The sequence below is a fragment of the Podarcis vaucheri genome (assembly GCF_965113315.1).
Source record: "Podarcis vaucheri genome assembly, chromosome: 3".
NCBI lineage: Eukaryota > Metazoa > Chordata > Lepidosauria > Squamata > Lacertidae > Podarcis > Podarcis vaucheri.
Genome location: NC_138761.1, coordinates 20298796 through 20564843, shown reverse-complemented (window position 1 = coordinate 20564843; position 266048 = coordinate 20298796). Strand labels below are relative to the sequence as shown.

Sequence of the window (266048 nt, the reverse complement as noted above, 5' to 3'; positions counted from 1 at the left end):
ACACACCGTTCCAGGCCAGAACTTTTCCCCTCTTCAAGTGCCTCACAACTTCACCCATATGAGCTATTTCAAACTGAAACTGGAACACCTAAATCTCAGGCACATAATTCCAACAGGTGAAGAACCAGCTATTCATTCAGCTGGGCCTGTCACACATCGGTAATGGCACACCCTCCTGAATCTCGCCATGTGACCTGCAGATAATTTCAGCGAAGTTTTTCCCCCCCTAGCAACATTTCTTGCAGCGTTTCCCCCGACTTGGAGTCCAGAATTGGCGGAAATGTGAAATTTCACATCAGTGCCACGAGCATGGCTAACTCGAGCATGATGGGCGCATGACTCCCGCATGTGCTACTAGAAGCAGCAGCAGTTGGCAAGTCTAGTGTGTGGCTTTGATGCATTCCTGGAATGAAACAATTCAGTCAATCGGATTTTCTCACTGAGACATCATTTTCCCATTAAGACTGCATGGTTATTTGTTCAGGGCTAGTGATAAATGACCTTCAAACCAACCTCTGGGCTGTAGCCAGTGCTTTTTTTTCCTTTTCTTTCTTTCAGCCGGACCACAGTTCCTGCACCTCTGGGGTGGGTGCCATTGCAGGCCGCTCCTCCTCCTGCCTGCTTCTTGGCTTTATGTACTTCTGAGAAGCCCAAAACGAACATTTCAAGTCAAAACGGAAGCTGGCCAGCCTGTGAAAGTCTACATATTTATTTATTTATTAGATCTATGACTCCACCTAGCTGCTCTTAGCCTTGATTGGTCAAGCTATGGGGCGGGGCCCATTTGTATTTCCTTTTATTCAAACCCTCTCCCATGGTGGGCTTTAAGCCTTCCAGCCAGGCCTCTACCTGTGATGGCCAGGGATTCGGACTCGGAGGCTGAACTTGGGGGATCCCAGCCTGCACAGGAGTCCCCGCCTCCAGAACCAGCTGAGCCGGGGCTGGGGCTTGAGCCTGAAGAGTCCTCACCTGTGCTGGATCCTCAGGTGCAGGCACCAGCTGAGTCCGCTCTGGCTCCTGAAGTGATGGAGGACCCATTGCCTGCAGGTGCTCCATTCTCAGCCCCGTCAGATGAAGCTGAGGTTGCCGCTGGGTCCGGTAACCCTCCAGCCTCTCCTGCGCTGCAGAGGCTCAGGGCAGAGAGGCAGAGGGAACTAAGTTCCCACAGGAGGAGTGCTCACCTCCAGGCCAGGAGAGGCGAGTCACTGGAGGATCGGGGCCGCCCTATGCCTCGGGGCAGATAAAAGCCAGCCAGCCCCAGTCCCAGGTTGTGGGAACAACATTGTTGGTTGCTAGTTCCTGCCTGAACCCTGTCCTGCTTTCCTGCCTGAGCTCCTGACCCGCCCTGGCTCCGTGCTTGCATGCCTGTTCCTTGACTTCACCTGACTCCCTGCCCTGCACCCAGCTTCAGCTACTACGGACTGCCTCCACGTTGCACTTCTGACCACTGACCAGACTTGGACCTCGACCGGACTTGGATCTCGCGTGGTAAAGAGCGGTAGTCTCGTAATCTGGGGAACCGGGTTCGCGGCTCTGCTCCTCCACCTGCAGCTGCTGGGTGACCTTGGGCCAGTCACACTTCTCTGAAGTCTCTCAGCCCCACTCACCTCACAGAGTGTTTGTTGGGGGGGAGGAAGGGAAAGGAGAATGTTAGCCGCTTGGAGACTCCTTCGGGTAGTGATAATGCGGGATATCAAATCCAAACTCCTCAAACTCCCCCTCCTCCTCTCAGGTAGCCCATGGGACCAGCACACGACCGTTGCACACTTGTGCATTTGTGCAAGGGCCCTTCTGAGATGTCCTAGACATCTGCCTGAATCTTAGAGATCTGACACCTTCATTATACACCTGTATAGTGCTGCAACCCCACAGTCGCCTTTGACTGGACTTAACCATCCAGGGGTCCTTTACCTTTACCTTTATTTACACCTGTAAAATGAAGGTGTCAGATGCATCTTTATGGGGAAGGCATTCTTAGGACCACTTAGGAGATACCCTCTCTCCCAGGCCAGAACCCCCTGAGCTTCTGAGGGTGGAGAAGGTCTGTAGGGAAGGAGGCAGTCTTTCAAGTATTTGGGGCCTGAGTCATTTAGGCACCTTCAGCTGGGCCTGGAAACGAACTGTTAACCTGAGAGTAAATTCCATTGGACTACATTGGACTTACTTCTGAGTGGATAGCTCAGTTGGCTAGAGCATGGTGCTGATAACGCCAAGGTTGCAGGTTTGATCCCCATATAGGACAGCTGCATATTCTTGGCAGGGGGTTGGACTCGATGGCCCTTGTGGTCTCTTCCAACTCTATGATTCTATGATTCTTGCATTGCAGGGGGCTGGACTAGATGATCCTCAGGGTCCCTTCCAATTCTACATTCTATGATTGCACTGCAAGGCACTAATAGTTGTTGCAAGGCTCTGGAAGAAATTTCTTTGATAGGTGCGGAAATGTAGCCTCCCTTTTACACTCACTTAAGCAATGCAAATGCATCTTATTATATTTTGGAAGTGCAATGATATAGTTCAGGGTTTTCTTTTCAGCTAGATGCTTTTTTGCAGGGTTTGGTTTTAGACATATTTGGGCACTGTGTTGGGTTTTTAGAATATTTTTGTGCCGCGTCAGTTCCCTTGAACATTGGATACAGTGGGCTATAAAGATCCATGTATAATTTTCTTCCTCTTTCTGAAGCCCGACTAGAGAACATGAGGAATGTGTGGCTGCTGGCGGCAGCAAGAGACCACATGGCTGGTAGCAAGAACCCCAGCCATGACGCCATCTTTCCACACTCCCATTCCGCTGCAGCAGTTCATTGGCTGCTGGTCACCATGAGGGTGTAGCCTCTTGGGCGAAACAATGCCCTGCCAGGTATCTTCTGCTGGACAGGAGGAGATGCAAGAACGTTGGAGGACCATTTTCCAGCACTGAAGGTTACATTTCCTTTTGTGGAGACTGTGTTGGGCGAAGCCAGAGGCAAAAGTGGGCAGGGCAATGAATGCAAACATCACCTTTGTACATACAGTAGGCTAGCTTCTATTACACCCACACAACCTTCTCTATCCTATATCCAGGCATGATCAGAGTACCAGTATATCTGAAGGAGTGTCTCCACCCCCATCGTTCTGTCCGGACACCGAGGTCCAGCGCCGAGGGCCTTCTGGCAGTTCCCTCACTGCGAGAAGCCAAAATAAAAAAATTCCTTCCAGTAGCACCTTAAAGACCAACTAACTTATTTGGTCTTTAAGGTGCTACTGGAAGTAATTTTTTTATTTTGACTATGGCAGACCAATGCGAGAAGCCAAGTTACAGGGAACCAGGCAGAGGGCCTTCTTGGTAGTGGCACCCACCCTGTGGACATGCCACCAGATGTCAAAGAGAACAACAACTACCAGACTTTTAGAAGACATCTGAAGACAGCCCTGTTTAGGGAAGCTTCTAATGTTTGATGCATTGCTGTATTTTAATATTTTGTTGGAAGCTGCCCAGAGTGGCTGGGGAAGCCCAGACAGATGGGCGGGGTATAAATAATAATAATAATTATTATTATTATTATTATTATTATTATTATTATTATTATTATACTTTCAGCCAGACAAACATACTCAAGGAGGGTATGAATAGAGGCCGGAGAGGGGTTTGTTCCCTGAGGATGTGGTCCCTCCCTCCCAAAGATACAAGATGGCTGCTCTCACACATCCGCCATCATGTCCTCTTTGGCCCAGAAGAGTCAAGAGTTTGCCCATCGTACCCACCCCCTCCAATTAGAGCCAGTGATTGGGTTTGCCCATGTTTTCAGCTGCTGTGTCTTCCTTGTCCTCTGAACAGCTGGTCTCCCATCCAGACAACTCTGTGAAGGTAGGTCTCATTGTTATCTCATGGGCCTTCAACCCTCTCTGAGCTCTACAACCCCTTACCAGAACTGATGCCTGAATGTGCTTTGTTCCGATAGACAGCACAAGGGATCGCACTGACCCCACTTCCAGCACTTCTGTGGTGCAACCTTGAGAAAGTACCGGAAGTGACTCCCGTCTGCCATTTTGACTGCCTTCGCTTGTTGGCTGTTCATTAAACAAACAGGGAAATACACATCAGCAAAAAGGTAGGCGAGCTTTTTAATGGCACGACCCAGAGTTCCCTTGGAATAACAAAGCCACTATGACTGCCGGTTCTCATACAAACAAGACATCCCCTCTTATTTGTTTGTTTGTTTTATTTTAAAGTCATCATCTGGAGTTATGAAAATGCCAGGTGGATCTGTACACAGATTATAGCTTCTCTGTGATTGCATGCCAGGCTTTGGTGGCTGAGAAATGTGCCATGCAGTTTAAATCAGGTTTTTGTTTTTATTTCCTTGTTTGCAATTGTACATTCTAGTTGCAATGTGTAAAACATTCTAGAGCTGCTTTCCTAAAAGAATGTGAAGGAGATATGCTGAGAGGGGCTTTTTCGTTTTGTTTTGTTTTACTTTGGAGCCTGGCCATGTTTTAAGTACATGATACCAGACGACGGAAGTCCTCTATCCAGACCAGAAGAGCCTTCTCAGCAGAGTGGGAGACGGTCTTAACACACAGCTGCTCCTTGACAGGACTCTGGCCATTTAGAAAGCAAGCCTGAGCATCCATTATCAATGCAAAGATACCTGCATTACAGTTGCAGTTTCAGTCCAAAGAAATAGCCACACAAGTTACATTGCACAGCACGGTGCCCTTTACATGTTACATACATATCACATCCTGCTCTTGCATCTTTCGGAAGGGATGATTCATGCCATCTTTTGCCTCTTGGCTGACAATTCAAGGTGGAGCGTCTTGCAGCCGCTCAAGAGCTGAGCCTCGCCTATGTCAATTGGCAAAGGTGCACCCATGCTCCAATAGAACATCTCATTTTCAAAAAGCACAGAATCTCCCAGGAAGCACTTTATGGTCCCTGTCGATCCCTCCCCTCCCCTCCCACCTCCCCCCCCCTGTTTGCAGGAAATCTGCCACCTAGATCAGCAAGTTCTTCCCAGCCCTGGCGACTGAGGGGAGTGTGATCTCTCGGACGAAGGTTTTGTGTCTCGAAGTGCATAGTAGAATCACAAACACAGCAACGTTAGTGCAAGTGCGGGAATGAGTTTGCTTCGCATTAGTTGATCCAAAAAAAACCCTTTCCTCATATTTACAGCTTCCTCTGCGCATTATATAGGAACAATCTTTTCAATACGTTTCCAGGGCCCAGCTTAGAAGTTACAGTAAATGGTGGCTCCACTCCCAGCTCTGCCGCCATAATTTCCTGGTCAACCTTCCCACGGGTCATGATGACATCACACCATTCTGTTGCCCCTTCCACCCACCACGCTATTGGTGGGAGGGAGACATGATGTCACAATGCACACCGGGGGGGGGGGGCAGGGGACGAGATGAGGTTATACATTAGTGTGAAATCAAGTTTGACCTCCCCAGATTACCATCCTGCTCAGCCTGCATCCTCTGCCTTGGAAACACCCCAAGTTCATAGCCTGCCAACGGAGGAGGATAAAATCGGAGGGGGGGGCATTATACTGCCTGAAACAATGCTAGACCATCTGCATTTAAATTCATATTCAGTCCTACACTACTTTTTCCTGCCAAAAGGGAAGAACTCTGGAAGCGCCAAAATCTTGCACACATCCAGAACCTCGTAGGCAGATGGGAGTCTGAGGCAAAAGTAGACAGAGCAGCAGATACAATTTTTTACCTTTATACGGAAGGCTAGTTTTTGCACACCCCTATTTCCCCATCCACGTATGCAAGAGGCATGATTCCAGTTCAGGGGCACATTCCAGCTAGGCAAAAATACTCAAGGAAGGTGTGCAGCAGGGCCAGTGAGGGCCAAGTCTTGGAGAGAAGGGGAATGGCTGGAGAATGTGCGGCATGGGGAAGGTCTCAGGATCCCAAGAGAGGCCCAGAGGCCCACATTTGACCCCAGGTTCACCCACCAGGTAGCCAACATTGTGCTGGGACTGCAACCCCCACCTGCCCCAGCCAGCATGGCCAATGATGAGGAATTATGGGAGTTGGGAGTCCAGCAACTTTGCAAAGGCACCATGTTGGCTACCCTTAGTTCAAGTAGAGGCACCACACGGACTCGCTTAGAAACATCGGAAGCTGCCTTACACAGAGTCTGACCCCTGGTCCATCTCATTCAGGATAGTCTATCCTGACCGGCAGCAGGTCTCTGGGGTTTCAGACTGGGAGTCTCTCCCAGTCCTACCTGGCGATGCTAGGGATTGAACCTGCGACCTTCTGCCTGCCAAACAGATGTTCTGCTACTGGGCTACAGCCCAAGGGGTGGAGAGACAAATGGGTAGATAGCACAGTTGTGTTGCCTCCACAAACCAGCAAGAAGACCCATGACAGCTTCCAGCAGAGGGTGTTGGTTTTGTCACTCCACCACCTTGCAATTTCCTGCTCCTTCTCACAGATTCATCCTCATGCGCCTTCTTAATCTGTTTTGCTCAATCTAATCTTGCAACAAAGCTTGGTGTCTTCCCATCCCGTCCCATTTTCCATAATTTGCTCTGGTTGCTTCGGAACTTGGTGCTCACTTCCTCTTAGAGGCTAAGTTACATGTGACACAGACATCCTGGTGCGGTGTGTTTTTTATATATATAAATGAAAAGGTGGGGGGAGCTACACATTTGATTGCACCCACAGTGCCGGTGGGGGAAATGCTTAATACTTTCCAGGTGCGCCATTTTTTTTGCAATCAAAGTCCCCACAAGTTGTTTTCTAACCCAAAGGGAGAGAAACCTAGGGCCCTGTGAAGTTTTAATGGCAGAAACTGCGCACAGGGGGAAAAAAACTGTGCACCACCGTCAGGTCTGCAGTCAAATTGCAAGCCTGGAAATTTTGTTGGTTTTCAAAAGGACAAGGGGCAGGAAATCCAGCACAGATCTTCTGGCATCATGTGCAGGTTGGCCCTTAAAAGCTCTGTTGTCTTTTTAAAACTCTGTATAGCAGTTTCTTCCAGCTTATGCTGTTCAGAACCACATCATACACTTAGAAGCACATCCAATGCACTTTTAAAGCACACGGCTTCACCCAAAGAATTATAGGAATTGTAGTATGTTAAGGGTTCTGGGACTCTGTAGCTGTGCCAGAGGGAGACCACAATTCCCAGAATATTATTTTTTTTGGGGGTGGGTGGGAAATAGAGTCATGTGCTTCAAATGTATGCTGTGCATCAGTTAGTAATCATTTGCCATCCCTTCTTTGGCTTCTTTCCCACTTCCTTATGTTTTCCTACCCTATGAAGTCCATTCATTTTAAAATGGTGAACCCCCTTCGTCATTTTGGATGCTTTACAAATTAGAGATGATGATGACAAACACTGGGCAGAGTTATATGGGTACCACCAAAGAGACTGCTACACTCCTGGCGCTGCTGAGATGGCAATAGGACAGGGAGGTTGCCTATGCAAAGCAGCCTTTGCCAACCTGTGCCCTCCAGGAGTTTTGGACTACATTTCCCATCAGCAGTGTGTCCTGCAGCTGGTGGAAATTGTAGTCCAAGGCTTCCAGAGGACACTCTCGAAAACAGAATTCCACCCCTCTCTCAAATGAGAGAGAAGCCCCCAGATTTGTATGTCTCAAAACGAAATCTGTGCCAAAGGATTTCCTGCCAACTCCCAGCCCTGCTGGCAATCTGTGCAAGCGTTCCCCACTCCCCAAAGCTATCCCTCCTATATACCAGAATACACTCACTTCTTCCCTCTAATTGGCCGTGACTGCGGTGAAGATATGTATCGAGAGAAGGTAGGTGCTCTCCTCCCTCCCCTTGGTCACTCGGATGTGCTAGGTAAACAGCATGTAGGAAAAATGGGGCAGTGGGGGAGATGTAGTTCTATAAAGGGTACTGCAGCGGCAATCTTGCCTCTGTGCCTCCACTGCTCCTGTGGCCACTGCTGATGAAAGAAAAGAAAAAGAATGGTGGGAGTGGGTGAAGTGCTTTTTGGAGGCTAGAGAGTAGTGGGGAGATGGGTAATTTGTAGAAGAACTTGGTTTGATCATGTCCGTGGGTCCTTGGGGCAGGGCCTTTTCGGTGGTGGCCTCATACTTGCAGAATTCCCCCTCTAGGGAATTCTGATTGCCCCACACTCTGCTGACCTTTGAGTGGCCCCAAAGGACTTTCCTTTTTCGCTGAGCTTTTCTAGACCTTACTGCTGAGCCCCTTTATGTTGTTGATCTGATTTCGCTTCCATTGTGTTTGTTGTTTCATTTTTAACGCTTTAATGAAACGCCACCTTGTGAGTGAGGACTCCCCCCCCCAGTAGGGGGTAGTCATATATTCATTAAACCAGCAAACAAATGAACAAAAAAACTATGTATAAGAGAGCACTGCTAACTTGTGAGGACAGCAGTGTTGAGTCAATGGCAGGCACATTTAGTAACCAAGCCTAATAAATATTCCGGTTTCCTTTCTGGTATGAATCTGTATACCATTTACTATAAATCACAAGAAAGGAGAGTGCTGCTGTCACACTCAGGTCCTGCTTGCGAGCTTTGCCTAGGCCCCAGGTTGGCCACTGTGAGAACAGGATCAGAGCAGGTCTCTCGTTATGTTTTTATATTAGCTGTTTATCATAAGAGTAATAAAAGAGTATAGCATCAGGAAGGTGGCCGGAAATGCAGGCCAACACTCATGTTCGACATAAAACACATATTGCTGTCCCTAACTTGTGCCGTTGCACCAGAAGCGCAGAACCTATGGCAAGACTGAGTGTGCTTTCTGCCATGATGCTCAAAGAACCGTTTATCCGATTGACCAGGCTATGAGATTGACACAAGCTATGAGATTGGGCAAAAAGACCTGTATCGGGTGTGTTCACCAGTTAAAGTCAAAATGCCAAAAAGGCGATGGGGGCCATGTAATAAGAAAGCCTTTGGGAGGACACAAAATGAGTGGGCTTCATGATAGGGAGGGATAATGAAGCGCATGCATCAAAACAGTCTGTACTCCTAGGAAGAAGAATGACCGACGTCCTCTTTTGAACCTGCGTTTAGGCTTGCTTTTAATAAAACATGAATATACATAGTATGCAGTCGCTGACTAGCATCCAAGAGACGACATTCTTGCCACGGCATTTTGGAGAGCTTTCATAGAGAAGCTATTTAGAACCCTGGAACAAATCCTATTAGACCAGGGACAATCCACAGCTTCCTCTGCCGTAACAGATGACTATCAGTGCTACTCCCTTTGGCTTCCTTCTCAAGAAAACAAACTGTGTCTCCATTTCCATATTTGGCTCAATGAGGGCCCTGTTCTTTAATGCATGTTCATTCAGGGCGTACTGATGCACAACCCCAAGGAAAAGCAGCTAAACCCCTTGTACCAATAATCCCTTAACCCTTCGTGGTATTGATAGGGTCCTCTTTTTTTGCTACGGTAGGCATTGATGGCGTGTACCCATTTCTTTACCCAATACTGATGCTCCTTGGATGGCAGACGAAAGCTGTCTTGCTTTCCAACCTTGCTAAATATATACATACTGATATTTGAAATATTGCATTTCAGAGTGAAGAGCGGTACAACAATAGGCCTGCTCATCTCATATTGCCTGATAAAATTACATGGGACCACGCTCTTGTACAAAAGAAGACAGAGATTATCAGATTATCAGCCTTGTGGGAAGGAGAGACAGAGGAGTCTCACTGGGGTTGGAAAAGGAGCAAAAGTTGCGTGGGCATTGCCCACATACACATGCCTCCTTGCCACCCAAACCTGGAAGCCAAAAGCGCTGTTTCGGTTCCAGCCAGGCCCTCCAAAATGGTGCCAATTTCACCTCTGACCCTTGACACAAAAGCAGAAAAGGGAAACAAAGTAAAGTGAGGGGCGGGTGGGGTGGAAATTGCATTGCCTAGCTAGTGGGGGGGGGCTGAGAAATACCAGTAATGGCATACTCCCTTTGGGGGCTAAGAAAAATAAATGCAGAGTTTGATGTGAAGCAGCGGGTGTGAAGAGGAATGCCATAAAACAGGCTGGAAAAGAATTTGAATCATGAGATAACCTTTGGCTGACGACAGTTACATGTTGTGGGACAGTCAAAGGTCTCTAAAGTGCTTTGCGGACGCGATCCTTTAAAAACAAATCTCAGCTGAGGAATAAAATATTGTGATGAATTTTCACCATTTGTTGAGAGCCAAAGGAACTCCTGTTCTAAGGGCTGCTTCATATATAATGCTACAGGCAATCTTTCCCCGTCCCAAACAGATGACCAAATAAGATTCCCAGTTTATGCAGAAGCATCCCATATAATCCCAGGGCAACAGAGCAGTCTAGACACCTTGGATTCAAATTGGTGCTGCTCAACTGATATGGTCCTGATGGTTTAAGGCAGGGTTGTGTGTTCTACAATCCTGCACAAACACACAAAAAATCCAGAGAATCTGGTATTGGGCACCAAATGTAGCATCCTATGGTTTTTGAAAAGCTTCTGGTCCAAGCATGTGAGCAACATCTAATATGATCTTCAAAGCCAGAGAGCTCTGGAGGATTTGCAGTGGTCAAGAAGTAGGGCTTCAGTGCCTTAACCATTCCTAGGGTTAGCAGAGGCAGAATGATGTACGCAAAATAAGCCAAAACTTGCAAACGTGCTTAAGTTGCATAATTTATACAGGTCGCAGAATTCGGCTTTTATTGGCAGCTTAGACGACACTCAGCCCTGCTCAGTGTAGATGCAGAAGAGATAGATGCATTCATTTCATCACAAGGGTATGTGTATATCAAAGGAAACTTGCCGCATGGATGAAATTCCAAGGATTTGTTCTACAAGTTATTGGGATCTTCAGAATCAAAAGACTGAATGGACCTATGCAGACACTGGCATGCAATGAGTTAGTGTCAGGGAATTGACATCGGAGCTAGAGGCGGAGGGAAGGCTCTCAAATGATGCTGGAGAAGGGCCCAGCAGGGAGAGAGGCAGCTCCGCAGATGGGGAAGCCAATCAGCGCAACACCAGGGATAAAGGGGGGCAGATGGGGGAATCGGCGAGAGGGCTAAAGGACTCTTCACCGGACACCAGCAGGGAGAGCACAGGTCCTCCGCTACCCACGCCCACCCTGCGCAGAAGACTTCCGCGCAGAGAGAGTAGGAGGAGACTGGGTGTCAAACAACTTTTATGTTGGAAAAGATTTAAGAAACGCCCACTGACGGATTCTGCTAGCGACTGAGGCAGCCCCAAAGTGAAGGGCTGCCCAGACTGAAAGGTTTAGCAAGGCAACAAAGCCTGGAGAGGCGACAACTTACGCACGAGCAACCCATACACATTACAGTTAGGCATCTGGATGCCTTGCAAGGCTTCTGACTTGCATTTACAGGCTGAGGCTTAAGCTGCAGGCTATGTGAAGTTCTGCAAACCCGTGCCATTGGTTCCCAGGTATCACGCCTGGCTATTGCAGAGAAATAGACTACTGTGTGCATTTCATGTATCCACACATCCATGCCTCCATGCCTATCCCTCTTGGTCTCTGCATTCCTTTCTTCATTGTCACCCTATTTCCTTTCCACCACGAGGGACACAGCCAGATTATTTCTCCATCTAGCCTAGCACTGTGACTGGCAGTGGGACTCCAGGGTCTCAGGAATAGGTATTTGCTATCTCCTGCTACCTGATCTTCTCGACTATAGATGCCAAGGGTTTAAGCTGGGGCATTCTGCATGCAAGATATGTACTGTACCACTGGTCTCCAGTGTGATGGACACTACTGTCAGCCCACAGCTCTGCCCTGACATTGGCCAAGAGCTTGCCCTCATGTCAGACGTGAGAGCAGTAATGATGGCACAGTCTCTGGGGTGCCCTCTGGAACTTGCCTTGGTCTGAAGACCCCAGAGCATCAGATGTTGTGTGAAAACAGGTCAAAAAGTCAAGAAAAACACCGTTCAAGAGCAGACTCTCCTAAGCAATGGAAGGGAAAAGAGGAAAGGTGGAAAACTACGAGTCAGCTGATGGTAGTCCAGAAAAGCTGATGGACAAAATGAATCAGGAGGACACATATGCTGGGGAAGAGCAGGATCAAGTGGAAATAGGACAGAAACTTCAGGGAACTCATCAAGGGAGAAACTTGTCCCAATGGAAATGCATGATGTGGATTGAGGGAGTAGAGAGGAGGATGTGAAGTCTGGACAAGCACAGAACAAAGCACAAGGCAGGGCTGAGAAAAAAGGTGTCAGAAAAACGCGGGGGGGGGGATTTTGGTTTAATTATTTACTTGTGTTTTATCTTGTATTTCATTCTGTGAATCGTCCTGGGATCTCTTGATGAAGGGTGGTATATAAATTCAGTGAATAAATTATAAACAAACAAACAAACAAATAAACAAACAAACAAAGGGCATCCAACTCAGAATAGAGAGCCATGATGAACAACCTGCCCCAAATGAATGGCACAGAGACTCAAATGCCTCCGTTCCGTGTTATTGTTCAAAAACAATGCACACTGCAGGTCTCACTGGGCTTGTCCTACTAAAGGGCAGCAAAATGAACCAGGTTATTTCAGGAGGATTTAGAAGAAATTGATGTCCGAATGCTGTGACAATACTGTGTGTGTGTGTGTGTGTGTGTGTGTGTGTGTGCTTGCCACAACATGGCGGTGGTTGTGGGACACCATTTGGTGCTCTCCAGCAGGCAGCAAGAAGTCTTGGGCTGGCATTGACAACAAAACAATTCTAAAATGACAGAACCTGCGCTTAGTTTGATTCTCTCCCCCCCCCCCATGCCCTTCTTCTGTATTTCTTTCTGAATGCTCAGTCCTGGGAAGAAGGAAGCCTTTGCAAGAAGGGGTCCACTGCAGACCAGTTCACTCGGCTGTTTCAAACACAGCAGCTACATGGAACAGCCACCATTAATTCAATGTCACTTGATGGTACCTGCAGCTCTGTAGTGAATTCTCTGAGACATCCTGAGCCTTCAGCTCCTGACCTCTTGGCATTTGGCATGTGCTCCAAAAGGGATATATAGGGAACCGCTGTCTCAACCTACCTCCACAGATCTGCCTGCCATGCCAAAATAACTATTCACGTGGGAGAAGGAGTTGCCCTTCTCACAGGGATGGGGGGATGGTCAACATAGGATGAGGAGGGCAGGGAGAATGCATGCTTTAAAGATAGGGTGCTTATTTTTGCCAGTGTTGAAATAGAAAACTTCAAAATTGTACCTGAAAGATGCATGGAAAGCTACTGATACTGGAGAACCTGTAACAGGAAGGAGGGGATCTCATGCACACTAGAGTCCCGAAACCACAGAATGAGTAGTTCAGTGGTAGCAGTGGGGACTGCATGAAAACATGGGAGATAAATCCCGGGGAAATGTGGCGTTTGCTCTCAAAACCCCTCTGAATCCCCATTACTCCAAGAGACATGCTGCAACTCTCCAAGCTGTGCAAGCCCAATCGGGGCTGTTGGGTTATCTTTGCTAAGACCACATCCCAAACAAATAAGTTTGTCTTTATGGCTCCCGTCCTTTTCCTAGAATTCAGATGCAGACCTGAGGTCTCTCCCAGGACCACAGATCCCACCGTTCCTTGAATGACAGTCATACTGTTGCATGCCCTTGGTTTCCCTCTGCTGGACAAACTGGCAAAGGGATGACAGCGCTTTTATCTGTGAACAAATTCCATCTCCTTAATAAGGTATATACTTTTTTAAAAAAGACAGCCACCAACCCTCCAGTGGCGTGTTGACATGCATGGGCAATCTTGACAAAATAGCTACCAAAGATTTGCCTCTGACCACTGAGTCCCCGATCCCTACTGGGTAAAGGAACAATGGGGACACATCTCCCAGATAAAGTATAGCACCAGGAATAATCTTCTCCTGACGTCAGCTTACGAAATTTAGCTCAGCAAGCATCTGCCCAAATAGGTAAGTGAGGAGTCCAGGCTCCCTTTGCTCTTCATACACCCTTGCCTATTAGTTGCAGAGGTAAAAGATAACTGGGACCTAACACCCGATTAATTCCCCAGCTCAGGCCTTCCATTTCATGCAGTCTGAAGGCCAGGGATGAAGAACCTGTGGCCCTCCATATGTTGTAGGGACTCCAGCTCCCATCAGCCTCAGCCAGCATGGCCAGTGGTTGGGGATCATGGGAGTTGGAGTTCAGCAACATCTGGAGGGCTAGGCTCCTTTCACTTTCTCAAGGTTTTTTGGGCAAATTGCAGGATGTTATTGGCTGGTTGTTTTGTGCTGCTGTCCTACATCCCAAAAAGCTGGGCCCTTAGAGGTAAGCCGCTATAGAGAATGCCCTTTCCCTAACCCCACTGGCAAACGAAATCATCTCCCACGTGGGAGAGCATGGTGAGAAGGATTGCTGCAAAACTGACCTTCCCAAATGATACTGTTTGTCAAGATACTGTTTTCTCAGCAAGCACCAACCCCAAAAACCAGCTACTGTCACACGGACCAAACAGTAAGTACTGTAGTTAAGGTCTCACAGCTGTGCTTCAGAAGCAAGCAGATACCACCAGTATAGGGCATTTGGGGATAAGAAGCCTATTTCCAAAAAATAAAAAATATCTGTGGCTGCCTGCATGTCCAGCACAGAGACAAAGTCCCAGAGCAAGAGGCAGTGACTGATTCATAGATTCCTTGCATTTGGATTTGGAGGAAACCCTGCGGGCTGGAACCATGTGATGGCCACAGATCATACTTCGGGGCTAAGAGGTTGTTTTGTCTTTACCATTTCTGCCAAGAAAGAGACCAGCTAATGGGTCCCTGGGAAGCCTTTGTCCACAATACAACCTCCCGGTGGACAGGTAACTTACAGGTGCATCGCTTGAACAAATCAGGACTAAGGTCCCTCCCCTTCACAAGACACTGGAGCAGCTGCATGCTTGTAGGGGGGGAGGAGCTACCCCTGCCTTAACATGCTCATCGTTTCACCAGCAACGAGCTCCTCAGGCCTGCCAACAGAGAGGCCCTATATACGCCGGAAGCAACACGCAGCCCCTCTCCTTCTGGCTAGCAGTTATAGTCATACATTCCCCTTGCTTGACACTGCAGGCAAGGAAGCCACCAAGGAGTCTGGTTGTGACTTTTGTTCCATCAGTGCTCGGGGTCAAAATACTATGGGAGAGTGGACAGGCAGCACGGCCGGAGCTGCCCCGAAGACAGCCCAGGGGTGGCAGGGTGGGGTGGCGAAGGGCAGGGCAGTAGGGCGGTGAGGGAGGCAAGGGCATTGGGTTGACCTGACCATTTAGAAGTTCACACCAAGACTCTTCTTCTGGGTGAGGTGCAGCCATTTCACCTCTCCTCTGATTTTGGCCGGTGCGTTATAAAAAAAGCCGCCTCCCCCTACCCAAGTGTCAGGGCTCCGCGAAGGAGACGGTGGTATTGCTAACCAAGAAATGGGGGTGCGGGAGGAAAAGACGGCGTGAGAGGAAGGAGGGGCAGGCACAGGGGCAGGCTGCCCGAGTCGCTGCTTGGTGGCTGGGCAATAGCAAGCAAGCATGAGCTGGCCGGGGAGGCCCCAGCCAGGTTAAAGAGCTGGATTGAGACAGCGTGAGCTTGTGGGTTAAGTGAAGCACTGAAGTCGAGCTAGCTGCTATATGCTTGTATTTCCGACAAGGTGTAAGGCTGTGCTGCGGCGTCTTGAGTGTATAGCATACGCAGAGGTTTCTCCAGCCTGGCGAGATGGTAGGTCGGTTGGTCAAAAATGGTTTGGCAGCAGCAGATCATTATCTAGCAGTAGCCTTGCCTTCCTGGGATACTTGCCTTCCTTTGGTTGCTGGAATTTGAGTTTGGGCTTTCCCTCTCGGTCCTTTCCGGGTTGCACTGGGGGACGCCGGGGCGTCTCCCAGCAGCCCACCTGCCTGAGCCCTGGAGGCAGCCCTGGAAGAAGGTTGCACCCACGGAGGGAACGTGGTACCTGACCTATGTTGGCGGGAGGGCGATGAGCTTTCTTTTCTGGACAGTGATTGGCTCTTGGGGGAAGCACTGAGGTTTCGCGGGGGGAGGCTGGGACTCCAAGGTGGGGGGCGGGGGGATTTCCTCGGACTGCTCCGCAAGGGAGGTACGGCGGGAGTCGGCGTTGCTTTCGCCCGGGAGTCGCCGGATGGTCTTTGCCCCTGAAGCCTGCAGGAGGAGACCAAAGGGGAAGAGGAGGTGGGGAGAAAACAAAGATAATTTAATGACAAAGCTAATGCTACTGGTTACATGGAATTGGTGGCAGGAGAGGGGCAGCCAGGCAGTCCACATACATAGTCACACAGCTATATAAGAAGCCCTGATTCATATATTTTGCCAGGATTAGTACACTCTCAGAACAGGAGACGAAGCCTGTCCCCCTACCTGTCAGGGACTGGCTGGATGAGGAGGAATGGTGGAGGCACCAGCTGAGGAACCCTCCTTCCAAGACAAACTCCAGAGGAGGAAGGCTCAGAGCCCAGGGATTGGTGGTGGGACACCAAGGAGAGGTCAGAGGGAGAGGATTGGAAAGAAGGCCTGGATGCTGAAGGGGCAACAGGCTTTAGTGAGCAGAAAGAGCCTGTGACAGGGAGCAGTTCAGACTCCAAGGCTGAAGCAGAGGAGGGGGATTAGAGATAGCTGAAGAATCCAGGGAGCCTGTAACCTCACTTCTCGCAGTGAGGGAACCATCAGAAGGCCCTTGGAGCTAGATCTCAGTGTCTAAGCTGAAGTCTTACTGAGGGAAGAAGGTTGAAGGTCAGGGGATGTTGTGGGATGGGGGGCAGAATAACTGCGTAACTGGGATGGGGGGAAATCCAGCAGGTGAAGCGATACCTTAGCGATACCTCTTAAAGAGAAGAGACAAATCACAGTCCTGTGGGTGGACAAAAGGAGGAGCTGAGGAGCTGCTTAGAGAAGTTAGCTGGCTGAAATAGTGAGCGCTTGGCTTCAGAAGGAACTAGGGCCTCTCATACAGACTCACCTGTTGGTCACAGCTTTATCACCTGGGCTGCTACTCAGTGCTGGCGGCAAAAGAGTTGAGGGGCTCCCGGATTTCAGTTCTATCACAGGCGGCTTTGCAGGCACAATGGGGCGAGGGATTCTGCTCTTTGTGCTCAAGCCTCTCTCTTCCATCTTAGCCAGGGAATATTTCTCCTGACTCCCCGTCTTCCTCGGGGTGAAATCGTCTGAGTCGTGGGTGTCCTCCTCGGAGCCAGTGGCCGAGAGTGTTTCTGAAGCTCGCCGCCTCTCGTCGCTGGAGGAAGCAGAGGATGACGCACCTGAAGCTAACCTGAGCAGACGGTTCTGCCTCCTCTCCATCACCAGGCGAGCCAAATCCTGCTGCTTCAGCCTCTTGTACAACCGCTCTTTGCCGGAGTGCGAGGCCGAAAGGTCTGAGCCAGTGTCCTCTTCGGACAGCAAAACGGGGATCCGGCTCCTGTACCTGACATTGAGGGGCTTTCTGGGGCTCTCTTTCGGAACATCTGGAGGGAGTTCCATTTTCTTAAAGGATTCCATTGCAAGAGTGTTATTTTCAAGGCCAGGCTCTTCTGTATCCATCTTATCGGCTTCTTCTAAATCTGATTCCGGGGCAAACTTGCCTTTATGTTCCAGGTCGTCCTCTTCCATTTTACTAACACCATTGAGAAGCGCAGCCTGTTCCCCTACAATTTCAGAGGTGGTTTCGATGTGATTCACCGAGAGAGCACAGCTTTCCATCTCTCCCCCTTCCAGAGCCGAGTTCACGCTCCCGTTTTCTACAAGTGCCTGATTTTCCTCCATCTCTTCCTCGATGATGATCTCTTCATACTGCCCTGGAGTAGGGTATTCCTCGTGCCTCATCAGCTGACTACCGGAAGACATGATGTTCAGATGGGTCTTTTCTGCGATGTGAACAAACGTGCGCTCAACTTTGGTGAAAGGGGACGAGGTGGTGGCCACAGTAACAGGAGGCTTTGGTTCTGACTTAAGGATGGAGGACAAGGTCCCTGGTTCCGACACATCAAGCTGGCTTCCCATTGGCTGCGGTTTCTCGCTCTGTGGAGTCAATGCAGCAAGAGTGCCAAGATCGGCATCAGGAGCCAAGTCTGCGTTCACGGGAGACTTCTTGATGTCACCGGGCGAAAAGAGAACCAATGTTTTGGAGCCTTCTTCAAGTTCCAAGTCTCCTTCTGCTGCTGAGGCTCGGCCCTTGGACTCCTTTTGGTCATCAGCCAAGAGGGTGGATGGGGCACCTTCCTGGCTGTGCTCAGTACTTTTCTGGCTCACGTCACTGCTTGAGTCGCTGTGCAGATCAAGCTCTTCTCCTAAGTCACCAGCTTCGTCATCATCACCATCTTCTTCCTCGTCCTCTTCCTCCTCCTCCTCTTCTTCTTCCTCCTCTTCCTCCTCCTCCTCCTTCTCATATCTGTCATTTGCCATTTCTAGATGGGCTGCCGGTGGTTTGCAAGGGGCAGTTAAGACAACATTTGAGAAATCCACCTTCTTTATATGCTGGAGAATTCTGGACCTTTCCCTGTTTTCTGACACATCCCTTTTAAAGTCTTGATAAGGCAAACTTAAAGGCACCACCTTGGGGAGACCATTCATTTCAAAAGGCTTCAGTGTGAACACCTGGAGCAAGACAAGGAAGAAGGAGAAAACAGTTATCCAGGGAACACTAAATGGAAAATGTATTTGGGGCATCCGCACCAGACATTCAAAGTAGATTTAAAGTACATGGCTTCCACCAAACAATCTTGTGGTTCACACCCAGCAGAGCTACAATTCCCAGTGCCCACATCAAGCGACAGTTCCCAGAATTATTTTGGGGGGAGTCATGTGCTTTAAATGTATCATTATGGACCCAGACCATGTCTGGTTCATGAAAAATTGGTTAGAACTGGAGAAGGCTCGAGACAGAACCTAAAAATACTAAAAGTTGCCTTTGAGGATAGGTTCTGGACAAAGACATTACATTACCGCATGGTATTAAACTCGGTCCTTAGGGCCTGAGAGTGTCTTCTGGGATGTCTGATCAACAGTTCGTGGAATTCCCCCTTCATTCTTTTTCAGTGCTTCATCGTTAATATCCAGGCATGATACTAGTAGGAAAGGAAAGGAAGGAAAGGCCACTGCTTCCCACTCATCTCAGGTCACTGCTGCTAAAGGCAAGCAAGAGGGAGGGCCTCCCCTACACCTCCTGCTAGTGTGATGTCTGATGAACACTCCTGACAGGTAACAATGCAAAAGCTCATTATACAGTTAATGCATCAGGCAGTCTCATGGGCCACCAAGCTATCAAACTGGAGGGGGTACAACATCAACACCAGCAATATCACTTTGAAAGAAGAAGATATAAAAGAGTAAACTGGAACACATCCGATGGCTCACAGCCATTCACAATAGAATGGAAAGAGTGTTGCTATAAACATGTGCGTGCGTGCGTGCGTGCGTGTACCTAGATCTTGATATATCTGATCCATATACCTGAAGGAGTGTCTCCACCCGTATCATTCAGCATGACCCTGAGGTCCAGCTCCAAGGGCCTTCTGGCAGTTCCCACATTGTGAAAAGTGAGGTTACAGGTAACCAGGCAGACAGCCTTCTCAGTAGGTGTTCCTGTGGGACACCCTCCCATCAGCTGTCAAGGAGATAATAAACTTTATGACTTTTAGAATAAATCTGAAGGCAACCCTGTATAGGAAAGTGTTTAATGTTTGATGTTTTATTATGTTGTTATATCCGTTAGATGCCACCCACAGTGGTTGGGGCAACCCAGTCAGATGGGCGGGGAACAAATAATATTTTTTTTGTTAGTATTATTATTATATCTACAGTGGTACCTTGGTTCTCAAATGGCTTGGCTCCTGAATAAATCAGCTCCCAAATGCCGCAAACCTGGAAGTAAGTGTTCCGGTTTACGAACTTTTTTTGGAAGCTGAATGTCCGATGCGGCTTCCGATTGAGTGCAGGAAGCTTCTGCAGCCAATTGGAAGCCGCGCCTTGGTTTTTGAACAGTTCCAGGAGTTGAACGAACCCCGGAACGGATAAAGTTCGATAACCAAGGTACCACTGTATAGAACTTGATATGCTTAATTAGGCAGTGCGCTGCCCTTCAGGAGAGGAAGACAGGAAGGAGCAGGGACTAATCCCATTTTTTCCTTTGAAAACATTAAAACAAGATTAAATAATAATAGATCCACAGTTGGGCCACCTTACTCGCAGGCAAAAAAATAAATAAAAGTTTTGGAAGGGCCATTGTTAAATATTTTTCAGGGGCGCCTGAGATTCTCTAACAATTTGGAAGGAGCCTGGGATTTATTCATTTATAATTATCAGAAAATTCTTAGGGTGGTGTTGATGCTGGATTTCCTAGCCATACTGCACGGCCCACCTGCGCCTGAGAATCCGTCAAGGATGTGAACTGAAGGGAGAGTGAAATGCCTTTGTGCGCTGTTACCATGGAGTCCCACAAAAAGAGATGGGGAATAGAAATAAGAAAGCAGGGGTGGGATGAGATAAAAAAGGGGGGAGAGATGGTGTTGCAGAGGAGCGGGTGCTGTGAGAACAAGAGGGAGCATTAGTGAAGATAAGACTCCAGGACTTGAAGGTTCAACCAGGGTGGAGAAGCTGTGGCTGAGGCACTCGCTGTCTTCGTGCTCCACCAGGACTGCTGGCCAGAAGAGAGAAGGACAAGAAATCCCAGGTGGTGTATCTACATGACAGATCATAATCCTCCTGTCCCAGGAAATTAGTAATAGTCATTCCTCGGATTGAAGTAGCTTCGGGTTGAGCGTTTTTGGGTTGCGTTCCGTGGCGACCCGGAAGTAACAGAATGCATTACTTCCGGGTTTCGCCGCTTGCACATGCACTCAAAATGATGTCACGTGCATGCGCAGAAGCGGCAAATCACAACCTGTGCACGTGCAGATTGCGTTCACTTCAGGATACGAACGGGGCTCCGGAACGGATCCCATTCGCATCCAGAGGTACCACTGTACTAGACGCTTAGGTCTATGCCATGGGTATCTACTTTGCACTGCTTCTAAATTTACCTGCTGTTATTTATTTATTTTGTGGTCCCCACCCTGCTCTCAGCTCTCACCTGCGGCTCCTAAAAGCTGTCAGTGTGTGACAGCCGCCACATCGCAGAAACGGCTTCGACAGGCCAGCTAAACCAGGTGAAGGTAAACTGATGGAGCTTAAAACTTTGGCGAGTTAGGGACTTCCCTGCATGCAAAGACAGGCTCTGGAGGACTGAGCGGACGACACCAACAGCGGGCCCAACAGTCAAGAAGGACACCACGTTCTTTTCTAGGCCCTTGTGTCCCTCCTAATGGTTCACAGAGGCAGCAGCTGTGCCAAGAAGATGGGAAACTACCATGGATTAACCAGGCAGCAGCGAGCAAGAGGAGTTTTAAAAGTGTGGGGAGTGGGTGAGGTTGTCTTACCATGGCACCTCCTTGTCAGAGAAAGCCAGAGGATAGTTTTTCATTTCAGGATTAGCAACCCCAGTGGGAGAAAGGGGTTAAAACCAGGGGAAGAGACATTCCTAGACTTCCTAGAACAGTGTTTCCCAAAGTGGGCAATATCGCCCCCTTGGGGGGGGGAGCTGGAATGATCCAGGGGGGCAGTAGTAGCCTTGGGTGCAATTGGGGGGGGGGGCGTTGAGTAAAAATAAGGGGGCGGTGGAAGTATAAAGAAAGAGAAGGAAATTTTGAAAAACCTTCATATTTAATCTGTTGTGTAATGACGCTTACTACTGGTTTGGGTGCCATTGCGGGACAGAAATGCCTCCCCAGGATTCAGCGTTTGTGCTGGAAGCAAAGGGTTTTCCAGGGCTTGGGTGAACTTCACCCAGGAAATGGGTTGCAGCTTGCCTATTTGGCCAATGGCAGGCGAGCTGTGGCACCAGCCCTGCCCCTGGGGTAGATCGGACTGAGCTGGCAGGTAGATTTCGGGGGAGGGGGGCTGAGTAATTATTATTTTTAGGGGGAGCAGTAAGTTTGGGAATCTCTGTCCTAGACTGTACACAGCACAGCAGCCAAAACCTTTAAACCCAGCATGACAACAGCTGTAACGAGCAGAACAGAGCTCTGTCGCTGGTGGTTCAGAGGCTAGGTGTTAAGTTGTGGGTGAACATATCAGACAACACAGTGATTCTTCAAACAGCTCTTGTTTATTCACGGGCCAGAACTGAACTGAACTGAAGGGTTCAGCCAGCCTGCTTATATAGAGCTCCACTAGAACGCAACAGTAACCATTTTCTGTAACTATCCAATCACTGAACGTCACTTTCGATCCCTTATTTGCATATGTGGACCTGAACTATCTACAGTATCCCCCTGCTGGCCCAGGGTGAGAACTTCAGTACATAACACTAGGAGTGCCTTTTATCAGCTGCAAATGGTTTGACAGCTACGGCCATTCGTGGGCCGAGAAAGCCTTGCCATGGTAGTTCATAAATTGGTTACTCCAAGACTGAGTTACTGCAATGTGCTCTGGGTGGGGCTTCCCTTACGCTTGATCCGGAAGCTGCAGTCAGTGCAGAATGCTGCCGCATGATTGCTGACAGGAGCGAGGCCTTGCCAGCAGATAACATCTGTGCTGAGAGAACTGCGCTGGTTGCTCATTTGCCACTGGGCCAAGTTCAAGGTGTGGCGATTAGGGTCTAAAGCCCTTAACAGCTTGGGACCAGTTTACCACTGAGATTGCCTTACTGCATTCAATCACTTTGATCGGCAGAATTGGTGGTACGACAGGTGCCACATAATAGCTGTTCCGCATTTGTAAGAGCATCATCATATTGTGCGGCAGCATCTGCACTTTGGAACTTCCTGCCTATTGATACCAAGCAGGTGCCTTCAGGGTGTGCTTTTTGGTGCCTGCTAAAAAACATTTGTGTTTACACAAACTTGTAATGCTGATTGGGTTGTTGTTTATTGGGTCGTTTTTTGTTTTTATCACGCATTTTGTGTTTTTATACTGTGATTTAATGTTGTACCCTGAGATCTGTGGGTATAGGTAGTATACAAATTTAATTTAATAAATAATAATAATAATAATAATAATAATAATAATAATAATAATAGAAAGGGGATGTGAATTGTAACGTGTTTCAGTATTCTAACTTTTTCTATGTTTTAAACGATGCTTGTGATTTTTTTCTTAATAATTTCTTTGTTTTATCTTTTTGTACAATGCTTTGAAGCCCTCCCCCCCCTTACAATCAAGTGGCGTGTAAATTTTATGAAATAAATAAAGTAGTTAAACTATGGAACTCACTCCCACAGGGCCAGTGATGGCCACCAACCTAGATGTCCCAAAAAGAGTATCAGACAAATTCATTAACGCTACTAGCTAGGATGGTTATATTCTGCTTCCACAGTTGGAGGCAGTCGTGTTTCTGAACCCCAGTTGCTGCAAACTTTAGGAAGGGGAGAGATGGCCTTGTGCTTGAATCCTGCTTGTGGGTTTCCCACAGGCACCTGGTCGGCCACTGTGAGAGCAGGAGGCTGGGCTGGATGGGCCACTGGCCTGATCCAGCAGGCTCTTGTGTCCTTAACTGCAAGACCACTGAATTCACTTTTTAAAGCCTTTCTTCTAGCAAGAAGACCCAAATGTGGCCTGACAGTCCTCTCTATGCAGCCTTCGGGGATTTCTCCCAGCCGTGTTTTTAAGCCTGGACCTGCTTTGCCCTAAAATAGCTTAGGTGCTTTTACCTGGCGGGAATGTGGCCTTGAGCTGTAAGAATGGCTCTTTTGCAGCTGGGATGTACCGTATTTTTCGCTCCATAAGATGCACCTGACCATAAGACGTGCCTAGTTTTTAGAGGGGGAATGCAAGGAAAAAAATATTCTTTAAAGGGAGCGCTGAGCAGAGCCTGTCTGCATCCCAGGCTCTCCTCAGCGGTCCCTTTCACGAGCCATGTGGAGCATGTGTGCGGCGCTTGCAGGCTTTTCCCGGAGGAGGGAGAAGGGCAGCCCGTCTCCTTCCTTGGGGAAAAGCCCCAAGAGCCACACACACACTCCACGCGGCTCTTTAAAGGGAGCGCTGAGCAGAGCCTCCCGCCTGCATTCGCTCCATAAGACACACACACATTTCCCCTTACTTTTTAGGAGAGAAAAAGTGTGTCTTATAGAGCGAAAAATACGGTGCATTGTAACAAAGTTAAGAGTCACATCCATCGCTCTTCCTGCTTTTTCCAGTGGCGGATCTTGGGGTCTCAAATTTCAGTGTGATGCCAAAAATCTGCCGCTGCCCTGCCTCTTGTGCTCCATTCTAAATCACAGCACCCCCAAGGCTCCGCCCCAAGTGCGACCAAAACAGTTGCGCTCCTCTAAATCTGCCTCTGCTTTTGCCTCTGGGTCCACCCACCATTAGTATGCAGAAAGGTTGCTCACAAGGGAATGAAACCCCTAGGATGAAAAAGGTGCTCCATCTAGAGTCAGATTAAGCTGCTTATATGGGGTCAGCTATTTTGCTGATCGAGCCCAGAATTGTCTATTTTGAGTTGCAGCAGCTGTCCAGTCTCAGATAGATGAAACCATGAGCATGGGGATTGATTAGTGGAACTGCTGAAGGAATGACCAGCCGAGAGAGAGCAATGTCTCCTGCACTTGTGGTGTTCCTCTTGCACTCATGGGAGTACATTTGTCCAGCAAGGGTGATCTCTCGCCCCGCCCCGCCCCGCCCCGCCCCGCCCCGCCTCAAATAGCACAGCGCTTGTTATTTGTCTAGCCCTATGAGTCAAACCCTTTTATTCCTCTGGCCAAATTTTTAAGCCAGTCCAGAACACTGGATTTTACTTTGTGAGCCAATACAGTGGTACCTCAGGTTAAGTACTTTATTCGTTCTGGAGGTCTGTTCTTAACCTGAAACCGTTCTTAACCAGAAGCACCACTTTAGCTAATAGGGCCTCCTGCTGCTGCCACACCGCCAGAACACCATTTCTGTTCTCATCCTGAAGCAAAATTCTTAACCTGAGGTACTATTTCTGGGTTAGTAGAGTCTGTAACCTGAAGCATATGTAACCTGAAGCGTATGTAACCCGAGGTACCACTGTAGCTCCAAGGAAGTTGGTGTGGGTGCAGATGAGTGTCTTGGGAGAAACTATACCCCATGGTATCAACTTTGCCATATGAGTTGTGCCCTCAGCTGAAGTGAGTGACATCACCAGTCAACCTGAGGCAGCAGGCACACTAAATCCTGCTACCACCATTGGTCTCAACATGCTGGCATGCTCCGAGATGGCTGTAATCTTCTCTACAGTGCAGTAGGGGCTACCACTGGAGCTCTCCTGTCTGAACACACAGAGAGAATAAATTTCCAGCCACTGCACAGAACTCTCCTCGGTTCCTAGAACAGGAGTGGGGAAGCTGTTTTCTTCTCCATCTGTGCTATGAGGAAGATCAAGTTGTTGACCATGTCCCAGCTGGGGTGGGGAGATGAACCATTTTCCATGCTCCTCCCTGTCCAAGGGATCACTAGGGAGGTCTGGAAGGGAAAGGAAAGGGTGGGATGTGTGTGTGTGATAGAATCACAATATAGAGTCCAGAGGAACTCCAGAGAAACTCTACTCTGCTGTCCAGACAGCAGGACTCATCAAGAATAGCAGGGGATTTCCTACCCGCAGTTGAAGTCAGAGGTTAACTCTGTCTTCCCTCAAGAGGAGGGGATATCCCAGAAGGGAAATACTTTGCCCTGGTTATGTATGGGGGGGGTGCACATATACTGGCACTGCCCAATGGCAGAGATCTTGAATATGGATCTGAAAGTTGCATAACAACAACAAAAGTATTTTTTCCCCCAATGAAGGTGAAACTCAAAGAAAAACAACCATCACAAAGTTCTGCCTTTGATTCTTTAATAAGGTTTTGGTAGTATACAAGCTTTTTTCCGATTGTCTGGATACATGGATTTAAAAAAGGCACAAAATCCATTGCACAGCTTCGGTTTAGTTTTTTGTTTCTTTTCCTTTTTTTAGATGAAGTTGCTTGTTAACTGTGATTTCAAGTGTAGGATCTTACAGTACTCTGCAGCATTTACAGCGTGTTCTACATACCAGTAATTCAGTGCATGCTTTTATACATGAGACAGAATTAAAATTCTCTCTCGCCTTTAGCCTCTCTATATACACAAATAATACAGTGCTTTTATTGTGAAAAAAGCTTCAATATTTTTTATTCTTCTTGCATGCTTGGTGCGCCCGGGAGAATAGTGCAAGCATATTATACAATGTTATTGCAGTACAAAAGGGTGAAGGGTGGGGTGGGGATTTGGGAGTGTTACCTTAGGATCTTGCGGGGAATACACGCAAAGAATAAAAAGGCTCAGGGAAAACAAAACTTTTGAACCCCTTCAGGCAGCTTGGTCCTTCCAGGCTAATTCCTGCTCTCCCTCAATTAAAGGTAAAATATGCCACTCTCCCAGGGAGAAGGGCCTCCATGCCTTCCTCAGCTGATGCCATGGCAAGCGCTCCTGCTTAATATATGTATGTCCTTCTGCAGTGACTCCAAGACAATCTAGTACCTGAGGTTTTCAAGGGACTTTCTAAACATTAAGAATCTGCTGCCCGTGCAAAAAAACAAAAGAAAATGCTCAAGATATCCAAACTAACGTTTTGGAAAAACAATTCAGGATGCACCTGTGCTCTAAGACAAGAGGCAAAGGTAACGCAGTTGGCTGTAGGATCACACACACTCTTTTCAGAGTGATTTCCCCCAATCTGACTTAATTCTGTTTAGGGTATACACTGACATAAACTCCAGTGCTAGGGATTTTCCTCTAAGGACGAAGAGCACAATCCCACAGCCTGTTGCTGATCTCTCAAATGTTGCTCAAGAGATCAGCTCCTTTGTGTGCTTGGCCCTTTAAAGTGATGAAGAGTGCAATTCTACGCACACTGACTTGGGAGTGAGCCAAAGTGAATTTAACGGCACTCACATCTGACTAAAGTTGGGTGTCCATGTTGCATAAACAGAACAGAAAATAAATCCGACTCTGCATCCTTTTATTAAAATCTCACTACCAACTGAAGAGTAGCAGCAAGCCTGCAGTTTTAGGAGATAAGGCGAAGCAAGGATATGCTGGTCCCTGAGGATTTTTATTATTAATTATTATAACTGCGCATCTGGAAGCTGGAAGGCCTGAGAAACAGAAAACAAGCATCTGAAACTGGAAGAGGCCTTAGCCCTGAGAAATGCAGCTGGCAAACCAACAATTAAGAATCCAGCTTTCTCTGGAATAGATTTGTTTTTAGGTCAGGGCCTTAGCATATCCTGGAAGCAGCATAATCCTTTGCCAGCAGAATAGGATGTTTAGATGGGACTTGAAGACTTGGGTTTTGAACCTCCTGGGAACCATGGACCTTGTATGATTCCTGCCTTTTGAAATATGAAAGGCACAGTGTCTTCCAGAAGAAACTGCACAGTGGAGCGACAGTAATTCCCTTCCCACAACCTCAGCGGTCTACACTTAAGTGCTACAGCAGATGTATGACTTTCTAATACTTTGCTATCAGATGCTAGTTAACCCTTCACTGGCTTTTGTAGGCCGAGGGCAGGTCTAGATGGTGCCTCCTTGTCCTGGTTCAGCACTGCAAGTGTTGCAAAATCAAGAAAGCAGGATGTGAACCCACCAGAAGGTACCTACTTTCCCATTACTCCCTGCTGAAGACACCCACTGCTCTGCAGATTACACAAGCCCAGGCTGGCTATCCCTTTCACATTATATAGCCCAATGAAGCACTAGCAAAGGCTACAATGTGGATTGCATGGGTCAGAAGTGCTGAAACTAAGCCCAGCTGGGTTTGCCCTTATTGGATCATACCATTCATTTGGTGCTCTATTTTATTGGGGGGGGGCAGTAAAGCAGATATGGAAGGGAGAAAATTTCACTAACAATTGTTCTTGTCTCTACCTAACAAATAAGAGGACACAGAAAAATCATCTGGGAAATATTAATTTCTCCCTGGTGCATTGAGAATGCTGAAGGTGACCTTGACCTTGCCTTTCTCAGGAAGGACCAAAGGGAAGGGGCAAGTAAGCATCCCATGAGCATCCTTCTTATTCCATTGGTAACATGGAGCAGCTTTTGCAATGTGGGTACATTTCGTGTTGGCAGATCACCTGTCTGCACTTGCAATGATGTGTTGATAAGGAAGCTCTGTGATTTCTTATAAAGAAAGATATAATTAAGCCAGGTGCACTGAGGTGACAGGACCCAACAGAAAAACACATCACGTCATAAAAAATGGGGAAAAAATCCGAAGCGCAAGTTTGTATCCGAATGTTAAGTTGCATGCAAGGTGAATGCAAAATGGAGGTCAACTTTCAACCCCCAGGTTACATGGTTTAGCAGCTTGTTTTAAAAAAAGTACATTCAATAGAAGATCATTTTCTCAATGGTTTGAGTAGTACAAAGAAGGACTTTCAATACATCAAATGGAGAATTAGAAACATTTCCTATAAATGTCATCTTTGTGCTGTTTCGTGGAACTGCTGATGCAGATCTAAATGTTATAGTGACCCAGAAAGTGATTAAATGGTAAGAGTCTAACAAGGTAAGAGTCTAACAAGGAAAGGAGCTAGAACAATTGACCGATTGCTTACCTTACTAGGCAACATTACACAAAACACACACCCTACCAGATTCATACTGTTGTGGGGAAAGACAACACCCAATAAATCACAATTCACAGTGCCACGCAGCTTCAACCAAGCGCTCTTGTACAGAAAGATAGCTGAAAGGGCATAGGGTGCGAGTGGTGCAAGATAATGCAAAACTATGGGACAAAACTATGATGGCCTAAGTCTTCAAAAGTCTAGTCCATTTGACCCGATGCTAAATCAGATGAGAAGCTGCACTGCAACCTCAGCAGCTCAGAGGACCAGGCTTGAGGGTTCCAACCCTAGTGGAAGTATACAATTTGTGCCCTTCTTCCAGCACTGGAATATGATGGTAGCATCAACAGCTGCACAGGTGCCTAACCCCTGGCACACAGGGGCAGAGCCAGCAGACAGCACTCTACATTGCCTGCTAAGAAAATGTGAACATCCCAGCAGCCCCTTCGTCATTAGCACAGCTCTAGGGTTGGGTGACGGGGGTGGATTTTGTTGGTAGTGTGTCTTTTGTAGTAAGGAGAAGTGGGACAGAGGGATGGTGATTGTGATCTACGGACTACACATATGGTACCACTTTGCTGCTTCAGGAAAACTGCCAAAGTGATTTTTCATCTATCTGACTGAACTACTTTCTTTGCAATACTAAATTCAAAAACGGGGCTTGCATACTAAGACACTGCCTTCCCAGCACCAAAAAAGCTTGCCACATACCATTGTAAGACATATCAGGTTGACAACTGCTGTTTGTGGGCCTTTGACACAGTGCCTCCGCGTCCAGTCAAAAAAACAGAAGATCCAGTAGTTAAAACAACAATAGCAATGGGGCAAATATGAGAAAGGGGAACACACTATTTGGTTTTTAATATGGCCTTCATTTCCATAACCTGCCAATGTCCACCTGAAGCTCACATCATAAAGAAGGAGCTGGTTAAACAGAAGGTAGCCAGTTTGGAGAGGAAGAGGAAAGGGAAACCACCCCTGTTCTCAAGCACAGGGAAACTGCACCAGAGCACTCCTGCTGCATACCCACAAAGATCAGGAGAGAAACCATGGTGGGCAAGATATGGACTGAGGAACAAAAACGTCACTTCAAGCAGCAGGTTGGGGTGCCAAGTTTATTCGTAGGTATATGTGCTAATCTGCTGCTTGAAATGACAAAAAGCTGGGACACTTACTTGCCAGTAAAACCTCCCTGTGTGTAAAAACACAAGTCAGCCCAATGGCAGGTTGGCAAGCCTATTCACAAGTAACATTACTCATGGGTTGGTGAGGAAGCCTGACTTAGAATAGGGGACATTGCTCAGTGTGTTATCTATCCAAAAACTGGGATGGTGGGGTTGTGGGGGATGCAGAAAACTTACTACATTGGTGAAGTACGAATTTTGCTGCAACAAAACATGGAAGCATCACACATCACACATGCATCGCACACCTGGCCCCCTTCACCTTGAGGCAACCTGGTGTCTCTGTTCACAACCAACCCATATGCATGGATATTAGCAATTCTGTCCTCTCCCCCTGAAACCACCTTATTCAAATATTATTCACACACTAATGTGCTGAACAAGCAATAATGGCACATGGAGGAAGCACCATCAAAACTCATGAGAGAGGAATGAAGTAGCACAGACTGTAGTGCCTACATCAGACACCTGCACAAAAAGATACATCATTGGGAAGCTCAGACTATTTCATGTTAAAGGAGCAAAAATGAAAGATATTTCACAGAATCTTTGATACTGGATTCACAGTAATGGATCTATGGTGTAGTTTAACACACATGTAGAACAGAGATCCCGACCTTCTTTGGATATTAATGAACCCTGGATGCTTTTTTTCTCTCGTCCAGCCGGAATAGCATCCCCAGGTCCTGCATACACTCCAATTGCATTCTTCTTTCTTACATCTTCTCTAGAGCATCAAATTCACTCTCATTACACAGCTTATCACAAACTGGAATATAGCAGCATTGGGACTGTTGAATCAAATTGTCCTTTCCTTCCATTAGAGGTGGAGGAATTTCAACAGCAGAACAAGGATTTTATTATTATTATTATTATTATGGAGTAGCTATGTTAAATATATAAATAAATAAATAAATACTATGCATATATATACAAGTGTGTACATGTTTTTGTAAAGCACTTCAGAACATTTGGGATGAAAGATGCCATAAAAAGCTAATATTTCATCATATATACATCATATGGAGGAACTGCCTGCCTGTTGTCTTGCAAGCCATTCCCAAACCATAGGCTGAGTTGCTGCAGAGTCATGGAATGTTCACAAACATTCCAATTTGTAAGAGGAAAGTGCCATTCAAAGTATGCTGACTATCAGAGCCACTGCTCTGAAGGAAACCAAAGGTTTGCCTGGGAATAGAAACTAAGGGAATGCCAACAAGAAACTGGATTTGTGTGCTACTGAGAGGAAGGGGACGAAGAGGCAAACAGGGTTGATAAACTGAGTGCAAGGGCCGCTAGAGATAGGGTAGTTGGAGGATGGGGCAGCAATAATGAAACATATGGTATTGAGAAGCAGATGGAAGAAAGGGCAGAGACGGCAGGAAAATGAGGTAAAATAGTGTGCTAGGGGAAAACCTTGTAAAAGGCCTACTGGCAAATGGAATTGTTGTTATAGGGAAGACAACAGAGGGGCAAGGGACTAAATAAGGAGCTGAGGGACAAGAAAACCAAGAAGGTACTGGTGGTAATTTATTGTATCAAAACAAAACAGAGCTGAGGTCTCCCTCTCATATGAAACTTTCACGCAAAACATAACTCAAATTTTTTGAGCAACTCCTGTGTTTATTGCTCTTTGGAGTTTTTGAGAAATAAACAATCCAATAGTGCCCACTGATCTGTGTGGATGAAAAGATTTTGGTCTTTATGAAGCACAGAGCAAAAAGAAGAGGAAGAAGAAGAAGAGTTTGGATTTGATATCCCGCCTTTCACTCCCTTTAAGGAGTCTCAAAGCGGCTAACATTCTCCTTTCCCTTCCTCCCCCACAACAAACACTCTGTGAGGTGAGTGGGGCTGAGAGACTTCAAGGAAGTGTGACTGGCCCAAGGTCACCCAGCAGCTGCATGTGGAGGAGTGGAGACGCGAACCCGGTTCCCCAGATTAGGAGTCTACCACTCTTAACCACTACACCACACTGGCTCTCAAACAATCCAAAAAGCTTTGCCCTGTATATTCTCATAATCTAGAGACCTTTGAAACAAAACTGAACACTCACCAAGTCTCTGGTCCTCAACACATTACTCTGTTGGTGAGACATTGCTGGTGCAAAGCCCATTAATTGCAAATCAAGTTTGTGTCAGTGAGGTATTTTGAACTTCAAGCTGCTTGGCAGGAAGAAGCTATTATTTTGCAGCTCAGGCTTTGATGCAATGCATGCTGTATAAGCAAAACTGTGATCACTAGAGCTGGGTTTCTCCTGCAGGATCAGCCTGAAGAGAAAATGTTGTACTAAAAATATGAGTACAGGAAGCTTTCCATTAACTAGCTTCCTCAAAACATAAATTTCATTGCCACTGTAAAGAATGCTATTTCTGATGAGAGATTAGGAGAATTGGAACATGACTCTGTGTTTACTTAGAAGCAAGTTTAATGTGTTTTATTGTAAAGGTAGTGTGCATAGGACTGCAGGCTTAGAAATGCAAGGTCTATAATTTCCATGTGTGCACACACACAAACATATCAGGTTGAAAATGACCCCCCTGACTCAAAGGGATACTAAATTCTCAGAACTGGAGGATCAAAACCTCTTATTATTCTGTTCCATAGGCTCTTATCTAACCCCTTAGAATGGCAAGAAATGCTTCAAAAAAAGAAAACTAAGTAGGAATAGCATGGCTAAAAACACACACAAACATACATAATGATATCTTGAAAGCAGAGAGAACTGTTGTGCGGAATTAAGATAAAATCTGGAGGAAACCAAAGAAAATTCTGCTGGCGAGGAAGTAAAATTAACAGAAGAATTTATCTCAAGTTAAGACCAGTACTTGGCTATGCATATAAATGATACTGAGGCAGCCTTAAGTTTAGACTTTCTTCTCTTAGAAAACGGAGTGTTTGAGAAAGTGAGTGTGTCTGATATATGTACTGCTCTGAATCTCTTATCATGTCCTAAGTTTTTGTTGTTCGGTTTTTTTCCATTCTAAAATCTGAGAGAGGTATGTAGTTTGGAATTTGTCTGGTGGCCCAGAAATGCTCCTGTACATCTGAAAGATTCAGCAGTTTTCTCCTGGGACTCCCCCCGCCCTTAAAAACACACACACTATAAATAATCAGCTTGAAAACAGTCCCATCATTTTTGCTTAGTCTGACATCACCACTTATGGCGAGCACCACTGCAGAAAATGGCAGGAAGGAATGCTGCTGGGAAGACTGCAGCCAAGTCTCTAGCTGAAAGGGTATACCATTATCAAGTTCTAAATGGTTAAAAGGGGCTGTGCAGGAAGTGTGTCAAAAAGCACAAATCTTTCTGCTTTTAAAAGAAAACTCACATATTGATAAGCTTTGCTATCAATCGCAATAAATGCTTTTAGAATGCACCACTCATTTGCAGCTGAATTATCACTATACTGAAGAGTAGACCTTTGAACCTAGCGGAAAATCTCGTATCTGCTCCCCCCTTCACCTGGCCTTTGCTTAAAATCATGACCCTGGTTGGCTTGCATTTGAGTTACTTTGACAAAAGCACTTAGTCCATTCCCTCAGGGCCAAGGAACATGAAAGGCTCCTGTGCAGCAATTAAAACCCAGGCAGGCTATAGAGGCAATCTATTGAGCCTCCTGTTGTTGTTTTTTTACTCTAGATGAGAGTTCCATCACACTGGACAGTTTTGCAGAATCTGCTCTTTTGATGAGTAGGAGAGCACAGCAGAAAGCACAGCAATAAACAAATAAATTTTTTTTAAAAAATGATGTTTAAGCCAGTTGGGATTTGGAGGCCCAATTCCAGTGTGTTGACCATTCCAAGCTGGCATCTCTGTGGGGCAAGCCTTAATTATCTTTAAAACACCCCCATAATAATAAAAAACCATGCTATTAAGCCCCAGGAAGCTCTATAGCACAAAACCAACTACTACACCAGAACCTTCAGTATTCTGGTTCTTCAACCTTGGACTAAGGTTCTTTAAGTCTTATGTTTTGTTCTTCGGTGAATCTGCTCTAAGCACCTCAGCATCGCTCAGCTCCTACACTGTTCAAGAGACCTGGATCAAGCTGGTTCATGGTATCTCAGTTTAGGTCAGGATGATATCCATTTAATACTAAACAAAACTTTCGCTTAGGACAAAGGGAGATTTTATCAAGTCTAACTGTGCACATCAAAGAGGTTCACACCTTGCAGTGGGGTAGGCAGGGTGGTTGGAGGCTAACTGACAATTTTAAGTCACATTTGAGATTTAAAGACACCTCTTCTCTGGCTCTGAATAATCTAACCTAACCAGCTAAAAGCAAGTGGTGGCTCTCGCAACAAAAATCTTGCTTTTTCATACTGCCCGAATAGATTTTGGCTGATGAGACTTTGTCTTCTCCACCAAGAGAAGCTGGATGATTGAAATAAAAATGAGTATTTTTGTCACTTTTCAAGTTAAAAACAATTAGAATTGGTTTAAGTTGGTCAGTTCCTTCTTATACACTAGCTTGAAATCTGTTTCTCTCAGAAATGCACAAAGCCAGGCCAGAGGCAAGAAGCTAGCCTCCTTGTTTCTGAAGCCAGGAAGCCTTTATAGCAATCAATAGATGGGTTAAGATAAAAATTGTTGCTATACTGTCATGCCTGGCAGATAGAGTTGGAAAAGAATAAGTGCAGGCGGATCTACGCAGAGTTAAGTGACAAAAATAGTCACAGAGTGAAGACAAAACCACAGGGGTGCAAGGGCTGCAGTCTGTATGCCTCTCACAAGCTGCAATAAAAGTACTGTGATTTTGGCTGTCAGGGTGATTTGCAAATATGTCAGTGTACATCCCTCTCAGCTCCTGAGCTCTTGACCCAAACCTCTCATGCGTGTTCACCTGAATCAAGGGCTGAGTGAAATCTGAGGGGAAGCACAAATCACAGATCAAGAATTTGGTACAAATTTTATCTGACTGGGAAGACAGCTCTCACTGATACCTGCAGTGTCCCTCCCCTGTCTCCTGTCTGTTTGCTGAGACAGCCCTACGCTCGTCACCCCACTGCTGGAGGCCACCGCCACAGAGCCCTGATGTAAACCTCTTAATGCGTTACATGTCCATACTATTTGTATTCTCATCTTGAGTCGTGACGCAGCCTCGGGCCCAGCAAGCTGGAGAAGGAGAGAGGTGGGTGTTCTGAGTCTCTGTGTTTTGTTTCTCTCGCAGGGGACTTGGAAGTTTACAGTACCTTTGAGGCCAAAGTTGTCTGGGATTCAGTATTGCATTAAATGGTGACACACTGGGCAGGTGGGCTCTATTATTGCATTACAAAGGCTGCTGCTTCCCCCGGTACAGGCTATGTTTTGTGTGTGAAGCGGGCCCACACCTGCTGGAGCTGGGATCTGGAAATGCGGAGGACAGAAGGCATGAGTCTGTGGTTTCCTGCTGTGAGGGGCATGTGCCTGCGGTGGGGCATGCGCACGGGGCTGCTCTCCGCCGAACGGCTGCGCTGTATGAAAGTGCCGCCAAGGTGAGGGTACTGTTCTGTCTCCAGGGTTGAGGAGGAGAAAACGGAGGACGCCAGTCTTCTGAGGGGGCTGTACCTCGGGAGGGAGTGCTGAGAATGCCTGTCCTCCTCCAACTGCAAAAGACCAAGAAGAGTGGAGGAAAAGGTGTCAGGCAAAGACTTGACTCGCCCCTGGCTTGTGCTGCGCATGCTGTAGAAATCTTCACTGGCGGGCAGCAAACCCTCTGGCTTTGCAGGGCTTTAATTACAGCCTCAGGGTTCACCCTTACTAGGCTAACACCACATTGTTACTTGGAGAGGCCTTTTACGTGCAAGCCACCAGTCCTGATTTAAAGCTTTTAATGTGCCACATCTTCAAAACATCGTACGATGTAGGGGCAGGAGTTACAGTTATGCCCTACCATTAAACCTTCACAGAAGGGGAGCAGGCCTGAACTTCCGTTAAGGTTAGGAAACGAAACCTCCCTTCCTCACCTTTCTGTCACTCCCTCTCTCAACGTCCCCTCCCGCCAACTCAGAGATTGGTTAATTGGCAGTTTGGATACGTTTTAGTGTATTGCACTTGTTACAGCAAGGAGTGATCTAATTAGGCATTTTTAAATTAAGTGTTAATGAAGGGTAATACAGACATCTTGCAACAGGGAAATGCAGTCTTTCAACCTATCAAATATGCTGCTTCAAAGTTTTCCTAATTCATCTTGATTGGCAACTCCACGCGTACATGCTGTGAGCTTCACAGCAGTGGGCACAGCAAGGGCTAAAAGGCGCCCTGTCTAGCATGCATACACAACAAACCTGCTGCAAGTTTTACTGGTGCCTTGGAAGGTCAAGAAAAGGGAGTTGGGTGTCACCCCTGAAGGGACCTGCCCACCATACCTTTCTTTCCTCACTTGTTAGGCAATTTATTCCTCCTCTTCACTCTCCTTTACACAAATGCTCACACAAACATACATATATTGTAGAAATCCCCGACTTACTCATTTCCCTTCCCTATCTCCTACCTACAGATGGGCCAAGTAGATCAATATGAGGACAAACTGAACATTCAGGAAAAACACAACATACAATAATGTTGTGCTACTGCATTGCTTGAAATCAGCAATTGTGAATTAGCTATTTGTGATAACCCTCGTCTTCAATTCCATCAATGGGAAGGAAAGAAACTTGCAAACTGCATAGTGCATAGGCAATTAGATGGGTTTTCTGCAGTGTGCTGTGCTCAAAGACTCATCCCCTTGCTTTGGCCAATGAATCAAGTGCTCTTCTTCTCCCATCTGCTCACAGCCACACAGCTGTACAGAATTCACAAGACTGAATTTGTTTTGGGAGGAAGATTAGCTAGATCTAACTGCTTTCTGGAGGAACGGTTTGCCCAGTTTTCCCTTTAAAAAATCTCTATAAAGACTTTGCGGCCTCCCTTCAGGAATCTTGTACTAGTGCCCTGCTATTCCTAGAGTAGATTTTTGCTATAAGCCAACTTAAATTCAATACCTTCCACCCTCAATAAACAAATAACTGTTGCTCCTCTTTACTTAGCATTACAAGCCACCCCTTACTCTTCTTTTCCACAAGGCAAATGTCCCTACTTTCTGCAACATTTGTCACCAAAAACTTTATACAATCTTTATACAAACTTTATACCTTGAGGTAGTCAATGACTAAATTGACTATGATTAAGCATCATACCTTCCTCAAAACTTTGCCCCAAAATATTAATCCTCACTGCATCACTAAATAGTCTCTGTTTTATTGAATGGTGTCTACCCATATAGATTGCTTTGCTCAGAACACCTGTGGTTTCAAACAAAAAAATGCATCACATCAAAAAGTTACAAGAAATTTGAATCTTGAGCAGTAAGACACCCCCTTGCAGGGGGAACAAGTGATGCCTTTTAAGTGCAAGGGTCTTGTCATACTGACTAATATTAATATTCTCAGAGAGGCCACAACTTGACTACGTTGCTTTGGAAAGAATATTGAGCAACATACAGTATAGGTTCAAGAGAACATTGTCCATTCTTTTCATATTTTCCCAATATGGCTGTTCTGTTATTTACTTTGGAATGCCACATTTCTGAGACTTGGAGAGGAGAGAAAGAAAGAGAGGTGAAGTCCTGGCAAGATGAACACAAAGACATCTTGGTCTCACAGGAGAAGCCGCTTCAAAGGGAATGACTTCTCAGCTTAGATGGCTGACGCAATGTCAGAATGAGCTTGTGGTGTGTTTAAAACCTGGAGGGGGTGTGGGCTATGACGGAGAGGACTGGGGTGCAATTGTGGCTAAAGGAAGTGGTCAAAATAGTTAGCGGGCACAAAACAAGGTGCCCAACGAGACAATCGGTAGAGCCAAGGAAAAAGGAGGGCATTGGGGTAAAAAATGTACATAGGGCCTATGGGGCATAAGAACATCCTGCTGGATGGCCAATCTAGTCCAGCATTCTGTTCTCACAGGTGCCTTTAGGAAATCAGCAAAGCAGAACTTGAGCACAAGAGCCTCTCCCCTTCTGTAGTTTCCAGCAACTGGTATTTGGAAATATTGCTGCCTCCATCTGTGGAGGTAGAGCACAGCCATCAAGGCTAGTAGCCATTGATAGCCCACTACTCTATGAATTTACAAGAAGGGCTGCGTTTGCACTAATAATAGAAATGAACTGGCCCAAGAAGAGAGATCTGGAGAGTTGAGGAATGTGGGCCAGCAGCAAGGGGAACACAGTGCTACTTGCCTGGAACTGAGACATTCGGCACTTTCAGACTGTTGCTTTTTCCTGGTGGGATTCAGTCACATGCCAGTGAATTCGGGTTGCACAATTATAGCTGACTGGGAGGTTTTGCGCATCAAACCAGCTTTCTCCAAAACACTGGTTTTTTTGTGGTAAGGAAGATAAACTGGAAAGTGTAGGACCACACTTGCTTTGATGCAATGTCACCTAACCTCCCAACAAACAAATCATAATGAACGCTCATTAAAGAGTCAACTCTGTCTAACTCCTTGCAAAGGAATCGGGACAAATGCTCAACAAATAAATCATTGGGAATTGCTCACTGGCAGGGTTGGCACAGTTTTCTTTAAAGAGCTGCACAGAAAGGAAATCCTGCCAGTCGTAGCTTAAGCTGTCCCTGTAGCATTGTGACTTGGCAACCCTCGGCAGGCAACAAGGACTCAGAGGCAGGGCTGGATTTCACATATTGTCCTGAACTAACGCAGGCAGCTAATTTGTTGGCTCTGGCATCTAGTAAATAATTGCATCAGCTGCCTTCAAACCACTGGGTGCCACTAATCTTCATGTTGCAACAGCCAGGCAGGATGGCAAGTCACAGAAAAGGAGTTCTGTAGACTGCAAGCTGACTCAGGAGACCTCATATTATATTTCACTATGAAAGATAGGAAGATTGTAGCCTTCCAGGATCTTATTATGAGATGGTCCCTCCCTAACCTAACTGCCACCACAGGGGCTTTTGAGGGACCATATTGTCCTGAGGCGAGAGGATAAGCAATTATAACTTGTTCTTTCTTTCCCATTTATTGTAATTTTTATAAACTGGTGCTTATTGTTGTAACTATACTGTAATTTGTGAGGCCTGCCTGGAAAAAAAATTAACATAAATTTGCAGAAACTGATTGAACCCATGCTTCTATTCATATTTACTTTCTTCCCATCCCCCCACCACACCCATTTTCAGGAAGAAAAATATATGCTTCTCCAGTACTTTCCTTTGATGTGACAAAAAGTTCACGAATATGTTATATAGTCTACCTATCTTTAAAAAGTTTCAATAAAAATACTCTGGATGGGGGGGGGAAGCACAATATATAAATGCCTTAAATAAATTAAGTTCAGACTGCCTTTTGATTTTTGAACATTGGGTACTTATAACCCTAAAAAGGACAAACATCCTCAGGCCAATAACTCAATAGAGAAGTTGTACACTGTTCATCACTAAAAGACTAATAATCAGACACTGACTTTTCCTACATTTTGACCTGATTTTTATCATGACTGAATTTTAGTAGAGATTGGGAATTATAGGAAAGCTGTACCCTAAACACTCATTTTGAATCAGCATGCTTAGGATCTTGTTGTTGGCACCCATCTGACTTGAGAGACAACGGAGTGCACCTCCAAGGGTGAAGCCAAACCACTGCATTAGCAGCACCAAAGTGACCTGCCCAGACAACAAGACCCTCTCCCAGCCTCACTGATGTGGTCCAAAGAAAAGTAGAACAATACGTTTGGCACCAGCTTGGCTGCAGGAGTTGCTAGAAGGAGGCGTACAAGACGCCATCCAACCATCTGATGTGATGGGTTTATTCCTTAGCCTTTTCTTCTCCTGAAGATATCCCACAAGCTTGTATTGCTGCTTGTTTATGCTATAAACAGGATTAATTCTGAAATTTTAAGAGAGGCAGACTTATGCGGGTGTCTATATGGATGCACAGCTAGCTATAAACATACTGCATAGTGCCAACATCTTACACAGGCAATTAACTGTGTGATTAAAATGGTCTACAATAAATAAAAAGTACTAGAGGGCACTTGGAAGTCCCGTAGTCCACTAGCAAACATCCATCTCCGTAAGACAATGGCATGGTTTGCAGGTAATACAAAGCCATGCATGGTTTGTTTAACTTAACATTGATTTTGTTTACACATCCAAAGCCACCCCAACCAACAAATCAGAGTATGAAACCATGGTTCTAAGTTGGCTTAAGAATCTCAGCTTGCTTCAAGCGTGGCTTCTTGTTATATCCGTATGCCAGCTTAATTCTGATTTGTGTTGGCATCTGCCCCCAGTCAGTTGCCCAACTACAGAGCATGAAGGAAGAACAGTTAGAAAATGAAACCAACTTTAGGTTAAGAAAAAGCTGTTGTTAATTTGCTCATCTGTGAAACTAAACCTGGCTTGTTCAAAAACTGTGGTTAAAACATACCATGTCTTAGCTTTACATGTGAAAGCCAGTGGGTTTGCAATGATTCTTTGGATGAAAGCATGGATGAAACATCCCCCTCTGATCTATTGCAAAAGTTTGAGCACTGATAGAGATATTCAAATTTATCCAGCATCTGAATGCCCCCATGGATTATACCAGGGTAAATCCAGATAAAGGGCAGCCAGTCACCCAAACATTTAAAAACGTGCTGAAACCTGGATTTGTCACATCACACTGCCATCACAGGATTATGTGGGTACTTCATGAAGACAGGGGTGCCTCTAACTCCACCATAACTTTCTGGTACTGCTGCTGTGGGCCTGCAATTATTTATTTGTAGAGTTCCCTTCTCCCTTTGCAGTAAACATCTCCTGAAGGGTGTTCACTGTTCATTGCCTCTGGTCTCATCTTTCAGTAGTATCTGGATCCAAGTCCTGCACTGAGCCAAGAGAGACTATATCTGGCAGAAGCAGGAATATTCATCAACTTGACTACACATGGGTAGAATGAAGTTTAATCTGCTGTACACTCCTAAGGATTGAAGCTTTCATGACCTCCTACAGCAATTAGTTTCTAGCCAACATATGTGAAACTATTTATGTACAGAATTTCATACCTACCCTTCACCATATGGTCCAGAGGTGTGTTACAAAAATATAAAAATACAATATTAAAATCAGCTAAAACAATTTATGGTGCTCCTAAAAATAAGTAACTCAGGCTTCAAAGGCCAGGTAAAAGAGGCATTTCTTCAGCATATGACAAAAGCAATACAGTGAAGGTGCTGGGTGCAGTTCTGTGGGGAGGGAATCCCAGAGTTTAGGGAATTGTGTCCTCACCTCCAGGCCACCACACCCAAGGGTGGCGATGCAAATAACAAGAGGGCCTCCTCTGCTGATCTTAACACCCAAGGCACTCTGTAGGAAAGGAGCTCTCTTTCAGATATTTGGGACCGAAGTCATTTAGGGATTTGGACACTAATTTAAGCACCTTGCCTTGTGCCTACAAGTGAACTGGCAATCAGTACAGCTGCTTTAGAACAGGAGTTAATTCTAAATGGGAACCCAAGCCAATAATCTGACTGCTGCACTTTGGACCAGTTGAAATTGCCAGTGTGTCTTTAAGAGCACCCCACAAAGAGTGTGCTACAATAATCCAATCTGGAAGTTACCGGAACATAGAGTACAGTGGCCAAGTCATTTCTGTCCAAAAGGGGTCACAGCTGGAAACAGGCAGTCCTAGCCACTTCAGTGCCAAGGTTTGGATCCAGGAGTACCCACAAGTTACAGAACTGCAACCCCATCCAGAACAGGCCACCTCCCCACCTTCTCAACACGACTCAGAACCCTGTTAACACCTCTGTCTTACCAGGATTCAGCTTCAATTTATTGGCCTACATCAAATCCATTACTGCTTCCAAACACTGGTCTAACACTTGAACCGCATCGTCTGATTCGGAGGGAATGGAGAGATGGAGCTATGCATCACCTGCACGTTGATGGCACCTTTCTCCAAATCTCCTGAAGACATCTCACAGCAGCTTCAAAAGGTATTAAATAGCATGGGGGGGCAAGATGTAACCCTGCAGGATGCCAGAGAACTCCCATGGTGCCATAGCTACTTTCTCAAAATGGCTCCACTGTAATGCAGTGTTTCCCAACCCCAGTCTGGAGAGCTCTCTACAAGGATATCATGGCCAAAGATTTTAAAAGCCATAGGGAGGTCAAGGAGAATGAGCAGAGTGACATTCACCCCATTTGTCTCCCAACAAATGCAACCAAGCAGGGCAACCAAAGCAGTTTCAGTGCCATGACGAGACCTGGAACCGGACTGAAATGTGACCAAATAATCAGCTTCCTTCAAGCTTGCCTGAAACTAGGCTGCCGTCATCTTCTCGAACACCTTGCCCCCAAAGGGGATATTTGCCACAAAAAAGACATTATTAAAAAAAAAAAAGTTCTGATATTCCTTACCAAAGCTGAATATTTCCCTCTCATGGTCTCTCCCCCTTAAAATCCTACCTTTTAAAAAGTCATTGAAAAGTACTTGCAAATTTGGTGACATTAATAATAATACTAGGAAGATGAAAGGGAAAAATAGGGAATGTTTGGCTGCCACAAAATCAGTATTTCAGCATTTTTCAAAGAATAATTGAAACCACTGAAAAGGGAAATCTGGCCAGTAGCTTAAAAGCATTGTGTTCTTGTGATCCAGTGGCTGGAACTAGCAAACAAGTCTTCATTGTATTTGTTAATTAAAAGATCTGTAGACCACTCTTTAACAAAATTGATCCCTGGGCAGTTTAATTAATTAAAGGGACAGAATTGACTTTAAAAAGCAACATAGGAATGCCTCATGACATATTTAGAGACACTATTTTCTCACAGAGGATAAGCCTTTGCTCATCATCTATATGACGGGATTAAAGGATTTTAGGAACTCACAAGAATCCTATGTAACCGGTCTAGTTCATGTTATTGGTATCAAATTACAGAGGAACATCTCTCAAAATCACAAGCCTGAAGCAGCTAGAACTTTCTTTAGTGAGATCTACAGTGAGCAAGATTCAAGTCTCAAAATGCCTGTGTGTGTGTGTGTGTGTGTGTGTGTGTGTGTGTACACCCAGGATAGTAAAAATGTTGCACAAATAGCATCTTCTCAACTTTAATCCTGCCTATTATTGGCTTCCTTTGTCCTGCACCATAATGAAGATTCAAGTGCAGGATTTCTTTCCTTTGGACACTATCAGAATACAAGCAGCCTTTTCTTTTCTCCGTTCAACCACTGCCCCAATATCCACACATTTGTTCCCCTCAAGATCTATGTATTAAGAGTTATTTGTGTAACTTCACAACACATTAATTCAATTATTAATGTTTAGAGCTCTGGTTTTGTTTTGCTTTTTGTTTTTTTTACACAGCTACGAACTTAAGCAATGAGTTAGAAAACATAGATTATTCAACCAAATGCAGAAATGGCTTGATTCATGGAACAACCTAGCTACTGGATAAATAATTTTTTTAAGGAAACAGCTAGAAAGGTGTAATTGGGAACAAAGGAAACACAAGCAGGTATATTTGGGAGCCTGGTGAAGAAGTATGGCATTTTAGTTCATTTCAGCAGGATACCTGGGAGTCATTTACCATGTTCGTCTCCCTGGTGTCTACTAGATAACATTTTCCCTATAACGCTTAGCATTTATATAGCACTTTAGAGTGCTAAAAGTGCTTTGCGTACATTATTTTAGTAATAACTCATTTTCTTTAGTTTACCCAAAGGTGCTATAGGAAGTTCCTTTAACTTTCTATCACTTTATAGCATAAACGTTCTGAATGGCAGTAATATTTGGGGGAAACTCCAGCACTGAAAGAAAACTGAATTGCTATTTCTCCCCCACATTTAACCTAACAAAAGTTATTATGATAACCTACTGTTTCTTCCCCTGATGAACCTGGACATGGATCATGAATAGAAGAAGACACAGTTGCTGGACATGGGCACTGACCTAGCTGAGGAAGGGACAGCCAGGAAGGACTGGCATGCTCCAGTAAGACTAGATGCCCAATCTCTGGGGAGGAAACAGCTAGAGGAGAAACCAAGCCTCCAGACTCACAGCCAGCAACCTTCCCCACACCCAAGCTGCCAGCAAGAGGCTGCTGAAGATCTGCCCCAGGGATCATATTTACAGAGCCCCACTTACCATTTGTTTTCAACTATAGTACTACCTGCCCAGAAAAGCATTAAAGTGCACCCCCCATTCTAATACCATGAAATGATGGAAAGAATTCCCACCCATATATCTTAGCCACTTAGCTGAAACTGTTTTCAGTGAGCTCTGCTGTGGCCCAGCAAAATCCTTACAAATCTGCCTCATCCTACAGCAGAGCTGAACAAGCTGTGTCCATGGGCTAAGAGCATCCCGCAGCTTCACTCAATGTGGCCTCCAACATACAGCACCCTCTGTACTCTCATACCCCCCCCCCCAGCACTTCTCATATCTTCACCCTGTCCCTAGGAACCTCCTATGTTTTCACTTTGTTCAAGCTGCCACCAAGAGGTGGAAGTGAAAAGACACAGGTAAGCAATCAGTATGGAGCACATGTGAGCTTGGACCACCAACCACAGAGTGCAGTTACTAGAGTAGTGTTGCTTCCTCTGGAATGACACTCTAGGCACTACACACTGTGGTTTGGACTTCAAATTCACATGTGCACATGTCTGCCTGCCTACCTATGTCTCTTCTCTTCGCAGCATAGAAAGGAATGGAAACACAGAACGAGGAGCACAGGGGTGGAAGTGGGGGATTTCAGAGGGGCAGAAAGGGCATACAGGAACCTAATGGGGAAATCCACTGAACATCTATGTTTTGACACTTTTTTGCATCGAGGAGAGTTCATGTCATCCCACTTTCAACGGTGGTCTTAACTGATGATGATGATGATAATTTATTACGGTCGGAGACCAGCTTAATGGCCTTAATTAAATATTCTTGATGCTGGTGCCATAATAATACTCATATTGAAAACATACCTCTGGAATCTGGTACAGCAGAGTAAGAATTCTCTGCGACAGATTGGGGGTGGGGACGTTTTCCTAGAGGCAACAACTTTATACAATCGAAATGGGAACTAAAGCAAAAAAAGGATGAACGGTGCTTATTTTGAATGTCTTACCTGTCTCTCAGGACCAGTAGGCTCAGATTCTCGTCTCCGCTGTCGGATAGCTGGTGCTGAATATAAGGGGGACTGTGTGGGGCTTCCTGGTTGCTGTTCATGTTTGCTGTCAGAGACTGACTGACAATGCCCTTCATGTCTGTGGGAAGTGTCCTCCTCAGCCACAGGCTGCATACCCCGGGTTCTCCCATCATGAATTTTCGGCCTCACTGCCGCTTCTGCCCCCAGTCGCCTTCTCTCGTCACCCTCTTCAATAGGCCTCAGCTCCTCGGGCTCTTCATCTGTTGTTCCAGATGTGCTTGGTTCAGCACCAGGGTGGAAGTCCTTCAGTTCCGTTTCCTTATCAATTATAACCCACTCTTTGCTGTCAAAGTCCTCCTCCTCAGCCAGGGGTACCGATCGGAAAGCATTGCTGAGGGCTTCATGCTCCACAGAAGCAGACACATCCATCCTGCCACTTGCCTGCCTGTCTACCTGTCCGGTGTCAATGGACAGCATCTGTGCTGGCTGGGAAGAGCATACTAGCCGTGAAGGAGAACAGGGCAAATCCACTCGTGACCTGAAAATAAGACAAAAAGCCTAAGGGGCAGCAATAATAATAATAATAATAATACCCACCCATCTGGGCAGCTTACAGTACAAATAAAAACATAGTAAAACATCAAACATTAAAAACTTCCCAATTCAGGGCTGCCTTCAGGTGTCTTCTAAAAGTTGTGTAGTTCTTTATCTCTTTTACATCTGATGGGAGGGCGTTCCACAGGGAGGGTGTCACTGCCCAGAAGGCCCTCTGCCTGGTTCCCTGTAACTTCACTTCTCGCAGTGAGGGAACCACCTGAAGGCCCTCAGAGGAGGACCTCAGTTCCGGGGTGAGCAATGGAGGTAGAGACCTCCTTCAGATATTGTGGGCTGAGGCCGTTTAGGGCTTTAAAGGTCAGCACCAACACTCTGAATTCCGCTAGAATTCAGCTCAAGATTTAAGACTAAAGGTTTACTGAAGTGTAATACTGATACGCACAAGTTCTTGTGCAATAAAGGCACTATATAATTTTTAATAGCAAATCATCTGAATGCACCTTTCACGAGTCACATGGCAAGACTTGCTATTTACTAAGTACTTAAGGTCTCCTAAAAACTGAAGTCCCATTGCTTTGCATATTTCCACATGTTCCTCTCCTTCTGAAATATCTGCAGAATGCTCTGCGCAAAACTTTCACTCCTGGGTCTTGTTACAGACCTGGGAGGATTTTAGCTGCTAGTACCCAAATACAACTGCCCCTGTCCTGCTACAGATACTCCCCAGTAAAGGGGCATACACACTGCAGGACTGAAATTGAACAAGAGGCTCACCTGAGCTTAGTTCCAGAAACTACTTGTTGTTCCAGATCACGGTCCTGAATTTTTAAAAAAGTGAGTGGTTCATTCTGAACATACATATCCGGAAGTTTAAGGTATGTGAACATATTGCTTCCCATCCCTACAAACAGCTTTGCACAACAAGGCAGCTACTTGCTTTTCTTGTCCATGTTTTCATATAATCGCTTAAAAGCAGAACTTTCAGACAACCAAAAGAAACCTTGTGTGATGTTTGAACATTGATTGTGTAAGTGTATATCTAAAGACAATGGATAAAACGAGCACCCTTAGATGTACAGCTGGATAAGTGTTTAATGGCTATCGTATTTGTATTTATTTAAAAACCAATAAAGATTGTTTTAAAATTTAATAATCTTGTGTTAATCTCATGAACTACTTTTTCATTCTGTTAAAACCTATCATTGAAAGTTCTCAAACTTCACTCAGAACCAATTGTATTAATATTTTGAAAGTGAAAAAAGTAAGTGCAAAATGATGAGTTCATAACCTTTTTATAAATCTACAATCTGGATTTGAGTTATCCCTGCTGTGACTGCATACCGTGCAGTAAATATTATGCTGTATTTTATCAGTAATTATCAAGCCTTTCCAGGAGAAAGAGTTGCCCAAAACAGATCCACCAACAGGGGAAATAGATGGCATGCTAGTGATAAAACTAAAAGTAACCCCAGAGCCTAAATAAAATAATGGAAAAATCCCCTATCCTCTTATTAACTGATTGTAACCATATTACTTGTCCTCTTGGTTTCTAGAATCCTCATCCGAACTGGATTTCTAGACCTCTCTGATATTGGGAAAGCTCTCATTACTCTTAAGGCAGAACATATTTAAACACCAATAATATGGTTATTTTTCTTGAATAAAAATGAATTGTGCTGCCCTTTTCCATTAGTATCTGAATACAGCAGAGTGTTCCTGAGATGTTGTGCCATCATAAGTCACCTTCACCATAAAACAGCAGAATAATCTTTAGCATGCAATAAACAATTCTTTTAGGAAAGTATTACAGCGGATACTACCCACAATGGGTAAGCTCTGTACATCCAAACATTCATTCATTTTGGATGAAAGGGATCCAAAATGGTGCTTGGAAATGGGAACTCATTGTCTTTCACAAACAAACTTTCCGTTATTTTAAATAAAACCCTATTAAGCTTAAACTGTAAAGGCTTCAGACATCTCCTAAAACCTCAGTTTTCTACCCAGGCCTATCTGGATCCTTGAAAGCTTTATCCTGTTCAGTTGCTGACTTGATGTTTTAAATGATAGGTTTTTAATGATGTTCTGTGTAATAAAGACACTATATAATGTGTAACAGCAAATCTCCAGAGAGGTTTTTGGCAACGCCAACTTCTGCACTGGAAGAAAAGCATCTGGTGACTGTGTTTTTCTGCTAGTGATTTTCAGGACTAGCAACAAAAGGCTAGGATTTATTTCTTGTGAAAGGAAAGGATTCTTCCAGTTTCTCTCACATAGAAATAAACATTCTTTCACACAGAGAAGAAACTTTCTAGAACCCTCTTGAACTAATCAGGAATAGGAAAGATCTCTACACGTCAGATCAATACTTTCTGTACTAAGAAATGAAAACTGACATTTAATGTACTTATTTGTATTTTACTTGTATTTTGATTTTATAAATTTCTGTAAAAAATGTTCAGTGGTGTCAGGGGTTCAGGAGCAGAGGCGAGGGCAAGGGAGGAAACAGAGAGTGAAGGGGAGGAGTCCGAAGGAAAGATGAGCGATGACGACGACCCAAGATCTCCGAGTCTTTCCAGTGAATCGGAAGATTCACAGAAAGGAGCGCCAGTGACCAGAGCAAGGGGGGAGCTTAGGGGGACACCCCAGGAAGAAGGGACAAAAGGGGGTTCAGAGAGCAGCAGTTGGAAATCGGGGCCAACATCCCCAACAGAGCGCAGTGGGGGAGAAGGACGCCAGGCATCGGGATCAGGCGGCTCGCCGCAGGGGGGAGGACATGAGTCAGGAGTGGCCACACCTCCATCGGAGAGAGAAGAAATGGTCAAACGGAAAGTGGGAGGTTGGGCGCGCGCGCCAAGTTCAAATGCACAGGAAGGCGGCACAGTAAGCAGCCTGGAAAGGGAGCCAGGTCCTAAAGCCCGCCGCAAGGAGACAGAAGGGTCCGGGGGGTCAGCGTCAGAAGAGACCCGGAAGGAAGAGACCACGGGGGGCAGAGGGACCCAGAGAAGAACGGTCAGGAGGAAAAGGTGGAGTAAGGCTAGGGTATTAAGTTGGTGTACAGGAGGCGGAGACTCAGACAGAGCTTCGCCGGTCTAGCTTATAAGACGTAGAGTTGCGCGCTACAGCTTGAAAATGGAAACTGTAAATCAATAAAGACTTTTATACAGTGAATGCTGGCTAGCGTGATCCTCTGTGAGCTCGGATCTGGAGGCAGCTCTGACAAGTGGTATATAAATTTTCTAAATAAGTAAATAATAAAAAGTCCATGTGGACCATAAACAAACCTTCGCTCGTGCTGATCTCCTTTCCCATCAGCAGTGGAGAGGCGCTCAGACTCAGGGCTGTTCACACGGCGGTATCTCAGAGAACGCCCTTGAGTAGTAGGGGAGTCTGGTGCAGCTCGCACTGGGGAGCTTGGGCACACACCACTTTTCTGATCTTCTTCTGCCAAACATTGTGTCTGCAAAAGATAGCAAACCCCCAAAACAACATTACAGATCCAGCTAAGGCACTGTAGTGAACATGATGCCAATCTCAGAAGCATCATTTGGAAGACTCAGGGCAATACAATCATGTTTATACTGTCTTGACTGCCCTTTTTTTTTTACGAAGAGTAGTCACAATTCAAAGGAATTATGAAGCTGACACTGAGCACCAAGGCAGAATTGGAAGTTTATGATGGATTCTTCCTAACCTTAGCCCTGTTCAAATATTCACAAAATATTCATGGGGGTGGAACAGGAACATGACAATCGCCAGCGCCCCCTTTGTGCACAATGCAGAGAATGACTAGATTAGAGGGCACATGCTCTCACATGTCTCAGAGCTGGTTCATATGTTATTTTCCTTAGGTTCCTCTTGCGTTGTCTATTCAAGTAAACGGCATAAGAGAAGGCGGTCATGAAGGATTGCAGCAGTTACTTCCACTTTCCAATGCAGGCTGCTCAGCGGTAATAACTGTGATCTACCAGGAGTATCTCCTTTGACATTATGATCCCCGTGTGAGTACATACAGCAAAATTAAGTGGCAACTTTAGTTCAGCATTTTGTTGATGGTATCTCTTCTGTGGGCCGCCATCTTTTGATTTATAGGAAGAAAAGCAGCACCCAGAAAGCTGGATTCCAAGTAGGTAGAGCAGTATTTATAATTAGAGCTTTATTAGATAAAAAACCAGTGTCTCTCAAGCTCCTGTATCATTGATTTTTACCAAAACCCAAAGCACTTCACTCATTAATTTCAAATCTTTTCACAGCTGCAAAACTCATGAAGGCAATAAATAGATAAATGAAAGGAATCTAAGTGAAACTGGAAGGCTAATGGACAGGGATGACAATGTAAATAAATATTTGTGTAACATGGTGTCCTTAATCATGGTTGAAAGAATAGGTATAAATCTGGTCTATGTACCTATTTTTGATATGGAAATACCTCAAAGAAATGCCAAGAAATGTGATGTTTACATGTTGTCAGGGAACTGACATCGGAGCCAGAGGCGGAGGCAAGGCTCCCAAGTGATGCTGGAGAAGGGCCCAGCAGGGAGAGAGGCAGCTCATCAGCTGGGGAAGGAAATCAGCGTAACACCAGGGATAAAGGGGGGGCAGATGGGGGAATCGGCGAGGGGGCTCCAGGACTCCTCGCCGGAGACTAGCGGGGAGAGCACGGGTCCTCCGCTACCCACACCCTCCCAGCGCAGAAGACTTCTGCGCAGGGAGAGTAGGAGGAGACTTGGGGTCAAACAGCTTTTATGCTGGAAAAGGTTTAAGAAACGCCCACTGACAGATTCTGCTAGCGACTGAAACAGCCACGAAGTGAAGGGCTGTCCGGACAGAAAAGGTTTAACCAGGCAACCTTGCCAGGGGTGGCGGCAACTTACGCACGAGCAACCCCTATTATTATTATTACACATGTCAGGCAAGAAGAACCACTTCCTTTGGATGAATCTACAAATTCAAAATGTGGTGCTCTGTTTCTTGCAAAAAGCCTTTAAAAGGCCTCTACAATACAACAATTCTAACATTCACTTTTCTTTTCTTTTTAAATAGTAAATTTTATTAGTATTTTCCACACAACAAAAAACCCCCCAAAAATAACAATACACAAAACACAAAAACAAGCATATAAAAAACAAATTCAAATCTTACAATTTAATAATATGAACACTAAAAAGGAAAACAAACATTGACTTCCACCAATCCCATAGCACCTCCTTTACCTCTCATTGTATCTTTATGTTTTCCTTATCATCTCTATCCTAACATCTAGATATATATCACTCTTTCTTATCCTTTCACTTCACAAGGTTATTCCAGACTCAGCCAGATTTCTGTCTTCGAACCTTGGCTTTTAAGGTATTCATTTAGGCACTCCCATTCCTTTTTCACTTCACTTTTTTGTTTTTGCCTTATTATATCTGTCAATTTGGCTAATTCTAAATATTCTGAAAGCTTACATAACCATTCTCCCCTAGTGGGTAACTGATTCCTTTTCCAATACTTAGCCACCAGGATTCTTGCTGCAGACATCGCGTATAAGAAAAATCTAGTTTTGTCTTTTGGAATATCGTCATTTAAAATTCCTAACAGGAATGCCTCTGGCCTTTTACTATATGATATTCTTAGTATTTTCTTTATTTCTTCGTTGACCATGCTCCAAAATTTCCCAATTTCGGGGCATGTCCACCACATATGGTAGAAGGTTCCTTTTTGTTTCTTACATCTCCAGCACTTATTATTATAGGTTTTATTCATTTTTGCCAGCGATTTTGGCGCCAGGTACCACCTATGACGCATTTTCATATAGTTCTCTCTTATTAGGTAACATGCCGTGAAATTTATATTTTTTGTCCATAGTCTTTCCCATTCATTACATTCAATTGAGTGGCCCAGATCTTGTTCCTATTTTTTAATTGTGTCACCTTTTTCCTCCTTTTCTATTTTCCCATTTTGTAACAATTTATATATTTTTGAGAGAGTCTGTTGGTTGTTGTATAAGATTTCCTTCTCCCATACCGAGATTTATTTATTAAACCCCTTAAGTTTATTATCCTTCTCAAATATTGTTTTTAATTGGAAATATTCTAACCAATTCACCCCCCTCTCTTTTAATTCTTCAAACTTCTTTACTGTCAGGCAATCCTTTATCTCTTCTACGAGTTCCCTATATGTTAGCCAACTGCCTTTCATATTATTTCTATGCATGGCTGATGACTCTATAGACGACAGCCACCAGTGAGTTTTGGCTGTTACTGTTGTTTTCTTTCTTTCCCAAACTTCAAATAGAGCCTTTCTCACCAAATGATTAGTAAAGCCTCTATGTGCTTTTATTTTATCATGATCCAGGTAGCCATGCCACCCAAAAACTTTGTCCCAGCCCTCCAGGTCTAGGATGTCCGTAACATCTGATCTTTCAGCCACGTCATGCATGCGGCCTCAAAATACAGCCTGAGGTCTGGGACTGCGAACCCGCCCCTTTCTCTAGGCTCCATCAATACTTTGAACCTTATTCTTGGCTTCTTACTCTGCCAAATAAAATTGGAAATATCCCTTTGCCAGCCTTTAAAGAAAGAGCATTTTGGGGAGAATTGACATTTTTATCAAGGATATCCTACCCCATAAAAACAACTTCAACTTTTCTCCATTTATTTAAATATCCTTTTATTTCGTTCCAGTTCTTCACATAATTATCTTCGTACAAATTGGTATTTTTATTTGTAATCCAGATCCCCAAATACTTAGATTTCATGGTGATTTTAAGGCCTGTTACCCTTTCCAATTCTTCCTGTTCCTTTACCCCCATATTTTTCGTTAATAATTTAGATTTTTCTTTATTTAACTTGAAGCCCGATACTCCTCGTACTCAGTCAGTTTCTGTAAGGCTCTTTTATCATTCTCTTTTCATTTGTAATGCTATATTTGTGACTGTGAATAACGTGAAGTTCTCAATTCTTAACAGAAACCAGCAGGAAAAAGAAACAGTGCCCATTCAAAAGGATCAAAGGACTTTACTTTGCTGATGCTGATCCTGAGCTTGTTGCGGTTCACATCCGTCTCTTCCCAAACCTCTCCTTCATTGAAGGCAGTGTTTGGAGCCTGGCCTAAGCTTTCTGCTGGCCGGCCAGGCAAGATTGGGGGAGCATTTTCCTGGTCGCTCAGGTGCTCGCCTTGCAAAACATCCTCCGTGTTCTCACGAAGTAAATCTCCAGGAACTGGAGTGACATTAACCACACTAGAGGGGAGACAAGCAACAGCATCAGCTGAAAAGGTCCTGATACCGCAGTCAGCTTTCTGTTTTTTATTATTATTATTATTATCATCATCATCATCATCATCATCATCACCATCACTTTGATTTATATACTGTCCTTTATCAAAAGATCTCAGAATACAACATTAAAAACATATTTTACAGAGCATAATAAAAACATAAAACAAAGCATTAGTAATAAATATAATAATAAGAATAAATAATCATAATAACAGCCCCCCCCCTTTAACAGGCCATAGATTATTTAATGGATGAAGGCCTGGGTAAAGAGGAATGTTTTTGCCTGGTGCCTAAAGTCATGTAATGATGGTGCCAGATGAGCATCTCTGGGGAGAGCACTTCACAGATGGGGAGCTATCACAAAAAAGGCCCGTTCTCATGTTGGCACCCGCCAAACCTCTCGGGGAGGGGGAACATAGAGAAGGGCTTCGATGTCAAGCACAGGGTCTAGGCCAGTTCGTATGGGGAGCAGTGGTCCTTAAGGTATCAAGGTCCTAAGCCTTGTAATGTCACACAAGCTCCCAAATTGTGTAGGCCTGAACGTGCCTTCTACAGCCCATTTGAAAAAGTGCTTTCTTCTTACAGAAGGGCATGAACAGTGCTGAAGAATGGAGGTGGCAAGAGCCAAGGTTTGGCCTGGAGGACAGGTGGGGTTTTCCCTAGCTAGGCTTTCTCCATCTTCCTTATTTTACTCTGCTTCAGAAACAGTATGGTACTAAGGCAGTGCCACAAAGACCCCACCAGAGAGCAACCACTATCCTGGATAATGTACTATCACACTGAGCATGTTGCAACAGTCTGCCTTTATGGGATACAGCAACCCAGGCAGAACATGATGTCACCAAATGCCACAGGAGTGCATGTACTCGGAATCTCCTCATCTAGTGGCTATATTGTGATGTGGGAGGAGACAGTCCAAGATCACACTGTTTAAATGAATGGATTACATCATATTCATGTACATTCATGACATTATCAGAACTGTAACCAAAAACTATCTTCTGGGAATTCTTGCCATTGTAAAACGAACAGTATATAGGTAAAGGTAAAGGTAAAGGTACCCCTGCCCGTACGGGCCAGTCTTGACAGACTCTGGGGTTTGTGCGCCCATCTCACATCTATTGGCCGGGGGCCAGCGCTGTCCGAAGACACTTCCGGGTCACGTGGCCAGCGTGACAAGCTGCATCTGGCGAACCAGCGCAGCACACGGAACGCCGTTTACCTTCCCGCTGGTAAGCGGTCCCTATTTATCTACTTGCACCCGGGGGTGCTTTCGAACTGCTAGGTTGGCAGGCGCTGGGACCGAGCAGCGGGAGCGCACCCCGCCGCGGGGATTCGAACCGCCGACCTTTCGATCGGCAAGCCCTAGGCGCTGAGGCTTTAACCCACAGCGCCACCCGCGTCCCTATATAATAAAAAATAATGTCCCTGAAGAATGACTTATTCCTCTTGTAAGATTCTGCAAATATTGACAACACCAAAGGCTGTGAATGTGTCACTCACCCAAACATAGCTGCTGTCTGCCTTGTGTTCTGCTGAGGTGGAGTAGAGGTGCTTGTAGATAATAAAATATCCGTACCGGCTTTTTCCCAGTCAAAGGCCTCGTTCTCAGTAATACCTCTTTCTTTCATGCTGTTTTCAAACACGGTCATGATGAGCTAGAAGAAAAGCAAATTATAATAAGGTTCATATGTTCATCCACAGTCAGAAAGAACAGGGACACAGAAAGCCACCTCATACTAGACTTTTTCTTCAACTAGTCCAGTACTGTCTACTCTGACGGGCAGCAGAAATCTAGGGGTTCGGATCCTTTCACCTGACGTTGTCAGGGACTGAACTTGAGATGGAGCATTCTGTACGTAGAACAGGTGTTCTACCACTGAGCTATGGCCTCTCCTCAAATAATCTTTTAAAAGAATTTCCCTATGCGTTTTCCGATTTTCATCTGGTGTAGAACAATATATAACAACTGTCAGGGGTAACCATCTTATGTAACTTTCACCAAATACTGTCAACCCTGGTTAAAGCAAGCCATCTCAGGGCACGTCTGAAAGGAAACATCTCCTGCTTAAAGGTTCAGCATTTGTGCACCAACCTGAAGTACTACTGTGAGCCAAGCAGACAATGCAGCTTGCACCGACCTCCCTAAGATTCTTATCTTAAGCTTGGATTGCAGGGTGCTCTGAATGGGGGAAATCAACAAGAGAGGAAGGGAGGCGTGCTCCCAGTCACAAAGAATCCCCAAGTGACAACAACAGCAAAGCCTAATTGTATACTTGGTAAATATACAATTGGGCATAATCTGTGGTACAAAAGGTATTATTTGCTGCTTATAATAAAATCTACAACAACTTGCAAATGACCCGTGTATTCTGTTATCTAGCTGCTGCACAGTCGCTGCACAATGGGAGGTCAGTTCACTAATCCATATAATATTGCCTTAGTCATGAGTATGAAAAATAATCTTAGAGTAATTTCAGAATCTGATTTCAGATCACAGGGACCAGCTATAGCAGGGAACTCAATCCATTTCAGCATTTGAATATCCTGGGAGAAAGCCCTTTAAGCCATTGGCTAATGTGCGCAAGCATTTTCTTTTCTATACATCATAGACGGGGGTGGATGGGACATTTGGCCCTCCAGATGTCGCTGAACTACAGCTCCGGTCAGTCCCAGAAAGCACGGGGCAATGGTTACAATGCTGAGCTATAGTTGATCAACTTCTGGAGGGCCAAAAGTTCCCCACACCTATGATAGTGAAAAACAGTCTAGATATATCAGTGTAAGAATTCATTTGTTACCATCAAAGGTGTTGCACACACAACTCATAAAATATACCGTAAATCATTCTATTAATCCATTTGTACATTCCTCAAATCATGTTTTAGCAAACGAACTGGATTTGAATCATCCTAATTAGCTGTTTGTGGGGATGGCTGGATACCATCTCAAAAAGTATTGTCGTAGGACTTAATACTCCTTTGAAACAAAACAAATGGATATAATCTACAGTTTCGGAATAACTGCAATCTTGGGAAGGGACAAATATGCTGCTTCCATTTTGATCATATTTTGAAGGCATGGGAAATTGTCAATGGACAATTAGGGATCTCCAAAGCATTCCAGCTAGCTCTTCCCACACAAACAACATTCCCAACACATTTGGGAAATACCATTTTATTGGTTTGAAGATGAAAAGGACACACCTCTCTGTTATTATAGGTCTCAGAGGTTTTTACCTGATAATCTGGTTTAGTAAAGTAATCCAGATTTGCAATGTGATCCAGAAAAAGGTGGAACTCAGAAGGCATATGTTTTAGCAGCATTCGATGTTCGTATTTCTCTTTAATCATACCAACTTGCTCCTGCAAAGAAAAAATACCATCACACAACATTACACTACACATAACATGAAACATCAGGCAGATAAAATGACCAAGAAAATTGAGGGTCTTATTCAGTCACTGACTGAGTTCTCTACCTTATCTTTTATCTTGCGCCACGGAAGCTGACCAACTGCAAACTCCACCAGCATGTAAAAAAGGGACCACAGGTCATCATGTCGACCCATCTCCTGTAGAAAAATGAAAGTACAAAAATCAAGCTGCTGATAGTGTCTTCAGCAGAGCAGGTGACTGCTGCCCTATAATCCAGTTGATGACAAATCCACTGAACATACAATTAAGAGCAGGCTCACAGAATGTAATGAAAATGATGTATAGGTGGTATTTAACACTGGTGAAACTGGCCAATATGTATAGGATGAGGAACAAACTATGTTGGAAATGTGGAGAGAAAGATGGAGATTTTTATCATACAGTGTGTGGTGGGAATGTGATAAAGTAAAAGTATTTTGGGAATTGGTCTACAATGAACTAAAAAAGATGTTTAGATATACCTTCCCCAAAAAACCTGAGGCTTTTTTGCTGGGTTTGATGGGAGAAGAAATTGCAACTATAGACCAAAGACTATTTATGTATGCCAGAACAGCGGCAAGAACTTTATTAGCCCAAAGATGGAAATTGCAGGAACTACCAATGATTGAGGCGTGGCAGACAAAGATTATGGACTTTGCGGAACTGGCCAAGCTGACAGGCAGGCTCCAGAACCAAGACGACCAAAAGTTTCAAAGATATTGGAGTAAATTTATTGGATATATGAATAATTATTGTAAAAATGTGAAGACACTAGTGGGATTGATATAAATTCTGCAACGAAGAAACTGTAACTCTCAAAACTTTATAGACCATTGAGACAGAGTTGATCATAAGGATATAAAGGTCTGAAGTAGAGGATATAAAGTACAACACAAAGATTTGAAAATTAAAAACTGGTTGAAGGGATGGAGGGAAGTCACGAGCTCAGTAGAGCAAAGAATTTACTTGTTTTGTTATTGGTATGCTGAAATATTGTGTTAAAAAAGAAATGAATAAAAAATAATATTAAAAAAGAGCAGGCTCTCACAAGGTTAAAGATCTAGAGTAATGGTTTTCAAACCTTCTGTCTCTGGGGAACTTTTTCTACATTGCGTTGTCTGGTGAGGAATTCCTGTATATCAATCATGGAACCTCTTTACAAGAGGCTTCAGCAAAATTTGAATTACAGAGGCCCAAAGAGGTTGAGGTCAAAGAGCTTTTTTTTTTTTTTTTTTTTTGAAGGCCACATGATATGACTAAAATTGGGAAGAGTTGAAGAGTGAGATTTATGGATTTCATTAAGTCCTCTCTACCTATTTCCACATTGCCTTGTAGTTTAGCATGTGGTCTACCTGCAGGCTGGACCCAATCGTTTGCCCTAAACGACACCAAAAGCTGTATGCTACAGGAAATGATTAATAGATGACAAACTGCCAGAAATTGTGGAGGTGGATTGACCAGTAAAATATTTTTCTAGGTATGCATCTCCCATGTGCTCTAATATTTTTGACACTTACTATGTATTAGCATGCCATTAGCATGCTAGGTGCATGCCTTAGCATGATCCTAGCATGCTAATGTCACATGCAAAGAGGCCAACAACCATGGTAAGTGTTTTTAAACATGGTGTGTATGGAATGCTTACAATGGGGGTGGGAATACCAGGTCCTGTACCCAAATCTGGCCCTCCGTCCTCTCTATCTGGCCCAGGGGGCTTTCCCCCAGGCCACACCTCTTGCGTCACACACAGATGGCTCAGAAATGTCCTAAAACTCCAATAATGACTTTTATAGAACAGAGTATATGAGTGTGTAGAAACCAACCCAGAATACAAAGTTAACTTTTACATTTATTGAACTGCCCACTATTGTCTGCGGTCTAATCCATCACTGGCATGTGGCCCCTAGAAGGCTGCATAGAAAGGACTGAAGCCCTCAGGCTGAATAAGTCCATTCATCCCTGGACTATAGTAGCCGTCATTTCAAAAATAAACTAAAAGCAATTTAATCTTGTTCAACGACAAATTTTGGAAGTCTTTGGCCACATAGAAAAGATCTTGCAAGGTTGGATACAGTCTATGGGCTAACTTTCCGTTCTGAGAAGCAATCGCTATGAAGCTGAACTCTATACTATCTTTAGTGCCGTACTGTATATTACCCTGTGAACCTTAGAGTTAAAAGGCATTTTAGAAATATAATGCAGACTAAAGCACCACTAACAATAACAATGTTCTGTATTTCTGAATCTCTCTTCCCCTGTTCCACAAACAGGTGATGTCACAATGTCAGAACTACTTCTCACAACATAGATTCAGATATATTGCTTGAAACAATTGTCTTCCTTCAGGATTTTCCACTTCATAGATGAAGGATGCCTTCCTCTCCTCATGCCCATCAAAAGATAAAGTATAAATTGGGGGCACTGCAGAGCAAATAAGATATTATTGCTCTGAGCAAAAGGGAAGATGAAATTGCTGAGCAGAGATGTGAACATCATTTCACTCTGTGCAGAAGTACGGTCTTTAGTACGAAATATCATCTCTTTTACATCTTTCAGTGGGTAGCTTATTGAGTGCAAATGTAGCACAGTGACTAAAAGCTTGCTACAGCCATGAATTCACTAGGTGACCCCAGGGCAAGCTATTCTATCTCAGTCTGCATTCTCCCCTTCTGCAATGTGGGGATAATCTGAAATACCCCGAACATTCAAAAAGCACTATAAAATGTTGACAATTCTTGGCAGAGCTTAACAAACTAGATAATGCTATTGTAGATAGAAACTTAGAGTAAGAAGGATTTTCTTTCAGACAAAGAGTCATTAAAAAATTAGGAAGTGTGAACTGGATGGCTCGGGCAACCAATTTTGGGTGGTATGAAAGAGCAGCATTTTTATAGTATTGTATACTACTGTTTTTTTACTGCTAGGGGGAGGTGCCGGTGATATATTCTGCCACAAGTGCTAAACTAACTTGGCTGGCCTTGGGTACCATGCACGTTGATTTGGGGGGAGGGCAGGGTTGTTGTTGTTTAGTTGTGTCCGACTCTTTGTGTCCCCATGGACCAGAGCACACCAGGCACTCCTGTCTTCCACTGCCTCCCGCAGTTTGGTCAAACTCATGCTGGTAGCTTCGAGAACACTATCCAACCATCTCGTCCTCTGTCGTCCCCTTCTCCTTGTGCCCTCCATCTTTCCCAACATCAGGGTCTTTTCCAGGGAATCTTGTCTTCTCATGAGATGGCCAAAGTATTGGAGCCTCAAGCTTCACAATCTGTCCTTCCAGTGAGCACTCAGGGATGATTTCCTTCAGAATGGATAGGTTTGATCTTCTTGCAGTCCATGGGACTCTCAAGAGTCTCCTCCAACACCATAATTCAAAAGCGTCAATTCCCTGTGGGCAGGGTACCATTTGCTATTCTGTCTCAGCTACAACAGCTAACAAATGATACTGACCTGGTATTTAACTATATTCCACAGAGGAATCAGCAATACTACTACTATTTCAAACTATGTATGATAAATCTATGCACAGCCATAAGACAGTGATCGCTAATAGCTCAGATGACTTTTAAATACCGATCACAGCGAAGCACTGTTTTATCATTACAACACCCGGCAAGGATAGCTGTAAGTGCTGCTATGTTCCAAACATCCGAGAACCAAGTGCTGGGAACAAATGCCAGGGGAAAGCTGAGGCCCTCCTGCCCTTCCTGTGAGCATCTAGAGGCATCTAGCTGGCTACTGATGAAAACAGAGTTCTGGCTTAGATGGACTTTTGGTGTGATCTAGCAGGCCAGTGTTTATGCTAGGAAATCACAAGCAGGCAATTTGCATGGACAAGAGCAGAGGTTTCATAAGGGTATACTTTCTTGGAATTTCAACATTAGACACTGTATTTTGCCCACCAAGTCTGAAAAACAGTTTGTGGTGCTCCTACATAAGACCATGCTATATTCATAAAACCCTTTGCTTGTGTGTACTCAGTTAAAAAAGGTTTATCCATTAATAATAATAATATAATAATAATAATTTATTATTTATACCCTGCCCATCTGGCTGGGTTTCCCCAGCCACTCTGGGCAGCTTACAACAAAATATTAAAATGCATTAGTCTGTCAAATATTAAAAGCTTCTCTAAACAGGACTGCCTTCAGATGCCTTCTAAAAGTCTGATAGTTGTTGTTCTCTTGGACATCTGGTGGGAGGGCGTTCTACAGGGCGGGTGCCACTACCAAGAAGGCCCTCTGCCTGGTTCCCTGTAACTTGGCTTCTCACAGTGAGGGAACTGCCAGAAGGCCCTCAGAACTGGACCTCAGTGTCCGGGCAGAACAATGTTGATGGAGATGCTCCTTCAGGTATACTGGACCGAGGCCGTTTAGGGCTTTAAAGGTCAGCACCAACACTGAATTGTGCTCGGAAACGTACTGGGAGACAATGTAGGTCTTTCAAGACCAGTGTTATGTGGTCTTGGCAGCCACTCCCTGTCACCAGTCTAGCTGCCGCATTCTGGATTAGTTGTAGTTTCTAGGTCACCTTCAAAGGTAGCCCCACATAGAGCACATTGCAGTAGTCCAAGTGAGAGATAACCAGGGCATGCACCACTCTGGCGAGACAGTCTGCAGGCAGATAGGGTCTCAGCCTGCGTACCAGATGGAGCTGGTAAACAGCTGCCCTGGACACAGAATTGACCTGCGCCTCCATGGACAGCTGCGAGTCCAAAATGACTCCCAGACTGCGCACCTGGTCCTTCAGGGGCACAGTTACCCCATTCAGGACCAGGGAGTCCTCCACACCTGCCTGCCTCCTGTCCCCCCAAAACAGTACTTCTGTCTTGTCAGGATTCAACCTCAATCTGTTAGCCACCATCCATCCTCCAACTGCCTCCAGACACTCACACAGGACCTTCACCGCCTTCACTGGTTCTGATTTGAAAGTGAGGTAGAGCTGGGTATCATCCGCATATTGATGAACACCCAGCCTAAACCCCCTGATGATCTGTCTCAGCAGCAGCATGTAGATGTTGAAATGTATGGGGGAGAGGACAGAACCCTGAGGCACCCCACAAGTGAGAGCCCAAGGGTCTGAACACTCATCCCCCCACCACCACTTTCTGAACACGGCCCAGGAGGAAGGAGTGGAACTACTGTATAACAGTGCCCCCAGCTCCCAGCCCCTCTAGGCAGTCCAGAAGGATGTTATACTTGATGGTATCAACAGCCACTGAGATATAGCACACATAGTAGTGCTAGGAATTTGCAGACACCTTGTCTTCCAAAATGGCTCCAGCTTTTGCACTACCTGGCAGAATACTGAACAGGGCATTCTCCCACCTCCCCAAAAAGACATACTCACTCTGTTTTTATGAGCGTTCACTGAAGCATAGCGGACCGTTCCCCGGAAACCAGCAACATTACGAGGCTAATGGGAAAGATAATGAAAAATTAAACTTAAACATCAAACTTAAGAATTAGCAGAGCTGTTAATGTTTTATTTATCACTCAGGGCCATAAACCACTTTAATTACATTTGTTAACTTGAACTGATGCCCTAGGTAGGCATTTTGGTTAGGCATTAAAAATTGCTCCTTGAATAAACCCCTCAGGAGCAGTTAAAACATGACAGTGGAAAAGCCACTTGTACTTCACAGTGCTTACAAGAGATCTAATTACAGTTTGTTTGTTTGTTTGTTTGTTTGTTTGTTTGTTTGTTTGAAAAAAATTCTGCTAAGGATAAGCCCTCCCTAAAAGAGAATACTTCCACCTTGAGTGGACAGAGCCCAGCTTCATCTTTGAAGAAAACCAAAAACCAACGGTTTGAAGTCAATTAAACTTCAGAGCAAGTGAGAAGTCCAAAATGGTTTCTGTAATCCTTTAAGTGACTACAGAAAATGATCATGTCAGCCTCATCTTCCCTTTAAAAAAACCCATTATTATAGTTGCATAACACAGGATGCTTCTGTCAACTGTTCCAATTAATTACCTTAATTCACACTGGCTTGGTTCACACATAACAATAAGCCATGGTTTAGTAAACTATTACTTATTAAACAATGGTTTGTTTCATCATCAACTGTACCCAGCAGATCTGAAGCAATGGCTTGTTGGCTTATTTAAATAATAATAAACCTTGGTTTATTCTAACTGTGGCTTGGCATAATGTGCAAACAAGACATCCTTATTGAGTTATAAAAATATTTATATATCGCCATGTCATAAAAATATATCAAACCATATAAAAGTTTAAAATATACATCTATTAACCAATTGTGGAAGGATGCAGTCTTCATTACCTGATTGGCCTGGCAGAATAGAAAAGTTTTAAGCAGGCATTTAAAAAGTTGGCACAGAACCATGGTTTGTTTGGCCATCTCACCCCATACCCTCAACTAAAAATAAAACATGAGGCAAGGGCAACTATAAAACATGGTAAAGCTATGGAGAAAAAAGCCTTGGTTTGTTTGATCATCTGTGGGATAATTCATAGTTAACTTAGTTTGTTAAACAAACCTTGGCTTATAGTTACATTTGAACCAGGTCATTGTCAGGATCCTGCTGGTTGCCCATAAGCACTGATTCCCCACTGCATTGACTCATATCCCAGTTGTTATAAACTCCATTGTAATTCCTCACCAAACTAGGAGATTAGGGGTTCTGAATAGCCTATTTGAAATAGTAACCTTCCCCTTCCCATCATTAAGCACTATCACAAAAAGTCTTTTCTAGATAAATAAATTTCATAATTCAGGCTCAACTACTAAGCAAACTAAGCAAAAAAGGAAGTATTTTGTCCCCATTGGGGTTGAAAACAAAGAAGCATGTGCTAAGGAAAGAACAATACAGCTATTTTGTCATAACAGTTGAACCATCCCTTGCTGTTATGGTTAGGATTCCACCACTAAAAAAGCTTGGATTTCATGCTGTCTGCTTCAGAATGAATTAATCTTAATGGCTATAAACAGGAGTTGTCATATTCTGTTCTCCCATAAATAGTAAGAGTCAAGTACAACAATGGGGGAGGCTGCCGTTAAGTTCCAAGTAATCCCCATCCAGGACAGTCCTGAGCCACTGCAATCTCAGAAAGACCCAGCACTTCAGCCCTATTGAGGTGTTCTCATCCCATATGTAATTCGGAAAAATGGGGGTGACAGTTCTGCCACCACCCTCTCACCCTCTGTGAGCTGAAAGGAAGCAGGGAGGCTTTTCTGCCATAGTAGGTTCCTCGTGCAAGTTAGAACCCGTGTTTGTTCCAGGATTCTGAATATTTTCAGGGAGCCTACAAGAACAGAACAGGCTCCCTGCTGCATGTGTTTGGTGGTTAACTTATGGAGGGTGACAAAGACGGCAATGGTGGTGGTGGAGTTAGCACATGTGGCCCACACAGAGACATACAATTCTCCTTGTGTGGGAGATCAGAACACCTGAATAGGACTTTTTTTGAACTCAGAATGCAGAAGACTCTTGGCCTGTACATCAAGAGTTGAGACATGTCCCAGTCCTGAAAAGCAAAAGAGTATATACCATCAAAAGCCAAAGCAAAAACAAAAGGAGAACTCAGAACTCTAATAATAATTAAAACAAGCAAGCACAAAATAAAGGGGGGTGGGGGGAAACCAAGAAGCATCATGATGGCTCACTCACAACTCATGGCTGAGATGGTTACAAGCAGCGGATGGGAAGCCAACGCATCAAACACAGTCTCAAAAAAGGAGCCCAAAAGAACTGTAAAACAAAGAGAAACCCAAAGAAAACCATGACAATAAAAATGCAAAATGGAGAGAAATAAAAACAGAAATGAATTGAAATCAGGTCAACAATTTAACCATTATTATTATTATTATTATTATTATTATTATTATTAAATTATTATTATTTCCCTTCTCTTGCAGCACATGCCTTGGCTTTACTGCTTAAATTATCTAAAGCTGGTCACTTTGCAGATACTTTATGCCTGGGTGGTACACAGGGGCTTAGACTTTGGAGCTTGATCTGTGTGAGGTAGTACAGAACCTTCTGTCTTCAGGCAGAAAGAGCTGCAGTAAAAGCCACATAATCTCCCCGACTCACATGCTCATTGACACTTTCTCAGCCTGAATTTACTGGCATCATTTCTTATTTCTGCCCTGTTGATTTTCACCATTTGTCTTGACTATTACTGCCTATGTCTCTGTCTGAATTGGGTATGGCTAAGTCTGTATTCTCAGGGACCACTCTATTCCACCCCCTTAACAGCCCCTATTTATCTAGAACAGCCCTCATTTCCTGCTACCTGTCCCTGTCAACTCACCATCCCAATCTGTATTTGGGGAAGACTGGAGGCGCCATTTAAAAAAGAATTAAGAGTGCATTACTAGAGTTGCCATTCTTTAGAATTCAACACCCACACAGCCACACACCCCACAGTATCTAAAAGGCAAAGACAGCAGCAATAGCTCAAGGGAGGTCACAATGGAATCCTTACTGGCAGTGTGAGTTTTTCAGCTTTGCAACTTACAAGGTGGATGTATAGATGAGCGAATTACACAGTGGTTTAGCCATCAGAATTGTTCTTCCCTCCCCCATGCTTTAAGGCAGGTGCCCATACCTATCTTATTTCTACATGTGCTCACAGGCACATTAACCCATTTGGCCTTTATTTTGTAAAAACCTGATCTGGGAAATTGGGGGGGTGGGGACTTGGTGACATAAAGGATTCATACAATCATGCCATACTTAGTCAAGTATGCTGCAAATTCACAGAACTATTGTTCCCAGAGTTTAAACCTGGCTATTAGAAACTAAGTTTGAACTGGCTACAGTGATGCCAGAGCCATTTCAAAAGCAGCCTCACCACTTTATAAATTTATCATTCTTCATCCAGAAAGTTTGAAGAGGAAGCACAATTCTGATTTTCAAATAATGTGATCAGTGGATTCTCTCTCAATTGCAGAAATATAAAATGCCAATTTACCACTTCCCCTTTATCTCCTAAAAAAAACTCTCAAGATAGCAAATGTTGCTGACTATGCTTGAGTTGTATCTATTCCGTATTAAATGCAATTATCTCCACTGAGAGACTTAACATTTGTACCATTTTGTTTTAAACATAATATCTTAGGACCAGTTAACTAACACATCTGCTTCAGAAACCAGTGCAGGGTGGGCTAAAGTAAATGAACACATACAGAGTTCTAATATAGAGAGTAAGGACAGCTTTCTAAAATATACAATAGAGTGTGTGAAATAGGATGGTACCCTTGATGTGATAATTAGCAGTATTACAAGTACATAAAAGTGTCCCTATTTTCATCTGTGAAGCATCAACACTATGCTGTTCCTCACGGAACTGAAAATATATTTCCCACAACAACTGACTTTCACACAAGTGGTCAAGTACCATAATAAAGTTGGTGACATTTTGCAGTTCGGTTTTCATCACTTCATGAGCTCAAGCGTAATGGGGTCATAACAAACAAAATCTGAGAGAAAGGTGTAAACACAGCGTGTAGCATCTATCTTAAACTCTTGAAACCTTTTGTTTCCATTTGTATCACAGTATGGGCAACTTCTCTGCCACATCTTTATTAGCCTTTGGTCAGGCTGCCGGCATCAGAAACAATGCACTAGCACTGGCCATTCTGGTTGCAGACAATGAGCATTTAAACATGGAAATCACAATCTGTTGCCATTTATATTCCTGAGTTATTCATGCAATATTGTTAATAGTATGCAACAACGCACTGATGTCTAACCTAAGTCACTCAGCTATGTTCCAATCAGATGCAGCACTCACGAGGCTATTTTATTAAAACAGTTCTGCTCCAATATATATTTCAAAATGTAGCAATAGTTGCACCGAGATTAGAAAATGCCTGTATCAGCAACTACATTTTTAAGTATTTGCACTGATGTGCCAATTTTAGATGGAACCTGGTCATGTAACAATTAAAAACATAATCTTCTTTAATTAGGGTTTTGGTTTCTGCTGCTTTCAACTTTCAAACCTGATCAAGCATTCTCTTTCCTAATATTCTGCCTCAGCCATACAGATACACACGGACACAAAACTGCACTTACAAATACATACAATATCCCCAGTCAAGCATTGCAAACTACTGCAGTGCGGTCTGAATCACGAGGAGACAGAGCTCTAATCAATGGTCTAGGGCTGACTCAGCAGAAGCAGCAGCATGCAAAACACAGCAGCGCATTGCCAATTCATGCAAACAGGAGAAGCTTGCCATGACAAAAATGCTGCTTTCCCCTTGCCATTCCATGAAAGAGAAAGCAGCAAAGATGTATTCAGCAGAGAGCTTCAAGGGGATGGGAGAGTTGCGCTAATAATAGAAGTGCGGGTCAGTTTTCAAACAGAGAACCAGGGTTTGCACTGTGAGAAAAGCATTATGAATTAAAGGCTACTGAACTGCTGGCAACAGTAAAACTAATTCCTATACTCAGGCATCTGGTTGACAACATGAATTCAGAATGAAAGACTAGTCCTAGTATGGTAGAGCACATTGCTAAACTTATGCATGATGGCAAATATTTAGAAGCATTTTCACATCACTACTTAACATGGTAAACTTTGTTTGAATGGATAACATCTGTAAAACAGATAAAATAGGCAGATTTTGCTGAACCACAATTTCATGCTACCCTAAATATAAGCAGAATAACATTACAGCAAACCAATACATTACAACTATAAGAGGGCTGTTTCTTTTGAATTAATTCTTTGTGTTTATCTGGAATTGCAGCCCTGAACCCATTGCTACAGAACCAGAAACCTCATTGTCCATTTTCTTCAAAGGAAAAAAGTAGAATAGTTGTGAGGCGGTCCATTAAAGGCAACTGAAAGAACCATTATTACAGATAAATAAGCCTTTTTATTTACTCATGCTCTAATCTAGTTGAATGACGTCACGCACATGCGTGGAAGTGGCAAATCGTGACCCAGAACGTGGCTCCAGAACGGATCCCGTTCACATCCAGAGGTACTACTCTATTTGATCCCCTGCTAAATTTGCCCGCTTGCCCTCTGACAAAGAAATGACCAGTCCATAATTTTAATGGTAGGTTTACTGTAGCTGTGAGAGACAGAATAATGACAGGAAAACCCCCAGATACCCAGAAGACAAAAGTCCGAGATTGATGTGCATTATAATGAGTGAAATAAGTATTTGATCCCTTTGCAAAAGATGACTTAGTACTTGGTGGCAAAACCCTTGTTGGCAATTACAGATGTCAGACGTTTCTTGTAGGTGGCCACCAGGTTTACACACATCTCAGGAGGTATTTTGTCCCACTCCTCTTTGCAGATCCTCTCCAAGTCAGTAAGATTTTGAGGCTGATGTGTAGCTACTTGAACATTCAGCTTCGTCCACAGATTTTCGATGGGATTAAGGTCTGGAGACTGGCTAGGCCACTCCAGGACCTTATGAACTGGTCATTTCTTCGTCAGAGGGAAAACGGGCAAATTTAGCAGGGGATCAAATACTTTCCCCCCTCACTGTAACTACTTAAAAGGAGAAGAAACACTGTGGCATTTTGCTAACTGCAACCTTCATCAAATGTGCAAAGTAGACTACAATGGTGGCATGCAAGTGGGCTGAGCTACACTTGGCGGACAAACCATTAGCAAATTACATTATAAATATATAGCAATGCCCTGCACAGAAGCTGGACTTCCATTATACTTTCCTTTCAAACCCACAATCTACCTGTCCACTTTCCAGCAGGACAACTAAGAAGGCAAATGAGAGCTTGACCATTATTTGGATTAGTCAGGGTGGGACTCACCCATTCAGCAGCCAACTATTCAAACTGATGCTATAGAAGAAAGAGTACTAACTGGGTGTTCTGCTCTGCACTTTGGTATCTACCAAGTAGGATGACATGCTTTGTGTCAGAGGAGCAGTGACTACCTGGGAATCTGTTGATGCAGCCTAGAATAGCAGTGACCTTTTTTTCCTTTTTTGCTGCAGCAGCACACTGTTCCCTCATGCTAAGCCTGTGGTCTACTAAGACCCCAGATCCTTTTCACAAACAGTACCAGAAAGTCAGGTCCTGTCCCGTCTCCCTGATTCATATATTTGTGCAGCTGGTTCTGCCTAAGGATAGAACCTTACGTTTGTCCCTACTGAAATTTATTTTGTTAGTTTGGACCCAGTTCTCCAATCAGTTACGGACATTTTCAATCCCAATTCCATCTTCTGCGGCAATAGTTACCCTTCCTAGTTTGTTGCCATCTGCAAATGTGATGATCATCCTCTCAATTCCTTTTAAGTTTACTGCGTCTTTTACCATTATCCATCTGTTGTATGTCCATAGTTACCATAGTATCCAAGTCAATTGGATACTTTATAGACATTGAACAACAACGGGCCCAGGACAGAACCCTGCTTGTAACTTTATTCCAGGATGATGAGGAAGCATTAGTGAACACTCTTTGGGTTCAGTTAGTCAACCAGCTACTAATCCATCCAAAAATTACCTCATTCAACTCACATCTTACCAGCTTCCTTACAAGAATATCATGGGGGGACATTGTCAGAAGCCTTACTGAAATCAAAATACACTATATCCATTCTCCTGATCCACCAAGCTTATAGCTCTATCAAAAAAAGAAATGAAATTCATCTGGCAAGACACATTTTTGAGAAACCTATGCTGGGTCTTAGTAATCACATCATCCATTTCTAAGTGGTCATAGACCAACTGTTGAATTATCTGTTCTAGGACTTTCCTGGTATTGATGTCAAGCTCACCAGTCAGTAATTACCTAGGTCTTCTTTTCACCCCTTTTGAAGAAGGGGACAACATTTGCCTGCCTCTCGTCTGCAGGGACCTTACCTATTCTCCAGGAATTCTCAAAGATTACAGACAAAGACTCACAAGCTCCTTTAGTACCCTTGGGTGCAGCTCATCAGGCCCTGGAGATTTGAATCTACTCTAAGTACGTATTTCCTACCTTGGGCTGCAGCTCCCTCCTTGCATCACTTATGATGTTATCACCAGGTTGGGCACTGCTTCTCTTTTGGGTAAAGAGAGATAGAAAGCAAGCGTTGAGCAGTTCCACCTTCTCTCTGTCATCCAATAGCATTTCTCCATGAAGAAGGACATGTTTGTCCTTCTTCCTGCTTCAAACACAGCCAAAGAAACCTTTATTATTAATTTTAACCTCTTTTTCAAGCCTGAACTCATTCTGAGCTTTGGCCTGCCTGGCCTTCTTCCTGCTGGATACTCTTGTATACTCTTCCTTCGTGATTTCCCTTTTTACCCATTTCTTACATGTGCCCTTCTTAAATCTCAGCTCATCTGTAAGCTCCTTATGCAGCCATCAGAAGTTGGGCAGCTTGCATAAATCTATGGCTGATAGCAGCTGAGTCATGAAATGAAGATGTCAGGTTTTTAAAAAGGACAAGGGCGGAGGAGAACAGGAATTAGACTGCTTGAGTCCTTAAGGCCTTATAGGATCCAGGAGGAGAGAACTGGGTGGGTGGGAGATTCATGCAATGCCGTTTTTTAAAAATAACCCTTTAACCCTGTATTGCATAGTGGGAGAAGGATGAGAAAGAAACAAGTTCTGTGCAAGCAAGCCTCGAAATAGCTCTATGACGCTTCTTTTCCAGGCTGCTTGGAGCGCAGAAGAGCAGCACTCCTGGTTAGGTATTGGGGATGCGCTGCAACTTTTGTTGCAGGCTGCACTTATTTGCCTTATTATAATCCACATTTCATACATGGCATCCTTTTATTAATACCTTAGTATTATGAAGTATGATGCAATCAATGGATATCAGTCTCCATACTTTATTTTAATATTTATTCATTTTCCCACTGATCTGGTGGCAATGTTAATCTGTCTGAGGTAATCACAGAGCATGAAGACACAAGACAGCCTAGACTCAGAAACAAAACATCTTAAACACCGGGAAAACTGTAGAGCACATGGAGTGAGATAGGAGAGTGCTGCTTCTTACATGCTTCTGAGACTTCAAATTACCTTTAGCAGAGGATCAGCTTACTGAGAAAAACATTGCCCTACTCCCAACTCTGAACATACAGAGCTCCTCCATGTTCACAAAAGGCCCCTGCAAGGAAGCACCTTGCAGGCAAGAAACATCATTATGTGCCTCAGAGCACCAGTGATAGAGGATGCTGATTCGCCTGTACATACCTGCTGATAATGCTGAAACCATAAAGAAGGAAGGTAGGAAAGGCCACAGGATGAAAACAATTTTTTGTTTGTTTGTTTGTTTTAAAAGAGAACACCTCAAAATGATGGAGAAAATTAGTTCCAAAATAACACCCCCCAACTTTCCAACTTCCCACACCAGACATGTTTAAAAAATGGGAGCTTCAGGAAAAGTAAACTAATGAAACTGAGGCAAGGAAGGAAGGGCTACCCCTACATTATTCATATAACCAGTTATCAATAATCAATATATTCAATATATGCTTACACGAATCAAGGATTACAGTATTTTATAAATCCACTTGAATCAAAAGGGAAGCTGTGCCTTAGCTAAAATGCAAACTGCTTGAAACAGCAAAGTTAGGAACCGACCTTTCCCCTAGAAACATCTGTGCACCCCGGACAAGACATGAGTCAGGGATTCTGGTACAAATTCCCCATCAGGAACAGGCTAAATTAATCCACAGAACAGGAAGAGCAAAACCACAAAATGTCCAAGCTCCCTGTCCTGTCATAACTAGGGGAAAGGTTAGACTGAGCGTCACTGGGGAGCATTGGAAAGCGGAACTTGAACCCTGTGCAGGACCAGTGCTATACCAGTAGCTAGGAGCGTGACAACTGCTTGCTGATTGGCTGATATTTGCTGACCAAGTTATGAGTCCTTCATGATTGTCTTATGATCTATGATTTGCTGTGATTTGCTCAGGTATAAAGACCCCTGTATTTCTGTCAATCGGGGTCCCAGTTCTTTGGAAGAGATTCCAACTGGGTCCTTATTGCCTGGCAATAAACTTCACCTTCTTATTCTCCATTGCTGCGTCTGGCTGATCCTTATCCCCTGCAACAAAACAATGTGAACTTCTTAAAACAGCACTTCTCCTTCCTTTGGTTTTGAGCCAAGACACTGAGCAACAGGCACATGTATACCTTACAGCGAAGGGTGAGTAATAAATGATGATGATAATAATAATAATAATAATAATAATAATAATAATAATAATAATAATAATAGAAAAACCATGTTTTCAAAATAAATACAGTCTCTCTGTTACAACAGGGAGAACCTGATAAGTTCAGTTTCTATCCCATCAAGTGTACCTGCCCAACCAGCATCAACAGTATTGTGAGAATGAATTAACATAATCAGGATTTGTTTGAAATATTTATAATCCCCCATAGAAATGGGAAAAAAGCATCACTTACAGGCCGGACTTCACCGTTGGTATTGGTATACTGTCGAGCCAGACCAAAATCTAACATATAGCATTTTCTGTAGGTTGAGGGGAGGCGTCCCATGGCAAAGTTGGACTAGAGAAAAACAGAAGGATAGGAAGAGTTGGGGAAAATATGTATTTTTCACATGTAATAAGAGAGATCATACCAGTTATTAATATAATTATGCTTAAAGTTATCAGCCACCTGCTTACAAGGGCATTTGCAGCCCCAGCTACTAATCAACCCTGTTTTCTAGCTCAATAATTGCAGCTCATCCCAAATGCTGTAGCTTTCCCTGGCTTACATGCTCTGAAAACCAGTTTCATTTTCATCCTACCTTTAGACAGTGTTTGCAGTAATCCATATGCTCAGCACGAAAAAATACTTCTAATTGTTAAACGCTTGCCTAGTAAAGTTTTTCCTTTATCAAAACAAAGAAAAAATAACACAACATGACCTAAATTGCTTTGAAGATGAAGCCAAGATGGACCAAGGCCTCCCACTCAACCCACATGAATTGAAATTTACTTAGACACTCAGTCGGAACTCCCCGGGCTGTGCAGCGCCATGATCGTGTTGCTGCGGCAATTGTGTTGGCATGGCAATCGTGGCGGTGGGTGCTCAACAACTTTAGGTGGGTTTTCGGCAAGTTCCACCACTAATTGTTGCTGCTTTCTGTACCTCTCATGGAAAAGGTACATGAAGAAGGGCCCTCAGATGATTGCAGGACTCAGGTTGGTTCATATGGGGAAAGGAGGTCATTGAGGTATTGCAGACCTGAGCCATTTAAGGCTTTATAGGTCAAAAACAGCACCTTTCTTAGTATTATTATTATTACAACTACTACTATTACTATTGTCCTGTATTAAATTTGTATACTGCCCTTCATACAAAGCTCCCAGGGTGGTCCACAACAGAAAAATATAAAATGAGAAAACAAAATACAGAATAAAACAAAAACATAAACAAACCAATGACACACACACCCCCAACATGTTTAAAAAGCCATAGGTTGTTAATCAGCCAAATAGATGGTTGAAGAGAAATATTTTTGCCTGGCGGCTAAAGATATGTAATGAACGTACCAGGCAAACCTGCCTGGGGAAAGCATTCCACAAATGGGAAGCTACCATAGAAAAGGCCCGTTATTGTGTTGCTACCCTCCAGACCTCTCATGGAGGAGGTACACAAATAAGGGCCTCAGAGGATGATCGCAGGGTACAGGTTGGCTCATATGGGGAGAGACTGTCCTTGGGATATCATGGTCCTGAGCCATTTAGGGCTTTATAGGTCAAAACTAATTGGCAGCCAGTACAGTTGGGCCAAGTTCAGTGTAATATGCTCAAACCATCTTGCCATGGTGAGCAAGCTGGCTGCCAAATTCTGTACCAGCTGAAGTTTCCAGACCACCTTCAGTTTCTTTTTAAAATAGGAGGGATACAAGTTTTAAATATAAATTTAAATAAATGCCAACTGCTTTGAGACAGGGTAATGTATCGCTAGGACTGGATCAACGTGGTCTCAGTGTAGAACTGACACTTGGGTTTTATCTCTACTATCTGGGAAACCCTCTGGCATACTGATACATTAAACCCACAACAGTTTACCCCCAGTTTAAAAGAATCCTAAGAACCATAGTTTAGGGAGGGAATTATCTGCAAGAGAGTCCTGGACAGCCTCATACAATTACTGTTCCTGGTATTCTTTGGGAAGAAATAATTCTTAAACCAATTAATGAAATCTGTAATGAAACTCCTAACCTTCTCACATTGCATCTTTCTGTACACTATTTGCAAAGTGCAAATTATCAAAGTCTATTAAGCTGGCCATGCATGTGACTGAGGCATGGACCTTGCTATTCACAAGTTGTACGCACTGGATGGCTGCCACCCTGCCCAAATCAAGCCTCATATCGTAAAAGGAAGGAATCAAACACCCCTGAGGAACAGCACTGTATCAACTGGATGGCTGCCATTTTTTTTCTCAATTACAGGGATAACTATGCTCACTTAATAGTAAAGTTCTTGGATAAAGTAACAGCATCAACAACAGGAAATGCAAACTCTGTAAGTAGGGAAAACAAGGTCATTGCAAACTACTCACAGGCTTGATGTCTCGGTGCAAAAATCCCACTGAATGAATGGCTTCTATAGATTCTAGAATCTGTTTGCCTAATCGGAGGGTTGTGCTCAGTGTAAAAGTTCCCCGCGGCTGGCTTCTTCTGAGGTCTGCAAGATTCCGGCCCTGAAAGAGGTGTATACTGGTTTTATAGCACTAATTTTTCAGCATCAGTTACAACACAGTAGCTAAATACAATCCACGGAAAAATGGGGAAAAAATATCCTCTCTGTTCAGGCTTGGCATTTTTTAGCAGCCCAGATTATTGTGCATTCAGTCTGGAAAAGTGGAGGGCACAACTAGGCATGCTGTGATCAGATGTCCTGCTGCTTTTTCTCTCTATCAAAGCTCAATGGAAACTTGGTGTGGGGAGGAATCTGATCAGGATGGTGGAATTGGGTGAACACTCCCTCTCCTTCTGCACTACCCCCACTGTTTTCGTGATTGAAATCACACTAAAAAATCTGCTGTTTGCTCATGGGAGTGAGAATATATAGATAGATGCTTTTTTTAAAAATGCAAGAGATCTTGTCCCTAGCTCTCTCACATCAAACATCTGTCTAAGTTTGGCTTTAGGAAAGTTCCCCAAAATGCTTTGCCAAGGGCACATGAAAACTAAGGCTAGCAAATAAAGTGAGCTTGAAAATGGGATTAGACTAATTAGTGGAGGATAAGGTCATCAATGGCTACTAGTCAGGGTGGCTATATATAACGCTGAATATCACAGGCAGAATTCCTCCAAATACCACTTGCCAGGGAACATGAACTAGAGAGTGATGCTGCACTCATGACTTGTTTGTGGGCTTCCCAGGAGATTCTCGCTGGCCATTGTGCAAACAGAATGCTGGACTAGATGGGACTTTGGCTTGATTCAGCAGGGCTCTTCTTTCTTTTTAGTATTTTTATTTGATTTTACTTTAGCTAATAGTAACAAATGAAACTGAGCAAGCAGCACTATTTCCAAATAATCAGCAGCCCAAAAAGAAAAGCTTTGTTACATCAAACTGAGCAACAGTCCTACCACCACACAATGAAGTCCAACCCAAAACATCTCTCCAGAGGAGCCCATGTGTTGGTTGGTTGAGTGAGTCAATCAATCATGTTCTTTATGTGGAGCATAAGTAATAAAGCAATGCCAGCTTCAACAAAAACTATCTTTGCCTATCATTAGATTTCACTGTGCTTCAACCTATTTTGATAGGTTTTCCAGTATGGCAAGCAACCGTATTTGTTGGTACTACTTCACCTGTTCTTCCCCACCTTTTAGCAATTGTTAATGTGGCTGCAAGAAACAAGATGACCAAGAGTTCCTTATACAAAACATATTGCCCTGTTCCTTTCAAAGAGGGACAGGAGAGAGTGTGTTGGATTGGGTTGATGTATTTGACCAGTTCATAATCCCATTTCATGCAAAACTAGTTCCCAACCCCTTTTTAATTGCAGCACAAGTCCCCCACATATGAAAACCATTGCCTGTTACCCTACATTCTGACCAACACATGGGCTGCAGGATTTCAAAATCCTGTTCAGGGTGTGGGGAATCAGGTACCAGGTATCTGGTGGAATGGAACTCCACAACCCAGCTTTCAAAGTCTCTTGATTTTACTCTACCCTAACTCTCTTTGCCCCCACTTCTTCCATCTCCTTTCTGAATTGCAGTGGATTGGAGTTACTCGTGCGTAAACTGTCCCCATTGAGGAGCTTAACTGCCTGGGTTAAACCGTCTTGACTGGACAGCCCATCTCAGCGTGGCTGCCTCAGTCGCTAGCAGAATCTGTCTGTGGGCGTTTCTTAAACCTTTTCCAGCATAAAAGCTGTTTGACACCCAGTCTTCTCCGTCTCTCATTGCGCGGAAGCCTTCTGCGCAGGGAGGGCGTGGATAGTGGAGGACCAGTGCTCTCCTCACTGATGTCCAGGGAAGAATCCTAGAGCCCTTCCCCCTCCTTCTCCATTGGCTCTCCTGGATCCTTGGTGTTACGCTGATTTCCTTCCCCCTCCACTAAGCTGCGCCTCCCCCTGGTGCTAGTACCTTCTCCTGCAGAGTCAGAGAAACTCTCCTTCTCCTTCTGCTCTGATGTCAGTTTCCTGACATGAATACTGTCACTTCTGGAATTATAGGCAACTTCCCCCCCTTCCATTCATCTTTAATCAGTACCATATTTGTGCTGTCAGTTACCCTTTCCTTAGTAATCGAGATTCTAACAAGCACATATTTGACTCATATCTTCCCATGATGGGTCTCTCCCAATCACTGTCTTTCATGCTCAAATATGGACAGAATCTAACCAATGACCTTTCAACTGAAGTCCCTCCTTTTTGGCCATCGAAAATGATTCTGCTTACCAGCAGCAAAGTTTTCCATCCAGATATCTCCTTACTTAGCTATTACTTTTTATCTACATAACCATGCACCGCCTAGTCACTAACTGATCACATGTTTCAAGCTGGAATCTTAAATTGGAAAAAACGCAACACACTTTTTTTTCCAGAAGTCATAACATTAAACAAATAAGGCAATTCATAATGAATCTTCCAAACACACAGAATCTGGCAACAGTGATTTCTCCTCACTTGAACTCTCCATAAAAATGTCTGGATGCACTCTACAATCAAAACTAATCCCAGAAACAGAATCATCTTTCCGATTTGATACTTCTCATACTTGGAACAGACTCAGTTGTAAAAGCTCTTCTTAAAATTTCAATACTTAGCATAAGAAGTCTGACTGTAAAGAGATACTCTGCATCCATATTCATGCTTAAAATTACTGATACTCATTCCTCATAAAGCCTCAGCAGGCAGAAAAACAGTTGAGAATCTTTCTGCAAACATACATACAACGTGGGGAAAGAGAAAAAGTATTTCCCATATGAGGAAAAGTTACAATTGCCGGGGGGGGGGTAGTTTAGAAGAAAAGATAAGAAAGGTATGACAGAAGTGTATAAAATTATGGATGGTGCAGATAAAGTTAACAGGTCTTTCTCCATCTTCCTTCATGCTAGAACCCGGGGTCATCTTATAAAGCTGAAGAACAGACAAAAAGAAGTGCCACTTCAACGGGGCAGAGTTACATTATGCAATTCAGTGGGAATGTCCTCCAACCTAAACAAGTTTAAAAAGGGATTAGACAAATCCCTGGAGGATAAAGTTCTGAATAACTACTAGTCATGCTGGCAGTCTACTTCTGCCAGAATCAAGGGTACAATGCCTCTGAATCTCAGTCACAAGGGAGCATCAGTGCTATTGTGCTGTTGAGCTCTTATCCTGCTAGTGGTTTTCCCGCTGTACTTAATTGTTTGCCTGAGATGTTGTGAGCTACTTTGGGCACAATTTTGTGGAAAAGTGGCATACAAATAAACAGATGGTGGTGATGATGAAATAAGCTACTAGCTCAGATAGGCTATTGATTTGATCCAGTTGGGTTCTTCGTATATTCTTCTTTGCTCTCTATGAATTAATTTAATTTTTTTGTCTTAAAGACTTATCTTTTTAAATTAAATAGTGTCACCACTAGCTTGAACACCTCTGCACTAGTTCACACACGTAGGTACTTTACTAAATCACTTAACCACTGAAAACTTCATAAATCCATGAACTGTATCTATTGAAGAGCACTTGAGTTTGAAAGGATATGAAACTTTGGTCTGGCTGCAGAAGAAGACTGAATATTATCTGACCGTATATCTTGATATCTGAATGGTAAGGCCCATTCCATCTGGCTCACAAGGATCCAGCAGCAGTTGCTGAAGAAAACAGTTGGAGATCCATCTGAGAGAGTCATTTACGACCTGATTCCCTGGTTCTCTGCCTGACCCATATGAGGAGATTTCACCCCTCCCATATCCAAGAATCTCCTGAGGAGTCTGCTGATTCTCCAGAGAGGGCGTGTTCTGCTCTCTACTTATTCTGCTCCAGCACCAAGTCAGTCAGTCAGTCAGTGTCGGAGAGAGAGAGACTGAGTGTTAGAGATCGTGTGTAGAGATAAGGTTGCTGCTAAGAGCAGCTGCAGACACTCAGTGCAGTGCAGCATTCATTTATGCTTAGACCTATCAAGCTCTGTATATAGTTTGTATAGTTGTAGATAGAATAAAGAAGATATTCTACAGAGCTGCTCTCCGAGTTGTTTATATACTCTGCTAGAGTCTGCTGTACTCTGCTGTGCGACGACTGTCTTCTTGTGGGAGTGAATCCGGTGCTCACAACTCTAAGCTGTGAGTCCACAGCACTTTGACCTGTTCCTGTGCAGAAGGTGGTCTCTGGAAGTGCTACCCAGCTCGCCTAGCCCAGTCGGGGCTGAAATGTATGAGTCCAGTTGGTGGCACTGGCTCAAGGGCGATGCTGACACCATTACCCCTTGCCTGCAAGAGTTTCAGTCTTATTTAAGGGTTGCTGCTGTTGCCTTGACTGTTACAAAGGCAATTCAATTTTTTCCATAGCTGAAATAAGTAGGGATATACTCTGCAAGTTCCCAAAAGACAATCGTGTGAAATTAGAATATCAATATGCTATTTTCACATCATCCTGGAAATGGGCTAGCTACCTATTAATGTAAACCTGTAATGGAACAGAGTTACATTTACAGAAAGAATGAATCATACCATCTCCTTAATAACTCCTTTCCTGCTCTACTTGAGTAACTCTTATGATTCTTGTAATCATAAACCAACATTCCTCTCATTCTTTTGCAGTTTACTAGCCTTGTGAAGCTTGTAATTTTTGTATATATCTCCATCTCACTGCATTGTTCAGCAGGGTCTGTTAGGGGTAATTTGAAAAGGCTTGGAGCATTATTTACCATGCTGAAGGATTGGTGGAGACCTGTATTGTCATACTGAATAGGGAAAAGCAAATGAACTCTAAAAAAAACCCCACACATGTGCTCAGGAATTTCTTGCACTGAAAATCAATAGGATGGTTTTATCAGTGCTCTCATAATTATTATTATTATGGATATCTCCAAACTGGGTGAATGGGCACTAAAGGGCCCCTTTAAACATCCCTTTTATTGTGCATTTATGATGATTTGTGCTCATGAAGGCAGCGATCATACATGATCCCTTTTTCCATACTATCTGCACCAGGAAATGTTTTGAGGTAGTCATACTGCTCCATTTCCAATCAGTTTATATCTTGCAATTCCTGCTAAAACCCTGTAACTTTTCATACCGCAAATGTTCTGGGGTTCTTAGTCCTGCTGTTGTTATGCTATAGCCCCACAACACAACAATAATATGGTAGTACTGGGGAAGCATCACAGAACAACTAATCAAGCAGAGTAAATCCACCATCTGAATCTTCATTGGATGATTCCAATATGAAGATTCAGGACAGACAAAATTAAGTACTTCTTCACACAGTGGCTTAGTGAAACTATGGAAATTGGTCGCACAATTTGCAGTGGTGGCCAACAACTTGGAAGGCTTTAAATGATTAGATACATTTGTGGCTATCAACTACCAGCTGCAATATCTATGTTCTACATTCACTGCTGGAATCACAAGTGCTGGGAATCAAAAGTGTGCAGAGCACTGTGGCACTCAGGTCCAGTTTGCAGGCTTCCTCCAGGCATCTGGTTGGCCACTGTGAGAACAGGATGCTGGGCTAGATGGACCTTTGGCCTGATCCAGCAGTGCTCTTCTTATGCTCTTAAAGCATTAGCTCCCATTAGGAACAGCCATAGCCCAGACCGACCAGACCATGAGTTAGCCAGCTGAGGCAATCATCTCAGACAAAAGAATCTACCGTATTTTTTGTCCCATAGGACGCTCCGTCCCATAGGACGCACCTAGTTTTTTTGGGGGGAAATAAAGGGGGGGAAATTCCCTTTATTTCCCCCCCAAAACCAGGTCGGGGAAACCGAAACAGGTTGAGGAACAGTGGGATGGCGGCGCTGCGCTTCCCTGCTGTCCCCCAAGCTTGTGGGGCTGGCCGATGTCTGCCCGGTGCGTGGGGCGCTCTGCGCCTCACGCACCGGGTGGCAGGCTGCTATCCTGCAGGGCTCCCCACGCTGCAGATGTCTGCCCGGCGCGAGGGGCACTCTGCTTCAGCGCGCCCGGCGCTCCGGGAAGCAGGCTGCTATCCGCAGCCTAGACAGCCCTGCGGGACCTCCCGCAGGGTTGCCTAGGCTGTGGGTGTGTTCCCGAAGCGCCGGGCACTCTAGGCTGCGGATGTCTTCCTGAAGCCTGGAGAGCAAGAGGGGTCGGTGCACACAGACCCCTCTCGCTCTCCAAGCTTCAGCGAAAGCCTGCATTCGCCCCATAGGACGCACCCAGATTTCCCCTTCATTTTTGGAGGGGAAAAAGTGCGTCCTATAGGGCGAAAAATACGGTATGTGTCCTTTAAAAATCAGGATGTTTTCAGTAATTCTTCACTCTCCCATTCTCTCCCACTCCTTAGCCAGGAGTAAAATGCCATGTGGATTTCCTGCCTCAGGCGCCAATGTATTTTAGGCCAGCTGTGGCCATGATGTTGTGAGAGCCCTGTGTTCAGTTCTGGCTGATACTTCAGCTCAGAAGGGATTTGGAGGAGAGCAACAATCAAGCTAAAACGTGTAGAAATAAAGCCATTTGAGTAAAAGATAATAGAAGTGAAAAAGGAATGAAGATGTCACCAGTCAGATCTAAAAATAAAGTCTTTTTTACTCAGGAGTTCTTATTACAAAAACCCAGCAGAGCTTTTCATCATATTAAGAGATGGCCTCAGGCTTCATCCCATCTTTCTCAAAACACCTTCCTCATATCACAGAAAATTTAAAACCAGTCTCTGAAACATGCTATTAGCTTGCTAAAGCACTGTAATCAAAAGAAGATTAAGGGAGCAGAATCAAAATTCCAAAATGAGCCAGCATTCGTACATCGTCACCTTTCATATACCACTGAAACTCTCATTTTCAAGTCACAACCACAAAACATCTTTAGAAGTGCAACATAAAACCTCTGCTCTGTCACAAAGGTTTTATGGTATGTTGTATTATTTATTTATTTAGGTGGGGTGGGAGGGGGAAGAGTGCAGTCCTCTCTCCATCCCTAATTCAAAAAACAAACGGATCCAAATAACGGTAGAAAGCTATTACAGTGGTACCTCGGGTTAAGTACTTAATTCGTTCCGGAGGTCCGTTCTTAACCTGAAACTGTTCTGAACCTGAAGCACCACTTTAGCTAATGGGGCCTCCTGCTGCCGATGCGCCACTAGAGAACGATTTCTGTTCTCATCCTGAAGCAACGTTCTTAACCCGAGGTACTATTTCTGGGTTAGTGGAGTCTCTAACCTGAAGCGTATGTAACCTAAAGCGTATGTAATCCGAGGTACCACTGTATCTGTGGTTGCTCCTGAACCCATAACCCACCTGGCACATATAAAAGACCAGGAAAGGGACCCAACTCTTCCTTTTGCACCAAACTGTGATTCATTTTCATCACTACAAAGGCCCTCCCAAAGTGAGTGCAAGTGTGCACTTCCCCCAAATTTTAGAGGACTTTGGGGATGGGGTGGGGTTTACTTACAATCAAGTGTAAGAGACAAGTGTAAGAGTCCTGCCACTTCAGACTATTGGCAGATATCAGTGTGATTTTTTTAAAAAAAACCAATCTCTCCTCTCCCTCATGTCCTCTGGGGAGGCACTTGGAAGCAGTATGAGAGACTGAACACTTCTCAGTGTCTCCAAGACTGGGACAAAGTGAAATGCTGACTCCTCCCCCAAGTATGTCAGAGTAGGGAGATATTTCTCTTTCTTACCCAGCACAAAATAACCGCCCCCTCTGAATTCCCTGGAATGTGCTCTAGAAAAGGGAGAGATTTCTCACTTTGTGCTTTTCCTAATGACCACATTTGTGCACAAAATACCTAGTCAACAGTGTGGTGACCTACTAACTACATCTGTGGAACACTGGGGTAACAGAATACAGTCATACCTCGGGATAAATATGCTTCAGATTTAGCGCGTTCGGGTTGCGCCGCTCACGCATGCGCAGACAGTCAAAATGACATCACGTGCATGCACAGAAGCAGCGAAATGCGACCCGCGCATGCACAGACGTACTGTCGCATCCTACGTTATGTTCAGGATGCAAACAGGGCTCCGGAACGGATCCCGTTCACATCCCGAGGTACCACTGTACCAAACAACTCACCTGAAGCTGCATGACAACATAGTTGAACTTCTCATTCCTTCCACAGCCAATAAATCTGCAAACGTGATCTTTCCCTGCAAAGAGTAAAGAAAGTAAATTTGTACCAGTGTATTTACATGAGGAAAAGCAAGGAGTACAAGATATTTCTATAAGCAAGTCATACTTGCATAAAATTTTGCTCATGCCCTCTTTGCAGTCGACTGTACATTCCAAGTGCAGTAAAACTAAGACTGTACTACTACATAGACTTAGTTGGCAATAAGTCCCCATAAACATAGTGGAACACATTTCTGAGAAGTATGGGCTGCATGTAGAAATGTTGTGTATTGCTTATCTAATTTAATGCAAACACTCAAGAATCACATTTCCTCCACTTGTTAAAAGCAACTGCTATAAAATGCATTGTAGAAAAGAAACAGTTGTGATCTTCTCTGTGATGGTCATGGGGGGGTCCCCCAAGAATAACATTAAAAACTAACCATATAGGAGTATAGAATAGAATCATAGAGTTGGAATACACCACAAGGGCCATCGAGTCCAACCCCCTGCCAAGCAGGAAACACCATCAGAGCACTCCTGACATATGGTTGTCAAGCCTCTGCTTAAAGACCTCCCCTTTAAAATGAATTATAACTAAGAACTCATTTTTAACTTGCACTTTTAAACTTGCTTTATATGTTTGAAAAAATTATTTCAAACATGCAGCTGCATCACCAAATAATTTACATCCCAACATGTTGAAGGGGTAAATGAGGAACTATACCAGATCACCCACTGAAACTGGCTAGCTGTAAGGTCAGGGCAGAGGAAAAAAGATATATCAAGTTCCCCTATGCACAACACCTGACTAACTCACGAAATTCATTAGCACACCCCGTAATGATAGCCAGTGTCTTTGATAGCTTTTAAAAAAAGGTTTAGCCAAATCCATTGCCTATTAATGGCTATTACCATCACCACAAAATTGAGCATCCATATTTGGAAGTTTAATCTTGCATGGGTGTTTATCTCAGAGAACTAGATGCTTAGGACACACACAAGGAACGGCTATCTTCATTATGCCCTGCTTGCAAGCTTCTTTTCTGGTTGCTCTCAGAAGCAAAATGTTGGATCATTGTCTAACCCAGCAGAGCAATCTGTATATCTGTGAGACTTGAAACACTCTTTCTATGAGGGCTGCAGCAACAGGAAATATTTAAAAAGAAATCACAATCCACACAGTAAAAGAAATATGAGCTACTCAGAAAGTTCAGTTCTCCTCTCAGATCATTAGAGCTGTCCTTGGTGCTATCAGCTGCTCCTCTACTTCTGTGAATATTCCTAGCACAGTAACGCTGGTTATATTTTACATAGTGGCAAAGTTCACTGCCCAAGTCTTTAGGACTGTCAGAGTAGCCTTTAATTCTTGTGCTACTGCCAACTTTGCACTAATTCTATAGCATGTAAGGTACACTTAGGACTCTGAAATGGCAACATCATGTTCTGGTTGACACCAAGTCTGCTGCTGCAACCTAAGACGGCAGATTAAACAGGAAGTATGTACAATTCTTTTGGAGGGTGGGGAAGGAGATATTTACACTTAAACTGGTTTAAATGGTCAACCCCTCTCCCCAGGAAACCCAGGGAAATAAGATTTGGAGGTGAAGCTAGGAATCTTGAAACAGAGGATTCTTAGTATTCTCACCAAACTACAACTTACAGAATTCTTATTTGGGACAGTGGGGAGTCATGACAGCTCAAGTGGCATTAAACTAGTGAAAGGTTGAAATGACTTTAAAGAGAAACACAAAGTGCTATGCACTAATATTATGTGTTTAGGGGTTCTTGGGTGGTGGTGGTGGTTTTGCCAGTAAGCACAACAAAATAATGGAGAAAGTGGACAAGATATGAAAACACAAGCTCTAGAAACTTACATTTCCAGAACAACTTACCTTGTAGCTTTTTTAGGACAGCCACCTCCATCTTGAGAACTTGCTTTGGCTGCTGCGCTGACTCCACCTTCAGGGCCACATTCTCACGGGTCAAAAGATCCATTGCCTCATAAATCTCTCCAAAGCCACCACCACCAATCTTCTTCAGCTAAACGGGAGGAGAAACATTATCATGCTTGGCAGAGTGGGTTTTCCCCTGACTGAGAAGAATAAAATTTGATTTGGTCATAATACTGAAAGCCAAACCACACAACTAAATGACTTCACAAATGCAAGAAAGCAGCCAAAATGGTTCTGCTCTGAAAAATAAAGCGAGGTAAAAATAGGACACAACATATATATTCCTACCCAACAGATATCTGAATCATGTCCTTGTTTGAGCAAGGTGAAAGTTACCTTAGTTCATGGGAGAAGTCTGCCTAGGATAGACAGCCTGGTTTTGTTTGACAAGGAGAGGCTGAGCAACACCTCTCTTATTGTTGCAATGCATCTCATAAATTTGAATCAGAATGTATTTGCAAACCTCCCAAAAGCAAACGTGGGCTGACTTTGCCATATCAAAAATGCATGAAGGTAAATTCTGAACTGCCCTGAGACTTGCGGATACAGGGTGGTATATAAATTCTATTATTATTATTATTAGTAGTAGTAGTAGTAATAGTAGTAGTAGTATGCACTGGCTCCAAAATATGGTTTATTTCCTACTTTTCCCCACTTGCTACAAGCTGCGTCTCCCACGGCTAGCAGATAGCTTCCTGAAGCCTGGAGAGTGAGAGGGGTCAGTGCACACCGACCCCCCTCGCTCTCCAGGCTTCAGCGAAAGCCTGCATTCACCCCATAGGACGCACACACATTTCCCCTTCATTTTTGGATGGGAAAAAGTGTGTCCTATAGGGCGAAAAATACGGTATATGCAACGTGAGGAAAGCTGAGCTATGGAACTCCTTGCCGCAAGGAAAATGTCATGGCAAACAATTTAGCAATATCCAAGCATAGGTTAGCTATCAGTAGAAAGTGCCAGTAACTGTCAGCTTGTTACACCAAACCCTTCCTCTCCAGCTATTTTGTGGCCTACATTGGTCTCTGTAATTTTAGCCATCTCAAGTGGGTCCTGGGAGTAAAATGTTTGGAAACTACTGCTCTAGATGGCTATACCTTCCAACTAACCACAGGCTTTTTACAAGGAACTGACAAATTAATATAGAACAGAATTACAAATGTGGCACTGCACTGATTTCTAACAAAGAGATATAACATTCTTGGAAATAAGATTTGGAGCTTCTACAAATATGCAATGGCATGATACTGTGTGCAATATGATTAATATTATAGAACACACTGCTTGATGACTGAGAACAAGTATTCTGACCGCTAGTATCCAACCTCAGTTCAACATCTGATGCTGAACCACACAACCCATATTCTCAAAGTACCTTAGGAAATGCATGCCCTGCACACCTTTGCTCCTAATTAGATGAGGCAAGGCGGTCCTGATTAATATTCCAGCTCTGTTACTAAAACATAATGCAGGATTTCTCAGCAGCTGTTCCCAGCTCTATAGGGTTGATGAGGATAAGCCCAATAAGCCCAACACTGCCAGTCTTCAGAAGTGTTATAAACCAGCCTTTGCCAGTTAAATGGCCCCACAGAGTTTTTGGACCTCAACTCCCAACAATCCCAGCCAGCACAGCTGGGCACCTGGCTAGTGAAGGCTGCTGTAAACCAATCCTTTTCTCAAAGGTCTGTTATGAACATTCTTATGAACACATTTACTTTTTCTCCATGCTTTTCAGGCAAGGTCTGCTCTTTAAAGCTCTGTGTGCAAGCGCGCCTTTTTTTTCTTTTCCTCCGAAGCTTTCCCAGTGAAAACCTGATCTTTAGAGCTGAATCAGAGCAAATAGCAATCAGCAACCAGAATAGCAATTTGTTACACTTCAGCTTTAAAGAGTGAGTTTTCATGGGGGAAACTCCGAGGGGGGAAAAAGAGCAATTGGACACGGAACTTGAAAGAGCAGACCTTGCCTGGAAAGAGTAGGGCAAACGTTAAGAGTGGATAAGCCCTGAAACAGCTTCTGGAAACATTTATCTGGTGGATTTCATGTATGGGCTTTTGAAGCATCCATGGGTTGTTTTAATGTTGCATTTTACTGTTCTACCATTTATTATATGTCATTCTGAGCTCTTGGGTAGCTGTGGTAAAAATAAGTAAAATACCGAAATACTCCCAACAGTTCGTAGATCCTTGCATCATTGCATCATCTGAGCTGAATGCAAATTAATCCTAGTTCAGGACAGAATGTTTCTCTATTGCTAGCTTAGTCTGACAATCCTTAAGAAAGGGCACTGCAAAGAAAATCGTTCATGGCATGATTGCACAATTTTTCTCTTAGGGAATGAGCGGAATTCAGGAGGCTGAATTATATCATAGCAACCAATCCTAAGGTGTGTTTTTTCTGGACCTCAGGTGCCTGTGGGCACCACAGCACCCTCAGACACGCCCTTGGCACCAACACACACCCATTCAATTAAACAAAAAAATTGGTTATTTGGCAAGGGGGTTGTCTGTTGTGGCGGGTGGAAGGTGTTGCCTGCTTTCTTTCTTTTGTCGGTGGATTTTTATTTTTATTTTCCTTTTGTTTAGGGATGTGATGCTTTGCCTGCTGGCGAATCTATTATAGTTTTGTGGGGGTTTTTACTGTGAAATGGATATGTTGTGATGCCCATTTCCAAATATTGTCCCCAGGACTAAAAAGGCTGGGGAAACATGCTCTGGTCTGTTTTTTAATTTTTATTTAAAATAGGAACAATCTTGAATTCATAATCAGAAATGGTTTAATGAGTTAAAACAAGAGCCACAAACCTTTTCAGATCAGCGGTGATGGGGTATGGCAGAACACAAAATTAGAGAGAGTACAGTTATTGCTGCTTCACTCACTCCCCTTCAGTTGTCAAAAAATACATGATAGCCACCAACCCACAGCCCATGGGCACCAGATAGCAATTACTTTCAGCCACAAGCTCATATGACAATTGAACTCTTCACTATAGACTTTCAAACTGGAACTGGATAACAATAGCACCAATTAACAAGCCATTATTTCACACCAATTAATGTCTGATATGAAAATGCCCCCTCTTCCCTATTACAGCAATATAGGAGAACCAAAAAGCTTTTGAAAACAAATAAGCATGCCTTTAACTCCCAACCACACAGATTAAAAATTGTCCTCAATAATTAAAATTGGTTTTTACTTGATCAATGAATACAGCCAAGCACTTTTAAGCCCAGCCGATTTCAATAGGAAAATTTAACCCTTGCTCAGGTCTCTTCTCACAAAAGTCAATGGGGCTTGGATATGTTCGCTTTTGACTGGATCCTACTAAAAAAAGGGAAAGATAGCACTTGGGGCTACAATCCTGTGCACCTTTACCTGAGAGTAGGTTCCACTGAATAAAGTGGGACTTAATTCTGAGTAAACGTAAATAGGACTGGACTCTAATCTTGGTCTGTCAAACCAAGTATTTCATTCTCTGTTTTTCTTATATATCCCATGATTTCTCTTCTGTATAGTATCCCTGAATTATTCTTCCATATAATATTATTTTTATCCTGTTTCATTTAAAACTAGTTCATATAAAAAAGGGAGATTTTCATAAAGGAGCTGTCCACCACCTCAAACTAGAAGTGCATTTCATACAACCACCACCTGAAAGTGTGGTGTCAAATCCCAGTGAAGAGATGGATAACACAGGGGCCACTTTCCTATATGCAGGTCAATTGCAATTCAGGATAAAGTGCTGAGCTCAACTCTTTTCAGTAAGGTAAAAATGAAATATACACCGTGTCTCCCCAACAGCCTTACACTGGTTATTGCCGCCTCAAAATAAAATATGTGCCTACTTCTGCAGCACCCTCAAGCTCTTTTCAACCCGCACAAAAGGGGATGGGGGGATAAATAACAGAAGGACACAGAGGAAAGGTGTTTTATGGGCAGTGGCTGAACCCACCTGAAACTCTGCTTTACTCTGTAAAATCTTTTAGGGAAAAGCAAGGTCTACTTTGAGGCTCTTTGTATGATTCAGTTTTCTACTGGGGTGGGGTGGGGGGTCTTCTTCCAATTACAATCACTTCTTATTACCAGGATAATCTTGACATCAACCGATTGAGAGGATATCATAAACTCATAAATTTGAACAAATGTATTTATGGAAACAAGCACCTATCTTAACACTGTGGAACTGATCAAAGATCCTGCTCAGTAGTTACGTTTTACCAGGGGGAAACTTTGAGAAGTGATCATGGCGGGGGTGGGAGGGGAGCAAAGCTAACTACTCAGTATGACCTGCTCGCAGCTTCTCCCTCCAGACTCTTCCTTTCTCCATTGGGTTGGAAACTATGTGGCCAAAGTGCTTAGACCTTGGGTGAGTAATCCACAGGCCTAACTTTACGCAAGTGTGGGGAGCCAAGAGGGAGAAAAGGATCTTCCCCACTCTCAGCATGCACTCTCTGTCAGATTAGCACCAAGGAAATGTGACACACCACAGAAAAAGTTCCCCAATCCTGGGCTACTCGTTACCTGTGGGCTGCCAATTGCAGCCCATAATATTAACTGGATTAAGACCCTGATGTTGGGAAAGATTGAGGGCACAAGAAGAAGGGGATGACAGAGGATGAGATGGTTGGACAGTGTTCTTGAAGCTACCAGCATGAGTTTGACCAAACTGCAGAAGGCAATGGAAGACAGGAGTGCCTGGCGTACTCTGGTCCATGGGGTCACGAAGAGTTGGACACGACTAAACAACTAAACAACAACAAGTGGCTACGGTACATTTTATCTAAGGGAGTTGTTTGTTTTGAAGTCCAAAGGAGTTCAAAGACAAACTCTACAAGCTTATAATTAAAAGCCAGAAATTCAAAACTATTCTTCTTATTCTCTTCTGTCCATAGTTTAGGAAACTTAAATAAAGCTATCCACTATGAATGAGCAACACTGAACAGTTTGAAAGGCAATGGTTTGCATTCACCACTGGGCAGCTAAGCATCAAAGATGACTTGGAATCCTTATATGCTCATTGCACATCACAATGTACTACATTGCCTTCTTAATCCACGCTATGTAGGTATATTCATCAACTCCTAAAAGTTAGGAACATTTTTTATTTGCAGTTGAACTTAAGGTGGGCTGCAAAGAAGAAAGGAAATAACTGGAGCACACTTTAAAGTGCTGTCCTGATTATTTCCTTTGAAGTTGAGTAACCTGACATAATAGGTCACCCATCCACCTGTCAAAGCAGCCCATGGTGGGAGGTAGAGGCACTTGGGAGCCAGCCAAATCCTATTTCCCCCATTCCTGTCTGGTTAAGCAGAGAGGAGAGTCAGGGGAAGCAGTAATTTTGCCATAGAGGTCCCACCCCATTAGCTGGCCCAGAAATGGCAAATGTAGGGGGGGGGAGATTCCCAGTACTGTATTGTGGCACAAAACAATTATCATGTCCTATAGCAAGACCCTTATGACTAATAACCTGCTCAATGTAAAGGCTTCCTTGTAACTGAAGCCAAGGGGCTTTGAAAGAGGCCCTGCTAGAAAGCCACATATAATGAGGTGGGGAAAGGAGAGGAACAAGGCTCTTTGGTGACTTCCAACTGCCAGGAATCTCAGATTATGCCTGAGTAGAAGTAAGCACCTTTTTACTGACACTCTCCCTTCACCCCACACCCTTCCACACACTGCTCCTATAGCACTGGCAGGTTTCCATTCACAATCCTCCATTAGCTATCCTAGACTTCCTTGAGACTGCCTTTTGGCTCATGAACAGTGTTTTGCTTAACCTTATTTCACCTTTTATCTAGGGCTCCATCACAAAGCATCTGTTAGTGTAACTTCATGAATACCAAAGCCAGTGTACTATGAACTGCTGACAACCCTGTTCAGCAAGGGCAAATATAAATAAAAGGAGTGTGGATCTGAATGGTGTCAATCACAGTGAATCTGGCTGGCAAAAAGAAGTGACCAAGCAGACTTGAAGAACTATTGATCACTGAACCACCTCCCCCCACAACAAAAATCTGCACAACTCTGTGGCAGGATTTCTGCCAAGTATTCTGTCTTGTAAGGCAATTTATACTGACCAAATACTTAACCAGTTCCATGGCTGGGAAGATATGCAAGGATAGAGGTTTCCACAGGGTGTGTCAACTCTAAATTGTGGAAGAAAAGCCTTTCAGCCAACTCTAATCAAACCAGCATAGCCAACATTGTACTTAATTACAAGACATGACATAAACCATTTAGACAATTAAAGACTACAATCAGTGATGGTGTCACTTTGCAGTCTCAGAGATAGATGTATGGTGTTTTATAGGCCAGAACAATGCCCCACTAAAGCATTGTCTCTGTTTCCTGAGCCGGAAGTCTTCTGAATTACAAAAATAGTGACACAAATGACAAATGTTGTAAGCTACCTGCAGCTTGCTGATATAACCACTGAGGCTCAAACTTCACATTACAAGGAATTCATAGCTGCCACCAACAGAAGCAGACTAGCAGATCGTTAATCACAATTACTATTTGTGGATTTACAAACTGCATTTCAACTCGCCTGAATCCTGAAACTGGAGAACTATACAGGAAAATGTCATATATTACTACTGCCTCCTTCAAGGAGGAAGGCACCAACCCCTCCACGCAAAGATGGGTTTACTCCCTGGACTCACCCAGCCAACTCCTCTTGGCTAGTTCAAATTAACTATGTTTGGCAGGTGTCAAAGGAGCATGCTGTGGGCCAAACCACTACAATCATCTTGTCCATGTCCTCAAGCTTCATCAACTGAAACCAATCCCACGAGATGTTCTGTCAAACACTTCACTTGGCTCTGCAATAATAGTAGCATTCAACTAATGATAGAGATAGATGATTTTATCCTCAGAATACCTGGGAAACATGTCACAACAGGCCTCTAAGTTGTCCCAAAACTCTATTCCTGAGGACAACCACACAGAATAGATTTGCTGGCAGGCTACTCCAGATGGAGGTAGCAAAGTAAGTTTTCTTTGTCACCTTTACCATATTGCAATAGGCATAACTATTGTGTCCGATCAGTTTCAAATTGAGTCTTACACCACTTGTGCTCTAGCCTTCGTCCAACTTGTTTTATAGCTTGGAGCTCCCTGAAGAACTGAGGAGCTCTCCAGACAGTGTCAGAAAGAGCACTTGGAAGCAATCATGTTGACAGCCCAGCACATCTCACCATTCCGTAGCAAGACCAATGCCTTGACAGGATTGCTCTGGCTTCTGGAAAATCCTTCAAAGCTTTCAGGTATTCCTTGACTATTTTAAGTCACCGGGGTGGATTATCCTAATAGGTCCCACCACAGAGGGTTCATCAGACCTTTGTGATGAACAAGGTCACCTTGTGTGCCATACATAGAAAGGCTACTATCATAAAACTCAAGACTGGGAGCTGTGTAACATAGTAGCTACAAGACTTGCAGTCTCGGGTTCAAATATCGCCTTTGCCTTGAACTCATTGGGTAGCCTTCAGGAAGCCACTAACAACACAGCATCTGCAACACAGAGACAATCTTGCTGGCCTACCTTGCAGAATTGTTCTAATAATTATTGAGATATGTGAATGTAAATGAAGCACTCTGAATATTCTACTGCACTATACAGATAGTGTATGAATATTAAAATATCTCTTAGGATGCAGAGAGGTGCTGCAAAGCAATTCACAGCATATATTAACACTCCCTCACTGTAGGACAAAAACATGTGGGATATCACAAGACTAAGCAATGGAGAGGACAACGTGTCTGGACATGGTTTCTGCTTCCAAAGAAACAGCATTTAGTTTAGTGGTACGACTTATGTCAGCAGTGAGGTAATCCCAGCTGAGGCGGTTAATGCTGATGTGAACGCACCATGTCTGTTGACAAAGTACCAAGACTGCTATTGGCACAATATGGAGAAACTGCTAGCAACATGTTCATCCTCATATTTGCACTGGATGACCTAGCTGGGTATCAGGACATCAATTCAAACTACATGATAGCAAATGTTCCACAGTGCATTTCATGTCTTACTCTTGTTGACTAGGGAAATTCCCAGTCGGATGGCATATAGCCCAATGCCATACAAGTTCACTCAAAAATAATTCCCATTGAATTCAATGGCAGTTACTTCCGCAATTACTCCATTGTATTTCTGCACTAATCTTTGAGGCAAGAAAAACTGTTCTTCCTGTGCTCTGAATTACATCTTTACATTACATATTTATCTCTCACTTTTTTGAGCTAAAAGATCCACAAGACAGCTAATAACGTTTTAAAATGAAGCACATATTAAAAACAAAGCATATACACAAATCAACCAAGAATCAGATATCAAATCAATTAAGCAGCAGTAAACAGAAATCAAAGACTAGCAGAAAGAAAGAAAGAAAAACCCCAGTAGAACAGCCAGAGAAGGAAACCCACTCAAGAGAGCTCTAAATGTCACCCTCCATGAACAATGTAGCTTTCACTCTGCAATGAAAACAAAGAGAGGGAGCAGAATGAACTCTCTCCAGGAGGCAGTTTCAAAGCCATGGTAGAAAAGGCCCAATCCCTAAACACCTCCTCTAAAACACTTCAAAAACAGCAAGGGGGGATTTCTGGGGAAGATCTTAATGTCTGGGTCTGTTCATAGGAAGTATAATGTTTTACAAAAATAGCTCACAGCACATTACTGGTGCAGGATTCACTCTGGAAATCTTGAATGTCTTGGAAACACTGGGCTTGGCCAGAACCCATCATCCAAGGTATTCATAGCTTCCTACATTCCTACTGATCATAGCTCCCATTATCCTTGAACACTGGCCATACTGGTGAAGACTGGTGGGAGCTGTAGTCAAACAATATCTGAAGGGTCACAGATTACCCCACTGATAAATAAAAGACCATATTTCAGAGTTCCAATAATCTCAACTTTCGTTTTTTAAAAGCACATAACATGAAAGTGTAGGGACCAACTCTAATAACATCTCAAAACAAAGGAAGGCATTGAAAAGCCAGGGATCAGACTTCCGTAGTTTTTATGACTCTTCACCCTTCTGCTCTAGCTAACTGAAATTATACAAAATGTATGCAAGGTTACATAATCTGACTCTTCATTTCAACAGAATCTGATGCAGAACTACACTACACTTTGGTATAGCATACTTTTGACTGTATGCTCTCTGAAGAGAAGTTTTAAAGAAATTATATGCTAGAATGAGTAGCAGAAATGCAAACCATGCCCAGGCAATCATGGGGTAGTCCAGTTAACTGGTATTGGCACGGAGGCAGGGGGATACTGAGGCATCTGATCAAGGCCTGTATTTTAAAATGAGCTTAAAAAATATATTTGTAAATGTTTGTATCTTTCATGCCAGGCAGAAAAGCAGCTGGCTGAGTACTCTGGCAGCTGTTTATCTTCCTAAACAGGGCCCCTCTGATTTATAGTATTAGCAGGAGACGAGTTTCTCAAAGTTGTAAAAGGAAATTACAGGCTGGGAGCAAAGGTTACAGTGACCCTACATATTACAGAATACAATCAAGCTGCAAAAACACTAATTAAGAGTTGGTAAATAGTAAGTTTTATTGTTTAACAGAAAATAATCCCATGTGCCTCCCATTAGACTCGAGCCACATTTTCCTAAGGTTAAAGGGCAAGAGCTAATAGGAAAGCAGCTGGCTGGGAAAGGCAGTTGTAAATTGAAGAGGTTGCTTTTGAAGCCTTTTCTTCTAAAAAGCTAATGTATGAGATTTGTTGGCTTAAATGTAATTATGCAAAGGATTTAGAAAGTAAGAAATGTTAGATTCTTATTTCATTGATGGTATGTGAGAAGGTGAACCCAAGATCTCTGTTACCATGAGCCATCTGTTTTGGAGTGAATAGGGCAATAGGGCAAAGATGATCTGATAATTAAGGTGCCTTGTCGAGGCAAATGTAAGATATATGGCTACTTGTCTGCCATTTATGGATAGAAGGAAATATAGCTCTTTGTCTCCCATAAAAGGTAATAGGAAATGGGTGTATCTTTTATGATTGGTTCTAGCAAACAGCCAATAGGAATTTCAACCAGGCTGATTGGACAGAGGCAGCCAAAGGAGGAGCAAAGGGGCTGGGCTGAGGAAATATAAGTGCTGGCCATCAGGGCTGGAGTGGGCAGAGCTTTGGTAACCATATACCGCTGTGTCTCTCATTTATTTGTCTGACAAATAAATTATTATTTTAATTTCTCTATTGTTGCATTGAATATTTCATTCCAGCTAAGCGTTAACCACAAGCAGGGTGCTACAATACAATGGAAAAAGAAAAGCCTAGTCAATCTCAGTATAGCAGACCACGTAAAACAATTGCATTCTCAGCCACAATGGCAGAACTGCAGTAGAATTAAACAAGTGCAGCAAGGCCTGAGTTCAATTTCAAAACAATGTCAATTTCAAACAAGCAAGGTGGCGTAGATGTTTAGTACGCATCTTAATGACCACAGTTTTAATTTTAAAAACAAAGGATGGATTGCTTTGCTTTCTAAAAATAGGCTCAAGCACAACTATGATATAAAAAGATCAATGAAAACACTGCAAAACATTAAGTGGATGAAAATTCAGGGAATATTGCCATAGACCCATCATGCAGAGAAATCAATGAAAGCAGAAAAGAGGACAGCAGAAAAAGTTGACAGGATAAACTTCAGGATCCCTGCATGGTATATAAGGTAGCTAAAAGTTATAACTTCAGCAAACCCATGGAAGGTGGCATCAGATGGCCCCTTAACTAAGTATCAATTTCAAAATAAGACACGTGTCACATCATGATGGGATGTAATGTATGATTCCTAATTATTACACAGATTATTTTTTCAGTTGCCACCAACATATTCAGAGAGGAATTGGGGCACCTGCTCTGAATTTTGAACCAGCAATTGGTGGCATACACCAAGCTGAAACAGAATGAGCTCACCTCCAGTGGCGTAGCGTGGGGGGTGCAGGGTGGGCTGGCCGCAACATCTGGGGGTTAGGGTTAGGGGGCGCAAATCCACGGGTTAGGGGGCGCAAATTACTTGCCTTGCCCCGGGTGCTGACAACCCACGCTACGCCACTGCTCACCTCCAGTATTTCTTCTGGGTGTTAGGAGTACAAGTCTGCTTCACACATTACATTTTCTGTGTGCACACAAAAATAAAACTTTAGACATACACGCAACAAGTGAACCAGGCTAACCTGTGACCCTCCCAATGACATTAGACTATACCTCCCATCATCCCGGCAGTTGACACTGGCAGCTGGGGCTGATAGGGGTTGAAGTCCAACATCTGGAGGACCAGAGGTAAGCCACATTTGATGGAAGCTGTGAATATAACGCAGAGACATTTGAAAGCACATGTCTGAGGCAGGTCTATCTGCCACAGAACTGGGATTGATCTCTGGTTGCTGCTGTGTGTAAAAACCCAGCTTTGTGGCTGTGTGATGTGTGACCTAAGAAAGGCTGTGAAGGGCTGCTGTATGTCTTGTTTACAGGGGATATGATAGACAATTAGAGAAGTGCATCTAAGATCAAACAAGGGATTGTCAAATCTGAAAGTTAGTAAATAATCATGTTTTCTAATATTTTATAATGGAATAATCTGAATTTGTGGCAGCACAAGAACCACTTGCTGGGGGGGGGGAGGCTACTAGACTTGAAGTCTGAAAGTATTTTCTAGAGGGAAAATTAAATACATCAGAACAAAGTATTTTCTAATAATTGCTGAGGGTCCTCTCTCTTTAAATTCAGTAGCAAAAAATGTTTTGTCTTTATTTTAAAAAAAACAAAAATGTGTGCTATTCTCCATCCTTCTTTTTTGAAATTACCAGTCTCTACTGTCAGCAATCTGAACATCAAATGCTTAGAAAGTGACTAGAAATTGAACTGTCACCCTGTTAAATGAGAAGAACTAACATCTCCATTTATCAAAAGTACTGACAGCATGCAATATCTAGGGGAAAGCGTGATAGATATATTAAACTGATATAAAAATTGTGACTGTTTCACTGCTGGAACGGTGCCAAATCCAAGCACTGAAAAGTATAAGGAAAGGTCCCAGCCAGAGCCCATTATTATGAAAATGGCACAATCAGCAAAGTGTTTGGGGCCATGTCTGCAAAACTACTGATTTGGGGTCCAAGCATCCTGTTTAAGTCTTCTGATAATGCATGAAACTATTTAACCCATGCTAGTCTCTGCAAGGCCATGTTGGCAAATACTGGTGTGGTCCACATGGCTCGCTTCCAACAGTAAATATGGAAAATTATCGAAGAAAAATGTATTGATGAGGAAAAATGACATGACTTCTCAAGTGAAGTTCCTGTGCTTCTGGAAAAGCATCACAGCACTCATGCAGCAAGGTGCTTGTTGGAAAATCTCTTAGAAACTAGAGCTGTTCACAAATCAATTCTCATTTTTTTCCACCCTATCCATTTGCAGAGAAATTGAGAAGTGTTTGACAGTGGAATGGTCTCCCTCAGGAGGTTGTGGATTCTCCTTCCTTGGAGGTTTTTAAAAGCAGAGGTTGGATGGCCAATTGCCATAGATGCTTTAGCTGAGATGCCTACATTGCAGGGGGTTGGACTAGATGACCCTTGGGGTCCTTTCCAATTCTACAATTCTATGATTTCACCAAATTTCTCCAGCAGTTTTTCAGGGATTAGGCTCACCATTAGCAGCAGCAAATACTCTGTGTGCTGCTGGTGGTTGGAGTTTCTGTCTTGCAAGTAGCAGCAACAGCAATTATATTGGCAGCCTGGCCATATTTTTGTTCTCCACAATGCCTTGAACCTAGCACCATTCTATTTCGGGGTTATGTGTGGCAGTCACCACAAAAAATGGTCTCTCAAATGGCTAGTGTGAGGATAAAAGAGTGGCAGGGGGAGGTCATTGCCCTGAGATTCTTGGAAGAAAGGCAGGATAAAAATGGGGCCAGGAAAGATTCCTTATGCAGTCTTCATGCTACTCTCCCAGAGGAAGGAGGAATTAATGATCCCAAAAAGGAATGAGTGAGGTGCTCTCCACTGACGGTCTCTTGCCACAGTAGTGAATGAGTGTGCACGTATAGCAAAGTATGAAGTACCATTGTAAGTTTTAGCAGTGCTTTTATCAGCTTTAAACATTTCACCAAAAAACCCTGTGGACTTCCTTCTCAGAAGAATGGTGGGAGCACTGCTTAATTTCTGGGGGACAGAGAAAGAAGCAAGGGCTCAGGTCTGTGTGTAAGTTCTACTCCTTCATGCCAAGTGGGTAGCGAAAGGCTGCTTTTACTGTATATTAATTCATAGCCATTTATTTAAAGTATGGGCATGGCCCCAGTTGGAAGGTGGTGGTTCTAGATTGGCATGCTTAGTGAAGGAGGGCTGGGCCTACTTAATGTATGCTGCTTTGAGTTACAATGTAAGGAACGCGACTAACAAATATAATCAATCAATCAATCAATCCCTGTGAGAATTGTTCTCTACTTAAACCCAGTGCAGTGTCCAGTGTAATTCAGTTTATTAACAAAAATGTTTGGCAAATGCAACGCTCATAGGTATAAACAACAGTACTAATTCAAAACTCTTTTAGTCTTTAATTCTTTATTGTGTGGTGTGCTTAACATATCCCGTTTGGGCACACGTTATTCTTTTATTCCCCAACTGTACATCATTAGGGTACTTTTGAAATATTTTTGGTGACATCCTTCCTTCCCTCAGGCTATCCTTCTCTTCTGGACTATCAATCATCAGTTCAAGCAAAAGCACCTGCTCAGCAACCATCTGGTACAGTTGCTGCTGCTTCATTTTAATTATTTCTTCCTGGCTGCCCTAGGGATTCATACGCTGAACATAAATGGGCCTGCCTCAGAACACATTTGTCCAAAAGTGAAGCTGGGTGACTTCGGGCAAACTTCTTATTATTGTCATGTTAACTAATGTCATCTGGAGTTCAGCTGAAACAGCCATTAACAAAAGGCCCAAATTGCAGATATTGTGTGCAGATATGTGAACCTATAGACGGATAACTCCTAAAAATGTGGAAGCAATGCTCACTAACCTTTCCCCTGCCTGCTATTGTTAGGAAACAAACTGCCAACCACTGCCTTCCTCCTTAAGAGCAAACCAATTCATATTGTCCCCTCCAGAAGTATACTTTTCATCTTTTAAAATGCCATCTTGTTACAGTTACATTAGTTTGGGATCAACACCCCTGCTCCCAAGTCATCTGCAGGAATTCTACGACATTCCTGCAGATTTGGGCTTTCCTCTCATTTGATGACGTTAACTAGAATAACTGGGCAAATAAACAAGTTGTTTGGAACAACAGTAATTAGTAGGTGACCTGGAACTCCCTCACAGAGCAGTACATGTATAATGTCATATATCCCTCCCACTTCAATACACTGATCAAAACTCATCTTCCCTGTGAAGCCTTTGGCAAGTGCCTGGAGCATTGCAAGCTTCAAAGGACATTGGAAACCTGATCTCTTCTGATGGCTGCAGTGCTCTGTCTACCTTCCCATTCAGGTACTGCTCAAAATGTTAATTCCCAATGGCTTCCCTCTCACCCTTTTCATCAGGAAAGTCAAGGGAAGCCCAGTTCAAGGCAACTGGATTACCTTATAACTAAAGATCTCAAAAGGCTTCCAATTTTTGGTCAGCACAATTTAAAAAGGGCTGATCTAAGTTTACTGCTGAGCAGAAATCACACTCAGGTGGGAGAGAGAAAGAGAGTGAGGAATACGGATATCCTTTCCTCTATCCTAAATGCCATCAACTCCTTAGTAATTGTGTAATCAGTTTTCATAAAAATGACCATTCCCAAATTCAGACCTTTGGTGTGATCTAGCAGGAATGTTATGTTCTTAAGGCAGCTATATGAGCTGGCTCTAAAGCCAAATACATCTCCTTGACACTGAATTAAACAACAATTAAGACATAACACCAGTCTTCATTTCACTGGCTTGCAGACACAGTTTGGGTCGAAATCAGGAGTATCAACTTACTCATTGATTTTTTATCAACTACTCACACTGAACAGGGATTTGACCAGGGAGAGATGGAGATAAGACTTAAACAGGAATAACAGTGTGAAGCAGCAGCAAAAAAAGCTAATACTATTCTAGGCTGCATCAACTGAAGTATAGTGTCCAGATCAAAGGAGGTAATAGTACCGCTCTATTCTGCCTTGGTCAGACCGCACCTGCAATGCTGTGTCCAATTCTGGGCAGTACAATTTAGGAAAGATGTTGACAAGCTGGAATGTGTGCAGAGGAGGGCAACTAAGACGATTAAGAGTCTAGAGGCCAAGCCTTATGAGGAATGATTGAAGGAGCTGGGTATGTTTAACTTGGGAAAGAGGAGGCTGAGAGGAGATATCTCAAGGGCTGTCACATGGAAGACGGAGCAAGCTTGTTTTCTCCTGCTCTGGAGGGTAGGACTCGAACCAATGGCTTCAAGATACAAAAAAGGAGATTCCAACGAAACATCAGGAAAAGAATTCTGACAATACAAGCTGTTCAGCAGTGGAACAGACTCCCTCAGGAGGTTGCGGACTCTCCTTCCTTGGAGGTTTTTAAGCAGAGGTTGGCTGGCCATCTGTCATGGATGCTTTAGCTGAGACTCCTGCATTGCTGGGGGTTGGACTAGATGACCTTTGGGGGATCCCTTCCAACTCTATGATTCTACGTTCCATTTCAAAAGATATTGGCAGCCAGGGTGGCATGTCCCATTTTGCTATTTGAGGAGAAACGGGAAATGCAGCCTTCCTCCTGCTGCTGCCACCATACCTGTTCCTGTCGTCACCCAATCTACAACCACCACATACCTTGCGACATCTGCCGCAGGTGGAGAAGCAACATCACCATTGGTACACTGTACTGTGATACGATGCTTATCTTAATTTCCCTCCAGAAAAAAATATAAATTGCTAATAAAAATACATAAAATTATTCATCATTATACACTTATCTATCCAGCTATACAAATGCTGGACTGGGATTAGTGTTAAGAGAAAATGATTTTATTTATGAAATACAATCTTACATCAGTAGGCTGGAGTTGAAAAAAAACTGCTTCAGGACATTCAGAACCATCCATGGCTGAACATCTCCAAAGCAAAATCAGATCAGATTCACTGGCCAGACTGAATATGAAAAACACACCTACTGTACACTGGCACACTAAAACCAGGTTTGGACAGAGTATGTGGGGAAATAGGAGTCTAGCAAGCTGAAATGAGTCAATTCTGAAATCCTCATTTTTTTCTAGTTTGTGGCGGCCTAATAAACCACAACTTCCCTCACTTCAAACAAAATTCACAAATGGGAGAGGGAAGGGTGGCTTAGGTTTGTACTGCAGGTACCCAAAGAGTCTCATTCATACCTATTCTGCTAGAATTTTTGCTGTAATGGGCAAACAAGGAAATTAAACAAGGGTCTATTAAAGCAATTTGAAGAATTCCTCCTTAACATAAACTGGTATATGGCACTTTAGATAGCTTTCACATGTAACCGAAGAAATAGAAATCTATCACACTGACACAGAGTAAATATAAAACATACAGTGAAATCCAGGATCCCTTTGACACAACAAATCAGCTTTGCAATAAATGTCCCTGTAATTAAGCTAAAACCTACACCCCAAACCCAATTCATGTTTGCATACAAGCTCAAAAGATTTTAATGGAAAAGCATAGTATTTTAACTTAACTCAGAACTATGCAGATTATATAGATTTTTTTGAAGGACAAGTCCCCTGAGACAACATGATAAGGGAAAGGGAAGAGAAAGAGAGATCAGGATGTGCAAAGATTGATAAAACCTTCATTTAAGAATTTTTCATTTAAGCATTTTGAAAAGCTAGCATCCTTTGAGTGCAAGAAACAGCAAGAATCTTAATTTTGGCATATTCAGCATTTACCTACAAAAATAATATGCTTAATTCAGTGTGCCACTGAACAGTTGAATACAACAGAAGCTGATATTGCTGGCAGCGTGCCAGACACTTCAGAACCCAGCAAGCATGAAAGCCACATTAGCAGTTGACCTCCTCAGCTGCAGTTCACGTATTCTGAAGGAACACAAACAGTGTGGAAGGAAAGCAAAAAAAAGCTCCCAATTACCCTGTTGCAGACAAATCCAAAAAAGTACAAAATACCTGCACCTCACTGAGATGCTGCACATTTATTAGCTGAGAGAGCAGAGGCTTGCTGCATTAGTTGCTAGACAGAAATAGGACAAGAAGCAGTGCACGAAGCAGAAACCTGGCAGAAACATTACATTTGGGACATGGTGAAGTCACTACCCGCACCATCTATCACTCTGTCAGCTCTCCTGTAAGATTTGGTGAAAAGCATAATGAATGCATGGTAAGGTGTTGTTGCTTCCTGTTTCAAAGGTAACAGCTAGCTCTACTATTTTCTCAAGATAAACCAGTTGCGAACATGCTCTCTTATATGGTGTTGACTGGGAGAAAAGGGCCTGACAGCTCACAAGATGGGTGGTACAGCAAATCTCTTAACTGGATGAATATTAAGTGAATGGATGAATGCAGCCCTAATGGATATGAATGGCAAAGGGATGAGGGGAGGGCAAACAAGGAATCACCCATTCCTTCTTCCTTGAAGGCAGTTCATGTCATTTCTTTCTGCTGTTGCTGTTTACAGCCCTGTACCTCACACAGCATCCACTCTAGCAGTTTGAACTTGTCTTAGCAGTATCTGGAAAGGGCCTCCTTACATGAGTTAAACCACAGAGCCTAGGGCTTGCCGATCAGAAAGTTGGCGGTTCGAATCCCCATGACGGGGTGAGCTCCCGTTGCTCGGTCTCTGCTCCTGCCAACCTAGCAGTTCAAAAGCACATCAAAATGTAAGTAGATAAATAGGTACCACTCCAGCGGGAAGGTAAACACCCTTTCTATGTGCTGCTCTGGTTCGCCAGAAGCGGCTTAGTCATGCTGGCCACATGACTGTACGCCGGTTCCCTCGGCCAATAAAGTGAGATGAGCACCGCAACCCCAGAGTCGGCCACGACTGGACCTAATGGTCAGGGGTCCCTTTACCTTTACCTCACACAGCATCCAGTCTAGCAGTTTGAACTTGTCTTAGCAGTATCCGGAAAGGGCCTCCTTACATGAAGCAATTCAGAGGAAAAAGACAACCCACTTCACAGCCATAGTAACAAGACACTTTTCCTCAGAGTCCAATTTCCCCTAACAATAAGAAGGGCAGGAGACTTCCGGTTCGGCGCCAGCGCTAATGGCTGCTCCCTCTCCGAGTTCCGGAGAGAGGACGGCTCTGCGAGTTCGGGTCTGACCCGCTACGGCAAGCGGGGGACCCCTAAAATCACAGGAACGGAGCCTGTGAACAAGGAGATTCGGTGGGCACCTGAAGCGCCCCCCTTTACCGCAGAAAGAGCCTTTTTAAAGGCTCCGGAACGACAACGGGGAGCGCGGTGCTGAGAATCGCTACCCAGCCCGCAGGGTGAAGCCGCGTCGCCATTAGTGGAGAGCGCCGATTCCCTTCCTGAATAATTTGGATGAAAAAGACCCGTGAGTAAGACTGAACCTTTATTCGTGTCAAAACTACCTGAAATTAGGCTGAAAACGGGAAAGGCAAAAATTAAGGAAGTCTGCCTTCCCCCGACTGCATGACAACTAAAGCAATGAAAGTTACTGAGCTGCATCCGTATGGGAAATCCTCTTTAACTGTTTGAATCCGACATTTGGACTTTGATTATCCCCTCTAGCTTGCAGGGCAGAGGGGAGGAATAAGGGACTTTAAAAGCTGCATGCCTAATTTAAAGGAAAGGGAACTCTCTGCAGCCTTCAACCTGGCACAAACTGCTACTAAAACAAAGGAGCACTGAACTGACTTTAAATTCCTGTGAAAGTAACAAAGTGGAAGCCTTATTGCTTATTGGTTACAAAGTTTTGGGACTTTGTGGATACAATTTATCAGGGAAGGCTGGGACTCTATCTATTGGGAAGGTGTTGCAATATACATATAGAAGCCTCCCGATAAATTTGCTTTTTAAATACTCTTTGCCTTTGTTTGCGGACATCTTGATTTGCTCCCTCTAGAGGGTAAATTAAAAGTTGCTACGCTTTGGGACAGTGGAATTTTCCTTTAGGAGAAGGCTCTCGTGGGAAACGACCTTGGGATATGAGTGGCCCAGCAGACGAGATAAGCACGAGAGCCAAGACAAGGCAATATCAACAACAGCTACAGCAACACAAGAAAAGAGGCTCGATCTCAGGCATAACCTCTACAGTGACAACAGGACAAGAAAAAGGTACAGCAGTCTCCATGGATGCAGTGTCGCAAGCCCTTCTTAAGATAAACCAGTCTTTGGAGAATCTAACAAAACAGACGGCAGAAAATACCAAGAAATTGACGGAGAATTCACAGAAATTGACAGACTTAACAACAAGACTTGACCTGAATACAGAATCTATAAACAGGCTTACGCAAGAAAATTCTGCCACACGTCAAATTGCGGAGGAAGCCAGAACTATTGCTGGAGAGACCCAGGAAAAATTAGAACCGATTGCTAGGAAGGTCTATGATCACGACACAACTCTGGCATTGTGGGAACTACAAAGAAAAGAAAGGAATTTGAAATTACGATCAATTCCAGAGGACGAAGGAGACAATCTCACGGACTATTTAACGAAAGAGTTTGCTGATTCCTGGGAAGATCTAGAGGAAGACGAATTTAAAATTACAACAGCATTTAGACTGGGCAGAAGACAGAACAGAAAGGCGCCGAGAGACTGTCTGATTACCTTGAGATCGAAGGAGGAAAGAGACAGAATTTTAAGACTGCATTTTGAAAAGGCCTACAAATTGGGAACTCACCGATACAGATCTTCAAAGACATTCCTAAACATATTTTGGACTTGAGAGCTTTTTATAAAGATTTGGTTTACTTGTTGAAGAAGAACACCATTCTCTTCAGGTGGGAATTTCCACAGGGACTGTCTTTTGACTATAGGGGGAAGAAGGTGAAAATAAAGACGGTACAGGATAAAGACAGGTTCCTGCAAAGAAATCAAGAAGATCTACAGAAAGGAACTGTAGACCCAATTGCTGAGCAAAAGAGTGCAATAGACATCCTGAATCTTTCGTTTGGACAGAACCTTCCACCACCAACAGAGGAGGAACAACAACTGGGAGCTGTTGGAGGAATACCAGAAAAATAACAAGATGGCCCTGCAATTCCTTAGCTGGAATTGTAATGGGATGAACAGTCCTTTGAAGAGACGACAAGTATTCCATATTTTGTATAGAGAACAACTGGACTTGATTTGTTTACAGGAAACCCATATAACCAGAGCACATAGGAGACTGCTTATGAATAAAAAATTGGGACAAGAATTTATTTCGTCGGACAAAGTGAAAAAAAGAGGAGTTGTGATTTATGTAAAAGAGAAGTGGGCCCCAAAAATGATGTTCAAAGATGAACAAGGAAGATATTTGGCGGTGGAGATCCAGGTACAAGGAGAAAAATTTTTGATAATTGGGATCTATGCACCAAATGAAGGTAAAACAGAATTCTTCAAAAAACTTCATGAAACTTTGACGGATTATTTGGAATACAATATGATAATCATGGGAGATATGAATGGTGTAGTTTCTACAAATATGGACAAGACACAAAGACTGACACTTACTAAAGAAGGGAGACTCCCCAAGACTTTTTTCGAAATGACTGACAATATGGACTTAATAGACATTTGGAGAACAAGGAACCCTCTTGAAAGAGAGGGAACCTTTTTCTCCCATGCAAAGATGACCTGGACCAGAATCGACCAAATATGGGTTACTAGTGGAATGGCTCCGAAGATTAAGAAGGTAGAAATCTGCCCAAAAACCTGTTCCGACCATAACGCCGTGAAGATGGAAATGAAATTTACAACAACTGGTCAGTTTAGATGGAGAATGAATGACACCCTGTTTCGAGATAGAGAGATCCACATGAAGGCCCAAAAAACTCTAAAGGACTATTTTGAAATTAATCTAAAGGGCGATGTGGAGAAAAGAGTGATCTGGGACGCAAGTAAAGCTGTGATGCGAGGATTTTTGATTCAACAAAATTCAATAAAGAAGAGAAAACAGATTGAGAAAAAGGAAAAATTTTTGGAAAAGATAAAAGAAGGAGAGAAAAAATTAAGATCAAAACCAAAGTCCCAGGAGATTTTGAGAGAGATTAAGTTGTATCAAACGCAATATATGGAATTGATGAACCAAGAGATAGAATGGAAAATAAAGCAAATGAAGCAAAAGACATTTGAGTCGGCAGACAAATGTGGTAAACTTCTGGCATGGCAACTTAAGAAAAGACAGAAATTAAATACAGTCACAAGCCTAGAAGTGGATGGAAAAAATATATCTAAACCCAACGAGATAAGAAATTGTTTTGTGAGTTATTTTAAAAAACTTTATTCCCAAGGATTACAAAATGAAGAGGACATAGATAAATTCCTTAATAAATATGGATTACAAAAGATCTCTCATCATAGCAAGGTGGATCTAAACCAGAGAATAACAGAACAAGAGATAGAGGGGGCCATTCAGGACATGCAATTGGGCAAATCTCCAGGGCCAGACGGACTGACTTCCAGATATTACAAATCTTTAAAGGAATGGTTGATACAACCGTTAAAGGAGGTGTGTAACGAGATCTTAGAGGGAAAAAAGGCACCCGAATCGTGGAAAGAAGCATATATTTCACTCATACCAAAGACAGAGACTGAAAAGACTCAACTGAAGAACTACCGCCCAATTTCGTTATTGAATGTGGATTACAAAATTTTTGCAGACATTTTGGCAAAAAGATTTAAAAGAGTATTGATGGAGAAGATTCACAGAGACCAAGCAGGCTTTCTCCCAAAAAGACACCTCTCAGACAATGTTAGGAACATAATAGATATTTTGGAAAAGTTAGAGGTGAACATAAATACTAAAGCAGTTTTGATATTTGTGGATGCGGAGAAAGCCTTTGACAATATTTCGTGGAGTTTTATGAAAAAGAATCTTCATGGGATGGGGGTAGGACAAGGATTTGAGAATGGTATGGGTGCAATATATTCCGAACAAAAAGCTAAGCTGATTGTAAACAATGTAATAACTGAGGAACTTAAGATAGAAAAAGGAACACGACAGGGGTGCCCAATTTCCCCATTGCTTTTTATTTCGGTCCTGGAGGTGTTGCTGAACATGATTAGAGATGACCAGCAAGTTAAAGGTGTAATGGTCGGAACCAAACACTATAAGTTAAGAGCATTCGCAGATGACCTTGTATTGACCTTGCAGGAGCCAAACACTAGTACAAAAAGAGTGTTGGAAATAATCCAACAATTTGGACAGGTAGCTGGATTTAAATTGAATAAACAAAAAACTAAAGTCTTAGGGAAAAACCTAACAGATATGGAAAAGAATAAGTTTCAAGAAGAGACAGGTCTGACGGTGGTTAAGAAGGTGAAATACCTAGGGGTTAATTTAACATCTAAAAACTTGAATTTGTATAAGGACAATTATGAAAAATGTTGGTCAGAAATTAAAAAAGATCTAGAAATATGGTCAAATTTGAGATTGTCAATGTTAGGCCGAATTGCAGTGATTAAGATGAATGTATTGCCTAGAATGTTATTTTTATTTCAAACTTTGCAGATTATTGACAAGATGGACTGTTTCAAGAGGTGGCAGAAAGACATTGCGAAATTTGTCTGGCAGGGCAAAAAGCCCAGAATAAAATATAAAATATTAACAGATGCAAAAGAAAGAGGGGGATTTGCCCTGCCGGACTTAAAATTGTATTATGAAGCAGCAGCATTCTGCTGGCTGAAAGAGTGGATGCTCCTCGAGAATACAGATATCTTGGACTTAGAAGGTTTCAATAATGCATTTGGCTGGCATGCATATCTATGGTATGACAAAATCAAAGTGCATAGTGCCTTTAAAAATCATATTGTAAGGAAAGCATTGTTTAATGTTTGGATGAGATATAAAGATCTGTTGGAAAACAAAACCCCTAGATGGTTGTCACCCTTAGAGGCTAAGGCCCATAAGAAAGTTAATATGGAGGTCGGATGGCCAAAGTATTGTGAGATCTTAGAACAGGATGGAGAGAAACTGAAATTAAAGAGCCATGAAAAACTAAAACCCAAAGTACAAGATTGGCTTCACTATTATCAAATAATGGAGGTTTTCAAACAAGACAGGAAAATTGGCTTCCAGGTGGAAAAATCAAAACTTGAGACAGAATTGTTAGAACCCAATACTAAGAATTTGTCAAGAATGTATAACTTGCTGTTGAAATGGAATACACAAGATGAAACAGTTAAATCAGCTATGATTAAGTGGGCACAGGACATTGGTCATAATATTATGTCTGCTGACTGGGAAAGGTTGTGGAACACCGGTATTAAATTTACGGCATGTAGTGCCTTAAAGGAAAATGTGATGAAAATGGTCTACAGGTGGTACATGACCCCAGTTAAGCTAGCAAAAATTTACCATTTGCCTGATAACAAATGTTGGAAATGTAAGGAAACTGAAGGTACTTTTTATCACCTTTGGTGGACATGCCCGAAGATTAAGGCTTTCTGGGAGATGATATATAATGAAATGAAAAAGGTATTTAAATATACCTTCCTTAAGAAACCAGAGGCCTTTCTCTTGGGCATTGTCGGCCAATTGGTGCCAAAAAAGGATAGAACTTTTTTCATGTATGCAACAACAGCAGCAAGAATATTGATTGCAAAGTATTGGAAGACACAAGATCTACCCACCTTGGAGGAATGGCAGATGAAAGTGATTGACTATATGACATTGGCGGAAATGACGAGCAGAATTCGTGACCAGGGAAAGGAGGCTGCGGAAGAAGACTGGAAGAAATTTAAGATCTATCTTAAGAACTATTATAAACTTGATGAAGTTTAGATTGTCGAGATTTTACAGAAAGAAAGGGTTGCAGTAATATAAGAATAGATCAAGAAAGGACTATGAGGAACTAGGATGGGAAAAAACATTTATAAGTTGCTATAAAATTTGGACATGAGGATGCAGAAAGGGGAGGTATGGGGAAGTCCGAGGAAAGAAGTTTATGAAAGGATATTTTGAAATTATATTTCTTTGTTTGTCTGTTTTTTTTTATGTTTGTTTGTTATAAAAACTTTTGTAAAACTAATAAAAATTTTATAAAAAAAAAAAAACAATAAGAAGGGCAGACACAGGGAAATTCAGCTTGAACACACAGACCTAAGGTAGTCACCCACTGTTCCACAAGGAACATTAGGAAGGCCCTAGATGCAAAAGCTTATAAAGAAGGGCCAATTTGAATAATTACATCATCATCAAATTAGAGAAAGTAATAACTGCTGTTATTCCATACTGTACTAATAACAAACTCAATTTCCCAAGTGCCAATTGTTATGTAGCTAAAATGGCATTCCAACACAAGAGGGAATATCAACAGGCTGAGGACAGCTCCAAGGTTTACAGAACCACGAAAAAACTTTGAGTGGGGGGCGGAACCAAGCAAGGAAGACTTGGAATCATCCCAAAGAAGATCAAGCATATTCAGTGGCTACGACATGATAGCTGGGGTGGGGGAACAGATTGGAAAACTGAGGGTGGGGGAGTGGAATGGAGTATCCTGGGAAAGGGCCTAGCTGGCCTCCTGAACAGGAGTACTCTGCACTGCAACATTTTATTGCAGGACCCGCTTGTAAAATAAGTAAAACAAACAATACATTTTAAAAACTTTGACAGCACTTACGATTATCCAGCTGCTGTTATAGTAATTACGGCCCCACAGGTAGAGATTAAATAGAAAGGAGCTATCGGGTTGCTGAGCAGCCACCTAGAATCAATCTCTGCATGGGCTCACTGTCTTCGTTTCTCATTCTGATGGCATTATTAAAGAAGTACATACCGTATTGGCCTGAATATAAGCCGCACCCGCAAATATGCCACACTTTAAAAAATTTGGTGGCTTAGGGGAGGCTTGGGAGCAGTGGGCAGACTGGACGCCGTTGCCCCGTGCGGCTTCCTGGGGATGGGGGGGAGCTGTGCTGCTTTGTTGGCGGCGTAAGGTCACAAATATAAGCCACACTTTAACTTTTCATGATCAGAATTTGGGGGAAAGGTCAGCTTATATTTGGGCCAATACAGTATAATCGGTCTGAGGAAACATGATGGTAGAAAATGGAATTCACTGTTTCTTAAGATATGCCAGGTCTAGGCAATTATTATTATTTATTCTACTACCACTATTATATATACTACCACTACTACTGTTTATTCAACTTATATACTGCCCTTTAGCAAAAGATCCCAGGGCGGTGTACAACATTAAGAACACATTTTACTGAGCATCAATAATTAAAATGTAATAAAAAGCATAATGACATATAGCATAATAATGAAATAATCATAATGATCCCAGCCAGCTTTAACAGGCCATCGATTATTTAATGACTTAAGGCCTGGATAAAGAGAAATGTTTATATGGGCCTTTATATGTTAAAAATCAACACTGTGAAATCTGCCTAAAAGACAACAGGGAACTAGTACTGGTGGCAGGAGCAGTGATGCAATACTCTCCAGTTGACCTGCCTCCCACACCTCTCTCAGCACAAGAGAAGTCACCATGTTCTGCCCCAGCTGCAGCTTCCTTAAATCAGGCATGCAGAACCTTCTGTCCTCTGGATGTTGTTGGACTGCAAGTCCCATCAGCCCCAGCCATCATGGCCAATCATCAGGGATGTGGGGAGTTGTAGTCCCAACATCATTTGAAGAGTGCCTGGTGAATTCATTACAATGAGCCACTGGGTGAATGGTAAGTTCATTACAATTTAGATCTTTCTTTCTTTCTTATAAAACCCCCCACTAAAACCAAGTACAGTCATCCCTCATGTTATGTTTGCTTCATGTTACGTTTTTTCAGGTTGCATCCCGCGGCGACCCGGAAGTACCTGAAAGGGTTACTTCTGGGTTTCACTGCTCACCCATGCGCAGTAGCGCTAAACCGCGCCACGCACCTGTGCAGATACGGCGCTTCAGGTTGAGGGCTTTTCATGTTGCGAATGGGCCTCCGTAATGGATCCCATTCGCAAACAGAGGTACCACTGTATTCACAAGCTCCTAGAGGCATCAGAGCAGCTAATCAAAAAGAGCAGGATTCAGATAACTGGAAGAGACCCATGTAAAAGGGTAGTTTGAGAAGACGACATTCCATCATGGCTAGAAGAGATGCAGAGAGAGGAAAATACTCACCACTTTCCAACGGTCCTTCACCACGTAGTTGGCCGGCAGAATGTCGACCTGCTCCCCTCCCCCACTCATGTTTGGTTCGTCCTTGATAGCAGCTGCTAGGCACTGCATTTGCCAGCCAGAGAATATTTTAGTAGCAGCTCCCAATTTAAACGAGCCATTTATCTGAGGAAGAAGAGGGAAAACACATACACATGAAAGGGGAGAGAGGAGAAACATAACAGAATTAATGCAGGTCATCACAGGCAGATCGTGCTGGTGAAACAACCCCAGTTTAGACCCAGTGAGAGGAAGTAGCACTAGGAAAGGTGGCAAACTCACCTCGGGGTCAGAGCGCAGCTTGCAACAAGCCTTGCTGGCGCAAGCAATTGCCCTCTTTACAAAATCCTCAGCGGTCTTCATGCACAAAATTAGCAGAAGCGACCATGCTGTGAGTCAGCAGCACAAACTTAAAAGTAGTGAGTAGTGAAAAGTTACTGGCTTACACCATGCAGGGTGCTTTGGGGGAGAGGGTGGGGAATTGAAAGCCAGCAACTCAAAGACGGGCCGAAGCCAACTTCTTGGATATTGTCTGAGTACCACAACGGTGACAGCAACACCGTAAGAGCTAAATCTGTTCCAAGAACATAAATGATCTCACTGAACTAAACAGATGACTTTCTCTTGAAACAGCCGCCTTTAGCACTCAGCTGACCAAGGATTGCCAGGTACCTCACACAGCAAGATCCAAGGTGTGCTCTTTAGAGTGCGAGCTTTAAGAACGGCTACCTCCATAAGACAGCCAAGCAGAGAAAAGAATGTGTTCAGAACTGCTTCAGCCCTCGCTATATCAGTCGTCTTTTGACTAAGAGGCCCTATCAACAGTTATGTAAAATACAGAAGATTTCAACCCTGGTCCTCACCATGCTTACTCAGAAGTGCTATTGATTTGCTTCAAAGAATGCAAACTTAGGGTTCGTCCTTGTTTCTGTTGCCTTTCCTGTTGTTGGCTATGGACAGTTTGTACTCGTTTATCCTTGTCTATTCCCCGCAACTGGGCTTGATCACGTGTAACACATATTTAAAGGTTTTATTTGCTATGCTATACTGTACATGATTTTTAAACTGCTCTTTTAAAACACTGGCTGGGGGGCAATAAACTGAAACTTATACCTGATAAAATGAAAGCCCTGTGCATGGTTGCTTCCTCAGACTCGGAAGGGGAGATTCAACCTGCTTTCATCAGGGTTGCACTCCCTTTGAAAGATCTGGTTCACACCTTGATCCAACTCTGTTGCTTGAACAGTGCGAGTTTTCAGCTTCGGGCGTTTCTACCAGCTTAAGCTGGTATGTCAGTTGGAATCCTCTTCTGGACAGGAAAAGTCTGGCAGCATTTATCAATAAATGGTAACATTTGTGTAGACTACTGTAATGTGTTGTATGTAGGGCTTCCCTTGAAGACAGTTCAGAAGCTGCAATTAGTTTTAAAAAAGCAGCCGGGATTTTGACTAGAACTTGCTGGGAACATCTTCCACCAGTTCTAATAAATATACACTCAAGGAGCCAGTTTGTATCTTTAAAGAGCTTCACAGCTTGGAAACCCAATTCTTAAGGGTCAGTTGCATATCAACTGTCCAAGCACCAACACCTTCCACTTTGAGGCCCTTCTCAGAATGGCTCCACATCAGAAATTAAGCAGGCAGTGCCTTCTCATCTATGGTACCTCAACTGTGGAACTCACTCCTCATGGAGGTTTATCTGGCACCCACTTTATTGTTTTTTAGGCATCAGGCTAATCATTGTTAATACTTGCAGGCATTTTAATGGGTTACATTTTGAAATAGCATTTGGAGGATGCTATTTTTTAATGCACAGTTTTAACTGTTATTTTAATTTATGTATTGGTTTATTGTTTTTATTATTCTTTTGTTTTAAATTACATACCTGTGCAATTCGTCTGTGATAAATATTATGAAGGGTGGTATACACTTTTCACGCAGCACTCTTGACATGTGCGCATATACGTATACATACATATATACATATATATATATACACATACGCATACATATATATGTGTGTGTGTATACGCACAGACACATATGCCCAGCTTCTAAGCAGTTTACAGCTATAAATCAATGATGAAATACATTACACTACTTATATAAAATAACACAATCTCCCTACAAAACGTTATGTAAGCAAACTAACCCTCAAGAAGTGAAGGTTCCTCATTACAAAAACATTTTCTGAATCCTCAAGGGAGCTAGTGAGCAATTAGAGAGAAATTATTTTTTATTTTTCTGTAAGTAGAGCACAGCAGCTCTGTGCTCCATTTAAGTCTTTCTAAAGCCTTCAAAAATTCTACTTCTCTAGTATTGGTTCTTTGATAATTTTCTAAATTGGATGGGAAGAAAGACATTAATCCTGAAAAAGCAATCCAACTAGCCCTACAACTGTGCAGCTTCCCACACAGATTTTCCTTGAAAGGCATGGAGATTTGTGCAGCAGTTGTAATAGGTAGAGGTCAGATTCCATTAATAAAGCTGGCTTTATTAAAGTGAGACCTGGCCATAGGTATTCATGTTTTAGTAACCTCCATTTCAGACTACTGTAACATGCTTGACATGGGTCTAATTTAAAAAGAGTTCAGAAAATTAGCTGGTGTAAAATTAAAGCTAGGCCAAACGTCTGGAGTGCCAAAAGTTTAGCCCAAGTTTTGGAGGGTTCTTGGTTTTTTTTTTGGGGGGGGGAAGTGCTTCTCCCTTTTTGTATTTTATGAGTGAGTGTTAATAAAACTTAATGGAGTACTTTAGCTCTAGCTAGTGGTCACCATAGTTCCCCCACAGATTGGGAGTGGGGTGGGCAGAGAAGATAGTGGTTGCCAGTCGATTGCAGCAAGGGAGCTACAGTAAATTTCCCCATTAGAGTCACATGCTCCACCTTCAACGATAAGCAGAAATCCCCCACTGCACAAATTTTTGGCCTATAAAAGGAGGCATTTTGCTGCCATCAGACTGTTGGCAGAGTTATGGTTCAGATCATATTACTCTGGTTCTGTTAATCTACACTGGCTGTTTACAGTGGTGCCTCGCAAGACGAAATTAATTCGTTACGCAAGTTTTTTCTTCTTGCAAGTTTTTCGTCTTGCGAAGCACGGTTTCCCATAGGAATGCATTGAAACTCAATCAATGCGTTCCTATGGAGACCGTCCGGGGACAGAGGGGAAGCGCCACGTGCCTTCCCCTCTGTCCCCGGACCTGTTTAAAGCAAGGGGCAGCGGGGAGAAGATTGCTTCTCCCCGTTGCCTGCCCCACAATCTCCGGGGACAGAGGGGAAGGTGCGCGCGCCTTCCCCTCTGTCCCTGGACCTGTTTTAAAGCAAGGGAAGGGGCAGCGGGGAGAATCGCTTCTCCCCGTTGCCGCCCCTTGGTTCAAAAGGGGTCCGGGGACAGAGGGGAAGCGCCGCGCGCCTTCCCCTCTGTCCCCTCTTTTGAAGCAAGGGGTGGAGGGGAGAAGATCGCTTCTCCCCGTTGCCGCCCCTTGGTTCAAAAGGGGTCCGGGGACAGTGGGGAAGACGCACTGCGCTTCCCCGCTATCCCCGGAGCTTGCAGGGCAAGCTTCGTTTTGCGAAGCAAGCCCATAGGGAAATGCGTCTTGCGAAGCGGCTAAGAAAACGAAAAACTCCTTCGTCTAGCGAGTTTTTCGTCTTCCGAGGCGTTTGTCTTGCGGGGTACCACTGTATTTGGTTCAACAGCCACTAGGCACATAGATTTCTCGAGTAGTGGCACCAATTCTATGGAATATACAAACACATAAATAAAAAGTAAAAACAACATAAAGAATTAAAATAACGGTTCATCAGCTGTTACAATGCTTTTCTTAACAGTCTGCGTAAGCTTAGCAGTACCGAAAAGTTTTCAGCAAACATTTAAAGGTCAATAAAGAAGATGCCTGCTGGATCTCTATCAAAGGACAACTCCACAGGGCTGGGCCAATAACTCTAAAGGGTTCGGCTTTGGGTTGATGTCAATAAGCCTCAACAACTAAGGGGACAACCTGTGATATTCCTAAAGGTGATCATTCCTGTAGCATCACTCCTACAGATGATGTGGGCTAGAAGAGTTCAGGTGGTCCCTAAAGGACCCTGGACTTAAGTTGCTGAGGTTTTAAGTTGTTTATTATAAACTTATTTTGTGTGTATATATGTATATCTTATTTTTACTCCGATTTATTCATTATTAAGTATATTGACAGTTATGTTTGATTTTAAAATAATAACTTTTTAAAATGAAATAAACTGTCCTTTTTCTTTGGATCATTCAAACTCGAGAAACAACAACATACAGGAAGCTATTTAGCAAGCTTTGAACAGTATCTCACATCTTCTAGGACAGCCTTCCCTAACCCAGCTTGAGGTATTTTGGAGTACAATTCTTCCAAGACCCAAGCTAGCACAGCCAATAATCAAGGATGATGGGAGTTGTGGTCCAAAACAACTGGAGGGCACAGGGATATGGGACTGTCAGTAAAAGTTCCTGGGAACTTATTGAGTCCTCTGGAGTCTACAGCACAGCTTCTGCCAATCTAACTGAATTTCACACAATTTAATCATTTTCAGGGCAGGAAGCCAATGCCCTTCAAGGTAAAGATGCTGACTTGCCAGCAGCTGCTACTATATGGCACAGCGTAACAAGAACTCTGCTAGATCAGATCAATGCCCCATCTAGTCCAGCATGCTGTTCTCACAGTGGCCAACCAGATGCCTGTGGGGAACACGCAAACAGGACCTGAAAAAAACAGCACTCTGCTTGCCTGTGGTTCCTAGCAGCTGGTATTCAGCGGCATACTGTCTCTGACAGCATCAGCCATTGCTCAGTTTATTTTATATTTGTAACGCATAATGGCAAATATTGACGCCAGTATAGTCTAAGTGTGAAGTCAAGATAAACCCCACGTTCTTTATAATTTCCCCCTCCTTGTTCTCCTTCCCTATACTGATTTTTCTGCATTCTTGTAAATATCCCAGCCATGTCAAAGGCTTGGGTGTTTATTCGCCTAACTTACCATTTCAAGAATTCCAGCACCTGTCTGACATTTCAAGTGCTAAGCTTGCAAAATATTCTCTCTTCATTCAATTTCATTCAGGGAATTAAGCAAGCAAACATTGGCAAGAGAACTTGGATAATGGGTCCCCTTTTGCTGCCTCCTTGTCACCCTTACTAAATACCAGTTGCCTGGGAGATACTCCAAGCAGCGATACACATTTTGTGTGTGTAGTGTGCACTAAGAACTGGACTTCTGCTTCTTTTGCTGGTGTGCCTTTCTGAACTGAAATAATGCCTAAAATAATTTATCTACAAAGCATCAACTCATAGATTATATCCAGCCAGATGTAGACAAGAGCACTTAAGTGTTAGTGTGGAATACCTTGCTTTGAAGTTAGCCTTGCAAGAAAGCTCATGCAATTGCTATCTATCAATAGCAGTTGCCTCTTTCTGAACAAAGTTGAAAAACCATACATAATAGAAGTAATTAGCTTTAAAATAAGCAACTGGCTAGAACAGGCAGCAGGGAAGAAGCTGGGGTTCTAAAAAGCCTCTAGGAGAGAATTGTTTTCAGAACAGTACTGAAATCAGCTGATTTATCCCTACATGGGAGACAGCTAAACAAATGCAGGTTACAACCCTGTATTAAATAATTAGCAGGGTTCTCTCAAGGAACAGTAGAATGGAGATGCAGTTTTGGAACATTATAGATCATAATGCAATTAAGAAGGGTCTTTTATTTTCCCTATTATAGCTTTAGCAATTTTGGAACGTCTGTTAGAATAAAAAGCTTTAAATACGGAATCTGTGGTGTTCAACATGCCTTTCCTATGTTAAATCTCTCACTTTGAGTCTGCTGCAGCATTTGCCCAAACACAGCCAAAATATAAAAAAATTATATCCAAAATCTCTTCAGAATGCTCTATTGCCTCCAATCAGCAGAACAAAGCTATGGAAGTCTGGCTCTCACCATCTTACTAAAGGTCCTGGAAAACACTTAAGTGTTTTATGCACAATTCTGAAGAACTGCAATATCCCAGTTTATTTCAGGATACATCCTCACCTCAGGAAGCCTAAGAATTAGAACAATCAATGTTTATTCAAATTGTTGGAAATCATAACCACCCCACAGATTCATCACCAGTATTTGCCCACCCAAAATAAATAACTTACTTTTACTTAAACTGGTTTATGTGAGCCAAGGAAAGGTTGTTAAGGAGCTATGGGGGTGGGGGAGGGGAACATACCTGATCCAGCTATCTGGAGAGTAGGATGAGAATTCCAAACAATATGAGTTGATTTTAAAAGAGTATTGGTCCCTTCACAAAGCAAGAAGAGTAGAAAGAGCAGAAAATTGTATACAGATTTTAAGCCAAGATTCTTGCTTTTGTGAAATTCCAAAATGCAGAGAGATGCTTTCTTTTCTTGGAAAGGAGTACAGAGAGAAATGGCAATAGAGGGAACAACTGTAACGACCCGAGTAGTGTTTTTGCAAATGAGGAATAGCGTTTTATTATTACACGTATATCCTGACACTACGCTATACAAAATTTTAGTAGTCCTCTGCCACACAAATCTTACTCAAGTCCCCTGCATAGTAGTTTAGGCCAAGAATATGACTAGATCAGGGTCACCCACTAAGCCTTATGGCCAAGCAGAGATTTGAGGCTAGGTCTCCTGAGTGCAAGACCAACACACTTCTTACTCCACCACACTGGATCTCAGTGGCAAGGTTTAGTGTGAACATGCAAGCATGTGGGTTCCCAGAGAGATCATGGCCACTTTGCTCCTCTCTAGTTTTGCTGCTGTATCATGCTGAGTAAAGTCATAGTTTGCCTTAGCATGGCATCTGAACCTAGCTCATGGTTCAACTCTCTCTAGACTAATGATCAGCTTGTTGCTTGTCCAAGGAGCTAAACCATAAGACCAGATGACATGCTAAGCCAACCAAACCACAGTTTAGCTCAGAGTGATGCAACAGCAAAACAATGAGAGTGAAACTACCGCAAACCCTTCTTCCAGAACCTGCATGCATTCACCATAAGCCATGACTTTTGATATGTGGACCTGGTCAGAATATTACAGGCAAAGCACATTTAGAAATTCCCATTCTCAACCTATGCTATTTTTTTCTGTACAAAAGCAATTAGCAGACTTGTGCGGTATTTTTAAAAAGCCTCAAAGACAAAAGTAATGAGCATGATGCAAGAGTAAAGCAGACAGCAAAACATTTAATAATGACATGGTGTTTTAAAAGTTGTCAGGTTCTGCAGAAACCACAGATTGATTAATTTTATGTCACTGAAGCAGAGGGACAGCAGCAAGCTAAGAATGATCCTTATTTCTATTTTTATCTTCAAATATTTATTTTCATGTGGCAAGATCCTGGGTTAGGTGACAGCTAGAGTCCCCACCTCTGCTGTGGCCTCCTCTCCTCTGGAATGTCTGCTTCTCATCGGACTGCCCAGGAAAGAATCCCCCTTAGAAATTCTTTACTGATACTTCACAGGATCTGGAAAAATCAAATGTAAGGATGACACATCTAAGGAATATTCAGTCCCTAGTAAGCTGGAAATTTGCATGCCATTCAGTTCAGACTAACCACCACCATTGACTGTGAGATGCGAAATATCTTTTTCTTTTTTTCTTTTTTGCTATCTTTCCATCTCAGTATATTCCTTTGGTGCGTGGATGAATTCCAGGTCTATCTCAGAAACACTGTCTAGTTGGGGCTTTTTACATGCTTGCTACCCCCAGGTTGTACTCATCTACCAGACATTTATAGGATGCAGTCTGGGATGATTTCAGCTGCAGTTCCCCCAAAACTCATTTGACTGTCTATTCTATTGTCAGGACACAGGGCTACTACCTGTTCAAAATTTTAATGGATTGCTTGTATTTTGAGAGCTCTGCCCACAATAATTTGGAAGCTGAGTTGTCCGTATAATCAAAAGAAGCAAAAACTCAAAGGGCAACCTAAATGTTATCTAGTAATGTCCTTGCACATGGTACTGCCTTAAAGCAGGCATCATTCAACATTTATCCAGTGTATCTTTGTCTATTGGGTTGTTGATCGATCTCCCTCTGCTTGCTCTGCATACCAAACCAGAACACCTTCAGTTAGACACCGCATTATGAGACAAAAGTAGTATAGCGATTGCACCATGGAAATGCCAGCTGAAACTAAATAAACCAGTACTAACAAGGAATGAATGACCTAGTATTCATGAACTGCAGCAGATTCAAATGGCCACTTTTAGAGTTTATTTTCAATCTGTGCCTAGAGCTGTCAATCTGGATTTTTTTTTTTAATGCATGCTGGAGGGGGAGGTCCATAGACAGACCAGGACAAGTTCAGTGGTCGGGAATAGAGCCTGGAGGGTTTTGGTGGGTAAGATCAGGATGTGGTAGACAGTTGAAAACAATTCTCCTCTTCTTCAAAATATCAAGTTCATATGATTGGTACAAAAAGCCAGGCGTTGAGGCCAGAAGCACAAAAAGATGTAACAGTTTAGCAGTGCACCTTCCAAACAGATAAATTTCTGGGCTGTGTTAAAAATACTGTAACCACAGGAAGAAACTACTATGATATATTATTTCCACTCTTTATCTGTAAAGTAAGGAGGAATTCTCATCCAACACAGGACATTCATTTGTAGATAACCTGTTAATGTTTTAAACACACTCTTTTTTATTTAGCATGAAAATCAATGGTGATTTTTTTAATGTAAAAGAAGAAAATTCCACGAAGCACTATTGCTGCAGATTTAGGGCCAGTCCAGTTCAACTAACCTGTAGTGAAAGCCAGGATAAGGACTCCTACTAGCGCAACAGGGTTTTCTCCCCCTCTGCTAACCTGTGCGTCCCCCAAACTTACTCTGAAGGGTCAGAAGAACCCCCAGAACAGGACATAGGCGAGATTATTCCATCAAGCAAGTAGAAATGTTTGTGCTGACAGAACAATCTTCTAAAATCTATGCTGAATTCTACCTTGTCATGAGTCCCTGGAGGGAATAGTCAGACACGGAGGGGGAATAGGAGGACCTCAGAGAATTGGAGCTGAAGGACCCTGGAGAACTTCATAGTGGAAGGAGGGAAGTAGAACCAGGACCTCAAGAAGTGTCTGATCCCAGGAAGGGACCTAGAAGCTTAGGGAATCTGGAACCAGGGTAGGGACCAAGCAAGTTGTTAGAAAAACGTAATACTCCTATGACATTGCACACTGCAACTTTAACACATCCTCTTGTCAGTGAGGAGCCTCCCACTTCTAAGTCACCAGAGCAAACAAATCTCACGGAGCCTAACTCACTCAAGAGGGTTCATTTGCTTGCCCAGTCTTGGACCCCAGCCACTTGCCACACAAATAGCTGTGCCTACCCCACACTTCAAAAGGAAGGTGCTTGTTGAAGCAACATCTTAGCTTGCATTCAGGCATGTATCTGAACCTCTTATGAACCGGCTGAACCTTGTAACCTGTAGTGTGCCTATCTGATTGAGCATTAAAGCCTTTGGCAAAACAAGAGCTGAGAGTTTGAGTGCTTTGTCTGGCAGTGAGGACCAGGACAAACCCTCAGAAGACAACAGCAAAAGTTTAACTAAAAAAGTGAAAATTTTAACAAACTGAGCTAAATTGGGTGGTGGAAAAGTAAACACTTTTCTCTCCCCTAACAATAATGCAGATTTCAAGCCTTGCATCTCAGGAAATAAAGAGAGAGCCAAGAATTTGTAATAGGAACAAATTAGACTACTTCAAAATCCTGCCTTATAGGAAGTTCAAAGAAGACCAACCAGGTGGCCTGTTTGCCTGCTCAGCCAGGTGCTATCCCTTGATGGGGAACTTCAAGGAACCTCCTCTCCCTTCATACGGTTCTTTATCTTTTAACCAGACTTTGACCAAACAACCCTTCAAACAGAGAAGCAACTGAAATACAGCACTGTCATCTTTAAAATAGGACTTATATTCACATTAATTGGGTACCATTTTTCATTCCCGCCACCCCTGAAATAACAAAAACAGTGCTTTTGGGAAGATATCAATAGTAGCGCAAGGAATTTTCTTATGGTTCAATATAAGATTATCTAACTATTTTTAACATACTTGATTGCAATAGTGCTGTGGATCACCTGACTTTAAAGCAGTGCAAAATATTTGAGTATAAGAGTCATCTGAAATACAACAAAAACGCTGACACTTTTGGCATATTAGGAACCACCAACATTTTCACTTTTTGGAATTAATTTTCTTCACCTCCAAATGTCTGTAAAAAATAAAATTAAAAATTTCCTTACCCATGTGCAGAAAAAAATGTTTTACTTACACCTCAAAAAAGTATAAAACTTCCTGAAATATCTCAGTCTTCAACGCTAGAAGGTCTGATGCATAACTCCCACCTAGTACATGCGATGAAATTATACACATCCCTGAAAAGAGTATATCTCTATTCTGGTTTCCCAAGTGAATACTATTTAAAAATATAAAAAAGGCATTTAAAAGCTTTGGACAAGTGACTCACCGAAAAGCCACCATCAATCAGCAGCATCAGAAATACAGGAAGAAGTACAAGCACACTGACTGCAGTGGCCACAAAATGTATGAACACTTAAAATAGCATTTTAAAAGTATTTCACAACTACTGCCTACGAATAGCCACAGCTGGCATATCGGCTGCAACTGGGGGGGGGGGAGCACTCTTAGTCACTGAGAATACCTCTCCCTCAAGTGATCATGATGGATCCAAGAGTACTCCCAAGCTATTCATCTGCACCTTCAGGTAGAGTGCAACCTGTTAATCTCCTGAATTTGGAAACCACTCACACACAGAGCTTGTGTTACTAGGATTTAGCTTCAATTTACTGGCCCTCATGTAGCCCTTACCAACTCCAGACATTAGTCCAGGATTTGCGCACTTTCTCCTAAGTCAAATGTTACAGAAAAGTAGAGTCAAGTGTCATCAGCATACTGGTGACACCTAGGTCCAAATCTGCTAATGACCACTCCCACTGGCTTCAAATAGATGTTAAAAAGCACTGGGAACAATATAGTATCCAAAGTGACGTCACAGTATGTCTTCCCTGCAGACTGATCACTAGGGTAATCACTCAGCAAAACTGGGGTTAGACTAAAGTCTAATCTACTTCCACATCCTGTTATCACAGTAGCCAATCAATTGTCTATGAGAAGCTTGCAAGCAGAACACGAGCACAACAGCAATCTCTCCACTAGAGATTCTCAGCAACTGGTATTCAAAGACATACTTCCTCCAACAGTGGAGATAGAACATGGCCTTATCCTGCATGAAGTTGTCTAATCCTCTTTTAAAACCATCCAACTGATGGCAATCAGATCTTGTGAGAGCTAATTCTGCTGTTTAACTATGTGCTGTCTGAAGAAGTACTTCCTTATGTCTATCCTAAATCTTCCGGCATTCAGCTTACTGGGCTGGTCTGGGTTCTAGCACAATCAGAGAGAGAAACATTTCTCTAGCCTTTACACCATGTATAATCTTATGCACCTCTGTCATAGTCCCTCTAAATGTGGTTACCTTTCCTCATAGGAGAGCTGGTCCACCCTCTTGATTGCCCCTTTTTCAAGCTCTACAATATTCTTTTGATGGGTGGTGACCAGAATTGTACAAAATATTCAAAGTATGGATGCACCAGAGTTGTAGAATGTACTATGATATTGGTAGCTTTATTTTCAATTCCTTTCCTGATTTTCCAAACATGGAATTCATGCTTTTCACAGCTGCTGCCCACCGGCTCAACATTCTTAGTGAGATATCCACCACGACCCCCAAGGTCTCCTTCCCAGTCAATGCCAGTTCAGACCTCTTCAGCATATGTGAAATTAGGATGTTTTGCCCCAATGTGCATCACTTTACGCTTGCTTACATTGAATCACATTTTAATGTTAAGTCACCCAGATTGAAGAGATCCTTTTTGAACTCTTTGCAATTCCTCTTCTTTTTAACCACTCTGAACAATTTGGTATCATCAGCAAACTTGCCTATCTCACTGCTCACCCAATCTTTTATGAAACAGCTATAAAGTACAGGATTCAGTACCAATCCTTGGGGATTACCACTTCTTACATCCCTTCATTTATCCCTACTCTCTGCTTCATGTTCCTAAACCAGTGCCTGCTAAGCTTGTTCAAGAGTCGTTGGCAAAGTGCTTTATCAAAAGCTTTTGAAAGTCCAAGTACACAAAGTTGACTGGTCATCTCTATAAGCTTATTGACACTCTCAAAGAACTTTAAAAGGGTAATTGAGACAGAACTTGTCCTTGCAGACGTTATGCTGGTTCTGCTTCAGTAAGACTTGTTCTTCTATACGCTTGGTAATTCTTTTGTTAATAATGCTTTCCAGTAGTTTTCCCAAAACAGGCATTAGGCTAGCTGGCCTACAATCCATTTTTTAAAACTGTTGTTACATTAGCCACTTTTCAGTCCTTAGATATAGGCTGCTCTTAGGAACAAGTTACATATTTTTATTAGAAGATCAGCAATTTCACATTTGAGTTCTTTAATAACTCTCAGGTCCAGACCTGGTGATTTGTGATACCTAAAATAAGAATTCAAATGCCCCAATGTCTTAAGACTGTCAGTGGCTAGAAGTGATCAGAATGGCAAGAAAATACAGTATCCTAGGTTGCTAAAATTTCCTTGATCAATCAGGTCTGACATTAAAAAATACAGGGCTAGATGGACCATGGGTATGACAAGTGATATTCTTAGCCACCAGATAACTAGGTTATGTCATGAGATATCTGGATCCAACAACAAAGGCCAACATTTAACCCAAAATGTCTAGTGGGAAAGTATGAACTTCAAAGCTCAGGAAGTAGCTACAATATGTACTGATATAATCTCATTTGGCATACCATGTGGTGTCCTATTTGGAAGATGTGACAAATGAGAAAGCACTGAAATGAGAGCTATAAGAATAACAACCTTAGAAAGCTTGCCATTATATAACAAACTAGATTATCATATGAAAGAAGTGAGGCATTTGATCTACTGGAGGACAAGAAGTGTAATGGTTTAAAGTACAAAACTGATCCAGAATGGGGGGGGGGGGGGGAACCTTCACATTTTCAAGAGCAAGAGATCAATCCAAAAGGATGAAGAAGCTGTTAATTCTCCATCCTTAAGATTTTGTTCCCAAAAAAACAAATGTTTGTTTTCTTCGTGACTATGCAAGTTTGACATGCAATAGTAAGAATAACCAAAAATATTATAACTTGGGAAAATTCATTCCCCATGCTACTCTTATTGCCTAGTGTTACAGGCTACACACCTTCTCCCACTTAGTCTTCAAAGCACTGTCACCCCAGCCAACTACCTGGTCACCTGAGATTACTGCCTGACTTTCACAGAGCTTTTGTGCTGTTAGCATACCATAGGGAATCATTCAAACTGAGCTTCTCCATTCTGCTCAAGCTCAGCCAATTTTGTCACCTTCTCTCAAACCAGTCTGTGCATCTTTTGCCATACCCTTTCTTTCTTACGTTTGGACTTTTCTGCCCTTGCATTGCCATTTAACACTCTCACCTCCATTTTTACCATCAAACCTCAACCTTTTATCAAGCCCTGCCTGCCTAATGTAACCCTCCAAACTATTTTTTCATAAAATTTATATGCTTCACTGTAAAAAAAAAAAAGTTTGCAAAAAGATAGAACAAGAAAATCAAGAAAAAAATCACAACGATACTTTAAAACATACAAAAAATTACAACACTAAAACAGATTAAAATTCTCATCAACTTTCAAATCACCTGGGTAGGCTTAGAAAGCAGCTCATTCCTGTCTTCTTGCACAAGTCAAAGGTTACCAGCTCACGACCCTCTTTAATATGCACCTCTTTACCTCAGTCATAGTGCAGTTGGTTTTTTGAACACAACCATGCCTAACACAACCATGCTAACCATGCCTGCTCAGAGTATGTCTTCCTGAAGTAAATGGGCCTTACTTCCAACTATGTAGGCTCAGGACTGCGCCCTCAAGACTTAATGGTCTTATGGGGGTACACGCCCCCTGTTTTGACAGTTATGCGTGTCTGAGGATTTCAAGTCAGTCCTCCTGAGGTGGGCCTGGGCTTTGGCCTGGCAAGTCCTGCCCTGACGGCCCCGCCACCCGCTGTAGTGGAACATGTACCCTGCTCCCATGGGCCCACAGGAAACCGAAGCTCGCCGTGGCCAGCTCCCTCCACGCCCATATTAACCGGCATCTCAAAAAAATAAAAATAAAATGTCCAACTGCACCCCCCAAGGACAGACCCTCAGCCCAGAGCAGCCGCTCCCACGAGGCAGCTCGACGCCAACCCCCAACCCCGCCTCACACTCCGCCCCGCCCCCGCGCGCCTCGCAAGGTAGGCGCGTGAGGCCCTCGAAGCCCCGCCCCCTCCTCACCCCTCTGCCTGCACTGCAGCTCGTTCAAACTCGGCCGCCCGTTGCCCAACGCCCACAGGGGTGGGCTCCTCCTGCTCGCCACTGGCCGAACGCCCCGTCAATCCCCACCGGCCCCCTTCGCCTCGAGGGCATCCTGGGAGCTCGAAAGGCGGTGTGTGTGTGTCCCCCTCTCTCCCCCCTCAGAGGAAGAACTACAACTCCCACAATGCACCGCCGGGCCACACTTGAGCTTGTGAGGGGGTTCGGGCTGGGCCGTGTCACCCCCCCACACACACATAGACACCCCACCTTCTTGCCCCCCCCCGCAAAGTGGTCCGGTTATAGGGCGGAGCGGGGGCGCCCTCCCTCGCCTCAGCCCGCCCCTCCCTCGCGCGCTCACCTGGTCCCTGCCGCAGCCGTTGGTGAGGGCGGCGCATCCCCCCCTCCCCGCCCGCTGCTCTCCGTCAGTCAGTCAGTGCGGCAGCGCCGTCTGCGCGCGGCTCCCTGCCCTGCGCGGGACCGCCTGAGGCTGCTCCTGTTCCTGTGGGAGGGGGTCGCCCGGGGAGCATCGTCGTCCCCCCTCCCGCACCGGCCTCGGGATGGGTCCGCGGCGGCGGCGGCGGCGCTGGTGGCGGGGATTCGCCCACAATGCACCGCGCGCCTCAGCATCAGCATCAGCCTGACATCAGCTCCAGCCTCCGCAGCGCCGCCCCGCCCCGCCCTGCCGGCTTGCACCGGGACTTCAGGTGCTGGAGGCGGCGGAGGGGAGAGGGGGCATGCCGCCGCCACCCCACCCACCCACCCCTCCGCCTTGCTGTCCTGGCCGCCGCCACAGATGAGGCTGCAAGCTCCCTCTGCCAGCCTTAGTGCAGAAGGCCGGCCGTGCCTCAGCCTTGTTCTCCTTGCAGCGGGAGTCTCCTCCCTGCGCTTCCAAGTTCTCGTAGAGATAATGCTGCAATAGCCCGGTGGCGCTGACATGGGGTGGCGTGACATCGCCGGGCACCTCGCAGCACTTCGCCAGCCTGACCCTAGACGTTTTGCTGCCGGAGGAAGCTTCGGAGCACACGAGTCCTGTGCTGTCTGCTCATTGAAGGGTGGTATATAAAATTAATTAATTAAGCAAACAACGTAGAAGAAGATCATAGGAAATGGAAAAATTATTCCATTTTGGCTTGAATGCTGAGGAAGATAAGGTGATCCCTGGTTCCCCAGGCATGTCCGTAGCTGAAAGTGAAATTTCTGTTGTGCAGTACTGTACCGTTAGAATCATAGAACTGTAAAGCTGGAACGGACTATGAGGGTCATCTAGTCCAACTCCCTGCAACGCAGGAATCTTTTGTCCAACGTGGGGCTCGAACCCACAACCCTGATTGAGCTATTTGGTGCTGCACGTATGTCATGTATGTGATATTTAGATTGCCTTTTTGCTAAATGCAGTCAAAGCAATGTGGAAAAACATTAAAATGTACTATGAAATAGCAATAAATACCGAAGAAGCAGAACAAATTAAAAGCATTTGAAAAGTACAGGAAACTAGTTTTATGGTTTGTGCCTGCATGTAAATAATGAAGGGCATGATGGACCTCCCTGGGAAGTTGATTCCAAAGCTGCATTGCCACTATGGAGAATGACCTAATTTGGGTTCTTCAAGGGATTTCACTTCTATAGGGAGTGCACTGCACTCTGACAAATCTTAAAGCGAGGTTCATAGGGAGGCGACCATGGAAGGGAGGGAGCTATGTTACTGTGTATTAATAAAAATGAATCATATTCATCTCCCACCCTGGGACCCGTGAGAAACTGCCATATCAGGAAAAATAAGTTTTGTTTCCTGTAGAGGAAACAAAGTCTTAAATTATATGAAGAAAGCAAAGTGCCCCTGAGCATGTACTAATGAGAAATATGTTCCAGAACTATGAGGTACGACATATGGCTTTACAAACTTCTCAATATTTTTTTACAACTAATGTAGCAGGGTACATTTTCTCTTGGCTTATGCTAATTAGAAAGTGCTAACTGCAATAATAATAATAATAATAATAATAATAATAATAATAATAATAATTGCAAACGACGTATTGTGGCTGTCCTGTTTGCTCTCTTCACTTATTTCACAAACCCCAAGACATTTCTTATCATCCTCCCCTTTTCTACTTGCCTTGGTCTGCTTGCTAACTTGAGGCTTCCCTTTGCTTGTCTCTCCATCCACTCAAGTTGGAACTCAGTTAGATTACTACATAATACCAGCAGGTGCTGCAACTCTCAACAATTTGACTTCACCCCTCCCCCGAGACAGATGGATGCCAACAATTTAAAAATGCTGAAACCAGCAAAATAGCATTATGCTGGCTGTTAGAAACAATTTTAAGCTCCGAGAGGTAGTAGGAGCCTTTGGACTTTGCCGATCACCCTTCCCCAGCACTTCATAATATCATGCCTCCCCAAACAGCACCCTTAGCATGAAAATGAGAGATGATCCTTACCTCCTGAAATCAGTGCAGGTGTGAAACACTTAGGGCTTGTCTACTCTTCCACTTGTCCCATGCCAGGAAAGCACGGACCCAAGCAGTGCTTGCATTTGACCAACTGCTTTCCCTGGAAAACCCACTCTTTAGGGTTAAATCGGAACAAACAGCAATCAGCAGAAAACCCAATTCCAGTTTTCTCCAATTCAGCACTAAACTCTGGGTTTTCCCAGGTGAAAGCAGCAGGGCAAACAGAAGCGTGGATAAGCCCTTAGAGAAAGATGTATTCTCCCTTCATCAGAGCCTCTCCCCACATCCCTTGCAGAGCACATAATCAAAATTCTGTGTGTAGCCATCCATTCACTCATCTGAAATTTACAAGTATGTTCAGTTTTTAAACTAATTCGAAGATGCATTGTCTCCTTTTATTGAGATAGAGATGACGTACGAGTTAAATGTTCCAAGTGGTTCAATTTTCATTTCATAGCAACTCTCAATTGGGAATTTGGTTATCCAATATAATCATGAATCCCAAATCTGTAACTTAAAAGGTTCGGAAGCAACTGAAGCAGGGACCTCTTCAAAAACCGGTCAGGTGGACTAGCAAAAAGGAGAACTACTATGTTGCTCTTTTGCTCCAATCTGTATAGTGCTCTCCAGCAACTCTCCACTGTCTTCTATTTTGTTCAAGCCTTTCCAGATTAGTTTCGACCACAAAGTAACTATGCTTGAATTATGTTTCAAACTTGGCTGCTATCTTCTCAGGATGGGATCTATCAGTCACTTCTGTTGCTGTAATTTGGGAATATGTGTGAAATTGCACCAACTGCTTGCAAGGTCTGTGTCTCAAGTCTCTCTCCCCCCCACCCCCTGCAATGTCTAATTTTTGTTCAGGGTTAGGATGCCAGTTGTGGTGGGCCTTTGGAAACAGTCCAAAGCCATAGCCTCCGACATGACTCATCCACTCTCCATTTCTCCAAAGAACGTGTGTATGTGCATTGGCAGGTAGAAAGCTAAGGCTGCATTCAGGAGCAAGGCAATAGAGCAGTAGTGAATTGTGGTGGCGGTGGATCTCTCCCCAAACTTGGATTTCTCTGCACATTTTGATCTCTCTTAACCTCTAAGATCAGTTACTGTACTTAGTACAGTGGTACCTCGGGTTACATACGCTTCAGGTTACATATGCTTCAGGTTACAGACCTCGCTAACCCAGAAATAGTACCTCGGGTTAAGAACTTTGCTTCAGGATGAGAACAGAAATCGTGCTCCAGCGACGCGGCAGCAGGAGGCGCCATTAGCTAAAGTGGTGCTTCAGGTTAAGAACAGTTTCAGGTTGAGAACGGACCTCTGGAACGAATTAAGTACTTAACCCAAGGTACCACTGTAGTAATAGTTTATGATGCACCAGCACCTCTTAACTTTGTGTATATAGTGCATCTGGGTCATCTTGTGATCTTGAGGCAATAAAATACTTTACACGGGAGTGTGGGCAAGGTGCTTTCTTCACATTCAACTCTGGAAAGGCAGACAATTGGAAAAGGAGAAGACTATGATGCTTTGCTGGACCCTTCTACTGGTCACATTAGTATAGGTGTGATATCAAAACACTATCAACTTCACACTTTGACACTCATCCCTCTCCAGCCCAGCATTTATTGGTATTCCTTTATATTCAGCACCCTGTACATACAACTTTTCTGATTTATTTTGAAAGCTTGTTTCTCCCTTCATTCATACTTCAAATCCACATAGAGCTAAATTTCATGGAGGCAGATATCTGTACCCCTGCAGTGCTTTGCTGTGGACAGGCGCTTAGGAACTGAACATTAGTACACCAGTCATAGAGACGGGGGAATAGATAGGGTGATGAGTGAGGCTGGTGGCAAGGTTAATTAATTCTGGAACTATGGGGCATGGAAAAGCAAGAAACACTGCATTAAAAAACCCAAAAACCTTGTACTAAAAAGCCCACTCACGTGACTGAGACTACTGCACAAATGTTATGCACAGCTTTTGTAGTTACATGACTGAGACTAATTGACAAACGTTTGGAGTTTTGATTTAAAAAATAAAATAAAAAACACCCTTGGTGTTACCAATAAGACATAGGGATTCTCCTGCAGCAGCACTGCATTTCTCCTAGCCTCTATTTTAGCCATAAGCAACAGGAATTGGGAAAGTGTGGGAAGCAGGATAGAGAACCACACTAAAAAGATGGTAATAAAAGAAAAAAACTGTTTATTACATAAACAGGTGGTGTATAATCTTGTTGTTTCAGGATTCTTTTTGATTTTCAAGAAAAGATAAAGCATAATAATCTGAACAATTTCAGCTTCTTCATATATATATATGTGTGTATATATATATATTTATTATATATATATGAACCCTCTGAACCTCTACATCCTGCAGAATTCCTATCTGAAGGAAGAGAAGACGATTCCAATGACAAAGGAACAAAACAAAAAAAAAAAAACAAACACAACCCCACAGAAAACTGACCTCTCAACGAAAGAGGTACACTCAAAACCATGTCCATTCAAGAGTGCTGGCAACCCACAGAACTACCTGTCAGACTCAGAGTAGGGCACTTGAGCTCTATTTCAAAAAAATTCTTTAACTATTTCACCAGCTCTCATCTCCAAACACACCCAATGACCTAAATTACCTTCTCTCTAGTTAGAACATTCCTCCCTGGTCACTCAATCCAGCAGAGAGCTTTTCGCTGCAAAGGAGTGAAAAACTCAGGCCCTAGTTTTTAGACGTGTGCTAGAACAGAAATGAGAATCGCCTTGGCAGACAGAGGCCCTTAAAGAAATACTTTGTGCGTGCCTGGGTGGTGGGTGCACATTCCATGTCTTTACCCCACAGGGAACATCACTACTGAGAACCAAAAGCCACTGGGCTAAAAAGCTGGCACTCAAGGCTGTGTCACTACGATTCCTGGGCCATTCGCCATTGTCAGGCTAGATTATGAAATCAAGTAGGTTTTGCCAAGGCTGGATTCCTGGGTGATAGCAGCAGGTGTGGAAATAAGATATAGGAAATACAGGCAAGAGTGGTGTGTAACTTTTCACACGGACATAAATGGCATGTGGTGTGCCCTGAATCTCTCAAGGTTGAAGCCTGTAATGGGACGAGATAATGGCTGGACCTGTTGCTAGATTGGTACTTGGTTTCATTCCCCAAGGAAGAGCATGGGGAAAAAGCTCACAGATGACAAAGAACACACCCTCCCCGCCACCGCTTGTGCCAAGAGCTGATGAAGTTCCTATGTAACCGGGCACAGCAGCCCTGCAAGTTGTACCAAGAGAGTCACAACCAGCCGTCTCAAAGAGGAAAGCACCCTTTTGTTGTAAACTACCATACAAACTCCCGCCTGACCGAAATCTAGTTCTCCTTGCTGTCCTTGGACTATGACAGAAGCAGAGCAGAGAGTGCAGCCGGGACAAGGCTGTCTGAGTGTCAGGCAATGTTTTACTCCAGGATTCTCTGGTGTGAATTTGGGGTGCCAGGAGGCCAACTCTACTAATAAGCGTCGTCAAAAAAGAAAGAATCCCTCTCCAGATTCTCCGATTCATCATCGTAAGAAATATTGTCATCATCGAGATCTTCGTCATCATACTCCTCCTGCCACTCGGGGACGTATTCTTCGTCTTCATCCTCGTCATCCTCCTCTTCCTCTTTGCCACCATCATCTGTGTCGGCTGAATCGGATGCCTCATCGAAAACAAGCCTAGGCGGAAACAAACCCTTGTAGTCAGTGCACCTTGCACATTTTTAGCCAACACCACGAGAAACGCTATAAACACAACAAAAGATTGGCTAAGACCGAACAGAACTCATCTACTGTTAGGAGTTTCAGGGAAACGTGATTGGACTTCTGAACATCTGGCAATCCTGGGTTTGGACTGCTACCACCGTTCCAGCAAGAACTGGATAAATTGTGTATTTATATCACTGTAAATGCTGCTTCTGCTTTGTTTTTATCTGCACCTTGTATTCTTTGTTCACAACTGTATTTCTTGGTTTTAATTTACATTCTTGTACCCCACCCTGGTATCGTACTTTGAAGGAGCGTGGGTTTAAAGTATTGTAATTTTTAAAAAATACATACAATATTACAACTGCTAATACCTCAGAGGATGGCATATTTAGAGCCTTAACTTGCTCACAAGAGCCCCTCACCTGGTCCATCAGGCCACAGGTTAAGAGTAGCCCAAATGACCTGTCTAGCTCACTGTGCAAAAAGAAAATTAAAGTGTGCAGGAAGAAAAGGGCGCTTCCAAGAGGGAGAGCAGCTCGGTGTCTGGGTTGCTGGATGGTGACATGTGTTAAATTGTTCAGTCTGCTGTATGCTCAGATTAGGCAGTAACTCTAGATATGTTGTACCTCACTAAGAATGAAAAATTCACATTTTGTCTAAAATGTATAACCTGTTATTAGAATGGGAAACAAAAGACGAGCTAGTTAAAGCTTCAGTGACACACTGGGCAATAAATACAGGACACAACATAGATTTTAACCTCTGGGAGAAACTATGGAAAAGCGACTTGAAATTGACAGCATGTGATTCTTTGAAAGAGAATTATCTGAAAATGATCCAAAGATGGTATCTAACTCCGAGCAGGCTTGCTAAGAATTACAAGACAGAATCAGATAAGTGCTGGAAGTGTAAAGAGGGGGAGGGAATGTTCTTTCATATGTGGTGGACATGTAAAAAGGTAAAAGAGTATTGGGAAATGATTTATAATGAACTCGGGGGGATGTTTAAAATTACCTTCCCCCCAAAACCAGAGTCCTTTCTGCTGGGGATAACTCAGACTAAAATCCCCAGGTGTCAGAAAAGGTGATTTATGTATGTAACAACTGCGGCCTGTGTTATTTTCACCCAAAAAATGGAAGGTGAGGTTCCAACTAAAGAAGATGGGCAACTTAAGTTGAAAATGCTGACAGCATTAAGATGAATTCAACAGACTAAATAATTTTTGATGGATGTAATAGTGGAAAACCGATTGGAACAGTTACTGTAAAATATGCAGGGATGTAAGATATGCAAAATGAACCATGGAAGGAGAAGAAGGGAAGTCATTGGATACGTTAAAGTATGTAAAATGTTTATCTGAAATTATAAAACAGGAAATTTAATAAAATTGAGAGTGAGAGAAAGAGGGAGGGAGAGAATGCAAAACCCACCATCTAGTCCTACTGCCCATGTCACCCCTGCAAGAAAACTCACTCTTTATAAGTAGGCGTGGCATTAGGCACATTGGATAACTTCATCTCCCTCTGTTCAGAGCCTTGTCGGGTTTGGAATCCCACACGGAAGTCCTGTCAGGATATAATGAAAGGTCAGAAAATGTCACTGGCAGCCCCTCCGAAACAAACTGCACCGCAGCATTTTCCATTCTGCTACACTGCTGGACAGAACACATTCCTAGTCAAGTTAATGGTTGTTACCTGTGTGGCATGCTGCAGAATTGCTAGGAGTCGTTCTTGGATCCTGCGCACCAGCTCTAGACCTGTATTAAAATGCTCGGCTTTGAGCAGCCGAATCGAAGAGGCAAGATCCTGGCACTGCAGCAACATCTCTTCTGAAATACAAGGATCAAAACAACGTGAGCCTTCAGGCTGCAGGCTGAGTAGTAGCAACCGAAAGGGCAGAGCCGACTCAGCTAATCCATCCTACAAAGTTGCAGGCAGCTAGAGAACTTTCATTCTGCCTCACTTGAAACAATTTTCAGATCAGAAGAGGAATGGGAAAAATATAGGTGGAGATTCCTTTTCTTTCCAGTTTTTCTGGTTTGGATACTGAGCGCTTATCCATACGCGTACAGAAAGGCACTCAAACTGTGTTGTTTTTTTAACAGTACAGTGGTGCCTCGCAAGACAAAAAGAATCCATTCTGTGATTCTCTTCGTCTAGCGTTTTTTTCGTCTTGCGAAGCAAGCCCATTGACGGATTAGCGGATTAGCGCCTTTTAGCGGCTTATCGGATCAGCTGATAAGCGGCTTAGCGGCTTAGAAAAAAGGGGGGGAAACCCGCAGGAACTCGCAAGACATTTTCGTCTTGTGAAGCAAGCCCATAGGAGATTCGTTTTGCGAAGCACCTCCAAAACGGAAAACTCTTTCGTCTAGCGAGTTTTCCGTCTTGCGAGGCATTCGTCTTGCGGGGCACCACTGTATTTGTCCACTCCTCTCATTTTGACTGTTATAGGGTAAAACTAGAGGGGGGTTTAGTGGGGAATGGGACTGATGAAGGAATGGAGCAGGAGTCACTATGGTTACAACCTAGCCCCACATCCAGACAAGGATATGACACACCTACTTGAATACTGTGCACTGGGGCACAAGGCCACAGCTGGCACCTCTGAACACAGAGGAAAGGAGGAAGAGACACATATTGTTCTGGCCCCAAGCACTTCTTTTAACTACTTTTCATTGATACATTACTTAATTATTGCTTATCAGACTGGTGGGGGGGGGTGAATTAAACACAGGGCAAAAGTCTGCGCAGGCCCAAGTGTCATGACAGAACTAACAGCATGGACTGTGTGTTATTGCAAGAGAATTATAGCTTTGATTTTATTTTTTAAAATTACATAAGCTTTTAGTCATATTTAGAAGAATCATGGAGTGAAAGTCAGGCAACTGGATGAGAGCTACCCAAGTGGTTGCAATGAGGAAATGCTCTCTTGCCTTTCCTGATAATCTAGCCTCTAATCTAGCATTCTTTGAACCTGTATTTAAAGTCTATAGCAGCCATCATCTTGCAAACATGGTCTCATTCACTTCTACTCACCCAAAAGGATTTGCAGAGCATTGGTGTGCAGCTCCAGGTTCTCTGATTGTTGCTCCATGATGTCAATCTTTTCAGTGTCCTGGTTATAGTAGCTGTACACACAGGAGTAAGCCAGCACCTGAGAGAGAGCACAAAACACCACATTTACATACATATTACAGGCAGCTGGTTTTCTCCCTCCACTTTCCAGGCACAGCTTCCTAATGGAGAGCCGCTTTTCCTGCTCTGTGCTATTTCTGGCATAGTTATGGCTAGAATGGAGCCTCCATTTCTGGGCACATGTCTAGAACAGCATAGGCAACTCAGAAGAGAAAACAATCTGGAGCTAGCAAGATCGTAAATCAAAGCAAGAACTAAACCTTTATTTGCACAAGGACCTTTGTTGTAAGCCAGGACAGATTCCAAGAGCCTCTGGGAGACATCTGAAATACGCCTTCTGCACTGTAAGAATCAGTGCAGGTATAGTTTTAGCATATTAAATACTGCATGGCTTCAAGAAGAAAATATTTGTCTCAAATGGACGCACAAACCAGGGCTTCATCATTTTTACTAGCCTTGCTGGCCAAGCCAAAAACTAGAGTCACCAGATGCCACCAGAATTTCCCAAAGGAAGAGTGGGGATAGCATGCGGTGTTGGGCTGCCAGCACCTTTGGACAGCAGCCCTTATTTCCACCCACCACCCTGAATAATAAATCTTCTAAGACTCTGCTGCGCTCAGGCACTCGCCTCTCCTATTCCTCCAAAATACAGTCCTTCCATTGATCTGAATGTTGTGGATCCTCTTAGGGGTTGTATTTTCTTAATGAGTTTAAACTGTATTGCAGAAAGAGGACGAAGGAACTGCAGCAGAAGAAAGTCAGAAAGAAGAGCGGCAGACATGCATCCATGTGTGTCCCTCCTCCTCTTTTTCAGATTAATGCACTTACTTTCCGCGCTTGTTCCAGCATTTTGCAGGTGTCAACGACAAACGTCAAGGACCGAATCTGTGGCACATCACTGACAGTGGAAACCCTATTTCGCAAGTTCATGGCAAATTCCTGCAATGAAAAGGAAGAGTCTCGGCAATCCTGTCTATTCAGGAAGAACCCTTCTTATCTGCAGACATGAGCCCAATCTTCCTCTCAAGGCACTGATTTACAACCAAACTATTACGGCCACCAATCCTATTTCTTCACAGGAAGCAATCTTTTGGACTAGAGATGTTAGATTTGGCAAGCTGGCCAAGTGTTACTATTCCAGACAGGCAGACACAAATTCTGTGTGACAGAAGCCCAAGTGGTTTTCATGGACAATTTCTACCACTAATACTAGGACCAGCTGCCTATGAAGTATTCTTGGATGGTAAAACTTGATGAAGAGCAGACACCGGGGCTGGATTATGTTCCTTGTCCCCGAAGTACAGGGGAGCGATCCTCACCCTTGCTTGATGATGGAAGGTGCACCTTTCATTATAGTCTTGGAAACGCTTCTCCTGTCGAGCTGCTTTGCTCACCTGAGGGAGAGAAGCAGGAAATAATAAGTTACCTGGAGTTATTGTTATTTATTAAATTTCTAAATCACCCTTCATCAAGAGGATCATAGGGCTGTTTACAATATAACACAAATACACAATGTAGTAACAAAACAAGACCCAAATAAAGGCAGATTGTTTGATTAGCCAAAGGCCTGGGAGGAATATTTCTGCCTGACACCTCAATAATTGTAATGAAGGCGCCAGGTGAGCCTCCCTGTGGGGAGCCTTCCACAAAGAGGGAGCCACCAATGAAAAGGCCCCGTTCTTGTGTTGCTGCCCTCCGGACTTCTCATGGAGGAGGCCCACAAAGAAGGGCCTCACGTGATGATCACAGGGTCCGGGTCGGTTTGAAAGGAGACAAGGCGGTTCTTAATGTTGGATTTTAAATTGTTGTAACCTTAGGTTTAAGGGCAAGTGATGAATTTAAACAAATAAATAACACAGCACCAGACACAAAGTATGCCCTGTACTAAACTCACCATAGCGGAACAATTGTAATAGTCCTTGTGGGTTGGTTTCCAAGGCTTCAGGCAGCGCCAGCAAAACCCATGGTTACATTTGGCACAAGTCATACTGCGTAGAACAGAAATAATTCTGGTTAGTTCAAGCATAAGGAATGGCCAGAAAATTAATTCCTGATGGCCAGATCAGGCCTTCTTCTTGGCCTGCCTTCTCTTCCTTAGCTGCACTGGGATCGCTGTGCAGGGGTAAGCAAGCTTGGCTGTGAATCCTGGAAGACCCAGCCTTGCAGAGCTTTCCCACATGGCCTGGGAGGCAGGCCCATGACTGACTCCAGCTACAAAAGTTGAGGCTGCTGAACAGACTCTTGGGCTGGGTTATTGTTTAGGGCATTTTGGTGCGTGCGGGGTTGCTGCTGTTACTGATATTAAATTTCTGTATCTTTATTTCATTTATACCTTCCCCATACGATTTATGTGGAAATTGTTCTGTTTGGTTGTGTATTTTTTGATGTTTTATTTATTCTTTGTGACTATTTTTGTTCTCGCAATTATGTGGGGGCTTTTGTCATGTTAAAATCACGCTCAAGGCAGCTTACAGCTATGGAAAGGTAGCATACAAATAAAAGTATGCATGTTATGTACAACTAAGGCGGCATCAGACAAGAAGCCAAAGAAAGTTTGGGGGCACCTCCCATGCAATCCAAGTTTGTATCATTCTTCTGCCCTCTAACTAAATAAGCTAATAAACAAAAAGGCACTCACTGCAGACAGCCCTCATTTTTCTCTATTTGAGCTTGGCAGCTCGGGCAGCGCTTGGAGATGAGTTTGGCTAGGTGCTTGCTTTGGGCTTCCACGGTCATCCCTTCATAAAACCCACCGTCATCCATCCACTGGGACATATGGCTGCAGCTGGCGGGATAGTGAGCCTGCAAGGAATTACAGAGCCCAAGCTGACTTGGGAGGGCAAAAAAACCAGGATAAAAGTCCTGTGAGGAGGCAGGTGCACTTCCTCCATGGTTCATCTCAGCCTTACCTCTGGGAAATTGCAGTTGAAGCAGGAGATCCAAGAGCACTTTGAGCAGGCTTCTCCACAGCCAAGGCCTTCCTTGCAGAGGATCTGATCGCAACCTTGGGGGTTGGTGCACCAGGTCAGGTTTGAGCAGCATTCAACATAACCCCTCAGGAGCGCTTTCTCATACTGCAGAAAAGAAACACACAAGTGGCAGTTCTGGAGATCTTGTGCAATTAGCAGTTAAAAAAAGGTAAAGGGCCCCTGACTATTAGGTCCAGTCATGGGCGACTCTGGGGTTGCGGCGCTCATCTCGCTTTATTGTCCGAGGGAGCTGGAGTACAGCTTCCGGGTCATGTGGCCAGCATGACTAAGCCACTTCTGGCGAGCCAGAGCAGCACACAGAAACACCGTTTACCTTCCCGCCGGAGCGGTACCTATTTATCTACTTGCACTTTGATGGGCTTTTGAACTGCTAGGTTGGCAGGAGCAGGGACCAAGCAACGGGAGCTCATCCCGTCAAAGGGATTCAAACCGCAATGGATTCTAATCGGCAAGTCCTAGGCTCTGTGGTTTAACCCACAGCGCCACGGTGATTAATCTCGTGCCAGATTTAGAGCAACTTTCTGGGACTATGAACTGCTGACCAAAAAAATACAAAGTGATCTTCAACAATAGTTTTTCCTCAGACTTTCAAAGGATAAGGGATAATCGCCACCTTTAAAAAGAATGTGTTACCTAGGTTTCTCAGTTTAATCATAATAGTCCAATTGCTACAGGAGGCGTTAGTGTCATGGCAAAAATATTAATTAATATTAGACAGAACAATAAGCCGCCCAGAATATCTACTATGGTTTTAAGGAAAGGCTAACCCTTCTGAATTTTGCAATGTACTATTATGCTTCTCAGCTAAACACTGTAAGAAGCTTGGTCGTCTTCTGAAGAAGTTAAAAACTGAGCAGAAGAATTTTTGATTCAGTTAATGTAATTGACATTATCCTAACGTGATCATAGGCTTCAACTCATTATTGAAGAGCAGGAAGGTGTCACTCTTAGGATTTCTTGAACTGTATCTCCAGTTTCAACAAAAATATTCTATACCCCGAAGGATAGCTGAGGTGAAGACCACCAAAGACTTCCTTCAGAAGATAGCTTCTGTCTAACATAATTCCAAGGTTTTAGTTTGAGATGTGTATTAGCCAATAAATGCTGAAGATGCAAGATGTTCTATCAACCTGAGTTAATCAGGTATATGAGTACAAAAACTTAAATGTGATCTCCTTGACGTATCATAGGATTATGTGTATTCTAAAACTCCATGATCACATAATGCAAGTCCAAAAACAGATACCAGACTGGGTATGCTGAAAATCTCACTTTAGTTTTTTTTCAAAATGTTTCAAGCACTTAAAGGGCTTGAGAGTGCGGTGGGCTCCGCAATGCCTAGTGACCTGGCAGAACTGAAAAAAGGAAGTGTGCTCAGCACAATTTCCAGTGATCAGGAGGTGGGGTTTCCAAACATCCCTCCTGATGAGCACAATCAGAATAGTACAGTACAAGCAAATATGGCAATCTGCAGAATTTGTTTTTTAAAAAATCAGATTCGGGTATTCTTAGAGCACACACACACAAAATTAATGATGCAGAAGTCGGATGCAATCCTATTCATGAACCTGAAGGAAGTGAAACACAACTTATCCCAGTTCCCTACTAAAGTGGAAAAAGGCATTCACTAAGTCAGTCCATGAGTCCTGTACAGTAGAACCTCAAGTTGCAGACGTAATCTGTTCCGGAGGCACGTCCGCAACTTGAAGCATTCGCATTCAGAAGTGCTGCGTCTGCACACGTGCGCAGCACAACTTAGCGCTTCTGCGCATGTGTGAGCGGCGAACCCGGAAGTAACCCATTCTGGTACTTCCAGAAAAGACGTAACCTGAAGCGGATGCAACATGAGGTCTGACTGTACACAGGATCTAACAAACAGGTGCCTGCAGGGCAGACAGCTCAAAACGTCTCAAGCAAATGAGATATAGTGGTACCTCGGGTTACAGACGCTTCAGGTTACAGACTCCGCTAACCCAGAAATAGTACCTCGGGTTAAGAACTTTGCTTCAGGATAAGAACAGAAATCGTGCTCCAGTGGTGCGGCAGCAGCAAGAGGCCCCATTAGCTAAAGTGGTGCTTCAGGTTAAGAACAGTTTCAGATTAAGAACGGACCTCCAGAACGAATTAAGTACTTAGCAACAGAGAAATCTTAGCAAGCAATATGCTGAGTAATGGGAGAGTTAGCATAGCTAAAATTAAAAGGATTAACGGCTTGACCTATTACTCAGATCCCAGGCTATAGGACACAACAGGTGTTCTCTCATAAGGAAAAGATGAAGCTCTTGCCTAGTGTGTAGAAGGTTTTGATAGATTGAGCTTGCGCATCAGAACCCCTGTGCCTACCTTGGCAATGACCTCCTTGGAGGAAATAATAGAGCGGATAAAGGCAGTAGTCGGCTGCGCAGGGCAGTCAGAGATGGGACATGTACAATTCAGAATCAGGTTCTGTTCAATCCGTGTTGTCAAGTATTCATTCCAGCAGGACTAATTGAAGAAGAAAAAATGAGAGGGAAGAAAACATGGGATCTAGGGATCTGCAGTATTAACAACACAGGCAGCAATGCTACAAGTCGCCCACAAGGGGGAGAGTTTTGGAGATTTACACCAAAACCAATAGGACTACAGTGGTACCTTGGTTCTCAAATGCCTTGGTTCTCAAACGCCAAAAACCCGGAATTAAGTGTTCCAGTTTTAGAACGTTTTTCAGAAGCCAAGCATTCGATGCGGCTGTCGGCTATTTTTTCCGGGGTACGTGCACCAAATCAGAAGCTGCACCTTGGTTTTTGAACATTTCGGAAGTCAAACGGACTTCCGGAACGGATTAAGTTTGGTGCTTTTGTTTTTGCTATTTATTTTGCGTTTTTGTGGCTTTTTCAGTTAATTTGTTTTTGTGACTGTGCGGAACCCAGTTCAGCTGCTGATTGACTGATTGTGTGCCTGCGGAAATGGATAAAAGCCCCCCATTCAAATAATGACTATCATCAGTGCAGGTAAGAGAAAAACATATTTTAATTTTGATCATCTACAATACTATTATTTATTTTATAGTGCAGTACATTGATTATTGCTTTCATTCTATGGATCAATGGTCTCGTCAGATAGTAAAATTCATGTTAAATTGCTGTTTTAGGAGTTATTTTTAAAAGACTGGAGCGGATTAATCTGTTTTGCATTACTTTCTATGGGAAAACCTGTCTTGGTTTTGGAACGCTTTGGTTTTGGAACGGACCTCCGGAACGGATTAAGTTTGAGAACCAAGGTACCACTGTAATGGAACAAGGATGGGACACCCAATGTCAAAAAGCAACAATATTCTATATTCTAAGACCAGAATGGCAAGAATGAAAGCAGATACCTGCCGTCAGGACAGTAAGGGAAGCCGGACCTCACCTTGCAGCAGTAGTGCATGCAGCAGAGAACAGGTGGGTTGTCATCTTGACTCAGCAGATTCACGCAGACTGGACAGTGAGTGACAGGGCTCGAGGGCTCCTGGGGGTTTCGCACTTGCATCCCTGAGGAGAACAGGAGCACCTCTGGATCCTCTGTGTAGCGCTGAATCAGAACATCCACGTTCCATTTACAGTGTATAAGCAGATGCTGGGCTACATCTGCCGTCACACTCAGGGTATCTGAGACCCTCTGCACTGTCTGGTTCATCAGCACCCCAACTTCATCTTGGCTCATGGTGCGCCCCATGGGCAGCAGCACCGTCTCCATAAGAACCTGTTCTGTGCCGAGGCCAAAGGCATCCAACCTGAAGGCAAGAATAGCTTTATCACAACAAGTAGTACGACTCATAGGGACACACAGTGGCGCTGTGGGTTAAACCACAAAGCCTAGGACTTGCCGATCAGAAGGTCGGCAGTTCGAATCCCCGCAACGGGGTGACCTCCTGTTGCTTGGTCCCTGCTCCTGCCAACCTAGCAGTTCGAAAGCACATCAAAGTGCAAGTAGATTAATAGGTACCGCTCCGGCGGGAAGGTAAACGGCATTTCTGTGTGCTGCTCTGGTTCGCCAGAAGCGGATTAGTCATGCTGGCGACATGACCCGGAAGCTGTACACCAGCTCCCTCGGCCAATAAAGCGAGATGAGTGCCGCAACCCCAAAGTCGGCCACAACTGGACCTAATGGCCAGGGGTCCCCTTACCTTTACCTTTAGTACGACTCATGCAACACATTGGCGACTAATACACACACAATAATTACCAAAATAATTACACATTCTTTATCAATCTTCTGAGACAAATACAAAACCTTATGCAAAGCCACAGAGACTTGCAAACTACCCAACCTAAGGTGAACTTATAATGTCTGATTTCAATAGATTTTTCAAATGCTTAACTCAGTCTTTTGTTTTCTTTATCTTTTTAGGTAAGTTCATGAAGATACCAACAAACAACAAGCAGGCAGGCAGGCTCCTACATCCCTGCTATGTGACATGTTAAAATGAAACATATGGAGAGAGGGAATTAACACCAACAAAGGAGGAATGGTAGATGAAATTGATGGGAATATGTCGAATCAGCAAATTTAACTAATGAAGTAAGAGTATTTAAGGAAGAGTGGGAAATGTTTGCAGAGTATGTGTAGGGAAGTTTTTAAGGTTTGATGTTTTATCGTGTTTTTAATATTCTGTTGGGAGATGCCCAGAGTGGCTTGGGAAGCCCAGCCAGATGGGCGGGGTATAAATAATAAATTATTATTATTATGTTATTCAGTGCTTTTTTCCTGGGGGGACGCAGGAGTACGCATACCCCTAAACATTTTGTGAATCTCTGTACTTTTGACCATTTACTGTATTTATTTCCCCCGATATGAACTGTAAAATGGTGATTTTCTTGAGTCAAAATGAGAGTACCCCTAAACATTTTTTTAAAGAAAAAAAGCACTGATATTATTATGAAGAATAATGTTAAACAGGTTAAAACGTTAGCAGGGTTGGAGTAAATCCAACAGTTTAAAGTATATAAAGATATGATGAGGAGGGAGAAGAACAAAACTTATGGAGAAATCAGAATATGCAGTCATATAATGGGTAACTCTATAGAACCACGAAAGGATGGGGAAGGGAAGTCGATGATCATGACTGTATCAGTAAATTGAATGGAATATGGAAAATGAATTGGCTCCCAGTACGTTTCCGAGCACAATTCAAAGTGTTGGTGCTGACCTTTAAAGCCCTAAACGGCCTTGGTCCTGTGTACCTGAAGGAGCGTCTCCACCCCCATCGTTCAGCCCCGGACACTGAGGTCCAGCACCGAGGGCCTTCAGGCGGTTCCCTCATTGCGAGACGTGAGGTTACAGGGAACCAGGCAGAGGGCCTTCTCGGTAGTGGCGCCCGTCCTGTGGAACGCCCTCCCTTCAGATGTGAAGGGAATAAGCAGCTATCTTATCTTTAAAAGACATCTGAAGGCAGCCTTGTTTAGGGACGTTTTTAATATTTAACGCTATGTTGTTTTTAACACTCAATTGGAAGCAGCCCAGAGTGGCTGGGGAAACTCAGCCAGATGGGCAGGGTATAAATAATTAAAAACTATTATTATTATTATTATTATTATTATTATTATTATTATTATTATTATCATCATCATCATCATCATCATCATCATCATCATCATCATCACTGAAAAAAGTATTAATTTAAAAACGAAACAGCTCATTACCTGAAAGGCAATTTGTTGCCAGGGTCTGTCCCAGAAGAAGCCTTGGCCTTTTGGCAATCGGTGCTCTGGAAGATGAGCTGAGCTTGGCCCCGGTGAGGTGTGGTGGGCTCAGCGCAGATGTACTCCAGCAGCTGCGGGTTCTCTTCCTGGCGCAGGATGTAGCCCTGGCTCAGCAAGTGCAGGATGCAGGACAGGACATCCGTGCTGCTGCAGCAGAAGCTCAAGAATTTCAGAGCTGAGCCAGACTCCCATTTCTGGCAGGCATCGATCACCTGGGAGAGGCAAGAGGAATGAGTTAGTCCCTGCGCTTCACCTACCAGTCGGACTGCGCTGTAAGGCCCCGCCCCTGCGTTCCATACCTTGAACACCAGGTTGTCAATGTGTATCTCTTTCTCTTCTTTCAAGATCTGGATAAGGAGGCAGCAGATGATGTTCCTCTTCCTCTCCAGAGCGCTGCCCTCGTTCTCTTCCACATTCAAGTAGGTCTGCTTAGGCAACAGCCACAGGCGCTGGCCGGACATTTGGCTCAATGTCCCTTCGTTCAGCCTCAAGACATCTATATAATTATAATAATAATTTATTATTTATATCCCGCCTATCTGGCTGGGTTTCCCCAGCCACTCTGGGCGGCTTCCAACAAAATATTAAAGGTACAATAAAAGAATACGGGGCTTCAATTCACGACACAGGTTCCCCCTCTTGCAATGCTTAACCAAAAGAGTTCTCCTCATCTGCACCATCCGGCATGGCAAACTTAACTGCTGCAGGGCAGGCGGCGGAAGTCAAAATCCCACCCACATTGCTGGGATAGCTTCCCAAGGGAATCAAGGTCCTTTCCTCCCAGGGTGGATTTGATTTAAATCAAATCAATTTAAATCTCTTTTTTTTACAGAAAGACTCATTCTTGCTGGTATAATCTTAATATTTACAACCAGAGGAAGGTTTCATTTTTGGAAGAATAAATTTTCAGAGTACTTTTTACAGTTATATCAAAATTTACTGATTTAGTTATACAGTGGTGCCTCGCAAGATGAAAAGAATTCGTTCTGCGAGTCTTTTCGTCTTGCGATGTTTTTCGTTTCGCGAAGCACGGTCCGTCGCAACTGCGCCTCTTCAAGCGGCTTTAAAAAAAGCGCAAGACGTTTTCGTCTTGCGAAGCAAGCCCATAGGGAAATTCGTCTAGCGAAGCAACGCAAAACCAAAAAACCCTTTCATCTAGCGAGTTTTTCGTCTTGCGAGGCACCACAGTACTATTAGAAATACACTGACAGATAATTATGAGATTATTGTGAGGTTTAGTAAGTTAACTGTTTATATTTGGACAACTACTTTTCTGCTGTACTTTATCAGAAGGAGAAAAATAATCATTTCCTTAATAACAATTTAAACAATTTATTTAACTAAAACAATAACATTGTAGCATATGGATCCATGTTTGTTAACTGATGTGGTTAAATGGTTTTAAAAAAAACACCACCACCTTAGACTGAGTTTTAGCACACGTGAAAAACTTAAAACAAATCCTTATTTCCTGATGAATAGCCTTTGGACTACAATGTAACTTAAATAGAAAACTATCTTTAGAAATATTTTTCCTCCAAAAGCATTTTATTTGAAAAATCTGCTTTAAATAAAAAAATCTGATTTTTTAATTTTTATCCACCCTGTTTCCTCCTCCTCTGAACCCCACACTTACTCTGACTCTGGGTCAGGATCCCATTCTCATTTGTTAGAGGTTTCAGCGCATGATGCAGGAGGACAGGGGAAAGATCCGTGGCTTGTAACAGTGTGTCCACTGAAACCTCCTAGGAAAATTAAGGGGGGGGTTTATGGAAATGAAGGTGAGTACACAGAGGAAAAGGAAGAAGCAAAGATATACTGGGGCATCTAGACTTTCGCCCCAGAGTTCTTGCAAGGAATACTGCAAATGCAATAAAAGAAAACCGACTTTTTAGGGTGGAACCCTTATGTCAGCGGAGAAGCTTCCAAGGCCCACATGCTAATGAAGGTGGGTCTAGAGGCAAAAGTAGGCAGAACAATGAGTGTACATTTTACCTTTGAACAGTAAGCTACTTTCTACACATTATACTTCTGGGAAATGATATACAGTGGTACCTTGGTTCTCAAACGCTTTGGTTCTCAAACTCTGAAAACCTGGAAGTGTTCCAGTTTTCGAACGTTTTTCAGAAGCCAAACATCCAATGCAGCTGTCGGCTATAGTTTCTGAGGCACTTGCACCATCAGAAGCTGCACCTTGGTTTTTGAACATTTCAGGAGTCAAACGGATTAAGTTTGGTGCTTTTGCTTTTGCTATTTATTTTGCGTTTTTGTTTTTGAGGCTTTTTCGGTTAATTTGTGTTTGTGACTGTGTGAAACCCAGTTCAGCTACTGATTGATTGACTGTGTGACAGTGGAAATGGATAAAAGCCCCCCATCCAAACAACAACTATCATCAGTGCAGGTAAGAAAAATAATTAATTTTAATTTTTATCATCTACATGTCTTATTTATTTTATAGTACAGTACATTGATTATTGCTTTCATTTTATGGATCAATGTTCTCATTAGATAGTAAAATTCATGTTAAATTGCTGTTTTAGGGGTTGTTTTTAAACGTCTGGAACGGATTAATTCATTTTGCATTACTTTCCATGGGAATGCGTGCCTTGGTTTTGGAACACTTTGGTTTTGGAATGGACTTCCAAAACAGATTAAGTTTGAGAACTAAGGTACCACTGTACAATGAACTGGGAAAAAATGTTGAAAATATCATTTCCTAAGAAACCAGAAGCTTTTCTTTTAGGTATTATAGGACCAGAGATCCCAAAGGATCAGACGAAACTATTTATGTACACGACCACGGCTGCGCGTATTCTGCTAGCCCAAAAATGGAAAGATGGTACAACGCCGACCAAAGATGAGTGGCAGGCAAAATTGATGAACTATGCTGAGATGGCAAAACTTATGGGAAGAATTAGAAACCAGGAAGAGGAGGTCTTTAAATAAAGAATGGGGAAAGTTTGTAACTTATTTGAAAAGCTATTGTAAACAATTACATACATTGGTAGGATTGACAGAAAACTTGTAGTAAAAATTTGAACTATGGATTGACAAAGGATTTATAAAAATGAAGTAATGAAAGAAATGCAGAGAGGAAAATTATTACATTAAAAACCACAACGGGGGGGGGGGGGAGTCGAAAGGGATGATATGCTTATACATTTAATTCATTTGTTTATGTAAAATAGAAAATGCAAAAATAAAACTTATACGTAAAAGAAGAAGAATGGATTCCAGCCACACACACATTTGGGACCACTGAGGGGTGTGTGGCCTCGGGAAACGTTCTGAGGACTAGACAGCTGTATTTGGCCCCCGGGTTTCAGGGTCCTGCGCCTTAGGCCATCATGCTGGTCTGTTTACAGTGCTCCCAAGGAAGAAGAGCTCACAGGCAAAGAGATGCCCAGTACAATGAAGGAAGACTCAGCCCAGGTCGCACCAGGACTGCAGCACCATTGCAAAGCATGGAGTAATGTTTCCAAGTCCCAAACTCCAGTGCTGAGGCTCTGGGGTGAAGGATTCTTGGCTGTCTGTCTCAGAATATGTAACCTTAAGCTCTCACCAATTCTGTAGGTCTTAACATTTTCACTGAATTCGGGCAACAACTGCCTGCAGCCGCTCAATTCTCAGCAACAGGATCCAGAAGCCACCTACAGCCTCAATCAGATAAGCTATCTGGCTAAACACAGGCTGGTGAACACCCTCCACCTTGGTAGCTCAGTTGGGAGAGACACTTAATCTCAGGGTTGTGAGTTCGAGTCCCATGCTGGGCAAAAGATTCCTGCATTGCAGGGGGTTGGACTAGATGACCCTTGAGGTTCTTCCAGCTCTACAATTCTATAATCTAGTGCCATTGATCTAATTCCACCCCAAACTTCCCACCATCCCCACTCTAGTCATGCACAAAAGATCCTGGCTCTATGACAAAAGGCAGGCTAAACGGATCTGCAGAGTAAGCTCCCGAAAGAGCACATCCAGCATTTGCTTAACAGGGGCTGGGTCCCAGGGAGGATCCTTAGGATCTGCAAGGATCAGTTCCCATCCTGCAGGACTTTCAACTCTGCTGTGCAAAATTCAGAGGGTGACTGCTTCTAAGTCACAGAATATGCCCTGCTGATGGCAAGCAAGTGGGGATGAAGGGAGTCTCAGACCTCGGCAGTGTTGAAGCAGAGCAGGATGTACATCTGCAGGGTGGAGACATGCAGGAGGCAGCCCTGGTACTCCAGCTCCGCGTGGCCCAGCCACGTCCACTGCAAACGCCGCGGCTTGGTGTGCTCCAGCCCAAAGCGGCTCTGACCTGAGAAAGACAAAGGCCACGGTCAGGGAGAAATACTGCAGCAAGACGGGCAACACTCTCTCTGCCTCTCTACTCAAGGACAGGATATCACAATACTGCGGTTGGAGAAGCATGAACAAAACACAAATCTTCTTTTTTTAATTGTCTCATCCCACGTTCCGTAGATTAGCCAGATTTTCCAAAGATTATGAACCTCTTAACGCTGCCTCTCTCAAAGCATGGTTTAAAGACTCACAGCTCCCTGCGAAGGTTTGCATCATTTCTTTATAGAAAATTTGATGGTTCTCATTTCCAAGTTCAGAGTCTTGGGTAAAAGTGGGGTCCACCTGCCCCCCAAAACTCAGCCTGAGAGAGGCAGGGCTGGGCTCAGGAACAGCCTGGCACTCACTCTGGGTGTAGAAGTCAGCAAACTTGCTCAGGTGCTGACTGAGGGATTCTGGGAAGAACCTTGCAGGATCCTCCAGGTAGCAGAACGAGGAGATGGTCCAACAGCGTGGAGACAGCGCCAGCACCTTCACCTCGGCCTCTTCCTCCCGAGAGAACAGCTGCTGCGCCTCCACCATCTGGGGAAATACAGAAGGTCTGTGGCTTTGGCGGACAGTGGGGGCTGCCCAGGCAGTGTCAGCGGAGGAAGCAAAGGCCTTGGGGGCAGAGGACCTCCTGCGTGGTCCACAGGGATGGGGCTTTGCCCTGCTGGCCCCTCCTTCGCCTCTCACCTCTCCTCCTTCCTCCATCTCCTCCTCCGCCTCCCAGTTCCCGTCCTGGTCGAGTTCCAGCAGGTGCTTGTCGAGCTGCTCCAGCTGGAAGAGGTGGAACTGCTGCTGCTGCTCCTCCAGCTCACTCAGGTTCTTCAGCATCTGCTGGGGGAAGCGGTTGGGGAAGCAGAGCCCAATGTGCTCCACCACCGCACACTCCAGCCACGTCTTGCCCTGAGACAGGAGCCGGTCTCCCAGGTAGTACCTGCGCAAGCAGAGAGGGCAGACCCGTCAGCCCAGACCCCCTCGCCCCTCCTGCAGGGCAGGCCAGCCTCACGTACAAGAGACCCAGGAAGGAAGGAAGGAAGGAAGGAAGGAAGGAACCCAGCAGCTGAACTGGTGCTCTCAAGTCATTCTTCCTTATGGAAGTGCCAGGAACAGGCTGCACCACTTCCTGCCCAACTCCTGCGCCGTCTCCCAGAACAAAGTGATAAGCAGCTCCTTGGGAATATGGGAAGCTGCCTTGGACTGAGCCAGGTCCCTTGGTCCCTCCACTGACTGGCAGTGGCTCCAGGGCTTCGGGCAGGAATATCTCCCTCCTTCCTGGAGACTGAACCCAAGACCTTCTGCCTGTACGGCAGCTGCTCTCCCCCCCCCCCCCCGAGCTCTGGCCCTCCCCAGTACAATTCCACATGTCTGCCCCACGAAGGCCTCCTCACCGGTAGAAGTGCTCGAAGGTGTTGGCCAACTCCAGGCCTGCCAGGAAGAGGACGGGCTCCAGGCTCTGCTGCAGGCGCCGCAAAGTCTCCACGTTGCCAGAGTCCGCCCAGCTCTCCTGGATCCACCGGTCGATGTAGCGGGCAAACTGCTCACTCACCTGTTGGCCACAGAGCAAGAGGCACCAGTTGAAGCCGGGAGAGGCAGCAGGTGGAGTTTCCATGAAGGGAGAGGGGGGGCGAGGGGGATTCCTCCCTCCAAACCAGCAGCAACGCCTCCAGGGAAGGGGATGGACAAGGCATCTGGGGAAGATCCCAGAGGGGGAGGCTGGCTGCTCTGTGATCAGGCCAGGGGAGCCAAGCAGGCTCTGAGATGAGGCCACGTTTGACATCCCTGGAAGTGCAAGGGGCAAGGCCAGGCTGCCTGCAGATCCGGGGGGGGGGGTGTCAGAGGGACAGTTCTTGCAAATGAGCTCCCCCGTGACTAGGCCGTGCCCCCCACCCTTCCGCCCTTACTCACATGCATGGCTGTCAGGAAGGAGAGCTGCAGCAGACCCCCCGAGAAGCCGTGGCACAGGGCCAGCATGAAGGACATCTGCTGCCCAAAGAGCTCCTCCATGGCGGTGCGGAGGCGCAGGTAGGTGTTGCAGTAGCGCTCCACAAAGTCCGGGGCCTGCCAGGAGGACTCCAGGAACAGCTTCACCTGGGCAGAGGGACGGCAGGAGCACAACAGGGTCAGAGCAACCCACACGCCCTTCTCTGGCTCCCTGGGGCCTGCCTGGAAGTCTTCCAGCGGGCAGGGATGCCTGGCTGGTTGCCTGTCCTGGGTAGCGCTAAACACCCTTTAGCTCATCTTTGGATTGGCTGTCAGTCGTCAGGAAAGTCTGGGCATGTGACTGGAACTGGGGCAGAAGTGTCAAAATCAGAACGAGGCTCCCACCTAATTTAGCAGCACCACGTAGAGCTTGGAGCCAGGAAACCCCCTTTCCTGGGAGAGTCTGGTCCACACCCAGTCCTGTCCTGCAGCCTCAGCTCTCCCCAAGCCTTAGCTCTCCCCAAGGCTGCCTTCCCAGTAACTCCTTAATAGGCAGGAAAGCAGCTGCATGCAGACACAGTGAGAACAACGCAGCAGGACTAGTGAATGGTCTGCCATGGAAGACGTGGCCAGGAAGACATCTGTTTGCAGCAATGGAGAGTCGCTACGCCGCATCTCACCCTGCTTGGCGCCCCCCTTCGCGCCTGGTCCTCTGCTCCCCCTACCTGCTGCTGGACCACCCCTTTCCAGCACTGGGTGATTCCAGTGGTGCTGCTGGGCTTCTTCACAGCTGCCTTGACAGTCCCAGAGCTCGACTCTTTGTTCTTCCCGTTCTTCCCGTCTGCAAAGTGGGGGTTGTGCGGCGTTATCCACGGGGACCGGAGCACCCAGGCACCCACTTCTGACTATACGGGACCTTGAGGGCTCTCCTCCCTCCCCAGTTCTCCCTCCAACGCCACCCCCCTTGCAGCCCCGGACGCGAAAGACACTCTTGCTCCTGCCAAGGTCTGCCTGGCCCCCAGAGGCTCCCCTGCGGTGACCTTCCCACCTTCAGTTCGGAAAGGGGACCTGCCCCTCCTGGGCTGCCCATCTGCCCAAGCAGGGAATGGGGAGACACTCACTGGATTTCACGGGGGGCTTGAGCTCCTCGGCCTCAGGGCTGCTGGAGTCCACGTGCACCAGCAGGTGGCTCAGGCGCCGGACGCGAGAGTTGAAGATGGCCGCCCGGCTTTGGGCGCTCCGGGAAGCCTCCAGGTTCTCCAGGTATTGGCTCAGGAGCCAGGAAAGGGGGCTGATGCCGCTGGGATCTGGAAAGGCAGGAAAGAGTCAACACGGAGGGCTGCTGGGAGAGGGGAGGGGAGGGAGGGTGTGGCTCCTGAGGACTTGTGCCAGGAAGGAGATGCCATACCTGGAGTGGTGATGCTCTGCACCAAAGGGCTGATCAGTGCCTCCCAGCAGGTCTTGCCCAGGGCCTGGGCAGCTTCGTCGTCGGGAAGGAAGCGGTCGGCAAAGACCTGCTCATGGCGCAAGGCACTGTTCAACCTGAAAGGGCAAAGGGGTGGAGGGTCAGCTGCTGACTTGGGCGACGCTTGGAGGCCTATGGAGGTCAGGGGCAAATGGGCTGAAAAGCAATGCCTGCACAGGGTGCGGGACAAAGCAGGGCAGGAGCCTGAACAACATGAAACCCAGCCAGATGGGTGGGGTATGAATAATAAAATTATTATTATTATTACTGAGATGAAAGTGGGGAAGAGCAGGATGGATATCTTCCGACAGGGTTTCCCAAACTTGGGTCTCCAGCTGTTTTTGGACTACAACTCCCATCATCCCTAGCTAGCAGGACGTATGAGCAGGGCCGATGGGAATAGTCCATCAACAGTTGGAGACCCAAGTTTGGGAAACCCTGTCTTGGGGTAAGCGTGGGAAGGGCTGGGAATGTGGACCCCCTCCCAGCGCAAGAGGGAGACCCCTCCCTGCCCCGCAGGACACCCCTGCCCCTCCCCCCCTGCGGCCCCAGGGAAAGGGCAAGACCTGTTGAAGAGCTGCAGCAGCTGCATCCGGTCTTCCGCGATTTCCTGGCACCAGGTGTGGGCCTTGGTGGTGTAGAAGAGGTACGTGCGCCGGCACAGCTGCTCCTTGAAGATGGGCCAGAAGGTGGGCTTGGGGCCCAGCACCTCGATGCCACGCACGCGAGTGTCAATGCCCCCCTGAGAACGACATGGACTTCTCCAATAAGGCAATGTGTATAAAGAAGGAACTCGCTATTTCCATATGATCAAAATTTGCCCCACCCACACTCATGAACATATTTCTCCAAGTTATGGTATAACAATAAGAGAGCCATATTCCACCCACTTAACACAGAAGAGTACTGTGTTTTACACTCTTTTATGTAGTAGCTGCTCTTTGTCTTTTGAAAGATAGCCGTGCTCTTCTGCATATGAGATGTGCTGTAAAGGAGCTGCAAAATGTTTGTGCGAACCAAAAAAGTTCCAAAAAACCGTGCAGCATCCATGAAAAACTATCAGAATGTGACCAAGCTACAAAGAGTTAAGCTGTTTATTTGTCACTTGTCGTCTCACATTCTATACCCTCTGCACTCACATTAACAACATTCCACAATGTCATTACGGCAAATCTATTCCTCCTTGAGAAGCGCTGCATTTTCTCAGGTACGGATCTCAATCCTTCAAATGCTTGGAAAATGCAATATTCCAGAAACACTAATGCTATTTTGAGAGAAGGTGTGCGGATGGGTGAGCTTGGGAATTCAAAATAAATGCCCTATTAATGTGCGGAAACTAATTGTGCAGGATGTCTTATATCAAAGCTCCTCTCCATTCCACTGTACATCCCTACCTGCTGACAACGCTTGATTTTGATTTGTATGATGGGCCAGAAGCGGGCCATGTTCTCCAGAAGAACCACCCTGCTGGCTGATGGCAGGACATTCAGCTGTAAGGAAAAGAGCCAGAGTCTCACCTTGAGCTAGAAGTGCTAATGCAGTTAACAATCCACCCCCCTGCCCCTGTGCACACCCTTCTTCTCTGTGTTCCCCCCGTTGATGTAAAGAACCAGAGGCCTTCTCACTACAACTGTAGAGAATGTAAAACCAAACAACTCACACCACAGCAAAGGTACATAGGCAGCTTTTAGGGAAATCAGGAAGCTGCTCCATAGGACAGAAATGGGAAGAGAAATTTAAAGAGACTATCCTCTCAATAGATGTTAAGTCTTCTGTGATGGAGAAAACATCATTCATTTTTCTGCATTATCAATAAGGCAAGCTAAATCTTTCCCTGCTCATTGATGTAATTTCTAATTTACCATTAAAAATAGCTGGGGATGGGAAGAAGGGTAGAATAGCCAGTAGGAAATAAGGAAAGGCAGGTAGGCAAGAGGCAGGTCCAGTAGAAATAGGAAATCTCCAATAGGTAATCACTCCAGTGTTAGGCAATTCAACACAGATGCATGCTGTATGTCAAATATTGATAATTTGGGCCCAGACTGCAGCAATATGGTGCAGCAATATGGTGAGCCCTTCATGGCCAGAGCAGTACAGATTTACAGAAAGATTGCAGCACTCACAGTAATTAGCTCGGTAGTGATATTGGAAGAGTTCTCTCCTCCCATGACCACGATCCGGGCTGGCATGTAGCTGGAGTCCTCACTGGCCACTAACAGAGTCATCTGCCTACACCAGGAGAGAAAAGAAACAAGCGTTCAAGCTAAACCCCTGGAGGAATCCCAGTGCCCTCCACAAAGCTGGTGGGGTCATCTACCCTGAAAGCCAAAAGCGTTTCACAATATACCTGGCATGAAAAATATCCACAGTTTTCACCTCTGTTCTCCGAGAATTGCTCGTAAAGAAAACCAAGCAGCCAGGTGAGCTTCTCCCTAAAACCTTAGAGGTGCCAACTGCACCAACGCAGTCAAGCCCACCCTTACTTTGCTGCCTAGGAAATCCCCCAACCCAACCTGTGCAAAGAGATTCCTCAGTGAACCCCACCAGGACCCACCTGACCACCACTCCACGATGCATGTAAACATTGATGTAGTGGGAGCCAGTGCTGCCATTGGATTCCCAGTATGTCTTTGGGTTCCTATCCGTCAGCTTGCTGGCTCGGTGGGGGTTTGAGGAGACTTCCACCCTCTCCCAACACTTGTCTTCCTTCACTTCCACATTGGAACCTAGACCAAAAAGCAAAGTTGAATTGGATCAGGCATCACACCGATGCAGCCGCCGCTTGCTTCCTTGCCCAAATGAGTTGCTCACCCTGGCAAAGGTTGCGCAGGAACACGTCAAAGAAAGGGATGTTGATAGGCTGGTGGCTCCTCCTGTGCTCCTCTATCTGACCCAGAACCATCTGTCAGAGCAAGGGGGGCAGAGGAACAAACAGAGGCATTCTTAGTAGAGCTCAAGGCATGATCAGAACAAAGTATCTGGCTTTTGATCCCTTCAATTTCAGTAGCCCAAACTGCTGAAGAGAGCCTTGAAATTCACCAAGCATCTTTTTAGGGGAGCTCCACCATTTGCAGCAAGTCAAATGTATTATGGGGGATGGAGAAGAGAACAGATCCCCAGAGCTTCAAAAGAGGACCACCAATCTCAGGCTGACCTCCTCTGGTTTACCAGACATAACTGGCCAGGTTGCTGACACCCCATGCCCTCCCTCCAGTTACCTGGCCAGCCACCCCAAGCCTCATTACCCCACCCTGGTCTCAAGAGTCACCTGGATGCAGCCAGCCAGGATGCTGGTGGTCATCTTCTTGTAAAGGCTGGCATATTTCTCACAGTCAGTCACCAGGTCACGCAGCTCCGTCACTAGCAGCAGATTGGAGTTGTACCTGTCCATCGCTTTGGTGAGTGCCTCCTTTGTGCCCACGCGACTCATCACCACGGCACAGTCTTTGTTTGTGGTGGCCAGGCGATGCAGGAAGCGAATGAACTCCTGCACAACCTACAGACGAGAAGACAGCAATGGCAAGATGGTGGAGCACAGGGCTGGGTTCTGCAACCGGCTTCTTCAACAACGTTCTGGACAGCTCTGGGGAAGCCACAGCCATCCTCTGCATCTCCATTCCCTTCTTTAAGCTGTCGCCTGATATATTCCCCAGGTGGCCTAAGGCTTCGTCTCCAAATTTCCCCCAGTGGGAAAATGCTGTCAGACCAGAAGTCAATGGACAGCATCAAATGCATCTACATGCTTGTGGCTTTCTGGCTCTGCTGCACTCTGGCACAGTTCCAATTCTGTAAACTCTGGCTTTCAGTTTAATGAAGGAAGATGGCGCCCCAGTTAGTCCTATTCAATCTATGGACAGACTTTGATCTGTGTGCAAGACCACACAGAAGCACACTAAGACTCACCTGGAGCATTGTTTCCTGCTTCTGGAAGGGAGGTGTGAGGTGATTACAAGAATGGATTCTAAGCTCCCTAGAAAAGTGATGGAGAGTTGTAGCCTCCAGATGTTGTTGGACTCCCATCAGCCCCAAGCCAGCATGACTGTAGTTGTAGTCCTTTGGGAGGTCACAGGTTCCTCATTCCTGCTCTAGGACCTTCCTTGTGGGGGTTTCCTTGTATTTTTGTTCAACAGGCATGTCTGGTCTTTTGGGTTAGCCCCACCAAATCAGCTACTCGCTTTCATTTAGCTAAGTTTTTATATTCCTTGAATTTGCCATGGCAAGTTGACAGTCTAGCAGCCTTACTTACACACAAACTCAGATAGGTTTCAAGCCACAAAACAGATATTTATTATTTTAAGTCCATTCCGACCACACATGCCTAGCAAAGAAAGGCAAAGGAAGCCCAACCTGTTGTAAAGCTCCCCAATATGGTTGCTTAAAGTGACCTGGAGAGCAACTGTTTAAAAGGATGGACTGAAATAATGATTGACAATTGACGTGCAACTGGATTGGTTTATTTATCCATATGCACATTTGCCAGTCCCAGAACACCCATCCCTGGTGACTCAGTTGCCCTGGCTGCAGAGTTGAAACCATGAGTTTCGCCAACACACTTCTAAATTTTAAATGTGAGGTTCTAGCAGGACAAAAAAATTGCTTTTCGTCGACTAAATTTGGTTAGGGATTTGCAACTCGGTATGCAATACAGATGCTCAATATTATTCTTCATCTTGGACGATCTTCAAATGACTTCCACCGCACCAGCCCCTCTTGCTTTCAAGCCATATACCAATTGAGTCCCTCACCTCCCGGTCATTGCTGTTGGCGCTCAGAGAGGACAGGCAGGGCTCAATGCACTCATGCCAGGGCAGTGCATCCTCTTGGGTACTGTCCAAAAACTTATTCAAAATCCTGCAACAAACAAAAAACGGTTAAGAGGGAAAACAGCAAGTTCTGCCTTGTCTTGGACCCAAGTGCAACAGGGCTGCCCCTGCAGCTCAAGAGTCCATTCTAATAATGTCTCTCTTTCTAAAGCAGGACAAGTCTTCTTTTCCCTTTGCTTTTAAGATGCTCAGGAACCTTATAGAACAGAGACTCCTCCACAAGTCAAGCTCACTACAACTCTTACAAGAAATGCCACCCCCGTCATAGCACATGATTGCCTTGAGAATTCCCCGAAAATGTTTGGTAACAGCTACAGCAAACCACCAAGCTTTCCCCCTCATGATTCTGGTCATAAAAGCCACCTCTCAACACCAGTATCCTCTGCTTAGTTCCTTCACATGCGATCTGAAGGACTACAGCTTCCCTACATTGTCTCTGCTGGAGAACCTACCTGTTCGTGGAGTCCTAAATCCCCGGATTCCAAGTTTTAAGAAGTTCTACAGGTTTCCACATCTAACAGAAGATGAAAATCTATAAACGTAGGCTGCTTAGCCAACAACTCCCCAAGTCTGACAACCTCCCATGCATTATGCCAAGTTTAAGACGCTTGTTGGTCTGTTCCCAGAAAGGTAAGATGCCCCAATTTAGGTAACCACTACTCAAGGGGCAGGGACGCGGGTGGCGTTGTGCTTTAAACCACAGAGCCTAGGACTTGCCGATCAGAAGGTCAGCGGTTTGAATCCCCGCAACAGGGTGAGCTCCCGCTGCTCGGTCCCTGCTCCTGTCAACCTAGCAGTTCGAAAGCATGTCAAAGTGCAAGTAGATAAATAGGTACTGCTCTGGCGGGAGGGTAAACGGTGTTTCCGTGTGCAGCTCTGGTTCGCCAGAAGCAGCTGTACGCCGTCTCCCTCGGCCAATAAAGCAAGACGAGCACCACAACCCTAGAGTCGGCCACAACTGGACCTAATGGTCAGGGGTCCCTTTACCTTTACTCAAGGGACATTGGTCTCCCTGCATCCAATTTGCCTTAACACTCTTCTGAAGCATCCCTCTCCACCCAATGACAATGACATGCACGAGTCCCCCCACCATTTTTGCAGCCTCTGACCCAGGCACAGCCGCGCTTCCGTCTTTTCCAGCTCACCTCAGCATGCCCATCTGCACAGTCTTCTCAGCTCCCAGCTGTTCAAGGGTTTTCATCAACATCAAGAAGTGCTCACGGTCTGGCAAAAGCTCGGTTCCATTGCCCTCGGGGCAGACACCCTCATCACAAAGGCAGCGTTCCAGGGCTAGCACCACCTCCTTGGAGAAGTTGGTCTCCTGGAGGTTTTTCAGCAGGGTGGGGACATCCATGTCCTTCAGCTCAAAGGAGGTCTCAGACTCTGGGGAGGGAGAAAAGGAGAGATGAGGATAGGATCCCTGTGAGTTAAAATGGCACTCTCCCAAAATGAGTCGTGGAAGAATCTTAGTTGGTGATCGTGCCTTGTTGAGTACGATTAGAAAAGCCACATGAGGAATTGCTGGGGCCAAGGTGGTTTTAAGCCTCACGTCTTTCACTCTCCTAGAGAGAGAAAAGAGTATCACACTCTCTGCAAGCATTTCAGCTTGCTGGATGGAGTGATCCCTCCTCCCACACCATACACTGGTCTTGCAGTCCTTCCCCAAGCCAATTTGGGGCACAGGGAGGGGCGGGAAGCCCAGTTGAGCAACCATAAATCCTTCTGAAGAGCTTTCACTGATGGGGCTCATTAGGTGAATCCCGTCCAGTGATATCAGCAGCTGGGGGGGGGGGCGCAGAGTGACAATTGAACTACCATTATGAACCCCGCCCATTAGAGGGAGGCAGATCTTATTCAGAATTACTTGAACCAGTTTCCTCTTTCGATAAGGTGTCGTCGTCGTCCCCCAAAATGAGTCTATACATAAACAACTTTCCTGGCTCCATAAAAGAAATATGAGATACTGGCACTGTGTGTTGGTTGAAAACTAAATGAGAATTAATCGCAGCATTGGTTTTGCTTTCAGCTGCAGGTTGAGATGAAGTAAGAATGTTGGCTTTGATTATTAATCGACCTGATGAAGCGATCACTTTCTGTAACTTTTGGTTTGGGATTACTGAATGGTATTAAATGTTAGTCATACACAGAGGAGACACATGGAAATTAGCAACCCAAGTCCACTGATTTCAATAGTTCTGCTCTGATTATGACCGACTTTGGATATCAGCCTATATGCATTTGTGGTTTACCCTGTCTATGGGTCCCCTTCTCAGTAGAAGCCCTGTGCTTGCATTATGGTGTTTCCCCCTCATTCCTTCCACTGTGCAGCCCCTGAATTGGCTCAGGGTGTGTGTGAGATCTCCCACAACAGCACATGAGGCATGACAGATGGTGGATTGTTCCGTCTGGCAAGCTGAAATAGCATGATTGTCCATGGGTAGGCAAACTAAGGCCTGGGGGCTGGATCCGGCCCAATCGCCTTCTGAATCCGGCCCATGTACGGTCTGGGAATCAGCGTGTTTTTACATGAGTAGAATGTGTCCTTTTATTTAAAATGCATCTCTGGGTTATTTGTGGGGCATAGGAATTGGTTCATTCCCTGCCCCACAAAAAATATAGTCCGGCCCCCCACAAGGTTGAGGGACAGTGGACCGGCCCCCTGCTGAAAAAGTTTGCTGACCCCTGATGATTGTCTCAACATAACATTGAATTCTTCCCTGTCTACTCCCTCAGACACTTCATAGTGACGATCAGTTGGAGAGAGAAAAAAACTAATTACAACTTTGAGCCAAGCTTGTCTAATACTGTACTGGCATTCATATATTGTTACTAACAAATTTTATGAAACGACACATTTTTAGAAATGGATTCTTCTTTGTGGAAAAATAAAGCACTGGGAAGATTTCTGTCCCACATCATTCAGTGAAACTAAGGCTTTAGCAGTTCAATACTTAAATTGCAGAGGGGGACTAAGGATCAGAAACTGCAGGTCTAGTGCCATGCGTACCTGCATTCTCCTGGCTCAGCGGCAACTTATGTTCAGCCAGACTCTTCAGCACTATCCGAGCCAGGATCTCGTTGGAGCTCTGGCCAGCTCGGCAGCAGCTCTGCAGGATGGCGTGGAGGTCAGAGTTCCCTAGCTGCTCCGCCAGGCCCTTGTGATGGTTGATCAGCATGTTCAGCACCAAGAGTCCATTCTGCACTGCTGATGAAGCTCTGGGGAAAGGAGAAACAAGCAGAGGGTGACTGCCTGACCCAACTGGCATTACCTTACAAGACTATATTCAAGAACAAATGAACAGGACTATACAAGAGCAGCAATGATCGGCCCCAGAGAAGCTAGTAATTCAAACAACAGCAAATAAGGCGTGTCAGACTGGTTGATCGACATCCAATGTCCTTTTAAATGTGGTGTGGGAGGGGAGGTTATTGGTTTTTCTTATTTTTACTATATATTTTGTGGCTTTTATGCTGTGGACCACCATGAGATCTGTAGATGAAGGGCAGCGACGGAGCAAGCCGATCGGGCGCCTGGGGCAGCACGTGTGCTCTGCGCCCAGGGGCAGGGCCAGCCAGGGTAGGACGCTCCACGGGGCCTCCAAGGAGTCTGCCTATCTCCTCCCACTCAGCTGCCCTACAGCGGAGGGGGAGGGGGCGGGCGGACCGTTTGAGGCAGTGTGGAGCCTGCGGACGTGCTGCAGGCCCCACAGTGAGTGCCGCCTGGCATTTTGTCACCCCCCCTCAGTTGTGACACCCAGGGTGCCCCTCACCCCCTTCCTCTGCCCTGATGAAGGGTGGTATACAAATAAAACAACAACAACAACAATAAGCTGGGTGCAAGATGGAGGAAAGGAGATTGAGATATGTCCTGATTTTCCCGGACATTTCAGTGATTTGCGCCCAGACACTGTTACCAATGGCTGAATCCTGGCAATGTCCAGGAAATTCCAGACGTATGTCAACCATATATTAAGAACATGACATTCTAATCCAACTCCTCCAAAAGAATTCCTTCACTTCAGAAGCTCTATAGCAGAGTTTCCATTTGTTTTTGGACTACAGCTCCCATCATCCCTAGCTAGCAGGACTGGTGGTCAGGAATGATGGGAACTGTAATCCAAAAGCAGCTGGAGACCCAAGTTTGGGAAACTCTGCTCTATAGAAACAAGGGCAGCAACCTCAGCCAGCCTCACCTCCTGCCATCCTACGTAACAGCCAACCAAGGTGAGGGTGGCTCTGATTGGTCTCCCTGCCTTCTGCCCCACCAGCTGTTACTGATCAAGGGGACTCTGAATATTATCTCCACACACTGGGCTATCCTTAGCCTCAATTAAGTTTAACCGGTTAACCTATCAGTATCTTGCCAAGGATCCCCTTTCAGCTTACCCAGGTGTGCCCAACATCTTCTCAATAGCTGTACAGATGACACAGAGCAAGTTATCCGAATCTTTCCCGGAAGCAGAACCAATGCTAGCAAAGATCTCCCGCATCATCTGGGCATCTGAGTGGTTCAGAGGGTTTGCCTTCCCACTGCTGCCCAGAAGCTCACAATTCCCAGCACCCACCAGGACTTTCAGGGCCTAGAAGGGCAAAAAGCAGGAACGGAATCAAGATTGCAAACGTTAAAAGCCCTTCCCAACAATAGCAACCCCCACCCTTTCCATTGTAATTCAGTTTTTTGAATAGTGGCCAATTCTCATAAGTGCAAAGACTCCTGAACAATTCTAGAAAACCTTGCTTGGCATTTTCTTGTCACTGGTCAATATGCTTCCCTGACCCATTTGCCACATGCTAGGGGATAGGCTTTTCATTCTTCCTGGCCCTCCTGTTCACACATGTTACACTTTCTATAAACAGATGAAACAGACCTATGCAGTCACCAAATATGATGGAGTACATGTAAACTTCTAGGCAAAAGTGGTATCTGTGTAAAAATCCACCTTTTCTGAAGCAGGTGCGCTATCCATGCAATTTATTATGCGCCATTAACTCCCAAAAGCACATTAGTTATCCTATTATTAATTATTATCAGTTATGCACTATTCAGAGTCCATCGCTCTGAACATGAGGAAGAGGCTAATACATTTTTCAAGTGTCTCACAGTACCTTAAAAAGGCAAACAAAAGCAAAAAAACTAGGGCATAAGCTCTCATGTTAGGCTTCTAATGTGCCACAAAACTGCCGGCTGCTTTTGCTGCAATAGACTAACACTATTGCTGCACTGGAAATGTGTTGTTTTTTAAAATCCATCATGCCAATCCCTCATTCCATTTGCTTATAGGATAAGATGCCAACTTCCCCCAATTCCATACCCCATCAGGCAACCCCCCCCCCACATTCTACTTACTGCTAAGCCAGCCTGCTGGACCAAGGCTGATGCGGGATATTCCTGCATGCAGCCCAACACGGCACGCACACCGCCTTCCGTGGCAAAGAGAACTCTCCAATCGTACTTTGCCATGAATACATAAAGCAGACGCAGTGCCATCACCACCAGCAGCTTCTCCTTCACTTGGTTGCTCAGCAGCTCCACCAGCATCTTCACCATTTTCTCTCTGAGGACAACAAGAGGGCCCCTGTTATACCCTACAGGTATCTGGTCACTCACAGTTGGGCCAGCCTACGCTCTGGCATGAGTCTCTCCCGAGGAGAAGCTGGGGTCCAGGGGAAAGAGCTGCCCCAAATTCAGAAGAATGCACATATAAAAAACAAAGCTTGTTTTGGAACAGGACAACCCAATTCATTTTGCACTTTATTCGGATTTATAAGCCACATTATCTAAGGCCTGGGATAACTAAAACATGCTCTTGTTGTTTTTTCTTCTTTAAAGAACGTACATCATGTGAAACCATGGTTTAGTGTTACGCGTGTGTCATGCTCCCACCCCTCTCCCTGCCTTTCTGATTTCTTGGTGTGCAACAAACCATTGCTTGCTGTTCTATCGAAGCTGGGCAAAGTGTTGTATACTCAAAATGCAGTGTTCCACACCCCCCCCCCATTGTTAGCCCCAAAATGGAAAACGAGCGAGGTCCCAACCGAAGAATGGCAACTTAAGCTGACAGAGTATGCACATCTTGCAGACTTAACATGTAGAATAAGAGAACAAGAAGAACATACATTTAAAGAAGATTGGAAAACGTTTATTGAATATGTGGGAAATAATCGTGTACAGCTGAAAACGCTGGCAGCATTAAGATAAATTCAGCAGTGCAAATAAGTTTTGATGGATGCAATAAGGGAATACTGAATGATATAGTTTTTATAAAATATGCAGGGATTTATGATATGTAAAATGAACCATGGAAAGCGAAGAAGGGAAATCAACGATATCTTAAGGGGGTAAAATGAGTATTTTAAATTGTAAAGCACAAAATTTTATATATATATATATATGCAGGTTTTGGTGTCTTCGGGTGTCTTCCCGTGTAAGAGTCGGGGTGTCTGTGCGACGTTTCGACGAGGTCTCACTCGTCATCTTCAGGCTGGTGCTTTCGGCTTCTTGTTACTGGAACAGAGGCTCCCGACTCTTACACGGGAAGACACCCGAAGACACCAAAACCTGCATTCCTGTACCCGTGAAAATCTACGAAAGCATATATATATATATATATATATATATATATGCTTTCGTAGATTTTCACGGGTACAGGAATGCAGGGCACTACAGACAAAATCAGCAAAATCCTCCATAAACACAATATCAAAACAGCCTTCTGCACCAACCAAAAAATAGCCAATATCCTCAGAAACCCAAAAGACAAAATCCAGCTGGAAAACCAAGGGGTCTATGAAATACCCTGCAAAGTCTGCCCAGCCACGTACATTGGACAAACAAACAGACGAATAAATGCACGTATCGCAGAACACAAGAATGCCGTCAAAAAAGAAGAAAAAACTTCCTCTCTCTTCCAACACATGAAAGAAACAGGACATGAAATTAATTTTGCAGATTCCAAATTGCTCTTTAACATGGAACATCACCACAAGAGAATAATCATGGAAGCCATCGAGATAGAGAAACACCCTCACAACATGAACAAGCGTGACGACACGTCCCGCCTGCCAGACATCTGGAAATTAGCCCTCCCCACAAAAACCGACACCAGAACCAGAGGCATACAGAACGCCGTCACCAATCAACCACACCAGACCCAAACCCAGACCCTCTCCACAGACATATTACAGACTCCATCCAGTAGCCAAACTATAGTGGCACCTCCGGATGCTGCACCCCCCTGCAATCCCTACACAGATCTGGCTGGCACAAGGCACAAAACCATAGCTCGCCCCTATACACGAAGCCAAGCCAGAGCACAACTAAATGCAGCACAGCCATCTTCTCAGAAAAACTCTTCACAAGCTCAAGAGGTCAAGACACGAAAGCTTTAGCAACTAATCTACACTTAATGACCCACCCAGTGATATTCAGAATATCACTCATGAAATCACCCAAGATATCCCTCAAGTAATTAAGGAACAAAAGAAGAAAAGGCACACTAATCTAGGAACTTCCTCTCTGCCCAGAACGTTGGAGGCTATACACCACACCCCTCAACAGTATTTATAGGAACTCAAACACCAGACTCTGCTCTGTTCCAGTAACAAGAAGCCGAAAGCACCAGCCTGAAGATGACGAGTGAGACCTCGTCGAAACGTCGCACAGACACCCCGACTCTTACACGGGAAGACACCCGAAGACACCAAAACCTGCATATATATATATATATATATATATATATATATATATATATATATATATAACAAAATGCAGTGTGCTCAGATAGAATAGCACACTGGTTTGCTATAAACCATGAAGTTGAGAATCAGTGTACATGAAGGGAGAAGAGAAGGAATGGAGGGTGTGTGTGCCCAAGGCTCACCCATTTAACATGTGACTCAGCCCCAGGGAGAATGAATGAATGAATGAATGAATGAATGAATGAATGAATTTTATTAATACGGTCACAAACCAGCATCAACACACACAATATCACAGATCACAAGAAAAAAAATCAGAAATACAGAGGGCAATTTGAATATAACAAGGATTTAAATATAAAAAATTAAAATTAATTATTAGCGTGCCCCCCTGTAGCCCCAAGGAGCAATAACCCATAATCTACTTATTAAAAGAAAAAAGAAAGACCGATTTTACCAAAGATCAGTCAGCTAACATCCTGCTCATATTTTCCCCCGAGGCACCTTCTCCTCCTACTGCTATTGCCTGGGGTGGGAAGGGAACTGACCTGACTGAAGGGCCACTGTCCACTTTGATGACTTGTCTCTCTTGACCAGGTTCATCCTCCAAGATCTTGGTGATGAATCTGAGTCCAGCCATCTGCAGCGCAACCTCAGAACTAGATTTCTGGATTATATCCACAACATCTGCTAGCTTCTCCAGTGAGTTCCTCTTCCCTGTCACCTTGAGGCTGCAAAATGCTGACCAGGATCAAAACACCGATCAGTACAAGCCACCATGCCATTTCAAACGCTCTCTTGTCTAGAAACACCATGACGCCCCTTTACTTTCGATTCTAGTTTCCCTCAGCCCACAACCAGTCTCCCTGGGATTTAAAAACCCCCCAAAACCGCCCCCCTCAGTTACTTCACCCCAAATGAACGGAGGTGGGGATGCTGTCTGGCACACTTACTCTTGGCTTTTTCATCCAATGTGTCCGGAAATGAAAGGCCTTCAACTTTGAGGAGCTCGTTAATCAGCTGTGTGTCAGTCTTCTCTGCCGCCGATGGAGCTGGAGAAGGCACTTCAGCCGAGAGCGACTCCTTCTTTGGCTTTTTGGACGCCATGCCTTCAGAAAGGCCACCACAATCCAGGGGCGTAACGTCCGCGTTTTGGCAGTTCTGCTCTGTCCCTCCTTTGCTGAAGGAATACTTGAGATAGACGTGAGAGCTATGCAGGTCACTGCAGGTGCAGCCCTGGCAGTACTTGCTCAGCAGCTGCAGCACCTTTTTAGCCAACTCTACCGACACCGACAGCTGGATCAGGCCCTCTTCATCTAGCTCAGTCACCTTGAAATAAAAAGAGACCGTTACAAGTACAGTGGACGCTCGGGTTGTGAATGTGCCCATGCGGGATGCACGTTCGCAACCCGCAGCATCCGCAACCCGCAGCGGCGTGTCTGCGCACGCACAGGTTGTGATTCGGCACCTCTGTGCATGCGCAAAGTGCAACTTAGCGCTTCTGCGCATGCATGACCACCGAAACCTGGAAGTAACCCGTTCTGGGTTTCGGCGGTCCGTAACATGAAAAAACACAACCTGAAGCGTCTGTAACCCGAGGTATGACTGTATGCCGACTCCCATGTAAATACTGGGCTTCTCAAGTCCAGCCACAGCCACTGGAAGCAGAAGGTCCAGGGGCCACCCCTCCAAGAGACCCAGCCACAGAAGAACTGCGAGGACATAGCTTGTGGGCTGGCAGGCCACACTTCTGATACAATGATCTGGTAAGTAGGAAGGGGACGTTCCAGTGTCCTCCTCCCAGGAGCATTGCATGCTTCTCCTCTTTCTTCTCATGCCTGATTCATTCTGCTTACCACCTCTTCGTGATTTTGCTGGATGAACTGGACCACTTCCTGCTGCTCCTGCTGTTCTAGCTTCTTAATGAAGAAGAGGAGCTCCCACCATTCAGCCCGGCTCAGAGTCCCAGAGTTCTCATTCATCCGATCCGTCAGGTATGGTAGAGAGTACAGTCCTCCGAGTGGCTTGCAGTAGAAGGTCTTAGTAACTGTATGTAGAGAAAGAAAGCAAACTCTCCTAGGCCCTCTCCTGATATACATGAAAACTCAGGTCCAAGTTAAACAAGCGGCTTGGCTACTGCTTGTGCCCACAGCTCCATCTAATGTTGTTCCCAAGGCAGGGAATAAGGTACAGCAGTGGATGAAGAGAGTTGATGGTGAAAAGGGCAATAGCAGATGTAAAGCTAAAGAGAGGAAAGGGAGGTTTAAGTATATGGCGAGTCTACATGCAATGTGGATCACACAATAAAAGTATTTTTGTGCTGCATCGCTTCAGACCACACAAGAGGGGTCACATATATGAATGCTTCTTTCTTATGGGGGGAAAACTCCATATGCATAAAAACCTAGCGTGACAGAATACATGGTGGCCTAGAACCAGGTGTGCAAGTTTTCTGTATGCAAGAAGTCTCAATGATACATTGGAGGAATAGCTTTATGAAGTGATCTGTTGTTTCCATTGACCAGGCCACAGTTACATAAAGAAGGGTGGAGAAGTAATAAACTGGAGATTTTCATCCAAACTTATCAGGTATAGCAGCCAGTGTCGCTATTTAGTTTTATACAAATGTGCAAGCAGGAATTGCCATAAGGTACTACCCAGATGCCAAGCTTGGTTAAATGTTATAGCTCTGCCCAACAATTCTTACCTCGATGGCTAATGGGCTATGTGTTGTGACACAGCTGAGGAAACCTGACTTTAAGGCATAAATGTCAACGTTTCCCTTTTTTAAAGGGAAATTCCCTTATTCCGAATAGGATTCCTCGCAAGAAAAGGGAAAAGTTGGCAGCTATGCTTTAAGGTTACCCATGCTAATGTCACCTTTAAAATGTACAACAAGGAACGGTTGATTGGGTTCTTACCGTGAAAAGGGGAGGGGGAGCAGGAGGCAAGGAGGAAAGAAAAAGTCTTAGAGAGACAGGGAGAGAATTGGAGACAGCAGGGCAAGAACAAGAACAACCTGAAGAAAAAAACCTCATAAATGGCTACAGGACAGGGCAGAGGAGAGACAAGGGATGTCTGCTAAGCTAGACAGGAAAACAAAACTGTAGCGCTCCTGGAAGAGGAGGAGGAGATATGTAAATTTAGTCAAGAAAATATTCTGAATTATTCAGTGATAAATCATTTTTGCGGCCAGACATAAGAAAGCAAAGCATGAAACACAATTCTTCCTCTCTAGTGATCGTTACTAAAAGGAATATATCTAAAAAGTAGAAAGAAAGCAAAACCAGGACTAAAGGTGACACCCACAATAATGCATATATGTTTACAAATGCACACAGTGCATCTAACCTCACCTGTGTGTAGCTGCAGGTTCTCTGTTATACTGGAGACTTTTTCTTGGGCAGCCTCCTCTTCAGGCTGTTCCCCAGAGCCTGTGATCTCTATCATATGCCAGTGCACCCAGTAGGTGCGGCCCGTGGACTGCCACAAAACCTGTGAGGATGAACAGAACTTCAGGGTTAGAACTAACTTCCGGCCCAAATCTTCTGTGCTGCGTAATGGGAGCTCCGAGATGCAGAACAAAAAAGGTGCATACATTATGCAGCAAGTTTAAAGATGTAGGGAACAGGGGACTTCCGGGTTGGCGCCATCGCCGAATGGCGGACTCCCTCCGAGCTCCGGAGGGAGTCTGCTCGGCAGGGGCTGGGTCCTACCGCGCCGGCGACGCGGGGACCCTTAGAAACCACGGGAACGGATCCCGTGGACATGGTGACTCGGCTGGCACCGTTATCGCTCTCCCGGCTTGTGAAAGAGCCTTTTTAAAGGCTACGGATCGGGCGCCGGGGAGTAGCGTGGTGCTTTGAGTCCTCCGCTTCCCCTGCCGGGCGCAGCCGCATGCCATTCGGCGGAGAGCGCTGGCTTCTTCCAAAGGAAATTCGGACAATTGATCAACAACCCGTGAGTAATTGGGCAACCGGGTTTAAAAGGAGGAAAAAAGAAAATTTTTTCCGGATTTGGCACGAGCGGGAGGGGATCCAAAAAAGGAAGTCAGTCCCCTCCCTGATTGTAAACATGCTAAAACAAGGACTGAGAAACCAAGATCTATTCAGAAGCTTATTGATGATAAAAATTACCAATTCCACGATGTGAATTATAAGAACTGTGCTGGAGGAGAGGAGTCGAGGGTGAGGAAAAAGCAACCCCCCCCCCCCGGGAACCGGGGCGATTCGGACAGCCTGGCGAAGAGAGATGGAGATTTTGACAGCTGTCAAAGGAGCTGTCAAAACTGGAAATTATAAAGAGGACTTTGCTACAAGTTCTTTGCTGGTTAATTTTGTTACAATTTGATATAAATATGGATATAAACAGTTGGGAAAAAGAAACAACAAACTGACTTTTGGATTAGAGGATACAAAGTTATTGTAATCCCTCTAGAGGGGACTCGGGACATTACAAGTGTCGTATGTGGAAAACTACTCTGGGATGTGCAAAGGTCTTATCTCCTGGGAAAGCTGCAGAACTGAAATATTATTTTGTCAACAGAGGTGACTATAACACAATAGAATCTTCTATTGAAGCAAGAAAGGAACTGGACGTAAGTCTGTGTCCCTGAATAACAAACCTCTGTAGAGACGTTAAATTTTGGAACAAGAATGTTTTGACAGCTGAACAAGACAGAAACCTGAGAAACCAAGAAATAAAAGAGCAGATGACTGAATACGACACGGAAAGAATAATGGGAGGAGCAACAAAAGATTAAAGAAAATTAAAGGCCTCTATTAGATTGGATTTTCGAAGTTAAACATCATTAAGACAACCAAATCCGAAGAAAACAGCATGATGGACTGAGATAAATTTGGCTGTGGACTTAAGATCTCCAGGCCGACAACATACAGACAAATGGACATGGGGAATCAAAACCGGGGAAGGGAGGGGGAACATTAGAATCCAAAGGCTTTGTAACCAACTTTTTGAATTTCTCTATACTTTCTATCTTATATTCTTTATAACTTTGATATTTTACGTTTCTGTTTTTTCTTTTTTTTAGAAAGGAGGAACTCGTGGAAGGAATGAGAGCGGATCTTGGGGAAAATTTTGTTCTATTATAAGACGAGGAGTGATGCTAAGATGGTGTAAATTTAAATTGGTTTATGAGTATAATATATTAGGTTTAATTGGGGATGAGAACTTGTGGAACCAACTTAGATAAAGGGGAATACAATCGGGAGGGGAAGGAGGAAGTCCCAGAAAGAAGGTTATGAAAAGAAGGGTCTAAATTAGTTTCTCTTTTTCTTTCTTTCCTTTATCTTTCTTATTTTCCTATTCTGTTATTATTGGAAATTTTAATAAATATGATTATAAAAAAAAATAAAGATGTAGGGAACAGGGGGTAGTTATTATTTCGTAGTAATCTCAATGATCAACACAATCCTTGATCATGTTATAGGAATCAAGTTGTGACCCATTTTTTTGCATCGTATATAATTTCGTTTGGCAGAATTGGACCATTCCAGGGCTGGCACACCAGTTAACTGGCTGGTCAAATACTGTCAACTGGCCAGACAATTCTCTGCAGTCAAATGTTCCAAGAATTTCATTGTTTAGGTGGTAGAACACCTTCCTTATTTAATTAAGCTCTTGTCTGTTTAGCTAGGGCAGGAGTGAGGGTTGCTTCCCCCTAGTCCTGCAGAAAACCCAGTACAGTAGTGGAGCTAAGCTTAACAGAATCTGCAAGGCAGACCAAAGGCCCATCAAGTTCGGCATTCTATTTCCCACAGAGACATCCAAAAAGAGTACACTGAGGGCATGGAGGCTACAAGGGAGACTCAAGAGCAGGCTCCTTAACCTTGTGCTTGAGCTACATGGTTCAAAACTAATACCAATTCCCTCTCCCGACACCCTCCTTGCACATTAAAGTCCAGGAAAGAGAGGATGGGGAGAAGAAGTGACTCAAACATAAAGAGGGGAGCAAAGCACAAGTAGATAAATAGGTACTGCTCCGGCAGGAAGGTAAACGGCGTTTCCGTGCGCTGCTCTGGTTCGCCAGAAGCGGCTTAGTCATGCTGGCCACATGACCTGGAAGCTGTACACCAGCTCCCTCGGCCAATAAAGCGAGATGAGCGCCACAACCCCAGAGTCGGCCACGACTGGACCTAATGGTCAGGGGTCCCTTTACCTTTACCTTTACCCCTTGAAGAATTATTTGCAGAATATTACTGCAGAAATAGATTGGGGAGGAGAGGAGACAACTATCACAACTGGACTGAAGACACAAACATATGAAGAAAAAATATAGCCTGAACACAGAACAACACTATGTTAAGTCTTAGAAGCACCAAGCACAGTATAGTGATTAAGATCAGTAGAAGAGATGGATGAGCTGAAGACCAAAGCTCAACAAGCTTGCCTTAGATCCAACCACAGAAGCCCCCCCCCTTTTTTTTGCAAAAGTCTTGGGCAACTGCCAGCTACAGCCAACTCCTTCTTCATTCAAGCTGTGACCTTAGCATCTTACAAATACCAGGCCTCTCAGCTGCCACAGCCTAAATTGCCTAGATGCTTAGCCCATGATTTTCTGCTAAAAGTGGTGACTTGTTTTGCATATCATCTGGCAAACTTTCTCACCAGACATGTTGAGTTAATACGGAATGTATCATCTTGCTTCTGTAGCAAAATAATGAGCAACATAACTGAAGGAACATCATGCGGACAATTCACTCCTCTGCTGTATCCTCGCCGCCCACATACAGTATTCTGCACATGGAATTCACTGGCCAACACCCCTTCCACTCCCCAACCTCCTTTTCCCTATTATGCACATGCAGCCAGTCAGAAACGCTTTTAGCTCAGTTGGTAGAGCATGAGATTCTTAAACTTGGGGTCTTTATTCTTATGAATATACCAGCAACATTTCAGATTTGACATCAGCCTGGATGCGGCCGTTGTGTGGGTGTATTATCTAATAAAATAGCACAAAACTTCAAAATCAGAAAATATCCAGTGTTTGGGTGAAGGACAGAGTATCCTTGGTTATACCTAAATGTAGACTATTACACAAGCAAACAGCTCTATAATTTTTATTCCAATCACCATCAAAACAACTGTGCAAGAGGTATCGGCATTGTTCCAGTGTTAGAGGCTGGGTTGCAGGTATCTGAGGCCTGAATCTGCCATATATACTAGATTCAGGCCTCAAATATCAACAGCACTGCCTCGTTCCTTACAGAGCCTCTTGGGTGCCCCCTAAGCTGTGGGACACCCTCTTGACCTACATTATACAGCTTCTGGAGGATGCTGATGATGTACCTCTTTGCCATGGCTTTTGACACTTAAGGTGTATATTTTTAGGACCAACCTTCTTTTCATGAGGGACGCAGGTGGCACTGTGGTCTAAACCACAGAGCCTAGGGCTTGCCGATCAGCGGTTCGAATCCCCGCAACAGGGTGAGCTCCCATTGCTCGGTCCCTGCTCCTGCCAACCTAGCAGTTCGAAAGCACGTCAAAGTGCAAGTAGATAAATAGGTACCGCTCCAGCGGGAAGGTAAACACCATTTCCTTGCGCTGCTCTGGTTTTGCCTGAAGCGACTTAGCCATGCTGGCCACATGATCCGGAAAAACTGTCTGCGGACAAATGTCGGCTCCCTCAGTCAGTAAAGTGAGATGAGCGCCACAACCCTAGAGTTGTCCGTGACTGGACTTAACTGTCAGGGGTCCTTTACCTTTATGAATATAAATTGCTTTGAACTGTTTTATTGTTGTGTTTTAATGCTGCGGCAGACTCTGGGACCTTGGGGTGAATATTGGTAATAAATAAATGGGAGAAGAAGAAGAAGAAGAAGAAGAAGAAGAAGAAGAAGAAGAAGAAGAAGAAGTTGTGACAAACATAGGTTTTTTAGGAAAAATTCAGAACTGTGTTGAAAGTTCCTCTGAAGTTCAAATTTCTTTCCACTGCAGTTCACTGGCACTCTCTACAGATGAGAATCTCTAAATGGCATTCTTGGAGGGCACCAGGTTGAGAAATGCTGCCTTATAGGGAAAACATCCTCAACATGAGCAAAACTCAGTTCTAAATCTTTCCCACTACTCTAGATGATCTTAAGAGTGGAGGGTGTACTTTCAGCTCTCATTCTCCCTCTGGATACTCAACACTGAGGCAATATCTACAATTTTTGTGTCTGTGCATAAACTCTTTAATGAATACTTGTTCAAACTATCCAATATTATTGCAACATCATTATTTTCTGGCCTTGGCAAAGTTCACGCTGCAAAGCAAACTGCTACTGAAAGAATTATTTCCTTGGCTCCGTGCTCCAGCCTACCTCCACCATATCCCTATAATGTAAACATATTTTCAATTTCTAGAAGGCAGTTACAGAATAATCTCTTTCCATCTATTCATCACTTGCTACATTTTAAACAAGAACCTTCACATTTCTTCTATACTGCGCTATGAGCAAAAAAGCTCTTCCCTGGCTGTTTTTCAACTCCTTTAATAATAAAACTTAGGAAAAGGTAAGACAGCTAACGGGTCCATTTAACCCACTGGATATCAGACTGAACAACAGTTTCTTATACTACTCCCCTTGCTGTCATTTGTACCCAACTCTGGAAGATTTATAATTGTTTATTCCTGTGGTCAATGCTCGGAATTTCATGCACCGTCACTAATTAAGTGTAAAGTACATGATATTCAGATATCTTCATCAGGTGATTTCATGGTTACTAAGGCTCTTAAGTATGTAATACATAACCCTTTACCTAGCCTAAGCTTTTCTTCTTTCTTGCTCTCTCCCCTTCTATCTCTCTCTCTTTTAAAGTGGTCTCAGGGCTGGAAAAATCCCCAGTGCTACTCATACTAGGTTTCTGAAATTTTGATCCAACCCCCTGAAGCTCAGATGGCTAAATCCAAGAGGATGAAGCATACTGAAACTGGCTTCATGAATATGATTTAGTATTTCAGTCTTGCAGGGTAAGTGGCTTCAACCCTACACTATGCGTATTCCAGCCATAAGCTGGAATTTAAACCAGTATACATTAACCAGACAAGAAATCATTCCTAAAGGCCATCTGAGGACATAGGCTAGACTGAACAAACAATGAGGATAATAAGAAGCTATACTACTGAAATCAGGGAAAGGGTGACCAATATTTAACTATAACTTCAGAGATACATAGCCAGGCACATAAAAAAGGGTAATTTGGCCAGACACACAAACAATAAAATACAATCTGACTTGTACAAACCGGCAAAAATCGGATACAGAATAAGCATAGCAGAATAGCAGAATAGCACTTAGCAAGCAGAGCAACAAACCCCACGAATCAACATTATAACTTTGATAATGGGAAGGGCATATTTCACACAGGTAGGGGGCTGCAAAACAGTTGGCCTGAAGTTTCTGACCTGCAGCCATCCTGCCATGAAGAGAAAATGAACATAAAACAAGGTACTAAGGTAGTACATCCCCCCCCAATTCCATGATTAAACCTATGAAAGATGCAGCAGTTCTAAATGCCACTTAACCAGTCCACCAAAAGGAACAACCCCTGAATCCTGTGAGGAACAACACTGCAAGTTCCACCTCTCCACCCCCCAATTCTTTCCCCTCCTCTGCTCCATCCTTGCTTCTTTCTCCAAACCACATACCTGTACAGGGGGCATCCCACTATTGCTTTGGCGAAATTCGCCCTCGTCTCCGATATTGATCTCCTCGTAGTCTTCCAGCATGCGCACGGTCATCCCCGGCTTCAGGTTCTCCTGCACATACTCTACATAGCTGCTACGGTTGGAGAAATCTGACAAAGTCAAAAATCCCTGCCCTTGCTTTTTCCGTGGCGACGGCTTTGGGGTGACCAGAGGGACCTGGACAGCAGTACAAGTGGAACCCTTCGGCTGGAAGATGGAGCGGACGACTCGAGGCTGCGTCTCCCTGAGGGAAAGCTCCCTTTCCTGGCTGCGGTCCCACCCCATGACCCGCACCAGCTCCGAAATGAGGTTCGCCATGGCCATGCTGAAGTCAAACTCCCGTTGCACCCGACTCTTTTCCCCAAAGTTTGCGCTGGGGGCTGCGCAGTCTTGGCGTTCCCCTCCCAGTTCTGTGGTGCTGTTAAGCTTGTCCATGAGGGAGGTGACGCACAAATAGCGCTTCACCAGAGAAAACAGCAGCTTCCCTGGAATCTGAAAGAGATGCAATGTATCAGGCCAACAGCTTGAAAATTATCTTCTCCCCTAGCTCGCTGTTGAGCTAGACCCTCCTAGATCATCCTGTATTATATCTCCATTTCCAATGAATTTTCTGCCCCTGTGAGTTCCGGCTTTCTCCAAACCCGCGGCCCTCCACCACCACACTAGGCAAGTCCCTGGATTATCCCAGCCAACTAACATCCTTGATCTCGGTCTTTGGGTCCTGCCACTCTTATCTCATCTGCTTCTCAGACATGCACTCAAATCCTTGCATTCTCAGCCATCTGTCTTCACAAGGGAACCCTTCCGGAATCAGTCAGATCAGCAGGTACCTGAGGGAGATGGATGCCTTCAAAGGACATGCAGTGCTCTTCGGATGATGTCGTTTCTGCAAACAGCTCCAAGAGAGTATAGCGGCTGTCAAAATCCATATGCTGCTCAATGCCATCCTGCTGGCTCAGGGACAAGAGAACATACGCTCGGCTTCCTGAAACCAAAACAGACATACTCAGTGCTGCGCCTCATATTCTGCCAGTGAGAGGAAATCTTCGCAAAACAGTGGTGCTTCTCCAGCATTATACATCTGTTCTGGATTATCACATTTAATGCAGCTCCAAGATGTACATTAGAAATGTATCTTGACCCACAGGTAAGTCACACACACAGGTAACAAATGCATAAATGTGGTAGGTGAAAAGGCTTTTCAAGGCAGACAAGTTCTACTTTAGCAGAATGAGCGTTTTTCCGTTAGATGCAGCAGTTCAAGGCAGCTGGCATTCCCAGTCCCTCTCAAAATCACAGAATGTAAAAACAAAACATGGTTAATACTACTGCCTTTCTTCTGGTTACTGAACCTCTCAAATACACTACTCTCATATCTTCAGCCTTTATTTTCATCACCATGAGTTTTCCCCTATACAGTGGTACCTCGCACAACAAATGCCTCGGAAGACGAAAAACTCGCAAGACGAAAGAGTTTTTCGTTTTTTGAGTTGCTTCGCAAGATGTATTTCCCGATGGGCTTGCTTCGCAAGACGAAAACGTCTTGCAAGTTTGTTTCCTTTTTCTTAAAACTACTTGAAGAGGTGCAGTTGCGACTTGACCGTGCTTCGCAAGATGAAAAATTCGCAAGACGAAAAAACTCGCAGAACGAATTAATTTCGTCTTGCGAGGCACCACTGTAAATTAAAGTTGGAATAGTAAGAGGGAGTCTGCTGATCACTTCAGATAGCCACACTAATTCCTCCCACCCTTAAGCTTCAATGAAAGTTAATGCTAATGTTCTCAGTCTTAACCAGACCCTGAATACAGAATTTGAAGCTGGTTTATACATTCTGGTTAGCACTGGCTATTATTAGGGAGAACAGGAAAAGAGCTTGGGAATGTACATTAGAGAAATGATTATCCTGTTTCCCGCTGGAAGTTTTACAGTAAGCTCCTAAAGCCAAAATAGCGTATAGTCAGAACACATTGGGTGCAATAGCAGATGGGATTGCCAAAGTATCTCCCCCCCAAACATCTGTCCCCCCCTTTAAAAAAAAATAAAAATTGACAAGCATGTAAAGCTGAGTTAAACATTCGTATATCTGCATCAGTCCCAATAAATGGCCAATGTAGGTATACTTTCAAAACCTCAGAAGCCCAAGAACCAAACAAAGCACTGTCCACAAAGCACAAACTTTGCACTGAAACATTTAATAGCTATTACACATCAGTGACAAGTACCGTATTTTTCGCCCTATAGGACGCACTTTTTCCCCTCCAAAAATGAAGGGGAAATGTGTGTGTGTCCTATGGGGCAAATGCAGGCTTTCGCTGAAGCCTGGAGAGCGAGAGGGGTCGGTGCGCACAGACCCCTCTCGCTCTCCAGGCTTCAGGAGAGCCCCAGCGCCAGCCCCACAAGGTCGGGGGACAGAAGGAGGCGGAACGCCGCCATCCCGCTGTCTCTCAAAGTGGTTTGGAGACTGACGGCGGGGAGAGCCCGCTGCCAGCCCCGCAAGCTCTGGGGACAGTGGGGAGGCGCAGCGCGTCTTCCCACTGTCCCCGGACCTGATCTGAAGGCGGGCAGTGGGGAGAAGAGCACTTCTCCCCGCTGCCGGCCCCGCAAGCTCCGGGGACAGCTGGGAGGCGCAGCGCGTCTCCCCGCTGTCCCCGGACCTGATCTGAAGGCAGGCGGCAGGGAGAAGAGCGCTTCTCCGCGCTGCCGGCCTCGCAAGCTCCGGGGACAGCGGGGAGGCGCAGCGCGTCTCCCTGCTGTCCCCGGACCTGGTCTGAAGGCGGGCAGCGGGGAGAAGAGCGCTTCTCCCCGCTGCCTGCCCCGCAAGCTCCGGGGACAGTTGGGAGGCGCAGCGCGTCTCCCCGTTGTCCCCGGACCTGATCTGAAGGCGGGCTGTGGGGAGAAGAGCGCTTCTTCCCGCTGCCAGTCCCGCAAGCGCCTGGGGGGGAAAATAATTTTCCCCCCTTTATTTCCCCCCAAAAAAACTTGATACGTCCTATGGGCCGGTGCGTCCTATGGGGCGAAAAATACGGTAATTGCCACCAATTTGATCTAGAGTCGCTCAACCTTTGCTTATTTATGATATGACAAGAAGCCAGAACATACTTCCTCCTCCTTTTCCCACTCCAATTTTTCACTACAAATTCAGCTCTTGCCTAGACTCTTGTCTTCAGAGATTACAACAAAATTGAGAATTAGTGGAAACTGTGACAGTTCAAAAGTCCAGGGTATGATAACTAAGAAGCATAGGACATTTTAGGAAGTTCATTCACACAGTTTCTGAAGACAACATGTCTTCAGAGATTAAGGGGAAATGTTTATGGTTAAGAAAGTGGGGGTCTGAGGAACAAGAACAATAAACTCCATCTAATGCAATGTCTCATTTTATACCGAGAATGTTTTTGCAAAATTGTACAAAAGAAAATGCAGACAACATAAAACACAGCTTAAGGGCTTTTCTTTACATTATCTTCCTGGGAATGCAGAAAGGGCCTCAGTTGCTCTCAAATATAATGGGCACTATTTCTTGGTTATTTGTTTTGTTTTTGTCTAGTATGCAGTTTGTCTGGTATGGCAGGTTTACCACAATACATATCTATCAGAATGAGTTTGTGTGATGTGGTGGCAGGAATAAGAAACTGTCTCCAAAATGTTTGCCATTACATATACAAGGATGAAAGCCAGAAGGTTATTTTAAAAAGAGAGACAGAGGAAGTCTGGAAATGCTCTGAGTGGTACTTAGATATGTAGCTGGGTTGTGAGAAGCTCAACACGTAGGAGCAAAAGCAAAGATCAAAAAGGCCTGTGCAGTTTAAGGAATTGTATTCCTGGGTTTTTTGTTACACAGTCAGGGGCAGGCATTAGTCAGTGGTAGGAGTGAGCATTCAGGTTGCATGATGGCACCTGGTAAGTTATAACTGGGTAAAGTAACATTTGGTTTTCATCTAGCTTTGTAGGCAGTGTAAGTCCTTTCCAACTAATATATAAAATTTAGAAATATTGGCTTTAGCATTCTTTCAACCACTCTTGTTTAAGGTTCTTACCATAAATAGCCCTGCCCACTTCCTAATCTTTGTGTTTTAAAAAGTTTACACTAAGCAGCTGTGAGATTCTGGCTTAATGAATCATGAGTTTAAGTGCAAGATTAATCTCTGTGTAGGAAAAACATGCATTCTGGAACATTATGAAGGGCAGTGCTAATGTCTTTTCCACCAAAGGATCACAGATTAAGCAGCTGATATCCTATCAGTAAAACCATAATTTCCAAGAACTGCCCCACATTACATTTTTCAGTGCAAATTTAATCTCAGTACATAGGAAAAGGAAGCGTAGTAAGTGGGTGTCAAGAGTTTTAGAACTGAGTTCTGTTCTCTAACGGCAAGTTGGTCATCTCTCTGTGCCTCCATTTCTTCCTGTTGTTAAAAAAGATTATACTTGCTAATACAACAGAGATGTATAATCAAAAACAACCATTCTTGCTAATGGTCTGCCAGAATTTAGTTTCTCCCTTCTTTTCACTACACAGACAAGGATGAATTGGAAAATGAGCATGTTTTGAATTTCTTTTACTCTCTCTCTTAATTACTCAAGCCAACAAATATTCAATGGAAGTTTAAGATTTGGAGTGGTAGGACTCATTGCCTCCAGGTTTCTGAAATAGCTGTAAAGCAAATTCAGGTAAAGCTTGTAATGTGAACTGAGCATAAGAGAACAACTCCAAAAAACGGATGACTGTCAATGCCTGTTCCTGAGAAGCATGAAAGAAACGAAACATTCACAAAGGCTCCAAATAAATAATTATCACAATTTGTGTCATAAGGGAGGCAGGAAACCTCTAAAACCAATTTACTTATTACATACAAGGTCAGCTTTATCCTGAAACACTACAACTGCAGAAGTTTGAAAAGAAAGCTGCCAAGTTTGTCTCTAGCCCTTCTAACTTAATTACCGAAACACACTGGGAATCACAGCCAAACTTTGCAAGTCTAGATAGAGCCACATCATGTAGCAGCACCAACTCAATTGCAGATACAGCCAGGTTGCTGTGTTCAGAAAGTTTAAACTGGTGTAATCCATGCCTATTTAACATTTACATGGGGCAGAGGATACATGATTAGCATGCACAAGGTACCAGGCACACACTCTGATGACTCAGGAAGCAAAACTGCATTAAGACCTCTGCTTGAGGCTCTAGGCAGCAGCTAGTTGACTCTACTGAACGTTGACTGCTGGTCTGTCTCAATATAAAACAGCTTCTTATATGCTTCCATGCAACTTTTTATTATTTGCTACCTTTATAGAGGTCAGCCTGTATTTGCTGGGGTGGAGGAGAATTCAAATGGAAAACTAAAGTTCTGAGATGGAAAACTGAAGTTGTTATTTTTCTAATGCCACACAGCAAGTCCACGGCTGAGGTGGAAATTTAACTCCAATCTCCTGGATCAAAGTCTAACTCTCTCTTCACCTGCCCATGGCCACTCTCAGTAATCCAGCTGAAGTCAACAGCATTCACCTGTTTTGTTAATCAAAGAAACAAAGAGGAAGGCCTGCATTTTAATGTTATTTATTCTTCTTCTCTAGAGAAGACTGCCATTTTGTGCTTGTTCTCAATTACTGTCCTAGTGGGTTTTTCAATGTCTCATTGCTCCAGTTAACTGATACAAACAGGGCTATTTAACGCAATGCAGCTTGGTTGCTCAGTTTGGCTATGCTTTGAAGTCCCTAAGTCAGGACTTCAGAGCACCTTGCACAGAGCTTTTTGCCTTTGTTTTAGGAGCAGTTTTAATGCAAACTGGACCAGGAAGGGGTTTTGCATTGAAAACCCCTCTGAAACAAGAGACCTGCTTTGATACAGCTGCTATAAAAAAGTTTTACTGTTGTTGTTTTTTCAATTTTCCAGCGCCTTGCTGCCTGCAACCTGCTTTGAAGTCCCAGCTTTGGAGCTCGACAGCACCAAATCAGCTGATGTCACTGTGGTGTCAGGAGATTGACCGGTGGGTAGGCCCATCCACTTGTTAAATTTAGCACACAAGGTCAATCCCAATGTGGATCTGGCCCATGGAGGCAAAAAGATTCCCCATTCCTGCTGTGTAACATGCTTACTATCCATCATTAAGATCAGGATACTGTATAAAGATTTTAATCATTTTATAACTACAGTGGTGCCCCGCAAGACGAATGCCTCGCAAGACGAAAAACTCACTAGACGAAAGGGTTTTCCGTTTTTGCATTGCTTCGCTAGACGAATTTCCCTATGGGCTTGCTTCGCAAGACGAAAACGTCTTGCGCTTTTTTTTTAAAGCCGCTTGAAGAGGCGCAGTTGCGACGGACCGTGCTTCGCAAGACGAAAAACATCGCAAGACGAAAAGACTCACAGAATGAATTCTTTTCGTCTTGCGAGGCACCACTGTATAAAAATCCACATCACAGAATTGTAGAGTTGGGAGGTAACCAACCCCTTGCAATGCAGGAACCACAAATGACCTGACAAATGACCACGAAAAAGAGGGTTTTAAAAAAAATAATAATAATCCCCACACCCTGAGGCTGAGACCCAGCATCCGAAAGCATTTCCTGGTCTAAACGCAGGGGCAATCCTGCATGGGGTGAATTTTTAAATGTTTGCACATGAACCTGAACTGTCTCCCAAAGAAGACACCGAACTTTTGTTTGCTTGAAGTGGGACCAAACTTGACTAACTTCAGTCCAATGAGCTGAATTAAAAATAAGAATATTAATTATAATGATGCTTGACTTCATGGGTAAGAGAAATATCCTCATGACTCACAATGAAGTCTGTATCCAAAGCTGCCATTCCACACTTAAGACTTCCACCTGTACAATGGAATTTCCCCTTCTCTTCTCTGCAGCCCACCCCATGCCCCCTCCTCATGTAGATTTTGAGGGCACGGGGAGAGCAGAGGAAGGGGAAGTCCAGTTGTGTGAGCGGACCTCCATTTAAACAGCTAATGGATACAGTCCTGTCTAGTCTAGTAAGAAACATTACAGTAGCCGGGAACTACAGACTGAATACTTAAAACATCAAGGTTAAAAGTATCCTAGAAATAATTAAAAATCAAGATAGCCAAGGTCTCAAGGCAAGCTATATCCCTTTTCCTTTCCTCTAGAGCAGTGTTTCCCAACCGGTGTTCCGCGGCACACTAGTGTGCCGTGAGACGTTGCCTGGTGTGCCGTGGGAGGGAGGCGGGCGAGGCGGGCGGCGAGAGGCAGGGCGGCGGCGGCGAGGAGAGGCCGCCCAGCGCGGGGCTCTCGCTGTCTGCCTGCCTGGCTGCCTGCGTGGCGCTGACGTCACGGGGCTGTAACGTGCCCCACATAGGCACACGTGGGGCGGCGAGCGAGCTCCCTCCCACATCCCATCGCCGCTCGCTTCGGCCAGCCTACTGGGCTGTCGCAGGCGGAAGGCCTGCGCATGTGCGAGGTTTTCGTGCCTTCGGGATTGCCTTCACGCCTTCCTCCTCCCGGGTCCTTGAGAGCGCGGGAAGCGGCAGCGCGAGACCGGCGTTGAGCCTGGTAGGTATTGCGCTTGCCAAGGCAGTCATTTGGGAAATGAAAACTTGCAAAGCAAGCAACCAGTTCAATCTGAAGTACGTGTATGCTTAATATCCTGTATCTGAAACCTGTTCTGCCCCCTCCCCCACACTTGGTGCCATTTTCATCTACACATGCAGCAGAGTAAGTTGACCCAGAATAGTACCAATTCAGATGGCAGATGGGAGAATGACAGTGCTGAATGCTTTCCCATGTAGAACAGTCCCTGCAAATAAAAACCTAGCATATTTGGAAGAGGGATGCTAGCCTAACCAATACCTTCTATGCTGTTACTATTTTTTTTTTTTTTTTTTTTTACATAAGTAAAAAGTGACCTTTCCCCATCTGGCATGGTGGTGTGCCTCGAGATTTTTTTCATGAAACAAGTGTGCCTTTGCCCAAAAAAGGTTGGGAAACACTGCTCTAGAGAACTCCAAGGAAAAAGATAAACCATGCTTAGTGTGAGAATGTGACAGATGACCATTGCTGCAGCATACCTCTGAGGAAAGACTCAGGGGAAACCTATTTGTCTAAATTCAAGAAATACAGGATAACCCTATTAAAATCCACAGATAAAAGTCTGAGAGGTCTGACTAAACGTAGTTCCAGCAACGGATCTGTAATTATTCATTTAGCCCTGGAATCATCATCAAATATAAAATGAAAGTTTCTTTAGAAGTTCTTAAGAACTTGGTTCTCCCAAGACAACTAGAAAGCCACACTTTATCCGTCTTGCAATCTAACACCATGAGGAACACAGAAAGCCTCGGCAGTTAAAAATGCTACGTAAAAGAACAGTGATTGCAGTGTCTCTGGAGCAGGTTCAGACTTACCAAACTTTGACTGTGTTTGGAATCAAAACTCTACTCAGCCCTAATGAACAAGACGACCACATTTTCAGATGCAAGATTCCTTCCTCTTATCTGAATAACAATACCACCATCAAATGCAAGAGGCAGAAGCCTTGAGCAGATTCAGCCACCCAATCCCACCAGGTACTCCATCCACATGAATCATTATCATTTTCCAGTTTCTCAAAGCATTCTAGGGACTATCAACAGAGAATTCCTGCATCGCAGGGGGCTGGACTAGATGTCCCTTGGGGTCCCTTTCAACCCTAAAATTCTAAGCCTGAAGGTCACCCTGGGATTTCAGACCGGGAAATCTCACCTGCATCGTGGGAAGCCAGGGCCCTCAGCATCTTCCCAGCACTTCGGCGAATCTGCTTCTCCTCATTACACAGCATCTTCATCAGCAGATCCAGAGCACCTGTCTCTTTGAAGACACCCGTCAACGAGCCAATACTGGCATAGGCACTGAGCACATGGATGGTGTTTAGGATGGAGGACTCTGGGCCTGTAGTCCTGGCCATTTGCCGAGCAGCCCGCTGCACCAGGTTCCTGACATCAGCCTTCATCTCAAGCAGCGAGGCCTCATCCAGAGTGACGTCAGATGGGTATGTGCTAGGTGCTTTTTCTTCCTTTACCCGCTGCCCCTCAGGTTTCCTCTTGCCCAGCAGTGTGGGGCAGTTGGCATAAACCTCCTCTGCCGACATCCACATCAGAATATTCTCCGTTTTGCTCTCGGAGGAAGCAGCATTGGCGCTGTTTCCTAGGCTGTCATCCAAGCTAAGGATGCTCCAGCGAATCAAGTATTCGGTGTGGCCATCGTGGCCACGGCGCTGCCGGATTAGCTCCTCGGGATAGGCCTGCAGTTTGGGCCCAAGATGCACCAGCAGATTTCCATTTCTCCTCTCGCCCACCATGATGGAAGATATATCTGTGAACAGCGAAGGGAAGAGGTTAGGCTCCCGAGAGATATCCAGGCTAGGTGCTCCATAGTGCCATAACTAGAGGCACCAAATTGTTTTAAGTAAAAAAGTTGGTCTGGTGCAAAATGCATACAGTGGTGCCTCGCAAGACGAAAAGAATCCGTTCTTGCTGATCGGATCAGCTGATAAGCAGCTTAGCGACTTAGAAAAAGGGGGGGGGGAACCAGCAGGAACTTGCAAGACATTTTCGTCTTGCGAAGCAAGCCCATAGGAAATTTGTTTTGCGAAGCACCTCCAAAACGGAAAACTCTTTCGTCTAGCGAGTTTTCCGTCTTGCGAGGCATTCGTCTTGCGGGGCACCACTGTAACATCAAATATGACTCCTTGTACCTGTGGGGACCCCGTCATACACTCCATGCCAGACAGCACTGTGTGACATTTAATGCACATTTAGAAACATTTTGCTCCAAGCCAAAGGTTCCTATCCTTGATCACTGAAAAGCTGGCATGACCCTGAAGGACTCCTGATGTATCATGCATTATTACATTGCAAGTATGCAGGCAGGGAACATGGTTTTCATTCAGTGTTCAAAACTAGCCGGGTGCCAGGTGTGTTTTGTGACTGGTGCAGGTCCAATTTTGACCACATGGAGATTTCTGGGTGCTAGGTTGGCGACTGGGAAAAGCAAAATATCACTTAGAGAAGGACCTGGACTATTTTATTTGAAGCTTGAATTCTGGATTGTTTTATCGGATGTTGTAATGTGTTGTAAACCACTTTGAGATTTGTTCTCTTCTAATAGGAGGGAACTATATGCTGTGAATCAGGCAGCCAAGGACTATAGACGCTTCTCTTTTATTAAGAGCCTCCGCTGCTAAAATTAACAAGAGGAAAACACTCTTCTCCACAATAAAACACATTTGCTAATAAACATGGGCCACATAAAATTCACTGAGAGTTGCTGTGGTTTTCAAAGTAAAACCAGGAAACTCGTTTATAGAAACAAAAGATGAGCAGATGTCAGATCTAAAAAGAGGAGATCTGAGCAATCTTCACACTAAGAAAATCTTCTCTCCAGTCCAGGAAAAACAGCATCCCTGTACTTTATTTGATAGGATCAAGGTGAACGATTTATTTATTTATTAAATTTGTATGCTGCCCACCTAAAGATCACAGGGTGGCTGGTTCACAACATAAAATCATGCACAAGACTTTATTTCTTAAAATTTATATGCTGCTTGAAAGAAAACCTCAATACAGTTTATAAAAAAATAAAACAATAAAACAGGTTTCTGAAGAGCTTCATTCTCCTTGCCCAAACTCTTCTGCCTCCCCTGCTCTCCCTCACCAAAACCCCCACCATGCAGCAATTAGAAACTTCCAATCCTGATTTATAGTTTCATCCAGAGGCGGATCCTCTTCTGTATGTTGGCACACATTGCAATCTCTTTAGAAGAAATGGGAGGCAGCCCTCTCTGAAATTCCATCTTATACTTTTGTTGCGCAGAGCAAAAGGAAAAGCACAAACCACTCTCCCCCCAAAGTCTCTTCTTTCTCGCAGTTCAAATAAAACTGAGCAGAACTAGAGCTTTGCAAAGGTCAGAAAAATGTGTGTGTTCCTTTCTCTAATCCTCTTAGATGGAGGAGGAGAAAAATCATATCTACACTTCAGTGTTAAACAATCATTCCTTCCCCTTGGGGAATCATAGATGGGGGAGTTTTCTAGCAGAATTCTTAGTTCTCTCAAAAACTACAATTTCCAGAACTCATTGTGGGAAGTCATGACAATAGATCGCCTTCACTCATCCTTCCTAAAGCCCCACATTGCTAGCAGAGGCAGGACAAGAAAAAAGCATTATTACTTTTTACAGCATGTTCAGGTCATCTGTGATCTGCTACCCACTGATGGGAGACGGACAGTCTAGCTCCTACTGGTAAGAACAGAGACTTAGTCATGCATGCCTTAGATGCAACTTCTCCTCCTTGTGAGCCATGCTTTGCAATCTGTCAGCTGTACTGCATACTCAAGTGCTGACAGCAATGGAAGAGAGACAGACTTTGCACAGTGAAAAGAAATCAGCGGGCCTGCAACTAGGAACAAAAAGAGAAAGCAGCCGCACAGTTTAAAAGTACCGTAACTGTCTTCCAAGCACAATGACAACTTTCATTCTGGGCTAGACATTATTGCTACCAGCACCCCCAGCCCTGGATCCTCCAATATCCAACAACTAAAGAGCAAACCTGCCTCCTTCAATGCCTTCAATGATTCCACTTTCCATCATGCACTGCATATTTCCTTCTGGTGTTTGTATTTCTCTCTCTCTCTCTCTCTCTCACTTAACATGACCTTGCGGACGTCGTCCGACCAGTATTTTCTTACATCTGCTAAGCTAACACCAATTAATAATACTTCTGTGCTGGAGGCTTGGCAGACTTCTTGTCATCTGGAACAGCCTGGCTCCAAGACTGCGCTTCCATCACTCAGCATTCCACCCATGCCGCATCATCAGTGGGTTCCACTCAGTGCCAGCCTCTTACTGAAACCAGCATGGAACTTATTCCTGGACTAAAAGTAATACCGTACCAAACGTCTTCTAGCCAAATTTAAACAACTGATCAGAATACATTGCTCTATGGGGCAACTCTGCTGGACTTTGCCAGGTTTGGAAAGGAGACCTTGGGATTCAAACTGACCAGCGCCAGCCCCCACTAAAAACAATCTCTGCCTGCCTTCAAGAGATGCCCCTTCACTGGCAACGGTCTTCAGCACAGCTCTCCAAGATTAACAAGACTTTATCCCCTTTATGATGGAAACGCTGTGGGAATTACAGTTCTTTCCTTTCTTGCATGGTGGCCTGAAATACAGTGCAAAAATTACAGGAATTTTTTTTTACACTCTCTCTCCCATCAAGGGGCAGGCATTGAAACCCGGCTCATCCTTAGCTGTGTTATCACTGGAAAGTGACACAAACCTAGTTTGTGGACCTAGTGGTGTTCTTGTTGACAGCAGTGCAACGGATGCACTCATTCCAAACAGAATTATTTTACTTCTGAATCTGATTGTTTGCTCACACTCTATTTCCAAGCAAGTCTGCCAAGGCTCACATTTCAAAACATTTTTTTAAAAATCCTCAATTTCACAGGACTGCAAATTAGCCTATCAGCGCATTTAAAGCAGCAGAACTTCCCTAAAGCCATGTGTCACAAGAACATTAGTTTTCTCCCATCAGTTTCAAGAAACCAGTAGGTACAACAAACCGCTTGCATCAACCAAATCATCACACAATGAGAAACACTCACATGTGCTTTATGAGCCTGCCTCCTGTCATGTGAACTTTGGTGCTAAGGTTGTAAGATTAGACAGTTTCAAATGCAAAGGACAAGCTGGAAGCTGTGGCGCTAAGGTGACATGTTTTGAAATATCCCTGAACTAACTGATAACATGACAAAAAAAAGAAACTGACTTTGAATATGAACTGGAAAGAAGAAGAAAAGCCCAATATTTGCTTCTAAGAGTTAATAAACCATGACTTTCTTACATTTCATTTTTTATTTCTTATTTTATTTAAACTAGATAAAGGGGGGAAATATTACATCTCTGCAATACAGAATATAAGACAAAGTCTCTCACCATAGAGGGGCTAGAAAACAATAAACATTCAAATGCGAAATTTATCAGTCCAGAGATGTATAAACAATATGAATGTACTTACAGGGGTTTAAGAGAGGACATAATAACCAGATATAATACTAACCAAAACCTTTGGGAAAACTTCCATGACAGTTGACAATGTTTCTAATTATTGTCATTTTATATATTTAAATCTTTGGGTTTTTTAATGTGCTGGTTTTGAAACAAACCACACAGATAGGACGTATAGAAACTGAAGCAAATACCATGTAGCTAAAATCAGTGGGCAAAATCATACTGTGTCCATCCACCAGCAAAATGGGTACCAATGGCAAAAACGACTCTCCCTCACCCCTTCACCTGCCCCTAAAATCTGCTCCCAAATGCTGAAGGACCCTCTGAAGAAGATTGGGGTGAGGGGAAGTATGTTCACAAGACTCTGGCTATTGTCCAATGACAATAGTTTAAATGGGAAGTACAATACCGCCATTTGATTGTTTGTGGAAGCGTTTGGCTTTGTCATTATAAAAAGATAGTATGTATTTTCAAATTTTGTAACATTTGAAATTATATTTCCTTCTTGTGAGGTGTAGAACATTTTTTAATTGTTTTATACCCCACCCAAGATAACATTTAACACTTTTCCTCCCATAGATTAACCTATCCTTTTCTTAATCTTGATTTTCCAGCTCCTGTAAATGATTCTAACCATAAAAATGAAGTGTTCTGTTAGGAATCTGAGATAAGACACATATACAATGGAAGTGTGGATTTAGATTATGCTCACAGTAAAAGTCGCCAAATCTTTTACTGTTGCATAAGTAAGAGACACAGCAAACAGTGCTGGAGAAAGTTATACACAGAACAGGAAGTTTTAGCCTGCAGGTTTTTCAGCTACAGATATATACAGATACAGAACATCTCTGTTGCTCTAATTACAAGGCTTCAACCGCAGTAGAATAAGCCCACACCTTACGCAGGGGTCATGTTCTGGGGATTGCTCCTAAAGCCAAAATCACATAGTCAAAACACATTGGATTCATTGATGGGTGGGGCTGCCAATGTGTGCCCCCTTTCCGCCCTCTTTTTTTTAAAAAAATGGCCAAGTATGTAAATGCGCACAAGTTAAATGTTTGTAAGTTGCGGGCTTACTGTACTAAGGACAACTAAAACTAGCTGACATACATTAATCACCGTGATATAGCTACAGCTCAGAGCCATTACCACAGCAACTGGCTCATTTGGCCTTGCACCTGTGATAACCTCGCCCATCAGGTGATTTATAATCAAGCTATTCCAACATTTTCTTCTTTCCATTACTTTGTATCTTGCCGACATAAGCTTGCGCATCCATTTGCAATGTCCCATAAATGTTACAACGGAAGAAGTCTTTCCCTCTGCTTTTATTTCCGTTCAGACCATTACTTAATAATCAACTTTTAATCAAATAGAGTAACTTAATCTTGGAGTAACAGTCTTTGAGAAAGTTCTAGCCAGCATGAACATGGAAAATTATTTTGCTTGTCTAGCACCAAGTGTATTTCAAATTAACACTGGAATCCTGAGGGATGAATTCTAGGTGCTACTTCATCAGATATATGAGTCAGAACCTATTCTCTGGCATCTAAGGAATATACACTTAGTAATACATCTGATGAAGCAGACTCTCGCCTATGAAAATTCATGCAACAATGACCTGTTACTCCATAAAGTGCAGCGCTGGGAGAGATTCTGTTGCAGCACCGGTGCATGGGCTTAAATCGAGGCAATTTTAAAGCAGTAATGTAAATTGCTGTAAAAATACTGATTTAAAGTTCCCCACTCAGCATTTCCTATCACAGTCCACACTGATAGCATGTTATGACATTTAAATCACATTCATGCACAATAAGCAAAGCCTTTATACTATCTAAAAACATTTTATCTGTCACACCGTACACATCAAAGGATACTAAGGCAATTTATCTGTGGGTGAAACACCCCAAACTATCCAGCACATAATGGAAAGAAGAGATTCTCCATATGACGAAAAACCACACACTCATTTGGTCAAGAATAAGTCAGAAATGCTACTAATGAGCCACTCATTAACAAGAGCCATAATGCTTGCTCTCAGAAGTCAAGCACTTTCCTCCTTTTGCGCGGAAGAAGCCTCAAACTCATTTCAGGAGAGGTCCCCCGAACCAAGTTCTATGTGAGAAAAGTACAATTTGCTCACTGAAACGTCACTACGACCCACATTTCCCATCCGTACAGGCCCTTCGGACTGGACGTCGGGACGTTTTAATTGCACTCGGATTTCTTCTTGGAGCAGCAGTTCGCGAGCCAGCGCGGGAGATACAGATGCGTGTGCGTGTGTGAAATACGTTATTGGGATCGGTTCCCTCCTACCTATACTTGAGGCGGTCCGATTTCAATCAATGCATCCGACGGAGGAGGGTCGTCCTGTTGTTTCTCTCCCCCCCCCGCCCCCTTTCATATAAGGTACAGTGGTACCTCAGGTTACGTACTTAATTCGTTCCGGAGGTCCGTTCTTAACCTGAAACTGTTCTTCACCTGAAGCACCACTTTAGTTAATGGGGCCTCCCGCTGCCGCCACGCAATTTCTGTTCTCATCCTGAAGCAAAGTTCTTAACCTGAAGAACTATTTCTGGGTTAGCGGAGTCTGTAACCTGAAGTGTATGTAACCTGAGGTACCACTGTACAGGCTTTGTCGCCCGTTTAATCCACACGGCCGCTGGTCTCTCTGGAGCTTTCGGACACGCGCTCCCTTTCGGCCGCCTCCATTCAGAGGAATCCCCGCGACACCCCCAGCGGCGGGCAAGTTCCCCTCACGAGTCCCTCGACTGAAGCCCCTGTGGGCAAGCCGGGCTCCCTCCCCACCAGGGAGGCGGCGGTGCGGAAGCGAAAGAGAAAGGAGCACAAAGAAACTGAGCGGCGGGATGAAGCTCCCCGCCCAGAAGGGCCGCGGGGCGACACAACGTGGTGCTGGGGAAGCGCCCTGGCTCGCCTGACGCTGAGGGCCCCTAAGCGGAGACCACCCTAGAAGGGGCCTGCTGAGGGGAATGAGCCCCGTCCGGCGCCCAGGGAGCCCCGTTACCTGCCCAGCCAAGCACCGAGGGCGACGCCGCCGCCACTCCTCCTCCTTCTCCGCCGCCGCCTCCTCGCCCGGCCACTCCAGCAGCTCCACAAGTTCCGGGTCACCAGGGCGCATGCGCCGGAAGTCGCGCGTGCGTAAGCCCTTTCCCTTCAGCTTTAACGCCGCCGGCTCCTCTAGTCTACGAGGGCCTGCGAGGGACAGTTCGGACGCCGCGAAGTCGCGCGCTGCTGTGTATGTTTGGTCGCTATATGGAGTGCCGAGTGAATGGCAGCTGCAAGCAAAAAAGCGTTCTAAGTGTGTTTTTAAAGTGCTATGTACAACGTGGCACTAGGTGGCGACGGCGAGCCTTATGGAAAATTCATTGTCAGAACTTTTTAAATATGTCTGTAGATTCCACCTGAGCAGTCACTGCTTAGCTGGCGACCCCGCCTGCAGCTGAGCCCATTCTGACTCCTTTAGTTATTTAATCTAGCATTTGCACCTGCCGGATAACAAGCCCCATTGAGAACACCGGCACTTGCTGCTGAACAAACGTGCATTATTTTTTATTATTATTATTATTATTATTATTATTATTATTATTATTATTATTAATAATAATAAAATGTGTTTAGTCTCTTTATCTTGCGCAGGGCAGCCCAAATCGACTTGCAACCAGACAAGCAAACAGCACCTACACAGAGCACACAAATAGATACATAAAAACCAAGGGGTGGGGGGAAGAAATACATTAAAAAATAAATTGGCTGGATGCCAATCCTGGATGGGTTGCACATCTCCTGAACATAGCTGTCAACTTTTCCCTTTTCTTGCAAGGAATCCTATTCGGAATAAGGGGAACATTGACAATTATGCTTCTGAAGAAGCAGGTTCGCAATCTGGAGGTGCTATTGGATCCAACAACTCTCCCTGGAGGCTCAGGCGGTCTCAGGAGCTATGGGTGTCTTATCAGCTGCGGATGGTTGACAGCTGCAGCCATTTCCAGACCAGGAAAGCCACAGCAGGTCATGCGTTTTACTTTTTGTTTGTTTTTATTAAATTTCTATACCGCCCTTCATCTGTAAATCTCAGGGTGGCTCACAGCACAAAAATACAAGATTAAAAACACAAAATGTACGTAATAAATCCAAAGAGATTTTTCTACCCCTAAGATACAGAGTCTCCCATTTTTATCTGCATGCAACTCCTTGGCAAGCTGGTGGTCTGTGTTGACCTCCCAGTGAGAGATCTCCCAAGCCCTTTTCTCCCTAGCTTTACATACACTGCTTGTATTTAATAACATAAAATGAAGCTACTGGATCAGCCCAATGCCCATCTACAGTGGTACCTCGGGTTAAGTATTTAATTCGTTCCAGAGGTCCGTTCTTAACCTGAAACTGTTCTTAACCTGAAGCACCACTTTAGCTAATGGGGCCTCCTGCTGCCGCCGCGCCGCCAGAGCACGATTTCTGTTCTCATCCTGAAGCAAAGTTCATAACCCGAGGTGCTATTTCTGGGTTAGTGGAGTCTGTAACCTGAAGCGTATGTAACCTGAAGCGTATGTAACCCGAGGTACCACTGTAGTTTCAGCATCTTGCTCTCACAGTGGCTGACCCGATGCCTGTGGGAAGCCTGCAAACTGAACATGAGCACAGCAGCACTCTGCCTACCTGTGCCTCCTAGCAACTGGTATTAGCTCTATATTGATTAGAACAGCAGTCACTATCAGATTCATGCAAGCTTTATTTGCTCAGCTTTAAGTGCTTTCATTAGATTGTATAGACCAACTTGGCCAGAACAAGGCTAAAGCGCAAACTCGGTTCTTCATTTAATTTTGTTGTAATTTCAAATGACATGAAGGATTGTGTATTTGCCACCTGTGCTAATTATTAGCGTCTTTATTCTAAGCATTTACAGAGTATCCTTCCTCTATGACTACAAGCAACTTTTTGAATATATAAGTACTGTACAGTGGTATTGGAGCCTCAGCTTCAGGATCTGTCCTTCCAGTGAGCACTCAGGGCTGATTTCCTTAAGAATGCATAGGTTTGATCTTCTTGTAGTCCATGGGACTCTCAAGTATACCACTTCAAAATTTATTTATTTTACTGTGCAAGCAGCTCATACATTTTTTTTTAAGAAATGAAAAAGGGCAGGCCCTAGAATCCAAGAGCAAGAGCAAATTTCAGTTCATTAGGGATGAGAGCCCGTGGGGAAAAAATGCTGAGAAGGGCAAAACACCACCCCTCCACCCAATTATAATTATTTTATTATTTTATTATTTGTACCCCAGCCACTCTCGGCAAATTACCGTATTTTTTGCTCTATAAGACTCACTTTTTCCCTCCTAAAAAGGGGAAATGTGTGTGCGTCTTATGGAGCGAATGCAGGCTGCGCAGCTATCCCAGAAGCCAGAACAGCAAGAGGGATTGCTGCTTTCACTGCGCAGCGATCCCTCTTGCTGTTCTGGCTTCTGAGATTCAGAATATTTTTTTTCTTGTTTCCCTCCTCCAAAAACTAGGTGCGTCTTGTGGTCTGGTGCTTCTTATAGAGCGAAAAATACAGTATCTGACAAACACTCCCACCTCCCTGTTTGCATCACAAAAAGACACACAATTTTGGGGACCTGAATTTGCTAGTGATAACATGCAGTTTGGCTCTTCTTCAGAGAATCAAATTCCCTCTCCCCTCTTCACCCTGCAATAAATTATGACGGACAAGACCCCTTCATATATATCTCCACCAGTTCCAAGATGCATACGATCTCTGTCCAATGCAAAAAGGGCTAGGAGTGTTGCTGGTGATGTTGGGGGCTCTCTTCATTTTTGGCTTGTGAATATCCCAGAATTTTGTGAGCATCCCCCATTTTGTTTCCCGTTTCTGAATTCCTGAGGCAACACTGAGGACACAAAGTCTGTGCACAAAATGATACATTTATTGAAAGAGTATTTTTTTTTAATACAAAAGAAAGCTCTGTACATAGTACTGCGATTACAGTCACATCCTTCCAGAAACACAACCCTGGAAATTAACTCCACACGCACAGCCACTCACGCACACACACGCATACGCACACACACACAAAACCCCAAAACAATCTGTAAAGTGTGAACTAGAAAGGTCACCACACAATAAATGCCATTTCATCCCTGATAAGTGTTCTTACAAGTCAACACTTTAAATTACATGCAACATTAGCGTTTAACCTGCAGGTGCTTTTCGTAGCCAACAAAACTTCCTAAAATTCGGGGGGGGGGGGACGGACTACAGATTAAATGGAACAAGATCCTCCGCACTTGAAATCGGGCAGGGGTGGGGTGGGGGTTTCTGGAAGAATTTTTTTTTGGGGGGTGGGAACCTACATCCAATCAGTTTGGTTTCTCATCCTATTTACTGTAGCAGGCATCTTTTGAGTCAGCAACATTAGAGAAAAACGGCTTTGCCGATGTTCCTCTACCCAAACATATCCATAATCATTTACCACAAACTCCCTCTTGATACAAATATATTCTTCATACATTCCCCCTTTACCCTTACCAAGTCCTAAGAGTGGTTTTTTGGGGGGAGGGGGATGAGTCACCTGTGGCGCTCCAAATGCTGGACTCCAATTCTCATCACCAGCCAGCCCGCATGGCCAATTGTCAAGCATGATGGGAGTTGTAGTCTAGCAACTACTACAGGACCAGAGATTTCCCACCCCCCATTAGTGGGAGAGTGCAAATGACCGTTTACCAACATGCCACCATGTGCAACTGCCTGGAGGCCGGTAATTTGTTATTATTGGCCACGTTAAGCACCCTTTACCACTCCCCCTCTACTCTCAACTCCTGACCAAATACAAAAGGCTAGTAAAATTCTCATCACTTGGCAGGTCTACACAGTCCACCAACTTGCCAAGGAGTTGCATGCAGATAAAAAATGAGCTATTTTTACCCATTACATCAGATTCCCTTGAACTCCTTGCGCTTCACCAGAATGGGCTGGACCAAATTCTCATAAGGATCTCTTAATTACTGGAAGTAGGTTATTTTTTTCCCTGAATGCATTTGTGGCATCCATGTCTTTTAAGGATAAAATATTTTAACCATGGAAGGAGTGTTTGGCTCAGAGCTTAATAGAAGAATGTAGTGCACGTCTCTAGGGCGAGGCTGGAAGTTGGAAGCACACCAGGACATTGGAATTCAAGGGTCAGTCTTGCTCAGGCCAAGAGAACCAAAGGATGGTTTCCTGGACTCATGACATCCCAAGGTGGAAAATGGGAGACTTAAAAGAATAAGGTTACCTTGGATCCTCTTTAGGACCTCATCTTCCAGTACAGAAACATGGTTTCCCCTCCAGTTGCTAGAGTCCATAAAATGCACATTGGCTGAAGGCTAATCAACACATGCACCAAAAGCAAACAAGCATTGTATCTTCAAAGACTGGACTCAAGCCCACTCAAGTTGGCAGGTACATAGAAGAGAAAAATCAAGGTGCTAGTTGAATGGCAGGAAGATGCAAAAATTAAACTCAGTGATACTTAAGATGTTAACTAGATGTGCTAGATAGGCACATCTTTAACCTTTTTAACCGGGGCAATAACGCAGTTATCTCACCATTGACCAACAGTCTGGTACTATAAAAGGTTAAAGATGTGCTTGTTTAACATAGTAATTAATAATCTAGCTGTCACTTACAATTTTCACTTTTATAAAGCCAACTAAATTTTGGTTTCGCACACCTGACAAAATGGGCCTGAGTCTAAGAAACCTTGTGCTGTAGTAAATCCGTTGGTCTCTTGCAGCAAAAACAACCAAGAGTCTTGTGGCACCCTCAAAGACTGACTTGAAGAGAGGTGGTAGAACAAACTCTATTCCTTACGCTGCAGTAGGGGGGATACAATTTTTGAATGCTTTCTGACATTTACAATCCTAGCATACCAGGGAAGAAATTGTGCTAATTCTGTGTTTTGAGTGGAGACTTTGTTTCTTAAGGGAGTATTGAGAAATGTGAGGCACCCCTTGCAGCCAGATGTTACACAGTCCATTTTACCAAAAGACATAAGCGGGTGTGAGTGAGCTGGGCTTAATTTCCACAGTATGGTCAACTCCATTATTATTATTATTATTATTATTATTATTATTATTATTATTATTATTTAAATTTGTATACCACCCTTCATCCATAGATTTCAAAGGAAGCAAAGTTGGGAAAGGGGAAAATAAACCTTAAAAAGAAAGTCTCCCTTCCTCCACTGTCAGGACCTTCCCATCAAGCTTGACCCAAGTGCTTGAGGCAGGAGACCAGCTTAAACGCTAATGTTCATGGAAGAAATTTCATAAAGGTGACAATACAAATTTAAAAGGCCCCTTTCCTCCTCCCCACCCCATGGCCCTTTCTTCCCCACCCACCCGCTCCCCAAGTACAAACCCCATGAAAACTGTACAGGAGCCAGACTTTAATTCCTTTGAGAATTACATAAATACTGAGTTTAACATTTAGAAAAATAAAGTCCTTTCCCGCCCCCCGAAGGCTTCTTTTGTCTTTTTTTAGTTTAAAAAAAAGGTTACAGCAGCTGCTTCCTTTCTCTAAAAGTCTGCAGCCTCCTTGCTCCAAAGTAGGCCTGTGTCTGTCTGTGTGTGTGTGTGTGTGTGTGTGTGTGTGTGGAAGGGGGATGACGAATTCCTTTCCTGCGCCACTTTCGGATTGGTTAAAAGGAAGTGCATGATTGTGTGGCAAGAAAACTATCCAATGGCAGAGTGCTTTCCCCAATGGGATAGCTTCATCACATGCACACCCCTCCCATTGGTAGCACAACGCCCTTCCTGGTCTCCCTTGCAGCTATTCCCTTTTTGTTTGTTTTTTTTGCATTTGCTGACCCCGAACCACGGATCTACACGATAAGGAATTTTCTAAAGCACAAAGACCTGGTGGCGGCTGTCACCTTACTCATCCGGCGCTGCCTTTCTCCTGCAGGGGAGGTGCGTTCCCACCACTCTTGAGTCCTACCCAGTCCCAGCTGAGGACGGCAGACTCGGAAGCAGCAGGTGCAGAAGCGCTTTCAAGGGGACAAATCATCTTGTTTTCGGGGCTACCTGGCCAGGGTTGGGGTGAGAGGTCTCAAATTGTGGGCACAACAGTCTTGGGAAGGCCTGTGGAGTTCAAACTTACAAAAATATAGCTTTCCCTCTGCTTCCGACACTGTTCCTTTACACCCTTCTCCCCAATTACTTAGAAAAAGGACAGCGGCTCATCTCATCGACCTTCTCAAGAGGAGCAGCCTCTGCAAAAACGAACAAAGCTCGCCCGAGAGGATGCATCCGTCGCAACGATGGGGCTTAAGGGTTGCTGGATAGGACCCAATGAAGTGGGCAGGGCGGTGTTTAAAAGTGCCCTGTCTGGCAGTGAAATGTGTCCGCTGCCTGCTCACACACCCCTGCAGCATGTACTCCTAAAGCCGGTGGGTTCTCACCAACCAAACACAAGCTTCAAGGGAAGGAACGGTTCCAGGGTTGCCGCCAATGTGCTCTTGCCTCTCCTCACCCACCCACAACAGAGCCTAAGGAGAAGGAGGGCACCGGCGGGAGCGACCCCTCTTTGCAAGCCAAGCGTAAGAGGAAGGGTCGCTGTGCAGAGGCCAGGCCACAACGCATCACTGATTTGCTTGAAGGCACATTGCTGCAAGCCAGCTGGACAACCTGAACCTGGGGTGATGGGGGTGGGGGGGTGAGGGGGAGAGAGAGAGAGAGATGACCCTTTGCTCCAGCATAGGTTAAAAGTGAAAATAAAATGACAGCAGAAACGAGAGACTCCCTTTTGGATGACGATGGCTTCAGACCCTTCTGCGTTCCAGCTTATCTCCCTGCCACAGTCTTGGCTGCTCAGGCTGGAGACTGTGAGCTGAGGAAGTTCGTGGACACGCTGCGGAGAGGGGGAGAAGGAACTCCCGCTCTGGCGATGACGACAGAAGAAGGGTTGTTGTTTTCCCCTATATATTATATACACATGGCAGAGTAAAGTTCCCCTACCCTCGAGAGACACGTTTCTTTGGCTGGAGTGAGGAGGGGGAAAACAAAACCAAACAAACACACACACACACACAAATAAAAGCACTGTATATGCAGCGTCTAAAGGTAACAAAGCAAACTGCCCGCCCCCGCCCCCCCTTACAGCTCAGGCTCAGCTCCCTGCCGCTGGCCTCAACAGCCACTTTAATATGTGTCTTGAGTGTGTGTGTGTGTATTTGTGCGTGTGTGTGTCGGTGTGAAGTGTTGAGAGAAAAGGAAAGAAAACGTGAAAAAGGCAACAATAAATAAGTGACAGAGTCCATAGAAAAATAGGGACCGCAGAGATCCTGGTGCAGTTTTGGGGAGCGCCGCAGGTCCTTGAGCCACGCACAGGCCTCAAAAACTGGAGGCAGCCACTGCAGGTTTGGGTGCCAGGGACACACCTTCTCCTCTGTCTCTCTCCTTCCGCCCCCCAGGTTCCCCCTCCCGCCCCCCGCCCTCCAGAGTTGCTCAGTCACTCTTGGAGCTATGCGACGTGTCCAAGTTGACCACTTGTAGCTCTGTCAAGCTGGTGCTGCTGCTGGACTGCTGCCCGATTACGGCCATCTGCGGAGACAAAAGAACGAAGGAGAACTGTTAAGCAAAGGAGCGCTTGCCTTCAAACAGCACATGCTTATTTTACTTATCTCGATCCTACATTTATATACCACCCCTCCCTCTCCCAAGGAATCCAAGGCAGTTAAAAAAAATATTAATACTAAAAACGATTAAGTCATACATAGTTGGCTGCAGGCTGTGATGGTGAATTTGTCTTAAGAGTGTAAGAATGAGGTGTGCCTTCATCTAGAAAAGAAGATTTTGAACGCAGGTTTCAGAAGATCGGGAAACACTGGCTTAGGAAATGAATTTACGTGATGGCCTCAACTGTCACAGGACAGACTGGTTGTCTGATGCAATCACATGAAACACACCATTTGCTTCTAATTTCACATGGTTCTCTCAATATTTCACCATATGGAGGTACACATATTAAAGTGGTCAGAGAGGAATATACTTGGATTTGTTTTACTTAAAGGTGGTGTTTTCTTGTATGAACAGGATTCAGAGCTGGTTCAGACTATCAAATCTCAAAGCCCCTTCTCTTTAGCGTGGGCTGAAATTACACCAGAAAGCGTCTAACTAACCATAGTTTCCTGTTCTGTCCAAACCAGCTGCAGAACAAGTCAGGATATTAGACCATTTTGAAATTGGTTTAAGATCCTGATTTCTTCCAATGCTAGTAACCATAGTTTCACAGTTTGGATGAAACGAAAAGCTAAGTTAATTAGGGATTTCCTAATTTAATCATAGCTTGATGACAAAGGATAAGCGAAAGGACTACAAAGCTTGTGTGTGTCTCAGGATAATAGTAAGTCAAGATACGATCACACAAATATGATGCACTCATCAAAACATGAAGAAAAAACAATCAATATGATCAAGGGGATGAAACAACTACCCTATGGGGAAAAGTTACATAATTTGGGGCTTTTTACTTTTAGGAAAAAAGGCAAGTAATGAGGGATATGACAGATGATGTATGCTGAGAAAAATGTAGGAAGATAAGCTTATATCCCACTCCCAGAATATTATAACTCAGGGCCATGCAATGAAGCTTAATGTTGGAAGATTGAGGACAGAGAAAAGAAAGAACTTACACAGCACATAGTTTAACTGTGGTTTGTAGCTGCCAGACACTCCAAGAGCAGTAAGCCTAGAACAAACCTTGGTTTTCTCTTTCTTTATTTGGAGTGAGATAAATCACAAACCCAGGCCTGACTGTAACACTTAGCTCCTGGCAGTGTAGCAGCAGGAGTGGGGAGTGAAGCAACTGTGATTGTCTAATTGTTGCATTAGCACACTTGCCTTTTCACACTAAGCCATAGTTTGGCTTAGTGTTATGTGCGAACCAGGCCATTGTCTGCTTCCATCCCTAGGAGTCTTGAAGCTTGAATGAAACAATAGGGAAATGCAACAAAATGGGACCGCTGCAATTCAGTACACAAGGCAACTTGGGAAACAGACCTGGGGAGCTGTGTATCTTGCTATATGTTCAACAGGGTGCAAAGAAAATTACAGCCAGCCTTACAGCACAATCCCGTTTCCTCAGAAGCACAATCCCTTAAGGTTCAATAGGACTGCTGTCCCAGTCTGGGGGAAGTTTAAGTCTACTTAAATGGTGAACCAACCTGGTGAAGCTGGACAGCTGAGACTGGGATTTGAACTGTTCCTGATGGTGCTGTCAGGAACACCTGAGGGACTCCACCTGCCAAAGAAAAAAATCACAAGTGTGCCATTAGCCGCTATCCAAAACTAACAGCGCCAGCAGCACCACCTTCAAATGATCCAGAACAATTCAGGTGTAATCATAGTGGCGTAAACGATAATAAACCCAGAACCAATATCATTAAAGCTAGAAACAAAACGAGCCATTTCAAAGAGCGCAAGCAATGTTCTGTTGAACAAAAGCTGTCCTAAACATGCTTTATAAAAGCAGTGGTCACCAAATCTCCTGCTGAAATACAGGATGGAGGCTCACTGAAATAGAAATGTGTATATATTTCAATAAAGCTAAAGTATTAAAATATATAAAGCAGCTCCACTGGTCTGTTGTTGTTGTTTAAAAAAACTCAACAACTTTTCTCTCCCGATTTTCACTGTTTCAAATATGGCAACCCTACTTACTAGGAAGCAGCTCTGACAAGTCTCCAGCAGAGGTCTTTCTTACAAACTGGGACCTGAGTTCCCTACAGATAACTACAAATCTGGGACCTTCAGCAAAACATGCACTCTGCCACTGAGCTATGCATCAAAGACATGCAGCTGCTCCTGTTCACCCTTCTCAAATCTTCCTCTCTGGAATTATCCTCATATCTCTTTCCAAACCCAAGTGTAACTTACCCTGAGCAGGTGTAACTTAAATAATCACACATTCTTTCCTGCATATTCCCTTGACTCCACTTTCTTCCCCTTCCTCTGGTTCAAATTTTAGATTGTAAGCTCCTCAGGGCAGAGTGCTGTGCTCTTCTACTTGGTAAAACACCATGCACGTCACTGGTGCTATCTATCTATCAATCATCTATCTATCTATTCTGCCATGTGTTAGGTTCCTCAGAACATAGATAGATAATCTATGTTCTGAGGAACCCAACACATGGCAGAATGAAGATCGTTCACTCTTTCAGAAACACCATTGTGCATCAGGGAAGACGGATTTCATCATGAGCTGAGCAAGACACAACAGCTCAGCCCCACACCCTTCAGACGATTTTGGGGAGAGCTGTCATTCTAACCTAATCGCATACACCAAGCAACACCTGCTCCTGTACTAGATTGACACATTTTATTTCGAGAATGTTCCGCAAGCTGCTTTGAGAGCCCTCTGAAGCTACAGAAGTGCGATATGAGCATTCTACGTAAAGGAAAAGCCCGCCTCCAGTCTTACCCTGATCCTGGACCTGGCCGTGTGAAACCTGCATTGCAGATGGTGCCTGGGAGAAGGCATTGAGAACTGCAAGGCCACCATCTGTCAGGCCTGACGTAGGCGCGTACATCACTGCGTGAGGACTGGGGTACATCATATGGCCGCCTACGGTGGTTGGCACGGACGAAGTCATGATTGTAGCTGGCAGGGTCACTGGCAAAAGAAAGGAGGGGCAAGGCACAATTGTTCATGTACGGAATAACGGCGGCCAGAATTTTAGTAACAAGAAATTGGAATAACACAACAATACCCAACACAGAAGATTAGCAAATCCTAATGGTAGAATACCTGCAGCTAGCGAAAGCGACAGGAAGAGTAAGAGGCCAATCAACACAAAAAGTCCATAAGGATTGGGGAATCGAATATTTAGAAAACTATGGAATAAAAGGAAACATATTGGCAGAATTAGACTGATCCCTGAATTGTATAAATATAAGTTCGTAGGGAGGTAAAAAGAAATAATCTAAGAAATATGTAAATGTGTGGTATAAAGTAATGGATAAAGTACAGTGAGATTAATTGGAAGTCAGTTATAAATTATTTCTCTATATGTTTTATAATTGTGTTCGGTATGAGGAGTATGTATGTGTGTGTGTGTGTGTGTGTGTGTGTGTGTGTGTGTATATATATATATATGCTTTCGTAGATTTTCACGGGTACAGGAATGCAGGTTTTGGTGTCTTCGGGTGTCTTCCCGTATATATATATGCATGCATATATGCAAGCAGACACCCACTAGATGGCACTAAAGTAACACTATATTAGAACAAATACTTTCCTCTAAGTTTCTTAGGCATTCTCCTACCCAGCCTATCAGCACCGACTAGACAAGGGTCTGCTGAACTCGAAGGAGACAGTGACCTTGCAAGCAATGATATACTTTTGCGCAGAGCAGTGCTTGGGACAAGAATGATCTTTAGAAGAAGCTCCGATTGCAGGGAGCTGCGCAAGCAAAGGGGGGGGGGGGAGCTCAGGTGCCTCTGTAACAGCACTCAATAAGCCCAGGCAGGGCACACAGACTGCAAATCTACACAACCGCAAGTCAGAACCAGCAGGTTCAATTGAAAGGATGTAGTTGTGGGTGAAAGGAAAGCCTTGCAAGGCCTAGAACAAGCATGGGGCAGATTTATCCTGCCACCTCATTTCATCCAGACCACATGGGTAGCTGGAAGACTCCATGTTTGGGTAACAGACTTTGCTAGGTGTGGGGAGAGAGAGAAAACCATTAGGGTCACAGTTCTTCAAGCTTGGGTCCTCCTTGCGCACTGTTTGACTACAACCCCCAGCATCCCCTACCAGCTCAGCTGCCGGTCATGGATGATGGGAGTTGTAGTCCAATGACATTCAGGGAAGCAAGGCTGAAGAAAGCCACTTTGGGCATCAACCCCTTCCCTGCTCAGCCTCTGCCCTGGATAAAAAGGTAAAGGTAAAGGTACCCCTGACCATTAGGTCCAGTCGTAACCGACTCTGGGGTTGCGGCGCTCATCTCACTCTGTGGGCCGAGGGAGCCGGTGTTTGTCCGCAGACAGCTTCCGGGTCATGTGGCCAGCATGACTAAGCCGCTTCTGGTGAACCAGAGCAGCACACGGAAACGCCGTTTACCTTCCCGCCGGAACGGTACCTATTTATCTACTTGCACTTTGACGTGCTTTCGAACTGCTAGGTTGGCAGGAGCTGGGACCAAGCAACAGGAGCTCACCCCGTCGCAGGGATTCGAACCGCCGACCTTCTGATCAGCAAGTCCTAGGCTCTGTGGTTTAACCCACAGCGCCACCCGCGTCCCCTTTAAAAAAAGGTAGGGTTGCCATATTTTGAAGAGCAAAAAGGGGGACACATTTGCCGACTTCTGCTTCTAACTATAGATCACAAAGACGACTCTCATTTTACATACCCATGAAAAAGAGGACATGTCCTGGAAAAAGAGGACATATGGCAACCCTAAAAGGCCTAGGTCTAGGTTGGGGAGGGAAGGGGTTCTTAGACAGTGGAGCCCAATAGCACATGCTCCCCCCACTGGTCTCTCCTGATTGGCTGGGAGGTGTTTCAAACAACAGCAATCCACTGATAGGAGAGGCAGAGATCAGCTGACTGGTGACCACAGAAACCAGCAACCAAGGGATGGAAGCCCAGGGGTACTAAGGCAGGACGGCCACACGTTGTTGTGGTTGTCTTCCGTGAGTCAATGGCCCTGGTAGAAATGGAAGTTCCCCATTCCCTACCTAGAGTTATGTGGCAGCAAGAGATTTGGTGGCTGCTTACCTGTCCCGCTGGAAGAGGTCTGGGTGAGGTCAGTACTGCTGTCAGTTGTGGGAGACGTTTGCTGATGCACCTGGATGGCTTGCACGGGAACCTGCTGAGCCACGGCTCCACCTAGGAAGCAAGACGGGGACCGTTTAACTCCTAAACTCGACTTAGCGCCATTCAGCCCATTGACAAAGTTCACCTTTCCAGAGCTAACAAGGCAACATATAAATTACATCAACAGCAACTTCTTTTTAAACTGCTTGGTTTTGTGCTCCATTGTTGTTGTTGTTGTTGTTTGAAAGGGTGCTGGTTTTGACCTTTAAAGCCCTATGCAGCCTAGGACCCACGTACCTATGGGACCACCTCTCCTGGTATGCCCTGCAGAAGACCTTAAGGGCCACAAATGACAACATTTTGGAGGTCCCAGGTTGCAAGGTGGGTAGATTGGTCTCAACTAGGGCCAGGGCCTTTTCAGTAAAGGCCCCGACTTGGTGGAATGCTCTGTCACAAGAGACAAGGGCCCTGCGGGACTTGGCATCTTTCCGCAGGGCCTGCAAGACAGAGCTGTTCCGCCTGGCCTTTGGTTTGGACTCAGTCTGACCCTTATGTTGCCCTCCCCTTATGGTCTTGATCTATCGGGTACTTTTAAAATGAGGCTGCATTTTAAATTTTTTCCCCTCCCACCCATTATGTTTTTACTGTGCTTTTATTGGTGTTAGCTGCCCTGGGCCCGGCTCTGGCCAGGGAGGGCAGGGTATAAATAAAATTTATTTTTATTTTTATTATTCATTTTACTCAACTTGGTACAAATTTATTTATTATGAGGCAATGGAAAAGCATGGTTATAGGCTACCAGCAACATGCAGGGATCTACAGAATGATATTTTTGTTCTACAGATGAAGTGGTTTGGCTTATCAATGCAAATGCTTATAAGTTTTTTTCTTTATGTATGCTCCTGTGTGGGGAGAGGATATGTTTATTGTTATTCTGAGAATGGAGAATAAAATGGGTGCTAATGTGTTGTTGTTGTTTTTAAGAAAGGCTATCCAATTAACAGAGCCACTGGCCCAAAATTCATAAAATCAGAGTTGGAAGGGACCCAAGGGGTCATCTAGTCCAACCCCCTGCAGTGCAGGAATCTCAGCTAAAGCATCCATGGCAGATGGCCATCCAACCTCTGCTTAAAAACCTCCAAGGAAGGAGAGTCCACCACCTCTCATGGGAGTCTGTTCCACTGCTGAACAGTTCCTACTGTCATAAAGTTTTTTCCGAATATTTAGTTAGAATCTCCTTTCTTGTAACTTGAAGGCAATGCCTTGAGTCCTACCCTCCAGAGCAGGAGAAAACAAGCATGCTCCCTGTTCCATATGAAAGGAATTGCAAAAAAGTTCAGTCCATCCTAGGTAAATTAAGATTTCAGAAAGCTCTGTAAATTTCTGTCTTTTAATATTTAATAAAACACATGCATATACAAAACTGGTCCTAAAATTTTAGTATAAAACAAACAAGAAATATAGAGAGGTATAATAATAATAATAATAATAATAATAATAATAATAATAATAATAAGGTGGTGTCTGATTCTATTAAGCATCATCATTCCCACTGCAAAAAAAGATGCCTGGACATTGTGGTGACTGTAACCTAGGTTTAACGTGCCATTTGGCAATTAATAATAATAATTTTATTATTTGTACCCCACCCATCTGACAGGGTTGCCCAGCCACTCTGGGCAGCTTCCAACAAATATGAAAGCATAATAAAGCATCAAGCACTAAAAACTTCCCTTTACAGGGCTGCCTTCAGATGTCGTCTAAAGTCGTATAGTTATTTATCTCCTTGACATCTGATGGGAGGGTGCCACTACCGAGAAGGCCCACTTTCCTGGTTCCCTGTAACTTCACTTCTCGTAGTGAGAGAACTGCCAGAAGGCTCTCGGAGCTGGACCTCAGTGTCAGGGCCTTATATATTAACTTATATATCTGAGTTTCTAAACCTGTTCGAAAGTAAATGAGCAAGGCGAGAAGTTCCTAAGCGAACTGCAGCTACAAAGATGCGCCGACGACTAACACACCCTCCCACAAGGGATTTCAAGATGAGGCCGTGCTTGCTCACTCATGAAACTCTCTCGCCCTACAGGTCTGCTGCCGACAGACACACACACTGTGCTCTGGGTAAGCGCGTCTGATCACACCTGGATGCCTGGTTCTCAGCGACAAGACTGCGTCCTGCCCCTTTGTTTCCAGCTCTCCTCCACACCTGGGTACCAGACTTCCTTTTTTTAATAAAAATTTTATTCAGATTTCACAAAAATTTTTAACAAACACAGCAACACAAACAAACACAAAACTAAACAAAAAAAAACCATGTATAATTTCAAATCCTTATTTTCATATAACTTATTTCCCAGCAGACTTCCAGCCCCCTCCCGCCATCTGCTCCTTCTGGCCAAACCATGCCAAATTCTGATGGGGCTGAGGGACCCATGATACAGCTGGGAAAGTCACTGAGAGGTATGAAGACATCCATGAACACTTTGTTCCGTAGCAACCGATTTCGAAAGCTACAATATGTTTGGCCATGGAGGTTCCATTGAGCTACCATATTTTTCGCTCTATAAGATGCACTGTTTCCCCTTCAAAAATTAAGGGGAAATGTGTGTGCGTCTTATGGAGCGAATGCAGGCTCCTTGGCTTCAGCGATAACAACGCAAAGTCTCCGAAGCGCAGAGGGAGAGCTCCCCCCGAGTTCTGGAGGCTTCGCGTTGCTTTGGCTGAAGCCGCCTGAAGACTCCGGAGTGCAGCGCAAACTCCCGCTGTGCTGTGGGGGCTTCAGGCAGCTATCCGCAAGCCTTCAGAGCGCAGCAGGAGTTCCCACCGGGCTCCGAAGGCTTGCGGATAGCCGCCTGAAGCCCCTAGAGCGCAACAGGAGAGCTGCGCAGCGCCCCTTCGGTGAAGCGGGAGAAGAAATGGGAGGGGCTCTGTTTCTCCTGCCGCTTCGCTGAAGGGGCGCTGAGCAGAGAGGGGGAGAATTTTTTTTTCCTGTTCTCCCCCTCCTATGGTCCAGTGCGTCCTATAGAGCGAAAAATACGGTATCTTGGTTGAGAGCCACAAATTTGCTGAAGCCCCTTTAAAAACCGCTCGAGCAACTGGCCATTAGTATACATTATGGCTCTGAAGTTCATTTTACACTGTCAGGACGTAGGACCATGTGTATTTTGCACAAATGTTTTTTTGGGGGAGGGGAAATATTCTCCCCCCTCCACACCACATACACACAGAACCTTGCAACCTGCATACATTCATGCAGTTTAATAATATTTGGATATGCATGTGCATTCTGCACAATTTATTATTCTGCTGTTGTAGGGGAAAGGATAGCAATCTCCAGGATTGATTCAAAATCCTGTTCAACTGCAGCCCTATTCCTTCCCAAGTCCCAAGTCCCCCCCCCCATTTCATCAAGACTGATGCATTTCCAGCCCTCTTCTTGCAACCTTGAGTGCTAAAATATTTAAGATGAAAAGCTGAAATTCCCAGGAGAGTGAATACTTATTTTCTGCGCCTGCATGCCATGACTGCAGCAGAAAGGAATACAAACAGCCCTGCTTGGAAACCTATTATATGCAATTCCTTTGCTCAGAACAAGAACATAAAAAGAGGTGTCGGAACTGAATATTTTTAACTTAAGATTTCAATTCTAAGCATTTTAAATTTAAGAACTAGCGCCAGGATCAAGATAGCTCATTGAGGGACATATACTTTTAAAATAATTTATGCCAACTTAATGATGCCATGGGGACGCGGGGGGTGCTGTGGATTAAACCACAGAGCCTAGGACTTGCCGATCAGAAGGTCGGCGGTTCGAATCCCCGCGACAGGGTGAGCTCCCATTGCTCGGTCCCTGCTCCTGCAACTTCCGGGGGGAAGGTAAATGGCATTTCCGTGCGCTGCTCTGGTTCGCCAGAAGCAGCTTAGTCATGCTGGCCACAAGACCTGGAAGCTGTACGTCGGCTCCCTCGGCCAATAAAGCGAGATGAACACCACAACCCCAGAGCCAGCCACAACTGGACCTAATGGTCAGGGGTCCCTTTACCTTTAATGATGCCATGACCTACAGCAATTAGTCGCAGGAGAAGTCCAGACTGGCACACGCCAAGGCATTGGACACCCCCCCACACACACACTTTCCTTCTGAAGAGAAGGGTGGACCAGTGATTCACACATTTGGGGTCCCAAGCAATGGGGTTAGGCAAGCAAGCAGCGCACTCCTGAGAGTAAGCTGGGTCTGTTAGACCCTGAGCATCTGGCAGCAGCTCCTTGGAGACAAAGGTGAGCTCTACCCAGCCGGTCCAGGCCCACGTGCCTCCCTGGTTGCTGCAGAAACAGCAGTATCAGGAGGCGGGGAAGGGGATATTCAGAAACAACTACGCATCCCTCTCATGCATCAGAGCTCAGCACTTCCATCCCATTCCTCTTCACCCTGCCAAGAATCTTCCATGGGGCTCATGACACACAGGCCACATGCAATAAACACGAAGCAGCTAGGATAGCTCAGTTTGCAGAGCATGGGACTCTGAACCTCAGGGTCTTGGGTTTGAGCCCCACACGGGGCAAAAAGATTCCTGTATTGCAGGGAGTTGGACTAGATGACCCCCTGCGATCCCTTTTCAACTCTGTGATTCTATTATTTCTATGAAGAAAGCACTCAGATCATCTTTGCCCCGGATTAAAGCAACACCTGTGTTGTATTGGGGGGGGGGGGGAGTGTCACATACAAAGAACTGTCATCCTGTTTGTGCAAGGACTTCCACTGCAGCCCCTCTCCCCACCATGTGCCCTCCAAATCTGTTCTGGGGGCTCCCCTACCCCTCTGCAGTGGATCTGTAGGGGTCGCAGGGAGGAGAGAAGGAGGAGGGAAAGTTTGACAGCACAAACAGAAGTCCTTGTGCAAGCGGGACTACTTCCTAGGTCAGGGAGGCAGGAATGTCTGAAAACACAGACACACAAGCAATCCATGTTGAACAGTGAGAGGGGGCACAGAGCAGGTTTCTACTCATACAATGATCTGCTACGTTCCAGCTTGTCTTATTTCCCCATCGGCACTCCCACCCCACGCGGTATACAGGATGTTTATATCTTAAGAAATATTTATGCATACTACCCTAACCAAGAAGATTCTGCTGATCTACACAGCAACTTGAAACTCTTGTGCACACAAACCGAGCAGCGGGAGGCCAAGGGAAAAAGGCGACCGGCCTAAAATTTCTAGAAAAAGCATTCAGCTGGCTATTGTCATTTCAGCATGACCTGTGTGGACATTTGCTCTTTTCAACCGGGCACATTGGGAAGGACATACAGGTCTTCCATCGTTCAGCTTTGTGGACTTCATGATGCCTGTGTGTGTGTGTGTGTGTGTGTGTGTGTGTGTGTGTGTGTTTTCAACCTATTTTAAGCCAAGTCTTCCATCCAGCTCCAGTCTTCCTATGCCAGCACTACCCAATCGGCAAGTAGCCTCCAGAGACAGCAGTACCGCTTTCAACGGAAAGGTGAAAGGTAGTAAACTGTTCTATCTGATCCTCTCTCCCATTTCTTTATTTTATTTTTTTTTAAAAACAGAAAATCATAAGGAGGCTTCCTACAAGATGTCTGAGAGCACAAAAGGAGCGTTTATAGGACAGCATATCACTGAAAGAGCTGGAAGTCGGGCGTGAACAATCTTTTTGAGGCTGGGGGCTGCATTTCGCTAGGGAGAGGGGGGAACGTGGTATGGATGCAGTGTGTCCACTGTGGCTGTTGGGGCAAAGCAAAAAGTGTACAGGGCACCCCTTCTTTCTCCCACCGTTCATTCATTCTCTCTCTCTTCTTGCTTGGGAGAAGGGTAAAATGAAGGCTGCAACATGCCTGCCACAAGTTGCCCGCCAGAGCTGAAAGAGGTTGTTTTCCCGCCCACACTATTCTGTATAGAAATAAGGACTTGCTTTTGCACTGACACTTGGCTTCAAAGTTGCAGGCTGACTTCAGACTCAACGGTCCACGGCCTGAACCGAATGGAGACTGGGGGGTGGGGTGGGGGAGAAACATGCAATGGGTTTTGTCAAGCACAGAGTAGCTGCTTCTAAATTCACAGGAAACGATTACACAACCAAGAATCAGAGGGCAGTTCCACGGAAGGTGTCGCAATGCAAACTGGAGTTCCTACGGGCCAAAGCGAAAGCAAGTTTCCGAGCGGTGTGCCCTCACCCCAGCCGACTGCATAAATCGCCTCAGCAAGAGCCGAATTTCATACGCCATTATTCTGCCCAATCGCCAGGTTCTTTCCTTGTGGTCTTCTCCAGATTAGCCTAATCCGATTAATTACACCACTTTGAAGATATAACCGGCTCGGCGGCGTTCTCCTTTTCCCAGTTCAATCTATTACAGCGACTAAGTTATCAGTCCCCAGGGCGCACTACCGCGAGCGAGCAAAATGCTCTGCGCCTCCAACCACAACTGCAACCTTGTCTTACGGCAGAAACAAGCTGACCCCTTTCCACACGACAGCTCCAACCACATAGGGAAGCAGGCCGTCCTGCCACGTGGTAGGCCGAGCATCAACACATATTTTCTGCAAACGCTAAAATATATGGGGCAGAGCGGGCACAGTAGCAGTTGGCCCAGTGTGTCTGTGGAGGCTACAGGCTGCATACCCTCCAAATGTGTCCCTGTTTTCCAGGGACAGTGCTGGAAAATCAGTGCTTCAGATTTGATCCTGGAATGTCTCTATTTCCCCCACAAGTGATGCCACAGCCAAGCTCAAGGAGGCTAGCGCTTGTCCTGAGAAGGGGCAGCAGTGGCAAGGGAGCCTCCCGTTGCCTCTGCTCCCTTGAGCAGCTTGTAGTGGCTGCTGGAAAGCGGGCAAGGAGGAGGAGATGCCGCCCATCTTGCCTGACACATTGGCTCTGAGGTGCAGACAAGTGCAGGGCAGAAAAAAGGAGCATTGCTTAAAAAAAATAAATGCTTTGTGCATCTGCTTCTAACCTTGCTCCTTTCTAAAATTTATTTATTGATGTGCACTTTTCTTTTTGTAAACCTACCAAAGAATAAAATAAAACCTTTCATTATACCCATACATTCAACGACTTCCCTCCTTCCCCTTCCAACATTCTTTTAATTATCCCATAATTCCTGCATATTCTTGCATATCCCCTCCATATTCTTGCATTAGTCCCCCCCACCCAATTTTTACATGCCTTTTAAATATGTTGCACTGTTGAATTTACCTCAGTACTTGCTGGCATTTTCAATAATTTCCCACATTCTCAACAAAAAATTTCCACTCCTCTTTAAAGACCTGTTCTTCTTGCTCTCTTATTCTACATGCTAGACCTGCTAACTCTGCATATTCTACCATCTTAAATTGCCAGCCCTCCTCACCAGGGACCTCACTCACCCTCTACTTGGGGGCTAACAAAATCCAACCCGCTGTTGTCCATAAATGTTTTTTTCTGAGAGATTAAGGAGTTTTCTCAGGACTGGGGAGAGCATTTGTGCTGTGTCTCATTGGTACAGTGGTACCTCGCAAGACGAAATTAATCCGTTCCGCGAGTCTCTTTGTCTAGCCGTTTTTTCGTCTTGCGAAGCAACCCTATTAGCGGCTTAGCGGATTAGCGCTATTAGCGGCTATTAAAGGCTTAGCGGATTAGCGGCTAAAAGGCTATTAGCGGCTTAGCGGCTTAGAAAAAGGGGGGAGCGGGGAAAAATTGGAACACTCGCAAGACGTTTTCGTCTTGCAAAGCAAGCCCATAGGGAAAATCGTCTTGCGAAGCAGCTCAAAAATGGAAAACCCTTTCGTCTAGCGGGTTTTCCGTCTTGCGAGGCATTCGTCTTGCGGGGCACCACTGTACAGTGGTGGCGGCACTCGCCCTTCTTCTTGATAGGACAGAATTTTCCAAATGTTGTGTCACGACATGTTAAGTGTGCCAGCTGCAGTGTGTAGGTGCGTCACGCAAACACTCCCCACGCTCCGCCGGGGGCTGGAAAAGGGTGACTTTAACCTCCGGTTTGCTAGTCAAACTGAATTATCATGTTGTGAAATGATGCATATCTAAAATGTGTGTCACCAATATGAAAAGTTTGGAGAGCTCGGGGGTTGGGGTGGGGTCAAGGAGGCCTCCCAGATGCTGCAGGACTACAGCTCCCATCATTTTCAACTTCTGAGCTGAAATGCAGAACCAAAATTGTAAACTCTCCTCTGTTCAGTCAGCCTAATCAGAGTACAAGCCCTGACACACTTTTTCACCTTTCAGAAGAGCAGGACTCTGTCTGCAGTCATTTCCAAGCCAAAATCAGAGGCAGGAACCTGTCATCTTGATGTTTAGGCAGCTACAGAAGCTTTTTTGTGTTAGAAAGTTTGATCTGGTGATTTGATGGAATATTAATCATACAGCAACAGAAACAGTGCTATTGTTTTCATATTTTATCTCATTTTGTCTCATGGCACACCACTTCAATGGTTTCTTGGCTGTGGCAAGGTTTACAATTCTGTAAAAACCGCCACAGCAAAAATACCTCTGCTGGTTTAGGGACAAGGAGAACCAGGGTCGCCTAACATCTCTCAGGCAGTTCTCAGAGTGGGTTAACAATCAACTTGACTTTGCAAGGAACTCTGGAAATGGTAGCTCTATGAGGAGAACAGAGGTTTCCTAAACAACCCTTAAACTGCATTTCCCAGGATTCTTTGGGGGAAGCCATGACTGTTTAAAGTGACGCAGTACTGGTTTAACTATATACAATGCAGACAAGGCCCGGCCTGTTGTCTTATCCCGTTTGGCTTTGCTTGCGCCCAGAGGCCTCCACTTATTCTAATGCTAAACAGGAGTGCCCTCTAAAGGCAGCCAACGATACTTTTGCTTTTCCCTCAGCAGATAGATTTCCCCTCTCCGCTGGCTAAGCACTCTCTTCAACTGGCAGAAGACAAGCCTGACTGCAGGTTTCCCAGATTCTCCACTGACTCCTGGCGAATCTCCTTCCCCGTCCTCTGGGGCTGGCTCTTTTCCTCTCTCCTACCACTACTCCCTTCTGCCTCTTCCAAGGCTTTTGCAACTGGGGCAGTTGAGTGGGGTCCCGGCACAGCCGCCCAGGGGCCTGCGGTATCCAGATCTCCACAGAAATAGTAAGAAAAATAAATACATCCAAGAAAGGCAAGATAGAAGCAAATACAAATCATGGGCAAGCTGGGATTCCATATTAAGCAACAGGGCACCTGAACTCTTACAGGCAAAAGCTAACCTGTGATGCGTTGCAGCAGAGGGATGATCATGCCCTGGAATACCCGAAGCTGCCTTATGTTCACTGACATATTCAATAATCACACGAGACGTAACTGGCTGTGTTCTTAGATAATTAAGGTATACTATTCATTGTATCAAACTGTAAATTTCAACAGAAATGACTCATAAAGTTCAACAAACGAACAAAGCAGAAGACCCAGCAGATCAGATCATTCTCTAGTCAGTTCATGCATAAGGTCCATCCGTGTAATGGTGTCTATTCCACCTGTCTGTTCATAAAGTCCAAACAATCCACATGTAAGGTTGTTACAGTTCCACAAAATCCTTTCACAGAGTCTAGACAAGGATTTCCGGAATATTGGCCTTGTTTTGCCGTCCTGGGCTGCACCAGTAGTTTTAAAGCACTAAGTAATGCAAATAAATATGTTCACTGACAGTCTTTGGCTGATTAATATCCTACTGCCTTTTAAATGTATCTGTGGGAAGGGGGTGTTACTGTTTTGTTGTTTTGGTTTAATTATTTACTTGTATTTTATTCTGTAGGACCACCCTGAGAGCTTTTGATGAATGGCGGCATATACATTTAACAAATGATGATGATGATGATAATAATAATAATAATAATAATAATAATAATAATAATAATAATAGCTCAGTATTGTCCACACAGGCAGGCAGCAGCTGTCCTGGGTTTCAAACATTACCAGCCCTACCCGGAGATGCTGGGGATTGAACCCAGGACCTTCTGCATGCAAAACAGATGCTCTTGTCACTGAGCTACGGACCTTCCTCTTTAACGGGCCTCTAATGGTGGGACTATTGAAAACCACCAGTCAAACCAGTGGCAAGGAAACCCAGACACCAACCACAAATCAGCATTCCCATACCAAAGACTCAGCAAAAGGAAAGGAAGGAAACCTACCCCATCCTGCCAGCCTCCCAGTTCTCATGCTTGGTAAGAACGTTAGAAAAGCCCTCACTGGATAAAACCAAAGGTCTATCTGGTCTAGCATTCTGTTCTCTCGGCAGCCAGCCACATGCCTATGGGAAGCCCATAAGGATGATATGAACGCAATAGCCCTCTCCCGCTCATAGAAGGGACCCCGTGGGTCATCTAGTCCAACCCACTGCAATGCAGGAATGTTCTTGGCAACTGCCTTTGACAGCCATCGTGACTCGCTGACAGCCTGATCCTCCATGAGTACGCACAGCCGAGAACTAAATCCCACCTCCCCAAATCACTAGCAGTGCATGCGTGTTATTGTTAGGGTTCATTCCTCCTCAAAAAGGCACACAGAGAAGGAAATCAATTAGTGCCCGACCATTACGTTCATGGGACATGGATGGTGCTGTGGGTTAAACCACAGAGCCTAGGACTTGCCGGTCAGAAGGTTGGCAGTTCAAATCCCCGCGACGGGGTGAGCTCCTGTTGCTTGGTCCCAGCTCCTGCCAACCTAGCAGTTCGAAAGCACATCAAAGTGCAAGTAGATAAATAGGTACCGCTCCGGTGGGAAGGTAAACGGTGTTTCTGTGCGCTGCTCTGGTTCGCCAGAAGAGGCTTGGACATGCTGGCCACATGACCCGGAAGCTGTACGCCAGCTCCTTCGGCCAATAAAGCGAGATGAGTGCCGCAACCCCAGAGTTGGTCACAACTGGACCTAATGGTCAGGGGTCCCTTTACCTTTATTACTTTCATGCATTTTAAAACAGCCATACAGATTGAAAACACCCACATAACAAAAACCAGGGCTTTTTTTTTTTTGCAGCAGGAACCTGCAGGAACTCATTTCTGGTTCTGGGGATTCACCCAACCCTCTAGCGTGTAATAAAATTTTTAAGGTCTTATATGTATAATAAATGTTCATAAATGTACTAAGCAAACACGTACATATATATATAAACCACATGTCTGAAACCCATAGGAAAAGTCCTAAAGCCATTTTGACTCTTTCAGTCACCTCAGATATTTCTCTACAACAGGGGTCAGCAACCTTTTTCAGCCGTGGGCTGGTCCACTGTCCCTCAGACCATGGGGGGGGCGGACTATATTGGGGGGGAATGAACAGATTCCTATGCCCCACAAATAACCCAGAGATGCATTTTAAATAAAAGCACACATTCTACTCATGTAAAAACACTAGGCAAGCCCCACAAATAACCCAGAGATGCATTTTAAATAAAAGGACACATTGCACAGGTTGTACAATGACAATAAAGGTATTATTATTATTATTATTATTATTATTATTATTATTACTCATGTAAAACACACTGATTCCTGGACCATCTGTGGGCTGGGTTGAGAAGGCAATTGAGTCGCATCCGGCCCCCAAACCTTAGGTTGCCTATCCCTGCTCTACAACTTCAAAGAAAATGCGCCTCCCCATTATCTCTGTCCTCACAAATCCTGCCTTAAGGACACATTTAAGGTGTGAATAGCGTGAGCCTGTGACCTGCCTCAGGAATTAAGTATGATCATTACAAAAGGATGGCCAGTCAAGTGACCATTAACAGGTAACCTGGCAGACAGGATAAAAACAATGCACTCAGATTTCTGTTGTAGACAGCCTTTTCTGTGATGTAGGTATGATGTATCTGGGGGGTGGTCTTGGACTCCAAGGTGGGCAATTTAAAATGTCTATATAAGGGCGGGCACACCTTTGTTCTGGGTCTTCCTCCTCTCTCCTGCGTGTGGGGGAGCACCCTGTTGCAAAAGTTTAATAAAGATCAGGCTTACTAGCTGCTTTGCTTCTCAATATTCTCTGGTTGGCCCCTGTTATTTTCTCCTACCGATGGAGAAGCTACAAAGGACTCTATAAGGGCTCTTGTGTACCCCATAAGGGAATAAGGGCAGATTTTGTTTACAACAAGCGCAATTTGGGTAGGGCGCTGGCTGCTCATGATGGGGTGGGGAGGAGTTCTGTTGCGGAAGCAGGAATCCTTGCATTGATGGAACATTTTAGTTGGAATCATCCCAAGCAAGGCTTATGAGGAGCGTTTGAAGGAGCTGGGAATGTTTAGCCTGGAAAAGGCGAGACTGAGAGGAGATGTGATAGCCATCTTCAAATCTCAATACACTGCTCAGCATATTGTTCATGCAAAGTGATCTGAAAGGTCCTTTAAATACGTCCTTAAACCTTCCCTCGCCACATATATGCGTACTCCTCACCACTAACCCAGCAAACTTGCTCGAGGAAAGTTGGATGTTCTGCAGCAGAATTCCAGCATATGATTTTAGGCTTTTAAGGAACTCAAGCCCTTTGTAAGGATAAGACAAGAGCTGGCCAGCCTGAGAGCATTACAACAGTTTTACTGCTAATGGCTTGTTGCATCAAGACTGAAGTGCTGTTTATTATTCCTACAGCTGCACGGGCCTCAAGGACGTCCAAATGAGTTCCAGCACGATTCCAGCAAGGTGGCTTCCCGGCTCCCTGTCTTCCCCCAGACAATTTGCAGGGTCCAAACTTCCAGTGAAGATGCTACTTTCCATCACAGCAACTGCCACAGGTCCTCTTCCCCGCTAAGTAAGCATTCACCATTTTCCATTTCATCAATCACAGCCAAGGTCGGTGGGGCCAGAAGCCCCTCCCTCCACTGGTATTGTCTACCTCCTCCCGTGTTGCCATGGAGACGTCTCTCCCCTTGCCCCACCCTGCCACTAATCAACTGCATAATGAAACAGTGCAAAGCAGAGTCTGTGCTTCCACAGCAGCGGCAGCCCCTAAAAGACGAAACTGTGGCAACAGAGGAACGTACCAAGAGATAACCATGCTTCAGGAGGCAGGAGATTTCATTCATCAAGTGGGGGACCAACACGTCAGGCAAGCGAACACGCTCCCCCATCAGCTTTCCTTTCCTTATAATCATACTAGCAGAAGTAGAGTGCCCACATTCAAACAGGGAAGGCACAGCTAGCGAGGTGCCCCTGATCTTTGCTGGACTACAACTCCCATCATCCCTGATTACTGGCCACGCCGGCTGGGGCTGATGGGATTTGTAGTCCAAATAAACATTCAGAGGAGGATGCGATGGGTACAGGGCCTCCTACACACAACCTGACTTTTGTGTCCAAACAGTTTGAATTAGCTTTGAGAACATTGGAGCCTTGAGAACATTGGCTCAGAAGGCAATTAATAAACTGTAATAAAAATAAGAACAGCAATAACCAAAGAAGCTGAATGCTGGGAGGTTTGGGACAGATAAAGGAAGCACTTCCCACGGCAAATAGCTCCAGTTCTAGAATTGCCTGCCATAAGAGATGGCTGCCAACTTGGACGGCTTTTAAAGGGGATTAGCAAATTCGTGGTGGGTAAGACTATTGACGGTAGCTATGTGCTAGCCCGCCAAGATCAGAAGTACCACGCCTCTGAATACCACCAGCCACCAGTGGGGAACAGCTGCATCAAGGAGGCCATTGCCTTCATAATCCTGCTTTCCGGTGGGCTTCCCGCTGGCATACCTGGAAAACCAGGCGCTGGACTAGACGAGCCTTCAGCCTGCTCCCACTGGACCTATATTTTCTGAGGCGCAGGGGGAGAGGCTTCCCTGAAAGTGTGCACCCTTCACCCACCTCCCACAAGCAAGGGGAGAAGTGAGCGCTGCTGACCTGTCAGGGACACAAACTGCCCTCCGGCGGAGGCTGGAAATCGGAAGACTGTCTGCTGTGCCTGCTGCCCCTGTCCAGGTGTGGCTGCAGCGGCCGCCTGGCCCTGCTGGCTGCAGAGGGCAAGGGAGTGCGGCTGCAACTGAGTGAGAGGAATGGTAGGGGTCCCGGGAGGGAGTGGAGCACCTGCCGGAAGGAGGGAGAAAAAAATAAAGCCTTCTTTAAAAAAATCAGGGGCCGGCTCGCTTTTTTAAATTTTTATTTAAATTTTTAGCTTAGGCCGAGTTTCCTCCCGGTTGTTATTATCTATTATCACAGGCCCTTGTTGGGAGGAAGAGGAGGGAAGGCTCCACATCCCAGCTCCGAACCCTACAATTCTCACAACCAGGTGTGCCACACACAAAAAGAGGAACAGTCATGGCAGAGGTCCTTGAGAAGCTCTCCTCTTCCCCACAGGAGCCACGGGGTGGCGAATTTGCAGCCACGGAATCTGACCGGCTTCCAGGCTTCACCTCACAGCTAGGCCTCAAAGCCACACTCTCCCTCCTGAACCAATTACATTCAAGAGAGCACAGCGCCAGCCTTCCTATTCCAGCCTCTCCGGAGCAAAAGAGGGAGCTTGAGGCTAAATACTTGAGGGTTCCACAGGGAAAAAGCAGGAAAGTGCCTCAGTCGGCAAGAGGGAAACTGACCTGACATGAGGGTGAAGCCGGTGGGTATCTGCATTAGCCCTCCGGAGGCCACTGCACTGGTTCCCGTGGTTTTCAGCACCGTCCCGTTGGCACTGGTTACCGTGTTGGGGCTGACACTGGCAGAGACTGGCGATAGGTAGTTGGTGATGGGGAACGAGGGGCCGCTGCTGACCTGCATGGAGGTGGAGGTGGTGGGCGCTGTCTGGATGGTCGACGTCGTCCCTGGCAGGTTGGTGACGGTGAATGCAGGCTTCAGCGAGTCCTGCAAGAGAAGGGCAACTCACGTTCAGAACAGGCGCAACGCCAGAAAAATCAGAATTGCCGCAACCAACCTCCGTGTGAACCCTGCTGCTCCAGCCGTACAAACTGCCCAGTGCCGAACGTGGCAGAGAACAGTCCCCGGGGCTGAATGTTTTCGTCGAAACATTCAGCTCTGTTCTAATTTATCTGGAGCCTCCTTTGGGCTGCTGGAAGGAAGGAGGGAAGGATGTGGGTGTTTGTTTTGATCTGCGACATGAGCCAGAAATCTGCAGCCAAGGAAGAGGCCAGTTGAGTATTTCTGCTAAGCGATGGATGAATCAATCAATCAATCAATCAATCAATCAATCTCTCTCTCTGACACACAAATACACACACACACACACACACACCCCAGCACAAAGTCCAAAAATTGGATCCACTGAGACAGAAATGTCCAGTGGACATCAAACTGAGATCAAACTTCTCATTTTTCTACCCAAGCCCTCCTCTCTGCATAAGCCTGATCATTGTGTTATCAGCCACCCGGTTGAAAAGGCCTTTCTTTATCTTTTTTTTAACAAAAATTAATTCATTTTTCTTTTTCATTCATTGCATACATCTCAAATTCTTAACATTTACTATATATTCCTCCCTCCCTCCCCTCCAAGACTTCCCCCAACTTGCGCTTCTGGTTTGTTTCTATTTTCACCCACTTTGCTATCTCTCAACAGAAAAAGTTATTAATAACATAACATCAAAACTAAAAATAAAAATAAAAGTGAATACACCATCCTATTTCACTATCTTCTAAACATTTTTTGATGCTGATACAGTGGTACCTCAGGTTAAGTACTTAATTCGTTCCGGAGGTCCGTACTTAACCTGAAACTGTTCTTAACCTGAAGCACCACTTTAGCTAATGGGGCCTCCTGCTGCTGCTGCCACGCCGCCGGAACACGATTTCTGTTCTCACCCTGAAGCAAAGTTCTTAACCCGAAGCACTATTTCTGTGTTAGCAGAGTCTGTAACTTGAAGCGTATGTAACCCGAGCTACCACTGTAATGTGAATGTTTATTTAAATGGCCTTTCTTTATCTTTGACACACATCTATTCCTTTGCTCCCCACATTTGACCTGCAGCCACTGTCAGGCCGCTTCTCCCATCACAGCACTGCAAAAAAGCAGCCCTCCTTCTCCTTCCCCTTGACAAAAGGTCTGGTCCATGCCCTGGCCATCTTTCACTGAGACTACTGCAGCTCTTCTCCACGCTGGTCTGCCGTCCTCTCACCTTGGTCCTGTTGCATCAGTCTAGCGCTCATCTGCTGCCAAAGTCCCTCACAGTTCCGATTACATGCTTCTCCCTCTTCAGCCTCCAACAGTATCCACTTCCAGCCCAAGTTTGTCAGCCCTCTACAGAGTTGACTCCTCTTTACAATTCCCACTACCCCACTGCCTCTGAATTTCGCTCCTCCAGCCTCTTAACACCTGAGAGGACTCTAGTCCTTCTCCCCTGCCGCCCCAGATGCTTGAAATTGCCTCTCAGAGCAGCCAGCACGCCACCTCTCTTACTCCCTTCAAATCCTGGAAGCATAAGCACACGCAAGAGAAACCATTGTTTTCCTGTTTGCCATTGGCTGCACTTCCGTTCTTTTCCTGTTGTGTCCCCACTCCGTGTTAAGCTCCCCACCCACCTGCAATTGTAAGCTCCTCACGGCAGGGAGACAGACACATCTGATGGTGATACATATTTACCTACCGCTAGGAGCCGGGCCTTTCCTGTCAAAGCGCCAGCCCTATAGGAACACTGCCAGGCTCAAAACACAACTTGGTTCCGGGCACTGGGCCAAATCCTGGTTCTTACATAGGAATGTAGGAAAAGTGAGTCAGACGACTGGTCCATCGAGCTCAGGACTGACTGGCACTTGCTCTCTAGAGTTCCAGATGGGAGAAGTTCCCAGTCCGTAGATGCTAAAGGATTGTACTTGGGACCTTCTGTAAACAAAAGAGATGCTCTACTGCTATTTTAAAATGGAACTAAACTTGTGGAGGCTCACCCATGTTAACGCTCGACTCTGGTTTTTGCGGAAGAAAACTGTCAGCGGTACAACGAGAGCTGTCTCTCAGGGCTGAAGTCCTGGACGTCATAGAATAAGGAAACCCCAAACAGCCACCCAGAAGGTAACACACAATAGAAAAAGCAGCAAACAGGCTCAGTGTCAGTGCCTGGGCTGGTACCTCAGAGCATCCTCTCTTTCCTTTTATTTTTAAGAACATACAGTGGTACCTCGGGTTAAGTACTTAATTCGTTCCAGAGGTCTGTTCTTAACCCGAAACTGTTCTTAACTTGAAGCACCTCTTTAGCTAATGGGGCCTCCCGCTGCCGCCGCGCCACCGGAGTATGATTTCTGTTCTCATCCTGAAGCAAAGTTCTTAACCTGAGGTAATATTTCTGGGTTAGCGGAGTCTGTAACCTGAAGCGTATGTAACCTGAAGCATATGTAACCCGAGGTACCACTGTATTATATCGGGGGGGGGGGGCAGCCAGCCAACGGGTATTTACATAGCTGCAGATGCTCATTGCCTGATTTTCCACCTTTCAAAGCATGTTGCCGTCTTATGCCACAAAATGGTGCTCCTACTTCCAAGAAAACATGCTTAGCTGAAGTAAAATCCATTTGACTCCCGTATCAGCGGAAGAGCAGCAGCGCGTAGGGAGAATCACTGCATCTCACTGTTCCACGTCTTGAGCAAACGGCAAACATTTGGTGATACGTGAGATCTTACTACTCCCTGGGAGATTCTAGCCCTTGAGAATCTTAGCCTTCTTGCGTCCACATTCTGGCTTGGATTCTTGGTCATGCTAAAATGTGACAGAATGCCGGGAACTGGGTTTGTTTGTTTTTAATTTAAAAGAGAGAGAGAAATACGTATATAAAGTTCTTGACCTTTAAAGACTGCTTAACTGGAATGGTGGAAACTAACCCTTGGGAGTGGTCTGCTCCTGGTCCCTGCGGGTCAGCATGCCTGCACCTTCCACGCCCGGGAAAGGGTTAATGGGTTTTGTGCGATGTCTGTGCTCTGCCCACCCCATGCAGATTGGCGGGTCTGGAGCTCCCATGTGCTCCTCCAGGCTCCTGACCTGACACTCTGCCAAAATCAAGGAATTCACAGCTCGACTAACATCTAAAAAAGGAAAGGCAGCCCATTTTGGACAGAGGCAGCCAATCCCTTCCCTGCTGCATGGAGGGAGTGTGGAGGAGAAGGGGGGGGGATGAAGGGGAGAGAAGAGGTGGGGAGGGCTGCCCAGCAGACGCCAGCCCCCAATTCCTTTCCAGTCCTGGCACCGAGATCTGTGTAGATGGAATTAGGATGAGCATGTGATAATGGTACATAGCCCGGCAAATTAACTTTCCATTATCTCAGCTGCAACCTCCTTTCCACTAGAGAAGGGGGAGAGCTGTTACTCACCCCCCCACCCACCCCAAAATGCCACCCACCACAAGAGGGAGGGCAATTGCCTGCCATGGGGAAAGGGCAGGAGCAGGTTGCTATTCTGCACAAACACACTTAACACAGTGCTTATTTGGGGGGGGGTGATGTGGGGGGCAACATGAACAAGTGGCCTGAATCTCTCGCAGACCAAATCTACAAAAACTAGGGGGCAGCAATAACCCCGCGGGATCAGTTCTCCGAATAACTATGATTTCATTTATAATATTTTAAAGCCCACCCTTCCTCCAAGAGCTCGGGGCTCTGTACAATGGCTATTCCCTCCCCTTTTTATCTTCACAACAACCCTGTGAGGTAGGCTATGCCCAGAAGAGCCACCGGCCCAAGCTTACCAAGTGTGCTTCAAGACCGAGCAGGGATTTGAACTCAGTTTTCCCTGGTCTTAACCACTAGCTTTTAAATCCATTGGCTGGGAAGCCAATGAGTCTCTGAGTCACCTGCTGATCATGCAATGACTGCCCTTTCATATGGGTTTGGCAGATGACACCGTGACCGACTTGTGCTGCAGCAGTGGGGCATCTATGGTTCCCCAGATGCTGTGGGACTCAAGCTCCCACCAGCCCCAGCCACTGTGGCCAATGGTCAGAGATGACAGAGGTTGTAGCCCTAGCAAGATCTGGAGGGCCACAGGTGATGCAGGCAGACACCATCTCCAACCACCAGGATAGGGAAGCTTACAAACATGGTGGTTATGGTCTGAGGGTACATGAAGCTACCATTTTGCTAAAGCTAAGCAGGTCTGGATCTGGTCTGTGCCTGAATGGGAGACCACATGGGAACCACATGGGTTTCCTAGACAGAAGAAAGATGGGATATGAATGTATGTCTGTCACTTTCAAGAACAGATATTGCTAACAAATGAGTGTAAGTGGCCTAGTAACTAACTAATGAACTTTATTTATTTTCTATAGGCTTATTTGCAAGGCTGGAAGAGGCTTTATTTTAATGCTTGCCCATGGGTATGTTTACATGATGTCTGGAGCATCCTCTTGACAACCTAGTATGTGCAAAGTTGCTATAACCCATCACAGCAGATCACTGGCCTCACCAGTTCAGGCAAATCCGCATCCTTCCCTATCCACTTCTCCTGGCAAAACATAGGCCAGTTGTCCACCTAGCTCAATATTGTCTGAGTTCCTGGAAAGCAGCTGCCAGTCAGTGTAGACAAGAACGTCTCCCAGCCCTACTGGAGATGCTGGGAGATTAATCAAGGGACCTTCTGTCTCTGATGCTCTGCCCCTGAGCTACAGAGGTAATAAGATAACCATCCATGGTGCATAATGACTAAAGGGCTACTGGACACATTACAGTTAAGAGCGGGTGCTGAATGCATTTCGTCCCCAAGGGTGCAAGGCAGCTACATGACCAGTTTTAGGGCCAGTACAGCTGTCTGCAGAGCATTTCTGCAGCAAACATGGAAAAGAAAACATGTACACACACAAGTCAGGGATCCCGGTGTTTGAAGCAAGACTTTCATGAGACTCTTAATGGGATGGCGTGCTTCCTTTGCACGCTAAAGGTTGTATGGGTCGGCCACATCATAGAATTAAGATGCTCTCCCACAGACCTCAAACTGTAAATCACAGACAGCGATTTGGGGAGAGAGCTAAACCACGGACTGGGGAAGAGCAAGGGATCTGCAATCTGCTCTCTGGAAAATTGCAGGGATGCTAAGCTTAGCATTTTGGTGCAAATGAGGACATTGTTTCTGCTTTAGCCGAAAGGGCCTTTAACTAATTAACTCTGAAAACCTTGCTCGTTTGTGCAAAATACATCAGATATCTTACCTCTGTGGTGTAGTGGTTTAGAGCATCAGACTAGGACCTGGGAGAGGGTTTGAATCCCTACTCGGACATGAAGCTCACTGGGTGACCAATCACTGCCTCTCAGCTTACTATAGGGTTGTTCCAGGGATTAAATGAAAGGGGGGGAGCAATCCTGTATATTACCCAGAGCTCCTTGGAGAAAAGGTGGCATAAAAAGGCAATGCATAAGCACTGTATTCAAAGTCAGTTGGTTACGATGGAGTTTGGTTGAAAACCTGCTTTTGTGCAAACTCCTCTCACTTTTTCACTTTAACGTGTCTGGATGAGGCAGGCAGGCAGGCTGGGACACTGGGGAGAAAGGATAGGGGGTGGAGAAGAGACGGTCTTGAAAAAACAACTGTGAGCATGTTCAAATGGCACCTTATTGTGGACTCGCTACCGCTCATGCAAGGAAGTTTTGAGAAGTGGCCGCATGTTGTTATGCTCAAAATTCAGTCTCGTATTATTTTCCCATTTAATCCAGATCTACCTTTTCCATGGAACTCAAAACAAACACACACGCACATAGCAGAAACAGATAATCTGGGTTAAGCTGGGTGTGTGCAAGTGTGGAAGTGACTGCAAAAAAGGGTGAGTGGACAAAACCTAAGGAGATCTTGCTGGATCAGGCCAGTCACCCATCTTGCCCAACGTCCTGTTCTCACCAGATGAAGATGATGAAGAAGAAGAGTTTGGACTTGATATCTCACCTTTCACTACCCTTTAAGGAGTCTCCAAGCGGCTAACATTCTCCTTTCCCTTCCTCCCCCACAACAAACACTCTGTGAGGTGAGTGGGGCTGAGAGACTTCACAGAAATGTGACTGGCCCAAGGTCACCCAGCAGCTGCAGGTGGAGGAGCGGGGAAGCGAACCTGGTTCACCAGATTACGAGTCCACCGCTCTTAACCACTACACCACACTGTGGGAAACCCACAAAAAGGGCAAGTGCACAACAGCATTCTCCTCTCTAGTGGTTTCTAGCAACCGGTAGCCAGAAGCATTTCTGCCTCCAGCTGTGGAGGCAAGAGCACAGCCATCATGGCTATAAGCTATCTGACAGCCTTCTCCCGGAAGTTGTCCAAAAGATTTTTGATCTGGAGGCTCTGAGTGGGCAAGTGCTCTGTATTTCCCCCCTTCTCACCCCATGTATATTTCTACTCATCTCTTGTCGTTTCTTCTCCCGTTCTCCTTTCACAATTAAACAGCAGCTTCTTTTCCCCAAACCCCTTTTAAAGGCATCCAAGGTTGGTGGGTCATCACTACATCTTGTGGGAAGGAATTTCACATACTCTGTGAAGGAGTTATCTTCTTTTACCTGTCCAGGTTTGTTGGATGGCCCCAGGTTCTGGTACAGGCATACCTCGGGTTACAGCCGCTTCAGGTTGTGTCTTTTCAGGTTGTGGACCGCCGAAACCCGGAAGTACCAGAATGGGTTACTTCCGGGTTTCGGCAGTTGTGCATGTGCAGAAGCACTAAATTGCGCTTTGCGCATGCGCAGAAGCGGGTTGCGAACACTGCGGATTACGAACGTGCATCCCGCACGGATCACATTTGCAACCCAAGCATCCACTGTACTATAAGAGAGGGAGAAAAATCTCTTTCTCCATTTTCTCTGCACCAAACACCTCTATCATGTCCCTTCACCCTTTCCCCACCCCACCCCCAGTGTCCATTTTGTATTGTTTTGGTTTTAAATGAACCGGCAGTATTTAACTGCTGGGTTTCCTCCCCACTCACCCCCAGGGTTTTCTTTGTACATAGCCTTGAGACAACTGTGTAAAAGAAGGCAATTAGTAAATTAACAATCATAATAAAAAAAATTAAATGGATGGAGAACTCTACGCTGCCTTAAAAACAATGGAGAAAAAGAAAGATATAAATGTCGTGAATAAACAAAAATGAGCCCATTTTATGCAGAGAGGTTTAATAGAGAAACATCATCGTTTTATAAAATGCACATCAAAAATGCCAAATACAAGTATAAGCTGCATGAACGCTGCAACTTCTCTATATGAAGCTGCAGGTTATAATGTGGGACACAGGAAAACCGCCTTACAACAACAGATCCAAGGTTTCCCAAATGCGGCTCTCCAGCTGTTTCTGGACTACAGTTCCCATCATCCCTGACCACTGGTCCTGCTAGCTAGGGATGATGGGAATTGTAGTCCGAAACAGCTGGTGGACCAAGTTTGGGAAAGCCTGAATTACGATTGTGGAAGCATCCTGGAGGGATTGGTCTGAGTGGGAGGACTGAGATGAGAATGTGGAACTGAGTCGGGACACTCACTTGCCTGCAAAACGAGGAACCACGTGGGAAGCTAATGATGTTGGGGGAACAGGACTGGCAGTAAAACAGACCTGCCAATCAAGTATAACTAAGGGATGCTTTAAACATCGCAACCCTTGAAGCTGGTGAGGAGCGCTTACCCATGTAACCGCTGTGAAACTTTTAAATGGCTCTTACACCACATATTGACTCAACAGAGTTTAGATGGCACATGCATATATGAACCAGGGCATGAGAGTTAAAAGACTTCAAAAGTTGCACCAGCAATGTGGAGCACCAGGCGTTTCCTGGCACCCTCCGCAGGGCAGCTGCATTAGATCAGATACCATTTGATGCAGCTTTAGAGGGTGCCGCTGTGACGGGGTTAGCCCCAGAGAGAAAGAAAAAACCACCCACATGTCTCAGCATGAAGTTCCACTGCTGATGCCCCCGCGATTGAGTGAGAGGACATCAAAGGAAGGGGTGCAAACAAAATGCTCAAGAGGGAAGCGCACAGGGGGAAGAGAAATTGTGCATGAGAGCTTTGACCCCTTTGCATTTTATAGCTGTCACACGTAGGATCGTGGCTCAGAGCTCATGCTCTAGTGTGGGAGAAGTCCCAGGTGCGATCCCTGGCCTCACCAGCTAGGGGTGGGAGAGCCCCCTTGTCTGAAACCCCTGGAGAGGCACTGCCAGCCAGTGCAGGCAATACTGAACTGCATGGACACACAGTCTGACTCCTCTGACTCCTAAAGCATGCTTACTAACCAGCAGCTGTTTTAACGCCCTCTGCTTGTGAACATTTCCTTCTGAACCATTCGTCAGTCCGCACAAGCGTGCCATGCACCTTTAGGGAAAAGATTTGGCAGTTCCCAACATGCCAAAACGTGACAACAGGTTGCACAGGTTGAGAAAAGGGGAGAATTGGATAAGGCAGGATAGCAGCGAGGCGGCAGGCTGGCACAAGACCGCGCCCCGCAGCCTTAGGGGAATCGGCCCGTCTCTCACACCTGCCACGGGACATTCCAGCCCCTTGCTCCAACGGAGCGGCCCCACAGCTGTTCCGTTTGTCAGGGGACGAGTGCCATGTGAAGAGACCCAGACAACTACTAGGAGCCTCGCGTGCTTAGCAGGGGGGTCAGCAGGGCAGGCAAAGGCATAGCAACCGAGGACACCACCTCACAACACCACAGGACAACGCAAAAGAGGCCTAGCCCTCCCTGAGAATGAGCCACCTCACAGCCTCAGCTCTATTACTGCACATGAGGATAGCGCCATTGGGATGTGGAGATCCAGGGCTGAGACTTATAGAACACCTCGTAAGTAATGTCTCACCCTGAAACTCTGCAGGATGAAGACCCAGCTTCTCGTTGGCTGTGCCAATTAGATATGTTCAAGTCACTACCAAGCCCTAATCAGTTAAAGGCCTCTGACCGGAAAGGGCCCTTAATACTGCCTGTGAAGCACAGAAGCACAACACCACAAACCGCTGGGCGAATTAAGGGGTTTCGGGTACAGTGGGAACCAGGCCAGGACATTGTTCATAAACACCCCTAAATGCCTGACATAATAGTCCAACCACCTCTGGTTGGCCCTAAGTTCCTTACTAGGGCTGTACTATACAGTGGTACCTCAGGTTACAGACGCTTCAGGTTACAGACTCTGCTAACCCAGAAATAGTACCTCGGGTTAAGAACTTTGCTTCAGGATGAGAACAGAAATTGCATGGTGGCAGCGGGAGGCCCCATTAGCTAAAGTGGTACCTCAGGTTAAGAACAGTTTCAGGTTAAGAACGGACATCCAGAACGAATTAAGTTCTTAACCTGAGGTACCACTGTACAGTCTATCAATATATCATCCAAAACCCGTTTGTGGTCCATATTGTGAGATTGGTTTCATACATTTTGACCTGGCAATATATTGCAAATCATGAGGTGTGTGTGTGTGTGTTATGCAAAAATCACAATGTGGGGGAAACCGTGACGCCTGCCAATGCCTCCACATAGCTCCATCCTTATTTCAGACATTGCGATATATCAGTCTATCGCAATGTTTAGCTGGTGATATATCATGATGTTGAAAACCAGGTATCACCCAGCCCTACTCTCTACCTCTGAACTAAGTTGTTCGGGAACATGCCTGTCCTAGTATTGGGGAACAAAACTAAGTCTGCACAGTTTAACAGGCACACTAAATTCCCTTACACGCTGAGAGTAAATAAATGTTAAAGGTCCTCAGAGGTACACCGCCTCTGATCATCATCATCCCCTCCATGTCCGATGTTCAGGCTGTGAGTGCTGACACTTGTGCAGCCAAAATAGCACCATATACACCCAAGATGGAGTCATCAGCTGGCTTGGGGAAATCCCAAGGTTTGCAGTAATACAAAGAAGCATTTAGACGAAACTATTAGTTATTGCTTTATCTTGCCCAGGGCAACCCCAAGTGACTTACAACCGAAAGACCACTGAGTGCCAGTCGCTAGGAGGCAACAGAGGGAAGTGGGTCTGTATTTAAGGCTGGAGTGAGATACATGTTGTTGGAATTCAATTCCCCTCAGTCCCCACCAAGAGGAGGCCAAGAGGCAGGGACAAGGGGAGTTATAGTCTAGCAACATAGCCACAGGTTCCCCACTTCTAATCTAAGGTCCCGTCTAGGCTTGCAATAGGAATAGGCAATAGCATGGCCTCTATCACTTCGGACCCCAGGGGGTGGACGCCATTTTTAAACCCTTTGCCATGTAGAAAGTTCCCTGCCAAAAGAAAACTAGAAAACAGCACAGAATGGAGAAAGTCAGCCCTCTCTCTTGACCAGCCTTTCTTGGATCCTGAGAGAGACTGGTACTACAACGCCCATCATCCATGGCCATTGGCTAAACTGGCTGAGGATGATGGGAGCTGAAGTCCAACACAACATCTGGAGGGGCCACAAGTTTAGGAACTCTGCATCTAGCCTCTGAAGTTCCCCCAACCCCAGGTAAAGAGGGCTCCACACATGCCTTGGCCTTACTTAACTTGTGTAAGGAGGGCAAGAAAACAAACAAAAGAGACTAAAATGAATGTTGTTCCTAGCAGACCGTCTGCAAGTATCCAGCAGGCACCCGCAGCTTCTGCAGAATCAGCTGCCAAGTCAGGCTGGGGAGAAATTTGCACTTGGGAGATCTTTCAGCGGAGTTCCAAGTTTGCAGTGCAACCCCAAATTCAAACCTAAGGCTGCTGCTCCTTAACCGTTACTAGACAGACCTCAAAGACTTTGCAAGGCGTGTGCTGAACACTCCAGTGGAGACCATTTGCAGGAGCCTCTGTAATTGACAAATCCAGCTGGTTTAAGCTTCCGCTGTTTAGCACCCTGCAGTTCTTTGGACGCAGTTCTCAGCTCCTTTAAACACCACCACTGTTATTTCATTTCATTTATTCCTTTATTACAGGCATAGGCAAACTCAGCCCTCCAGATGTTTTGGAACTACAACTCCCACCATCCCTAGCTAACAGGACCAGTGGCCAGGGATGATGGGAGCTGTAGTCCCAAAACATCTGGAGGGCAGAGTTTGCTTATGCCCACTTTATTACATTCTACCTTACACTTCCACCCAGCAGCTCAGGGTGACACACTTGCAAGGTTCTCTCATTTTGTTGTCACAGCACCTCTGTTAGGTAGGACAGGCTGAGAAAAATGAAAATGGACGTTCTAAGGTCACCCCACGTAAGCTTTTTTTTTATAGCTACGTAGGAATCTATAATAATAATAATAATAATAATAATAATAATAATAATAATAATAATAAATTTTATTTATATCCCGCCCTCCCCAGCTGAGCCGGGCTCAGGGCGGCTAACAACAATCAAATAAACAATCAAATAATCATACATTCTAAAAATATTTCATTATAAAAATTAGTTAAAATCAAATTGATGGCAACCAATTAAGCAAAATTCAGTGCAGGTTGCCAGAGGAGGGAGTCAGGCTGCGCCCTGACCAAAGGCCTGGTGGAACAACTCTGTCTTGCAGGCCCTGCGGAAAGATGTCAGGTCCCGCAGGGCCCTGGTCTCTTGTGACAGAGCATTCCACCAGGTTGGAGCCACAGCCGAGAAGGCTCTGGCTCTAGTTGAGGCCAGCCTAACCTCTCTGAGGCCTGGGACCTTGAGGATGTTATTATTTGCAGACCGTAGGTTTCTCTGTGGGGCAGGTCCCGTAGGTACGAGGGTCCTGGCCGTATAGGGCTTTAAAGGTTAAAACCAGCACCTTAAACCTGATCCTGTACTCCACCGGGAGCCAGTGCAGCTGGTATAGTACCGGATGAATGTGATCTCGCAGCGAAGACCCCATAAGGAGTCTCGCCGCGGCATTCTGCACCCGCTGGAGTTTCTGGGTCAGTCTCAAGGGCAGCCCCACGTAGAGCGAGTTACAATAATCCAGTCTGGAGGTGACCGTCGCATGGATCACAGTGGCTAGGTCAGGGCGAGAGAGATAAGGGGCCAACTGCTTAGCTTGGCGGAGATGGAAAAATGCCGCCTTTGTTATAGCTGTAATCTGCGCCTCCATAGAGAGGGAGGTATCGAAGATTACACCCAAACTCTTAACGGACGGTGCTGGCACTAATTGCACCCCCGCAAGAGATGGGAGTTGCCCCCTCGATCCCATATCGTCCCGCCCCAGCCAGAGGACCTCTGTCTTCGAAGGATTTAACTTCAACCGGCTCCCACGTAACCATCCAGCCACAGCTTCCAGACATCTGGTCAGTGTGTCTGGGGCCGAGTTAGGATGGCCATCCATCAACAGATAGAGTTGGGTGTCATCAGCATACTGATGGCAACCCAGCCCAAAACTCCGGACAAGCTGGGCGAGGGGGCGCATAAAGATGTTAAAAAGCATCGGGGAGAGTATCGCACCCTGAGGTACTCCACACACCAAGGAGTGACGCGATGATAATTCCCCCCCAAGCGCCACCCTCTGTCCCCAATCTAAAGCTGGTTCCACCTGATTCAGGGCTCACACTTTATCCGCCATGTTTTATTTAACCATGCTGGCTTTTAGCACCCTTTTAAGCTTGCATGTAACAGATATGCTAATCCCACCAACCCCCACAAGCACAGTTCAGAAGGGGCCTTTCCCAGTCTTAGATCCCTAGATGTTGTTGGGACTACAATCCCCATCATCCTCAGCCAGCAAGCCCAATGGTCAGATATGACGAGACTTTCAGTCTAACATCATTTGGGGACCCCAGGGTATGACAGACTAGTTTATAGCTTCTGGAACTAAACAGGCGATGCGAAATCATTTGTTCATCCAGAAGAACATGCTGGGCGAGGGGGGAATAAAAAGGGTCTATTTAATTTAAGAACAGGAGATGCGAGTGAGCGAGAGGCACTTGGGATGCTAATGGAAATGAGCCAGGCTTGCTGAACGAGACCTGAAGCGCTTAGGAGAAACTGTACTCACAGTTCTTGCTGGGGGATAACGCAGGGTTAGAACAAAGGTTTCAGACTTGCTATACAAGATCATCAATTACCAGGGATTTAAACTGTGCGCACAGGCAATGTGAATTCTGTGCCATGCCTGATAAATCATGCAAACCAAGCAGCTTTGCATGATCTCCCACACCCCCAATCATTTTTTCTGGTTTTGCCAACAACAGGAGGGGCAAGAACAGCAAAGATCCACCCCAATTCACTGAAAATCTTATACAGCCGCCTTCCTAGTTTTTCCTAATACATCCACAGAAATTGCTAACACAATTGATCTTTGTAGTCACAGGGACTAGAAACCTTTTAAAAAATAAAATGGACTTCTCCACACTAACCATTCTGCCCCTGTCCTAAGAGCATACAAATTTCCAACTCTTTTAAGCAAATTGAGTCAAATCCTGGGATAGTTCAATTGATAAACGCTTAACCTCAGAGTTGTGTGTTCATGTCCAACATTGAGCAAAAAGATTCCTGCATTGCAGGGAGTTGGAATAGATGACCCTTGGGTATCCCTTCCAACTGTACAATTATATACAAATAAATGCTACAATTTTATGATTCTAAGTGCTGAGCGGTATTACCCTATAGGGCAGCCTTTGTCAGCCTTGGGTCCCCAAGATATTGCTGGACTACAACTCCCATCATCCCGAATCACTGGACTGGCTAGCTAGGGATGATGGGAGTTGTAGTCCAACAACACCTGGGACCCAAGACTGAAAAAGGCTGCCCTATATAGTCTTCAACTGGTGGATCGGGACCCACTACGTGTCTGGGATCAAAGGCGGAGGAAGTAATGCTTCTGAATGTCAGTCGCTGGAAACCACGGGGCACAGAGAATGCTGTTGGAGTTCGGGTCCTGTTTGCAGGTTTCCCACAGGCATCTGGCTGGCCGCTGTGAGAACAGGATGCTGGGCTAAGATGGACCACTGGCCAACTCAGCAGGCTATTCTGATGCTCTTATCATATTGCCTAAACCTCTGATGAGCCCCAGCCAGTGTGAATCATAGACCAAGGCATCAAAAGCTGGGGAAGGCAACCTATCCACTTCTCCAGACTTTGCAGTACTGTTCTCCCGTTTTCTTTAAAAGGGAAACCAGGAACCAGAACTTCTTTTACTGCATTTTTGAGGGAACTCTGATAGCAGTGGCAGAAACTGACTCTAATACAGTGGTACCTCGGGTTAAGAACTTAATTCGTTCTAGAGGTCTGTTCTTAACCTGAAACTGTTCTTAACCTGAGGTACCACTTTAGCTAATGGGGCCTCCCGCTGCCGCCGCTGCGCAATTTCTGTTCTCATCCTGAAGCAAAGTTCTTAACCCGAGGTACTATTTCTGGGTTAGCGGAGTCTGTAACCTGAAGTGTCTGCAACCCGAGGTACCACTGCAGTTGGCTTTTGTTGCTGTGCAGCCAGCTGGCTATCCCCCTACACTGTTTGTTTTCAAGAAGGAGAGAAATCTAATGGATAGGATTTAACAGGCCTTCCCTCTCTGGTACTCTATATCAGGTATCCCCAACCTTCGGCCCTCCAGATGTTTTGGACTAAAATTCCCATCATCCCTGAGCACTGGTCCTGTTAGCTAGGGATCATGGGAGTTGTAGGCCAAAACATCTGGAGGGCTGAAGGTGCCTATATCTTAAGATTGCTCCTCTAAGCGAACAGCAATTTTCTGTAAATAAATTAAGACGCATCACACATGATGCTTGCACATGGATCTTCTCTGCACATGCTGAAGGGCATGCATATATGTATTCTCCCCCCAGGCCCGCCCCACCAAAAAAAGAGACAAAAGATTCAGTGATCTGCTCACAGCTTCCATCAAACTTCCTACACAGAAGCAGGGATGTTGCTAGGTATTTCACAGACACATGGCACAAATTTGCATGGGCTAATTCATATGCGCATTTCGATCTCTGAGCTCGTGAGGACTGTGAGGGGCCAGAGGTCTCCCACAGGCAGCACTGTGCTTTGCGGTGTGGCCAGCGAGCCAGGCAAACTAAAATGAAAATAAAATCCAGTTTAAGCAGAAAACATGGGGGGGAAGGGCTCAAGGATCTGGTGGAGTCCCCCTGGACCAGCCCCAAAAGAACACCACCACAAAGAAGCAACTTCTGCATTAGGAAAATGGTAGCATCCCTTACATCGGGGAGGAAAATGTGAACAGAACTCATAGCAGCAGGATTCTTTGTGGATGACTGACTGGGGGGGAAAGTAACATTAATTCCTCTCCTCCTCTCAGCAGGAAGGCTAAAGCTGTTAGCATTTCATAAGAAGTGAAATGGGGCTGGTGTGAGTGTAATCATCTGAGCATCTGCTGCCATAGAATCAGGAACCGGGACTGGGGTTTCTAGGGCTGAGGGGTTTTCTTCTCTCAAATGAGTACATTTCAGTAGCCTGTGACTCGCCCTCTGACCACATCTTGAGGAACCCAGTTCCAGCACTGTCGCAGCCTGGACAACTGCAGGATAAAAAGCCAAGGCTGGCCAGGATTTAGTAGAAGTCTGGAAGGCCTACCATCCCCTTTTACCATAAAGCCTGGTGGCATACACAGTTGTCTGACGCTGTATTGTTTTTAATATTCGGTTGTGTCTGGGGAAACCCAGCCAGATGGGCAGGGTATAAATAATAAATTATTATTATATTATTATTATTATAGTATCAAGGCAGAAAGCTTCTGCTTTATAAACACACCAGGATTCTAGTCCTCATTACAGTGGTACCTCTGGATGCGAACGGGATCCATTCCGGAGCCCCGTTCGCATCCTGAGCAGAACGCAGCCTGTCAGCATCGCCCTAGAGCCAGTGCGCCAACTGGACTCATGTACCTCAACCCCGACTGGGCTGGGCGAGCTGGGTAGCACCGCCAGAGACCTCCTTTGTCACAGGAACAGGTCACGGTGCTGTGGACTCACAGCTTAGAGCTGAGAGCACCGGATTCACTGTCTCAACAATACAGTCGTTGCGCAGCAGAGTTTTGCAGAGTCTTGCAGAGTATAAACCACTCGGAGAGCAGCTCTGTAGAATATCTTCCTTTTATTCTGTAACTACAACTATAATACAAAACTATATACAGAGCTGAATATTCTAAGCATAAATCAATGCTACACTGAGAGTCTGCAGCTGCTCTTAGCAGCAATCTTATCTCTAGGCACTCTCTTTCTCTCCGATACACTGACTGACTGACTCTCTCACACACACAAGGAGATGTTGCTGGGCAGAATAAGTAGATAGGCAGGACACGCCTCCTCTTCTCTGGAGAGTCAGCAGAGACCATCAGGAGATGATCAGGAGATTCTTGGGTATGGGAGCGGTGAAATCTCCTCTGCGCATGTCACGATTCACCGCTTCTGCGCATGCACGTGACGTCATTTTGAGTGTCTGCGCACGCGCGAGCGACAAAACCTGAGGTAACGTGTTCCGTTACTTCCGGGTCGCCGTGGAGCCCAACCCGAAAACGCTCAATCTGAAGCAACTTCAACCTGAGGTATGACTGTATTGTGGAGATTTTTTTTCCAAAGGATATGAAGCATATCGTAAGAACTCATGACTAGAAAATGATCTCTGGGAGCCTTTTTCAGGATCTGAGCTCCTTGTAACCCCTTTTCCAACAACATCAGCTAAGCTCAATGTTCCTCAAGTTCCAGCCTTACTCCTCCAGTCTGCTAATGTTTAACTCATATTCCAAAGACTCCAACATTGCCTGCACATCAACACTCCAAGCTTAGTTTTCCCTATTCCTCCTGCCCTCCTTAGCTATCTTCCTACCTCCATAGGCAACATTTCTCTGAATTGCTGGGATTTCACAAGTGGGGAGAATGATGTTTCTCTCAGGCCCTGCTCGTGGGCCACCCAGAATGAGCCTGATCCAGGAGGGTTCATCCCAGGTTCTTTGTCAACAAATTTCACATCTCTGCAAAAATCCAAGTTTGATATTTCGGAAAGCAATAAGGAAAAATCATGACGATAGTTGAGTTATTACCTCAGAAGGATGCACACTGTCTGACTTCAGATGCATGATACAAAAAAAGCTTTTATTTATAGTGGAATCTGAAAAATGGACACAACATTTTAAATGTACAAAGAGGCAAAACTGCTCCTGAGGATGCTGAAGTTGTTTGGCAGCCATTTACTAATTGTATGATAAACGAATTCAACTGAAAAAGTCCACCCTGCGGAATTACTTATTTATGTGGAACTAACTGTAACCCTCCCCCCTTTTTTAATTTTAAATATGTTTTAGATTTCTTGACGGATTATGATTCCTATGTTCTTATATATTGGAGCAGATAAATTGAGCTAAACGAGCCTCTTCTGCAGTGGTTCCTCGTTCCTCGTAGAGAGCCAGTGTGGTGTAGTGGTTAAGAGCAGTAGATTCGTAATCTGGTGAACCGGGTTCGCGTCTCCTCTCCTCCACATGCAGCTGCTGGGTGACCTTGGGCCAGTCACACTTCTCTGAAGTCTCTCAGCCCCACTCACCTCACCGAGTGTTTGTTGTGGGGGAGGAAGGGAAAGGAGATTGTTAGCCGCTTTGAGACTCCTTCAGGTAGTGACAAAGCAGGATATCAAATCCAAACTCTTCTTCTTCTTCTTCTTCGTTTGTGGAATGATCTTCCCAGGGAGACTGGCCTGGCACCTTCGTTACAAATATTTAGGTGCCAGGCAGAAACATTCCTTTTCTCCCAGGTCTTTGGGCTAATTAAACAATCTATGGCTTCTTAAACTGTTGGGAGGGTATAGTTTTGTTTGTCATGTTACGTATTTTTGTGTTTTTATGCTCTAAACTGTCCTGTGGTTCCCTCAGATAAAGGGCGGTAGATAAATTTAATAAATAAATAAACAGGTTAACTTTGATGTTATAAGACCATAATTGTAGAGTTGGAAGGGACCCTGAGGATCATCTAGTCCAGCCCCCTGCAAAGCAGGAACCTTGACTAATCCTTCCATGGCAGATGGATCCATATGGATCTGTTTTCTACGTTTGCTACAGAAGGCAACAAAATAATCCATATTAAATATTTTGCTCTATGTGCTATTGGAAAACTTATAACAAAGAAGAATGGCTGCAGTGGTCTGTTCCTTCTCTGTCCCTAGTACAGTGGTACCTCGGGCTACAGACGCTTCAAGTTACAGACTCCACTAACCCATAAATATTACCTCGGGTTAAGAACTTTGCTTCAGGATGAGAACAGAAATCATGCAGCGGCAATGGGAGGCCCCATTAGCTAAATTGGTGTTTCAGGTTAAGAACAATTTCAGATTAATAACAGGCCTCCAGAATGAATTAAGTTCTTAACCCGAGGTACCACTGTACAGAAAAGCAGCAGGCCACCACAAGGAGAGCAGAGCTTCCCAAAACTCCTCCGTCGCAGGCTGGTAAACATCTGTGCAGGCTAGTAACTTTTGTAGGCTTATTTGCAAAGCTGATGTAAGTCCATGATTGCTACAGTATATCTGAGCAGTATATCTTTGGGAACTTTCTGGAGAGTTTCCCACTTTCTCCCACCATTTTCACTGGTATGGTGTGAATGCTTAGTTATAAGGATTTCAGAGATTGTAAAGGTCCTCTTACCATTTCCTACCCATGGCTCTCTCCAGAATATATCTCTAACCCTCCTTTTCATTTGACCTAGGATGAGGTCGCAGCTAGAGCATAAGCATCCTTTGCGCACTTCGTTTTAAATCTAGAGCCTAGATTTAAAACAATGTATGCAGTAATACACAGCAGATGCTTATAACCCCAGCCTCAGGTCAAACAGAACTGGGGTTTCAAGCTCAACCCCCTCTTCAATTTCCACTTTTCTCTTTCTCCACCTTCCAGCAGACGCTGCCCGTTGCCAAGCTGCTGTCTCCAGTTGCTATGTTATTTTGTGTGCCAGAATGTGAGTGGCAAAAAATGTTTCCATGGCAAGTTGTGCACCATCACCCAATAGGTGGATTTTGGGAAGGAGGCAGAACCCAGGTGAGCTGGTTGAATGGATGCAGTGAGATAAAGTAAGATATATTGGAACATGGGTATTGCTCACAGTTTCGAGCTATTATGTCCTGGAGTATGTCGCGGGTGGCGCTGTGGGTTAAACCACAGAGCCTAGGACTTGCCGATCAGAAGGTCGGCAGTTCGAATCCCCGCGACGGGGTGAGCTCCCATTGCTCAGTCCCTGCTCCTGCCAACCTAGCAGTTCGAAAGCACGTCAAAGTGCAAGCAGATAAATACGTACTGCTCCGGCGGGAAGGTAAACGGCGTTTCCGTGCGCTGCTCTGGTTCGCCAGAAGCGGCTTAGTCATGCTGGCCACATGACCCGGAAGTTGTATGCAGGCTCCCTCGGCCAATAAAGCGAGATGAGCGCCGCAACCCCAGAGTTGGCCACGATTGGACCTAATGGTCAGGGGTCCCTTTACCTTTACCTATGTCTCCCGACAACACAAAAAGGGGACATCTAACATGCATCTATAGACAAGTGGACACAGAAAAGATGCAAATGGCTAGCAATTCGCCTTCCTGAGTAAACCTTCCAACCTTATTATTTCTGTTTACTTGTTCCTTGGCAGGCCCATCATCTATTTTAGGGGTGAAGGACCTCGGGAGCATCATCTTAAAGGTGGCCCTCCATGGGGAATATAGGGAACGAAGTCCCCAAAAAGATGATGAAGCTGTTTATGTATGTAACAACAGTAGCTAGGATTCTTTATGCACAAAAATGGAAAGAAGTTCCCACCAAAGAAGACTGGATACTTAAAGTGAAAGACTATGCGGAATCAGCAAAGCTAACAGCTAAAATAAGAGAACCTAATGATGCTTGTATTTTGTCGAAGAATGCAAGGCTTTCTTGGACTATTTAAAGAAATATGATAGCAAGAGGGATTTTTGCAAGCAGGATTTGAACTATGAGCAACAGAATGAGAGATTATTGTATGATGGTTATGGTGTAAGAGAGAGAAGATAGGATGCAGCAATGAGGAGAAATAAAAAAATACCATGGAAAATGGGATGGGGAATTGACAAAGCAAAAGGGAAAATATATATCATGTATTGGAAAGTGCATGTGATTTTTTTGAAAATTTAATTAAATACAAATGGGGGGGGCAACAAATGTGGCCCTCCAGACCTCTCTATCTAACCCTTGGAACTCTCCCCAGCCACATCTCCCACTAACCCTGCAATGCACCCTCCTTGTGGCCACACTGGAAGGTTAAGCAGAAAGGAATGTGGCTCTCTTGGGATGAGGAAGTGCCCACTCTGATCTGTCTGGTTCTCCTTCGAACCCACAACAGAAACAAAAGGGCTGCAGCGCAGCGACAGAGCACACGCGAGGTTGCCAGTTCAAATCCCACCACCTCAAGTTAAAAGCACCACTGGTAACAGGAAAGAGCACAGACGAACTCTGTTCCAAAAACTAAAAACCCATTCAGTCCGAAGACTTGTAGCCGGTCAACAGCCACACACACAAAAAAACAAGCTCTCCAAAGAGCACAAGTACAGGAATTGGCTCCTTATGTAATGGGCAGAGAAGGAATAAAAGCTTCCTCAAATCCCTCTTCCTTTCTCCAAAAGGTCAAGAGCAGCAATAAGGCACATAGTTCTAGCCTCTGCAGTCAGTCTTCTAAAACGCTGACCAGAACTTAGGACACGGGTGGGAAAGTGAGGGTGTGGGTACATTATTTTCTGCATGTAGAAATGGGGTTTCCCCCCACCCTCCAATTGTAAAGGCAAAGATTATGACCTAATCTGAAATACACCTCCACTGCTGACCTGTGCTAATTGGAAAACCCCTATGCCCCCCAAGCACAAATCTAGGAACTGGGGATATCTCCATCTCTCAGGCGGCAACTCGCGGATGGCAGGATGCCTCCAAGTACCAGTTGCTGGTGACAGTGAGCCCTCATGCCCTACATGTGAGCTTCCCATAGGCATTGAAGGTAACCAACATGAGAACAACATGGTGGACTGATCAGCTTTTGTTCTGACCAGCAAGTTTCCATCTAACGTCCTTATGATCACCATAAAACAAACACACCACGAGCCAGCTTGGTGAAGGTTGGGCAAAGGTGTCTCTCTAGGTTAGGGTTTCCCAAACTTGGGTCTCCAGCTGTTTTTGAACTACAACTCCCATCATCTGTAGCTAGCAGGAACAGAGATCAGGGATGATGGGAATCGTAGTCCCTCAAAAAAAACACAGTTGGAGACCCAAGTTTGGGAAACCCGCTCTGTGGCACCACTAGGGAAGCAGTTCAAGCAATGCTGGTTTTCACAAGAGGAGTATTTTGCTTCATACAGTTGCCCGCTGCGGTCTCTATTGCGCTGGGGGTCAGATTTGTGACCCGAGGAAGCTATTACAGAAGCTTCATTTCCTGTATCTTCCAAAATATGCAAAAAGGAAATAAATGAGAGCCAGGGATTTTCTCAAGGTTGGAAATGGACTACAGCTCAGTGGGAGAGAGCACATGCTTTTTCACGCAGAGGGCCGCAGGTTCAAAACCCGGCATCTCCAGTTAAAAGGGTCGGACGGGAGGTGATGGGAAAGACCTCTGCTCCAATCTGTGGAGAGCTACTGCTGATTGAGAATATGCAACACTTAGCCGAGGGATAGCTCAGTCGGTAGAGCATGAAACTCTCAATCTCAGGGTCATGGGTTTGAGCCTCACACTGGGCAAAAGAGTCCTGCACTGCAGGGGGTTGGACTAGATGACCCTCGTGGTCCCTACCAACTCTACAATTCTGTGAAATGGACCAATGGCACCTGCTGTGAAAAAGATCAGCAGGCAACAGATGACGGAAAAGGCCTCTGCCAGAGACCTTGCAGGGTAGCTACCAACCAGAGCAGTCAAAAATGGGAGAGAGATAAAACCGTCTGACCTGGCCCTAGGCAGTCTCCTATGTGGCAGGACATGTGCCTTGCATGCAGAAGGTTCAAACCCTGGCACCTCTAGAGAGGGATGGGAAAGGCCTGCCTGAAACCCTGGAGAGCCATTGACAATGCTGAGCTAGCTGCACCGACAGCCTGACTCAGTAGAAGGTAGCTAGCTCCCTGTGTGGTGGAAGGGGCTTCCAAAACCCTGGTGGCAAAGAGAGAGAGAGCCAGCAAATCTGTGGCTGAATCCTACCTTCAGCTCACCAGGTGGAATCAAGCAAAACACTCTCTTCTCAGCCCAAACCTTTTCATCTGCACTGGAGTGGGTGGGGTGGGGACAGCAACAATGCCACTGACATTAAAGCATTGTTGTGAGGTTCAGCGGATTGTTGACTTGGTCAGACCACACCTGGAGCCCTGCGTCCAGGAGGATACTGACATACTGGAACATGCGCAGAGGAAGGCAGCCAAGCTTTATGAGGAACGGTTGAGAGAGTTGGGAATGTTCGGCAGCAAGAATACTACTGGCACAAAAATGGAAGCAAAAAGAATTACTGACGAAAGAAGAATGGTGGGTGAAATTGATGGACTATGCAGAATTGGATAAATTAACTGGAAGGATTCGAAACCTGCGGGACCAGAGATTCTTAGAAGACTGGAGTAAATATACGAGCTATTTGAAAAGTAATAGTAACGAACAGATTACGCTAGTAGGACTGCAAGAAGAACTATATGAAATAGTGCAAGAAAGACTATGAGGAGAATTATTAGTTGATGATAATTAAGAGTAATAGATATATTAAGAAATGCATAATAAGTGATAAAGAACGGAAAATCATCAGAGGTGTTGATGGAAGTCTAAAACAATGCATAAAATAAGAAGTTAAGTTATGTGATTGTTGGAAATGATATGTTTAAAAAAACCCTAATAAATATATATAGAGAGAGAGAGAAAGAGTTGGAAATGTTTAGCGTGGGAAAGAGGAGACAGAGAAAAGATACGATAGCCATCTTCAAATATCTAAAGGGCTGTGAAATGGAAGATGGAGCAAACATGTTTTTTCCTTTGGAGGGTAGGACTCGAACCACTGGCTTCAAGTTACAAGAAAGGAGATTCCAACTAAACATCAGGAAGAACTTTCGGACACTGAGAGCTGTTTGACTGTGGAACAGTCTCCCTTGGGAGTTGTGGACTCTCTATCGTTGGAGGTTTTTAAGCCGAGGTTCGATCTGTCATGGATGCTTTAGTTGAGATTCCTGCACTGTGGGGGGTTGGACTAAAAGACCCTGGAGTCCCTTTTCCAATTCTACAACTCTGTATTTTGTGAGATGCATGTATGTGCATGAAGAACTCTGGTGCCTCGAGAAGGTGCTATATAAAAGCAGAGTAAAGTCATACAGATAGCAAGCCCAAGACCTTTTAAGCTTCCTGGGGGAAGGGGAGCAATTGTCCCACGTTATCAGCGCTGTCGATAGCTGCTGAGAAGCGAGCTGTGAGTTAAGCCAGCAGAGGAGCTGGTTGGAGACAGAGAGAGGGAGAGGGAGAGAAGGAATAGTCTGTTCAGCCAAGTGCTTCAATTCCCCATGTCCTCCCTGCCCCCTTCCAAAACAGCACCAAAGCAAGAGACAGCTGCAGCTTATAAGGAATGTGAGGGGCCCTGCCAGGGACTCCGGGGAAGGAAACCGGGCCTTATATGGCCACGGAGGCAGAATCAAATTTTTATCAATGAGCGCGAGCAGAGAGACGCCCAAGGAGAGATAACCGAAAAGCAGGACTCCTCGGCGAGGGGCACGGGGTGGCGGGGGGGAGGGAGGAAGGCAAGCAGCACCTGTTGCTCTGCACCCCCTCAACCCACCCCACGGATCTCCCATCCAGGACCGTGCTGCCGAGGGCAAGGCGAGGCTCAGCCCTGCTTCCACTTCGGCAGAGCTCCAGCAGAGTTGACAGGGCACAACTACTCAAGTCCCGGGGAAGGAGGGAGGAGGAGGAGGTAAGGGAGAGACAACGCTAGGAGTCACGCTATATAGGAATCTTTACAGCCAAAAGGAGGCTCGGGCCCATAGACTTGTCCCCTGCCAACACCACAGATCACCGAAGCCAGAATAATAATACTACTAATAATAATACGGAGGGGTCTGATTCTCTTAAGTCTTATTCCATAGGAGTAGCTCCCCATAGGGGGAGGCGCTGCAGAGTTTGGGACTTTTTAGTTTAGAGGAAAGGCAAGTAAAGAGATGTCACGGTGGAAGCTTATGAAATTATGCATGGCATGGTGGCAGAGGATACAGGAATAGTTTTCTCCCTCTCTTGCAACAAGGGGACTGGTGGGCATCTATCGAAGCTGAACGTTGCAAGGTTTTTAAAAAGTACTTCTTCGTGCAGCAAGTGGTTGAACTATGGAACTCACTCCCACAGGAAGCAGGGATGCCCACCAACTTGGATGGCCTAATAATAATAATAATAATAATAATAATAATAATAATTTATTTCTATGCTGCCCATCTGACTGAGTTGCCCCAGCTACTTCTGGAGGCTCCCAACAGAGTATTAAAAACACGATAAAACATTAAAAACTTCCCTAACCAGGGCTGCCTTCGGATAGTCGTTTATTTCCTTGACATCTGACAGGAGAGCGTTCCACAGGGAGGGTGCTGAGAAGGCCCTCTGCCTGGTTCCCTATAACTTCACTACTTGCAATGAGGGAACCGCTTGAAGGCCCCCAGAGCTGGACCTCAGTGTCCGGGATGGACAAGGTGGGTGGAGATGCTCCTTCAGGTCAAAGAGGACCGGACCAATTCATGGAGGATAAAGGCTATCTGCTGCTACTAGCGACAATGGCACTGCCTCTGAAGTCAGCAGCAAAATGCCTCTGAATGCCAGCTACTGGGAATTGCAGATTGTTGCTGGTGCCCATGTCCTGCTTTTGCAGGCTTCCCACTGGCACCTGGGCGGCCAGAAGAGGATGCTGAACTGGATGGGCCACTGGCCTGATCTAGCAGGTTCTCAAATCATTCACACATGCAGGGGTGAGTGGCTCTTTCCATGTGGGAGGCTTGAACCTCTGCCAGACGGGCAGAGTCTATTGCTACTTGAGTCAGCGCCCCATGTGATTCGGAACCCTGGAAGATCCAAGGTTCTAAAAGGAGCATGGAGGCCAATTGATGAGAGAACATCAGGCTTCCTTCCTGCAGGTGCTAGGTCACCCTCAACACAAGTTCATCTCCACTCTTCCTCTCCCACACATGCACAATATAGACCCACCCAACAAGCCTGCAATCTGCCCACCTGTGCTCTGTAGTCCTCCCAGGTAAACTTTCTCCAAGGTAGAAGGCAAGGTTGCAAGTACAAGGTTCTTCCCACCCCCAGAGACCTGTAGGAATAATTCCCCCCTCCTCCAAGCCCTCCACAGCACGAAAAAGGGAGGGTGTCTATACCTTTGTTTCTCCACTGCTATCTGACTCGGACACCTGATAAGTGAGGTCCGTCTCCTCAAAGCCCGTAGCGCTCATGCGCTGATCAGTGGTTGGGTCTGACCGAGGAGGAGAGTCAGGAGAGTTCAAGCATGTCTGGATCAGCGCTTTCCCCGTCTCGCTGGTGATCATGGGCTGCAGCTTCCGCGTGGCGAACGTGTAGACGTGGCCTGTCTCGCTGGCCACGAGCAGCAACACCTGAGTTCCCGTTAAGGTGGAGAGTTCGTAGGCCTGCAGGGTAGAGAGGAAAAGGAGAGGGTCAACAATGAGGCGTGGACCTTCACAAGACCCTGGTTCCCACAGAGAGGGAGCCCAACCTCTCGCGAGAGGATGTCATTTGGTTTTAGCGGGATTCACAAATGGGGAAAGGCCAGCTTTACACATGTGGTATATTATCGGAGTCCACCTTCTAGAAGATTTGCCAAATGCCCACATCAAGATCCAGCGCAGTTCTGCACAAGTTGCTACCTTCGCAATGCTTCTCTGAAATAGAAAGCTACTAGCCATGATGGTTCTGCTCTCCGGCTATAGTCAAGAGCATGGGTAGGCAAACTAAGGCCCGGGGGCTGGATCTGGTGCAATCGCCTTCTAAATCCGGCCCGTGGATGGTCCGGGAATCAGCATGTTTTTACATGAGTAGGATGTGTCCTTTGACTGCTTGCTGCCTGCTGCCCAGGAAGACTCACCTGTGGTGAGTGCCTGAGGGCCCTGCTCTTGCCACTTACCATCTGGCCTGGGTCGGGGCCTGAAGCCTCACAAGGACTGCTCTGCTGCCCAGGAGGACTCCCCTGTGTGAGTGCCTGAGGGCCCTGCTCCTTCTTGCCACTTACCACCTGGCCCAGGGAGGGCCTGACAGGCCTCACAAGGACTGCTCCTGCCACTTACTATCTGGCCCAGGGTGGGGCCTCACAAGGATGGTTGTTGCCACTGATGCTGCTGCCACCCAGGAGGACCTGGAGGGGTGCAGAGTTCTTTTTAACATGTTTTTTTTCTTTTTTAAAATATTTTCCTTTCCCTTTAGATTTTTTTTATATGGGGGTGGGATGGATGTTTGGGTGGGCTTGGGAATTTGTTGGATTTTGATGAATTTGTAATTTTTGCAGTTTTTATTTGTATTGTTTTATTCTTTTCTGGGTTGTTTTTGTTTATTGTTTTTATTGTTTTAAGGTTTTATTGTTTTAGGCTGCAAAAGAATAACATTAATTGCCATCAATGGAGGCTACTATGAGGCCTGGGATTGCTACCGTGGAGGGGCGAGGGAGGTATGGCGGTGGGGGCAGATGTTATAGGCGAAGGGGATCGAGATATGGATAGGCTCATACCCCTTCCAATCTGCGCCCCATCCCGAGGGACGAGGGTAGGGTGAGCAAGGATTACTCACCTCCGTCACTGGTGCTGTGCAATGCCAGGTCTATAGGCAATAAAACCGCCACCCTGCGAGATTTCTTTATCTCGCAGGGGGTCGACCTGGCTTGTGTGACGGAGACCTGGGTGCACGAAGAGGCAACAGTTACCTTACGAGAGATGGCGCCCCCGGGTTTCTCCTTCCTCCACCAGTCGCGGACTGTGGGCCGGGGGGGATGGGTGGCATTATTAATCCGGGAAGATTGTCCTTTCAGGGCTCTACCATCGCCATCGATCCCCGGCATTGAATGTGTTGGCCTAGTGTGGGGCTCTGAGGAGAGCTTGGCTGTCTGGCTGGTGTACTGGCCACCTAGCGCACCAGCAGCCACCCTGTCAGGCCTATTGGAGGCGGTGGCCGGCTGGGCCTTGGAGTTCCCTAACCTATTGGTATTGGGGGACTTTAACATCCATGCTGATGCCACTCCCTCCTCACAGGCTCTGGACCTGGTGTCTTCCATGGCGACACTAGGGCTCTCCCAGTTTGTTTCGGGCCCCACACATCAAGCAGGCCGCACGCTGGATTTGATCTTTGGCGTAGGTATAGATGTGATCATGTCTCCTTCGATGAAGGTGCCATGGTCTGATCACTACGCTCTGAAAGCCAGGACTGACTTTCCACCCCCCCCCCCTGCTTAGGTGGCGAGCCGGTTTCGGCTCGCCCGCAGAGGCTGATGGACCCCGATAGATTCCGTCAGGCCTTGCGGGACCTTTCTCCCCCTGGCGACTCATTGACTGAGCTTGTTGAGGGCTGGAATACCCAGCTCCTGGCAGCCATCGATGAGATCGCACCTAAGCGCCCTCTGCGACCCCGCAGAAACCGGGCTCCCTGGTTTACCGAGGAGCTCCGGAAAATGAAGTGGGACCTCAGACGGCTAGAGCGAGTATGGCGGGGTGCCCGTGACGGAGCCTCAAGAACATCTTATAGGGCTTTTATGAAAACCTACGAGATGGCGGTGAAGGCTGCTAAGAAGTCATACTTCTCGGCCTCCATTGCATCCGCTAGCTCTCGCCCAGCGCAATTATTTAGTATAATCAGGTCTTTAACGTCCCTTGAGGGACAGCCAAATTTAAATAACAATTTGACACACAGCTTTGAGGCATTTGCGAGCTTTTTTGCGGAGAAGGTCTTGTTGCTCCGCCATGACCTCCCTGCCAATTTGGATACAATAAAGGAACTGGAGGCCCCTCGACTGTCCTCGGGTCCAGTATTGGACCACTTCGACCGGATATCCCCAGCCGATGTGGACAGACTCCTCCGAGCTGGAAAGCCCACCACCTGCCCTCTCGACCCATACCCGTCTTGGCTGATTAGAGCGTGTCCAGACGAGGTGCGGGCCCTCCTGGGGGATATCATCAATTTGTCCCTTGGCACGGGGACATTCCCAGGGGAACTGAAGGAGGCAGTGGTGCGCCCGCTCTTAAAGAAAACATCATTAGATCCTTTAGATCTATCCAATTACCGCCCGGTTTCGAATCTTCCGTTCCTGGGTAAGGTGATTGAGAGAGCGGTTGCTGAACAGCTTGGTGGGTTTCAGGATGAAACATCGGCTCTGGATCCATTCCAGTCCGGCTTCCGTGCTGGTCATGGGACCAAGACGGCTCTGGTCGCCCTAACAGATGATCTTCGTAGACAGCTGGATCGAGGCGGGTCGGGGCTGCTGATTCTTCTAGATCTGTCAGCAGCTTTCGACATGATCGATCACGAACTTCTGGACCACCGCCTTGCCGACGTGGGGATCCAGGGCACAGTCCTTCAATGGCTGCGCTCGTTTCTCTCTGGTCGGGGACAGAGGGTGGCACTTGGGGGGGGGAATTGTCATCGTGCCACTCCTTGGTGTGTGGTGTACCTCAGGGTGCGATACTCTCCCCGATGCTTTTCAACATCTTTATGCGCCCCCTCGCCCAGCTTGTTCGGAGTTTTGGGCTGGGTTGCCATCAGTATGCCGATGACACCCAACTCTATCTGTTGATGGATGGCCATCCTGACTCGGCCCCAGACACACTGACCATATGTTTGGAAGCTGTGGCTGGATGGTTACGTGGGAGCCGGTTGAAGTTAAATCCTTTGAAGACAGAGGTCCTGTGGCTGGGACGGGGCGATAGGGGATTGGGGGGGCAACTCCCATCGCTTGCGGGGGCGCAATTAGTGCCAGCACCGTCCGTTAAGAGTTTGGGTGTAATCTTCGACACCTCCCTTTCCATGGAGGCGCAGATTGCAGCTATAACAAAGGCGGCATTTTTCCATCTCCGCCAAGCTAAGCAGTTGGCTCCTTACCTCTCTCGCCCTGACCTAGCCACTGTGATCCACGCGACGGTCACCTCCAGACCTGATTATTGTAACTCGCTCTACATGGGGCTGCCCTTGAGACTGACCCAGAAACTCCAGCAGGTGCAGAATGCTGCAGCGAGACTCCTTATGAGGTCTTCGCTGCGAGATTACATTCACCTGGTGCTATACCAGCTGCACTGGCTCCCGTTGGAGTACAGGATCAGGTTTAAGGTGCTGGTTTTAACCTTTAAAGCCCTATACGGCCTAGGACCCTCGTACCTACGAGACCGCCTCTCCTGGTATGCCCCAAAGAGAAACTTACGGTCTTCAAATAAAAACATCTTGAAGGTCCCAGGCCACAGAGAAGTTAGGCTGGCCTCAACTAGAGCCAGGGCTTTTTCGGCTGTGGCTCTGATCTGGTGGTCACAAGAGACTAGGGCCCTGCGGGACTTGACATCTTTCCACAGGGCCTGCAAGACAGAGCTGTTCCACCAGGCCTTTGGCCAGGGCACAGCCTGACTCCCTCCCTCGGCAATCTTCGCAGAGCTCTGGCCCAATGGTTGCCAGTGGCTTGAATTAATTAATTTTATAATGAATGATTTTAGAATGTTGTTTATGCTGTACTTTCTTTTGTACTGTTTTATTGTTGTTAGCCGCCCTGAGCCCGGCTTCGGCTGGGGAGGGCGGGATATAAATAAAAATTATTATTATTATTATTATTATTATTATTATTATTATTTAAAATGCATCTCTGGGTTATTTGTGGGGCCTGCCTGGCGTTTTTACATGAGTAGAATGTGTGCTTTTATTTAAAATGCATCTCTGGGTTATTTGTGGGGCATAGGAATTTCCTCCCCCCCCAAAAAAAAAAAAAATCCGGCCCCCCACAAGGTCTGAGGGATAGTGGACCAGCCCGCTGCTGAAAAAGTTTGCTATCCCCTGGTTAAGAGGAAGCAATGCTTTTGAATACCGGCTGCTGGAAACCACACAAGGGGAGAGCGCTCTTGCGCCTCGAATCCTGCTTGCTGGTTTCCCCACTGTGAGAACAGGGTTCTGGACCAGATGGGTCCCTGGCCCGATCCAGCAGGGATCCCTTTCTCATGTTCTTGCTCTTTGGAACAGTTTTCCAAAATGTTTCCAGGGGACGCATGTACTAAACACCTTTCACCCCAGTAGCAAAAGGGGTAAAGAGACTGGCTTGCTTTGTGAGCACCTACCCTCTGCCATCATCAAGAAGACACCAAGACAGCATTATCTGTGGGCATCCTTCCTTCACATCCAATCAAAGTCCTGGGTGTAGATGTGTTAGTATTTTTGCTACCTGTCAATGATCAAGGCTGTGTGTACTCCGCAACTGCATTAAGAGAAGGTCCGTAGCAAGGTGTCAGAGCACCTGATTTGCACGCAGAAGATCCCAGTTTCAAATCCCTGGAATCTCCAGGTGGGGCTGGGACAGACGCTTTTGTGGAAATCTGGAGAGCTGGCTTCCAGAGACAATAAATGGATCAATATTCTGACTCCGTAGAAGGAAGCTTGCTACACTTGAGCGCAGAACCTTGCTCTGGGTTCCAGCGAATTTTCATTTAAAACAAAATATAGTTGTAGAGCTGAAAGGGACCCTAAAGATCCTCTAGTCTAGTCCAACCCCCCACAATTCTCCCCACATGGGGATTGAACCTGCAACCTTGGCATTGTCAGCACCACATCCTAACCAGCTGAGCTATCCAGAAGTTGGGTTGAGGAGTTATGCTTGAAAGGGACTGGAAAAAGAAAATCGAGCATTGTTCGAAGCCAGACATGACCATAAACAACTTCTAGCAACTATCGGCTGCTGCAAAATGTGATGCTGGACTAAAACAGCTCAGGAATGGTCAAACCGTAGGACTTTGGAGGGAAGACGTCCACTTTGCTTTTCACTAGAAGAATCCTGAAGCTCACTAACCAGACCCAAGTGCAAAATAGCAGCCTGGAGACACAGCCCGGTGCAAACTGGGGGTGGCTTGAGCCAAATAGCTAACGCAAGAGCCCTGCTGAATCAGGCCTAAGTAGTCCAGCATCCTCCCCCCTGACCCTTTTCTAGCCTTCTTTCTCAGCTACAAAGCCTGAAATACGAAGACAGCATCAAATTCACTCTGTAACAAGGGAGGGAGGGGGACAAGAAAGCTTAAAAATAGAGTCAAGAGTGATGACTGCCCCATCTGATAGAAAGGTTATAGAGGAGAAGATGAGTGAGGAGTCAGTCCTATGACACCAAACGACAATGATAATGTTCAGGGCTCCTGCAGCAGGACTCTACAGCCAAAACCGAAAGCTTTCCATTTTACCAAGGGCACATCCACACCATACGTTTAAAGCAGTGTGATACCACTTTAAACCGTCGTGGCTTCCCCCAAAGAATCCTGGGAGATGTAGTTTGTTAAGGGTGCCAAGAGTTGCTGTGAGACCCACGTTCCCCTCCAAGAGCTACAATTCCAAGATTTTCCTGTGAAGGGAGGATTGGCTGTTAAAACCACTAGGGCAACTGTAGCTCTGTGAGGGGAATGGGTTTCCCTTAACCACCGACAGCTCCCAGAATCCTTTGGGAGAAGAAGCCCTGACTGTTTAAAACATCATACGTATGGTGTGAATGCGGCCGAGGGAAGCACAAACTCATTCCCCCCCCCACTTGCAACGAGCCAGGCGCCTTTTATCAGGCGTCTGCTAAATGTGTCGCTCTTCTTTATCTGCGGCACTCATTGCTCTTTCCGCCAGCACCACGCCGGCTTCACAAACATGGCAAATTGGGGCTGAGCTAGCTCCTCCAAGGCCTAGCCGGCTGGCCTGCCTCCCTCATTAATAAGTCCTTCAAAACACAAAAGCCAGCTCTCCTACCAAGAACAACTTGGGGGGTGAGAGTGGGAGCCTACTTTGGCAAACAGCCACCCAGCAAGCACGGCAAACATAGGAATGTTGGAAGCCAGCTTCAAATTAGAAGGTCGGGCTACTTTTCCATCTAGCCTACTCTGACTGGCAGCGGCTCTCCCAAGGTCTCAGGCAGAGGCCTTTCCCATCACCTGAAATCTGAACCAGAGTCCAAGTCCAACAAACTCTCCACTTGAAGCTCTTGCACCTCTCGAAAAAGGGTGTTCCTATATGCTACAACAGCAACAAGAATGTTAATTGCTAGAAACCGGAAGGGGGGTAGGACACCAACAAAGGAAGAATGGCAAACTAAATTGTACCAGTATTTGGAATTAGCAAGCATGACAGAGGCAATTAGGAACCAACCAAACCAAAAATTCCAAACGGAGTGGGAATGTGTAAAAGATTATCAGGGAAAACATTGTTCTCAAATAAAATCCCTGATACGTTCCGACTAAATTTTGCAAAGTAAAGATCAGATAGGTAAGATATATCAGGTATGTCCAACAGGTCGATCGCGATCTACTGGTAGATCCCTGGGAGGTTTTGGTAGATCGTGGTCGATCCCTGGGTCCCTTTCCACTGGTAAATTAGAATCTGGCCCGGCCCCCCACGCCCTGCCTCCATTGTCACATGATCTGCAGAACGGAAGACCGGGAATTTACTGAGTGAGGCTGTTAGTTTCCACAGCGATCTGTTGGTGAGTGGCTGTTCCCCTTTCTCCCTAAAAGAAGCTCAACAACTTTGACCAGAACCCCTAAAAAACGGGCAGTTTTTAATTCTGGGAGTAGATCGCAGTCTCTTGGGAGTTGGCCAGCCCTGAGATATATTATGTATTAGAAAGGCAATAAGGAAAAACAACATAGTTGAAAAGCGAAAGACGACAGAAGCTGAGGTGGTGGGAAGTCACTTGTGTAGAAATATTGTTATTGTTTGATTTTTTTTATATGTGTACAATATATGCTAAAGAGTGAACGGAATATGTAGACGAATAACCAATTTAAAACTCAATAAAAAGCAATTTTTAAAAAGAAGCAGCTTTTGCACCTCTCCAACCAGAAGACTAAACAAGCAACTACTGTACTGGCTTGTCCATCACTTCGTTTTATGTTTTCTGTATACCTTCCAAGAAACTTCTTTTCAGGGTTTCAATTCAAGTCCCACTTTTGCCATAATATGTGGTCTCGAGTGAGGCACTCCGAACCAGCCCTGCCACTTCACCTGAACTCTGAGTTCTGAAGAGGGTGAATGAGAACCATAAACCCCTTTTTTTGCAAATTAAAATGGCAGTACCAAAGATTTGTTAACGTTTTGCAACTGCACTCTATCTTTTTGTAATAAAATGTTAAGCAAAATAAATAGCTCATTTAAATATATCTGATTGTAGCTGAGATGCACTATTTCTTCAGACAAGGCAAAATTAAGTATGCTCAAATTCCAAGGTAGAAGCTGCTCATGCCTCTTCTGCTTATATAGGAACACAGGGCAAGTCAAATCTGTTACAATCAACAGGAGTTGCTTACCGCCTTCTGTAGGTGGGTCAACTGCACTCAAGAGCACTTTCTTCTTCCTCTTAAACACAGCCACATCACTAACCAAGCAAGCCGGCAGCTAGAAACCTGGAGGCAGCTTGCTCAAGCATGGCAATTACATTTGGATAGCAGGAGTGGGGAGAACCAATCTTTAAACTGGGGATAATTCAACCAGAGGGACGCGGGTGGCGCTGTGGGTAAAAGCCTCAGCACCTAGGGCTTGCCGATCGAAAGGTCGGCGGTTCGAATCCCCGCAGCGGGGTGCGCTCCCGTTGCTCGGTCCCAGCGCCTGCCAACCTAGCAGTCTGAAAGCACCCCCGGGTGCAAGTAGATAAATAGGGACCGCTTACTGGCGGGAAGGTAAGCGGCGTTTCCGTGTGCTGCACTGGCTCGCCAGGTGCAGCTTTGTCACGCTGGCCATGTGACCCGGAAGTGTCTCCGGACAGCGCTGGCCCCCGGCCTCTTAAGTGAGATGGGCGCACAACCCTAGAGTCTGTCAAGACTGGCCCGTACGGGCAGGGGTACCTTTACCTTTACCTTTAATTCAACCAGAGATTCAGGGGGGCAACATTACATATGCAAGTAGAGAGGTACTGTATAAGGATCATGAAAAACACTTTCCCCCAAACTATTTATGTCAGCCATAGTCAACCCGGATGTTGATGTTGTTGGACTTTCAACCCCCATCAGCTCCAGCCAGCATGGCTAAAGGATTATGGGAACTGTAGTCCAAAACCTGTGAAGGACATCAAGCTGATTCGAGTGAAGAGATAGGCCTATGAGCACACACTTTGCTCATTTTCACACACAAGTTTTTCCAAGTTGTTGCTTCCTCTGAATAGTCCCATTTATTAATCCTGAAGATGCCCTTCTTTACTCTGGGCCGTTCAACAATTAAGGCATTTTTGCAGGACCCACCTCTTCTGCTTTGGTTAATCTAAACTCTGCTGCTTTTGCTTGGAATTGTATTACTTGTTTCTGTAATTGCACATAAAATGTTTACTTATTTTTGATTGCATTGCTGTTTACAAACAAGCAAACCCGTTAGCGGACAGTTTGAAAATCTAAGGGAATTTCTACATCAAGAACTTCAGATGGATTTGTTCAAACTTTACAACTGTTGTTTGTGCCTCGTTTCTTGTTTTACAGTGGCTAAATATGTCTCATCCAAAGTTATGGGAGAATTCAATAGTAACTTTGTGGAAGAGCCTGTTCCCGACACCCCTAGTTTAAAATGCTCAGGTACCAGGTGCCGGCAAAGCCCTCTGTCGCTGCCAGTCAGAGTAGACAATACTGAGCTAGCTGGAACAATGGCCTGGTTCAGCAAAATGCACTTCCATATGTTCAATGATGTTGTATTGCGCCATAATCCAGTATACATTTTAAATATAATGAAGGCATTGTGGTATTATAAACAATGTATTTTCGTAGACTGCCTAGTGGGTTTCTTACCATCAAGCAGTACACAAATTCTGATTAAAAAGGAAGAGTGAAGGTTTTAATTCAGTTAGCTGGCAGGGCAGTTAATTGCAGCATTTGTTGACTGGGGGCAAACACTCTGGGTGTGCAGAAGCACAGGTGAAGGGTGTGGGCTTGGGGAGTTTCAAGGCCCAGACAAAGAGGCCCGGAGGGGCGCATTTGGCCCTGGACCCAAGGTTCCCCATCACTAATCGGTTGAGAGCCATAATCATAGGGTGATATTCAACTAAGAGAAGACCCACTAAAATTAATGGACCTAACTTAGTCATGTTCATTAGTTTCAGCTGCTCCAGGCATAGCTTAATACAGGCTTCCTTAGCCCTGGCCCTCCAGATGTTTTTGGCCTACAACTCCCATGATCCCTAGCTAGCAGGACCAGTGGTCAGGGATGATGGGAATTGTAGTCTCAAAACATCTGCAGGGCCGAGGTTGAGGAAACCTGGTTTAATACCACCCAAAGCATATAGCAGTGCCTCTTGCCTGACAGTCCCAGTTTTGAAGCTCTGATGTTAGGAAAGCCAAAACAAAACATGGGCAAAGCCTTCCTTCTTTTTAATCTTATGTACAATGCTTTGTCAAAATCAGGTGCCTTGTCCTTTTTTACTCAATATGGTATAAGTTCCTCTGCTATGCTAACTCAATTGAACAGCCCACTACACCACCTGTACGACAGACAAGCATGTGGAGAGGTTTTACTGAGAACTGAATTCTCATATCTGACAACTGAATGAGGCATTGTATTTTCAGCAGTTTCTTGGTTTTTTTTTACCCCTCCTCTGTATCTGTGTTTTATTTTTCTACTTTCACATTCCTTTTTATTCGCCATATCCATTATTTTTACTGTATTCTGTATGTGTTTATGTCAATAAAGTTTGATTTTTTAATGAAAAAATAGGTGTCTTTTTCGTAGGCAAATGATAACAACATTCTCAGCTTATCAGAATACAGACTGTAACTAACAAATGCCTTATTTACAATTTCCTAACAAGTTAAGATAATTGGAGGATTTCCAAGGCAGGTAACTGCTCAAGTGAACCGGCGCATAGTTACGAGTTTAGACTCCTGGAAACACAGACTGGTACTAGATTCTGATCACTTGTGAGCAAGCATGTTCTAGTTATTAAATGGTTCTTATTTGTTACTTCCTTCCTCTAGAAAACAAACTGAACAAGTGGCAAACCTGACTGAAATAAGCAAAGACCCACAGAGAAGCAAGTTCAATTAAAATGAAGGGTCTCACAAAGGGCACAGCTAGCAAAACTTTAAATTCAATCAGGGTAAAACCCAACAATTTAACACAAGAATCTCCATGTGGTGGGATTTAAATCCAAACACCTTGGTTTAATTGCACGTGTGTGTGTGTGTGTGTGTGTGTGTGTGTGTGTAAAAAACATTTTGCTATATTATAAGGGGGGGGTCAACTATACATAAATTCCTGCTTTTGCCAATTATCCTGGTACTGCAGACAAAGTATATTTGCATCAAAGTACCTGCAGCATCTTTTCTGACCTTTCCAGGCAGCCAAAGCCACACTCAGTAAAACGCTAAAGACCCAAGCATCTTTCAAATGTGCTGCAAGGCCTTGTTCGTTAAGTGGGCTTTCATAATGATCAATGTCAATCTGGAGGAGATGGGGAGTTGTAACATTTTTAAGGGTTTTCTTTCGACTTTAGTTCCCTTATCTTCAACTGGGCATTCTGTTCCAATCCCACAGCCCACTCTGGAGAACGGGAATTCCCTTGCAGCCCATACTATCGCAGAGTTTGAACTGAACTAGGCCCCAGGAGCCCAGCTGTCACAACAGAGGCTTTTGCAGGGAGACTCTGGCGGCTGAGGAACAGGACCCTCCCCAATTCCTCCCCAACTCCCAAGCCAGATAGCAATCTGGACCACACAACTTATCCCTCAGATAATTACCTCCTCCATCCAAATCCCTTCCCCTGCCAGTTCCAGTAACCTAGCATACACAGGAGTAAACTAAGAAGTCAGCTAAGGTGCCAGGACAGGCAGAAAAGGAAATTTCATGACACAGCTTTTAAAAGGACAAGAACTCTGACCTGATACTTTAATTGATTTTAAGAACTCTGTCCATTTCTGCATCCAGCGACTATTATGCACATATTTTAACATCTCCTCTCATTGCACCTAATTTTTTTCCTAATATTTTCTAAGGCTTGCACTGTTTATACCAGCCTTCCCCAACCTAGTGCCTCTAGATATTGCTGGACTATAATTCCCATCACTCCACTGGCTAGGGCTGATGGGAATTGTAGTTCCATATCTTAAGGGAGCTGGGGAGAGCCGTTTTACAAATTCCCCTGGCCTCTGCCTTTCTTACATGCTTCTACAGGCCCCTAGCCCAGGATCTGGCTTCTAATCCACAGGCCTAACACTGTAGGAGCACCACTCCTCCAGAGGTTTGGGATTCTTTTTTTCCTAAATCTACTGTTTTGCCATGTTTATAAATATCGTGCGCACACCCCGGTCCCAGTCTCAACATTCTGCGTACTTGGCACTGGAGAGTTCTCCTTCAGGAAGGCTCTCAGAAAACAATCAACCCAGCACATTGGCACAAGGTGTGGCACCACTGTGGCCATCCAAAAACACTGTTCCCGAAAACAAGACCTCCCATGAATTCTTGCTACCCAGGGTAAAGAAGAAAGATGTGTCATCTTGCTCAGCTACGGATTTGGCTTATCCAGACAGAACACAATCAGCCCCTCTCTCTCTCTCTCTCTCTCTCTCTCTCTGTGTGTGTGTGTGTGTGTACACACACATAGTTTTCGGGCAAATTTCACCTTCTACAAAAGGAGGCGGCTCTAGGCCTAGAAGCCACAGTCTTATCTTGCAACCCCCACCCTAAAAATGTCAGAGGACTGCTTCCGATTACACAGCAGGGAGGGAAAGGTACTTCGCACATGCTCAGAAGCATGGTCAGCTTTCCTTCACTTGTGAAAGAAGTTCCAATTAGTATCCAATTAGACAACGGTTTTCTACCTGCTGCATATGCCAGTCTCCTCCATACAGCCTGCACTGGTTAGCTTGTGATTCGCTACCTTATCAAACCCACTCAATGCCAGCTACCTGCACTAGGGGGCAAGAAATCTCACTTCGGAGAACCCTTAACAAAGGCAAACGACACTCTGTCTTCTGTTATCGTGCTTGGGCAGTTTGCAAGCAAGAGTCGAAGCTCACTGCTTTTTTCCCTCCCATCACCACCAAAATCAGACACAGCACCAAACCGGACCCAGCCATAATCTCCTATGAGGACCACAACAGCTTTGCTCTCCATCCAAGTCACTTGCTTCAGGGGGCTTTGTTCATCCCTGGGCCAACACAATGACAGGAGGAGGAACTTACTCAGGGGAAACGGCACTGCAATTGACAGTTGAGCACAGGCCATCAGTCAGCAAGCGGAAGCGGAGTCAGTAGAGCTTTCGGAACGTCAGCCAAAGTCATCACCAAGCAATATGCCACAGCCTGACCTCTCTTAGATACCACGCCGACCTCCCGGGCGGACTTGCCTCCTCGCAGGTGCCCTTTACCCCCACCACCACTGACAAGGTCAGAGAGCAGAAAAGCAGCAGTTCGGGCAGTTAATTGTCAAATCCCACAGCTAAGGCTCTCCTCCGGCCATTGCACAGCTTGGGTCTGACAACAGGAGGAGAGCAATGCTGGAAGAGGAAAAAGGTCCAGCTAGTCTCATTAGAGCTCAGTTGGTCACAGTGCGGTGCTGACAGCACCAAAGTTGCGGGTTCGATCCCCAGAAGGAACAGCGGCATATTCCTGTATTGCAGGGGCTTGGACTAGATCAGCCTTTCTCAACCTGTGGGTCCCCAGATGTTGTTAAACTACAACTCCCATCACCCCTAGCTAGCAAGGCCAGAGCTCAGGGATGATGGGAGTTGTAGTCCAACAACATCTGGGGACCCACAGGTTGAGAACCACTGGACTAAATGATCCTCAGGGTCCCATTCAACTCTATGATTCTCTGATTCTTAGTCCAGGAAGCTGTAGGCAGGTAGGTGCCTTGTGGAGTCTCACAAGCAGGGCATGAGGAAAACAGCCCTTCCCAGCAAGTTGTTTTCACAAGTACAGCAATGAGGTTCTTTTTGTCTCTCATGCCTACCAGTAGCTGTTCACAGACCTACCCTTTATCAACGACCCCCTGAGTGGTGGGGAACATAAAGGTAAAGGGACCCCTGATGATTAGGTCCAGTCGTGACCGACTCATGTGGCCAGCATGACTAAGCAACTTCTGGCGAACCAGAGCAGCGAACGGAAACGCCGTTTACCTTTCCGCCAGAGTGGTACCTATTGATCTACTTGCACTTTGGCGTGCTTTCGAACTGCTAGGTTGGCAGGAGCAGAGACCAAGCAACGGGAGCTCACCCGGTCACGGGGATTCGAACTGCCGACCTTCTGATCAGCAAGTCCTAGGCTCTGTGGTTTAACCCACAGCGCCACCCGCATCCCTTTTGGTGGGGAACATGCAGCCCTCCAAATGCTATTGGGGCTCCAAACTCCCGCCAGTCCCAAGCAGCGTGGCCAATGGTGGGAGTTACTGTGCGTTGTTCTGGTCACCTCGCCTCAGGATATCGAAAAGGGACCAAAATGATCCAAGGGGGTGTGGAGCGACTCTGATTTAAAGAAAGATTCAGAGTTTGGGATGCTTTTAGTTCAGAGAAAGAGGCGGCATGGCAGAAGTTTTTAAAACTACGCACAGCACAGAGGTAGAGGAGACTTTCTCCCTCTCTTAACACTAGAACTTCTGGACCTTCTGCTGGAAGATTCAGGGTGGACGAAATGAAGTATTTATTTGCACAGGAGAGGGGGAAGCTATGGAATTTGCTCCCACGGAGGGAGCGATGGTCACCAACTTGGATGGCTTTTAAAGAGGATTAGACAAGTTCATGAAGGACAAAGGCAATCCATGGTTACTTGCCATGATGGCTATGATCTGCCTCCATGGTTGGAAGCAATAATGCTGCTGAATATCAGTTACCAGAAATCACAGGAGGCAAGAGTGTTCTTGTGCCCAGTCCTGCTTGTGGGTTTCCTAGAGGAGAAGAGGATGCAGGAGCATCTTATTTGGTCCAACCAAATATGGAAGGGTCAAAGTTCCCCACCCCCATTCTAATTAACTTACAGCGGCCCTTGCCTACATGGTACCCTCTAGATGTCTTGGACTGCATCTCCCATCAGCCTTGGCCAGCGCACGTATGCTAGCTGGGAATGATAGGAGTTATAGTTCAAAACATCCGGAGGGCAGCAGGTTGGCAAGGGTTGGCCTCCAGCAGTAAATGCAGACCAACGCACATCCATGCATCCCACCAAATTCAAGGCTGTATTTGCTCATGTCTCTCTTGCTCCAGAGCACCAAGGCTAAAATGCAAGAACAGTTTGTCCCCTGCAGAGCAAAACAAACTGGGTGTTCAAGAGAGAATGCAACACTGGGAAATGCAGGTTCATTGTTTTTTGCCCAAAGAACAGAGTAAATCACATATTCTGTCCAGCAAAGGGTAACTGAAGCTAACACTCTGCTTAAGTGGCAACTTCGGGCAGTATACATATAACACCACTTAACCCCCAACTGAACCATTTCAGCAGCCTCAAGATCTCTATGATTTTACCAAAATTCAACTACCCTATCAAAGAATAAAATGGGACAAGGAGCATTGAAATGCGTCAGAAGACTGGCTTTCAAACCTGCATCCTGGTGACAAACGCATAACAATGCAAAATATATACTAAGAAGTCCCCGAGCATGGGGAAAGCAAGATGTGCTCAGCAGTTGAAGCCTCTAATTTCATTATCATTGTCACCGCTTCTCTGCAAACAGCTTAATAGACAAAGCGCTGGAGACAACGAACGCCTTGAGCTACAGAAAACCAGCAGAGTTAGCTGCAGATCTTGGCAGAATAATTCCATAAAGAAAAGGGGGAGGGCGAGTGCCTTAAATGCTTTTGTGCACTGCTTGCTGAACTGACCTCTAACAGCAGCAACACTCCAGGTGATCATCCAGGTGACAGAAAGCCACAACCAGAGCAGGGACAAGCCAAGGAATGCCTGGAGGACAGCAGGTTAGTATGGCGAGATCTACCTGGCTGCACAACTAGGCTACTTCACACTGAGCAGCCACTCAAGTTCTCCTGAAATGATGGCCCAAGGTGTTGTAAACAAAATCCCATATAGTCACCTCTAAGAGGTTTATTTTTTTTAAGAGCAAAGTGCATGTGTGTGCATGCACATTCATAATCCCGCAAACTCAATGCAACTCCGTGTCTAAACAAAAGGCAGTTGCTTGGTGCCTATTCTGCAATGCACAGAAGCAACCCTACAGCAGCCAAGATGGGCAAGAAGAGTCCTTGGGAATCTGAACTTTTAAGACGCTGATTTATGTTCTGCCCTAACCGTCTAGGGGTTATGGCTATGCCTGGGCCCAGGCCCTCAGAGCATTACTTGCGAGTGACGTTTCAGTTGCAGCAAGGCAATGCTCTTATAAATAGATAAGATAAACAAACATAGAACAACAAACAAAGTTAAGTAATGATGCTGACAAGGATGCAGGTTCTTTGGCCATCCCTTTGAAACGTCAGGCATTGTTGGGAAACAAGTCCTGAAAGAGATCAGCAGAATCCAGTTGCCAGGTTTTTCACCCCACCCCCTCTGCTGTTCCTGGGCACACAGCAGATCTAGGAGTTTGAATCAAGCCCCTGGTGGGGAGGACTACAGCTCAGGGCCTTGCCTTTGCATGCGGGTCACAGGTTCGATCCCCGATTTCTCCAGATAGGGCTCAGGGGGTCCCGTTTGAAAGAGGTGCTGCCGGCCAGTGCAGGCGATGCAGAGGTAGATGAAACCATGATCCGACTCTAGTAGATGGTAGCTTCCTATATACCCATCAGCTGCTGGGCTGTGTTTGACTCAACAGGCTCCAAGCTGCACTGGCCAACTCTACAGGTGCAAGTCGAGAGGATGTGTGGCATTCCAGTCCTAGGAGCTGCCTTGTGATCCTTGCCTACAGCTGTCTCCACAGCCCCTTGCCTTAGGCAAGATCTTCACACACAGAGCTGGATTGCAGCTTCCCGACTCCCCTTGAATTCTTGTTTGGCCAGACTGCTGGCAAAGTACTGCAGAGAGCGGCAGAGTGCTTCAGTCCGCTCTATGGCCACGGCCACAACCAGAGAGCAGGACAGCTGAGGGAGGGAACAGAGCCTTTCTTCAACTTTGTCCCAATGGCAAACAGCTGCTCCAGGCTTCATTTCACAGCAGCGACTCAGGGGGAAGGCAAGACCAGCTGTTGGAGAGCTTCTCAAATGGCAACGACGGCGGCGTGTGCAGAGGGCCCGCAACCACACAACACATTTGGCCCAAGGGTGCTGGCCTAAATTCTGCCATTTACTCGGGTGAGGAGAGCAGAGGAGATGATGAAAGCCAGTGGCTGGAGGGCCATGTGTTAGATGAGAAAGAACAAACCGAAGCTCAGTGCAGACAAGATGTGGCGTGCGGCATTTGGGACATTCTGCCGCCCATCTTGGAAGAGTCAGGTCTACAGCTTTCAGGGGTGGTCAGATCCAAAGCTCAGGGGATTCTGTGCTACAAAGCTGCTTTCAGTGGCTTCAAAATGGATGCAACAGATGCACCCCCTTTCTTGGAAAGAAAACACCATGCCACAATTAGCCCCACGTCAGTAACATCCAGATTCAGACTACTACAGGGATGAGGAACTTGTGGATATCATTGACTCCAATTCCCTGGTCAGAAACCAGGGATAGAACTGGGAGTCCACCTTCATGTGCTACAATGAAGCTGCCTCCGACGATTGTTCCAAAACTTTCATGGGAGCTGAACACAGTGGTCAGATTATAAACAAGGATTCACTGGTCTGGTTCAGACATATTTCAATTTAATAAGCCTTCATGTGCCTGAAGCCAGTGACCCCTTCCACTGTACGTGACTCAGATTTTCCAGGTTAGTCCATCATATTGGGAAACTACAATTACCAGGTTCAGAACAAACCAAGACCCTAAGCCAACTACAAACCATGGGTCAAGATTCTGGTTTGTTGCAATCGAGGAAGCTCTGGAGTCGAGCTGCAGAGCACTTGCCTTGAATGCGGAAGGTCGCAGGTTCAACCATCAGCATCTCCAGGTAGAGCCGAGGGTGTTACCTGCCTGAAACCCTGGAGAGTCAGGGTATAGACAATACCGAGCTAGACGGACCATTGGTATGACTCCATGTATAAGGTCGCTTCCTCTGTTCCTGTAACTGTAGTTTCCCAGCTCAGGTATAATTAATTCACCTGGCAAGCCTTCAATCACGGCGAGTGGAGAAGGAAAGGGGGCGGCAGGGGCTGGCAGAAAGCTCAAGCGTAACTCAATTTAAGTCAAGGTATGCCTGAGCTGAATCATGGTAATGAACCCACATTAAAAGATCTACGTACTGGCTTTGGCTGTAACAACTTGGGGTCAGAGTATCTGAATGACCAACTGTTCCTGGCGACTTAGGTCTTCACACAAGACACTCCTGGGATTAAACCTTGTCTGTGATGCTCCCCCATTCCTTGAACACCCTCCCCAGACATGTTTACGCAGCCATCTCCGCTGTTAGCATTTAGGAACCCAGCAAAATCTGTTTAAATCTTAGCTTTTTAAAAAGAAGATAAAATGGTTTGCTAGTTTTATCTTACTGGTCTTCTACTTTTTGTGTGTGGTTTTTTTTGTCGTTTAAAATTAATTTTAGTACTGTTTTGAGTTGCAAGCTGCCTTGGAAAACACAGAGTGGTATTCAACTATGTTTTACTCTGAGTACACTCACTGAAAATTCATGGGCATGGCTAAGCTAGGGCCATTAATTTCAACAGGTCTACTCTGAGAAAAACAGCTGAATACCACCCATGTGGTGGGAAAGTAGGAGCAGAAATGCTTTAGGCATTACTCTGTCAATCATAGTAGCTGAATGGAGCCCTCTAGGTTCAGAATATCAATGGGGAGAGGGGGGAGGCTGCTGCTAGGGTGTGCCTGGATGACCACTGGTGGAGGAGGTGGGCCAGGTTGCTGGATTAGATTAAGTCTTGATCTGATGCAGCATGAGTCTTATGCTCAGAAACTACAATTATACAAGAGAGAGAGAGAGAGAGAGAGAGAGAGAGAGAAGCACACTCACAGAGAAGAGAAAGGAGCTGCGGCAATCGCTTACAGATTTCAGGCAAAATATACCACTCCCTTTTGGGGATTTGTCACTGTTTCCTAATCATTGCTCATCAGGAGACATTCACCATTAAGTTAGGGCTGCAAAACACACCAGTTTCCAAACTTATCAACTTCCAAACAACTTTAGGGATGATGGCTTAAGGGTGCCTCCAAAAATCTGTGAACCACCTTCCTGGGCTACAGTTTGCTAACATAAAGTTATTGCTGGAGCATAACTTCCAACGGCCATGCTGACTGGGGCTGGTAGGAGCTGGAGGTGAACATCTGGAAAGCCACAAGTTCCACATCTGTGCTTTAAAATAAGAGATGGTGGAGTTTACTTTTCACTCTTTCCACTGAACCAACTCCTCTACCAATCCCAATGGTCAGGGTTTATGGGAGTTTTAGCCAAACAGCATTGTTCCATCCCCTTAAAAGGCAGGGGAGGGAACAATTGTCATTCTCTTTGAGCAACTGCTTGAGTGGTTTAGGAAGAGTTGCACTTGCACATGATGTTTCTATGGGTGTGTACCGTTTGCCTTTTTTAAAAAATTATATTTTGCAGCTCAGGTAAAGATGTCTAATACTTGGGACGGGGCTCTAGGAGTGGGAACATGTTCAAAACACTTAAAACACATGCAGAATGTTGGGACTTTCCTATATATACTGTGGAGTTGTTGATCAAAAATAAAGCAAGCTGCGGTTTTATTTTATGCAGAGTTATATCTGGCCTTTCTTCTGCCATGAAACCTGAGGTGGTCAACGTGGACCTCCCATCCAGACCTGCATAGCTTCTGGAAGGGGGCTGAATGATGCGTTTTCAAACCACGCCTTCATCTGTAATCCTAAATAAATTAGTGGATTCTAGAAACTCTCAGTAGAGAGCAAATGGCACACTGCCCCACTACACCTCTACCTGCCTGCCCTTTTACTACCAGTCCAGTGGATGCTGCTGCATGTGAGCTAGCCCACAAGTCTATCCTCAGCCAACCCCCACCTCAGCCTCAGCAACCCCCTTTTCCCCTTGACATCTGGTGGGAGGGTGCCACTACCGAGAAGGCCCTCTGCCTGGTTCCCTGTAACTTCACTTCTTGCAGTGAAGGAACCACCAGAAGACCCTCGGAGGTGGACCTCAGTGTCCAGGCTGAACAATGCAGGTGGGGACACTCATTCAGGTATACAGGGCCGAGGCTGTTTAGGATTTCAAAGGTCAGCACCAACACTTTGGATTGTGCTGGGAGCCAATGTAGATCTGGTGTTACATGGTCCCAGCGGCCACTCCCAGTCACCAGTCTGGCGGCCGTAGCGGAGGAGAACAGGGGCAAATGTAGAATGACTTGGCTGCATCCCTGACTCTAGCTCCACCTACTGTTGGCCTCCCTGTCTTACACCCTATGAGGCCCAAATGGCACAGCAACCACTGTGAACAGTGCATACATGAGCCCTTGGTGCACGCTGCATCCTTTTCTTCGGCCTGCCCAGCAACTTTGTAGCAAACAAGCCTATGACTCACCTGAGGAAAATAAGCATCTCCCCAGGCAAAAAAGTTATAGCACCATAAGCCAATACAGTCATACCTCGGGTTACAAACACTTCAGGTTGCGTTTTTTCAGGTTACGGACTGCCGAAACCCGAAAATACCGGAAAGGGTTACTTCTGGGTGTCGGCGGTCGCGCATGCGCAGAAGCGCTAAATCGTGCTTTGTGCATGTGCAGAAGCACCGAACTGCAACCCACGCGTGCACAGACGCGGGTTGCAAACACTGCGGGTTGTGAACGTGCATCCCGCACGGATCATGTTCGCAACCCAAGCGTCCACTGTATATGTAAGGACGTAGCTATAATGGGATAAATCACTATTACTGTATTAATGATTTCTATGTGTTGACAAAGATGGAGGAACAGAAGGAGTGAGAGAATATTAACCAAAATGGAAAGTTCTGCACCACTGTGTTTTTAAAAGTCTGGTATTGACACCTCAAACATCGTAATACCTCCCTGAAAAAGAGCGGGCGATGTTGATGGTTTTAACACAACCAAGAGTCTCAGGACTACCTTAAAGACTAGTAACTGAATTGTGACATAAGCTTATGGCACAATACAGCTGCCAAATCTTCATACAGGCCACAATTTAGACTGCTACAGGTTGTCTGGACTTCTTAAATCCTAGTCCGGCAACCAAGATTTGAAGAGCTCAGCTAGATCTGTCCAAAGGCCCATGGCTAGTCCAGCATCCTGTTTCTCACAGCAGCCGGCCGGACGCCTGTGGGGAAGCCTGCAAGCAAGACATTGGCGCAACAGCACTCTCCCCACCTGTGATTCTCAGCAAATGTTATTCAAAGGCATGTTGTTTCTGACAATGGAGGCAAAACACAAGGCAGTGTGGCTAGTTGCATTGAGTTTCCATGAGTTTGTCTAAATCTCTTTTAAAGCCATCCAAGTTGGTGTCCATCACTACACCCTTGTAGGAGAGAATTTCATAGTTCAACTTTCTTCTGCTCGCCCATTCAGTTTTAACTGAGTGGCCCCAGGATCTAGTATTGCAAGATGCATGCCTACTTTTATAAAACTCTATGGCCCTATCCTTATCTGCCTCTTCCTAAACCAAAGTTGCTTGCGATTGCTCTTGCAGCATCCTATACAAATTCAGATAAAACACTGCAGTGAACGGGGAGAACTGTGCCATCCTCAAGGGAACGAGAAGAAAATGATTCTGCTAACCTAAAACCCAGATTTAAAAGCAAAGGAAATAATTCAGCATCCGGCTGTTCCAGTCCCATCTGCGCAACCAATTTCAGCTTACCAGATGGCACGATCCCTCTCTGCTACCCCACACATTGTCCTGGAGGTTATTCGGACCCCAAACCCAGCCAATTTCAGGGACACATGGGGGCAGGGATAGCCCCACTGCACAAACGGGAGTCCCTGTGTAGGGCTTCTGTTGACAGGGTTTGTTAGGTGAATCTTAACCATAGTAGCTAACAAATCATTTTTTAAGCTTGAGATGTAGCTCAGTAGGTAGAGTATAAGACTCAATTTTAGGGTCTACATGACCCTCAAGGTCCCCTCCAACAGCATTAAAAGTTATTAGAATCATAAATAACTTTTAATGCCGTTCCTAAACAGGAAGAAAATTTTAAAAAACACACATTAAGGGGCAAGCCTGTCTCAAGAAGGAGCCCTAACATTTAAAAGTAAAGGTACCCCTGCCCGTACGGGCCAGTCGTGTCCGACTCTAGGGTTGTGCGCCCATCTCACTTAAGAGGCCGGGGGCCAGCGCTGTCCGGAGACACTTCCGGGTCATGTGGCCAGCGTGATGAAGCTGCTCTGGCGAGCCAGCACCAGCGCAGCACACGGAAACGCCGTTTACCTTCCCGCTATAAAGCGGTACCTATTTATCTACTTGCACTTAGGGATGCTTTCGAACTGCTAGGTGGGCAGGAACTGGGACCGAAAGACGGGAGCTCACCCCGCCGCGGGGATTCGAACCGCCGACCATGCAATCGGCAAGCCCTAGGCGCTGAGGTTTTACCCACAGCGCCACCCGCGTCCCTAAATCAAGCTTTAAATCAGGGATAGAGAACCGATAGTCTCTGAGCCCTGACAATGGGCTGGGATCGATGGAAATCAAAGTCCATCCTCATCTGGAAGACCACAAGTTCCTTATCCCTGAGTCAAGCCTGATTCACCCACAGCACAAACCTATGTGGGTCTACTTGGCTGTATGTCTCTCTGTGGTTAATGGGGGCTTACTCTCTGGTAACCATGTTTAGGATTGCAGACTCAGTTCCCAACAGAGGCTCAACTCTGTACACAGTGGGGAGTGATCCCTATTTAATTCTATAGGACTTGCTTCCCAGTAGACAAGCACAGGATGGCACTGTGATTCTTGCCCTCAAAACTAGAGGGATCAGCAGAGGAAACCCACCAGGGGACTGGCTGTAGTTTTGTTTAGTTCCAGGCTCTGGGTCAGCCTGTCAGTTCCACCCACTGCCACTTTACAGGGAAGCAAACACCCAGCACACGCAAACTAACACGTGCATGTTGAAAGCCCAGCCCCACTGAACTCAATGGGGCTTCTTCTGCACGAGGTAAGGAAGGGACAGGGGTCTCCAAGTTTGCCTACTGATTTGCAGGCTCGTGAGGTGGGTGGGGAATCCCCTGTTGCAAAACACAGGCGCACCTTTCTCCCCCGAGGATGCTGCAACGGATTTGCCCCGACCTTTCACCCGAACGCAACACGGGCTGGGAAAACATCCGAGGTGACCCCTCCGCTGCATTTCCCCCTTTCCGCGATGCATTTCGAAGTGAAGGGCTCGCGCAACGACCGGGGGGCGGCGGGAGGCCTTCCTAGAGCTGAATCCGGGCCAGAGCGGGGCGTGCCTTTCCGGTGCCGGGGCTGGCTGGCTAGGCCCATGGCTGGCTCCCCTTCCGGTATCAATTGCCCAAGACCCAGCCAGCCCGGAGCTGCTCTCTCCAAAGCCGACGGGTGCATTGACTCGGGGCGCTCCGACGGAGCACGTGCACCTGAGACAACGGTGCTTCCGAGCATGTCAAGAGCTCCATCCCCTTTCTACAGGCAGAGGAGCAGCACAGGACCCCTATTATCCAGAAATAACCCCCCTTACACGCGATCTGCCCTCTCTCCCCCCGCCCCGGTTACCTTCTTCATGATGCCCGTCTTCCTCTTGCTGAACGTGGTGTATCTCCGCAGCTTGTTGTCGATGAATTCCATCTTGATCTTGACGCGGCCGCGGGTCTTCTTGCCCGGCTTGGCGCCGCTGACGGCGCCGCTCGCCCCGCCGTAGCCCCCCGCCGCTGCAGCCGCTGCAGCCGCCGCCACGGCCGCCGCCTCGGGCCCCCCCACCACCACCCCGAGCTCCATGTCGCCCAAAGTCCGCTTCACGCCGCGCCGGTCGCCCACCAGCTCCTCCTCCTCGCCAGACTCCGAGTTGCCTTCGCTGTCGCTCGCCGCCGCCGCCGCCGCCACGGCCGCCCCCAAGTCCCGGTCGCGCTCGAAGCGACCCGCGGCTGCCCCAGGGCCGCTCGGAGGGCCCGTCCCGTTGCCCGGGCCGCCGCGCACTCCCGCAGAAGCCGCCGCCGCCGCCGAAGCAGAAGAAGCAGCGCCGCCGCCGCCGCCGTTCGCCCCGCGGGACAGCCCCGCGCCCGGCCGGCCCGAGGACGTCCTCGCCATGCCCATGACCGAGCTCCGGGGCAGGGCGGCAGCGCCGTTCCCGGCCCCGCTGGGTAACATGGTGCCGCCGCCGCCGCCTCCTCTCAGCGCCAGTGTGGGACGGACGGGTCGGGTCAGGCCGGCGCTGCCATGGGCCCCGGAGCCGGCAGGCTGGGCCCGGCCCCCTCCGCGCTCTCGCTCTGCCCTGCCGCCGCCGCCTTCGCCCGCCTCTCGCTCACGCTCCACGCAGGACCCGCGCCGGCCCGGGGAGCCCCCTCGCTCCCTCCGCCTCCTCCTCCTTCCTCGCCGCCGCCTCCTCCTCCTCCTCCTGCCGCGCTGCCTTTCCCCCCATATAAAGCGATACAATGTTGCCTTTTATGGCGAGGGCGCTCCTTATATGGTGCGAGCCGGCGCTTTGCATCTATTGGCCGACCCCTCCGCGGCGCCCGCGCGCCGTTGGCTGGCGGGGGCCGGGCTCGCCTCGCCGTTGGACGGGGCGGGAGAGGGCTCGTTTGCATACATTCCAAAAGAGCTGCGTTCGCCGAGACGTCACTCGGAGGCGCAGCTCTTAAAAGGGAAAGCGGGGCGGCGCTTCTCCCGAGCAAAGAGGAGGCGGGGCAGCAGCAGCCGCTGCCTGGGAGGGAGGAAGGGACGCAAGGAAGGAGAGCGTGGATTGAGCAAGAGAGACAAGGAGCCGGGGGCGGACGGGAGGAAATATCCCCGGGGGCTCAGCAGCTGAAAGACTGCTGGATCCAAGGGGGGGGGGGAGGAGAAGCCCTGCGTGTTTACTCGCGAGTAAGCCCACCGAGTTTCATGTTCTTTTTTTTACTCACAAGTAGGTCTTGGAGG

At 45.3% G+C, this 266048-nt stretch overlaps 3 protein-coding genes across 4 annotated transcripts; all 3 read right to left on the bottom strand.

The window, feature by feature from the left end:
- Positions 1-15540: 15540 nt before the first annotated feature.
- TTBK1 (tau tubulin kinase 1) lies at positions 15541-110056 on the bottom strand. Its single transcript, XM_082218063.1, has 14 exons — positions 109901-110056; positions 83588-83735; positions 81657-81730; positions 73513-73653; positions 71398-71502; positions 61378-61443; positions 56094-56186; positions 55852-55977; positions 54116-54270; positions 52354-52573; positions 48633-48808; positions 44773-45331; positions 16891-18521; positions 15541-16076 (listed from the first exon to the last, which is right to left on the bottom strand). The coding sequence occupies exons 1-14, from the start codon at positions 110006-110008 to the stop codon at positions 15680-15682; spliced, it is 3999 nt and encodes a 1332-aa protein (XP_082074189.1). The 5' UTR covers positions 110009-110056; the 3' UTR covers positions 15541-15679.
- An 18940-nt stretch (positions 110057-128996) lies between these two features.
- Positions 128997-188448, bottom strand: LOC309529317 (cullin-9-like). Its single transcript, XM_082217179.1, has 41 exons — positions 188352-188448; positions 181019-181627; positions 173136-173290; positions 172267-172797; positions 165974-166112; positions 164474-164664; positions 163571-163946; positions 163166-163358; positions 160267-160474; positions 159306-159499; positions 157927-158135; positions 156065-156302; positions 154842-154947; positions 153365-153592; positions 152908-152998; positions 152651-152822; positions 152220-152325; positions 151491-151586; positions 150663-150838; positions 150040-150173; positions 149753-149938; positions 149357-149472; positions 148617-148799; positions 148100-148257; positions 147407-147645; positions 147074-147250; positions 146540-146685; positions 144025-144133; positions 142688-142884; positions 142329-142600; positions 140056-140419; positions 139009-139149; positions 136585-136749; positions 136314-136477; positions 135570-135663; positions 134995-135069; positions 134504-134614; positions 133577-133694; positions 132236-132369; positions 132015-132106; positions 128997-130511 (listed from the first exon to the last, which is right to left on the bottom strand). The coding sequence occupies exons 2-41, from the start codon at positions 181611-181613 to the stop codon at positions 130304-130306; spliced, it is 7587 nt and encodes a 2528-aa protein (XP_082073305.1). The 5' UTR covers positions 181614-181627; positions 188352-188448; the 3' UTR covers positions 128997-130303.
- Positions 188449-191245: 2797 nt separating this feature from the next.
- Positions 191246-265398, bottom strand: SRF (serum response factor). Of its 2 annotated transcripts, XM_082217618.1 has the most exons (8): positions 264690-265398; positions 241216-241482; positions 215651-215912; positions 214962-215144; positions 201099-201209; positions 198801-198992; positions 197545-197621; positions 191246-195922 (listed from the first exon to the last, which is right to left on the bottom strand). In XM_082217618.1, exons 1-8 carry the CDS (start codon positions 265278-265280, stop codon positions 195827-195829), a joined length of 1779 nt encoding a protein of 592 aa, XP_082073744.1. In that variant the 5' UTR covers positions 265281-265398; the 3' UTR covers positions 191246-195826. The 2 variants fall into 2 exon arrangements, with proteins under 2 accessions (XP_082073744.1, XP_082073745.1); XM_082217619.1 differs by lacking the exon at positions 214962-215144 and having other exon boundaries at positions 264690-265392.
- Positions 265399-266048: the final 650 nt, after the last annotated feature.

What these genes read in the sequence shown, in the direction of transcription:
- TTBK1 (XM_082218063.1), bottom strand. Translation starts at nt 110,008, where the DNA reads ATGCAGTGCCTAGCAGCTGCTATCAAGGACGAACCAAACATGAGTGGG. An exon ending in TGAACGCTCATAAAAACAGA is followed by an intron (nt 56,187 to 61,377) that starts GTGAGTATGTCT and finishes ATTTTTCTACAG; the next exon opens with GAGATGGGTCGACATGATGA. An exon ending in TTACTAAACCAGATTATCAG is followed by an intron (nt 54,271 to 55,851) that starts GTAAAAACCTCT and finishes CTTTTCTTCTAG; the next exon opens with CTCATCATGACCGTGTTTGA.
- SRF (XM_082217618.1), bottom strand. Translation starts at nt 265,280, where the DNA reads ATGTTACCCAGCGGGGCCGGGAACGGCGCTGCCGCCCTGCCCCGGAGC. An exon ending in AGACGGGCATCATGAAGAAG is followed by an intron (nt 241,483 to 264,689) that starts GTAACCGGGGCG and finishes TCTACCCTGCAG; the next exon opens with GCCTACGAACTCTCCACCTT. An exon ending in GACCTCTTCCAGCGGGACAG is followed by an intron (nt 198,993 to 201,098) that starts GTAAGCAGCCAC and finishes TTCTTTTGCCAG; the next exon opens with TGACCCTGCCAGCTACAATC.
- LOC309529317 (XM_082217179.1), bottom strand. Translation starts at nt 181,613, where the DNA reads ATGGTGGGCGAGAGGAGAAATGGAAATCTGCTGGTGCATCTTGGGCCC. An exon ending in GATCCTGACCCAGAGTCAGA is followed by an intron (nt 142,885 to 144,024) that starts GTAAGTGTGGGG and finishes ATAATTATATAG; the next exon opens with ATGTCTTGAGGCTGAACGAA. An exon ending in TTGACAACCTGGTGTTCAAG is followed by an intron (nt 142,601 to 142,687) that starts GTATGGAACGCA and finishes TGCCTCTCCCAG; the next exon opens with GTGATCGATGCCTGCCAGAA.